The 219,991-nt window shown below is 39.2% G+C and overlaps 6 protein-coding genes and 3 long non-coding RNA genes across 18 annotated transcripts; 2 read left to right on the top strand and 7 right to left on the bottom strand.

Moving 5' to 3' along the window:
• Positions 1 to 6,485: 6,485 nt before the first annotated feature.
• LOC116720317 (lipopolysaccharide-induced tumor necrosis factor-alpha factor homolog) lies at positions 6,486 to 11,474 on the bottom strand. Its single transcript, XM_032563500.1, has 5 exons — positions 11,361 to 11,474; positions 9,724 to 9,889; positions 8,182 to 8,283; positions 7,889 to 8,093; positions 6,486 to 7,796 (listed from the first exon to the last, which is right to left on the bottom strand). Exons 2-5 carry the CDS (start codon positions 9,857 to 9,859, stop codon positions 7,691 to 7,693), a joined length of 549 nt encoding a protein of 182 aa, XP_032419391.1. The 5' UTR covers positions 9,860 to 9,889; positions 11,361 to 11,474; the 3' UTR covers positions 6,486 to 7,690.
• Positions 11,412 to 47,106, bottom strand: pdia2 (protein disulfide isomerase family A, member 2). 2 transcript variants are annotated; one of them, XM_032563497.1, is made up of 13 exons: positions 46,644 to 47,106; positions 45,215 to 45,421; positions 31,211 to 31,321; positions 24,577 to 24,710; positions 24,340 to 24,477; positions 18,763 to 18,879; positions 18,558 to 18,683; positions 17,728 to 17,922; positions 17,522 to 17,642; positions 13,388 to 13,566; positions 13,147 to 13,308; positions 11,566 to 13,060; positions 11,412 to 11,480 (listed from the first exon to the last, which is right to left on the bottom strand). In XM_032563497.1, the coding sequence occupies exons 1-12, from the start codon at positions 46,909 to 46,911 to the stop codon at positions 13,004 to 13,006; spliced, it is 1,815 nt and encodes a 604-aa protein (XP_032419388.1). In that variant the 5' UTR covers positions 46,912 to 47,106; the 3' UTR covers positions 11,412 to 11,480; positions 11,566 to 13,003. The 2 variants fall into 2 exon arrangements, with proteins under 2 accessions (XP_032419388.1, XP_032419389.1); XM_032563498.1 differs by lacking the exon at positions 31,211 to 31,321 and having other exon boundaries at positions 46,644 to 47,082.
• LOC116720318 (uncharacterized) lies at positions 26,421 to 29,544 on the bottom strand. Its single transcript, XR_004339372.1, has 2 exons — positions 28,641 to 29,544; positions 26,421 to 26,508 (listed from the first exon to the last, which is right to left on the bottom strand). It is a non-coding gene; the product is annotated as an uncharacterized LOC116720318 (long non-coding RNA).
• Positions 47,107 to 48,658: 1,552 nt separating the features above from the next.
• Positions 48,659 to 50,385, bottom strand: percc1 (proline and glutamate rich with coiled coil 1). Its single transcript, XM_032563499.1, has one exon. It carries the CDS (start codon positions 49,858 to 49,860, stop codon positions 49,027 to 49,029), a length of 834 nt encoding a protein of 277 aa, XP_032419390.1. The 5' UTR covers positions 49,861 to 50,385; the 3' UTR covers positions 48,659 to 49,026.
• Positions 50,386 to 59,173: 8,788 nt separating this feature from the next.
• tmem131l (transmembrane 131 like) lies at positions 59,174 to 154,247 on the bottom strand. 4 transcript variants are annotated; one of them, XM_032563570.1, is made up of 34 exons: positions 153,982 to 154,224; positions 152,378 to 152,451; positions 128,179 to 128,222; positions 109,265 to 109,336; positions 97,665 to 97,788; positions 97,458 to 97,574; positions 95,357 to 95,461; positions 94,385 to 94,462; positions 90,150 to 90,303; positions 89,655 to 89,713; positions 89,478 to 89,583; positions 89,294 to 89,396; positions 89,063 to 89,207; positions 88,443 to 88,613; positions 88,284 to 88,350; positions 88,069 to 88,192; positions 87,920 to 87,989; positions 87,728 to 87,837; positions 87,550 to 87,619; positions 87,239 to 87,372; positions 84,433 to 84,575; positions 84,140 to 84,326; positions 83,835 to 84,020; positions 82,291 to 82,440; positions 81,667 to 82,201; positions 81,403 to 81,515; positions 64,481 to 64,638; positions 64,205 to 64,414; positions 64,003 to 64,075; positions 62,725 to 62,822; positions 62,485 to 62,611; positions 61,651 to 61,703; positions 61,387 to 61,520; positions 59,174 to 59,705 (listed from the first exon to the last, which is right to left on the bottom strand). In XM_032563570.1, the coding sequence occupies exons 1-34, from the start codon at positions 154,103 to 154,105 to the stop codon at positions 59,403 to 59,405; spliced, it is 4,521 nt and encodes a 1,506-aa protein (XP_032419461.1). In that variant the 5' UTR covers positions 154,106 to 154,224; the 3' UTR covers positions 59,174 to 59,402. The 4 variants fall into 4 exon arrangements, with proteins under 4 accessions (XP_032419461.1, XP_032419460.1, XP_032419462.1 ...); XM_032563569.1 differs by having other exon boundaries at positions 62,485 to 62,614; XM_032563571.1 differs by lacking the exons at positions 59,174 to 59,705; positions 61,387 to 61,520; positions 61,651 to 61,703; positions 62,485 to 62,611 and having other exon boundaries at positions 62,728 to 62,822; positions 64,003 to 64,079; positions 153,982 to 154,245.
• Positions 95,307 to 105,877, top strand: LOC116720357 (uncharacterized). Its single transcript, XR_004339378.1, has 3 exons — positions 95,307 to 95,318; positions 96,016 to 96,023; positions 105,251 to 105,877. It is a non-coding gene; the product is annotated as an uncharacterized LOC116720357 (long non-coding RNA).
• Positions 154,248 to 156,189: 1,942 nt separating the features above from the next.
• mnd1 (meiotic nuclear divisions 1 homolog (S. cerevisiae)) lies at positions 156,190 to 173,871 on the bottom strand. Of its 3 annotated transcripts, XM_032563578.1 has the most exons (8): positions 173,717 to 173,871; positions 173,055 to 173,120; positions 168,636 to 168,693; positions 164,873 to 165,021; positions 162,912 to 162,986; positions 162,656 to 162,770; positions 157,891 to 157,935; positions 156,190 to 157,015 (listed from the first exon to the last, which is right to left on the bottom strand). In XM_032563578.1, exons 1-8 carry the CDS (start codon positions 173,717 to 173,719, stop codon positions 156,909 to 156,911), a joined length of 618 nt encoding a protein of 205 aa, XP_032419469.1. In that variant the 5' UTR covers positions 173,720 to 173,871; the 3' UTR covers positions 156,190 to 156,908. The 3 variants fall into 3 exon arrangements, with proteins under 3 accessions (XP_032419469.1, XP_032419470.1, XP_032419468.1); XM_032563579.1 differs by lacking the exon at positions 173,055 to 173,120; XM_032563577.1 differs by lacking the exon at positions 173,717 to 173,871 and having other exon boundaries at positions 173,055 to 173,621.
• A 454-nt stretch (positions 173,872 to 174,325) lies between these two features.
• On the bottom strand, positions 174,326 to 197,332 carry trim2a (tripartite motif containing 2a). Of its 4 annotated transcripts, none has more exons than XM_032563574.1 (12): positions 197,160 to 197,332; positions 192,132 to 192,310; positions 190,121 to 190,358; positions 189,174 to 189,325; positions 188,892 to 189,072; positions 184,700 to 185,414; positions 183,528 to 183,631; positions 183,207 to 183,374; positions 182,741 to 182,909; positions 181,212 to 181,282; positions 180,816 to 180,956; positions 174,326 to 176,189 (listed from the first exon to the last, which is right to left on the bottom strand). In XM_032563574.1, exons 2-12 carry the CDS (start codon positions 192,263 to 192,265, stop codon positions 176,037 to 176,039), a joined length of 2,226 nt encoding a protein of 741 aa, XP_032419465.1. In that variant the 5' UTR covers positions 192,266 to 192,310; positions 197,160 to 197,332; the 3' UTR covers positions 174,326 to 176,036. The 4 variants fall into 4 exon arrangements, with proteins under 4 accessions (XP_032419465.1, XP_032419464.1, XP_032419466.1 ...); XM_032563573.1 differs by lacking the exon at positions 197,160 to 197,332 and adding an exon at positions 193,871 to 194,267; XM_032563575.1 differs by lacking the exon at positions 197,160 to 197,332 and adding an exon at positions 193,542 to 193,842.
• A 14,942-nt stretch (positions 197,333 to 212,274) lies between these two features.
• LOC116719462 (uncharacterized) lies at positions 212,275 to 217,951 on the top strand. The gene is made up of 4 exons (XR_004339185.1): positions 212,275 to 212,427; positions 214,899 to 215,057; positions 215,157 to 215,362; positions 215,430 to 217,951. It is a non-coding gene; the product is annotated as an uncharacterized LOC116719462 (long non-coding RNA).
• Positions 217,952 to 219,991: the final 2,040 nt, after the last annotated feature.

Raw genomic sequence — 219,991 nt, forward strand, 5'->3', positions numbered from 1 at the left:
CACACTCTTAAGCCTCCCTGGCAAGGTCTATTCAGGGGTACTGGAGAGGAGGGTCCGTCGGATAGTCAAACCTCGGATTCAGGAAGAGCAGTGTGGTTTTCGTCCTGGTCGTGGAACACTGGACCAGCTCTACACCCACGGCAGGGTCCTGGAGGGTGCATGGGAGTTCGCCCAACCAGTCTACATGTGTTTTGTGGACTTGGAGAAGGCGTTCGACTGTGTCCCTCGGGGAGCCCTGTGGGGGGTTCTCCGGGAGCATGGGGTACCGGGCCCTTTGATACGGGCTGTCAGGTCCCTGTATGACCGGTGTCAGAGCCTGGTCCGCATTGCCGGCAGTAAGTCGGGCTCGTTTCCGGTGAGAGTTGGACTCCGCCAGGGCTGCCCTTTGTCACCGTTTCTGTTCGTTACTTTTATGGACAGAATTTCTAGGCGCAGCCAAGGTGTTGAGGGGATCCGATTTGGTGGCCTTAGGATCTCATCTCTGCTTTTTGCAGACGATGTGGTCCTACTGGCCTCATCAGGTCATGATCTGCAGCTCTCGCTGGAGCGGTTTGCAGCCGAGTGTGAAGCGGCCGGGATGGGGATCAGTGCCTCCAAATCCGAGGCCATGGTCTTGAGCCAGAAAAGGGTAGAGTGCCTTCTCCGGGTCAAAGGGGGAGTCCTACCCCAGGTGGAGGAGTTCAAGTATCTCGGGATCTTGTTTACGAATGGGGGAAGAAGGGAGCGGGAGGTCAACAGGCGGATTGGCGCAGCGTCTGCCGTCAAGCGGGCGCTGTACCAGTCTGTCGTGGTGAAGAGAGAGCTGAGCCAAAAAGCGAAGCTCTCGATTTACCGGTCGATCTACGTTCCCACCCTCATCTATGGTCATGAGCTTTGGGTCATGACCGAAAGAACGAGGTCGCGGATACAAGCGGCCGAAATGGGTTTTCTCCGTAGGGTGGCTGGGCTCTCCCTTAGAGATAGGGTGAGAAGCTCAGTCATCCGGGAGGGACTCAGAGTAGAGCCGCTGCTCCTTCACATCGAGAGGAGCCAGTTGAGGTGGCTCGGGCATCTGGTCAGGATGCCTCCTGGACGCCTCCCTGGTGAGGTGTTCCGGGCACGTCCCACCAGGAGGAGACCCCGGGGAAGACCCAGGACATGCTGGAGGGACTATGTCTCTTGGCTGGCCTGGGAACGCCTCGGGATTCCCCCGGAAGAGATGGAAGAAGTGGCTGGGGAGAGGGAAGTCTGGGCCTCCCTTCTGAAGCTTCTACCCCCGCGACCCGATCTCGGATAAGCGGAAGAAGATGGATGGATGGATGGATGGATGGACTTTGTCTAATGCTGAATTCTTCCCCAAAGATTCACAATACTTTCTCCAATAATTTCTTTTAACACTTTTAATAACTCTTCTAACTTCTGCCTGTTTTCTTTTATAATTTATCAGATTCTGAAAACTTAACATTTTTTTCAATATCTTAAACGCTTTGTTCCTCTGTTTAATAACTATTGAACATTCTATTGTCCACCAAGGAACTATTTTTCTTTTTTTCCTATTCCCATTACTTTTGGGAATACTTAATTTGGCCGAATTTATTATACCCTTGCTAATTTCAGAATTAACCTCCTTAATTGGATTATTTATATCTACCTTTTCCAAGCATTCTTCACTCATAACTCCAAACATACCCCAATTTGCTCTCCCAAACTTCCACCTTCCCTCAACTTTTGACTGATCCTGTTTCATAACTACCCCTATATTAATGACTATTGGGTAATGATCACTCCTCATTGTATTTTCTTTCATTATTTCTCATCTGCATACATCAGCAATAGATTGAGATACCAATGTCAAGTCAATAGCAGACTCTTTGCCTCTAACAATATCCACCCGAGTGCCTTCTCCATTATTTAAAACAATGAATCCTTTTTCTTCTATGAACTCTTCTATAATCTCTCCATTATAATTATCTTGATCACCCCATAATGTGCTATAAGCATTAAAAATTTGTTGAGTTCACTTGTCCCTCGTTAACTTAAGGTGCATTCAGACCGGATAGACCAGTAGACTCTGTTTGATTGGGGACTAAAATTGCAACATTGGTTACATTTTCAGAACTGTAGTTCGCATTCACACTGCACTGTGTCAAAAGACTAAAACTAACTGGAAAAACCTGTTCCCCTCGTCATCTGTGGGGGGTGCTGCACCAAGAACTACTGAAGAAATCGACACAAAATCTCTGAATAACTTATTGGGCAAATATTAAAGGACATAAGAAAAATTATCCTCCAAATGTTATATTACAACCATGTCAAGAAAACGTTAAAAAAAGAAGATAAATAGTTTTGGATGAATTATTAATAATGAAATAAATGAGGTAGGAATAACTCATTATTTAATTAGTCCTGTGGTGAGTATTCCTGATACTCCACCTTGGTTAAGTGGAAAAGCTGAAGTTGATTTAAGTTTATTGGAAAAAGGCAGACAAATAGAAAAGAAAGAGGTGGAAAGGTATATAAGGAAAGAATATGCAGATCATATACAAGTATATACAGATGCTTCTAAAATGTCAAATGATAAAATAGGAATATCATTTATGATTCCAGACTTAAAAATTATGAAAAATAAAAGAGTAACAGATAGGTTGACAGTATACACAGGTGAATTAATGGCTATATTAATAGCTCTAGAATGGAGTGAGGAAACAAGGTAGAAGGAGATATTGATTTGTTCAGACTCAAGTAATGCATTAATAAGTATTTTAGAGCAAAATTCAGAAAAAAGACAAGATATCATATTGGATGTTAATCAATCAGTTTTTAGAATTAAAAAATATGGATCCAGGGTTAAATTAGTTTGGATTCCTGCCCATATTGGAATAGTAGGAAATGAGTTGGCGGATAAATTTGCTAAAAATGCAGCAAAAAAGGATAATGTTGATCTTAATATCAAAATAAGTAAAAATTAGGTAAAAAGTATAAGTAAAAAGTATATTAGGAAGAAATGACAGGAACAATGGGGTAGAGAAGACAAAGCAATATTTTATTATAGCATTCAAAAAAAGTTGGGGAATGTAGGAAAGGTAATAGGAATAAAAGAGAAGAGGATGTTATATCCAGATTAAGGTTTGGGCATACGGGGTTAAATAGTACTCTAAAAATGATTAACAAACATAGTACAGGTATGTGTAGATATTGTGGAGAGACAGAAACAATACAGCATATTTTTCTAGTATGTAATAAATATAATCAGGAAAGAGAGGTGTTAATCAGAGAGTTAAATAGAAACAAAAATGAATTAGATATTAGAAGCTTGTTGCAAAGATCGTCTGAGGATGTAGTGTTCAGCCGTATTTTTAGTTTTCTTAGGAGGACAGGCATTATGGGAAGATTATAGTGGTTTTACATCTGGTTCATACTCCAGTCTGGAAGGTGGCGGTAATGCACCTATAAGTTGTTTGCCAACCGCAATAAAACAAAAAAGAAGAAGAAGAAGAACAACAACAACAAAATCTCTGAAGAAGACCAGCGCAATTTCCTTCTTCACAAAAAGTAAACGAAAACAGAGCAGTGTCAGAATTTAGCTGTTGTAGGATTTCTTCATTGATATACATTACTGGTTTGGACATCGCCTGTTAGCCGCTAACGCTAGCGACGCTCCTGCAGGCGCCATTACTACATGGTGAGTCTGTCCACTAAACCAGGGTGTTCCAATGTGGGATGAGCAGGAATCTGTCACAAAATGATTGTAGTGCCTTTATTTACTACCCGATTTCTATAAACATGGTTTAAATGAAAACTGAGGAAATTGCTGATGTTTGTAAGTATTCTCCCTTGATATAAATCTATAAGCAGTTTGGTTTCTATCAAGATGCAAGAGAGGACTAAGCAAATTGCTCTTTTATATTGGTGAATAATTACATAGTTGCTGCTGTTAATTTTATTAGTTTGTCAAACTGTAACAAACCATAACTCATATATTTCATATATGGGACATATGAAATATGTCATCCTAATTGATGATTAAATGTTCAAACAAATGAGGCAATTAGTCCCGTTTTTGTCATTTATTAAAGGTTTAAAAATGACAGCAGCTGCAGAGCACCACAGCAACGGGGATTTAAGCTAATAAACAGGTGAAACAACTTTAAACCATTGACAACCGATACAAAATCTTCATTAACCCACAGAACAGAGAGTAATATATTGACCAGAATGTCTTGCACTGTTGCTAACTTTCTGCTTTTGAAATGGTCTCTAGTCAGGTTCAGACAGGTTTTCTACCATTTTAGAGTTCACTTCAACCGGACCGAGACTGAGGTTTTTAGGTGGATCGGAGTTTGGTTTTTACATCCGTTTTGGAATTCAAATTTGCGTTTTGACCTCCCCCAAAAAATCTGACTTTCTAAACAAACGGATTAGAGTCTGATTCAGGACTCTAATCCTGGGTTGGTCTGAATGCACCCTTAAACTACTTTCATAGATAGGAGAATCAATACAGTCTTTAAACTAATGAAATAACTGATCAAACAATATTACACTTATCACTTACACAAATCACCTCCAGAAAAGCTTAGGCTTTCTGCTTTTTCCATAATTTTTCACGTTAACAACAGTAACTATGGTACTCTCCAAATGTATATAATCACTCAGATTAAAAATGTACAAAAACAATAATACAAGTTTCTCACTTAAATTTTTGATATACATAAAACCAACCCTGTAAATATTTTGCAAATATTAGAGGGCCTTAAGTACATGATTTTTAACCAGGGGCTACATACGTATATTTTAACATGCCTGTTAAAACTGTCATAATGTCCTGGGGCAGATAATCTGTGAAAAAAAATCTACCTCGTCCTTGTGGTCTTACTGCTATCTGCAGAAAAGCACCACTCCTGGTAGGAAAAAACAAATCAGAGCCAGGAGGATGGTCTTAAAGTTGTCAGTCACTCTCATATATGTGCTGCTCACACTCTCCTTCATGCCGCAGAGCACTTACAAGCTCAAGATTGCCAGTTACCTAATGTTACGGGAAAACTGTTTATCCGTTGTCATAGGTCGACATGCTAACTAGCCTTAGCATTCACAGCTGTGGGGGAGGAGCTATAGCATAACAGAGAGCAAGGGAGAGGGTAGGGGGTGGAAGATTAAGAAATAAAATCAAGAAGTTATTCAAGCAACTTATTGTTTCGTAAATCAGGATTTTATTGGAGGGTTATGAACTGGGTCACATTATTGTGGAGGGCCATAAAATTCCTCTTAAATCCCTGCCCCTCCCCCCAAACACTTTCCATTTGTTGAACAGTGCTGTGAGAGTCAAGAATGTTGGACTGTTTATATACTCTAACCTTGCATCATGATCCTGAAACAACACTGGACAGAATATTCGGAAATCCCCTGGAAAGAGATTTGGGCCACTATGAACTAACAACAGTGCTGATGCTGTCTTATGCAGTCTCTGTGTTTAGACGTCATACTAACAGGCAGCCATGACATTAGGCTGATTGATATTCTAAACCATTTTGAACCACACCCTTGAGGTCAACATGCAGTGCTAATTTTCTTAATTCATTCTTAGTTTTCGGAACACTTTTTTACCCCAGCTTTTTTGACTCCAAATATCTCCTCCTCCCAACAAACTGGGTTCACCCTTTTTCACACGCTGGAGGGACTATGTCTCTCGGCTGGCCTGGGAACACCTCGGGATTCCCCCGGAAGAGCTAGAAGAAGTGGCCGGGGAGAGGGAACCTGGCCTCCCTTCTGAAGCTGTTACCCCCGCGACCCGACCTCGGATAAGCGGAAGAAGATGGATGGATGGATGGAAATTCTGAGATAATAGTATTTAAAAATTGTTGTAGATTCTCACCAGAAATTGATATATTTATATCATTAGCAAATAAAATAAATCTATGAATTGATGATGCCTTACGTATGTCATTACTGTATAAAAGGAATAATTTGGGAGCCAAATTCTATTCTATTCTATTCTATTCTCAGGGAATTCACTCTCCATCAAGAACACAAGGGAAGAAAATGAAGACCTCTCCAATGTCCTGTAGAAATCTGAACTCAGGCTAATCTCTAATGTTGTAGTGGAGTTTTTGGGTGATTTCCCATTAGCATTTCACAGCTTCATTTGGTTTGGTCCACCCTTATACTGTATTCCACAAGAGGATGTCCACTATGAGCTGCCAATGAGGCAATAAGTTATTGAACATGATGCTCAAGGTTGGTATTGTAGTAATTTAAAAGTTTTCAAATCACATTTTTATTTGAAAATGTTTTTGGTTCCTTTTCTCACTTTGATTTGCTAAATAGTTTGTTTCCTTTCCAACAAGGAAACAAAATTGTTGGAAAGTTTGTTTCCAACTGTGAGCAAACCAGTTGACCTGAGAAAGCCCTTCATATTTTTGAAGACCAGAGTTTGGATGAGCTTGTATCACCCTCAAACATAGAGTCACACTCTGGTACAAAGTGGACTGAGCAGATCTGTTGTAAAGAAATTATTTTGTTCATATTTTCTTCAATATATTCACAACAGACTCTAGCAGAGGGCATTGCAAAACATAATTCAGGAAAAACTCAGTTGGTCAGGCGGCTTTTTGGTCCTAGCATCACACACTTGGAATACATTACCATTAGAATTAAGAAATATCACATTATCCAATAGTTTTGGAAAATCTTTTAAACAATGTCTTTTATACAATCAAAACTACATTCATGTTTTAAATTAATATCTCTGAATTAACAAATGTTTTTGAAGGGGATTTTTCTGCCATAATCCAAGAGCACACATGTTCAGTCTGAAAGCAGAACTTCATGTCTGTCTTCTCAAAACTTGTAATGCTTGTACTCAAAACTTCTCCTCACGCTTAGACTTGGTCTCTGCTCGGACTCTGCTCGCTTACAAATCATGAAACTGCCTTTTGGCACAGTCGCCTGGCAACCTCTCAGCCAATACTGGGTGTGTTTGTTTCCTTTTAGCAGGTGTGCCTGTGTGGCTATTATCGATTGTATGAACCTGCATCATCCACTGGATGTAGGGAGAAAGAAAGATGTCAGCTTTCTGCTAAGTACACTAAACATCATCATCATAAACCTCCCCAAAGGACCCCAATTAAAAGAAAAACTGAACTAAACTTTTGATAAAAACAAAATTAAAATAAGTGACAAAAGATAATATTTCTTACAATCTGAGGTATTACAATTATGCTAAAACTGCTTCTGCTTCTTTTCTCATTTGAGCCTTTTTACAACTTCAAACATTTATAGAAAACATTAAAAATACACTTACTGTTCACCTACTACTCTATGCATTTCAACTATAAATAATCTAGGAATGCTTATGAAAAATACCTTGAAATGTTTAATACACCAACCTGTATCAGCTGTTTGAGATGTATGGCAAGCATTCCAGTCATTGCTTTCACATGCTTATCTATGCAGAGTCATCAGGAAGTTGGGGCCTAACTGCAAGCATTCATTTAGGTGTGATATTTCTTTCCTGCTGTGATGAATCTTAAATGTGACTTTTCCTTCTTGCCAAAGATAAGCTACCTTTATTTTGAGTTAAAAGCTCAGAAAAAGTGCAGTGTATGCAGCATGTGACGCAGTCATATGACAAATTAATTTGCAAGATTTGCACCATATTTAACGAGACCCTGAGCAGATGGAGAAAACCAGAAGCTTCATGGATCCAGACAGCATGTCATCTTTCATAAACGTACAGTTTCTCGCCACATTGTGGACAGGAGTGATGTGCATCTTGCAGTCCTCTCATGCACAGTGGAATCAGACAGAAACCACAGAATAACCTGAAACACAGAACAGTTAGATCCGCCTGCTGAGCTTCAACACTGTAATTCTTCTGTGTGTACATGCATGCGTGTGTGTGTTTTGCTCCCACCCCATTAATGCCATAATGACACATGAGCACACAGCAGTCCTCCCAGCGGCATACGTAACGTTACTGGTGACAAGCTCGAGGCAGTGAGGACAGCGAACAAATCCAGGAGAGTCTCTCAGACTGTTCAGTATGATGGGAACTGGCTGCGGCTGGGACACGACCACTACTGTCGGAGCTCTGCTGCCTCTGGAGGCTCGTTCACCAACTGCCAAGAAGAAAAGAAACATGGAGCCAAATATGTACAAGAATTTAGTAGCCAATAGTAAATAGCGTTTAAAAAAATAACTCAGTACTTTGTATAAGTGGGTGGACTGTGACTCTGGAGTTTTCAGATAATGTAGCCACAGCAGTTTGCCCAGAGGGTGGAGTCAAGACAGGAAAAGCACTTGGGTAAACTGTAAAAAAAAAAAAAAAAAAAACAGAATCATCACAAGTTGCAACTGGTTTTCAGTGACATGCGGTCAGGGGAGGCAGGGGAGGCAGAGCCTCACCTGTCATCATAGAAAAATAATATATAATGATCATTTATATAGCTATTTTCACCCTGTGCTTTGTACTATTAAGTACCTATTTTTCATTAGTTTAACCAAAAATACAAAGATTTTTTTCTTCAAAATCGCTGAATTTTAACATTTTCCCATTCAAATGCTAGGTGAGGCAGCAGCGAGCTGAGCCTGCTCCTGCTCCTCCTGTCTGTACGTCGCCAATAAAATGGTTAAAAAACATTTAATGTATGAACTGATTTTCCATAATTTAGCTTATGTATATAATGTACAGTCAATGTACAGCTGTTGAGTTCCTGGGACACCAAGTGTCTTCTCAAGGGGCGGTCCCCTACTTGCAAAGGTTGAAGCAGCATTCCTAGATTATTTATAGTTAAAGCTTCTGTTAAACTGGTAGGGGCAAAGTTTGTGTGGCCGGGACTCTGTAAAGAAGTACGGACATGGGCGGCTTCCTGTTTGGCTTGCCAGCGTGCCAAGATGCAACAGCACACTAAGGCTCCACTGGAGCACTTTCCTGTTCCGCAACGGAAGTTTGAACATGTGCATGTGGACTTAGTGGGGCCGCTTCCATCTTCCAGAGGTTTTACCTATCTCCTGACGACGGTGGACAGAACTACTTGGTGGCCGGAGGCAGTTCCACTGTCATCAACCACTTCGATTGATGTGGCTCGGGAATTTATGGATGATTATTTTATTTTTAATCTTTTTTATGTTGTTCTGTCTGTTTTTGTTTATTAAGGACCATATATGTGTCTGAATAGAAAGGTTTGATTGATTGATTGATTGATTGATTGATTGATTGATTGATTGATTACTGAGCAGATAAAAAAAATGTACAAGAAATTTATTTCACAATATATACTTACAAAGAAAAGGTTTCATTTGCTGTTTTTAGCCCTTGCTGTAAAAGGTTTGGCCAAAACTGCTTTTTTAAATCACATGAAGAAGAAAAGTGTTAAAGGAGGAAGGCTTTCTCCTTGGCTGGGTTTTTAAAATTGTTGCAGCTTAGAGAGACAGAAAGTTCTGGACCCAGCAGATATTGTGCAGAAAATGTAAAAGTATGTTCAATTCTAAAGGTACAGTAGTTTTGCAGTCATTCTTTCAAACATTTAGGAGGGAAAGATGCAGGTTGTTAATTATTGTGATTATTATTATCAAAGATATCAAAACTGACCAAAACAAAAATTGGATGAGTGAAAGTTTCACAAAATGTCCAATTAAGGTTAAACACGTTTAATTGGTGAATCTCTGATAATGTCATCTATAAAATTAGAAAGTTTCTCTAAGATCACTGAGAAAAGCTGAGGCATAACGGGGAGTTAGACGTCTTACCGGCCTCTCCATACGTTGGAGGAGGTGTAGATGGGGAGTGGGTGGAGGTATAGGCTGGAGGAGAGGAGTGGTTATGTTGTCCTGGAGACTGAATGGAGCAATGGCTGTTGGCTTCCTCATATGAAGGTGGTTCCATCAGCAAATTATCCAGTTAACCAAGTCGCTGCTGAGACAGAGGGTAAAGGAAACAAAAACATCCTGTCATTATTTTTCTGGTATGTTTTAACATCATTTCCATTCAGTGGTTGTTAGTTTGTCAGAAAGCTGTCACTGCTGCATGGCGCCAACATATCCTGCAGGGATCTGCTTGTAAATAAAACATTGGGGTTCTGCTGTCTAAAGCTGTAAGTTGTGGGATCCTCTGAAGAATTACACAATTTATATACAGTATATATACGTATATATATATATGCTGGAGGGCCAGCATCCTTCATGTTCTAGTTCTCTCCCTGGTGGTAGTAACAACCTCCTTAACATGTCAATGTTCTTCTTAGTCCTTCTAATGAGCCATCATTTGATCCAGGTGCGTTAAACTAGAGAGAGAACTAAAACATGTAGGATGCCGGTGTTCACCTGTTCTCCAGGAGCGACTTTGGGCACCATTGTTCTATACACTATATGCTTCCTAGTTGATGGTTCATGAGATGTCCCTCTGAATTATTTCAGAAAACTGGTTGGACATTTTTTATCAAAAGCATCACACATTTACCTTTTTGAAGAAACTCAGGATTCACCTAGGAGCAATGCATGTTATAATTTATACATTGCAATTATGCTTAAATATTGAAGTGAGTGGGACAATAAAACAGGAAGAAATGAGGCATGACTAAAGACAATTACACAAAACACATAAATCCCATGTCATGTTATATGATATGTTTTTCTCCAACTGTGAAAAACAATGTTCTATGGGCACCACAATGTTTTATCCAAAACTTATTGATCAAGGCCAATCAGGTGGGGGAGCAGAGTGAGGAATAAATAAAAGCAGACATTGGGCTCCATCCTTTGCTTCATGAGGTGTGCTAAGGTGACCTGACTAGAGCCCTGCGCTGGATGGCTCCAAAATCAGTTTGTGTTATACACTGCATCATTGTCTTTTTATATGTAACATGACCAAGCACATAATGTTGACACCAGAAATAGGACGTTAATGAACTGTTTGGGTATTTACAGTTGAAACGTAAAGCCTCTGCTGAATGTGGAGCTGTGATTGAGATGTGGCAGGAGCTCCTCCCCCACGCTGCTGAACAATGAGAGGGTGTGTGTGTTTTAACGCTGAGATTAGCTCTCAGCCTGCCTAACAGGAACCCAACAGACTTAAACGGACACAAACACAAGAGCACTGACTTTAGTTTCACACTTCAATATTCAGCTTGTCTGCAAGTACAATTACGATGTTCAAAACAAAATCACCTAAAAATAAAAATTTTTAACTTTTTGTGGTTACTTCATAGCAGAAGTAATTTGAAAATGTTGATAGTTTATTCAAATTCAACTGATTTGGAGATGGTTTCTGTTTAACAATTGCACTTTTTATTAAATGAATGTTTACTATTTAGCCGTCCATGAGATTCAAGTAACCAAAACTTATGCAGATGTTCTTCTGAACCAGCAGAATCAGCCCTTAGACATACCTGTTGAATGTAGTCAAGTCACTCCGGTTCACATGGGATTTCATTCTTTTGTAAACAAGACACATCCAAGCCTGTCCACTGATTCGATCCTGACTGGCCCCTTCACATTCATCACAAGCACTAGGTTCAAACACAACACACCTGCAGGGTTGTGATCCAGACTTCAAACAGGAGGAAAGAGGATTTATAGGAGTAGTGGCCTTACCTCAGACAAAGGAGTGACTGGTCGCCTGGCCGGTAGAAGGAAATACATTTCATGCTGGTAAGAGTCGTGACATTACAGCCTGTTTAAACCTGTTTCCCCTCAGGAATTAGAAACATTTCACTTACATGTTGAAACCAGCCTTCCTGGTTTCCTCCTGGGCGGAGACAACATGCTCACCTGTAGGCCTCACCCACTCACTCTACTGTATATATAGAGGCACATAGGTAAATATAGGCAGGAAAATACAGCAGATGTGTGTTTGTTCATAAAACTGTTCTTTGTGTGTTGGGAAAGAATTTGTTAGTGATTGACACTGACCTTTGTTTAAGATCATTCTTTCATCAAATTCCACAAATATAGTTCATCGTTTTCATCTTACAGATATGTCGTATTTCAGCCTCTTCGAAGTATTTAGAATTTAGAACTACTATCCACTTTAAGAATTGTTGGTTGAACATAACAAATGTGTTTGGATTTTAATTTAAAACTTCCAATTGAACATTTTCTTCACCTAAATCCTGCAAAATTTGTAAAATTGTTGGCACTGTTATGTTATTTCTTTGTTGTGTTTTGGATCTTTCTTTTGGGGGGTTTTCAGGGAACAGAAGCTATTAGATAATGAAAAGCAGTTAGTTTGCCCTTATTGTGTAAAGTTTCAGCTGTCAGGCATGCTGAGAGAACTCAAAGAATGCTGAAATCTTGTAAAATAAATTGCAGAGTTGTGACTCATGGATGTGTCACTGAACACAAAGATGAATCATCATTCAGCTGATCACATTCTGATTCTGAGCTGTAATCCGAAAACTTGGCCTTCATCTTGTTGTCACTGAAAGGACATTTTCCTCCTGTCACCCTGTGTTTACGTATTTGTTTACATATTTTTCAAAATCTCAACCAAAGAAAGGGGGAGGGGTGTCACTCTACCAGCTTTGCATTCATTGAAACAATCTCTTTTTTTTGTCCATTCGTCATTGCAGAATGGCTTCAGCTCAGTCACATTAGATTGGCAGTGTCTGTGAACATCAACTCTAAAATCTTGCCAGGGCTTTAATTAAATTTAAGCCTGGACTTTAAACAGGCCATCCTCATATGAAAATGTTTTCATTTAACAGTTCCATTGCAGCCCTGATTGTATGCTTTGAAACTTCTGTTCTGTCTCAAGATTTTTCGAGCTACCACCAGCTTTTCTGCTCTTCTTTTATTTGTCAAAGAAGACTAAATAATTTTGTTTCTTTCCTTAATACATCTTTATTCTTCGTCCTCAAGTTGTCAAATCAAAATTTATCATTTTAAGAATCAAATAGTTTTAAACGTAGCAAACTGAGAGCTTAAACACTCATTATAATTCTCAGTACAGAGACAATGATTCATACGTTGTATAACTTTTACTAAGAAAACTGGAAGAAGATAGCTTGATATTAATATGCGTTTAGCACGATTACAGTTCGTCTTTAGATGTCTTGTTTTCAGAAATTTCTGCAGACTCGTCTACTTCCTGAGAACAGAGAGGAAAGAGAAAGGTTTGATTGCAGCTTTAAATATGAGTAATAATGGCTAAGAGGTAATGAAATAATAGCAAACCTTGCTTTGACCAGTGCTGTCTTCTTCTTTAGCATCTGAGCTCTCCTCACCATCATCATAATCATCATCATCCTCGCCACTTTCTTCCTGTGGTAAAACTCCTCCACTATCCAGGAACTTGCTAAATGTCTCCAGATCTCGGTTTCCAGTGTAGTCGACCACCTGAGTGAAAACAGCAAAATGAAACAGTAAATTTTTTTTTATGGCTTTAGCATCTCTGTGGTGAGCTGAGCGTTTCTACCTCTTTGCCTTCAGCTGGGTAATATTTGATGGTTGGAAATCCTGAAATGACAAGCGACTCCACTTCATTGGCTGTGGCGTCCATCTTGGCTATGATGATGTTTTCATGATCAGCATATTTCTCTCCCAGCTGGTCCCAAATTGGAGCCAGTTCTTTGCAGTGTCCACACCATGGAGCATCTACGCAAACAGAGACAAGATGTAAGGAAAACTAAGGCAACTGCAGAAATAATAAAAATTTATAATATTCAATCACTGCAACATTCTCTTTTAAATATTTGAGGTTATTTGTTTAAGAAAAATTACCCTTCAAAAACTCTCAGTTCAGATGATCTGTTAACATCTGTAGGGATTTTTTATTAGTCACAAACTGATCAGATCTAATTCCTAAGAAATTTTTTGTACTGGAGACATCACTGCCGAACCAATCTATTGCAATAAAACTTGGAGGTGATCAGATAAGAACTGATCCCACCTCAAAAAACAAGATCTGAATCTTGCTTTTGTCTTTGTAGTCAACATTCAACTGAGACACAGGACCTTTTCTTCTAACGTGCTGGCCAGGAAGACGATTTATTTCAAAACCTTTGAAGTGTTCAGTGGATCAGAAAGTGGTCTGTGTACCCTACATATCTGCGTATAGAGACGTGAAAGTCTCTTGATGCATCTGCCTGCAGAGGGCTGTGACAGCCTCTCCATTTTTCCAAGAGAACGGTATTTTCCTTGGTTTTTCCATCTCAAAGTACCAGAGATTCTGCTGAAAACTTATCTGGGACGCCAGCCAACCATACGCCTTCTGCTGGAAGAGAACAAGTTGTTTCCTGTTCCATCAATTTTTGGAGTTTTGGACATTGCTTTGACCTGACTGACTATCAACTGAGTGATTATTATCTAGGCTGGAATAGGTGTTTAAATCTCTTTTCTGTTGCATGCTTGATTAGTGTTGTGCTGATTAATGGAGGTCAGTTGTGGAGATCAAGCTGGCTCCACTGGAAGAGATGAAGAGAGACAGAAAGCTGAAGAAGATCAGAGCTATCAAGGATAGCTCAGTGTGGTGGACAGCCTGAGGAGCAGAGCTAGCCAAAGATTACTACAGGCCAGATGTGCTAAAGAACGCTGCAGCAAGTCTTTTCTGCCGGAGGCTATCAGACTTTATAATTCATAGATAGTCTCTAGAGCTGTGTGCTTTACATGTTGAATACATATTTAGTAATGTACTGAGCAATATGTGTGTCCTTAGGACTATCACTGCTCATTGTTATTTATTATTGTTGTATATTTATTATTACTTTATTTTAATTTTTTTTTTTTTAATTATTTTGTGTACTATGCTAGGACAAACAAATTTTTCCCCCTTAGAGGATCAATAAAGTATTATTATCTTATTATATGCTGTGATATTCTTACATTATGTTGTTGCTAGCATGACTAGAATTCATTATCTCACTTTCAGCCACTCTCTTCTCCCTCTTGTTCTCTTCTTTCCTTGATTTCAAATTCATATCTACTTTGTGGTCCCCTAAAACCATATTTTCTTTGTGCAGCCTAAATGTAAGCCCTCAACTGGTGGAGTTTTACCACTCTTTGTCTCAAAGTGGTGAGCCACTCTGGGTCTGGACAGTAACCTGACCTCCTTCCCTTTTGATCTGATCTTAATCTTCCTTGGCCAGAGGAAAGGGGTAACTCTGTCCTACAACACTGTTGTGCTGCATTCATGGTTCTGCAAAAGGGATTTTCCCTTTCTTTTCTTGTTTAATCAGTTACTTAGTTGGAAGTTATTTTTCAATATTCCCTTTCATGTTGTCATAGTTCTCTCATTAATCTGAGTTCTCATTTTATTATTCAATATATTCCTTTGTCTTATCAGTAGTTAGATTGCATACCAGTAGTTAAAGAAAGAGGAATAATTCAGCTGTGAAGTTGGGCTACTTTAATAATAAACTCTCAGACTTGATTCGAAATGAATGTGTCAGTCATCATTCCTTCTTGTGCGAAGAGTTTCTTCTGCCAGTGGTCTGAATTCATTCCTTCACCAGAGACTGAGTTTGGCTTATTATTCCAGAAATTCTAGATGGTGCCCTGATTTAACTAAATAACTTAGATTTTATTAACAATTTAATCAATAATAAATTATTGATCAAATTATTAGTAATTACATAAGCCAAATATCAACACAACTGACTCAGCAACAATTTTGATGCAACCTTGTGAGGATGGTAAATTTTTAGCTTCCAGAATTCTAATTCCCAATGCATCCCACTAGAGATGGATGGATGGATGGATGGATGGATGGATGGATGGATGGATGGATGGATGGATGGATGGATGGATGGATGGATGGATGGATGGATGGATGGATGGATGGATGGATGGATGGATGGATGGATGGACAAAATATTCTGAGTAATGTTGAAAAGTTCCACTTAATTTTCCAGAAATAAGGGAAGAAATGCAACAACTCCAAAAAAATATTTTATTGGAGTCTGCATGTTTTGAAGATGATACCTGTATGCAATCTAACTACTGCAAAGCAAAGCACTTAAAAGCATAGTGTGTTGCTTTAGAGCAGTACTCAAGTAGTGGGGCGTAACTAATCAACAGGGTGCCTGTTCAAGCCAGTAGAAGTAGCTACACATCAACGTTGTAAACTGAGCAGAGGGTGGGGGGATACAAGGGTGATGTTTTTGAAATATAACTACCGTCATAGAGGAGAGATGGAGTTTGACAGTGAAAAGTAAAACGGCAGCAGAGGTCAGTAAAGCAAGAATGACGGAGTTATGGCCAGGCTAAGAGATTTTTATTTTCAAATACAAGAATACAGTCATAATACTACAAGAATCAAGTCTGAATAATTTAAATATTGGCAAAATAAAGACGTAGCATTGCTGGAAGAAAGTTGTTAAATTAAAAAGCTTCGATAGAATGATATAACGTGACCCGCTCAGCAAGTCTGGTTCTATCTATTAAATAAAAAGTTGCTCAAACAATCGTTTCAAAGGGGCTGAAAATTTGCTGGTGATGTGCTAAAACATTTAGTATTTACTCCGTATTCCGCAATTTAGCGCAGTATGATGGAAAGTTATAAAATTACGACTTTCATTTCGTACAACTTTACTCGTATTTAAAACACAAATCAAAAACTCAGAGCCCGACCCTTATACTCCATCATAAGCAAGAAATGTAGCTCGCAGAAAAAGGCCAGGAAATAGACGAAACCTATTTTTACTGTTAATGAAAAATGTTATGCACAATTCATCTCTTCTCATCTGACAAGCTGGGATATAAGCAACACTGCCGCAAATGTTTACACAATAAATGTTAAAAACTATTTTCCTTGTGAAAAACTAAACTGAAGCTGTACATAACCAATGCTCACAGCTGTAAAAAGTTTTACTGTATTAAATCTAAAAATGCACATCCCGTTGAATGATTTGCACTTTTTCTCTCTCAAACTGAGTAGTCTTGATTAAATGTTACTGATTCACTTAATAAACTGATTTTGGAAATTATTTCGAGGTTTTGATAATAAGGTCATACAATGCTGGAGCCAGTGGTTTGTACAGATAAGTTATTAAATATGAACAGATTTGCAATAGTGTTTCAATTCTGGGGAGGGAAGGGCACTGAAAGAAGTTGTAAAATAAAACATAAAATGTAATATTAACTTACATATGAAATAAAATAAAACTAAATGAAACATCAGATATAAAGTTAGAAAGGTTGATATTATCAGAGATATTTATTGTTAATTATTAATGGTATTTGTATTTGTATCTTTTCCAACTTTTTCTCCTTGTATTTATTCATGCATATTTTACTTACTGTATCTGTTTGTGTTGTGTTTGTCTATCCTTGTTGTGTATTTCTATCTACTGTTTGTGTACAGCACTTGGTTGTTTGCAAATGTGCAACATGAATAAATCTGACCTTGACCTTCATCACATAGATCAATTAAGAGTTTATGTATGCTTGCATAATTGTGAATGAGTTAAATTGACAAGTATTTAATTTTCTCTTCATCATATTGAAATGATGATGAGACAACAGAAGTATGTTCATATGTAATTTGAACCAACTGTTTTGAGCAGTTAGTAAAATAATGATAAAAATGCTGATATGGTACAAATTAACTCACAAAACTCAATAAAGACGTTTTTGGCCGGGTCCAGAGCCACGGATTTAAAATTCTTGCCCACCAGGACTTTGACTGGTTCTTTGTCCCAGTCCTCTGGGATTTCTTCAGTACGATAGTATGGCTGCAGCATATAGTGACAAGACAAGTGACTAGATTTAATATGGGTGAGTAACTGCATTTAATAAGTGGGTGAGCATCTGTTTTACCATTGCAATGCCATCAACAACTTCCTGACACAGCAGCCACAGGGAATCTGCTGTTAGAGCTCCAGAGGGAATATTGAACTTCTTCTGTGTTTCCATGTGGATGATCCTTGCAGTAGGTGCGTCGCTTTCTGACACTCCAAAATAATTTAGCACATGTGACAGGGCCTGTGTCACATCAATCAGAACAAACAGCATCTAGATAACACACACAGAAAGTTCTGTTTTTGTCAGTGTAATGTGTTTTCCAGGCACATAGTCCCATTTTATAGCACAATCAAATAACAATGTTACCTTTGGATGTTATAAAAAGGCTGTAATATCAAATATGAATTAAAATAAATTTTACTTTGTAATTTAACACCTTAAAATTGGTCCTCTGTCTCTTTAAAAACTTCTGCTCTTTCTGAATTTCCACCTTCAGGAAGTCATCAGAACATGGCTTCTCTATTAACCCTTTCACAATGTTTTTACCAGAACTGCATGGAGAAGTAGCTTATATAATGAGTTCAGCAAATACACAGTTCCACCAGGTGTTTACAAATTGCTGTTGGCTAGTCTGAAGTCTAGCCTAAAGGATTTCTCAAACATGCATGAAAGAATCTAAGCAACACTGCAGTTATGTTTTTGATGATGGAATAACATTATAACATGATGGAAAGCTAAAAAAAGAGTCAGTTTTATGTAATACTGTTACTAACTGCTGAAGATCTGTCTTAAAACAAGCAGTTTCATGTTGTGGGCTTATTCCTTTGTCTCGACAAAGTAGTCCAGTTTCCAGACTCCAAGGCAAACTGATAAATGTCGGCATATAGACAGAGCCCAGCTCTTACCTTGCCCTTAAACTTCTTGGCAACAGCCTTGGCCTCCTCCACCAGCTCCAGCTGACCCTGCACTGTGGAGTTGATGAACAGCAGGCTATGCAGGCGGATGCGAGAAGCAAAGATCTTGTCTGCTACCTGAAAACATAGAATGAATATTTTCATTATAGATTCAAATTTGTACTTCTAATCATGTTGATAAGCCTGAATGCTTTACCTCGGGGTTGAATGGGATGATGAGCTCCAGGCTGTTTTCCTTGATGAAGGAGGTTAAGTTGTGTTTGTCTAATTTCTCTTCTTCTGACCACACATAGTCTTCTCTGCCATCATCAAACTACCAGAAACATAACTTCTTTTATCACACTGAACACATAAAAAAATGATTTGAGCTAAAATAAATTTGTGACAATTAACTGATGAACCAGCAAAAAATTAATAAACTGTGATTTTAATATGTCAATTCTTTTAATTGAATAGAAGTGGCAATAATTGCAGTTATTAATCTGCATTTGCTATCTTGCGTTGTACTAACTGGCGCGTAATGGTGAGATCTTTTCAGTTTCATTGGTGATTAAAAAGAAGAAAAGCATCGTCACTGAAATGTGTTTTCTATTTTGCAGAAGTGAAATGGGCCTAAGAGATACATGTAACTGTTATTATAAAATTATTTCATGTTAATTATGTGGTTTTAATATTTTTGATTAAATAATTATTGAATGATGATTATGAAGTATTAATAAAATATAAAAATTAAATGTAATTGTTAGATGTATAGAATTTATTACATACATTCATTGCTGTAAGTAGACCAAAACCAAGTCGGTTAGGGTCAGAACAGAACAGAGAGAAAGGGAACTAAACAAAGACTGGAGAATACCTAAGAGGAACTAAAAAAGTAGCAAGAGTGAATTTGGGGAAGTAACTTCAGATGGCCACTGAGTAAACAACAGAAAAGGGGAAGTGACTCTCCAAGGGTGTTAAACAGCACTGTTGATGAGTCACATAGCCTTTTGCCATACACAACCATGTGCGGAGAAAGTATAAAAGATTCTGAAAAGAGGAGAAGAAAGTGCTTAGTCCCCAATGCAGAAGTCGACGTCAACAAGGGATGCAGACAGAAGACCTACAGAGGACCGCGCCACAGAGCTACAGAGACAAACACTATGCTCTGCTGAAAAAGGGTGAAGCCAACTGCCCTTGCCCATGGTTCCTGATTAGATGGCCCATAAAGAGATTTCTAGTTTCTACAACAGACTTGGTCGATGGACAAGGTGCTCACAGTTGATGAGAAGCTGAACCATCCAGAGGACAACAACAACATTTATCTTGTGTCCATCCAGAGGAAGACTCTGCAGCGAAGAAGAAAGCTTCCATCCAAAGACTTTGGGGTTACCTGTTGTCAGAATTGATTACCAACTGGGGTATGAGTTGAACTGCTACTCAAAAGCCTCTCTGAGTTACTAGTAACAGTGGCTAAGGATAGAAAGCTGAATTATGTGTTTTCAAAATTTATCATCACTAACTGAATTTTTGCTTTTGCTTTTTTCTGCTAAAAGCTTACCAATTAAAGAAGTATATAAAATTCTAATGTGAGATGTGGACAATAAAATTATTTGAGTCATCTTTTAAGTAGGGTACTTTTAATGATAATAAAAACCAACCGTGCATGGTTCTAGAGTTTTGGAGGTTTTTGACAGTTGACTTAAGCTGATCTTAAACAATACCCTTGGAGCTTATGTCCATCCATCCATCCATCTTCTTCCGCTTATCTGAGGTCGGGTCACGGGGGTAGCAGCTTCAGAAGGGAGGCCCAGACTTCCCTCTCCCCGGCCACTTCTTCCAGCTCTTCCGGGGGAATCCCAAGGCGTTCCCAGGCCAGCCGAGAGACATAGTCCCTCCAGCGTGTCCTGGGTCTTCCCCGGGGCCTCCTCCTGGTGGGACGTGCCCGGAACACCTCACCAGGGAGGCGTCCAGGAGGTATCCTGACCAGATGCCCGAGCCACCTCAACTGGCTCCTCTCGATGTGAAGGAGCAGCGGCTCTACTCTGAGTCCCTCCCGGATGACTGAGCTTCTCACCCTATCTCTAAGGGAGAGCGGAGAAAACCCATTTCGGCCGCTTGTATCCGCGATCTCGTTCTTTCGGTCATGACCCAAGTTCATGACCATAGATGAGGGTGGGAACATAGATCGACCGGTAAATCAAGAGCTTCGCTTTTTGGCTCAGCTCTCTCTTCACCACGACGGACCGGTACAGCGCCCGCTTGACGGCAACGCTGCGCCAATCCGCCTGTCGATCTCCCGCTCCCTTCTTCCCTCATTCGTGAACAAGCTCCCGAGATACTTGAACTCCTCCACTTGGGGCAGGACATCCCCCCCGACCCGGAGAAGGCACTCTATCCTTTTCTGGCTCAAGACCATGGCCTCGGATTTGGAGGCACTGATCGCCATCCCGGCCGCTTCACACTTGGCTGCGAACCGCTCCAGCGAGAGCTGCAGATCACGACCTGATGAAGCCAACAGGACCACATCATCTGCAAAAAGCAGAGATGAGATCCTAAGGCCACCAAAACAGATCCCCTCAATACCTTGACTGCGTCTAGAAATTCTGTCCATAAAAGTAACGAACAGAAACGGTGATAAAGGGCAGCCCTGGCGGAGTCCAACTCTCACCGGAAACAAGCCCAACTTACTGCCAGCAATGCAGACCAGACTCCGACACCAGTCATACAGGGACCTGACAGCACGTATCAAGGGGCCCGGTACCCCATACTCCCGGAGGACCCTCCACAGGGCTCCCCGAGGGACACGGTCGAACGCCTTCTCCAAGTCCACAAAACACATGTAGACCGGTTGGGCGAACTCCCATGCACCCTCCAGGACCCTGCTGAGGGTGTAGAGCTGGTCCAGTGTTACACGACCAGGATGAAAACCACACTGCTCTTCCTGAATCCGAGGTTCGACTATCCGACGGACCCTCCTCTTCAGGACCCCTGAATAGACCTTGCCAGGGAGGCTTAAGAGTGTGACCCCCTTATAGTTGGAGCACACCCTCCGGTGCCCCTTTTTGAACCACCCCCCTGGTCTGCCAATCCAGGGGAACTGCCCCCGATGTCCATAGGATATTGCAGAGCCACGTCAGCCAACACAACCCTACAACATCAGGAGATTTAAGGAACTCCAGGCGGATCTCATCCACCCCCGGGGCTCTGCCACTAAGGAGCTTTTTAACCACCTCGGCGACCTCGTCCCCAGAGATTGGAGAGCCCAACATAGAGTCCCCAGACTCAGCTTCCTCAATGGAAGGCTGTTGGTGGGATTGAGGAGGTCTTTGAAGTATTCTACCCACCGGCCCACAACATCCCGAGTCGAGGTCAGCAGCACACCATCCCCACTGTAAACAGTGTTGGTGCTGTACTGCTTCTCCCTCCTGAGATGCTGGATGGTGGACCAGAATCACCTCGAAGCCATACGGAAGTCTTTCTCCATGGCCTCTCCAAACTCCTCCCACGCCCGAGTTTTTGCCTCAGCAACCACCCGAGCCACATGCCACTTCGCCCGCCGGTACCCATCAGCTGCTTCCGGAGTCCCACAGGCCAAAAATGCCCAATAGGACTCCTTCTTCAGCCTGACAGCATCCCTCACCAAAGATGTCCACCAACGGGTACGAGGGTTGCCGCCATGACAGGCACCAACAACCTTGTGGCCACAGCTCAGATGAGCCGCCTCGACAATGGAGGCATGGAATATGGTCCACTCAGGCTCAATGTCCTCCACCTCCCCCGGGATGTGTTCGAAGTTTTGCCGGAGATGGGAGTTAAAGCTCCGTGTCAGAGGGGATTCCGCCAGACGTTCCCAGCAGACCCTCACAACATGTTTGGGTCTGCCAGGTCTGACTGGCTTCCTCCCCGATCACCGGAGCCAACTCACCAGTCAGTGGTCAGTGGACAGCTCCCCACCTCTCTTCACCTGAGTGTCCAAGATATACGGCTGCAGATCCGATGAAACGATGACAAAATCGTTCATCGAACTGCGGCCTAGGGTGTCCTGGTGCCAAGTGCACATATGGACACCCTTATGCTTGAACATGGTGTTTGTTATGGACAATCCATGACGAGCACAGAAGTCCAACAACAGAACACCGCTAGAGTTCAGATCAGGGGGGCCGTTCCTCCCAACTATGCCCCTCCAGGTCTCACTGTCATTGCCCACGTGAGCGTTGAAGTCCCCCAGCAGAACAAGGGAGTCCCCAGGAGGGGCACTCTCCAGTACCCCCTCTAGGGACTCCAAGAAGGGTGGGTAATCTGAACTGCCATTCGGCCCGTAAGCACAAACGACAGTCAGGACCCGTCCCCCCACCCGTAGGCGGAGGGAGGCTACCCTCTCATTCACCGGGGTAAACCCCAATGTGCAGGCGCCGAGATGGGGAGCAACAAGTATGCCCACTCCTGCCCGACGCCTCTCACCTTGGGCAACTCCAGAGTATGTCCAGCCCCTCTCAAGGAGACTGGTTCCAGAACCAGAGCCATGCGTCGAGGCGAGACCGACTATTTCTAGCCGGAACCTCTCAACCTCACACACTAGCTCCAGCTCCTTCCCCACCAGAGAGGTGACATTCCACGTTCCAAGATCCTTCTGCAACCGGGGATCGGACCGCCAGGGTCCCCTCCCTCAACCGCCACCCATCTCACAATGCGCCTGACCCCTTTGGCCCCTCTCACAGGTGGTGGGCCCATGGGAGGGGGGACCCATGTTTCCTCTTCGGGCTAAGCCCAGCCGGGCTCCATGGGAAAAAGCCCAGCCCGTCGTGCCCCCCCTCCAGGGGAGCTTATGTTGAGCTACTAAAACTAGAAAGTGTGCATTTCCTATGAAAATACAAGTGTGAATGCTGAATGCTTTTGGTGAAAATGGCAAAAACGTCTGACGCCAACTGCTGAAGATTTGCAGAAAGGTAAGAAATAGTCCATGCAGTATGAAAAACCCAAATAAAAGCCAAAATTATCTAAAAAGCTAAAACTAGCTAAAATACTAATGATAGCATCTAGGATACCACTAGCATGCTGGGTTACAGTAAAAAAAAACTCATGTAAAACCTAAAATATGAAAATGACAGAAACGTTTCCCTATTCCTTCAGATAAAAACGGTGGGTGAATGAAATCCATACCTCTTATGGTTCCTGAGATATTAACATTTGTTTGGAGGCATCGTTTAGCACAGTGACTACAAAAAACATCCCACATGCAGTACGAAAAAAGCAATGTCAAAAGCTCAAATTATTCCCAGGTTTTAAACAGCATAAAAGCTGTTAAACGGTCCAACTTCAAAATGGCCACTGTCTTGTGTCCTCCATGACAGCCCTGAAACTGGATGATTCATTGCCATTAATAGGCAGAACCTAAAACATCAACTGTGAAACACAACATTCATTTTATATTGTAATTTTCAATTCTGCCACAGGATGGAGCGGTTTCATAAAAATTCATAAAAAGCTGAATATTATAAAAAGTATGAAGGTTATGAATACCAAGAGATATAACTGGCATTAGTAGAGCAAACTGAATAGCATAAAAGTTGAATGGTGAAAATAGCACAAAGTATGCAGGAGAAAAAGCGCAGCAAAATTTAAGGAGCAACCAGAAAACTGGAACTCATTAGTGTGAATTCACACTACAGCATTCACACTAATGAATGCTGTAGGCATTGCAGAGGCAGAGGCCTGCAGAGATATTTTAAAATCTTAACAACAATAGATTTCCAAAGCAATGGATGACAGTTGAGTCTGTGTCTTCTCATACCTTTTTGAACAGCACCACTGAGTCTGATTTCACTTCATACTTCTGAAACACTTCAGGAGTTACAGTAACTCCAAACTCAACATCAGTCAAATCAAAAGAGACCTCCTTGAACACATGGGCAGACTCGCTTTCCAAACTCTGGAAAGAAGGAACAAGAGGAAACAACATGGATGTTTTAAACATGGACTCCTATCATGAGACATAGAGGCATCACAAAGTATGTCTTATGAGACCTACATTGAAGAATCCTACAACAGAGATATTGTGGGTGCTGATGAACTTGGCCGCAGAGTCCACAGAGTCAAGATTTGAAGTACCGGGACCGGCGCGACGTTTCATCCATTGAATTATGCCCTCCACTGATCTTTTACCTGGAAAACAGATACACCCATGAGATAAATAGTAGAAGTGGGGATCTTCTTTTTTTTCTTTTTAGAAAAACATGGCCTAGGTGAGTACAAAAGGTCTTGAAACAGTAGGGCTTTCATGAACTGTGCATAGGACATTGGTCTATATTTTAATATAGGGCAGTCGTTGGTTTTCATATTCACTTCCTTCCTTAGTTTAATATGAAATCATATACATGCATCTGTAGAACTTGAATAATTTACTAAAGACATAATTTAATCTTTTCAGCCATATCTGCTGCAACAGAGAAACATCTAAGACTAGATGGGGTCTTAAACAGGTCTTAAGACTGTGAGCACAATTATTAGGCAAGTTTTAGTTTTGACTATATAATCATTTTTATTTGTATTTTCCAACTCCAAGCTGTATAAACTTTATTTAAATTTTTTTATTTTCTTTATTTAACCAGGTAAACCCCCAGTTGAGATCTAGATCTCATTTTCAAGAGGGACCTGGGCAGAAGTCTGCAATACACCTGGTTACAAAATCAAACTAATTAACACACATGCACAAGTGTAAAACAATAGAAAACACTTTAAAAGCAATGACACTGTTTAATAGAATCTTTTTGCCTGTTTTTAAGAACAGCTCAAAATAAATCCAATGAAATAAATTCTGACATCTTGAGTTCAGACTGGAGCTGATTCCAGGCTGTAGGAGCCATCACACATGCTTGCTTCCCCTTTTCAGTTCGAACATGTGGAACATGCAAAAGAAAAATTTTATTAGAGCGTAAAGAATGGGAAATAATAGATCTATGTAAGAGAGAACTAAAGTATGCTGGAGCCAAGCCGAATAGAGATTTATAAATCAGGATCATCAGGTGATTGTTTCTCCGTACGCTTAAAGGAGGCCATTCAGCTTTTGCATACAACTCACAATGATGTGTAAGTCATCTGCTACTGGTTACTAACCTTAAGGCACAATGATACACAGTATTCTATGATTGAAGGCATTTGAACTTAATTCATTTGCTGTATAATATTCAGTTGGGCCGTGAACCCAGATTCCTACACACATAAAGCATATGAACGCAGTGAATATAAACTTCATATTTCAGATTTATTCGTATCCCAAATTGGGAAATTGATGTTGCAGCAAGTATAAAAACTAAAAGACAAAGTATCAAAGATTAAAAAATAAGGAACAACAAAAAATACCAAAAGCATATAAAATACAAATCAACACATAATGGGAAGAATACAGCAGTGTATTTCATTATTGACCAACAGTTACTACACTAGATCAGGTGCAAGTCCCCCTACCTTGTCCTGCATTAAAAAGAGATATTGCTGTAGAAACAAAGGAGTGATTGTACCTGTTACTTTCTATACAAGGAAGTCTGAGCCTGATGTCAGAAGGCAGAAACTGGAACTCAGCATGTAAAAGATGAGAAGAATCAGCAATAATGGCTTTAGTTTTCCTAATGATTTGTTTTATTACACAGTTCTGTAAGTGAGAATTGTTCAACCCCTAAGATCTTATTGCTAGTATGTATTACTCTGCTAAGGGCATTTTTTTGTTTAATACTAAGATTTCCAAACCAACAGAGGAGGAAAAAGGTTAACACAGATTCAATATATGATCTATAAAATAGGATCATCAATTACTTATCAACTTGAAACTTTGCGAGCCTCCTTAGACAAAATAATCTTTGCTGGCCCTTTTTTTGAAGGTTTTCTGAATGGCAGGTAAATTTTAACTTATTATCCAAAATAGTCCCAAGATATTTGTAGTTTTCTACTGTCTCCACTGTCTGACCTTTGTCAAGAAAACCCGAGCTCATCCCACTTCCCCATGCTGGAGATTTAAGTTTAACAGTAATAATAAATAAAGTTATCTTTAAAATGAATCACTCAAGTGACATCAAGGCCCAACAGTAGACTTAAACATCAATAAAATAAATCTAGTTGTGTGTGTTGTTTTTGTCTCATGCAAACTTTGCTTTAATTCTACGACTTTTTTCTATCTAATCATAATAAATCACAGTCAGACAGAGAGAGTCATGAAACAGGAAGAGCAGGTTTCCTGGAAAAAGAGGAAGTAAGTTTCCAGCCTGCAGATTTATAAAAATAGCTGAGACTATTTCTTATTTCAAAGCATGAAAGTTTTAAAGAAGAAAATCTAAACATTTTGAGTAATTTGATAAGATTCAAAGTAAAATACTTATATTAATATTGGTTTACTTGTAATAATACTTACACTTACATTTGTGGGAACACTTACAAGAAAAACAAGTAACTGTAACTTTGGTATCAAATAATTAGAATCATGTATTATTCTTTGTTTCATTTTAGAAAACATCTGTAATAACTCACATTAAGATTATAATAAGAGTGATTAATAAGTTATGGTTATAAAATTATAAATGAATGCTAAATCAGAGAAGCTAAAGAAAATAAATGTGATATAAATGTGATTTTGACATTGAACTTGAAATGGTGTAAGAAGGTGTAGCTGCAATTAAACATCACTGATATGTTGAAGGTAGATGGTAGGTGAAAGGTGAAAGGTTAAGGGAAAAAGGGGAACTAACAGGAGAGCAGAGATGATCAACGCCTTATTTGGAAACAGATTGTTGAACAACGTAAACGTTTCAGAGAAAGGGTTGTGCAAGCAATGGACATAGGAGGTTGAGCAACCCTGAGACATTAGCACAGACATCAGGACATAATGTCTCTAAGACAGTGATGGATATGAGATCATCTGTCCAAGCAGTCAGCCAATGAAACAAGCACAGCATCAGTGCTAGCCAATGCAAACGCACCAAAAGGGTGGATAAACCCTATAAAAGGTGGGTGCAAAAGAGGAATCTTTGGTTGGATCCTCCAGGCAGCTTCGAGCCAAGATCGAGATGGACAAAGAACTCTGCAGCTGAAGAAGAGCCGGGGCCACAGAGCCGAAGACTGTCCTGCGCATGGGGACCAACCCGTCAGCCCCACAACCTGTGGCTTCGAATCGCACTTCTCTCATCGGCTGGGTTCAGACCCCAAAGACAAAGATGAAGATAAAGGCAAAGACAAAGAACAAAGGCAAAGAAGAAGAACTGGTGCCTTCCTTCCTGCAAGTCCTGTGTGACCTCACCATCCATGCGGAGAAGAAGCTCATCAGACCTACAGAGATCCCTGCCTTCGTCGATCAACTTCCTCCTCCTGCTGCAACATCTTCTTCATCATCAGGCCAGGTCTGGGGTTCAAAACACCAAACTCCGTCCGTCTCTCTCAAAGGTTCCCTTTTTTAGTTCTCAGTGTCAGCATTAGGGAAAGATAGACTAGATGATTGATTTTACTTATTTGATTATTTCTGCTACTGAATTAAGCTGTACTGACCCTTGCAAAAATGCCTTACTAATAAAATATTTAGCATAAAGAAAATCTAAAAGATGCTGTGGACATTCAGTTAATGAGTCACCTTAAAGTTCTTTGATGGTTGTAAAATAGCTCTGATGTTTGATTCTGGAGAGGAAAAAGTGGAAAATGTTTTATAGGTTGCTGGTAGCCCATATGTACAACATCAACCTTGGGACTCGCCCGAGCTACTAAAACCTACCTGGTTCAATAACAAATGCATGTTGTAAAATAGAGAACGAGCGACCGTTAACAGGTGTGCTCTGTGAAACTAGTTGGCTGTAGGCTGCTCAGTCTGGCTAATTCACAGGGGGAAGAAGGTTGGGACACCTGGATGTAGGCCGTCAGAAACCAGGCGAATCGTTTCTCGAAACCAGCTTAAACAGAGTTTACTTCAGTTCTGGACAGGATAAATCCCAGCAGATTTAGGAAACTCAATTAACCCGTTAGAAGGAGAGCTGGTAGCACATCTCCCCTCTCAGAAGAGGAAGTACGAGAGTGAGAGAGTAGAGAAAGAAGGGGGGGGGGGGGGTTGCGCAACAACACCTTTAATTACTGTTTGATTTGTTTTATGGGGCTTCTGTCTAAAATCAATGCACATGTCCTTTCTTTTCTGTACATTTAATGAAAGAAAAGCTTTATCACACCAGTCAACATATTCATCGACCACAGGGCCATGGGCATGTTCATCATCATGTAGAAGGCTAACTATCACCGAGTCATCTACAAATTTTAATATTAACCTGTTATCATGCCAACTGCGACAGTCGTCTGTGTACAAAATGTAAAGAAGAGGGGAAGGGACGCAGCCTTGAGTGGACCCAGTAGACAGGGACATCTCTCTGGACATGCATCCATTCACTCTGACTTTCTACGTTCTGGATGTTAAAAAATCAAGAATCCAGCCCACCACATTAAAATCCAGATGAAAGTTATTAAGAAGTTTATCAATCAAAATATGGGGCTGGATTGTGTTAAAAGCCGATGAGAAGTCAACAAATAACAACTTAACATGGTTTTTGTTACTTTTGAGATGTTTAAAAACACAGTTTAGTAAAGTGGCAGTGGCATCCTCAACTCCCTGACCGGCCCTGTAGGCAAACTGTAAAGGATGCAATAAATGTTCAGTCTTGGTAAGAAGAGATCTCTTAATCAATTTTTCCAAAGATTTCATGACAAGGGAAGTCAGTGCAACAGGTTTAAAATCATTCAGGACTTTTGGGTGGCTCATCTTAGCCACAGGAATCACTATGGACTGCTTCCAGCACCTTGGCTCCCTCTGTTGGTTAAGTGACATCTGGAAGATGAAATAAAAAATAGGAGCCAACTGTTTCGCACAAGAGGAGAGCAGTCGACCACTGATATTATCTGGTCCTGGGCTTTTTCTAAACTTACAGCGTTTAAAAGATTCAGCTACAGAAGTAACATCAAAAGGGATATGACCACAGCAGAGAAGCTTGTTTTACAGATTTAAAATCTCTACTAAAATCAGAAGAATCAAACCTAAGATAAAACATATTAAACTCATTTGCCAATTGGTTATCAGAATTAAAACCAGGAAGAACCACCTTTCTGTTGCACTTGATCTCTTACCCAACAGTTGTTTTTAGCCCATTCCAAACTGGGCCAAGACTGTTGTAGGCAAGGTGTTTTTCCAGCTTTTCCTTGTAATTCAATTTTGCCTATTTTATTTCATTCTTAACTTCCCTTCTAAGTGTAACAACTTTAGAAAAAGTGCTTTTATTTTTTTATTATTATAATGTTTGAAATTTCACCAAATCCTGATTAACACTGAAGAATCCTATTTTTTTGGTTATATTTTAAGAATTTTATTATTTTTACTTATTTTGATAAGCACTAGTAACTGTACTGTCACTTTAAGAGAGCGTCTTATGACATCAGTACTGTACTACCTTCAGTTGGCGCTAGACTGCCTGAGAAGAGGTAGGAAAGTTTCTTTGTTTTTGGTTAAGCTCGCGTTTTATGAAATATATAAAATAATTGTAAGTACACGCACCTGTGAATGTTTAGTTTTAATACATACAGAGGAGTATTCTTTTTATTCCACAATTTAAGAACTTTTTCTTAAATGTTAGAGCAGATATTGTTATTAGTTAGTCATAGGGTTTCTCCATGTGTTTGTCTGCTAGGGGAATTCCGACTCCTGTGAATGGAAGAGCTGCATGTTAAAGGGCATTTTTATTTCTATTTCTGCAGGCCTCTGCCAGCAACCTGCATTAAAGAACAACCAGCAACTCCTGTGGTCCGACTCCCTTCTTCAACTGAACACAACGCAGAACACATCAAGGTTAGCCGACTGTATAAGACTAGCTTATCAGTAAAGAACACTAATAGTATACACCGGTTACATAAGTAAATTCACCTCATTGAGGTTTCCTTCACAGAATGCTTTCCTCTTTTTATTCAACAGATTTTTCAATGATTTTGACATCCAGGGTTTACTATTAAGAAATATTTTCACTGTATTCTTTGGAATCACACAGTGTTCACAGAGAGTCACATAGCTACTAATAACATCAGTTAATTCATCAATGTCACTACAAGAGTCCTTAAACATGTCCCAGTCTGTTATGTCAAAGCAATCCTGCAGGTTGAGTTTGGAATCATCAGTCCAGTTGGTGATCTGTCTAGTGATGGTTTTACCTCTCCTAAGGGCAGAACGATAAGCTGGTAAAAGTTGCACACAATTATGGTCAGCTCCACCCAATGGAGGGAAAGGGACAGATTTATATGCTCCTTTGACAGAATCATAACACAGGTCCAGAATTTTGTTGTTCCTGGTGGGACAGGTGACATATTGATAAAAGTCCTTATGAGTTCTTATTAATAAACAATGGTTAAAATCGCCGAGGATGAATAAAGGGGCATCAGGAGACTTAGACTGCAGCTTCTGTGTCACTTCTGATATGGACTCCAATGCTGCTCCTCATTGGCTCTTGGATGAATGTAAACAACGACGATAAATATGTGGGGAAATTCCCGAGGGAGATATAGAGGCCGCTGAGACACGGACAACAGTTCAATGTGTTTAGTGCATAACTTCTCTCTGACCATAACAGTTTTACACCAGCGTTCATTAACATACAAACACACACCCCCTCCTTGTGATTTGCCAGTAATGCCAGCATCCCGGTCCAGGCGTACTGGCGCGCCAAATCCAGCAATAGTCATTTCCATGTTTGAATCTCTGTCCGAAAGCCAAGTTTCTATAAACACTGTAGCTGCTCCCAACTTTTTCTCGCTGGTTGATGAAGGTGCAACACTTCGACTGATGGTTTCAAACGTTTTATTAAATGAATTTTTGCCGCATAAACGTCCAAGACCACCGTGAACACTGCAATAAAATACACGGTGACAAATATACATCAATAAAACCGTCATGTTCCCTTATAGGAATTATTCAAATGAAACTTATTACACATGTATAAACACAAGAATATTCCACTCAATTGTCCATACCGTATGCCCCTCCAACCAGAAGGTTAGGAGTTGCTAGAAGTCCATTTCTTCCTTATTTCAGTTCTTTGTCTTTCTTGTTGCCGCTTGCGCACACCAACTGAGTATAAAACGAAACTTAAAGTTCTCTATCAAAAGCATCACGTGACCAAGTGACGACCTAATTACTGAGGTGGTCAGATGACGACACCAATCAAACGGTACCCCCCAAAATATGTACAAAAAAAAGCCCATGTGACTACGTTCGTTACACTGCCACCAAAATTACAAAAGGTTTACTTTCACCATATTCAAAGAAGTAAAACATGTAATTTTCAATAACTTCAAATTAACCTTTACCCAAAATGTCCATCAATAGGTCTTACAATAAGTGACTGATTTTCATGTTAATGCTGAGCTATTTTGAATAATATTCAACTAATACAACTAATTTCTGCACTGGACGCTCAAGAAATGAAGGTTGTGTTAAGCGTTCACCCTTTGGTCCTAATTTATTTTGGCCTACTTGTATTTTCACCTTTCGCACGAGACCATCATCATCTTCCTGTGCCTCAACTACTCTAGCTAGTGGCCACTCATTTCTGGGAGTGTTTTCATCATTAACGATGACTACATCCCCAACCTGCACGTTTCGTCTGGTTGTATGCCACTGCTGACGAAGGCTGATGCTGGTTAAGTATTCTCGACGCCACCTGTTCCAGAACTGTTCTGAGAGATACTGTACTTTGCGCCACCGTTTCCTTGCATACAGATCTTCTTGAACGAACTTTCCTGGAGGTGGAAGGGGTATTGTAGATTTCATAGTAAGCAAGTGATTGGGTGTCAAGGGTTCAGCTTCCTTGGGATCTGTTAGGGTGTCTGTTGTCAGCGGGCGACTGTTGACTATGGCCATGGCCTCGTAGAAGAACGTTCTTAATGAGGAGTCATCCAGTCTTCCGGTAGCCTGGGCTAGGACAGAGCTCAGCACGCTCCTTGTTGTCCGAATCTGACGCTCCCATATGCCTCCCATATGACTGGCTTCGGGAACATTCATAAGGAAGTCACATTCCTTTCTTGCGAGATAGGTCGCAATCCTTTCCTTGTCAAGTTCCATCAAGCATTTTCCCAACTCACTCTTTGCTCCTACGAAATTTGTACCTTGGTCAGATCTAATTTGTCTGACTGTTCCTCTTATTGCAATGAAACATCTTAATGCATTTAGAAAAGCATCAGTTGTCATGTCCTCGAGCATTTCGATGTGAATAGCTCTAGAGCTTAGGCATGTTAACAACAGCCCATATCTCTTGTACTCTTTTCTACCTTGCTTCGTGTAAAAAGGGCCAAAACAGTCGATGCCTGTATATGAGAAAGGAGGAGATGGTTCTATGCGATCAACAGGCAAGTCAGCCATACGCTGTCCTTCAGGTCGACCCCGCACCCTTCTACAGGTCACGCAACTCCTGATGTGCTTGGCCACAACTTTACTAGCACCCATAATCCAGTAGCCGTTGGCTCTGAGATCGTTCAGTGTTTGCCCTCGGCCTTGGTGTTGTGTTCTTTTATGGCAATGATCAAGTATCAGATGCGTTACGATGCCTTCTTTCGGGAGTATTACGGGATGTTTGAACTCTAGCGACGCTGATGACCTTCTCAACCTGCCACCAACTCTGAGCACTCCATACTCAAGAAACGGATCGAGTTCATACATCTTGTGAGTTCTCCTGAGTTTCTGTGATTGGCTTAGCAGCTTCAGCTCTTCTCCAAATGCTTCCTTTTGCGCCGCCTTGATCAGCACGAGAGCTGCTTTCTTTCGCTCCTCTACTGTAACAGGCCCAGATATGTCTCCATGAGCCAGCCTCCGAATGCGAGCAATGACGTTAAGGCAAGTGACCCAGTCTGAAAACCTTGCCAGCCTTATCAGAAGGTCATCTTTCTGCACAACATCAGTTTTCAGGACTTTGACCTCTGGGTCACCTATAAGAAGCTCTGAGATTGTTGGATTAGTCACAATTTCCTGTTCCCATAAGAACTTAGGTCCCTTTAGCCAATCTGATGTCATTAGATCTGCCACCTTGAGTCCTCTAGATGCATAATCTGCTGGGTTTTGATTTGTTTCAACGTAAAACCATCGATTGGGGTCAGTAGAGTCTATGATCTTCTGGATCCGATTCGCAACAAAGACGTGAAAACGCCGGGCCTCATTCTTGATATATCCCAGTACCACTTGTGAATCCGTCCAAAAGTACTCAGCATCGATTTTCAAATCAAGCTCTCCTCTGAGAACTTTACTTACAGCTGCCGAGATAGTGGCTGCGGTGAGCTCTAGACGTGGGATACTGACAATCTTCATGGGTGCTACCCTAGCCTTGGCCATAACTAAAGTGCAATGCACTTGTTCTTCAGCCACGATCCTGATATATGAGCACTGCCCATAGCCATCGTTACATGCATCGGAAAAGTGATGCAGCTCTATCTTCTGGATCGTGCCAAGATTGTTGGGAACAAAGCACCTTGCTATTTGAATGGTTTGAAGATTGTTCAGGTCATTGAGCCATGTCTCCCACTTCGTATTTAGCTCTGGCGGGACAGGCTCATCCCAACCTACACCTCGCTTGCACATTTCTTGCAAGATTCTTTTCCCAGTCAAGATGTAGGGGGCCAGAAATCCTAGCGGATCATATATGCTGGCGACTGTGGATAAGATGCCTCTTCGAGTGGCTGTTCTTTCTTGTTGAACCACATTGAAAGAGAAAACATCCTTTTCGATGTTCCACTTAACTCCCAGCACTCTCTGAGCTGGTAGCTCTGCGTAGTTTAAGTCCACGTCCTTGACTTGTGGAGTACGCTCACTCTCTGGAATGCTTTCCAAGACCACTTCGTTATTGCAAATAAACTTGTGCAGACGCAGCTGTCCCTTCTGACAGACTTCTCTTGCTTCATGGACAAGTTGCTTGGCCTTTTCCACGGTATCCAAACTGACAAGACCATCATCCACATAAAAGTTCCTACGGATGAAGCTTGCTGCCATGGGGTACTCATGCTCATATTTGGTGGCGAGGTATTTCATGCCATAATTCGCACAACCTGGCGATGACGCCGCTCCAAATATGTGCACCCTCATGCGGTATTCCTTGGGCTCACTCGCTGTGTTCCCATTCTCCCACCACAGGAACCTCATGAAATCCCGATCTTCTGGAATAACATGAAAGCGATGGAACATTTTCTCCACGTCACAGTTGATCGCAACTGGATACTGTCGGAACCGACACAGCACTCCAGTCAAGGCGTTGGTTAAATCCGGTCCCGTGAGAAGGTGGTCATTCAACGAAGTGCCTTCATATTTGGCAGAGCAATCGAAGACAATCCTAATCTTTTCTGGCTTTCGCGGGTGGTACACTCCATGGTGTGGTATGTACCAGGTGTTCCCATCCTTTGATGTTGCATGGACTTCCTCTGCATCACCATCTTTGAAAACATTGACCATGAACTGACCATAGTCCTTCTTGTATTTGGGATTTTTTTCCATTTTTCTTTTCAGATGTTCCAGCCGAACTGTGGCTAAATGCTTGTTGTTAGGAAGCTGGGGACGCTCTCTGAAAGGCAGAGGCATCTCCAGATGACCATTGTCATTATGATGGATTCCCTCTTTCATAATTTGTAGGAACTGAATATCTTCTTGAGAAACCGTTCCATCTGTAGGATTTGTATCCTGAAAATCTCTCTCAAGAGCCTTAATCGCACATGCAGGTGTAATAGGTGGAATTTCCTTTACAGAGATGCGATAGCAGAATCCTGCATTTGTTCCTCCACCAGTATTAGGCACTTTGGCACCAACCACGCTCCACCCGAGGTCTGTTTTCACTGCATATGGCTCATGCTCTGCTCCGGATACGACTTCTTTCGGTTTTAGAGCTCTGAAGCAATCGTAGCATATTAGCAGTCCAGCAGGACAGTCTAGCAAGTCTGGCAACTCGTCAGCTATACTAAGCAAGTGTGTCCATCCTTTAGCTGTTTTCCGAGTTGGAATGCTGGTCTTCTCCAACGGAATATCGTCTCGAGTGTAAGTTGGTGGTAGTTCAATGCATTCTTCGGAACTGTATCCTCTGACCTTTAACCCACAGGCTCTGTGACAATTCACTATTGACCTGCCAGTCATTGTTGACAACTTGAGCTTAACTGGCTCAGTGTGTGCTTCTAGTTTTTCACACACGTCTTCAGTGTGTAAAGGAAAATGATTATTTGTTGGCGCTTAATACAGTTAATCTACGACATGTGTAACAGTTATATACAATACTCTTATTTGGAACAGGTCTCGTCTGAGATGCGGTAAGCAGACAGAGCAGGGCCCTTTGCCTCCCCCACACTAGAGCAATAAATTTGCATTCCAATGGAAGTGGGGACTACGGAGGTGTCTGTGAAATCTCATCTTAGGACGTTTGGCGCCAGGGATCTTCCGTATCAGGCAGCGATGGGCACGAAGTGGTCCGCCTTTGCTTAGATAAAAAAAACAGACACCTTTGCTATAAATCAGGAAGTCACAACTTTCTTTGGGGGCCTGAGGGAGTTCTAATTGGTCGAAGAGCAGAACGCCTTCTTTGCATATATTAAATAGGGAAACGCCTCTTTGGTTAAAATTTCAGGGCAGCACCGGAGAGGGGCTGAGAGAGTTTTTTTTCATCTTTTCTCCACGAGGGCGCCTTTGTCTGTCTTATATGTTTTGTGTTCGTCTGTCTTCCCTTGTGTGTTTTTATTTTCATGAGAAAATGCATATCTCTGTATCTCTGCAGCTTTGTTGTCGATTGCTTTGTATGAGATTAAACTCTGTGATCTGTGACGTCATTCTGTTTCGCCGTACTTTTGCAGCCGTGATGACATCCGCTCGCGACCCGGCTAACAGGAGGAAAAGGAGAGCCATGCTTTTCCAAAATTTAAGCTAACATAATAACTTTCCTCTTTAACAAGTGACAAACGTATTGCTACTTTGTGTATCTAACAGAGCATACACTAAGATCTCTGGGCTACTCTTGACAGTACTAGACAGCCACACTGGGACTACCATTGAAGTGCGGTCAGCATTCACCATGTTCATACTACACGAAGCAGCGGCGGTACTGTCTCTCTGTTGGTTGACTTCAGACTTCTCCTCTTGAACCGGTTCGTCATGAAGCGGAGTTGGATGGCTTTTTCTACAAACATTGCATGTAGCCCTTTTCCGACAATCCTTTGCAACATGGCCAACTCTCGATACAGTAGACCCATATATTGATTTCGCATTGTCTATCTGAAGTAATTTAACGAGTGATTCCTTCACTGCGTCAGCATCGAACTCTTTGCCTATTTCTGAGCAACGCATTTTCAACAGAGCAACTACTTCATTAGTTACTAAAGTGCAGCTATCCATTCGCCGCCTTATGTCGTGGCTTGGTGTGGTCAATGCACGTAAGCTTTCATACTCCTGCTTTAGGTGTGACTCATATCCTTCTAAAGTAGCTGTCATACTTTCAAGACTCTCTTTGTCACATTCTTTTTTGAGTTGACTCCTAATGTACTGAACCTCACCTTTGAAACTTACATAAGTTAACATAAACTTTCTTTCCTTTTTTGCACTCTCTTCTTTTGCATAGTTAAGCCACTTTTCGGTTGGTCTACGCTCTCTTTCTGATCGCCTAGGCTGTTCAGATTCAGAAATTGGTTTCTGACTCTCTACGCTATGTGCTTGCAAAGTGTAATCAATTTCAACAATGCGTTCTGTCATTTGGTCTCTTAATGTTGCATCTGTTTCATTTCCTAACTTGGTTTGTAAGTTTATTTTTTCTTCTTCAAGAGCCTGAATTACTCCCTCAAATACAAGAGCACTCTCTTCACTTTGATCCATTTTCTGAATTATTAATAATCAAAATCTTAAGCAAAACCTTAACCTCAACTTGTGCTATAAGTAATCCTCAGTATTAATTTCAAATACCAAGCATACACATATAAAACCAAACAAGAAATCCAAAGTAGGAATATCAAGTTCCTTAATAACACAGGCCATAAATATTCACACAAAATATACACACAATGGCCTTTCACGCTTAAAATTCAAATATTTACAAGTGATAGTGTTTCTTATCAACTGAAAACCTGAAAGCCAAGGGCTTGGTAATATCACTCAACCACGGCGCGCTGTTGCTCTCTTGTGATGACTTGTGGAAACGGCGCAGTCTCAATCCTTGTCCTCATTGCACGCCGACACCATATTTTGCAAGTCACTGCAATCGCAACGGTCCGAGCAGATTGCAAGGTTGAAAGACGAGCGGTAGTTTTCTTTAAGCTGCAGGCGAGTTGTAGTCTTCAAGCTGCAACGGTCCTTTTCCCCTCTCCCCCATCCATCTCAACATGGCTGGCGAAGTTTACAGCTTGTTTTCACCTCGCGGCCTCCCTCGTTGTTCTCTGTCGTCGAGCTGAGCTGCACATGGTGCACGTGTTCACTGTAGCTGCTCCCAACTTTTTCTCGCTGGTTGATGAAGGTGCAACACTTCGACTGATGGTTTCAAACGTTTTATTAAATGAATTTTTGCCGCATAAACGTCCAAGACCACCGTGAACACTGCAATAAAATACACGGTGACAAATATACATCAATAAAACCGTCATGTTCCCTTATAGGAATTATTCAAATGAAACTTATTACACATGTATAAACACAAGAATATTCCACTCAATTGTCCATACCGTATGCCCCTCCAACCAGAAGGTTAGGAGTTGCTAGAAGTCCATTTCTTCCTTATTTCAGTTCTTTGTCTTTCTTGTTGCCGCTTGCGCACACCAACTGAGTATAAAACGAAACTTAAAGTTCTCTATCAAAAGCATCACGTGACCAAGTGACGACCTAATTACTGAGGTGGTCAGATGACGACACCAATCAAACGGTACCCCCCAAAATATGTACAAAAAAAAGCCCATGTGACTACGTTCGTTACAAACACCAATAAACATTTGTCTCTGAATTCATGTTGAAATCGTACCTGTGCTTGGAGCTCATCCAATTTGTTGCGGAGAGATTGCGCATTAGAAAGAATGATGGACGGTAGAGGGATTCGAGAAACCAATTGTCTCTGTAAACGCTGGAGCAAACCACCACGTCTACCCCGCTTCCTTTTTTTACGTGGTGGAGGATTTAATTTTTTCCTCTTGCCGCTCTTAAGTTCAGTAAAAGAAACCAAAGATGGACAAATTAGATCCGGAGGGGGTGCTGAAGGAGGCTCGCTCCACTGCAGAAGAAACTCCCTGCTATATTTAGTCCGGGCCAAATGGTCTTGAGAGACTGAAGGAAAGGCAAAGCACCATCCACAATAGAAGAAAACACGCCGTAATCTCCATTTTGAATCAAAAACATTAAAAATAAAACGGGAACACATGAAACGCCTACACGAACAAAACGAACGTACTTGCTGCTGATCGCCGCAAGAGCCGCGCCCCTCAGCCGCATGCACAGAACTTGAATGTTTATTGATAAATATACAAATACATATTGGTGGATATGTATTTATTTAATGAGGGAGTGTGGGGCCTAAGAAGAGCAACACTTTATATCAAGGTGTGCAGAACTGTTAGGCAGCTTCTTTTCCTCAGGCAAAAGAGGCTAAAAGAAGAGATTTAAGTGACTGAAAAATTCAAAATTGTCAAGTCCTTCAGAAGGATGCAGCACTCTTGAAATTGCTATTGCTAAGATATTGGGGATATTGGGTGTGATCACAGATTCTCTGACACAGACAACAGGTCAACAGGGTCGCAAGAAACATGTTGAGAAAAAAAGATGTAAATTAACTGCCAAAGATTTGAGAAGAATTAAATGTGAAGCTACCAGGAACACATTATCTTTCAGTGCTGTTATATTCCAGAACTGCAACCTACCTGGAATGCCCAGACCTCTGAGACATGGCCATTGTAAGGAAGGCTGAAACCCGACCACCAGTGAACAAGACACATAAGTTGAAACGTCACGACTGGGCCAAGACAGATCTGAAGACAGATTTCTCAAAGGTCTTATGGACTGATGAGATGAGAGTGACTCTTGACAGATCACATGCATCAAAGTACTCCACTATGTGTCCAGCCAGTAAAGGCCTTAAAGATGAAAGAATAATAAAGTGGCCCCCTTCCTCACCAGACCTAAACCTCATTGAGAACTTGTGGATGTCATGTTCCGTGTTTTTCTGTGTGTTTATTTTGAGTTTCCTGGGCCTCTCTGTGTCTCCTTGTTGTCCTGTTCTCCCCTCGATTACTCCCAGGTGTTTCTAGTTTCCCTAATTACCTCCCGTGTATTTAGTGTCACCTGTGTGTCTGTGTCTTTGTCGGGTCCTCGTCTCATTTAACTGCTAGTCTGTTGCCGGTGTACCCAGTCCTACGTCTCGTCCGTTTGCGTTGCGGTTGCTACCGGCATCGAGCCCTGGCTTCCGCTCGGCCGTGCTGCCCGTTTGTTTGGACCATGTTGGACTGTGTTGTTCTGGACATTCTTCATTAAAATCATTCATTTACTTCAACCTGGGTCTACAGCGTCTGCCTCACCACCTTCACCACCGCACCTCATGACAGAGGACCCGTCTTAAACGGGAGATTTATGGTGAAGGAAAACAGAACACATCTCCGAACAGTGTCTGGGAGGCTGCATAAAAAGTTGATCATCAACCGATCAAGAAACTGACAGAATGGAAGCCTTATAAATGTTACTGAACAGAAGGGTGGCTATGTTGGTCACTGATTTATATTTTAAATGTCAGAAATATTTATTTGTCAATTTTGAGTTCTATGTTTATTATTCTCACTTTAAGGGATGACAATAATCAAGTGAGATGGGACAATTTTCAGTTTTATTCAGTTGTATAATTGAGAATGCAAAGAGTGCCGATGTTTTGGATATGTAAACTATATTCTCCCTGTATAAATAACTTAGTTTCTGTCAAGATGCAACAGAGGACTAAGTGAATTTCTCTTTTATAAAATGATTTAATTTTACCTTATTGCTGCTGTAGGAGCCATGGTTTAAAATTTAACAAACTTCGAGCCATATGCTTTATAAAATATTTATGATTGCTTTGAATGTTGTCACATTTGCATCACTGCATCATTTGTTATAAACAAATAATACAGTTAGTTCAGGGATGTAGAAACCCAGGAGCAGAACAACTAAAACCAGTGATATTCTTTTCTTTCCCATTCTGTCATCTTAACATCACACGCAGACCTGTTGCCATGGCAACCGTCAGACAACATCTCCAGAAGTCGAAAGGCTACTTCAAGTGTATCAGCAATTAACATAAAAAAAAACACACTAAAAAAATTCCCACACATAGTACGCAGAAATAGCAAAACAGAACATTCAGTCCACTACAGATTTATCTTTTTTGAATTTTCAGGCTTGATGTTTATTTTGCGATCATTAAGAAGTGATCGTCTTGTAGCCGGGGCATCTTGACCCGGAAGTATGGTGCTACGCTCTCTTCCTTTTGCTGAGGAGATCAGATCCCAGGCTGATGATTCGTGCAGAGGTAATATACTTCTAGAGAGTGACGTACAAAGCGCAGTTGACTGGTTTCACTTTAGAGAAAGTTGGCCTGCTATACTGTTCCAGTTTTTGTTTCAGTTTCAGCTTTTGTTTTAGTTTAGAATTTCTTTTTCTTGGACAGTTATTATTGATCAAAAGTATTTTCTTTTCTTTGGTTTGCTTAAGGAAGGGAAGTTTTTATTGTCTAGCCCTCTGGCTTGTTTTTAAAAAAAGGAAACATGCTGTCCCTGGGTCCCAAGCTGTTTTATTTAGATTGAGGAGACTAGTGGAAGGGGAGTTTTTCTTTTCTTTGTTGTATTCACCAGGGATTTTTGTGTGAGTGTGTTTTTGTTAGGGAACACTTGGGTGTATTTATTTGTCCCAAGATTTTGTCAACACCGTCAGACATAAAAAGAATGTAAAAAAAATCAGGCATTATTGGGGGCATCAGAACTTCTGTGGAACCCATGACCTTTCTCTTCCTTTCTCTTCCTTTGCTAAGATGGCTAAGCAGCTCTGGTTAGCTTATGTTATTCTTTATTTTTTTCTTACATTTTATTCCTAAGTTGTTTGTCACAACCATGATGTGTCAACACCATAACTGACAATTTACTAAATTTTGATTAAATTTTGTGAAATAAATTTAATTTTGCTTAATTTTTGCTTAATTTTGGTATACTGTAAGGATTTCATGGACCTGATGAGCTACAATATGGCCTCCTTCAGAATAACATCATATAAATTAAGGTAGTTTGGCATTTTGTCAACTCCATCAGGGTTTTTAACTGACATTGTGACTCTTTCAGTGATAGTGTTGAATGTGTTGAATTAAATGTGCATTTAATTCATTTTAATGTATTTTACATAAATGTCATTACTTCACATGTATCAAGTATTTCTTTTTACTCACTAGTTTGTCACCACCTTCAGTTCAGCATCAACTCCGTCATGCACTGTCAACTCCCTCACATGGACTTTATGTTGTGTTTTTTTGTTTTAAATAATATTTCTTTTGTTTCTTGAGAAGCATTTATCTGTAAAACTGAGTAAAAATATCACTAATAGGGTCATTAAAAAATAATTTTATATTTATTTTTGTCAGATGGTGATGACAAAGTTCTGGGCCAGGTCAATTAAAAATGTAATTTTCAAAAAAATGTTGCAACTGGAAGCCTGCACCTTAGCATCTTTACATTTCCAAAACATTATTTATCACATTTGTATACATAACCTTGAGGAATAATTTTTTAAAAAATTGGGAAAATTTAAACCCATTTTGTCCCACTTCTCAAGAATCACTGAGATGCATTCATTTGTTTTATGTGTGAAGGAATCTGGGTTCACTGGCCAACTGAATATTAAACTGCAAAAAATGCAGCTGAATAGCCTATGTTAATATTGTACAAAAGACTGTTAATTAATTGTTTTCAGCTCTCTAGTTTGGTTTTCTTTTATCAAGGTGTTTTATATGTAGTATTTTATTTCTGCTACTGGGTGGTTCCTCGATCATATTTTGTTCATAGATCTGATTATTGTTATGGGATGTTAAAAGAAATAAAAATAGAATTTATGCAAATACATAAATGGTTCAAACTAAATAAATTATCTTTAAATTTGGACAAAACAAATTATATGTTATTTACAAGGAGACAAAGAATTGTAAATACTCCATTTAAAGTTGATGGTGTAGAGATTTGTAGAGTTAGTGAGGTGAAATTTTTGGGTGTGATAATTGACGAGAAATTATCATGGAAATCCCATCTGAATTATTTAAGAACAAAATTAGCAAAATCAATTGCAGTGCTTTATAAAGTACGGGATTTTCTGAATGATCATGCACTATTTATGTTGTATAATGCACTAATTGTTCCACACTTGGTTTATTGTGTTGAGGTATGGGGAAAGGCATGTTATACTAGTATAAAATCTGTTTTTGTTTTGCAAAAAAGGGCAATAAGAGTTATTGCTCGAAAACATGGTAAATATCCAACAAATACATTATTTTGTAATTTGAGGTTTTTGAAATTTAATGACTTAGTTGATTATAATATTTTGTTGGTTATGTATAAGGCACACCTAAAAACATTACCCTTAAACATTCAAAAAAATTTTGAAAAGAGAGAGAGTGGTTATAACCTTAAGGGGACACAGATTTTTAAGAAACCTAAATTCAGAACCTGTTTGAAAGAACGATGTACTTCGATACAAGGAGTCAAACTGTGGAACGACCTGCAAAACGATGTTAAAAATGCTAAATCATTACACATGTTTAAAAGAATGTTAAAGATTGTTTTTTTGAAGAAGTATGAAATAGTATAAAGTCAAAGTATAGTATTGTTCAGTTGAGATTGATGATTGACCTTGTATCTTTGTTCTTCCTTTGTTTTCTTTTTTTTTGTCACATAAGACAAATCAAAAAAATTTTGTTTTTTTTTTTGTTTTTTTTTTTTTGTTTTGTTTGTTTGTTTTTTGTTGTTTTGATCCATAGCTGAGAAAAAGGGGCAGATATTATAAGATTATTTTCTTCTTTCTGCTACCTTTCATTTCATTTTTTTAAATTATTTTATTTTTTTTCTCTGTATTAAAAATTTTTTTATTTGTATTGAATGAAATGAATAAAGAGAATAATAATAATAATAATAATAAATTATTGAGTAGGGTGGATATCAACGCAGACTTTGTTTATTACCTCTTTCTACTGTCTATTGAATGTAAGTAATGCTGTTGGTGGTTTAGTTTAGTTTTATAAATGCCTGAGAGCTGTATTTGTACTTTGTCCTGTTGAATATTATGATCGTTTGGTGTGGTTTACTTGTATTGTGGAGAGCTAAAAGTTAGCCGTTTAGCATTAAGCTATTAAGCTCTGCAGCCGTTATTCGTGTTACCATTTCCAATTGAACTGCCTTATTTCTCTTGTATGTTTTATCATGTGACGCTATTATTAGCAGGGTTGATTATTATTTATATGTACTTACCGTCTCATATTCAGATATTAACCAGTTACTAGTCTATAGTAATCTTTAAACACGTTTATTCACTTTGTGGACATTAGGTTTATTTGTGAAAGTATTTACAGGCAAGTTCTCATAATTTGTATTTGTTTATCTTTATAGAAAACCACACGTGCCTTTATATGTATGGAGGAAACTCAAGAGCTAATTAAAGTCAAGTAAAGCTCAATTCTGGACTCGGACGTTCTCTTATTTCACTAACTCATCTAAAATATCAGCTGTTCTAATCCGACACCTTGGAGAGTGATTGTTTATCCATAACCAAACCAGCTTCAGTCTTCATTACTTCATTACCAATATGATTATAATTTGACGGGTAAAAATAGAAAACGACGTACTTTTTTATGCTGTCAGTCAAAATGACGGACAACAAAAATGTCTAGTGTGACCTCTGTTTAGCATATAAATGTTATTAATAATTTAAAACTGCTCTTAAAACTAGACATATTAGCTGTTGCTGCTGTTTGTGTTGGGACTGTTTCCCTGTTTGAGTCTTAGCAGTGTACTGAGCCTGTAGTTTGGTATATTGTATGTTTTACTCGATCTAAAACACACAAGATACCAGCCTAATAGGATGAGATCTTTGGGTCAGGTCGAAGATTAAGGACAGGTAATCATGAATATGATAACACTAAAATCACTCTTAGATCTTAGAGCTGATTGTCTTAAAACTTTCCTCTGTGTGTCTTAGGTTATCTAGAGCTACCACGTAAGCCGCTGCAGGCTTCGGCTCGTGGAAGACATAGTGTCCACCTTGCTGAAACTATTTACTCTCCATTTGTGCATGTATTCATACAGTTATTGCTGCCATTATCTTTGCATTATCGCTCTATTTATATTTACTACAGAAGGCACAATAGGGTCAGTGCTTCTGTGTTTATCTTTAATTTTCCTTCAGTCTCTGTTTGTCTGTCGATATACATGGCTGCTCATCTTGAGCCTGGTCCTGGTTATGCTGGGGGTTTTTACACCTCATGTCAACCTCAAGGCCCTGGGGCCAAATCAGGCCTGCCACAAGTATTTATGTGGCCCTAAACTCTTGAGATAAGAGTTGTGAATACATGTTAATAGTGGTTGCATATAATTTCTACAATATTTGTCTAAGATAAATGTCTCTGCATCTCTACCGGTGTAGTCCAATGGCAGCTTGCGCTCCCCGTTGATGAACACCTTCAGAGTGGGAAAGCTTCCGACCTCAAACTCATCAGCCAGCTCCTTCTCCTCGATGGCATCCACCTTGGCCAATCGCATGCCTGCTCCCTCCTCCTTCAGTTTCTCTGCAACCTCGGCGTAAATCGGTTCAAACTCTTTGCAGTGGCCACACCAGGGAGCATCTTCAGACAAACACACACATATTTGAAGCACAATTGCACACTGTCAAGCAGAGTTAAGCAGTAACTAGTTACATTTACTCAATTACAATTACTTGAGCAACTTTTTTTTTTACATTTTTAAAAAACTTTTAAGAAGTATTTTTACTACACTCTACTTTTTAATTTCACCTGAGTAGTTTTATTATGAAGTACCGCTACTCTTACTTGAGTAAAATTTCTGGACTCTCTACCCACTGAATGAAGAACAAACATGTTTTAAACAAAAATTCACCAGACACAGACCTGCAATTTTTGATAAAGTTTCTTAAGTTTTTTATTGAAAGAAGCCGATTTGGAAAAAGTTTCTTTTGCCTGATTTTATTTTTTGTTATATCAATTATTGTCATTTTCATCCTTAAGATACTAAAATTTCCGTTTAACTTTATATTTTGGTCCACCTGATAATGTAATTTTTAAATATTTAAGGATTGATCATTTTTTCAGTTACTTGGTACTTGAGTAGACTATTTACCAAATACTTTTTTTACTCTTACTGGATGGCTACTTTTTACTTTTGCTTGAGTAAAAATATGTTGAAGTAGTGTTACTCTTACTTGAGTACAATTTTTGGCTTCTCTGCCCGCCATTCACTAGAACATTGACTGGAAGCATTATCTGTCCTGTTGCTACCGTTCCCTCAATTCCCAGGGAAATAAGCTGCTGATAGCAGAAGCGGTGACTAGCCTCAGCTTTATCCTCACTGCTCCTTTTTTCCCTCTGCTGTTGTCCTGCTGAGCCCATGTGTGGGAGCTTTTCAGCAGGACAACAGCTGGACTTGACAGGACATGTGTGGGGACATTTCTCCATTTGTTTCATAGTACCTCAGGGGTATGAATATAAAATACCAGAGGAAATCCTCTATTGGTGTGTGATAAAATAATGTAGTCCTGCAGCTCTAGGTGATATTTCATGGTTATCTCAACTTCATTTTTTTCTTTTATTAGCATAAATATTTCAGTTCTTTTAAGAAATGGCTCATGCTTTATATTTAGGTATCCTTTTGATATTTTGAAGCCATTCAGTGTTTTTAATCAATATTCCTTTAAATTAATGTTTTTGTATTAAACAGCAGCACATGTAACATATGTTCTACCAAATTTCTGTAAAACAGCACATCCTGCACAACCTGCCTGTTTAAACTTATATTTAATAATAAGAATATTAATAATATATTTTTACTTACAAAACTCAACCAGTAAAAACTCATTTTCGCTGAGAGCTCTGTCAAAGTTGTTGATGTGTAGAACCAAAACATCTTTTTCTTCTTCTATGTTTGTTGTCTTCTCCTTCTTTGGCTTCTTGTCTGTCTCCTCTGAGGTGTCCTCTTGTGTCTCTGCTGATGATGCCTCTGTTGCCCTGTCGGGGTCATCCTTGGGGTCACCGGCCTGAACGCTGAAGGACCCCAGCAGCAGCAGGCCCAGCAGAGCGATGCATAGCTTGTGTGTTCTCATGTCTCTGTGTGTGTGTGTATGTGTAACCTGCTCTGTCACCTCTGCTCAGGTGTGGGGGAACCTGTCCTACATTTATTTATTTAACATGGAGTGTGTGTGTCAGAATGTTACTGGTCTTCCCTCTTGTCCAATCGGAGGCTGCACTTTCACAGGACTCGTTGGAGCCAATCACATCATGCCATGTAAAGATATTGATTTGGTTCATAAACAGCAGTAAGCACAGAATTTATTAAATGTCAGCATTTGTCATCTTTTTTTCCATTTGTTGGCATGTTTTTAATTAATACTGACAGATATTTACGTTGGAAGATATTTTATAGAATAACTACTTATTGGTGCTTATCTAAACCTCATTTACCTAAAAATGGCTCAATGATAAAGGTAGGAGAAAAGTTAGCTTTTTCTTTAACATGTATTATGTTTAGAGTTTAAACAATGTGTTGGACCTGGATGCAGAAGAAATAATGGCAGGAGCTATAGCTTCAGGTGGAGTTTTTTGTACAGTACATTATGAAAGGTATTCCCACTGATTTTTCTTTTATACATGTTGCTTTTATTTACTTCAACATAGTCAATATATTTTATTGGAATGTTATGTGGGACCTCGAATACATCATTAATAAATTCAACAGGTCTGACCGATAGAGTGACAGGAAGAGACCATTACTAAACCTTTTGGTCTATATGAAAAGTACAGAGTGAGGGATGAAAACTAACATGTAGCACAAACCTGAATCTAAATGAGACTCCAGAGACATTTAGAGATATTTCAGCCTCTACATGTGCAAAACTGGGAGAAACATAAATCAACAAAAACCTTGAAATCCACATTAGTTCTGTGAATACTTTTGAAAAGTAATGTGTGTATTGTATGAAGTCCATCCACACTCTGAGGTGGCTTTGTTGGTCGTTAATTGCTTCAAAATCTATGGAAATGGAATAAAAACAAGTGAACAAGTAGTCAAGGTCCAAAGGAAAACAGAAGAAATGTAGAAACTGTAAAGAAAAAGTGATCAGGATCATTATGATTGAGTGAAAGAGTCTCAAATGGAGATGCAGCAGAAGTCAAGACTTTTGTACTGTTCTGTATTAGAAAGAGGCTTAATGAACATCTATCCATTTGAGCTCATGTAACCCTTTAACAGATAAACCAGCAGGTGTTCAGCAGTTCAACTGCTTCACCAGAACACTCTTTACAGATACGGCACCAGCACTGTTGATCTAGCACCACTACAACACCGCTGTGCTCTTAAGGTGAAGAGCTGAAGCTTAAAACCAACTGGGAGAATGCTTACAAATGCTGGTTTGTTGCATGAAACGTAAGGATGGACAGTTTATTTGGACTATCATTTACAGTATATTAGTATATTAGATGCAGGTCATCTTGGACAATGAGTCTAATCCATGCTGGTCGGATACAGGAGCACCTTCAGCCAGGCTCATTTTTACCAAAGTGAACCACAGAGCAACACAGAAAATCATTTCTGCCTATAGTCATTAGATTTTACAATGTCTAAGTCTGAGCTACTAAAATCTAATTTACTCTTCACTCATTTGTAGATTATTTATAGATTAACATGTTTCCATGTGCATGCTTGTTATTTATTTATTTACATTCAGTCATTTTGAATTATCTCATCACTCTTAGGTATACATTTTTATAAACTATAATCTATAATATTATGGTTATATTTATATTATTAATATTTAATACCTTAGATGGAGTACCTTGTCAACGAATAAGCAATTTCCCCTTGGGATCAATAAAGTATCTTCTATTCTATTCTGAAAGAACCTTAGGATATAAAATTAATATTGATATGGGTCCTCGTTTTCATATCTGTGCATCCTTAATGAAATCTGTCATATGAAATGTGCTCCAAAGGCTAATCAGTTTTTGAAATAACCAGAGAAAGAAAGAAACCTTTCCTTCAAAATTAAAGCATGGTTTCTACGGCAACTAATCTAAACATTCTTGAAGCGTTTCCTTGTCAGAGGACATACAGGACCACAAAGAGAAGAAAACAACCTGCTTTGTTCCTGTTCATTTCTGTTAGTTGAACAGCTGCAGAGGTCAGAACCCATGCTAGTTTCAGGCAGCGGTTTCAGTGAGTTTCATTCTGCATGTGTGTCGTCCATCAGTGTGTGAGTGAACTCTGGGTGTGGGTCCCAGTAGGCCAGCAGGTCACTGAAGTCTGGCTCCGTGCCGGTGATGCAGTGCTGCATCAATGGGTTGTAATGTGTGTGTCTGCCGCTGTCGGTCTGTCCAGGTGAGCTGCTGCTAGTGTGTGTGATGTTAGGTGTGCTGCTGAAGCCGACCAGCGGGTAGCGAGGAACTGGCTCAGTCCAGAAACTTAGTGGGAGGTGCCTGTTGATCATTGGCTGGACCCTGAGTCGACCCAGGCCCTTGTGGTTGAACAGGTCAGCCAGGGGCCCTAAACCGCTGCGTCTTGGGTTGTCATCTGGAGCCACCACACCGCTCACCTGCTCCTCCGGAGTCCCCGCACCTGCGATCCTCAGCAGGTCGTCATAGTAACGCAGCCGGCCACTGCTCACCACAGAGACAGAGTCGTCATAGATGTCACAAGCTTCTCGATCTGCAGAGGAACGGCCGAAATACCGCTGGACGTCATGACTGATGAGGTCAGCGAACCTCAGCAACTGACTGGTCACATCCAGAACATTCTGAGCAGGATTCATAATGAACTGATCCAAGCATTCCTCTTCTTCCTCCTCCTCCTCCTCTTCTTCATCTTCTCGTTCCTGTGGCTTCTCCTTCATCTGACAAACCTCATCCTTCTTGCATGGAGAGTGCAAGAAAGTGTGGAAGTAGGGAGGAGCCGGGGCCTGAATGTGGAAATTCCTGATGACGCCTGTGGCCATGTCACCTCCAGACCTGTAGAGGTCAAAGCAGTAAGAAAAGAAAAAGTACAAGGACAAAGGAGGCATAAAACACTGCAATTGGTGTAAAAGTTTTCCTACCTTGGAGCTGGATTTGTCCTGGAGGAGAGAGTCCGGGTCCTGTGTGTGTGTGAGCTGATGAGTGACAGTGGTCTCTGTTTTTATACCGCAGCTGACATGTGTCTCCTGTCGAACCAGGGCACCTTCCTAAAACAAATATTTGCGTGCCGGATCGGTCAGACTCACTCTGTTTACTCTATCACCGGGCAACCTGGAAGGAGATCCAAGCCTAATGGGGGCTCTGCTAAGTGACCATGGAGAGTTTTTACACACGTGTACACAAGCTCATCATTGCTTTTTCCGTTCCTGTTATCAGGCTAGTTAAAAGATAAAAGAGCGTGAAATCCAATCACCCGCTGTGTTGATTTCTAAAGGGGTCGAGAGGAGGCCGGGGGTGGTCACTGTATTCACCCGGACCCTCGTCTGCCCTGGACACCACAATGTGACACTGCACAGCCTGCTCAGACTCAGACTTCCTGAAACATAAAATTCCACCATACTTTTTATATGCAAACTCCATTTCTTCTCTCATGTGTTTATAACCTTTACTGGCCTTACTGGAAGTAAATAAGGATTACAAGACTGCATATAATTCTAAAAATTAAGCTTTAAGTCAGAAACAACCTGCAGAGGAACTTGGCCTTGCAGTGAAGCAGTAATTAGTTGTCATTTGTGGTTTAATTCTGAGTCATCAAATAAAGCAGTGAAAGAACAATGTGGACAACTTCCTGAAGGAGCTGGAACATCTAATGATTTTCGCAAAAGTAATCTCAGCTTTTAAACTTTTCACATTTTTTCCATTTCAACCACAAACTTCAGTATAGTTTAACAAGGTTTGGTGTGATAGCTTCAATAAAACTGAACCAAAATTTTATTTCCATTAGCAGGATTCTGAAGAACTTGACTACTCTGCTGATTAAATCCTGCAGAGAAGGTTTGATAGATATTTTCAGACCTGTGTGACATTGTGCATATGAGCACGGTGTGTGCACGTAGGCGTGTGGGCGTGTGTGTGTGTATGTTATCAGGATATCCAGACTCCTCTGGTCTTGCCTGTCATCAGTATCCAGGCTTCTGTGTTGATTTTAGGACTAAAGATCAATAGCTGCAATATGTCAGCACTTGAGAGCCTAACAAAGAATTGCACACCTTTTTAGGCACACAAGCACCTAAATACATATGGACACACACTCAAAAAACTCAGATTTTGTTTTATTTCATGCTTACAAGAAACAAATATAACATATTTTAAGACAAAGGTTGATTAATCAATCCATTCTATGCTGTACGAGATGTCTTTTTTTATTTATATACATTAATATGCAAGAGTCATGAACCATATTTCTTTGTATGAATCTTGTAATCTTGTAATATCTAAGGAAGATATGATACTACAGAAAATGTGTAATTTTTCAACTAATGAAACACTTACGCTGTAGAAATAAAAAAAAATGAAAACAGCCACCAGATTCTCTCTGAAGATGTCAACAAGCCCGGATTTTAGCATGGGCTTACCGGGGCTGCAGCCCAAGGTCCCGGTGCTTTGGGGGCCCGAAAGATGCTTTGTATTTTTGTGAATGAATAAGGTCAGAATGCCTTAATGTTATCACTGGCTAAGAGGATTTTGGCAGTGTTGTGGAAAAACTGTCTGATTTGTTCTGGCAAACGTCCATCATGAATGCTGATTATTATTGCTGGGTTTCAGATGATGTAGCACCGACGTCACCCAATGCAGATGGAGGGCCGGAAGTAAATGCAGCCCATTTATTTCTGTTGATCCAGCATCAAAATGTCTAAAGTCTGTGTCCTGTACAGTTGTTCCAACCGTTCTAATAGAGAGAATGATAAACGTTATTCTCTTGTTTCAAAGGTTGGTCACAAGAGAGTTAATTTTAAAAAACTTACAGAAAAAAGAAGAGAAAGGTGGATCAACAATCTACAGTTAAAAACAGGAGGTGCGGAAACTAACAATGCCAGAGTTTGCAGGTAATGATCGCATCATTTAAATTGTATTTTCAGATGTTTTATTGGACAGTTACTTAGAAAGACAAGCATTCATATGTAAGGTAAGATACACTGCCTGGCCAAAAAAAAAAGTCGCCACCAAAAAATGGTCACACTCTCTAATATTTTATTGGACCGCCTTTAGCTTTGATTACAGCCCGCATTCGCTGTGGCATTGTTTCAATAAGCTTCTGCAGTGTCACAAGATTTATTTCCATCCAGTGTTGCATTAATCTTTCACCAAGATCTTGTATTGATGATGGGAGAGTCTGACCACTGCACAAAGCCTTCTCCAGCACATCCCAGAGATTCTCAATGGGGTTAAGGTCTGGACCCTGTGGTGGTCAATCCATGTGTGAAAAAGATGTCTCATGCTCCCTGAACCACTCTTTCACAATGTGAGCCCGATGAATCCTGGCATTGTCATCTTGGAATATGCCGGTTCCATTTGGGAAGACAAAATCCATTGATGGAATAACCTGGTCATTCAGTATATTCAGGTAGTCAGCTGACCTCATTCTTTGGGCACACAATGTTGCTGAACCTAGACCTGACCAACTGCAGCAACCCCAGATCATAGCACTGCCCCCACAGGCTTGTACAGTAGGCACTAGGCATGATGGGTGCATCACTTCACCTGCCTCTCTTCTTACCCTGATGCGCCCATCACTCTGGAACAGGGTAAATCTGGACTCATCAGACCACATGACCCTCTTCCATTCCTCCAGAGTCCAATCTTTATGCTCCCTAGCAAACTGAAGCCCTTTTTTCTGGTTAGCCTTACTGATTAGAGGTTTTCTTACGGCTACACAGCTGTTCAATCCCAACCCCTTGAGTTCCCTTCGCATTGTGTGTGTGGAAATGCTTTTGCGTTCACAATTAAACATACTCCTGAGTTCTGCTGTTGTTTTTCTTCGATTTGATTTGACCAAACGTTTAAGTAATCACCGATCACGATCATTCAGGATTTTTTTCCGACCACATTTCTTCCTGGAAGACGATGGTTACCCACCATCCTTCCAGTTTTTAATGACGCGTTGGACAGTTCTTAACCCAATTCTAGTAGTTTCTGCAATCTCCTTAGATGTTTTCTCTGCTTGATGCATGCCAATGATTTGACCCTTCTTAAACAGACTAACGTCTTTTCCACGACCACAGGATGTGTCTTTTGCCATGGTTGTTTAAGAAATGAGGAGTTACTCATTGCATCAGTTGGGGTTAAATAACTTGTTGCCAGCTGAAAGATAATCGCCTATGCAGTACTTATCCAATAGGAGGCTTGTACCTATTTGCTTAGTTAAATCCAGGTGGCGACTTTTTTTTTGGCCAGGCAGTGTATATTATTTTTATGCCCTTGCTTGGCTGACCTCAGAGTGCTAATGTTGTTAGCAGCTAGCTCAGTGCCGAGTCCAGGACAGAAAATATTATGTTTATTCAGTGGGACTCTCATGCTAAAAAAAAAAAGAAAAAAAAGCTAAATAAATTAAATATAATCTATCCAACCTGATTTCCTATCAATGAAGAAAATATCATGCTAATCAAAAATACACCAGACACAGACCTGCAGCCCAGGGGCGGTTCTAGACAGGGGATAACGGGGGTACTAAGGAAATTATACTAAATGTGTTTTAACATTTAGTAGTAGATTTTTTTTAACCTTCACAATTTTACTTTAACAATGAATTAAAAATGATAGTGTTGCACTTTTAGCTGCTGTATTGAGATAGGATCATATTTTCCATCTGCTAGATCAGGATCTGCAACCTGAATCTCTGGAGACACAAGTGGCTCTTTGGGTAACTTAATATATCAAATGATGAAATATATTGCTCTGCTTTTTGTTTCATTCTTTAAGTGTTCCCCATAAAAAACTCACACTGACACCCCTGGTAAGTTTGGTGTAGACCCAGCCTCCAAGGAAAATAGTAAAGACCATAATGGATTTTTTTTTTTAACCAGCTATATGGGGACAGACTAGTATCATCAGTACCTTTATCCAGATGACAGTTTGTAATGCAAAATATTACACTTAGTGATTTTTTTCAATGGGCTATTTTAAGTGCTAATGGAGTACTTAATTAATTTACAATTATTTTTGTGATATTTATTAATGGAAATTGTGTACAGCATTGGCTTTATTTATTTGAAGATTACTTTGTAGTTGTTGAGTACAAAATGTTGTATATGTACAAAATATTTGGGTACACTTTACCTAAAAAAAACCATTGTTATATATAGAAGATCATATCAGTCAGATTAAGTAAAATATCATTATACTCAAAGCAATCAGAATTATATTTCTCTGAAAGGTAATTTCTCCTTTTCAGGGAGCTTAGACTGTAGGAAAAAAATGATTGAAATATACTATGAAATATTAATTTTGCAGAATCCTGACAATAAAACTTCACTTGTGAATTGAATGATTACATTGCATCTAGACACAAAAGAATCAGCTGTTAATTAGTAATCATACTATGGAAATGACTAACAAGATCTGATCAAACAAGAAACTTGACAACCTCAAGGGATTTCTCACATTGGAGAACGAACCGTCTGACTTTCTTTAGCCACTAAATTTAACCTTACCAAAGTTTTGCCTTGGAGCAAACAGGTACTGAGTTTGAAGCGGATCAGACGCCTTCAGCCATCTGCTAAAGCTAGACTCTGGCCTTCCTCACTGTAAAATAAGACATTAGACTTAAACAAAAAGTTCAAGTGAACATCACTTAATTATCATCAACTTGTTATTTGTACTCATCTTAAGCAAGTGGCAGGAACATTTGGATATATATTTTTAAAAAATGCTTTATAAGTTAATCTATTTAAGTTGAGTCCATGCAACAAGTAAAATAAAATAAAAAGCGAACTATAGGAAAGTAGTGAGGATTTAGGGTGGTAAAAGTTTAACATTTTAACATACTACGCCATTTCTGCTCAAGCAAACCAAAAGGTTTTGAACAGAACAACCATGTCGAATAATGAGACCATGTATCTTTAATCTATGTAGCAAATATATTGCTGCTGCTGTAAGCAGAAAATAAAATAAGTTTTGCAGAGAATATTTTGGATGAGTTTAAGAATATTGTTTGCCAAAAACACACAGTGTAACTACGCTTGTCTTTTATATGTTGCAGTAATTGAATCTTTTGAGGCAATTGGTTTGCATAAATTAAAGTAAATACAACCTATTTTCCTGACTGAGTTTTTAGACACCAGTAGCCAGCTCATGCAGCTTTTTACTAGATGGCTGTCCTAAAAGTACATACCTTTAAAATATGAATAAATACGTAATTTTCCATAATTATTCGATCCAGCGGTTATAGAAGTTTGGTAATAATGCAATTCAGGGATTGTGGTTTCTTAATGTCAGTGTTTCTGCTACTGGACAAGAAATAGGGTTAAAAGAGGATTTAAAAAGAAAAATACAAAGATGATAATTGTATTTACTGAGAGAAAGGCTGTGACTAATTATCAGGACAGAATGAGACCTGTAAAACTGTTGGGTCCATATGACCAAGGAGGGAACCAGTCATCTGCTCCAACAATTTATTAGCCTTTAGGAAATATTTTTGGACACAAAGAGCAGAAACATCACAACATCAGATGTATTTTTCATCCTTATATCAGTGATTTAAAACTATTTTTAATTTTTGATACCATGCGGTAGACAGCAAAGTTGTGCATGAATGTAAAAGTCAATTATTTTTTCAGATTCATGGTCTCATTATTCGACATGGTTGTTCTGTTCAAAACCTTTTGGTTTGCTTGAGCAGAAATGGCATAGTATGTTAAAATGTTAAACTTTTACCACCCTAAATCCTCACTACTTTCCTATAGTTCACTTTTTATTTTATTTTACTTGTTGCATGGACTCAACTTAAATAGATTAACTTATAAAGCTTTGTTTTTTAGCCAAACGTTCCTGCCATTTGTTTAAGATGAGTACAAACAACAAGTTGATGATAATTAAGTGATGTTTAACTTTCTCTTAAGTCTAAGGTTTTATTTTACAGTGAGGAAGGCCAGAGTCTAGCTTTAGCAGATGGCTGAAGGCGTCTGATCCGCTTCAAACTCAGTACCTGTTTGCTCCAAGGCAAAACTTTGGTAAGGTTAAATTTAGTGGCTAAAGAAAGTCAGACGGTTCGTTCTCCAATGTGAGAAATCCCTTGAGGTTGTCAAGTTTCTTGTTTGATCAGATCTTGTTAGTCATTTCCATAGTATGATTACTAATTAACAGCTGATTCTTTTGTGTCTAGATGCAATGTAATCATTCAATTCACAATTGAAGTTTTATTATTGGGATTCTGCAGATTAAATATTTCATAGTATATTTCACTGATTCTTTTCATACAGTCTAAGTTCCCTGAAAAGGAGAAATTGCCTTTCAGAGAAATATAATTCTGATTGCTTTGAGTATAATGATATTTTACTTAATCTGACTGATATGATTTTCTATAATGCATAGTGATGCTTCACATTGATCATTTATAAGCTTATCAATTAGAAGAGGTTTGCTGTCTGTTAGTGAACATTAGTGAACAGCATCATTAGAACCAAGGAACAAAAGCTGTAGATAATTTTAACGGTAACTAAACAATTCACCATGTTGTGAGCAACTCTTGGAGCATGGTTGTGTAGTGAGTATGTTTTATTTCTTTTTAATTATTTTTAGGTAAAGTGTACCAATAGCAAACTTAGTCAATGCTATAAGTTGGGCTAGTTGTCAGAAGATGTAAATAAGTCTCGGTGAGAGGGAGTATTTAAGAAAAACACAAATTCACTGATTGAATTGTTGGCTGATAGCCAACATATATTTGAATTTGTGCAACAAACACCAAAAGAAAAAAACTATATAAAACCTGAATAGCCATTCAGTTTGATAAATATTTACACAAACCATCATTCAATAAATCGATAGAATCCAAGTGCACACATCAAAACATCAAATCTAAATAAATAATATGAATTGTATTAAATATTTTAATACAGACTGCCTATAAATTGCTTTATAAAGCAATTATAGGCAATTATAGGCAGTCATAATTATAATTGCCTAATTATAGGCAATTATAATTGCAATTCATAAATTGCTTTATATTGTTTTAGTAATTTAACCTTCAACAACTATAGGTGTACTATATTTTGGTAGCAAACACACTTAAGACAAGTGTGTAATATCATGGATGGAAGGGAAGCATCTTTAAGGAAAAGGAACATACAGCATATAAGTCAGGGCAAAACTTGTGGATAATGTTAAAGGTAACAAAACAATTTCCCATCTTGTGAGCAACTCTTGGAGCGTGATTGTGCAGTGTAAAAAAAAAACCTTTCAACTTTGGGGAAAGCTGAAAGTTAATTATGAGCAGCCTCACCTAGGCCTGTTTACTGTCTGTCACATATACTTAAGAAGTACATGTACAATTGAGGAAAATTTACTGAAATGTATCACACTAGCAAGTGTTACAGAAAGAAATCTATGAGTTTAAAATTTAAGTGACAATTTTCGGAACGGATGAAGGAAATCACAAACTCATAGTCAGCACTGGCTAATAGTATCACCATAAATAATGCAGTGAAACAGTTAAACTGTAGGTTTTCTTTAGAGGTATGTGTTTACTCTTACGCACGGACGCACAAATGGTGTGGTGAGCAGGACAGGGGTCACCCCTCTCCCCTTTACGCTGTGTATCAGGAAGACAATTTGTCTCACCGAGGCCTATTTACTGCCTGTAACATCTTCTTAAGAAATACATGTACAAATGAGGAACATTTACTGAAATGTATCACACTAGCAAGTGTTACAGAAAAAAAATCTTTAAGAGTTTAGTTCTTATAGATTGTTTTTTTTTTTTTTTTGAATGGATGAAGAAAATCACAAACACGTATGCGTTTACTCTTACGCAGGGAAAGGGGCTTTTTTCCCCCTCACGACTGCCCCCTACACACACGGACACACAAATGGTGCAGTAAGTAGGAGAGGGCCACCTGCAAAGAAAATGTTTATTGCTGAACCCAGGAGCTCTGCTGTATTTCCTGAGACACAGAGTTAAAGTCAGAGATATTACAACATTCTATTTATGTTGTAAATAGAATGTTTACAATTAAAGTTTGAAAACTTATTGTTTTCAAACTTTAATTGTATTCTTCTTAAAACTCATAGAGGTTGGAAAGAGTTTACCAAAACAAAGTGTCACAAAGATGGGATTAACAGATGTCAAAGGAATGTTTATTTTGGAGGATGAAGTGATAAAATTTTGTCATAAGGGTGTTCATTATATCTCTACTATATACATAAGCTAAATTATGGAAAATCAGTTCATATATTAAATGTTTTTAACCATTTTATTGGCGACGTACAGACAGGAGGAGCATGCTCTCATAGAATGGCAGCCAGTGCAGTTAGTGAGAGGTTGATCAATCCAAGGTGAGGCTCAGCTCACTGCTGCCTCACCAGCTTCACTTCCAAGCATTTCAATGGGAAACTGCAAAAATTCTGCTATTTTGAAGAAAAAAATGATCAAAATTAGTTAAGCTAAATGAAAAATAGTTTATTAGTACAAACCACAGGTTGAAAATAGGAATATAAATTATCTTATATATTATTCTTCCATTATGCCTGCCTCCCCTGACCGCACGTCACTGATGTCAAGGTTATCAAAGTTAAGTAGTAGCATAACTAACCTACTCCCCACTGTTATATATTTTTTAAATTAAAACTTTTTAACTTACCTCGTGCACTGGCTGCTTTGAACACGGGGCGCAGCTGCTGCCGAGCACATAGATGCAGACACATAAAAAAAGGGTATACTAAATAATGGAACATGTCTCCCAGTCATTCCGAAAGCACTGGACTTGATGTTACTGGGTGGGTAGGAACTATCCTACCCATCTCTGCAAACTGTCTTCCTTTTAGATTGAATTCCTTGACTTCTCTGTGGAAAAGTGCACACAATGTACAAGTTCTTTGCATCCCGTTCCATTTTGGTTCAATTCTGAAGTTACCTCCAGTGCCCTGTTTCAGAAAGCAGAATAAGTGAAAATTCTGAAGTTCTGTGCATATCCTTGGTTTTCCGTTTCAGAAAGCTGTGTATCAGCTATCCAGAGTCAACTTACTACCTCAACGTACTCCGTGAACCATCCCTGCTCGGCAGCAGGATTGTTTGAACAAACCCTAAGTTTGTTCTATGTTTTGGCTGAAACCTGGCACAAGGAAAGCGTCAGAAATGAAGTGTTCTTTTCTGTGGGAGCCGTTATATGTTGGAGAGTAAATATGGGGTAATTGAAATAAAGACCATTGTTCAAGTACAAAACCTTGCTTTTATTTTCTATGATCAAAACTGCAAATCTAGAAAAATATACAACAAATGTTTCACCTCTCACAACATTTAACATCTGAAAATTGGAAAATAAAAGAAAAGTAATATTCACATTTTCCCCACTGTTGATAAAAGAACATTCATTTTTATTTCCTTTCTTTTATATTAGGCATTTGCAAGTATTAAGGTCTGCTGTTCTGGTTTTCGGATTCAGACATCTCCACAGTAGCCGGAGTCGTTGGAGAGCTGGGAGTTGGAGCTGCGGTTGGATGAAGAGTTCCATATGTCCAGGTTCATGTGCGGCCCAAACGGGTTGAAGCTGGAGTACTGGATGGGCCGGTAGGTTCCCTCTGGCTCCCGGGTGAATGGGGAGTGAGGAGGGGTTATGGGGGTAATGGGAGACATGGGGGACACTGGGACTGATCGCTCAGGTGGGAAGTGGGTCTGAGGGGTCCAGATGGAGCCAAACAGACCGGACATGGGAGAGAGGCTGCGGGTCCCCGAGAAATATGGCTGTGAAGGAGAAAAGGAAAGGCGTTAGACTTTTGGTTTTGCTTAAAGCTAATCCCTCAATTTGTGCCCCATTCTCCATTATACAATGGCATAATAGGGCCATGGTAGATGAAAAAAAAAAAGAAAGTAAATTTCCACAAAAAAAAAAACCCCTGAAAATTTGAGATTAACCACAGAAATTTCTGTGTTTTTTCTTGGAAATTTCTGAGATTAATCTCAAAATTTCTTTTTTTTCTGAGAAGTTGAAAATTGGAGTTTATCCAAACAAACTTTCTACTTTTTAAGCCCAGAAGGTTCAAAGGTTTTTTCTAGAAATTTTCTGAGATTTTTTTCCCAGAAGTGTGCTCCTTCTTTTCCTATCTACAATGGCCATTGTATCTTTATTCTAAAATATTTGTTTACAAAAGAAAAGCTATCGTGGAGTGAATTTAGACTTGTCACGATAAATTTTGCTGGACAATAAATTGTTCCAGAAGTTATTGCCATAAACGATATTGTTGTTTTGAAATCATTGCAAGAAAACATTCTAAATGATAACCTTAAATTCTAATGAACATTTAACACCAGAACTAGAAGACATTTTAAATATCCAAAATAAATAAACAAAACAAATAAAGTTAATTTTGAAGTCTTTAAAACAAAATTGTCCTTCAAAAATGGCTAGTAGAGACCAAAGCACCAAATTAAAGACTTTTATGATCCAGTTTTTGTTGAAAAGAGAAAAAAAACCAGAAACGATAAATCATGCCAATGGAAATTATTGAGTTTGTTTTAATTTATCATTCCATTAATTGATTTATTGATTACTGTGACAGGCGTAGGAGTGATAAACAGGTGACAGAAGTATATAAAACTGGTATCATCTAAATTTAGCTCGACTTTTTTTTATTTTACTAGCCCTAGAACTAGTAAAATAAAATAAAAATGTAAATATTTTCCCAGGTTTTCTACACATTCTTTATGCAAAAATTCCAGACTTTACCAAAACGTCCAAGTTTAAATCCTTTGTGTCCACTTTACAAACTAAAACTAAAGCTTCTCTATAGATTTTAAGTACATAAAACAGCTGAACTGCTTCCTTTAAGATAGTGGCTCTGGTTTGTCAGAATGGTTAAGAGAAATGTTTTTATGCACAGGAAGAAGCAGAGTGCTCCTTATTTCAAAACTAATGCAGAGGTTTTTACTACTGTCAGGACAACTTAAATATAGAAAGAAAGAAAAAAACAAAACCATACATATTTTGGTCAATTTTGAAATCATCATTCTTACTTATCAGGATTATGCATCCAGATTGAAAACATCTGGCTTTTACTGCATTAAGAGAACAATGCAAGACCATAAATGCAAAACAGAATGTGGACAAATAAATGTGCCGTCTTTGTTTGCTAAGATTATGTAACACATTTGACTTGATATCTATTTTTTAAGATCTTAACTTTCTGATCAGAGCTCGGAAAACTTTCTGAATCTGATATCTGGACAACTGACCTGCACAGCTTTAATTGTTTTGAGTCAAAATGGAAATCTGATTTATTGTACAGTGTTATTAACTTGTCCAATTGTGAAAGTGTGTGATTCTTTGGTCTCAACAGGATTTGCAACATCACAATTTAATTTGCAGGGAATATTTATTTTTATTACAGCAGACACAAATGTACAGTTGGGTAATACAAGATGTCACCTTGCTGCCCACACATGCTGCTGAGTTCCAGGTGGAAGGAGATTCCTGAGGCTGCTCATTACTCCAGCTGCTCTGACTGCCATTGACGTTCTGCCCCCCCTGACGGGGGAAACCACTCTGAAAAGGTCCATTTCCTGGAAAATGATTCAAATAAACATGCTGAAGATCAAACCCATAAAAAACATATTTAAGTAGTTTGAAAACACTTAAGGAAGTTAAACAGGGGAGATGAATGACTGGAATTCAGATATTAGGAGCTGATACCAGTGTAGCTGCAGGGACTGTTGCAATGACTGTTGGCACTGCTCCACGTGAAGCTGCAAAATAAGGAAACATTGAAGCAATTTTAATATTTACATAAAACTGTAATCACTGTATTAATACACAAATCACATTATTCAGAAAACACAACCAAACTTTTTACATCAGTAACTAAAAACTTGTTCAACTCATCCATTAATATGCCTGTCACAATAACAAATTTTGCTGTATAATAAATTGTCCCAAAAATGATCATGGTAAATGATAATATTGCTCTTTACAAATCATTTTCAAGTAACTAAAAATGTACTTCCATATTGATAATGCAAGTTCCTTCTCTCAAGAAGTAATAAACTTTAATTTTGTGCTGAACACTCCACACTGGAACTGGAAGACATTTTAAATATCTAAAATACAACCCAACAACCAAAAACAATACATAAAAAGGAAATAAAAATCACACACAAGAAAAACCATAACGAAAATGAATGAAGTCTCTCTATAAACACAACTGCCCTTCAAATAAACATGGTAGTAAATTAATCAATAGTTTAAAAAAAGGAGTATTGAAACAAACATTTTTTTGAAACAGACTGCTAAAGACAGGTATAAAATAGTGAGATCATAAAATTATTTTTTTCTTCTTCAAAGAAAAATAAAGCTTAAACACACACCTGCTTCCAAAACAATATGTTGGTGTTTACAGCTCTGATGTAGCAAAATGTGAAAGAGTCTAATGAGTATGAATGCTTTTGCAAGGTGCTGTACTACTACATTATTTAAGGATAAAAGAAGATAAAAGTAGTTTATGCAGTCCTGATGTTCTCCTTGTCCTACCCGTTGTACGATGCGGTGACAACTGGCTGAGGTATGTAGGGCAGAGCTTCGGTTGTGTTGTATCTGAACTCATTGGTTAGAGGGATGGATGGAGCTGACCATGTATCTTCAGGCACATAATGACCAGCTGCTGACCAAGGACGACATAAAAACTTCCATCAGCGATTAAAGAAAATGTCTCATGTGTTTCAATCCCAGTTATTAGAAGCCAAAGTGTCCACTTAGTGGTTCTGTCTTTACCTGTATTCCTGTCTATTCTTGCAGCCACATCAGCAAAACTTGGGACAAAGCTTGAGGGAGCAGGGTCTGAGCTTTGGCACATCTCTTTGTTATACAAGCTGTTTGTGGAAAAAAAAGTTGTTTAGTGGAAGCAGGTAATAAAATGGCATCTTCTTAATATATTCGTTGTTAGGCAGCTTCAAATTGTCCTCCATTAAATGTTTATGATATTTATTTAGCTTTGCTGTATTTAGAAATCCAAATACACGTTTCATATGTTTAAAGTTGTACAACAAAAAACGAATAAAAACACAGGTTCCAATTAATTTCTCTTAGAAAGAAAATAACCTTAACAGAAATAGGGAGGGAAAAATAAAATAAAAAGAAAGTCTGGCATAACTTGACCTCCTCTTTATGCAGAGAAAAAGACAACAGAGATCTTTGTCACGGTGCAATAAAACTCAAATTTCTCAATCACAGAGACAAATCATGGAACAAATAGATGCAGCTAAAAGATGTGCAAAAAATGCAAAAAGGAACAAATTTAAGACTTAAGGAATTATCATTCATCTAGACACTAGTTCCGTTTCCAATAACTATATAATTGTGCAATTTGACTTTTTGAAATAAAATTTGCTTAATGGAACACACATATTTAAAAAAACTCCTGGATTTTTTTTTTTTTTTTTTTAAACTTTGGCACTAGAATGAGGTGGTTATTCAGTCGTATTGAAATTGGTTTATTACACAAAAACACTTTTTTGCATGACATGAATCACATGATCAACAACTGGATGTTGTCACTGGCGCAAACCACGAAGAAGATAGCAGGAAGTACTTGGAGGACCATGGCATGTCTTTTTAATGATTTATTGCATGAAGAAATTGATTCACATGTGATTTTAATTTAGTAACATAGTTTATGTATTTTGAACATTAGCGGAATGTTGATACACATGCACATGTTTGCACATGTTGGTGATGGAAACGCAGCTACTGACTTTTTTTTAATGCAATCGTATCTGACGTGCATTCAACTCAGCTTGAATGCAGAATGTTCCTAAATCTTTCAACAACGTTCCCTACCGCAGATGTTCATAGTTTTATAATTTTTGACCTCAAATTGACATTTGCTGAAAGAAGTGAGCCATGCTTCATCCAGTGAGATGCCTCCCTGCCATCCAATAATACCAATTACAAATTTAAGCCCTACAATTTTACACACTCTTGTTGCCTCTTTGAAACCTCCGTTTCCAGCAGGCAGTGTTTCTACTAAAATGTGTTTACTTGGTGAAATACCTTGAGGCCTTGTAGTTGTTATTCATGCTCTGGTAGCAGTCTGTTTCTGTAGGGTAGTTCTGCATCAAATCTCCTGACAAGAAAAATGACATTACTATATTCAAATCCTTGGCTTTTGAGGTTTTTATTATTGCTTCTAACAGATATAGCCACACTAAGGAAGAAGTTATGAATTTACTTTTATGAATTTACTTGTATTTACTTTTTCTATATGAGGTAGTGCAGGCGTGTGTTCGAGCACCGTGGTCCTTGTCTCCCTCCATGCTGCTTGCACTGCTCCAGCTGCCCCAGCTCCCCCTGCTGGCCCTCACGCTTCCCGACGAACTGCCAGAGTCTGAGCCAGACTCCGACAACCCCCCTGCACGGCGCTCTATTGCTCCACACCTTCTGCGACTCCGACTTGGACACACACCTGTCAGAAACAGAATAGTAAGTGGTGTTCTTATTTTGCGGTTCAGAGCATCACATGAATACCCACTGTTCTGTTTGAGCGGGTTTTCTGGTTTCAGCACTTCTGACTTTAAGCCGCTGCAGCCACGGTTCCTGGTACGGTTTTCGCTCATATTGTGATCCCTCGTTTTCAAATTAGGTTCCTTCTCCCTTTCTGGTACGTTTATAACATTGTGCTCAGGAGGACTACAGTGAAAAGAACAAAAACAAAACAGGGTTATTTTAAGGTTTGGTTTTTACAAGACCTCTTTTTCGAATCAATCTCAATTATTTGCACAGCACTTTTCATGCAACTTTGTGAAAACCAAAGAAGCCCCACCGACATGCATCAGCCCGGTCTCCAGAGGAGTTTAGCGGGGGGGGGGGGGACATTGGCTTATTTTGGAGGTGCAGAGCTTTTACCTTAGTATAAATACCTAAGTAAACCTTCATGTACCCTTTCAAATAAAATAACTATGTTCATTAATACAAAATAAACAATAAGAATGTAAACAGTGACATGTATAAAATGTTGAGTAATTACGCTCAACAATCGTTGGCTCAGAAATCTAAGAATCTAATGTTTCTAATGTCTGAAGTTTAGTTCTTTCAATGCAAAATCAATCTACTCAAGTAAGAGTAGCAATAATACTACTCAAGTACAAGAAAAAAGCACAGTGCAGTAAAACTACTCGTGTAAGTACCTTTTCCCCCCAAAAAGTAGCTCAAGTAAATGTAACCAGTATGTAAATAACCCCTGGTTAAGCTCCTTATTTGTTGTATTCACTTTTTTGGCGCTTGTTGCCTTTATTTCATCTTATTTTGTGTAGTATATGGTTGACTTCCGGATTTTGATTTGATGCTTTTATTTTGATGAGAGAGCTTCTGCTGTTCATGTTGTGCAGCGGCAACAGAAGGAACGGAAGATAAGTTGCAACAGTGTTATAAAAATGTATCTTGTTATTAGTGCCCCCTTGATAGAGGCACAAGGTATGTTTATTTTATGAATGAGGATATTTCTAATATTGATCAGTATTGAGTTGGAATTGTGAATTTGTTTTATTGTAATCAAATACGGTATAGTTTTTGAATCAGTTGATATTGTTAGTAGTGAACGTTATTTTCAGTTTTCAAATGTTACGGTTGTAAGAGGGTATTTTGGAGCTTACTATCTTTTGGTGTTTGCGTTTGTGCTACAGTTCCTACGGTGAAACTCAGGATTTACTTCAATAAACCTCACTGTTCATCAGTAAAGCCAAAATCCTTATTTGGGGGGCGCGGGGGGTCTGATACAGTAATAGCTTAGACCTCCTGGAGTAAGAGCTTTACCATCGGTGGTCATAGTTTCACCCTGGGGATTAAGATCAAGTAACAGCAAGGCAACGGCACGGAGCAGCGAGCTGCAGCAACGGTTGTTTTGTTAACAACGGAAAATATGAAAAAACAAAGTGAAAAGGAACAAGGAAGGGACAAAACTGTTAATGAAACGTTACTGAGACAAACGGAACGGCTTAGTGTACCCACTAAGAAGATTCTCTTACATCAAACAGAAATGAATGACATGAAAGACTTAATGAAACAGAGAGATACAAAGTGTGTCAAGGCAAAAATTAAAGGACGTTGAATGCAGAGAGAAACAGTTGGCGAAACTTAATATGGATCTTGTAACTTAATTATCGTTACCAAGGCGATCAGAGCGCCCTCCTGTGTTAACGGAGAAAATGATAGCCTACCAAAAGGAAGAATTAATAAAAAGAGAAAAAAACTATCAATTCTTTATGAACAATTGAAGGGCTCATAAGAGCATCCAGAGAAAGCTTAAAGTCTGACTTATCAGAGCAAGAGTTAAGTGCAATGGCAGACAATATTGAAAATGCATTGAATGCCATGATGAAATTGTACAGTGAAATAAGAGAACATAGTTCTCCATCTCCTGATCTAAGATGCAAAATGGATTCTTGTGAAGCCCTCAACAAAAGATATTATGAAAATACTAAGTGAACGTATAACAGCTATAGAAGATTTTGATGCAGAAAGAGAAAAGCAGCGTCTACATCAGCTACTTTCACAAGAGTTCGCCCGCTTCATCTACAATACTGCCTCAATGTCTGGTCCGACATTTCAAGTATTGCAGCCAAAAGGATTGATGCAGCTGCAGAATTAGCTGCAAATGAAGCAGAATTCAAGATTGTCCAGGAGGAGATCAAACAAAAAGAAAAAATAAGAGAAATGGAGGAGCAGTACAGAAGAGAATTAGAAGTTGGAAATTCTGAACTTAAAGGTCTAGAGGCAGAAAAGGAAATGATAGCAGCTCATGCAAAATATATGATCTATGACAGAAAAATCAACAGGAATATGGACAATCAGCAAATTGCAGCAGCAAAACATGCCATTCACTCTTGACCACCATGCTGCTTATGCAGCACAAGGACCCCCTATTGGCTTAACCATGACATTGATGCCACAAAGGAATGTAACAAACCCCACCAGTAACAATGAAAATGATTCAAACCCTCAAATTAATTCTCAAACACCTCTTACAGAGATTTTCCAGCTAGCCCAAGCTATTCAAAATAGCATAGCCATAAACAAAATCCCAGTGCCAATGGTTACAGTTTTCAGTGGAGATCCAATTAGCTTTATTGAAAGAAAGGCCTCTTTCATTTCACTTGTTGACTGCAAAGCCATATCATCTGCTGATAAGCTTCACCTCCTGAAGAGGTGTCACAGGCCCAGCAAAAAACTGTCTCGAAGGAACATTTTACGATGAGGCATATAAGAATGCATGGCAAAGGCTTGACCAATGCTATGGTATAATCCTACTTACTATATACAGTATATGATACCTGATAACCTATGATAATACTTAGACATCCTTATAAGATGTTTTAGATAAGAAACGATGGCCTGTATCCTTTTTTTTTCTTGCGGCTCTGCAGCTTTTTGTTTCAAAAGACAAAACAGATTTTCTGATCAAAGCACTTTTCACAGCCACAGAAAAAAAACTCACATAAACCTGAAAGGTTTTTTTTTTTTTTTTTTCAAATCTACCTCATTTAAACAGGATTCCTGGAATTTTGATCCTTTTGACCAATGCTATGGTCAAGCCTTTGTTGTCCAAAGAGCTTTTAAAGACAAATTATCTAAATGGCCTAAAATAGGCTTACAGGATGCAGAGAGTTTTCAGATTTCTGAAATGCATGTCTTCAAGTCATGCCACATATAAAAGGTCTAGAGATACTAAATGACTGTGAGGAGAATCAAACATTGCTACAGAAAGTTGCAGATTGGCTACAAGCCTGTTGGAATACCCAGGTCACAGATACACTAATGAATGGCGAGAATTTACACAGTTGAGGCAGAGACTGAATGCAACCCAATTACTTCACCATATGCTGTTCACTCGTGCACCTCATCCTATGAGAAAAGAACCACAATGGACCTTAAATCAAACAGATCCACACAAGTTTTCACAACCCAAACCATGGTGCAAAACAGTAAGGAAAGAGTAGACAGCACATTAAAGATGCCCTGCTTGTTTTGCAAAGATGAATAACACCAGCTGTCAAAATGCCCAAACTTCTTAAATAAGACCTTGGAGGAGAAGCGCACATATATTAAGGATAATAAACTGTGCTATGGATGCTTGAAAGTGGGACATAATGTTAAGGATTGTTACTATCGCAACACATGTGACATTTGTAAAGGAAGGCATCCAACTTGTCTACATGATGAGAATTATAAAGCAAAGGAAAGACTTCTCGGCTCTATCAACACAGCTTCAAGCACTCCAGATGAGACCACACCAGCTACAGCTCTCAATGTTACAAAGGTTGGTCAGTCAAACAGCACATCAATGATTGTTCCTGTATCCACAGTTCAAAACCCATCTAAAGAGCAACAGCAGTATGTGGCAGCACATTTGTCAGTAAAGGAGTAAGCAAACGGCTCCAAGCAGATGTTCAACCTGTAAAGCTAACTCTAACTACCATGCTTGGTGTCCACTCTACTGTTAAAAGTAACCGAGTATCAGGACTGTGTGTGAGAGGTTATGACTCAGATATTTGCATCAACCTCCCTTCCTCCTACACTAAAGACTTCATATCAGTAAATTATGACAATATACCCACCAGTGAGACTGCAAAAAATTGGCCCCATTTGACAGAAATTGCTGATAAGATCTCACCTCTCCTGAGCTGTGATGTGGGACTCCTTATCGAATTCAACTGTCCCGGAACTTTAGCACCAAAAACAAGTTGTACTAGGAGAAGACTACAAGCCATATACAGTTTGCACAGACTTAGGGTGGAGAATTGTTGGAGGCTTCACATCATCACTCAGTGTAACAGTGTCAAGGTTGTGTAATAGAATCACAGTAAAAGAATTTATTTAATCTATTTAAGAGCCATAAACATTAAAGGCATAATTCATTGTTTACTAGTGATAGCCAAGGCCCGTGTTTCACCTATCAAGCCGACTACAATAACCAGGCTTGAGCTAACTGCAGCAGTAGTCTCAGTCTCAGTTAGTAACATATCAAAAAATTAACTACACTATGCTCAGGTGAAAGAGTACGTTTGGACTGATTCAAAGGTAGTTTTGGGCTACATAAACAACGATGTCTGCCTTTTCCATACTTTTGTAGCAAATAGAGTCCAAAGAATTCGCCAGAGTACAAGCCCTCAGCAATGGTTTTATGTGCCATCAGAGGAGGACCCAGTCGATGGTGCATCAAGGGGCAAACCTGTCACTTAGCATCTCTCATCTAACTGGTTCACTGGCCCCTCATTTCTCTGGAAAAGTGACCTTCCTACAACACAGAAAGTAAAGTTGGATTTGTCTATTTAAAATTCCTTTGTAAAACGTAAATGGCAAGTCCGCTAAGTGACCTGCTGTGCGTGGCAGTGCGCCACATGCACTGTTGCTTTGCATTGCGTCAGGAATATCGGTGGTCGGGGAAAATGACACAATAAAGCAAAGAATCTGAAAAGGGGACGCAATGTTTGGATATTAATTGAAAACACTACAAGAGCAAGATAACAAGGTCCAAGGGAATCACATTTCACAGGTCAGTAAAAAAGCTTTTATTAAAAGTATAAAAAGTGGGGAGTAGGATAGTTATGCTGTAGCTTAACTTTGACAAACTTAACGTAGCCTACCCATGCTGCGCAGTTCGGTGCGTTTCGGTTCAGTTAGCACAAAAATAAGGCGACCCAAACATCTACTTTGTGAGATTATCAGTTAAGCAGGTCTTTAAATTAGCTAATCAACCACCGCGAGTGTTCAGGCAATTACTTCTTAATGATCGCAAAATAAACATCAAGCCTGATTCCTGTCCGGCTTAATGTTGTCTGTCGGTTGCCATAACAACGGATCTGCGTGACGTTAGGCTGACAGAATGGTTTTAAGTTGTTCTCCTCGGTTTCTTTGTCCCTGTAGTTCCCGAGGCGTCCCCAGGCCAGCCAAGAGACATAGTCCCTCCAGCGTGTCCTGGGTCTTCCCCGGGGCCTCCTCCCGGTGGGACGTGCCCAGAACACCTCACCAGGGAGGCGTCCAGGAGGCATCCTGACCAGATGCCCGAGCCACCTCAACTGGCTCCTCTCGACATGAAGGAGCAGCGGCTCTACTCCGAGTCCCTCTCGGATGACTGAGCTTCTCACCCTATCTCTAAGGGAGAGCCCAGACACCCTACGGAGAAAACCCATTTCGGCCCCTTGTATCCTGTACAAAAGGTTATCTTTATTGTTAGAGATTGGCGGCGGTGCCATATGGGAGTGTGTCACATACTGGAACAAATTCTCGAATAAAATGCGAAATCTACATTTATAAAAGTGTTGATGGGAAAGTGATAGTGAAGGATGAGTTCCTGAGCTTCATTGTTACAAAAATGAGAACTTTGCCTCAGGAGGAAATTGTTTTATTAGCCTCAAACAATTTCTCCTCTGAGTGGATTGAGGCGTCAAAGTGCCAATTGTTTGAATTTTGCACAACCTCGATTCGTTGCATCAAACACAAAGACCCTCAAAAGGATGTTAACAACATAAAGGACCGTCTAAGGGTGCTTAACGAGTGTGCTGAAAACATTCCGAGATTTATTTTGCACTATCCGGATGTACTTCCACCAGTTGGTTTTAGCAACATGGATGCCTCTGCCCTACTCAGTAGGGTGGAGCAGGTGAGCCTGGACGTGTCTCGCCTAAGGAAGGCCTTGGAAACTCAGGCCACTGTGAATGAGAAGCTGGAAGCGGTAGCGACAGCTCTGGATCGCCGGATGACTGCAATCGAGAACTGTGTGACTTGCCTGGTCAAGCACACTCGACCAGTGTAGTACGAGCGCATTGCGAGGAAGCGTCACAGGAGCTGAGGACATCTGCTCACCACTCGCAAGTCCAGCTGTGTTGGAAAACTAGACTGGTCAAATTTGACTGAGAAGGACCTGGATGTATATTTAGCTCAGTCTGACATTTTGCTGAGTAATATTGAGCTGCCAAAGAATGCTGTAGCATGTTGTGATATTAACTGTAAAGACCCATTACATGGTATAGAGTTGTGCAACTTGTATGAAAGTATTGTGTAGTCTCTTCGTGTCTCCAGTAGGGCATTGTATAACACTAAGCTGCACAAAGCAAAACCAGGATGGAATGAACATGTGAAGAAGCTTCATGCTGAGGCCAGGTGGGCCTTTATGGTTTGGGTTGAGGGAGGCAGACAGAAGCATGGTCTTCTTTTTGAGTACAACAGGCAAATGCAAATTTTAAATATGCCCTACGTTTTATAAAAAAAATGAGAATACAATGAAGTCTAATATGATTGCAAGAAAAATGTAAAACAACTGCACACATGATTTCTGGAAGGAAATAAAAAATATGAATAATTATAAAACAGGTCTGCCAATTAATATTGATGGCATAAATGGAGCAGAGAAAATTACTCTGATGTGGGAAAAGCATTATTATTAGGCCCGAGCAGCAAAGTGCTGCGAAGGCCTATTGTATCTGTACTGTTTCTTCTTATTCTTATTTTAGGGTAGGGTATTTTACCCTACCCTAAAATAAGAATAAGAAGGGGTAGTACCCTACCCCAAAGAGGCGCCTTTTTGGAGGCTTTAGCATATTCAAAAACTCACCAAACTTGGCGGATGCATACGGGGAGTTTCAAAATTTCGTATTTTAAGGTCGTCGCAAAAAAAATGGCTCAACGTCGCCACCTAGCAATTTTCAAAAGACCCATTGCTATTCACTTACTTCATCGTAGAGACTTGAAATTCGGTACAGTTGTAGAGCTCACTAAGACGCTCAGAATTTACAAGTAATGTCATAGTGCAAGTATCGCAGGAAGTCAGCCATGTTGGATTGAAGGTCCATTTTTGACCCTATTTTGGCTGTTTACAGCCTTCGTATTTGATCAAACTCCTCCTAGGGATTTCGATTGATCGGCTTCAAACTCGGTCAGTCTGATCATAAGGCATGGCCAATTAAAAGTTATCAAAATGGTGAGTTTTTGAGCATGTTGAAGGGGGGATACCAGGGGTCAAAGTTCACCTACTCGCCATGAAACAAAAACCTCTTATATTTCCTATACAAAAACACATAGAGGGACCAAACTTTCAGTGATTGATCGTCATCGGGTGTCCTAAAATACCCTGTGGTGAAATTTTTTTTTTTACGTAGGCCACGCCCCCTGAGAGCAGGAAGTGTAATGTTTTACTGTGAACGGTCGCTATCTTAGCCCTTTGACCTAATCAACATGTAACTGTGTCCAGAGACAGAAGACATGTTGGTGTGTTGTGGATTCCAACCCCGACCGGCTGCGATGAAGCAGGTGGGCGTGGCGGCATTGCGAACGCCGTCGAAATTCGTTTGGCTCTGAATTCCACAGTTTCGGGCCAACCTGCTCCAAACTCACTAGGATGGAACCTTATCCACCCGCCAACAGGAATCCATAGCGACATTTGGTGGGCGTGGCCTAATTTCTCTATAGTGCCCCCTAGAATATTTTAAAAAATCAGCCCCAAGCCATGCTTTAACTTAGAATTACGAAACTTGGTACACATGTGTATCTTGTCAGGACGTACAAAAAAGTCTCTTAGAGCCATGCTCTAAACCCAACAGGAAGTCGGCCATTTTGGATTGAAGTTCGAATTTTGACCCTGATTTTGACGTTTTCAGCCTTTGCATTTGATCGAACTCCTCCTAGGGATTTCGAGTGATCGGCTTCAAACTCGGTCAGTCTGATCATAAGGCATGGCCGATTCAATGTTATCAAAATGGTGAGTTTTGACCATGTTGAAGGGGGGTATCGGGGCTCAAAGTTCCCCTGTGATCGACTGTGTAATATGTAATTACAAAGGGGATCCCTGTCATGTGTAGGGCAATGCTGCCCTCTGGTGTCGAATTACTGAAATAATGAAACGTTTTCAGTAATTCGACACCAGAGGGCAGCATTGCCCTACGGATGAAATAGTTCGATTTTGTAATGAAGAGGAAAAAATTAAAAAATTGTATTTCTAACACAAAAACTCACAGAGACACCAAACTTTCAGTTATTGATCATCATAGGGTGTCCAATAATATCCAATGGTCAAATGATGACATCACTTAGGCCACGCCCCCTGACAACAGAAAGTCTCATATTTTACTGTGAACGGTCGATAGCTTCTGCACCAAACTTTGCACTAGTGATCCTGGTGGGATGCCTGACGAGCCTATGTCATCATATTATGACGTCATCTAAGCCCCGCCCCCTCACAACAGGAAGTGCTATTTTTTTCCTTGGAAAGTTCCATCTATGGCTCTCTTGACCTAATCAAAGTGATTCTGTGTTGGATGACAGACAGGAAGTTGGTTTCACTTGCTTTAAAGTGCCAAGAGTTTTCAATGGCGGCAACGCCTTTGGCATACGTTTGCCTCTAGATTCCACATGTTTTGACAGAGCTGCACCAGACTTGGCATGAGTGATCCTGGTGGGATTCCTGACGATCCTACGTCATCATATTGTGACGTTGTCTAAGCCCCGCCCCCTCACAACAGGAAGTGCCATTTTTTTCCTTGGAAAGCTCCGTTTATGGCTCTCTTGACCTAATCAAGATGATTCGGATGATGAGCTCTGTCAATGCTCGCTGCTGGCTGAACCGTGTGGGCGTGGCCAAATGGCGAATATCAGTCCCTCGCCATATGCATACGTTTGGCTCTAATTCACACATAGATCATCCGATTGGCGCCAAACTGGATATGTATGACCTTTGTTCACCTCTAAAGAGCCCAACAGGTTTGAAATGTAGTTTGACTCCACTGCGCCCCCTAAGTTAATACATTGGCTGTATCTCCTCGATGCATCGACCGATCTGCACCAGATTTTTTGACAGTCGTCGGGGAGCGCTGCCGAACGCATTCACACGTATCGCCTGGTGGACGGGTGGGGAAAATGCACGACAGCTCCTGCGGTGGCTAGCGGGCGGCGGTGCTGGAACTGCAGCAGAGCTTCTGCGGTGGGGAGCGGGCTGCGGCTCTGGAAACCTTGCGAGAGCTTCTGCGGTGGCTGGAACCCCCGCGGTGGCCAATAGGCCGGAGCGGCGCTTGATGCAAGGGCCGCCCGAGGCTGCTTGCAGCTTTAATTTACTATTATTATGAACTATTTAACTGTGTAAAAAGCTCCCCGTTTATGGCAGATTTGGCAGTATTACTCATAATGAAGACGTGAAAGTTTCAGTTCAAGAAATTTATAATGCATTCATGAGCCTAAAGAACAATAACGCCTGTGATATGGATGAGATGTTTGCAGAGCATTTCGAATTTTCAGGCAGAAAACTCTTTCCTTTGCTTGCTCTGTGTTTTACTGGGTTTTTTAGTCCATGGCATTTTACCTGATTCACTTTTAGCTGATGCCAATTCTACGTGGTCACGTGCGTGGCCGTCTCACAAACACACGCTTCCCGTTAGCTAAGTACAGCATAATGGCAGAACTGATACAACTTCTACACCTTGAAGCCTGTCTGCTACACAGTCTTACGTTAGCTAAACAGATCAATATGCAATGTGTACAGTATCTGACATACACTAAAGATTTTATTTTAGCAGAAAAGGCTTTGGACTAAACTGTTACTCATGTTAGCCACACTAGCACCAAGTACAGCTAGTCAATCAACCATCGCTGTGTTCACCTCTTACAGATCAACCACCGCGAGTGTTGATCTGTAAGAGGGAAGCGCTGATTAATAATCGAGAAATAAATATCAAGCCTGGAAACTTGATATCGTAACGGACTGAATGTTATGTTTTTAACGTAATCTTTGCTCGTCTTGCGGGGCGCAGGCGATTGCCACGGTAACAGGTGTGCTTAAACTACAAAGAGAGAGAAACAGTAAAAAGGTACGAGTGGTTTTGAGTTGATCACCTGTTTGGGTTATTTTACCTTTGTTTCCCTTTGCTGTGGCGCACTACAGCCGCTGTAGTTTCTAAACGTTGGACTAATTACCTCGTTCGTTTGTGAGTATACTGTACATCAGTGGTCCCCGACCCCCGGGTCGCAGACCGGTACCGGTCCATGGACCAATTGGTACCGGGCCGCGTAAGAAACAATTAAATATTTCCGTTTTACGTGAGTCTGGAGGAGCTTTTATTTTGAAAATCCTTTAACCGGACTCTCTCGGTTACATCTTGCGCGCCAGCATTGAGCCCACAAACAGCAAAATGAGTAAGAAACATATCAGATGTCTTTGGAAAGTTTCTTTGCGAGCCGAAAAGGCCCAGAGAAGAGACAGGAGAATGGATTTATCCCGGACCGGTAGGTGATTCCCACATTCCAAGCCCGCTCTGCATGATATGGTGACCGGCTCGTTAATGAGGAAATGAAACCTTCAAACTGCTTCGCCACGTAGAGACCAAGCACCCTGTGCATAAGCAACACTTCGGGTGTCATTGTCTCTCATCGCTCCCAGATGGAACCATCTCATTGCAGAGAAATAAGCTCAGGGCTCCCATTAGTCGCTATCGTAAGTTAAAATTTTCGCGAAAGTAAAATATTCGTTTTTGTGGCGCATCTGTATCTTATTTCGAAGGGATATGTAAACGTTACCATAGCGACCCGAGTCAGAGAGCGTTAGGGCAGTGGTCGAGAGTAGAGGAGTAGAGCTTGTGAGTTTTAGGTCTGGTTCACACGGCACGATTTAAGGATTGTCGGCCGATTTTGTGACCACACACGACACGAGCCGATAAAAATCCAACAGGTTCAGTCGGTTCGTGTGTCCAGCCACACGGCAGGAGCAACACACCACACGAACCGATTCCACTCGCGAACATCCCGACTCCAGAGGAAAATCCAGTAAAACCCCCAACAATACCATACGTGAATTTAGAATAATCAAACACAGATTACGATGTAAAAGCAGCAGTGATAGTTTGTGGACTCATTTTAAACGATAAAAGACGTGACAAATAGAAAAGGCGTTTGATAAAAGATGGCAGGAGCAGCCGCTCTATTTGCTGCACTATGATTTGAAGGTGAGTTATGTTTTAACATTTTTAACTGAATAAACATAGCCACAAATAATAAACATATATAAAATGACCTTTACATATTGTAATAAACATTTCCACATATCACCTCCGATGTCGACCGGACTCTCAGTTTCCATGTGAACTGTTTGGGATTCCCGCCATTCTTACGTCATAGCGCTTTCTGATTGGCTACCTGTCACATTCAACAGGCTGCGTTCTCGCTCCCAGTCAGGCTGCTAAATCGGGCCAAGACAATGTTGAATATGCCTGATTTTAGTTCGGGCATATTCAACACACCACTCACTGCAGGACGTTGTAAGATTGTCGTAAAGGGAAAATCGGGGGGGAAAAAAAAAAAAAAAAAAAAAAAGGTTTTAGCTGGAACGCCAACATGCAGAAGCATTATCTGACGGTCCCTGGCCGCAGCAAAATTGCCAAATCTTGACCGGTCCGCGGTAATAAAAAGGTTGGGGACCACTGCTGTACAACCTTCACAACAAACATCAAATAGAACAAATATATTTCATAAAATTTTAAACAAATGGCTTCTACCGTGGTAATTATGTGAAATTAAATTAATTATATCCCAACTTCAGAAGATTTGCCTTTACCTTTACAGAGCTCTTTGGTTCCTCCTATCAGTCTGTAGCTTCTCATATTGAGGTCATCAAACCAAATGTCAGATCTACCATAACTGACTGACACCTGCTGGCCTCAGGTTTGCAACCAGCTTGTGACTGAGAAACCAGTAACCTCCTCCCATATGATGACCTGAACTTGTTAGTTCCTCTGTCCATTTAGTAGCTGATATATTGTGAAAATCTGGTAGAAATGATGCACTAATCTAGTCATGTTTACATAGAAACAACGCGCCGCGAGGCTTTGTTTGTGAGACTTGCGGTCACGTGGGTTGGTTGTGGGCAGAGCTTGGTAAGGTCCATTGCCACTTTGCCTGAACGCCCGGGTTTGGACCCGCAATGAATTATGGGATATGGTGGGCCTTGAAGGCTACACCGAACCCATCTTTCAAATCTGGGGAAAAGAAGGACACAATTGAAGGCCGCATTTGGAGGAATCTTTGAATTTGGACAGGCCTTGTCGCCACGCTATGACATAAGCTGCCTGTAAATCTGGCCTTATGGAGCCACAACAATACCAGTTTAGACTTTGAGCTACTTGCTAAAAACTGAGATGTGTAACATTAAAACATGTATGGCTGCAACTATATTGCTGGTTGCTCTTCTCTTCAGTGTTTCTTTTAGCGTCTTGGCGAAGCTCTGCGGTCCTGCTACTCTTAGCTTCACTGCATCAGTTCAGCGTTACACCGGTTAGTGGCCTTGCTTTGATTCAGTTGTCAGTGGTTAGGTGTCTGGATTTCAAATATTTTATGTCCTATTGAGGGTTTTTATATATTTTGGCAGTGTTGTGAACATGTCAAAGTAGCAACTTATATTGAAAAATGTTTTAATGTCCGTCTGAATGATGCATGCTTCCATGAAAGGACAACGGAATATCGCTCTTATAAACATGTAATTACCAAAATCACAATACCCTCATTGTCTATCCCTCAGAAAAATGAACCAGTTTAATTTTTTAAAAATCCTTCCATGAGTGGAAGTCATTATAATGACAAAAAAGTCATTTTTTGGGATGACTATTTGGGCGCCCATAATAGAGGGCATTCATTTTATAGAGTTAACACCGTAAGTGGTGCTGTAAGTGGTCTTGTATGCAGCGGTGCTACCAACGCTTTTAAATCTCACTTAGTTTACCGGAATTTTTTCCGCTGTAACAGTAAGAAAGGATAATACTAATCAAAGCAAACTAAATGGAAATGCACGAAGAACAAAATGCAAGAATAAATTAAGAAACTAAAGTAAATACAGAGAAAAAACTCGGTAACACTTTATTTGAAGGGGTGTGCATAAGACTGACATGACACTGTCATAAATCTGACATAGCATCTGTCATGAACATGAAGGAGTCTTTATGAATGTTATGACTGTTGTCATGAAGTGTCTTTTGGTAAATAATGGCACTTTTAATGAAAATTTGCATTAAAAGTTGCATTTACAGAGCAAAAGTATTACAGTAAAAGTATCAACTTAGCATTATTTGGTAAATAATTACATTTTTATGCAAAGCTGCATTAAAATTTACATTAAATTCAATTAAAAGAGTCAATTTTGCATTAAAAGTGTCATTATTTGGGCGTGCTGTGGTGGCATAGGGGATAGCACGACCCACGTTTGGAGGCCTTGAGTCCTCGACACGGCCGTCGCTGGTTCAATTCCCAGACCCGGCTATATGTGCCGCATGTCTTCCCCCCTCTTCTTCCCCTTTTCCTGTCAGCCTACTTTCATATAAGGGACACTAGAGCCCACAAAAGACCCCCTGGAGTGGAGAAAAAAAAAAAAGTGTAATTATTTACCAAATGACACTTTGTGACAACAGTCAAACATTTATAAAGACTCCTTCATGTTCATGACAGGTGTTATGTCATGTTTATGACAGTGTAATGCCAGCCTTATGCACACCCCTTCAAATAAAGTGTTACCAATAAACCTATATGGCAAGGCCTTTCGAGCAATAATTAATACAGGGGACTAAATGGCAAGAACAAACAGACACCATTTTCAGATAAAAGATAATACTGTTGAAGTTCAATGAGTTTGTTGAGAACACATCTAGTACTAAGAAGAAATGTATTTTACAGATTATAAGAGTAAGGAACTTATCACTTATTTATGTTTTTAAATATATGTTATTTTATATATTTATTTCTTCAATATTATTTTTTATGTCAGTGTTAATGTCATGAGGCTGTTAAGTGACTCCATGACACTTTCAATTTGAATCATTAGGATTGGGTGAAGAACCAGCATTGTTCTTTGTAATTTCTATACAGTAAATATATTAATCTATAAATCAATAGACATGTCTATTGAGAAATACACTGCCTGGCCAAAAAAAAGTCGCCACCAAAAAATGGTCACACTCTCTAATATTTTGTTGGACCGCCTTTAGCTTTGATTACAGCCCGCATTCGCTGTGGCATTGTTTCAATAAGCTTCTGCAGTGTCACAAGATTTATTTCCATCCAGTGTTGCATTAATCTTTCACCAAGATCTTGTATTGATGATGGGAGAGTCTGACCACTGCGCAAAGCCTTCTCCAGCACATCCCAAAGATTCTCAATGGGGTTAAGGTCTGGACTCTGTGGTGGCCAATCCATGTGTGAAAAAGATGTCTCATGCTCCCTGAACCACTCTTTCACAATGTGAGCCCGATGAATCCTGGCATTGTCATCTTGGAATATGCCGGTTCCATTTGGGAAGACAAAATCCATTGATGGAATAACCTGGTCATTCAGTATATTCAGGTAGTCAGCTGACCTCATTCTTTAGGCACACAATGTTGCTGAACCTAGACCTGACCAACTGCAGCAACCCCAGATCATAGCACTGCCCCCACAGGCTTGTACAGTAGGCACTAGGCATGATGGGTGCATCACTTCACCTGCCTCTCTTCTTACCCTGATGCGCCCATCACTCTGGAACAGGGTAAATCTGGTCTCATCAGACCACATGACCCTCTTCCATTCCTCCAAATGCTTTTGCTTTCACAATTAAACATACTCCTGAGTTCTGCTGTTGTTTTTCTTCGATTTGATTTGACCAAACATTTAAGTAATCGCCGATCACGATCATTCAGGATTTTTTTCCGACCACATTTCTTCCTGGAAGACGATGGTTCCCCACCATCCTTCCAGTTTTTAATGATGCATTGGACAGTTCTTAACCCAATTCTAGTAGTTTCTGCAATCTCCTTAGATGTTTTCTCTGCTTGATGCATGCCAATGATTTGACCCTTCTTAAACAGACTAACGTCTTTTCCACGACCACAGGATGTGTCTTTTGCCATGGTTGTTTAAGAAATGAGGAGTTACTCATTGCATCAGCTGGGGTTAAATAACTTGTTGCCAGCTGAAAGATAATCGCCTATGCAGTACTTATCCAATAGGAGGCTTGTACCTATTTGCTTAGTTAAATCCAGGTGGCGACTTTTTTTTTGGCCAGGCAGTGTATCATCCATGTTTCTGCCCCATATTGGTATGCCATTAAAAGGATCTGGAACATTTGTTCTTACAGCACTGGTTTGCACAGTAAATGCCATGTGGGTGAAATTTTTGGATATGTCCCATTCTCCTGAAGGCAGCACAGAGCACAGTATCACCAGAAACTGACAGAAACACTGAAGAGAAGAGTTATGATTAATGTAGCTGCAGTTCTACCCATGTTTTAATATTGCAGAGCACAGTCTTTTTGCAAAGTTTCAAAGTTTAAGCTGGTATTGCTGTACATCTTTTTATCTGGCCAATTTGTGCAAGGTTTATACACCTTCAGAAAATGGCACAGAACAAGATTATTTTTTCCACTCAGATTGGCTGCTGATAGGCCTGTCGTAATAAAAAATAAATCAATTAATTACATGATAAATAAAAATTATTGACCTCATTTTAATTTATCGGCTTTATCGTTTCTTCGTGCCTTTTTCTCTTTCTATTGATGACACTGAATGAAAAAAGGCTCAACTCCGGTGAGCTCCACTGATCCCTTCCTCATTTCCTTAGCGTAAGGGAGGAGTGAACTATTGCATCAGGCAGTCGGATATGCCAGTCTTCTCTATCTAAATTTAATGATTATTGAAGGGCAATATAGCATACAGACTTCATAATCCGTACCATTTTGGTTGAATGTAGTTTTTATTTCCACTTTGGTTTTATGTTGTGTTTAGTTTTGATTCAAGTGCAATTTTTGTTAACGGTGACAGAGTCCACTTTATTTTTGCTTTTGGTTGTTTTATTTTGTTTACCAGTTCCAATGTTAAGTGTTCTTTTGAAAATAAAGTGCATTTATTTTTGGCAGCATGTGCTTGCATTATTATGTTGTTACCATTACATAAGTTTAAAATGGTCTTCAAACAATATTATCGGTTACTGCAATATTTTTGAGACAATTAGTCGCTCAGCAAAATTTGTTATTGTGACAGGCCAACTGATAGCCCTACCGATTAAGTTAAATGTTCAGTCCATTTTTCTTACACACCTTTAAAAAGGATTTCTATTCACATGGCTTTTTTTGTTCTTTGGAAACTAATAATTCAGTAATGTGTTTCTTTTTAAGGATTTTTGATGAAAAATACAGAAACAAAAATCAAGACAGCAACAATAAATATAGTAATATTAATCATAAAATATTATTCAGTGCAAGTAGCCTACATCTTATTTGGTGGCAAGCAACCTGGACAATGGATAGGGGGGCGCTGGCCCAAAAAAGGTTGAGAAACACTGTATTAGTAAAATTTCAGGAAAATGCAAAATTAAAAATATCTTCAATTTACTTTTGAACACCAAACTAGGCAGGATTGTTGTGAATTTCAGTTCTTCTCATCCTAAAGAAAATGTGTGTTCTACCTGGAGACATTTTCCGTTATCCTGCGATTCCTCTTTCCCTTATTGTTTCCCACTGCTGTTCCACTCTCTGGATTCAGAGCCTTGTTTTTCTGCTCTTTAGCTTCTTCTGCAAACTGGATTAGTAAAAAGACATTTTAAATGAGCTAATGAATTCCTGAAGCATCTGGAATTGATGCCTGAAGCAGAGGCATTAATTCTAGATGATGCAACAGAGGTTACAGCATCTGTAACAGATGGTTCATACTTGGACCTATGCAACCTTACCTCCAACTCAGAAATGTCCCTTTTCTCAGAGTCGATCTTCTCTGTGTAGATCTCGCTGCAGCTCCTCTCCACAGGGCTGCAGAGTAACAAACCGGGTCTGGGTCCTGGAGCCAGTGTGACGTCCTCAGGGAACCTAGCAGCTATTTCCACAGGAAACATAACTGCTGCTGACGTACTGTGCTCCATGTTGCCCTGGAAGTTCTCTGGAAAGCGGGTGGGCATCTTTTTCTCTGGCTCGCTGATGAATGCTGGGTGGTTGTCGTTGCAGGAGTCCGGAGTGAGGCTGTCTGGTGTCAGGTCCTCGTGTTCTTCGTCCATGGCAGCAGCAGCAGCAGCGGCTGAGCTGGGCTTATGTTTGGTGTAATAAAGCGACACCTTATGCTTCTTCTGTGGTTGGAAGGTAGTGGTTGAGCCTTTCTTTGAGGACTGAGACCGAGGGGGCGGGCTGTTGGCCACAGCTGAAGAGCCCCGGCCCTTTCCTTTATCAGATGTGTGACAGGTGTCTATGTAGGTCTTACAGCTGCCTTTAGATTTACTGTACACACACATACAAAGATGACAGTTATTTTTAGCATTTCAATCCAAACCTTAGAGCATAAAACCAATGTATTTGACTGGACATACTTTACTCCATTGGAGGTGATGTTATTGACAGAGCTGTTCTCCTGGGATAGGACAGAGTTGTGGTTGCTCCGGATGCTCGGGGTAGAGAACTCTCTGAGGATGTACTGAGCCTGATGGAAGGCCATCAAACACACGCCCACCAAGGAGAAGCTGCAAAAACAGAGACTTGGCAAATATTTACTCCTTCCTCGTTCTAGTAAAACAATATTTATGCAAGCCATCCTGATCAAAATCCTATCACTCCCCTACTGATCAGAGGAAAGTATGATCAAGTATCTGCTGACAGTCCCTTATTAGGACTTTGTATTTAATTCCATTTATTTTACTAACTACATTCAATATCTGACCCAACACAAACCATTTACTAGTCTGCTCCTAACCCTATGCTTAACCAAAATATATTTCACAGATTACTTCTAAACCTGACCCTTAACCCTGAACAAGTGGGCCCACCATGTTATACTGGGCTTTGGCGGACACAGATTGGAAGCTGTAGCAGCTGTAGTAGTCTCTCTTTTTGACTGCAGCAAACCTTCCCAGGAACCAGAGTAGTTAACTAGGCCCATTACTTACCAACCTATATTTTCCACCTCATTTACTGCAATTAGAAACAAAATCTCAGAAGAAAAAAAAGTCTCTTTCTGGGAGGTAGTTCATTTAACAGGAACTATCTGATGACCTTTTGTGGATGGAGAATGCTTGAATTGATGGAATTATTAGCATTTATGATTCAGTTGTTTCCAATTAAAAAAAATAAACTTAACTACAACATCACAAAACATTAAAAGATTGAAAGTGAAGAAAAGCAGCGTTGCTCTGCGTGCGTATCTGGGACACATCACACAGGCTTTAATCATTAGAATAACTAACGTATTTATCTGACTTGGAAATATTTATAATTTTGTTCCAGAGATAATGCTAATGAAATAATCAGTGTTCGGCACGTATTTTTATCCCAAAGAAAGGCCTTTCTCCTCTCACTTTCAAAGAATGAAAAATAAACTCTGCTTAAGCAAAATCCTTTCAATGTTTGTTCCAGTTTGCGGTGAGTTTATTTAGATTATATAGAGTAATTTTTGTCAGTAAAAAATTTTACTGCTGCAAATCAGAGCATTTTATTTTGTTGACAGAAGGCTCTCTAAGAAGAAGCTGAAGTGAACTAAACTTTTAAGATTGAAAAACATTTATATCGATGGAAAAAATAGGTTATTTAGATGAGCAAAATAATGTGCTCAACTTAGAATGGAGTTCTGCAAGCTGTGCAGAAACACAAAGTGACTTAATAAATATGCACACTTAACATGGAGTAACATATACAGCAGATGCTGGTCATTTAAAAGTTGAGGGACGATGCTGGCGATAGGAGTTTGTCCCTCAACTGGCAGGTGACTGACTGCATGAAGTGGGAAGGAGTTTGAGATCCTCTGGGCTTGATAAAGCTCTATACAAGTATAGGCCATTTACCATTTAAAAATGCCTTAATCAGGACCGATATGTGGGTCCGACTACACCCCTTCTCCACTGTTTGGATAACAGTGACTAACCATGTGAAGATGAGAGTGACAACCCAAAAGGTTTCTTCCCAGCTGGGGCCTGGTACCACCTGGGCACAGAGTGGCAGCATGTGGTGGGGCAGAGTCACGTTAAGGGTGAAAGGAAAAGTGCTACCACGTGATGTCACCAAGGTGAGGTCCCGAATCACCCAGGAGGACGTGAAGTCTGGTGTAAACCTACAAACAAATCAAAAGAATTTATAGAAAAGATGTGAGAGGTGCAAGAGAATCAGAAGCAGAAGGAAACATTTTAAATGAGGAAATAAAATGAACGAATGAAGTTTAATAGTTCTCACGCAATTGTGATCTCAGAGGAAGTGTTGTGCTCCAGCCTGAAGGAGCGACACTGCAGCACCTCAAAGCCATACCCCTGACACGCATAACCATTGATGTTCATGGACATGACAGTTAGAGGAAGCTCTCCTGCATTCTCCACCTTAAAACTCTTCCTGATAGCAAACAGAGGCTTACTGGTGCGCAGACCTGGAATAGACATACTCTATTAATCTTTTGTAGCATGTGTAACTTAGTTTAAGCTAGAAACAGCAACATGTCATGCTGTAAAACAGAGCAGAAGCAATGCTCTCACCGTCACGACACTCCATCAGAGTAGACTGAGGAACGTTGAAGCGTAAAGACACGCCTGGACCAGGAAGTTTACCCCCGACTCTTAGGAGTTCTTTGGCTCCATGGCCTTGTAGGGTCACCATGTCAAATACTGTCAAGTTGTTTCTGAAAAACAAGGACATACAATCTCCTCTTACACAACGGCACACTGAAAAAGACCTTGTATACCTAACAGACAGAGAAAAGGATTGAGAATGGACCAAAATCTGATGATTTTCAACTTGATCTGTCCGAAGCCATTGAGAAACGCTACTCCTTTTGCTAATGCTGAACACCCATACCCAAACTAACAAGACTATTCTTTGATGTGAAAGTTGTTAATGAAGAAAAAAGCTTAAGGCTGGTGATATTTTGAACTGTTCAGTCTATAGGAAATGTCAGAGGTAAGATGAGGGTATGTAATCTTTTGGCCAGCGGTCCTCAACCATTCCTGACAGCCCACCATCCAACACCAACTAAAACTTTTTGCTCTGGCAAAAATACAACACTAATTTATGTTGATGAAGAATGTAATTTTAGTAGTAAACGTGATTGAAACAATAATAGCACTGTGGTGATATTAATTATTCAAATTACTCTAAATCCATAAATGCACTTTGGATAAGAAAATTACATGATTAAAACAAATATTTAATGTAATTTAATACATTAAAGATCTGCTGTTGTTTATCAACTTGCTAAGCCCGGTGGTCGAGGTGGTCCACTGTGTTTTTGTATTAAAAAATGCTAAGTAGGGCGTGCCATGGTGGCGTAGTGGTTAGCGCGACCCATATTTGGAGGCCTTGAGTCCTCGACGCGGCCGTCGCGGGTTCGACTCCCAGACCCGACGACATTTGCCGCATGTCTTCCCCCCCTCTCCTTCCCCGTTTCCTGTCAGCCTACTGTCATATAAGGGACACTAGAGCCCACAAAAGACCCCTGGAGGGGTGCAAAAAAAATAAAATAAAATAAAATTAAAAAAAAATAAAAAATGTTAAGTAGACAGGAAAAGTAAAAATATTACTGGGTATTTATATGTTACGGGAAAACATCACCAGTGAAATGCTATCTAAACCCACAACTAGTCTTAAAAACAACAAATCAAAAAATACAATTAAAATGAATATCAATTATTTGCACTTCTGTTTAATAAAAATTAAGTCAGCGGCTCCATAAGGCCCCTCAAGGTTTCAGGGGCCATAAATGATCATATTTTAACACAGACCACAGATATATAAATGTAACATTTATTTTTTGACATTATCAATGCTGGTAAATTTGATTTAATGGTTTCAGCATACACAAATTAAAATATTTTAAATTGTTTAACATTTAAACGTAAGATTTTAAGGAGCTGGCAAATGTACTTTGTAGAAGTTCAAAAAACAATATTCACAGTTAGATTGTTTTATTACCACTACAACAATCTAATGCTGTGAGTTTAATGTTTGAGTTTGAGCTCTGTTTGTTCACAAATACAAATGAGAAAACTGCAAGTATAACTTATTGCTTTTTAGGTTGGCCAATTAAACTACTCCCTTCTCCCAGATTAAATCCAACACAGAAGCTGTTAGAGGTGCTGATATTTTTAGCAGCAAGAGGGGCCCCTAAGTCAAATTCTGCTGAAGGCCTCATACAGCTTTGGACAGGCCCTGCGTGATGAGTAAAATCTGCTGAACTGAGAGCAGAGATCAGCAACAAACAGGAGATTTAAATCAATGCTGCTAATGTGGCTTTAGTAACTCTAACATCTGTTGCGTTTTTAATAAGCGTCACAGAAACTGTTTTGGTTGCTCAAGTTTGTGGGATTAGGTTTTCAGATCTTCGCGCAGTCGCGCGTATTTACTCTGGCTGACTAAGTGAACAAAGCATTTGATACGGTTTGGTGCATCGTGAAACTGGAAAAATAATACTACAAAAAATAAATAAAATAATATAAAACCAGCGTGATGCGTGACTACGAGGACAGATCAAAAGCTCCTCACCGGGCTGAACCTGCATGATGAGGTTAGCGCCGGTTTGATAACCACTAACGCAGCAGCCAACCGGGACCACATACATGAACTTTACAGGGAAGACAGAGCTGGGTGTTGGGCAGTGTGTTGAGATGTAAATGCCGCATATAATTCTTTGTTCACAAAGATAAATCATTCTCACCGCTCCCTCAAAAAGCGCCACTATAAGTTACTCCTGCGGTTCACCTAGAGCTGTGCAACCAGAGCTAACGCGGTGGGTTTTAAACTCTTAGCTTGATGTAGAGTTTGCCAAAGAGACATAATTCCACACAGGTGGTTGATGTAAATATCCATACCAGTCAGCCTGTGTAAAGTTTGAGTAAAAGGAGGCGCGTGCCGAGATAAAGCAGCGGCAGCACACGAGGTAACATGCAGAGGTGCCAGCTGTGTGATTGGTCGCTCTCCAGGCTTTAAATCTTTTAGGAATAAATCTGCTCCGCCAGTGAAACACTCAGAGCAACAGAGGCGCTTGCAACCCGGATTAAATTTATTTAAAAAATAGTAATAAAAAAAAGAAAAATATATATTTTTTGATTATTAATTTTTCTAACAAAAAAAACGAGCAATGCGTAGCCTGGTGGGGCGGGGGGCTAGTAAAGCATGGCAGGCCGCCAGGCTTATAATACACTCAGGAAAACCCTGTATTATTAATATTATTATTATTATTATCATTATTACAAGAGCTGTGTAGAAAAGTTTTTAGTTAGACAGCTTTACAAAAACCTCTGATCAATGAATCAGAAAATAAAGGTGACTTGGAATTAGCTGTCATACCTGATAATGAGAATGGTGTTGGTTGGTTTGTGTTGGGTGGGGCTAAACACCACAGCAACCTCTCTGGTCTCCCAGGGCTGCAGCAGCAGACGCAGAACACCCTCTCCTGTTACATCTGCTGCGCTCTCACCTGCCTGAAAAGAGAAACAGCAAAATGGAGAAAATCCTGTCAGAAGCTCCAACAAAAGCAAAAAAAAAACAAGACAGCTGAGTGCAGATGGTGACATGAAAGTTCAGCTAAGAAAAATCTAATTAATCCCAAAACTATTTACCACAGTAGAAATGATTTTGAGAGTTCTTTAGAGGGATACCTTTGGAGGAGAAGCCAGCAGAGAAAACTCTTCTGTGCTGATGTTCACAGTTTGGGAGCTGATATTAAACCTATCAATAAAACAAAAAGAATTAAACTATTAGGATGCTCTGCTCCAATATTCAAAACTATGCAAGAACATCATTTGATTTACTATAAATACCAACCAAACCGTTTACCATTTGGTTAGAAGGTCCAGAGCTTCACTGGGAGAAGGGTAAAGGGAAAGGGTTCGAATCTCCACAGAAACCACTGAGGGTGAAGGATTCTTCAGCATGAATGTTTTAACCTGGACCAGAGAGGACAATATGAACCACAAGTTTATGGAAAGAAAGGTATTTTTCAGTAAGTAATCATGACACTTTGCTTACTTTGCTCTCATTGACAGGCGTAGCCCCAAAGTTCAGAGGAGCAGATCCCTCAGCAAGAAGCCTGGGCCACCTGAAGAGACATTGAATTAATGATGATGTGAATGATAAAGCTCAGAAATGGACAGAGATGGGCTGGTGTTGCAACTCACCTGCAGGGTAGTTTGTCTTTGTAATTCTGTGACCGAGAGCAGAGCTCTGCAGCCAGCTTGCTGTCTACAACCCAGGAAGAGGTGAAAGAGTCTGGCTGAAGGGATCGCTGCCACTCCTGGCGACCTGGCAGACGTCACCAAGAAAAACATAAACAAATTATCATCAGGAAGCAGCGTCTTACTTCACACATATGCTGGAAGGGGATAAATTTCACCTGCTTCAGATAACCGAAGAGAACATTGCCGTGCACACTCACGCTCGGCCTCAAACACCACCTCCTCCTGTTGGCATACACACCATTAATAATCAGCTCCCATTAATTTCACACATTTCCTAACCGAGAAAGCAGCAGCCAGGAACATGTCAAGTTTACCTTTGATGAAGTTAAATGAAAGTAGAAGGGAATGTGCAGTCTGATGCCGAGCCTAGTGTCCAGACTCAGGGTCAGCATGTAGTTCAGAGGCAGAGTCCTGTTTAGCAGTTGGAGGGACAGGATTCGCCAGCAACCTGTGGAGACGCTCAATGGACTACTGAAGTTCACCACCTGACAGACAGGGGGCAGCAGACGCTACTGTTAGAAAAGACTCATGGGTTTCCTGGATAAATAGCAAAACATCTGGAATCAATCTGGTAAAAACATTAAGCAAAGAATCACTTCATTAAAAGATGTGGTCTGTTTCCTGTCACAAATGAGCTTTGTGGAACAAACTTCCAGAAAACTGTTCTGTTAATTTAAATCTAGACTAAAAACCCACTTGGTAGAGTTGCTTTTCAACCATAACAAATAAAACATTGACCAACGCATATGATGTGTATTGATGATTTTAGCAATGGCACTTGACAAAATGTAATGTGTTGGTTTTCACAACTGTTGACTCTATGATGTATTTATTACTGTATATTTTTTATGTTTTCACATTACAAAGCACTTTGAACTGCTGTGTTGCTGAGATGTGCTATACAAGTAAAGTTGACCGATGGCTTGCTGCCTACCTTCACCACGCCCTGCAGCATCTCTGACAGCGTGGCGTTGACCAAAGTGAAAGGCAGAGGGGAAGGGTTTGAGAACCATAGCTCCATCTGGTGGTGGTTACTTTGTTTCACCTGAAACAAACTGAACAAATCCCCTACTGTCCATCTGCAACAAAGCACAAATTATACAACAGTTCTTATTAATAAAACCATAACCCCCAATAAACGTCAATAAAGAGACAAATGTGGGACCTGTGTGTGATGTGTAATCCTGGGAAGCTGGAGGTCGTTTTGTTCCCCATTATTTTTAAACTGATATGACTTATACACTTCTGTCCATGATCTGGAAATATACCTGGGACCAGACAAGAGGAAAACAGCTGATCAGCTTCAATGTTTGACTAAGAAGCCGCTTCAAGGAAAGAAGACAACTCACCTCTGCATGTTAAGCTGGCCACCTGGGTGAAGTTCTTTGCCTCTGGTCTTAGAAGAACCTTGTTAAAGTTTAGGCTGGTCTCCACCTTTGACAACACCTGCATGTCCTGGAAACATGAAAACATCTCGTTACAGACATAATAACACAATGATGAACAAAACAATAAGAAATTCTCACCTTTATGTAGAGCTGTTTCCCTCCAGAATTCAACATATAAACTCCTATTTTTGCATCCCCTGTGTGAAAACATAACAATATTGTCCATCTTTACAATATAATCCTAAAATGTTTGCAAACCTTTTGTCATAACAGATAATTAAATACAATGTAAATACAAGGAAATTACTACTATGGGTTACAAACAGTGAATGCCAGTTTTGAAACTCAAAATTAGAAAAGTGGCTGCACACTTCAGAAAACAATTGCTTCAAATCTCATGTGACTTTTATTTTGGTGAATTATTTAAAACTGAGCTAAAGAAGGAAGAGGTGGGGGTCTCTTCCTTCGGTCTCTTCTCTTCTATTCATTATGAAACTAGGAAAAATAAATAAATAAATTTGGAATATCCCTCAGAACTGAATTAAAAGCTTCTCTTCTGCAACTTTGTGAGACTCATGATTAGATTAGTAAATGCTTTTGAAAAGCTGACTATAGACATTAACAAGCACCCACCAAATGCAGCTGGTCCAACAGCAGGAGTGACCAGCAGGAACAAAATGTGCTCAATGACGTAGGGCTTGAGCTTGTCCAGTTCAGCGGGCCGGTCACCACAAGCAGACAGATTAATCTGGAGACTGAGACACTCCTCTTTCTGGAGGCAGGACCCCTGGGACGAGGAAGGAAAGGCTAACCAGTCATGCACCAAATACAAGGGAATGGAAGCATTTGGACAGTGAGGAGAGATTTGAGAAGCTCTATGAAGTGTGTACTCATTCGAAGTCAACATAAGGGTTTGAGCGTGCAGGTTACCAGCTTGCAAAATTGTGAGATTTAGGACAGTACGCCTTTGCTCCCCAACTTGAACATTGCTATTTAGTCTTGTATACTTCTAAAAAGTACAATTACAAAAAGTAATTAATTTGAAGTGTACAGTATAGTTTTTATTCTTTCTAAAATCATTGCAGGATATATTTGGCTGTACAGTGAACCCTCGCTTTATCGCGGTTCACCTTTCGCGGTCTTGCTGCTTCACGGATTTGCATCGTGCATTGTGTTCTGCATTCTGATTGGCTAAACAGTCTCTCCGCTTCTTCTCTACCTGTGTGTCAACAACGTTGCGGTTTAATATGTACACGTACGTAAAACAGCTTGCCAAATTTAACATAATCGATGGTGGCATGTCGGTTTATAAGAATCTTTTTGCCCAGAAGAAAAAAGAGCGACAACTACCGATAACTATGTTCTTCTCTCGAAAAAACACATCTGCACCGCGGGCTTTAGAAAAAAAAAACGCTACAGAGCGGAGTCAGGATGCAGCGGCTCAGCCAGAAGAGCAGTGAAATACACGTGAGTCACTATTTGTCCTACTGTACTTTTTTTTTTTTTCATAATCATTTTTTACTTTCGCCCGTTCTAATCCAATGACTCAGGTCGCGGTGGGGGGGTTGCTGATCTCCAGAATTCAGGCACGGGAATCCGCCTTCAGTTTGTATTAAAATTATTATTTTAATACATTTTAATACAATACATTATTTTATTATTTATTATTTTATACAGTACTTTTTATTTGTTAAACAAATGTTTGGGCCTGTAAAAATGTTTTGTTTTTTGGTTTCAATGTATTATGGAATATTTCATTGTATAATAATTGTAAAAAAATATAGGTTTCTACTTTGCGGATTTCGCCTAACACGGGTTCTTTTTGGAACGTAACCCCCGCGAAAAACGAGGGTTCACTGTACACTACCATCTTTCTGAGATGTTTGATGATTGTCAAAAAAAATCATCAAACATTATGTTATACTAAAATTCAATTCAACCGCTATGATTCAGTTAATTAAAGGTATGATTACATGTCAGTCGTTATTCTAAAAGAACCATATCTGACAGATTTGTGCAGATTGATCATAATCGGCCGATTTCCATAAAAAGCAGGGATTATATATACTGTATATCAGTCTCACATTTACTTACCCAGACCTAACATTGGACTTAATTTACTTGTTCCAAAATATTGTTTTTAACTTGCATTGTTTCAAAATGAGCTTCATGTAGCACTGAGGATTAAATATAATTTCTTAATGTATAGTTAATTATTTTTACGTCTCCACTGACTCCTCCCTTCCTCATTTCCTTAGTGTAAAGCCCAGCGCACACGACACGATCTTAGAGCTGTCGGCCGATTGTCGGCCCATTTTCAAAACCTGACAGACCACACATTAGCCGACAGAAATCCTAGATATAACGGTTCGATCTGGTTCAATCCTGCCGTGTGGTGTCCAACAATGGGCACAAAATAATGGCTACAAGTCCAGTGAACTAATTTTAAAATCAGGCATTAATCAATGCTTTACTACAATCTACCTGCAATGCATGTTGCTAGTGTCAGTCCTGACTGAATGAAAATCATTCACGTTAACGAAGAACAGCTGAAAAGTTACCGGGTTTATCAACTGCGGTAGCAATTTCGCTCCAACTCCTCCTCTTGTCATTTCTATATTCTTTGCATGTTGAATAAACATTAATGTTGTTTCCACATATCATCTCCAATGTCCGCTGGTGTTGCGCTGTGTCAGCTGTTTGGGATTCCCCGACGTAATTTCCCCTCAGAAAGTGAAGAGGAGAATCCGCGCTTTCTGATTGGCTACCTCTCACATTCAACAGGCTGCGTTAACGATCCCAGTCGGGGAAAACCCTGATTTAGATCGGAGCGGCCACGATGATCTACCGTAACACACCACACAATCTTAGAAAGATCAACGTTTTAAGATTGTTGTAAAGGGAAAAATAGCAGCAAAAAATCATGTAGTGTGAATTATTGCATCAGGTAGTCGATGTGCCCATCTTCTCTATTTAAATCTAATTATTACTGAAGGGCAACATAATATACAGACTTCATAATCTGCCTTCTTTTGGTTGAATGCAGTATTTATTTCCACTTTTACTTTATGTTGTTTAGTTGTTTTTTCAAGTGCGTTTTTTGTTAATGGAGACTGAGAATCCATTTTATTTTTGTTTTTGGTTGTTTTGTTTATTTTGTTTATCAGCTCCAGTGTTTAGTGTTCTTTTGAAAATAAAGTGTATCTATCTTTGGCAGGAAATCGCATGGATTATTATGTCATTTCCATTAAATCAGTGTAAAAAGGTCTTCAAACAATATTATCGTTTATCGCAATAATTTTTGAGACAATTAATCGCTCAGCAAAATTTGCTATCGTGACAGGCCTATTCATATGTATTACTGGATTGGACAGCGCCTATTAGTGGCTATGTGATGCTCTGAGTTACATCCAGAAAATTCTATTCCAATGCAGGATGAACAGAAATCTGTCACGAAAATATTAGTAGCGCCATCATTTTCATCAGATATACAGCATCTATTAAATACGATTTAAAATAAAGCTGAGAAAACTGATGTTTGATACATAAATTCTACAAATCTATAAACAGTTTGGTTTCTGTTAGTTCTGTCAAGAAAGGGCAAATTTCTCTTATATTGGTCAATCAATTTATTTTAAATATGCTGTAAAAGCCGTAGTTTGATGAATATCACCACATTTTACAGAGGGGATTAGTTCAGTTTTTGACACTTGTTTCACTTTTAGGAATTGCAGCAGTTGCAGGGCGCCGCAATGAAGGTGCAATAAGATTACTGTGACGTAGGGCTTGAGCCTGAAACAACAGTTTCGTCAAGATTACGTCAAGATTACTGTGGCTTCAAAAATATGTCTCTTGCATTCCTTGTTTATGTTTCTTATTTTATGCTATCATGTTCAAAATAAAGAAATAAAATAAGATAAATAAAAATATATACATAAATGTCAATTTGCTAAGTATCGATGTTGGTGAGAACCTAAACTCAGGTACTCGTACTCGGTGTGGAATAAACTGGTAGGTGGGGACACTTCCTATCAGAAAGATATCTAAGACAAGGGAAGATTGGTGTGCAGTGCAGGAAAGGAGAGCAACAAGCCAGCAAGTCAAAGCAAAAAAGTGAAGAACTATACATAAACTATATCAAACAAAGTGATGGAAATGTTCTGGGCGTACAAAATATACATGTTTCAATTCTTTCAATGAAAACATTAAACCTCACATCAAATTTGTACTGTTGCTCTAACAACAACATTAATTATTCAATCAATAATTAGTCATTCAAGACTGTTGCTGTTATAAAAGAAAACACAACAACAACACACAAGTTTACTAAATTAATGATAAAGATAATAAAATGGTCTGGCCTTAATCCGGTTCAAAAAATAGTAAACTGCAACATCGAGAAAAAAAAAAAAAAGCTGGAGCTGTTTTAACCCCTTAACTGCCATGATGACACCTGTATCTTCATGGACCCATCGACTTACTTGTAAGTGTTTTGGGGGTGACAGTTAAGGGGTACCATTACAGCAGTACAGTAATGGTAACGTTTAAGAAGTCTTGTTTTTAAGAGTTGTGTAATGAGTACAGGGAGTTCTTAAGTAATTACAGTATAGCGTCTCTTAAGAAAGCAATTCAATATTTGGAAAGAGATCCAAGTACACCAAGGAGTTAGAGAGAAAATCAAATGGTAAGTATTGCAGCCAAAGCTTTAGAGTTTAATTTTTTGTCCCTTTATATTCCAGCTTCAATATAAAATAATATTTAGTTTGTAAAATTCAAAACAAAATTTTAATGTAAAGCTTCCCTGAGTTGTGAGACATTGGCTTAGAAAAAACAAAATAACACTAACAGGCTGAGAAAAGAAGGAGTACCTGAGGACTGCTCAGTAAACTCTTTGGTAAACTGCATTCCAGGAGCAGACCCAGAATGGTGATGTTAGAGGCATCTTCCTGCAGAAACACACAGCAACAGCATGTCATATGGCTTTCCCCTCAACCCAGTGGAGGTGGGGGAAGACAGGACGACCCCGGCTAAAACTAAATCACTAATGGATGTCACTCCCCCACCCCTATGCATGAAGCTGTTGCTCAACTGGACAACTCCTTTGGACAACTCCTTCAGTGACGATGTGTTGCAAAGCAGGTGCACAAAGGAGCGTTATAGAACCTTTATTTTCTTTATCCTTTATTTCCTCTCTGTATGATTGCATTCCCTAAGATCCTTGTCCCTAAAGATCAATTTAATCATCTCTTCTTTGTTTCCCTTTTTAAACATTGATCATCAGCATACACACTGGATATGTAGACCAGACTAAGGTAATTACATGTCAACACTATGAAAGTTTGCTGATTAAAGAAAAATTGGCAGTAAAGCACCCAATTAAGCAACACTCATGTTTATTGTGAGAGCTGATGGCCATACTGACATTTTCAAACTGCCACCTCACTTCCTGTTGTGGAGGCGGGAATATGTTTCAGATGTCTCTCACACACACAAACACACCCCTGCACTGCCTTAGATTGCCTCTTAATCTATGAACAAGTCAGACGTTGGTGTTCACACTGTGTGTTCCTGAAAAAATTTTAAAACACTGAGAAAACAGTGTCTGTGTTCACAACGGACCAAAAAAATGAAGCTTAGCATTCCTGCCGATTCATCAGCCATCCACTAATTTAATCAGAGTGGGTGATGGTGGGTGTGTAGGGGTGTGTGTGTAAGCGTATTTGTCTGGGCTAAATGAAATCTAAATCTATGAAAAATGAAATCAGCTGTTTCCAATTATGCTCTTATTGACTGTTATGCAAGGTCTGGATGAAGAAGCTCATCAACATTTGGATGCATACCTGAGTTTGGGTCAGCTTTATGCTCTGGATGTGAGGGAATATTAGATGAGTTTCCTTTCGTTGGGAAGATTTTAATTTAGTCTGGTGGGTTCCCACACCAAACACCTGAAGAAAAAGAAGTTAAAGTGATGGGCTTACTGTACTTCAGATAAACACTGAAATACAAAAAAACCCATTTACTTAGAAAGTCACCAGAAAATTGTAAAACTTGAATAAATTAAGATCAGATGTATTCTCTGTTGGAAGTTCAATTGGTAAGTAGGAAATCTTGAGAGCTAGAGGGATGGCAGGTACATTGGCATGTTATAGATAAACACAGAACTGTGCTAAAATGAGATAAAGGCTAAAAAAAATTCAAGCTAATTTAAACAAAAGCAATCAAACCAATGTACACTTAATGAAAATTCTGTTATTTAAATCTAAGGAAAGTCAAAATATGTACAGCAACTTAAAAAGGGATTTTTTTTTTAAAATTAAGTATTTTATTGCCATTTTTCTGACAGACCAACATTTAATAAGTGCAGTGTGAATTTAATTAACATCTCTAAGAATTTTCAACAACAATCAACAATTAATCACATAATTTAAAATGAACTTCATAATTTCCATTTAATTGATTAATATTTTTTGAAGGACATCATAATCCATTTTATTTGTAGTTTGTGTTGTGTGGTTTTTATTTCCATTTTATTTATTGTTGTTGGTGGTTGTGTTTTATTTTTGGATATTTAAAATATCTTCCAGTTCCAGTGTTACGTGTTTTTTTTACAAAATAAAAGTTTATTGGTCTTTTAGAGAACAATCTTGCATTATGGTGTCCTTGTTAATACATTACTTGAAAATGGTTTCAAAACAACAATACTATGATTTACCGTAACAATTACTGGGACAATTTATCATCCAGCAAAATGTGTTATTGTGACAGGTCTACTGATTAATCTGTCGTACAAACTAAAATTTAGTGTAGCCAACTGCCTCCAGAAAACAGCCAAGCAAAAAATATAGTCTAGTCCCCAACCTTTTTAGTCGCGCGGACCGGTCAGCCCTTCGCAATTTTGCTGTGGACCGGGGGGTGGGGTGCGCGCATCGTAAGTATCAAGTCCGATGCTGTTTGGGGGGGGGGGTGCGGTGCGCGCGCGCGCAGTACTCCGATACTGTTTTGTTACTCATTCTGCTGCAAGTTGGCTCAATTTTGACGCGCAAGACGTAACCGGTAAAATCCAGTTTAGGATTTTCAAAATAAAAGATCCGGAAGTAGTTCATTATTTCTTGCGCAGCCCGGTAACAATTAGTCCGCGGACCGGGACCACTGGTCTAGAATACAATACACTGGCATATTGGATTCTTAGGATAAATCCAGATTGCGTGCAAATATAGGACGTTTGCTAGAGAGCATTAAAGAATAGCTTCATGAAAACCAAGGAAGGTAGCAGTTGGATCAGGGAGGACCCTATGGAGATGTTTAAAGCAGGATTAGATTGGCTTATAGAACCAAGTCCTAACCTTCAGCTATGTCACGGAGCAAAGCTGATTCATAAGTAAATGCCTTCCTTCTTCAACTGCTACCCCCGCGACCCGACCCCGGATGAAGCGGGAAAAAATGGATGGATGTTTTTTATGTTGTTTGTTTTGGATCTTTAAAATGTCTTCCAGTTCCAGTGTTAAATGTTCTTGTATTATTATCCCTTTTCCATTATATTGCATGGAAATTGTTTCTAAGCAACAATAGTATCGTTTATCACAATAACTTCTGGGACAATTTATCGTCCAGTAAAATTTGTTATCGTGACAGGTATAGTAGGACTGCAGGACTCAGTGGTGCTGCATATAAATGTAAGTCACAATATGAATCTCTCTCCTTGCAAATAAATGTAAAAAAAAAAAAGTACATAAAAAAAGCATAGGTGTTTTTTTGTTTTTTTTAGACTTTACAATTATGAATTACATTTTATTGGTATGCCACATAAAATTCTAATAAGACACAGGAATCTGTGGTCTAAACAGTCCAGTATGTGGAAAACTTTTGCAAGGTTTGATAATGCTGGATTATACCACACTCAAAAAAAAAACCCCCAGAGGGAGAGGTTATTCATATACTGACCTGGTACGAAAGCAGTCCATGGGCTGATGTGTTTATAAATAATGTGTTTTCTGCACTGCCCTCCTCAGATGGGAGGAAAATTAGTTTAAAAGATGCCTTCCCCTTCGGTGGTATGACCTACAGCACAAAAAGAACATTTCGAAACCCTTCAGTAAAACACAAATCATTGAAACAATAACAAACACTGGTATTTGTGAACATACTTACTCTTCTGTGAAAGGAAGGTATGTAAAATTGCCTGCTGGATGGAAACATCGACAGCACGGTCACAGGAACTTCCTGGCTGGGGTTGTGTATATATATGGTTTCAGCTCTTGGCAACCCCAGCGGCCTGTAGACAGCAGAGTATTAAGATCAGCATGGAAAACATTCATCCCGAATACACTGAGGTCAGCTGAAATAAGGCGGAGCAAAACATCCAAAAGAGGCAAATCATAAAGTTCCTTTCACACAAATTCTAGCAGTTCATTTATGGCTTCTGCTTCACAATGTGACACAAATTACATGTTATATGTATTAGGTCAACATTTTTTTTTATATCCCAGTAAAAAAAAAATTAAAAATCCCATGTTAATGTTCATAAGACAAAGCATGTCTTTTTATCATTAGTCAGTATAACAAAACAAAAATGTTTTGAAATAGAAACCATTTGCATACTCTAGATCAGTGGTCCCCAACCTTTTTCTTACCGCGGACCGGTCAAGATTTGGCAATTTTGCTGCAGCCAGGGACCGTCAGATAATGCTTCTGCATGTTGGCGTTCCAGCTAAAGTCTTTTTTTTTTTTGCCCCAATTTTCCCTTTACGACAATCTTACAACGTCCTACAGTGAGTGGTGTGTTGAATATGCCCGAACTAAAATCAGGCATATTCAACATTGTCTTGGCCCGATTTAGCAGCCTGACTGGGAGCGAGAACGCAGCCTGTTGAATGTGACAGGTAGCCAATCAGAAAGCGCGATGACGTAAGAATGGAGGGAATCCCAAACAGTTCACATGGAAACTGAGAGTCCGGTCGACATCAGAGGTGATATGTGGAAATGTTTATTACTATATGTAAAGGTCATTTTATATATGTTTATTATATAAAATAATATATTTTATTATATTAAAATAATATATATTCATATATATTATATATATTCATAAATAATATATATTCATAATAATACATATTCATATATATAAAATATGAATATGTATATATGAAATATACATATTCATATTTTAACTGAATATGTTTATTCAGTTAAAAATGTTAAAACATAACTCACCTTCAAATCATAGTGCAGCAAATAGAGCGGCTGCTCCCGCCATCTTTTATCAAACGACTTTTCTATTTGTCACGTCTTTTATCGTTTAAAATGAGTCCACAAACTATCACTGCTGCTTTTACATCGTAATCTGTGTTTGATTATTCTAAATTCACGTATGGTATTGTTGGGGGTTTTACTGGATTTTCCTCTGGAGTCGGGATGTTCGCGAGTGGAATCGGTTCGTGTGGTGTGTTGCTCCTGCCGTGTGGCTGGACACACGAACCGACTGAACCTGTTGGATTTTTATCGGCTCGTGTCGTGTGTGGTCACAAAATCGGCCGACAATCCTTAAATCGTGCCGTGTGAACCAGACCTAAAACTCACAAGCTCTACTCCTCTACTCTCGACCACTGCCCTAACGCTCTCTGACTCGGGTCGCTATGGTAACGTTTACATATCCCTTCGAAATAAGATACAGATGCGCCACAAAAACGAATATTTTACTTTCGCGAAAATTTTAACTTACGATAACGACTAATGGGAGCCCTGAGCTTATTTCTCTGCAACGAGATGGTTTCATCTGGGAGCGATGAGAGACAATGACACCCGAAGTGTTGCTTATGCACAGGGTGCTTGGTCTCTACGTGGCGAAGCAGTTTGAAGATTTCATTCCCTCATTAACGAGCCGGTCACCATATCATGCAGAGCGGGCTTGGAATGTGGGAATCACCTACCGGTCCGGGATAAATCCATTCTCCTGTCTCTTCTCTGGGCCTTTTCGGCTCGCAAAGAAACTTTCCAAAGACATCTGATATGTTTCTTACTCATTTTGCTGCTTGTGGGCTCAATGCTGGCGCGCAAGATGTAACCGAGAGAGTCCGGTTAAAGGATTTTCAAAATAAAAGCTCCTCCAGACTCACATAATACGTAAAACGGAAATATTTAATTGTTTCTTCCCTGGCCCGGTACCAATTGGTCCACGGACCGGTACCGGTCCACGGCCCGGGGGTTAGGGACCACTGCTCTAGATTAGGGGCCTCAAACTTTAGTCCTCGAGGGCCGCTGTCCTGCAGTTTTTAGATGTGCCACAGGTACAAAACACTGGAGTGAAATGGCTTAATTACCTCCTCCTTGTGTAGATCAGTTCTCCAGAGCCTTGCTAATGACCTAATTATTCTATTCAGGTGTGGTGCAGCAGAGGCACATCTAAAAGTTGGAGACAGCGGCCCTCGAGGACCGGAGTTTGAGACCCCTTCTCTAGATGCAACTCTTCAGCTATGAGCAGTGCACATTTCACCTGAATGAGCTGGTGGTGTCAGAAGTAAAAGCATATACAAGATTAAGCAGAAAAGGAATGCTTATAAAAAACACTTATGAGATCAGGACTGAGGTCATCTCTCTGGGCTAGGCCAGTCTGTTACGCTGCGACACTCAGACAAATGATTCACTACCAATAAATACCGTCTGCTCTGCAAGCATACTACGCTGAATAAGCCTAAACGTTCTACCATTTGCACTATGAAACTACCATACATTAATCCATACAGCAGCAGTGCCTGAATTAGACAAAATTAAAGAACAGTGGCAGCTGAGATGGGATTGAGAATAACTGAGTCACAGTGGCAGCAGGCAACAATATGTATTAGACATGGCTTAATACAATTTAAGGTTGTCCATAGGCTCCATTTGTCAAACAGTAAACTTGCAAAGTTGTTTCCAGGGTCAGAAGAGGCTTGCCCAAAATATAAAAGCGAGAAAGGAACACTTGGACATATATTCTGGGATTGCCAAAAACTGCAGGCTTTAGGTTCCTGTCTGAGTCGTGGAATATTAATATTCCCCCAAACCCTCTCACTGCAATATTTGGGGTTGTTCCTCTGACATGCGGTGTGTCCATCTGGCATGCTTCAGCTGTAGCCTTTTCCACACTGATTGCCCGTCGACTCATACTCTTATGGATTGAGGACTTGCTTTCAAATCTGTTGAACAACAGAGGCATGTTGTGCATGGTTCTGCCAACACATTTTACAAAATATGGCATATTGAGAGACTCCCAGTCAATTCAGCATAAAGTCAACCCAAGATTTGTGGGCTTTTTCCCCTTTGGTTTGCTTTGTTTCTATATCTATGTAAAAGATGTATGGATTTGAATGCATTAGTTAGGGATTTATTTTGCTGAAAATATAATAAAAATATTCAAATAGAGAAACTACCACATCTCCCCTAATATTCATCTGCTAGTCAGATACAACAAAGGTAGTCAAACATTTCTGGGTGTATATTATTTATTATGTAGTGTTTCTGGTTTTTAGATTTAATTTTTCTGGAATACAGGTGTATAGCAATACAATTACAGTCTCCACTTTTGGTAGTGGGGTTCAAAACAGAAAGTACAACTGCTGTTCCACGAATACTGTTGTTGGCCTGCAGTATTTCTAACTTCAGAGCTATGAATTTTAGCTGAGCTCATGTAGGACAGGTTTTTACTAAATATGTTTCCAGTTTAAAATACACTTGTCTCATTCAGTACATCAGCATTTTTTGCATTGCAGAGTAAAAGTTTAAGAAAACTTAAAATGAATTTACATAATTTCAAAACAGCATTCAATACTTCTCTTTTACACTTTCCTATTATTGCCAAGCAATATGGGAATCATAGAAAAGTGTGTAGAAAGCCATGCAACAGACTTGTCATCAGACATTTTAAGTTTGAACTGAACTGTTCTCACTTCCTGTTTGTCTCTGAGTGTGACTTTACTTTCATTTTAGGGAACTCCATCACGGCCTGCATGAGAATGAAACCTGGACATCGAGTTCAGTAAATCTAGATTTTAGATTTGAATAAAATATCTATTTAAAAATCATATCTAATATCATAGCGTTTTCACGGACATGTTAATTATCTTATTTGTAATCCATTTAAGTAAGGGTTAGTACTTCTTCAAAACATGACATGTATTTCTAATAGTATGTTAATAGTCTTTAGTAGTCAGCTGACCTGCAGTAATTCAACTGTTCTGACAATTCTTACATAAAATGGAAACCACAAGATTGATGAGTGGGACACTCATTTCCCTAAAGCAATTATATGTAGTTGTGAAAACATTTGTCCAGCATTGCTGAGATTTGGGGTGCCTAGCTTCTGCATTCTAAATACATTATATAAATCATTTGAATTATTTCTTATGTTCAACAGGATGGACAAGAAAATGTTGTCAGCCTGCAGAATTGGGTTCCGTGTATTTTCAAACAGTTCTTTTTTCGTTTGAAATTAAAAAAGAAAAACGAAAATAGATTCGCTTGTTTTTCGTTTATCAAACCAAAATTGGAAATCGGATAACGGCTCGTCTCTGCTCGTTATTTGATTTCCCATTTAGTGAACAAAATGGAAATGGAAAAAACGGATAACGAGCGATCAATTTCGATTTACATGATTTCATTTTTGACAAGTCTGCTGACCCTGAAGTTCTCTCTGCCAGAGGTAAGTACACTATTAATTTGTCACAAAAAATTGTTTTTAGATGTTTTTAGGCAAGAAAGTAGTCCTCATAGCTTCATCTATCCACTTAGTGAATCCAAAATTAGGCTTCTTTGAAATGTGCTCCGGAGGTTTTGGAGCAACATAGCTCCGATTGGCCAAGAGGCTCCAGGCTCAGCGGGCGGCTGGAGTGTGTCTTACCCGCAAACTGCAGCCTGATCTTGGCAAGTCACTGAAGATATTTTGCACAGTGTTTTCTTCCAATTCCAGTTACTAATATTCCCTTCCTCATGGATGTTTTCAAGTTTGTAAATACGTATAATTTTTTTTGTTGTATGTGAAATATATTCTTGGCTTCAATTGACTTCTGAAGTGCAGTGTGAACTTTTTTTAAAATTATTTTTTATTGTTTCAGACAGGTAGCTCTTCAGGAGAGGCCTCAGCTCCAGGTCTGGATGGAGCTTCCCGAATCTCCCAGTGATCCTCTTCCTCCTCCTGACATTGTCTTCTTCACCGTTTCATATACTTAAATTAAAAGAACATTTGTTCATAATTCCTCAAACATGGGCTGAATATCTGCTTGTTTGTTGTTCTAATAAATTCATTTTTATGAATACATTTTATTAATGTTTATTTTATAAGATATGAGTTTACAATCTGATGATAATAAGAGAAAATAAGTTTGGTAAGTGTCTAGTAAGTATTGTAAATAAATCATCCAGTTATAAAGCACCAACTGGCTAGATACAGGTTGATAAAATTTTTATATGAAATAATGCTTTTGTTTCTTGCTTATAAAGGAATAATGGAAAGAATCAACTCAAAAGTTGTTTATTATGTTTAATCGAGACCAATAATTTATAAGCAAATATCATGAAGGAAACAAAGGTTTTCATATTTTGTTGGACAGTCATACTTCACTGATAAAAGTGTGAAAAAGTATCATGTGGTGATAAACCACAGAAGAGGATTATAGGACCCCATAACATTTAGCTAACACCAGCATTATTATTTCTTTAGATTAAAGTCAGAATTCTGAGAGAAAAGAAAATCTGAATTTTGAGATTAAAGTCAGAATTCTGACTTTTTTCCATGGCCCTAATTGTCTTCCTAGATAATCATTTATTAAGCTAAGCTTTTAATAATCTCATAACATTGGCGCATAATTTCAAACTTTTCCTCCTTGGTAGATATGGGAAATAGCTACATTTTTAGTGCATATTTTGGATAATCATACTTTTTTCCAGGCGTGTTTGTGACAACATTTTATAATTGGTAAATGTGAGGCAAAAATTTGTGGTGGTAGAGGGCCGCACTGGGTTAAATTCAGAGAATGTTTTCTGTCTGACGTGAGTTTCAAACCAACTCCAGGTCACTTCTTTGTTCAATCAATGATTGGTTTATTTTTAGAGTTTCTTGGTTTGAACGATGAGACAAAGACTGAGACACAGTCTGACAAGGTCAATAATGCATAAGAACTAACATAATTTTATTACTGTTGACGTAAAACGGTCAACAGAAATCATGACGCGTACCCAACTTCCTGATACACACGAACCAGTGCGCCATTCATACCTGGTGACGGTCACGCCCACCTCGACACACCCACCACCTAAGTGTCAAAGCCACGTGCTCACCTGTCACGTATTTAATTCATATGGCTCTTACAACTGGTATGCTAATGCTATTCATAAAGGAAACACTTAAAAAACTGTAGGGTTTGAATGACTGGTAGAATGTTCTTGTCGCAGTTTGAGCGTCTTGAATTGTAGTTTTTAACCTAGAGCAGATTAAAGACTCTCAAGGTTGTAAAAAATTGGGTGGACTAGGCCATTAACCATTTACTGAATCGGAAGTTACATTCAGAAGCCAAGCTTAGCTTTGAATACAAAACGAAGGTAGAATATAAGCTCTGTGGAGGTAGATATCATTATGAAATTAATTATACTTGCATTAATTGCTGCTTTGGACGAGTGTTTAAAGTGTGCAGGGCAGAGAGAACTTCCGAGTCAGACCACTTGTCAAAAATGAAATCATGAAAAATCGAAATTGAGCGCTCATTATCCATTTTTTCCATTTCCGTTTTGTGAACTAAATGGGAAATCGGAAAACAAGCTGAGGCAGTTCGTTTTTTCGTTTGAAATGAAAAATGAAATAAATAAATAAATAAAAAAATAGACTCGCTTTTTTTAAACCAAAATCGGAAATCAGATAAAAGCTCAGCTCGGTTCGTTATCCGATTTCCCATTTAGTGCACAAAAGGAAAATGGAAAAAACGGATAACGAGCACTCGAGTTCGATTTTCATGATTTCATTTTTAACAACTAGTCTGACCCAGAAGTTCTTTCTGTCCGGCTTACACAGGGTATCACATATAAACATTCTATAGTCTGCAGACAGACCATCTTGATCGTTTCACGCTGTATACTGTAGTATTTTCTGCCCACCACAAATCAGTTTAAGTAATGTTCCTATGAGAAACAAATAATACCGGACATCTGGTTAAACGAGAAAATTGGTTACCCTGACTTTTTAGCTAATTTTTTTTATTTTGAAAGGGCAGAGCTCAGGGCGTTACTTTCTACACTAGCCTGCTGCCATGCCTCCCATAGACATTTGTCTTTGATACCTGCCTTATCTCCTCCGGACCTGGGCAAGATGGCCTCCATTATACTGCATCAGCAGCAGTGGTAAATAGAAGTGAGTACACTATTAATTTGTCACAAAAAGTAATTTTAAGATGTTTTTGGGCTAGAAAGTAGCCATCACAGGTTCATCTATGCAATTATTTCATGCAAAATTAGTCTTATTTGAAATATGCTCCAGAGTTTTTGGAGCAGCGTAGCTCCGCTAATGGGGCCAGGCGGCTCCAGGCTCAGAGGGCGGGTGGAGTGTGCCTTCTTTGCTGCCTGTTATCTGTTTGTAGCGGCTAAAAGTGTGATATGAAGTGTTTCATGTGTTTGTATATGTGCTGTTTGATAAATGTATCAAAATATAAAATTCTTCTCTAGAGAGTTCTGAAAATATTATTTTCAGAATATTTTAAGAGAATATTCTTAAGATATTTTTTTTGGCGCCGGCACAGCTGGCTGCTTGCAGACGCAGCTCCCGTCGTGTGTGTTAATCTGTGTATATTTGCTGTAACCGATTAAGGATCCATGCTTAAAGAACCCATAGATCATCAGTTAAGCTTTCCACAATGGCTGGATGTGGTTCTGTCGCTGTTCTCCGCGTTCTTCTGCTACTTTTTCTACTCTTTGTTACGGAGAACCTCGCCGAACGGAGTAGCGGCATTGTTTACTCGCGTGAACAGCTGATTGCGCTGTGTAAGCCTCTGCTGCTGCCCGGAGACAGGCCTGTGGTCCCAGAGGAGACGACGGGACTGCAGGTTTGGAGTTAAACGGAGGGAGAAGAGGAGACGGCACAAACCAGCGGTACCGGTGATTATTGTGGGGAACGTGAGGTCTTTGGGGAATAAGACGGACGAACTCACGGCGCTGGTTAGGACCCAGAAGGAGTACAGGGAATGCAGTATCTTCTGCTTCACGGAAACCTGGCTACACTCGTTTATTCCGGACTACAGCGTGGAGGTCCCTGGATTTTCCTTGGTGCGGGGGGACAGGGACTTTTCCAAGAGTCGGAAGAAGAAGGGCGGCGGGATTGCACTTTATGTGAGTGAGAGGTGGTGTAATCTCGGTCATGTTAACGTGAAGGAACAGATTTGTAGCCCGGACATTGAACTTCTGGCTGTGGGAATGCGGCCGTATTATTTACCGAGGAAGTTTACGTCCGCCATTTTGATCGCTGTTTACATTCCCCCATCAGCTGATGCAGCGGTGGCCTGTGACGTCATCAGCTCTACCGCACCCAAACTCCAGACTCAACACCCGGACGCCTTCATGGTCATCACAGGTGACTTTAACCATGCCTCATTGGACAAAACTCTACACAACTTCCAGCAGTATGTTGACTGTCCCACCAGGGAAAACAAAATGCTGGATCTCCTGTATGCTAATGCCAAAGATGCATACAGCGCCACAGCGCTGCCCCCCCTTGGCAGGTCGGACCACATCTTGGTAAGGATGACTCCCAAGTATGTCCCTCGAGTGAGTAGGCAGCCTGTGCGCATCAGGACGGTGAGGAGGTGGACACAGGAGGCAGCTGAGGCACTGCAGGACTGCTTTGGGTCGACAGACTGGGATGTGCTCTGTGGGCCTCATGGGGAGGACATCGACAACATGTCTGACTGCATCACGGAATACATCAGATTCTGTGAGGACACTGTCATGCCAGCCCGGACCGTGCGCTGCTTCTCCAACAACAAACCCTGGATTACCAGTGACCTGAAGGCACTTCTAAACAAAAAGAAGATGGCTTTCAGGTCTGGAGATAAGGAGGAGCAGAGGAGAGTCCAGTGTGAACTCAGAGAGACACTGAGGACATGCAAGGACAACTACAGGAGGAAGCTTGAGTCCGAGCAGAACAGTGTGAAAGATGTGTGGAAAGGTTTGAAGCAAATCGCTGGGTTGAAGGGGAAGGACACACAGACATCTGGGAGCCTGGATAGAGCAAACCAGTTTAACCAGTTTTTCAACAGGTTTAGCTCACCTCCTGCTACTCCCCTACCACCACCATCCCCCCACACATCCACACTGCCCCAAGTTGTTCAAACCACCTACCGGCATTCTCCTGCACACCACCTCTCCTTCAGCCCCCCATCCCCCTCCTCCCCCATCTCCACTGCAGAAAAAAACACCTACCCCAAGCTAACGGTGACTACAGGCCACTACAGGTTAAGAGACAGTTGGAGCGATTACACCAGGGGAAGGCTGCAGGACCTGATGGTATTACAACACGGATCCTGAAGACCTGCTCCGGCCAGCTGTCCCCTGTACTGGCACACATGTACAACCTGAGCTTGAGGCTGGAGAGAGTCCCGCTGCGGTGGAAGACATCACATGTGGTTCCTGTTCCCAAGAAGTCAAGGCCATCCAACCCAGAGGACTACAGACCAGTTGCTCTCACATCTCATGTGATGAAGGTCATGGAGAGACTGGTCCTGACCCAGCTGAGGCCTAGGGTGAGGACATTTCTAGACCCCCTGCAATTTGCCTACCAGCCCCTCTTAGGAGTGGACGATGCCGTCATCTTCCTGCTGCAACGAGCACTTTCGCACCTGGATGGTGGAGGAGACACTGTGAGAATCACATTCTTTGATTTCTCCAGTGCCTTCAACACCATCCAGCCTCTGCTACTGGGTGAGAAGCTGCGGAGGATGGGTGTCAACGACTCAGTGATCTCCTGGGTTACTGACTACTTGACAGGCAGGCCACAGTTTGTCCGTCTGGGCAGTGTCCTGTCTGATGTGGTGGTCAGTGACGTAGGAGCTCCACAGGGAACTGTGCTTTCTCCCTTTCTCTTCACCTTGTACACCACTGATTTCCAGTACAACTCTGAGTCATGTCACCTACAGAAGTTTTCTGATGACTCAGCGGTTGTCGGGTGTATAGGGATGGAGGGGAGGGGGAGTACAGGACACTGGTGGACAGCTTTTTGGAGTGGTCTGAGCAGAATCACCTGAGGCTCAACATTAGTAAGACCAGAGAGATGGTGATTGACTTCAGAAGGAAGAAGATACCTTCACGGCCACTGAAGATCAAAGGGGAAGTGGTGGAGGAGGTGGAGGATTACAAATACCTGGGAGTTGTAATCGGCAACAGACTGGACTGGGCATCTAACACTGACGCTGTGTGCAAGAAGGGGATGAGCAGACTCTATTTTTTAAGGAAGCTGAGATCCTTCAAAGTGTGCAGCAAGATGTTGGAGACCTTTTATCACAGTGTTGTTGCCGGTGCCATCTTCTTTGCTGCTGTGTGTTGGGGAAGCAGCATCAGAGCCAGCGACTCTAATAGACTAGACAAAATCATCAGGAAAGCTGGCTCTGTACTGGGACTAAGGCTGGAGTCCCTGGAAACTGTGGTGGAGAGGAGGACACTGAAGAAGGTTCTGTCTATTATGGACAATAAACAGTACCCTCTCCACCACATAGTGGACAGACAGCGGAGCACCTTCTCACATAGACTGCTCCAACTCCGTTGTCGTAGGGACAGATACAGGAAATCCTTCCTGCCACATGCCATCTCACTGTACAATAAAAGCTAAATCATTGTTCTGCACTAATCAGTCCGATTTTGCACAACTGCACTGTGGCACACTTGCTGTACATATATTTACATATACATATCTGCTTTTATTTTAATCTTTGCAAGGACTGCTCTTAAGTTGTTTTTATATTAACAGCATTCATATTTTTACAATTTATAGCATTTTATATTTTATTTTTATTTTATCTACAACTACTACTCAGTGGTAGTTGTTATTGTGTCTTGTCTCTATGCTGTAAATGCGAAGTAATTTCCCTGCTGGGATGAATAAAGTACTTCTATTCTATTCTATTCTATTCTATTCACCACAGTGTTTTCTTCCAATACCAATTACTAATATTCCCTTCCACTAAATTGTTTTAGTTTGTAAATTTATATTAAGAAAAATATTTGTGTGTGTGAAATAAGCACTTCCCTTTGATTGGCTTCTTACGTGCTGTGTGAACTTTTTAAATTATTATTTACTTTTATTATTTTAGACAGGTGGCTCTTCAGGAGAGGCCTCAGCTCCAGGTTTGGATGTAGATTCCCAGAATCTCCCAGTGATCCTCTTCCTCCTCCTGACATTGTCTTCTTCACTGTCTCATCTTTTAATACTTATATACTGTTATACTTATATTATAGGAATATTTCTTTCCGTATTATTACTGTATTTATTTTACATCTAAGATAAATATTTCCCAAATAAGGTCTATTTTTATAACTAGCCGTAGTTCCCTTTAAGAAGGAGGGGCCCTGATTTCTGAAACTACAATTCTGCTGGATATGATGTCATAATCTCCATCAGGGATCAAAACAAATGGGTGCTATCAATTTTATGAGGGGTAGATATTATTGCATTTGTTGAAGTTTGGATATCTTGTCATGTCTCCAATCAATGATGACTGTAACTGTAGCTCAGCAAAACTTACTGTGTCCCAAAATCCAACACTGGGGGCTGAATATGCAGAGGCATCCCATTCTCTTGCGTATATGGAGAGGAACTGTTAAAAAAAAAACACACACAAAAAGTGTTAAACATAAAGTATTTATGGTTAGCTTTAAGAATCAGTTTCACACTTGAAAGAGACCAAGTAACTCACATTTGACCTGCCACTGATGTGTCTCTGAGCAATGCAGGTAGTCATAGAACTGAGTTAGTTAGCAGGTCTAAATGTTAGCTCTGTGTTACTAGCTTTTCCTTTGAGAATTGAATTACCCTGGACAGCTCACTAGTTCATCACATGACAACACAGATACACAAAGGACAAACAACCACTCACTCCTAAACAATTTAGACAGACACAATCCATTAACACATTTGTCTGTGGCAGCTGAAGGAGGAACAGCTTGTCCTGCTCCCTCCCGTCCTTACTGGTAACTTTGCCTGAGTTATTTTTAAAGTGACAGTTTTTATAGTTATATTTACATTATCGACATCATAACTGGATTACTTCAAACCTAAGGACTGGGGGATTTTCTTACTTTTATTTTTACCTTACTTTTCTTCATCTCCAAGTTGAACCAGGACAAAATGCCTCCGGCCGACCCCAAGGACATTAGCAGTATTATACAACGACTTCAGACTATAGAAAGGAAGATCAAACTGCTGGAGGTGAACTTTGAAATCAACGCTAACTGTGGAAATGAGACAACTCTTCCTCAAATCAATGGAGAGGTTGTAGGCCTTGCATCAAGCAGCTCACCCTGGAACGCTTTGGGTGCCAAGCCGAAGCAAAAGTCTCACACCGCAGATCCGATGAGGCGACTGACAGGGAGAACCCCTCACCTGGACGAATCAGCGTGGCCGGCTCTGAGCCCAAACCCACCTTCAACCTCAACACCTGCTCCACCAAAGAAAAATAAACAAACAGCTGCAACCAAAACGGTTCCACCGACCCCGCTCCCAAGGACAAAGTGACTAGCCCGAGCCTCAAAACATTCTGACTCACTGAAAAACAGATTTTCTGTACTCCAGCCTGAGCCTCTGAGTGAAACCTCGCCTTCAAACATCAACAATGAGGCAAGAATCACATCCACCCCCAAAGCCCCAAAGGACAAAGCGACCACCAGGAAAACGAAAGGTATGCCAACAGTGCTTATTGTTGGAGATGAGGCAGTAAATTGAATCAGTCACATTTGCAATCCCAAGAAAACGAGAGTGATTTCTTTTCCTGGTGACACTGTATCTGATTTAACTCGTAAAGTTCTTTCGCTAACCACTGATCAGCCAGATATTGAGTCTTTACTGTAGATGTGCATGTTGGAGCCAACGATCTGGCAAAGCAGAAATCTGAGATTCTGAAAAAGGACTTTAATATTCTTCTGAACACTATGGGAAAGTTAAAAATGAAGTTAATTCTCAGTGGTTCAATTCCATCACCTCAATGGGGAGACGAAAAACACTCCAGGCTGGACATGATAAACAAATGGCTGATTAAAACCTGCTCTGCCAGCTCAGTGACCTTCATCGATAACTTCTGGATCTATTGGCAGCGCTTTCACCTTTTTGGAAGAGGCGGACGAAATCTTAATAAACATGGGACAAAGCTACTCACTGCAAACCTCTTTCATTTTATCAACAAGGACAGCAATTTGATCATCGCTTCAGAAGAACAGGCTCAAGGATGTCTGACTAGGATGGAACCCTCCGCTTATCAGGAGCAACCAGTTTCGAAACAAGCTGATACAACATCGACTGAAGACAGAGCGAGTGGTTCCCTTCCTCCTTCCCCCCTCCCTCTCTGCTCACCCACTAATTCACAGGATTCACAAGATACACATGAAGAAATGTCTTCTGGACCGGAGTTTCTTAAATTTACAGATGGAATGAATCAACAGGTTTTACTTGGGACGTCTCTCCTTAGCGCTCACATAGCAGACCTCACTTCATTTAAGCCACCTGACTCTAACTTCCCAGAGGATCCATCACTCTGCGTTTCTTGAGGTCTGAGGCCGGGGTCCAGATTTTATCTTTACACCCGTCTTACTCCAGAATGTGTCTGGCCCCCCGGCACTGCAGAACAGGACATTACCTGTCCGGATCACTACAAGAAAATTTACAAAAAACAGAAACATAAAATACAGCGGACCTAATCCAAACCATAGACTGTTCCCCTGCCTAAAGGGGACTGAAGAACTGACTGAAGACTGAAGAACTCTTGGCCTCCAAGTCACTTAAACTAGCTCTTTTAAATACAAGATCTCTCTGTGCTAAAGCTCTATTAATTAATGATTTCATCACTGAGCATAATATCGATGTTATGTTTCTGACAGAAACATGATTAAATGGGGGGCGCTAGTGAGCACCGTATGGAGTAGACGTGTTTTTCTGGGCTCCTCACCACTTAAAAGTAATTTCTTATTTATTTTGATTTTCCACTCATATTTCGGTACCCCTGTGCTTCGACCATCTGTCTTGACATTGAAGATGACTAAACCCAAGGCGGATAAAGGAAAGAAGCAAGATAAGGCTTCAGAAGAGACGATGGAGCAGCACGTGCTGGGGCTAGCTAAGCAAGCTACAACCGTGGCGGGCGCTGATTCAGAGTGTGAGCATGATGCGGGATCCTCTACCGTCCTCGCGGCAATAAATAACATGAATAAGATAATGAACGATAGATTTAATGATCTTGAAGCAACTCTTGCTTCGACCCAAGCAACGTTATTAAACCTTGTTGACCGGATTAAAGAGGTGGAAGATGCTGCATCCAATCACGAGGGCCGCCTTTCCAAGCTGGAGGGGACCTGTGCTAGGATCCAGGCAGAGAACGAGGCTCTCCGCGTGAAGGTGATCGATCTTGAGGCTCGGTCCAGGAGGCAGAATATTAAAATTATTGGGTTGCCGGAAAAGATCGAGGATGGACGTCCTAGAGATTTTCTGATGAAGTTCATTCCGGAACTGCTTGGTGTGGATCAGTTTCATACACAGCTGGAGGTGGACCGGGCGCATTGGCTGGGAAGCAGGCTGCCTGGTGATGGCGCGCGGCCGCGGGTAATGATAGCACAAATTCACTACTTCCATGTGAAGGAGACGATTCTTCGACTGGCCTGTCAACAGTTCCCCCTCAGTTTCAAGGGGAAGCCGATCTACATTTTCCCTGACTACCCAGCAGAGGTGATGAAGCAGCGGCAGGCTTTTGATGCGGTGAAGAAGCGGCTCCAGGATTCTGGAGCGAGGTGCGGGGTCCTGTATCCTGCGCGCTCACGGGTCACCATTGGCTCTACGGATAAGACGTTCTCCTCGCCGCGGGATGCAGAGATCTTTGCACAATCCTTACAAAGTCACTGAGTATCTGGAGGTTAGAGCCACTGTGGTATGTGCTCATTGTTTTGGGTCATTGGGGACCGGAATCACTTTTATAACAGCTGGATGTTTGTACCATAATCTCAGTCTGTCAAATTTGAGTGGATAGAGGAGCCTTTTTGCGGAGTTAGTTCGGTATTTGTATGGCCCATACGGCCCGGCTTCCTCTATTTTGCTATGTGGGGTTTTTATTCTCGCCTTGTTTGGGAAAGTGGGATGGGGGGAGGGGGGTAACTTTTTTGTTTGTTTTTCTTGTTCAAAAAGTATTTTACATGTTGCAATACACTGTCAGGCTAACACACGAGTGCTTTGAGGCCATTCTGTTGAAAATTTTCTGTGTACCATAACACCTCATTACAGGGCGGTGGCATAAACTTTACCAGTTGGAATGTCAGGGGTTTGGGGAATGTCCTAAAAAGGGCTAAAGTATTTTCTCACTTAAAGTCCTTATCAGCGGACATTGTATACCTTCAAGAAACACACATAAGACCAGGCAGGGAGAGGTTATTGAGATGCAGTTGGGCAAACCAAATTTTCCAGTCTACTTTTTCAGGTAAAGTTCGAGGGGTGGCAATTCTGATTCGTAGAACAGTTCCTTTTAGACATATTTCCACTGTGACTGACCCAAATGGTAGATTTATATTGGTAACGGGCTATTTATACTCCTTTCATGTCACGCTTCTTAATGTATATGGCCCTAATTTTGATGACCCGGGCTTCTTTAGAAAAATATTTAATTTGCTTCCTGACCTGGCTGATACTCATCTAATTTTGGGAGGGGATTTTAACTGTGTGCTAGACAACTACCTGGATAGATCAACTCGAACAAGGCAGCCTCCCTCCTCCTCCTCTGCGGTTTTGAACACCCTTATGACCTCAACAAATCTGGTTGATGCCTGGAGGCTGCAGCATCCGGTGGAGAGGGATTATTCCTTTTTTTTCAAATATGCATAAGTCCTATTCAAGAATAGATTACTTTCTTCTTGACTCTAAATTAATATCTAATGTAATATCTTCAAAATACCATACACTTTTAATCTCGGACCACTCTCCAGTCTCACTGACTCTCGACCTTAACCATAAGAAACAACAGTACTTCTGGCGCTTTCACAAATCCTTGCTATCAGAGGAGACATTTTGTAAATTCCTAGACGATAAAATTTCTGAATTCCTAGACACTAATTATACAAAAGATGTTACAGATTCTACTCTATGGGAAACTTTTAAAGTTGTGATCAGAGGCCATATTATTTCTTTCGAAAAGTTTCTGAAAAACAAAAGGCGAGAACGTCTCGCAGGAATTGAGACTGAATTGGCACGCTTAGAATTTAACTACAAGTCCTCTAATGACCCTATGACTTTACAAAACATTTTTGCTCTAAAATATGAATATAACACCATCCTGTCCAGACAGGTGCTTGATCAGTTGTTCAAAATTAAGCAGAAACACTTTGAGCTGAGTGATAAGCCCCATAGATTATTGGCTTGTCAACTGCGGGGTTTGCAGGCCAACAGGGCAATACATAAAATTAAGTCCAGGACAGGAAAAATTATAACTGATCCAAAAGGTATAAATGACTCCTTTAAAGAATATTATGAACGACTGTACATGTCTAAGGCAAAAGGAAATATCTCAAACTGGCTCAAAGATCTAAATCTCCCTAGGATGAGTGAAGTCGCTCGTGAGGCTCTTAATGCAGACATCACTGTGGAAGAGATCCTTGATGTAATTAAAGCATTCCCCAAAGCCAAAGTCCCAGGGCCTGATGGTTTTGGTACTGAACTTTATAAAAGATATGCCGAGAGGATTGCTCCTGTCCTTCGGAGGATGTTTACTCATTCTCTTGATTCAGGTAAATTTCCCCCTACCATGTATGAAGCCAATATAACTTTAATATGTAAAGAAAGCAGGGAGGAGACGGAGCTTTCATCATACCGCCCTATTTCATTATTGAATTCTGACATTAAAATCTTCGCTAAAGTACTGGCAAATAGACTAAATAAACATATTTCCTCTATTATACACCCGGACCAAACGGGCTTTGTTCCTAATAGGTTCTCATTTTTTTAATATCAGACGGTTAATGAACATTATGTATCATAAATATGACAGTAGGTTTAAGGGAGCGGCTCTTTGCCTTGATGCTGAAAAGGCATTTGACCAACTGGAGTGGCCCTACATCCTGACTGTACTTGAGGAGTTTGGGTTTGGTGATAAATTTGTGTCTTGGATTAAAACAATGTATGCTCACCCATCTGCCTCTGTCCTTACAAACCAGGACAAATCAGAGCCCTTTCTACTACACCGGGGGACCAGTCAGGGTTGCCCCCTTAGCCCCTTGCTTTTCGCGGTCGCTATGGAACCCCTCGCCATTAGTATTAGAAAACACCCCTTAATCAAACCGATTCAATTGGGAAACATTGACCATCACATTTCATTGTATGCTGATGATGTTGTGGTCTTCGTGTCACATCCTGAGCAGTCAGTGCCAGTTCTTCTAGACCTTATTCAGTCATTCGGTGAGATTTCAGGTTATACTATTAACTGGCAGAAGAGTGAATTTATGTCACTAGGTGTAAGCCTCACTTCCAACTTCTTAGATAACCTATTATTTAAAATAACAGACAAACTGAAATATCTTGGGGTTATACTGCCAAAGGACCCTAAACAAATTTTCAAATTGAATTTTTTGGAAAAACTGGAGAATCTTCAGAAAGACATTGATAAATGGAGAACACTTCCTCTGTCGATGATGGGCCGTATAAATGCTATTAAAATGGTGTCCTTACCTAAATTTTTATATCTTTTTCAGGGTCTGCCTATTTTTTTAACAAAGGCTTTTTTTTAAATCATTAGACTCAATAATCCTGCCTTTTGTTTGGGGCTTTAAAGCCCATAGAATATCAAAAACTCACTTACATAAACCAACAGAGATGGGAAGATTTGGGATTACCCTGTTTTCAGCATTATTATTGGGCAGCGAATGCAAGAGCCCTGGTATACTGGCAGGAAGGTGATGCTCAAGAATTGTCTGCAAATTCCCCCCCATGGGTGGCTATTGAAAGAAGTGGTGTTACTGACAGCTCTCTTCCGGCTCTTCTCTTCGCAGCACCGATATCTCCCGCAATTAGTGGGATAAATAATTTGATCGTTTTAAATTCTTTGAAAATATGGAAACAAATTAAGTTGCACTGTAAGTTACCGGAGACCTCAGTTCATGCCCCAGTTTACTGTAACCATGCCTTTCCCCCATCACTATCGGATACGTCCTTTAAAAATTGGAGATTGAAAGGCTTAATACTCTGAAAAACTTGTACATTAACAAAAAGTTTGCTTCATTTGCTATGCTGAAGAGCTATTTTTCCCTTCCGGATATGGATTTCTTCAGATATTTGCAAGTTAGAAACTATGTTCGAACTAATATTCCGAATTTCATATCTCTCCCGGAAGAAAATAAATTATGCAAAATTCTGCTGGGCTCTCCAGGATCGAAAAAGTTAATCACGAGTTTTGTTGACGTCTTTGCAGAGCGAATTAATTTTACCACAGACTCCTTGAGGGCTGCATGGGAGGAGGAGCTGGGTTTGCGGATCGGGAGTGAGTCTGGGAAGAGGGTCTTGGGAGGATTCGGACGTGCTCTATCAATGTAAGACACCAGTTAATTCAGTTCAAGGTGTTTCATAGACTTCACTATTCTAAAATTAAACTGCACAGAATATTTCCTTCGACATCTTCAAAATGTGATAAATGTAAGTCTGCGGATGGCTCCCTATCTCATTTGTTCTGGACATGCCCCAAGCTCTTTCATTATTGGTGTGAGATTTTCAACTTGTTTTCTAAGGTTTATGGATGCGCGTTGGTTCCTGACCCCCAGATTGCATTGTTTGGACACTCTCCTTCTTTGAGGAACTGCAGCATTTCTATGCAAACGACGGTGGTGTATGGAATGGTAATAGCCAAAAAAGTAATATTGAGACTTTGAAAAACTGACAAGGTTCCTCAGTTTAAAATGTGGTTGAGCGACTTTACTGAGATTCTCCATTTGGAGAAGCTACGATATGAAGTTGTGGGTTTCTCTAATAAGTTCAGTAGTACTGTATCTGGCAGCCGGTTTTGGACTATCTTTCTCGATCCAAGGTCGACCCGGACACTCGCTCAGTTTCATAGTATGCCACCTATGCCCTTACGGACAGATAATACCATCCTTAAGCAGAAATTGTACTCAATGCAGTGTAATCAACTCTTTGGATAATTTTCCTGACTTGTTATTATAAATTTTTCTTTCTTTCTTTCTTTTTTTTTTTGGTTATTGTACGTCTTTATTTTTATTACTGGATTGATAAGAGTATACTGCTTTCATACAGGATTTTGTTGCATACATGCATGTGTATGTAAGTCTCCGCGAATATGTGTATATGTATATACAGTATATATGCTTCATACTCTCATGTATGATTTATGTATGTTATATTCTGAAAAACTAATAAATATATATATACACACATATATATATATATATATATATATATATATATATATATATATATAAAAGAAACATGGTTGAATGACAATAATGAACCAATCGTACTAATTGAATCTGCGCCTCCTAACTACAATTTCTTCAGTGAGAATAGAAAACATAAAAAAGGAGGAGGCGTGGCTTCAATATTTAAGAATACCATAAATTGTAGTAAAATCTCTTTGAGTCACTTCACCTCTTTTGAGTATCTTGGAATTGAGGTTAAAGGCCACAAACGAACTTTGACACTAACTTTATACAAAACTCCAATATTTGTGGAAAATTTCTTTACTGACTTGAATGAGCTTCTATCTCTCATATGTATTGATTATGATTGTTTAATAATTGTCGGTGATTTCAACATTCATGTTGACAACCCCCAAGACAGAGGGGCAAAAAAGCTCGCTAATATTTTAGAGAATTTTGGTCTAACACAACATGTCAAACAAGCAACACACACTCAAGGACACACACTGGACCTGGTTATCGGTAAGGGTGTGAATATTTCCAATCTCTCTGTAACTGATGTCGCCCTGTCGGATCACTTCGCTGTTATCTTTGAAAGTTCTTTATCCTTTAACCCACGTGGACAAACAGCAACCATCACAAAACGTTCTCTCACTGAAAACACAGCAGAAACATTTAATCAAATCTACTCTTCTTCCTCACCCTTAAGCTGTAATGACGTAGATAAGTTGGTAAATGATTTTCAGTCTAAAGTTTCAGATATCATTGATTCCATTGCCCCAATTAAAATGAAGGTTGTGTCTGGTAGGAAGAAATCTCCATGGAGAAATGCACAAACAGTTAGATCTGCAAGACAACTCTGCCGTAGGGCAGAACGAAAATGGCGTAAAACTCAACTTCACGTTCATTATGACATCTATAAAGAAAGACTACGTAACTATCATTTAACACTAAAACATGCAAGAGAGGATTTCTTTGCAGATATCATAAACAAAAACATTAACAATGCTCAAGCTTTATTTGCAACAGTTCACAGAATCACAAACCCTCCTGTGACGTTACCACCTGAATTCCAATGTATTGCCGCCTGCAACCAGTTCTCCAGCTTTTTTTCAGAGAAAATTCAAAAAATCAGAGGATTAATCTGTACATCCACTATAAAGTCAGTACCAATGCTGTGCCCAAACAAAACAAATACAGGAAAAATGACCCAATTCCAACTACTTAATTATAAAACCCTACAGGAAATTAGAAGTCAACTAAGCTCCAGTACCTGCTGTCTGAATGTCTTACCCACACATTTCTTTAAGAAAGTCCTGCCTGTTATTGTTACTGATCTGATCCAAATAGTAAACTCATCGCTCTCATCAGGCGTTTTCCCCCAGGCTTTGAAAACAGCAGTAATCAAACCACTTATAAAAAAGAACAATCTGGACAAATCACTAATGCAGAATTACAGGCTGATCTCCAACCTCCCATTCATCAGCAAAGTTATTGAAAAAGCTGTGTGTAAACAATTAACTAGCTTCCTAACTATAACCAACCGCTTTGACTCCTTCCAGTCTGGTTTTCGTGCTCACCACAGCACAGAGACTGCCCTCGTAAAAGTGTTCAATGACATCCATATAAATACAGACTGTGGGAGAACCACAGTGCTGGTTCTGTTGGACCTCAGTGCAGCTTTTGACACTGTTGACCATGACATATTACTGAATCGACTGGAGAGTTGGGTCGGACTCTCCGGTCCAGTGCTTAACTGGTTTGAATCTTACATAAAGAACAGGGATTTCTTTGTTTCAATTGGAAACTTCTCATCAAAGAGGTCAAAGGTCACATGTGGGGTACCCCAAGGTTCAATCCTAGGACCCCTTTTATTCAATATTTATATGCTCCCACTAGCTCAGGTTATAACAGGAAATAATATTAGCTACCATAACTATGCAGATGACACACAGCTCTACATTACGATGTCACCAGGTGACTCAGAGCCCATCCAATCACTGAACAGATGCTTAGAACAGATAAATGTGTGGATGTGCCAAAACCTTCTCCAGCTGAACAGAAACAAAACTGAAGTTATTATTTTTGGACCTAAAGAGGAACGATCTAGAGTCAATGCACAGCTTCAGTTATTACAACTGAAAACCAGCGATCAGGCCTGAAACCTAGGAGTAGTGATGGACTCTGACCTGAACCTCCAGAGCCACATAAAGACAGTCACAAAGTTGGCCTTCTATCACCTGAAGAACATTTCCAGGATTAAAGGACTAATGTCTCAGCCAGATCTAGAGAAACTCATCCATGCGTTTATCTTCAGTCGTATTGATTATTGCAACAGCGTCTTCACAGGTCTGTCCAACAAATCAATTAAACAGCTGCAGCTGATCCAGAACGCTGCTGCTCGTGTTCTCACTAAAACCAGGAAGATAGAGCACATAACACCAGTTTTAAAGTCCCTCCACTGGCTCCCTGTAGCTCAAAGAATAGACTTTAAAATACTGTTGTTAGTTTATAAATCACTGAATGGCTTAGCACCACAATACATCAAAGATCTGCTGTTATTGTATCAACCTTCCAGACCTCTCAGGTCTTCCGGTTCTGGTTCTGCTCTGCATCCCCAGAACCAGAACCAAACGAGGAGAAGCAGCTTTCAGCATCTATGCACCGCAAATTTGGAACAAACTTCCAGAAAACTGTAAAACAGCTGAAACACTGACTTCTTTTAAATCTCAACTAAAAACCCACCTGTTTAGAATTGTATTTGAAATGTAATCAATTACAAATTTATTGATGGAACTTGACTTAATGTTGTGTTTTGATTGTTGATTCTATGTTGCATTGTGTTTCTGTGTCTGTAATGATGTAAAGCACTTTGAAATGAATTGCTGCTGAAATGTGCTATACAAATAAAATTTGATTGATTGATTGCTATTGTAAAGGATTGTGTAATTTTGTGATTTTAATGTTGGCAAACACTAAAATTACAATGATGACTACAGCTCAAGTTAAGTTAAAGGTATGACAGATTTCCCCCAGTGAGTCACAAGCCTGGCAGGCCAACAGGCTTTGTTTGCCCACTGCCAGGCTAAGCGTTGCCTTCTTAACAGATTAAATAGGCTTTTCTTATACCCCATTAACTCAAGACTGCGCTCCACTTTGCTGCGCACTTTACTGGAGGATTGGAGTTCTTTCTGAAAAACAGGGAGCGCACACCAATCATGCTGTTGCCAGCCTACCACACTATCGTGACTGCATCTCTTAGGTTTTGCACCTCGTCATGCTCATGCACATCACCTTTCACTCAAACTAGGTGCACACAGAGTGTCATGACAATACGAACAAAAATTTAATGTGGTGTTGGCTCTCTGTCTGGGTTGAAGCTTGATGAAGTTTGCATGAACCAGGAATAAAACTGGTTATTTTAGTACTTATTGCTATTTATTCAAGTTTTGAACACTCAAGGAAAGTTTCCTCACAAAGTTTTATTGAACTTATCAACATCTAATATTAACTAAGTACTGTAGGATAACTGGACATTAACCCGTTTAATCCAAAATTTTTTCCTGCAAAATAAGTGCATGCATTTCAATCCTTGGACCTCCCTAACACATGATATTTATGAATTATTACATTTTATTTTGGTTATGTTAGTGACAATGTAGGTTTTATACTCGGCAACAATTGCTGCTGGTCGGAAACTGCATAGTCTAAATTACACAAATCTGGCCTATTTGCCCATTTATACATATAAAAACATTAAAAAAATCATGACATGCATAACCTATTATAACAAAGAATGGTTACAAGAGTGTTCAGAAATATTTTAGATACATAAAGATTCAGATGTCATTGTCTCAATGTGCCGAGTGACCTTTGACCTCATTTGGTAGTTTCATCAATGAGGCAAAGTCAGGTGAAAATGTTAGTATGAACAAATCTGCATCTGGGAGGACTCTCTCTCTGTTTCACTAGACCAAACACTACACCTTAGCCCTGTCCTAAAGTAGTTTCAAACGTGGCATCAATGTTCCCTCTAAGCTGCGCGTAGGCCTGTCACGATAGCAAATTTTGCTCAACGATTAATTGTCTCAAAAATTATTGCGATAAACGATAATATTGTTTGAAGACTTTTTTACACTGATTTAATGGAAATGACGTAATAATGCATGCGATTTCTTGCCAAAGATAGATACACATTGTTTTCAAAAGAACACTTAACACTTGAGCTAATAAACAAAATAAACAAAACAACCAAAAACAAAAATAAAATGGATTCTCAGTCTCCATCAACAAAAAACACACTTGAAAAAAAAACAACTAAACAACATAAAGCCAAAGTGGAAATAAATACTGCATTCAACCAAAAGATTATGAAGTCTGTATATTATGTTACCCTTCAGTAATAATTAGATTTAAATAGAGAAGACGGGCACATCCATGATGCAATATTTCACACTACATGATTTTTTGCTGCTATTTTTCCCCTTACAACAATCTTAGAACCTTGGTCTTTCTAAGATTGTGTGGTGTGTTATGGTAGATCGTCGTTGCCGCTCCGATCCAAATCCAGGGTTTTCCCCGACTAGGCGCTTTAACTCAGCCTGTTGAATGTGACAGGCAGCCAATCAGAAAGCCCGGATTTTCCTCCATGCTTTCTGAGGGGAAATTACAGAGGGGAATCCCAAACAGCTGACACAGCGCAACCAGAAGTCCAGGGACGTTGGAGATGATATGTGGAAACAACATTAATGTTTATTCAACATGCAAAGAATATAGAAATGACAAGGGGAGGAGTTGGAGCGAAACTGCTACCGCAGTTGATAAACCCGGTAACTTTTCAGCTGTTCTTCGTTAACGTGACGTAAATAGGTTATAATGATTTTCATTCAGTCAGGACTGACACTAGCAACATGCATTGCAGGTAGATTGTAGTAAAGCATTGATTAATGCCTGGTTTTAAAATTAGTTCACTGGACTTGTAGCCATTATTTTGTGCCCATTGTTGGACACCACACGGCAGGAACGAACCAGATCGAACCGTCATACCTAGGATTTCTGTCGGCTAATGTGTGGTCCGTCAGGTTTTGAAAATGGGCCGACAATCGGCCGACAGCTCTAAGATCTGTAGTGTGCGCTGGGCTTTTCACTAAGGAAATGAGGAAGGGGGGGTCAGTGGAGAGCACCGGAGTTGAGCCTTTTTTCATTTGGTGTCATCAACAGAAAGAGAAAAAGGCCGGAAGAGACGATAATGCCGATAATTAAAATGACGTCGATAGTTTTAATTTATCGTACGATTAATTGATTTACCGTTTATCGCTACAGGCCTAGCTGCGCGCTTGCGCAATCGCGCACTGCTCGCACATTCTCAGCGCACAATAAAATCTATGCAGCGCATAAAATAAAATCCAACGTAAACTATACATTGAGCTCAGACACCAGTTTTAACTATGGACCAATAACGTATAACGATCTAACTCGGTGAGTCACAGGTGTCCAGCCAATGATACGATACGGTTCACTTACGGTACGCAGCCAATCATCGCATGCTATTGTGTGCATGTGCTTTGCGCTGTGGCACAGTGCAGATTTGCTAGGTAGGAACAGTACGGCGGAATTAAGAGACGCTAAAGCTACCACCCTATCATGGCTAAGCGAACGGGCAGTGGGACATCCACTCATCAAGCCAAAGTAAAAAAGAAATGCGCTTCTTTTAAGATGGAATGGCTGTCGGAGCTTGTGCAAAAAGAAGAACAAGTGGTGAAACTGGGTGAGATTTTTTCTTTTTCGAGTGAGAAAGGTTTACTCTGCAAAACATGCAGCGAAGCCAAAGTAGCAAGCGAGTTTTCAGAGGGAAAAATGTGGACTGAATGGAAGTTGGACTACCTCGAGCGTACAACCACTGGAGAGGTGAGAAAGAAAGACAGACGTGAAAAAACTGTGTAATTAAATATTTTAAGACAAAAAGTTACAAGAATTTATACACTATCACAAGCTAGAGCACACATTTCATTGTGCAGAATGTGAATGTTTTAATGTGAACAAAAAGTTATGTCTGAAAGGTGAAATTGTCTCATTTCTCACCATGGCCAAAGCAGGACTCTTATATATAACATACTATGCATCTCATGAACAGCAATGTTTTTGGTTTTTTTCCATTTTAAGTGGGGCAAATCACTTATATTAAAAGCAAACTAATGGAAGTTGCTGCTGTAATCTGATTCTTTTAATAAGCCATGTAACTTTCTATGATCCCAGATTTATAACAGGTGTAATACTGGTGTGTGGCACACCTGATGTTGCTCACAGTGGTCCTCAGTGTACTCAGGGAGCCTGTGTGTATGCCCAGACACTTGAAAAATTAGAGGGAACATTGCGTGGCATCATCTTGTAGTGGTCATTCAGTGCATAGGCCACATTTTGTGTAAAAGATCACCTTTTGGGGGGGGGGTGAAACAAGGGAGGGTTTCAACTGTGGGAATGATAGTGATGTAGAAGACATAATTTTGATGTTTCTTCAGGTCTAGAAGATCTAAAATATCTGATAGTTTTAAGCTGTATGGGAACAGCAAGGCATATAGAATAAACAGCAAAGCTATGGACACAAAGCATAGTGCTGTCTATGTATTACGCTAGTGGCAACAATTGTTGCCATGCTTACTCTTTTCACTCTTCTTATGATCAAAAGATGAATGAAGGGATACAATTTTCTTTATATATCAGTAGAAGACACTTGAAAGAACATATGTTGAACGTATTTTATTTATATTTGCTTATTTAGATATTTTACTGACTTCCTCTTGTACACGTTTGTGACTGACATTTACCTCCAGCGTCACAGGCAGGAAGTAAAGAGGTCTGGTCATGTGACCTTTCACACTAGATACATGAAATTGATATTGCTTAGAATAGACACATTATTATTTTATTTTAAAACTTCCATTAACTGCCAAAAGTCAAAACAATTGTTCTAGAGCTTCCAGAAGTTAGGAAAAATGTCCGGCAACAATTGTTGCCGGTGGAATTAAATGGGTTAATTATCTAACCTCAGTTTATTCTTATTTTATGTAATGACCATTGCCATTTTTTTGCCCTTCATATTAGTAACATTTTAATAATCTGTATGTCTGGTACCTGTATGTTTCATGTCATTGAGCACCTATGTGAACACACAATAAAGAGACGAAAGGCAGCTGAAGACCAACACACGAAAGCGGAAGTTTGATGGTTTATGCTTTCCCTCTTTATACAGCCCAATAAACCAATCAACAAGACACTCTGATCAGGAACTACATAATAAAACTAGAACAGTTTTATTCCTCTATCACTGTGCAACTCCTAAAGCTAGCTTCTACAGCCAGTTGAAAGTTGTTTCAGAAACATGGCTGAAAGAAGGTCAATGCATTCTTTGCAGAGTTCAAGATAAGTTTCATAATCCTCACAAATCTAAGAACACAAAATAAAGAACAAAACAAAAGTTTAAATCCAACTAAATAAGCAGATTTTATATTAACACTAGTGTCCTCATCAATAAGAAAGGAAATTACCAGATGAAGCATAATTTACTGTAGAAAAGAACAAACAAAAACTATCATAATAAAACTAAACACAAAGGACAGTGGGCACGGAAACATTAAACTTGATCACCCTGTGTTTTTCTTCTTGAGCAGTTACAGTGAAGACAACAGTTACTGCTATTTTTCTCATACCCTCTACCACAGCTTCCTGCACTGCAGTGGGGTCAACTATAGATGCAGGACTACAGTAGAGGAAGTGACTGACATGATGTTGCAGCCACTCTGCAGCTTTTCAGTTTGAGGCTGCAAGCACTAACCCTTGGTTCAGATAAACCGCCTCTCCATCAGCAGCTTACATGCAGATGAAACCAAGCGTGCACATACACAGGACATGCATTTGGGAGGAGAAAGGATGCGATTTGTGGAATTGGTCTTGCAAAGTTATGAAGGGTTACACAAGGCTACCACATTGGCCCTAATGAATACACGTTTTTAATTCTAGAAATTCCTGTGTTGCTCCTTTTCTCAAGTTTACATTTGGTTGTGAAGGTATCAAAATATATTGACCGAGTTCATTCAGCCTCATTAACATTTTTTCTGTCAGCCATATTTAAATTTTAATTCTAGTTCACACTCAACATAAGTTTAACTTTTATAATGGAAAGATTTTTACTATTTTTAAACGTCTCCACCTCATTTTAAAACAATATATTTAAAACTATTTGCATTAGATCCTCTGAAAACTAAAAGTCTCTGCAACAACATAAGACTGCAAATGTTCAGCTGTGAAATAAAATATATAAAGAGAAATGTCTTTAAAGGCTCAAGGTTATAGTGTTGTCAGTCAGACATGAGGGAACAGTCTGCAAATGTGTTGGTGAAGAATGCTAACACTGTCTATCTAGAAGTGTAAATGCTTGTTAATTCTTAACTTGTCAAGCAGTATAACTTCAAATACCGCTCCTCAGAGGGAAAAACTGGGTAGAAAAGCAATGAGGGGTCAGATGCGAAAGGAAAGTGATGCCATCTCCTTTTGCAAAGCTTCACTGGGTGTTAGTAACAAAAATAAAGCATCCAGAGCAGTCTCAATAACTGCTATAGCCATTCATCATTTAGGCACAAAACTCTCAGAGGGGGTTGCACAATGGTGCAGTTGGTGGCACTGTTGCCTTGCAGCAAGAAGGTTCTAGGTTTCAATCCCGGCACAGGAAACTCTGCAAGGAGTTTGCATGTTCTGTCTGTGCATACGTGGGTTTTCTCCAGGGACTCTGGTTTCCTCCCACAGAACAAAAACATGGCTGTCAGGTTGAATGGTCTCTCTCAATTCTCCTTAGGTGTGAGTGTGTGTGTATGATTGTTTGTCTCTGTGTTGCCCTGTCTCTGTACAGTTTGCCTAAAACCATGTAGGGAACACAGCAAATATGGAAGAATGGGGCTCTGGCCAAATAAATCCAAAATGTTTTGCTCTGGCCTGCATTGAAAACCCGGTGTGTCACTGAAGGGATTAAAGTTTTGTTAAGACCCCTAATACACCATCACCATTGTGAAACCTGGTGGAGACACTATCAATGTTTTTTTTCAGCAGGGATATGGACGATGATTGGAGTTGGCAGAAAGGTGGATGAAGCCAAACACAGGTAAGAATGGCCCAGTAAAAGTCTTGAACTACAAATTATAATACCGTATAAACAAAATGTATTGAAGTTTGTTGTTGGTGCTCCAGAAAATGAGAAAAAGTTTGAGGAGAATGAAAAATTTTGTAAAAAACTCTAAGCGATGGAAACTATTACCGTGCATTAATTCATGAAACTGATCATAGTAAATATCTAAACTTAGAGTATTTAGTTCTGTTAAGTACTTCAAAGTTGTCTTGCTGGTTCTACTTTACATGGGAGTAACTCAGCATATTCCCTTTGAAAAGAAAACCCTACCATCCTACCAACAAGTGTTGCTCTGTACTCCAGCACACCAGTTCTGACCACTGCTCAGTACAAAAATAACTTGTGTTTGGTGCCATTTGATCCCTGGGATGCAAGTCAAACAACATTGGTGGTAGCAGTGACCTTAACGGTGCCACAGGGGATAAGTTAGGAAGAGAAGAGTGTAGGCCAGCCATTATTCACACAAATGTTTGCATATGAAAACACAACAGGCCAAAATCAAGTCTAAAAGAACTATTATTTCAAATGACTATACATCAAAAAAATGAAAAAGAGTCACACACACACACATGGAAAGAAGATCAGGCATTTTGAGGCCTAGCACAGATGGAAATGCCATTAACCTCTCTATGTGCTTCGTGATTAGCTCTTTTGGCTGGGAGAGGGTGATGGCAGGCCTGGTCAGTGGCTAATAACCCACATATAAGAGGTCTCACAGCCCACATCTCTGTCTGTTTAGATTAAGGTACAGAGCAATGTACCTGGAACTGAAACCAGCCGTATTATCACTCTGTTCAGCTGATGTACATAAAACCACATACACCTTATCATCTAAGCTGAAAAGTTGTCAGACAAGTTCTTTAAGTTAACCACACTTTTAGAAGTACTAAACTTCGAATACATTTTTCTTTTTACAAAAACGTATCAGTAAAGGCTGAACATTAATCTTATTCATTTACTGATTCTTACTACTGCAGATGTGACTAATTAAAAAATCAATGAAAATGATCAGTTCTAAAGCAGCACACGCTGAGTATAATGTCAGGGTAAGACATTTACATAACCACTTCCTCTATGTGAAAGGCAGTATGCATTACTCTTTTACTCTTCACCTCTTTTTAATCTTCCTGGAAACACAAAGAGAAAAAAATGAAATACCTAGAATCAACAACCAGACATTTTGATGGCTCCATAATGTTTCCAACCTTTCACTGTGACAACCACTTACAAGACAAGCTGTTTATATTCTGAATATAACATCTATTTTCTGAGGAAGCAAAAGCACCACAGAGACAGAACTTCTCCACTTTTTTTCTATTTTTTTTCCAAAGAGTTCTAAAATTAGTCAGGAATTTCGCTCTGTGTCTCTGGAACGCACCCCCACAAACTCTCTCCGTCACACACACCCTCTCTTACTAACATAAACAACAGCCTGTATGCTGGGCTAGTCTTCTAAAGGACCTTTAACACAGGCCTATTAACTGGAATCACACATTGTTTTTTCTTCCTTTATGAAGAACAAACAAAAAGTCTCCTCACCTCCCCACAAATACGATATTCTCCTCAATTTATGCATTTGTAATCTGTTGAAAATTAAGCTACACTGAAGTATAATTCAGTCTCTCCACTCTGATGCAATCTCTTGAATTCAGACAATTAAAGATGAATTGATACTGATGTAATTTGTTTCATTCAAGCATGCAAGAAAACTTCCCAGGAGCCCTGTCTATTTTTTCATAAACTCAACTTAGTTATGAAAAGCAGGGTTGCATCTACCCTACCCCCCATCATTGATGCATCAGACCTTGTGTCTATAATGCATCTGAAATAGATTTTTTTTAAAATGCAGAAATTGCATGATATTGGAGGAGCTCTCACCTGTCTTCCAGAGGAAGACCATCTCTTCTTCTCTCCTCCACCACCTGCAAATAAAAGGAAAACAAGACATCATTTAGTAAGGTCAACAATGTGAATAAATGCATTTTCTATCACAGTTTGGTCATAGAAACAGGTCAGTTGGGATATTTGTGCATCGCCCCATGTCTGCCACACATTTTGCAAGCATCGATATTGTACACGGGATAGAAAAACAAGTGTCTCTGACATTAATTCTGTTTTCAAAACGCACATGCAGCTAAAATTAATGAATCCATAATAATCAAATCATAGGGACAACAGTAGGAGATTTAGAAAATCAGGCATAGATACTATTCCTGATAGTATCAGCTAAACTTCTGTACTCCAGTCTGAGCATGTCTTGTGGAAAGCTTCCCAAACTCAGCTGAAACCACATACCTACACTGGAAAAACAGACACAGCTGTTTTTCTAATTATCTGACATAGGGCAGCGCGATATTCAGAAAGCTGTTGCAATGAAGACCTAAATAAAATCTAAATATATTCATTCAAGCAATGCACAACTTGTTGTGAGATTCATTTTATAGTTAGTAGGCAATAAGACCCAACTACAACTTTTAAATCAATTTAATCCAGGCTGTTGTAAACTAATATTTTAGTAATCGAGTAATTTATCAATTATTCTTATGATTAATCAAATAAAAAAAGATAAAATAAAACATTGGTAAATCTAACATAACAGCAGTATTACTATCGCATATCGTCAGTCCAATTTTTCACATTTGAGCTAACATAACTTTTCTGTAGTTTAGAAAATTAACCTGTAACAATAATAGCTCACTTTCTAAGTTAACCTGAAGAAAAGTTACACAAAAATCTGAAATTATATTCAATTCAATAATAAAGAGGCAGGCTCACAAATACGCTTATAAAAAATGTCTATACTCCAGCTTTTGGTTTATTTATTCATCTTCAGTGAGTTTAACAGATTAACTCTCACCTTGCCCAAACATTTATAGCTTTTGTGTTCATGTTAGTGACAAGATTTGACTCCTTGTCCGTCACACTCAGAAACATCTATCAGCTACGTGCCACCACGACATTCTCTGCCACCCATTTGTTGAGACCGTGATGATATGAAATACATTTTCCGGTTCGTCCATAAAGCTACACTTACGTTAATCATCTAATGTGTAGCCGCCCGCAGTGTTCAGTCTATCCGCTCACCTGCATAAATACACCTGCAGCGCTCTTCCCTGCCGTTCGCTCTGAACCACCACCAGGCAGCAGTTCAGGGAGAAGAAAAGCTGCTATACTCCAGGCATCGCGCCAGTCATTTTAAGGATGATTATTGGGCTCCCGAAAAACGACAAAGACCCGGACATTATCATGAATCAATAAAATCTTCCTGAGCCGAACTTGAAAACTAGACGTTATGCTACTAACACTTAGCTTTCGTCAACAACTCAGACAGAAGTGAGAGCGCTGTGCAATGCAAGTAATAACCCAGTCGGAACACGGTGCATTAAATAATAAAACATAAATTAACAAAGCCCTAATCCAGACTACAATAAGTAATTAAAAACCTTAAGAAAAACGTTTTCATTATTTTAGAGTCAGGAGCAGTCATTATAGAGCTGAAAAGTTTATAGAAAATTGTGCAATGGCGATAATATTAGTAAATATTGCGATGATTCGCTCAATTGAGTGTCTTCTTTCCTCTCCTTCTCACCTGTGCTTCCATCGTTTGCTGACCTTTAAAATTTTGGGCAATGTCACTAGTAGTGGTGTGGCGATCAATCGATCAGTGATCATAATTGGTCAATTTCCGTGAAAAGTATATAATCGGTGATTGCCGATCGCTTTCTCTTGTTGCTGATCACAAAAGCCGATCACCTGTTTCTCATACAGCGCAGCCTGCAGTGGCCCTGTGTGCAGTATATCTCCCACTTTCCTTCAAAATGCACAGGCACGCAACCGCAAATCTTAAGCAATGCTGTGTGTAAACACTTATCTGGATGGGTATGATGGTCAGAAAGCTAAGCAAATAACCCAAAAAAGTAATTGAAGTCATCAAGCTAGATGACCAGCGGTGAAAGATGCTGGGTTCTACTCTTGCTGTTGGACCGCTGCTACACGCTACTGGGGAGTAATATGTCAGAGAAGTACAGACACTGGAGTTCCACCGTCTCCTTCAAGCTGCAGCATGTAACTTAAAAAAACTAAAGTTTTTACATATCAAATAAACTTTTGCTATCTCCTAATCTGAGACAAAGAATATATGAAAAAAAAAATTGCTCCCTCGGCAACAACCAATCAGAACCAGCACAAAGTAGCTAGCAGTAGTTCTGCTCTCAGGCAGTTTTGATTTGACAACTTAGGATTGTTTTATAAAGCAACCTGCATTTGCCGTTGAATGAATGTTTCCTTTTTTACATACATTATTTGATATAGGCAGTGTTGAGATTTGTCTGTCTGCATTATTTAGGCTATAATTTAGCTTTACTGTTAAATATTGTATTACTTTCAGTCATCCTTTTGACCAGTGGTCCCCAACCACCGGGCCACGGACCGGTACCGGTCTGCGGACCAATTGGTACCAGGCCACGCAAGAAATAATACAAAAGATACTTCCGGATCTTTTGTTAGTCAGTAAAAATAACTTGTTTCTTTGCACCCCTTTATTCCGCCAAGTACAACACACGAACAGACGACAAGAGCAGAAGAAGAGTACAAACACAAAAACATGTACTGCTCGCATAACAGTGCCCCTAGCGGATGAACATGTATTACAAACAAAAACAAAAGAGTAACAATCTCCCACTTTTCTTAAAAGAAAAAAAATTATATATATTTTTAAGACTCATGACAAAGCACATCCATTAAGGATTTTGTTAGAACAGTTTCAACATGATGGAACGTGAAACATCATGTAAATGAATTTATTGAAGAATCCAATGTCCTTCATAAAGAGCCTTAAGGAGTGAGGTTGTGGATGCTCCCTTCTTTGTTAAAGTCTGTGAGTTGGTCTTTTGTTTGAGACCGCAACACTTGAACTTTCTTAGTTTGAATCAGCTCTTTAATTGAACTGATTTCCAGGCGTAACCTTTTCTCTGTAACAAACTTTGTTGACTTAAGTGCATCTACAAGAGAGAAATTATCAGTCACACACATTATAGGTGGAGGACAAGCAGTACTACCAGCACTGAGTTCAGAAAAGAGTGTGGAAAGAAAAATGGCATTATCAATCCCCTCAGACATAGCGAGTGTTTCACCTGCCAGTGTGCTTCTGACAATTCTCTTAATTCTCTTTGACTGCCATGAAATGGGAGAGAACACTGTCACCCATCAAAACGATTTAGTACCCACCTTGAGTACCCCCATCTGAAAGATTTCCAAAGGATGCATCAGTGAATGTAACCATCCTTAAGTTTCTGTCTTCCCCAAGGTGTTGAAAATTCAATTCAACTGACTTGGCCTTGAGCTTACACACAACTCTGTTTGCTTCATTAATGGTCTGTACTGTAGCATGTTTGAGACGAGATGCTAAATTGCTAGCATCAAACATGACATCAGGCCTGCTCTGTCTCGCCACCCACAGAAATTGGCCCATCTTCGATCTGAGCTGCTCTGTCTCCTTTTCAGTGAGAGGTGAAGCTGACTTTGCTGCTCGTGAGGGTGAGAGGTGTATGGACTGCAGGTGCTGAATGTATGTTTCTTGGTGTATTTGTACCTTCTTACCTTTAGTAACAAGATCTACCCCCACATAGGAAAAACTATTGTGTGCTTCACGGCCGACATTAAACTTTGACCTCAGGTGAGGTAAGACTGACTCTGAAAACATGTGTGATCCACCCCATATAAAATCATCAACATGACAAGCAAGTACACCAGTTACATTTTTGTGCTCATCCAGCCAATAGAAAACTGCAGGGTCAACCTTAGACACGACGCCTCCTGCTTCAATCATGATGGTTTTTACCCTGTTATACCAATACAGTGAAGCATCAGCTAACCCATACACACATTTTCTCAGTCTCCAAAGCACACCTGTTCTATTGGCCTCTGGGGGAGGTTTGATGAAAATGTCTCTAGACAGTTGCATTCCTTGTAAAAAGGCAGATTTAATGTCCATAGAGTGAAGTTCCCATTGTTTTTGACATATAACTGCCACCAGGAGTCTCAGTGACTCTGAGGCACAGGTTGGAGAGTCCTTTTGTAGGTCAGAAACTTGTAGCTCCTCAAATCCTCGTACAACAAGTCTTGCTTTTGGTATTATTCCATTTTCAGTCTCTTTCAGAGTGCACACCCAACGAGTGGAGACACACTTTTGTCCTTTGTCCTCAATTTCTTCAAACACTTGGTTCTGTTTCCAGCTTTTTATTTCATTTTCCTTTGCTTCATCAAACGACATGTCCTTACTCACAAAAACATCCTCGTGCGTATCCATATCCTCAGCATCTGCCTGGACGTGAAGATCCTCCAACTGTGACAGATCAGCTGATTCACTGTTGCTAGCCACTCCTGCAGGCTCAAGCAGCTCCAAGTTAAACCAGTTCTTGTATTTCCCAGTTGCTTTGCCAGCACGGCCCAACACTTTGGCTTTTTGTGAGACACCCTCTGCATTTCCAGGAGCAGGCAAAGGATAATTCTCAGGATTTACTGCAATAGTGTCTCCTCCTCCATTCTCTTCAATGATGTCCACTGTATGTTGTTCTTGAATGTTCTCCTCATTGCAGGTAATCTGAGGCGCTTCATTCTCGTGAGTAACTTTTCTCAATCTGAGTTGATGCACTCTGACGCAGGTGCCTCCGTGTCTAACAAAAACGACTGCACCATCTTGACCAATCACCACTCCTGGTCCTTTCCATTCTGGACAATCCACTCTTTTGTAAAAGACTTTGTCTCCAGTTTCATATCGCTCATCTATGGGCCGCAGCTGTTTCTTTAATGCTCTGCATATCCTTTCTGAACATTCTGCTTCTGTAAAAGCTTTTCTTGCAGCATGCAGGGCTGAAATGTGCTTGGAACCCATTCACTCTTGGTGGTGCCCTCTAGAGCTGGAACTTTGTCTATTAATAAAGAGGGCAGGCTGGGATTCTGCCCAAACACCAGCTGATAACACCAGTTTTAAAGTCCCTCCACTGGCTCCCTGTAGCTCAAAGAATAGACTTTAAAATACTGTTGTTAGTTTATAAATCACTGAATGGCTTAGCACCACAATACATCAAAGATCTGCTGTTATTGTATCAACCTTCCAGACCTCTCAGGTCTTCCGGTTCTGGTCTGCTCTGCATCCCCAGAACCAAACGAGGAGAAGCAGCTTTCAGCATCTATGCACCACAAATTTGGAACAAACTTCCAGAAAACTGTAAAACAGCTGAAACACTGACTTCTTTTAAATCTCAACTAAAAACCCAGCTGTTTAGAATTGTATTTGAAATGTAATCAATTACAAACTTATTGATGGAACTTGACTTAATGATTGATTCTATATTGCATTGTGTTTCTGTGTTTGTAATGATGTAAAGCACTTTGAAATGCCTTGCTGCTGAAATGTGCTATACAAATAAAATTTGATTGATTGATGTGGGCTGTATCCATGGACACTTTGCAAAAAGTTCTTTGCCATCAGGGCCCAGTCCATGGCAGTGCTCCAGTCACATCCAGTACTTGCTTTGACTTTCAGTAGGATCTTCGTCAGAGTTTGATTATGGCGCTCTAACAGTCCATTGCCCCACGGACTGTAGGCAGGTGTTGTCTTAACTTCAATATTAAAGTTCTCGGCCATGTCTCTCACTTCCTCGTTATTAAACTCACCACCATTATCACTGAACAACTTTTGTGGTGGGCCATGCACACTGATCCAATCATGGATAAAACGTTTGACTATTTCAGAAGACCTCTTGGTGGTTAAGACACTACCAGCACTGAAACGGGTGAACTGGTCAATAATGTGTAGGTACCAAACCCCAGGTTCAAATTTGTGCAGATCTACAGCAACTGTTTCATTGTATGTAGATGCCAACGGTAAGCCGACAGCAGGATTTGGTTTGGTCTTACAATATTTTTGACACACTTCACACTGGTTCACGACCTTTTTCAGCAGGCTGTCACATTCTGTGTAATTGTTGCCAGAATTAGTCAAAAGTCTCTGTATTTTATCAGCAGAGGTGTGTCCAAACTGCTTATGAAGTTTCTCCAGAACTTTCATCTTTTCGCTTGTGTTCATCTTGTCTGTTGCAGTCAGTATTTCTTCCTCAGTAGCTTCTAATAGCGTATCAGAGTGAATAAAATTTCTATTTTCACTGTCCACAATGTTCACACAGTAATAGGCCTGTCACGATAGCAAATTTTGCTGAGCGATTAATTGTCTCAAAAAATTATTGCGATAAACGATAATATTGTCTGAAGACCTTTTTACACTGATTTAATGGAAATGACGTAATAATGCATGTGATTTCCTGCCAAAAATAGATACACTTTATTTTCAAAAGAATATTTAACACTGGAGCTGATAAACAAAATAAACAAAACAACCAAAAACAAAATGGATTCTCAGTCTCCATTAACAAAAAATGTACTTGATAAAAACTAAACAACATAAAGCCAAAGTGGAAATAAATACTGCATTCAACCAAAAGAGTGCAGATTATGAAGTCTGTATATTATGTTGCCCTTCAGTAATAATTAGATTTAAATAGAGAAGATGGGCACATCGACTACCTGATGCAATAATTCACACTACATGATTTTTTGCTCCTATTTTTCCCCTTATGACAATCTTAGAACGTTGGTCTTTCTAAAATTGTGGTGTGTTACGGTAGATCGTCGTTGCCGCTCCGATCTAAATCAGGGTTTTTCCCCGACTGGGAGAGTTAACGCAGCCTGTTGAATGTGAGAGGTAGCCAATCAGAAAGCGCGGATTCTCCTCTGTGTTTTTTGAGGGGAAATTACGTCGGGGAATCCCAAACAGCTGACACGGCGCAACCCGAAGTCCAGCCGACGTGGAAACAACATTAATGTTTATTCAACATGCAAAGAATATAGAAATGACAAGAGGAGGAGTTGGAGCGAAATTGCTACCGCAGTTTATAAACCCGGTAACTTTTCAGCTGTTCTTCGTTAACGTGACGTAAATAGGTTATAATGATTTTCATTCGGTCAGGACTTTACGATGACACTAGTTACATGCATTGCAGGTAGATTGTAATAAAGCATTGATTAATGTCTGGTTTTAAAATTAGTTCACTGGACTTGTAGCCATTATTTTGTGCCCATTGTTGGACACCACACGGCTAATGTGTGGTCTGTCAGGTTTTGAAAATGGGCCGACAATCGGCCGACAGCTCTAAGATCGTGTCGTGTGCGCTGGGCTTTACACTAAGGAAATGAGGAAGGGAGGAGTCAGTGGAGAGCACCGGAGTTAAGCCTTTTTTCATTCAGTGTCATCAACAGAAAGAGAAAAAGGCCGGAAGAGACGATAATGCCGATAATTGAAATGACGTAGATAGTTTTAATTTATCGTACGATTAATCGATTAATCGATTTATCGTTTATGGCGACAGGCCTACACAGTAATGACCTGAACTAGTAAAGTCCAGTTTGACAGGCTGGTTAAACATTACTGCACTGTCTCTTTCCATGTCCAAAACAGTCCCTGCCCTTTTTAATGAGGCTTTACTCAGAAGCAGCGGGATGTTAGCAGGTACTACTTCAGTTTCTATATTACACTTTGTGTTGAAAATTTTAGCAGGTATCTTTACCTTTTTGATGGAATAGACGATTTTTCCATCTCCAAACTTGACAGACCTGTGACTTTGTGTTTCTGTCTCTTTCATAATCTTCACACTTTTCTTTTGTAGTACAGTACTGTAGTTGTCCAGCCACTCTTGTCCACAAACTGTCCTGGTGCAAGCAGTGTCTATTATTGCCGAGCCAAAACATTCTGTCATGAATATTTCTGCATCTGTTGGTGATTCTTTGGTGAATAGAGTTAAATTGCACTCTTCCACGTCTTTTGCATCCTCAGCAATTTTAACACTATCAGCTTTTTGCGGACAGTTTTTAACCCAGTGAAACGTACTTTGACACACTGCACATTTTGACCGTCGTCCGTACTTATCCAGCGGGTTTGTACCGGGCTGTGTAGTTTCCTGATGGGGACTTTGCCGCCAGAACTTGCCTTTTTGCCGCCGTTGCTCCGTTGCAAACACGAACTCCTGGCTAATGGCTTCTGCTGCCGCACCTCTTTTCTCGCCAAATATTCTCTTCAAAGCGGACTTCATAGAAACAAATGTTACATCTGAGCATGCCGTTAAAGCCAGCTGTCTGTTATATCCAAACACGCGGTGTCCAAAAGCTTAAAAGCCAAAACTGCGTCAGGTAGCTCCATGTTGTATTTTTTCATGCGCGAGTAACGCTGCTCAAAATCAATAATATAGTCCGCCATCGACATGTTAACTTCTTTTATGACTCGGTCAAAATCTGAGTACGCCTCACAGATCCTGTCCTTTTCCTCTTTTAGGAACAAGTCATCTAGTTTAGCGAACAATGTGGTCATTCCAGTGTCTTTATTTAGATCGTCTACCAGAATTTCCATCGCCGTGTCCCGCGCTCTTCCAGACAGTCCCAGGGCAACAGCAAGCGCTTGCTTTTTCTTCTCCAAATCTGTAACTCTCGTCCAAATGTTGACTTCATTCTTCCAACTTTTGTAAGGCTTTCGTTCTTCAAACGTTGGCGGAACTCTGTAGTTACTAACCATCCTCTGCTACCAATTTTAGTCAGTAAAAATAACTTGTTTCTTTGCACCCCTTTATTCCGCCAAGTACAACACACGAACAGACGACAAGAGCAGAAGAAGAGTACAAACGCAAAAACATATACTGCTCGCATAACAGTGCCCCTAGCAGATGAACATGTATTACAAACAAAAACAAAAGAGTAACACTTTTATTTTGAAAATCCTAAACCGGATTTTACCGGTTACGTCTTGCGCGTCAAAATTGAACCAACTTGCAGCAGAATGAGTAACAAAACAACATCAGAGTACTGCGATGTTGTCATAGTGACAACATCGCATTGACCACAGATTGACGCATCTGTGGACAACATGGACATTGATTGAGAGACGATCTGGACAACCCAAAGATTGTCTCCCCCCGAACCCTCCGAACAACAGCATCAGACTCGATACTTACGACGTGCACCCCCCACCCCGGTCCGCAGCAAAATTGCGAAGGGCTGACCGGTCCGCGCCACTAAAAAGGTTGGGGACCGCTGCTTTTGACTGAATATGTGTTGCATTGTGCCTGCAAGTATTTTTGCATGTTTTTGTCTAAATTAGACTATTTTATGATTCCATTTCGTCAGATCACATAGTAGCTTTTATACCTAAAGTGAAAAATTAACACTCAATCCATGTGATGAGTATTGGTGATCGGCCCTCATGGTGATCGGCATCAAAATCGGCAAAAAACAACATGATCAGAGCACTAGTTATTGGTGTTCGGTAAGGGTGTGATGAGATGTGAAACTCATTACAAGACAGTACACAATATTGAGTTTACAAGAATGAGACTGGACAAGATTTAAGTACCACTTTAAAGAAAGCAACATGGCTCAATTTTATGCAGAATACAGAATAAAAGGAACTTTATTCTGTATTTTTCCACCAAAAACTCAAACTCATGTCTTTTTTGTGGCTTCTTGAAATTCATCAGACCTTAGGTAGTGCTTCAACGAGGCAATGTTTGAAGTACATTTACCATTTCCCAGTTGCTGCTGATAGCGTGTGTGCTGGGATTGTGATGAAGCTCAACATTCCCCTAGACATCCAAGCCATCGGTGGCTACAAACATGTTGCATATTATTGTTTTCATCCAGAATTTTTGCGTGATGCTGGAGGGCAGAAAGGCAATTCTTTTGGATGCAATTCATAGTCGCGCTGCAGCGGTAGAACGATTCTGTTATACTGAAACCTGAAGATATAATAATTTAGTGCAGTGCACCACAGCAAAAGAGAAAAATAACACAAACACATTGAAGAACAACTCAAAACCACTTGTATTCTCTTTTCTTGCTCTCTGCGTTGACTATGCTACACACAAACTTGTTGTCATAGCAACTGACTGACAAAGAGCTCCAACTTGTGTATCAGGATTTAACAACAAAAAGAATCAAACATTTCCCACAAAAAGAACAGAACATTTAGTTCGTTACAGTATTATGTTTTCAGGCTTGTTGTTTATTTGAACGTCTGAACATAGCGTTGATTAGCTAATTAAACCATTTGCTCTATTGATGATCTGTTAGAAAGTTGATGTGTGGGTTGAGTTTTTTGGTTAACTGAACGAAAACACACAGAATGTACTTCATTGCCTCGTTTAAGCACTGTCCTAAGGTCTGGATAAATATAGCTGATTCTGCAGCACATCGGTATTTTAAGGTTGTCAGAGTCAAGCTAGCATAACTGACCTACTTTCTGCTACCTCTCTATTTTTATATTAATTAAAACTTTAAAATGGAAGTTGCTTGATATATAAAACTGGTCTGAACAGCTCACAATACATTATAGCATTCTGTTGGGGTTTCTCCATTACATGATACAGACAGTACCCAGAACAGAGCAGGTGTCTATCAACACCCTCTTGACCTGAACAAGTTTAAATGAGATTGAAAACACAACTTCAGTGTGTGGGACGTTTTGGACAGTCAGTGTGATCAGCAGCGTCTCTGCAGCAGAGCTCACACCCATATGTGATGATTTACTTCTGATTGACCAAGTGACACTTTACTTTGTTTCCACATTACCCAATAGAATCAGTTTGGCTTGCTTAGCACCTAAACTGAGCCAGAACCAAACTAAACCACAAATTGAGGCAAAAATTCCTAAATTTGCTATTATTTAGCAAATTTTTTAAAAGCTTGATTTTTCCACTTAACTTCACGGGACACCAGAAGAAGTGCTGCAGTGACTGGAGTTTTGTCCGGCCATATGGAGCCCACAGTACTAAGGTGCTGCCCCTCCCACACTTGTTGCCCCACTCTGCTTAGACAACAGGTTAAAGAAGACTCCCACATTTTTCCTATGTACAGTCCTTTAGAAAACATGACAGAAGTGACTTGGTGCAGTTTGAAAAGTTCCAACTGGTGAGTTTTCCAACTATGGTCCCAAGCACATTTAAAGGCTGGTACATTTAAAAGGGACCTAACATGTAAAATCCACTTGTTTAGCCATTAAGTTGTGTGTACTTTGAGTGTCTAGCGGTGCAAAAAAATGTAAACTTATTTTTTTCCGGTGCTGCACAGATATATTTATATTCTTTTTCGGTTATATTTTTTGCATATTCATTTTTCTCTATTCCCTGTAACACTTTTCTTGTCATGGTCCGTGTTCGGGGATAAGCAGCTTGGCCGTTTCTGGACTATTGAAAATGGCATTTTACACTAGGTGCTTGCAGGGGTTGCCCAAGATAACAGTTAATGATGTACATCGATCCAAAACCCCTACAAGAAAGCTAGAGAAATGTATTAAGATGTACATTCACAGATAAGAAGGTGAATTTTACTTTCTTTAAACTTTGTGGCTAACATTAACTTTATCTTATGCTAGTAGACAATATTTTCTGACATTTCCATTATAAAAATGTGCTATCTAAAGATTTTCATTCATTCTAATGAACAATGTTTTTTTGTTTGTTTTTTTTTTTTTTTTTTACCATATTTTGTGTTTATTTCCAAGTATATTATGTATGTTTATTGTCGTAAGTGTCAAACAGAGACCAAGTATGGCTCGGGCTTTTTGCTTCTGAAGCATGAGGAAGCACAACAAGCCCCATAGCTTAAAAGTAGAGCAGCACTGGTAATTATCAGAGTTCTAGTTCAACTGACTGTTTAGATTCAAAGTTGTTGCTTTTAGAAAAATATGATTGTGTTCCTTAAGGTCTCTGTGTTTTTTTGTTTTATTACTTTTGCAAGCTTCTTGTGAAGAGCTCAAATAGGATGGTGTTTACAGCAGCGTCTACAGGCGGATCAGTTGCTCCGCTGTCTGGCTCTGGTCTGATCACTCGTTCCCATACACTTATAAACTTTCTCTTTCAGGCTGAATACAGAAGTGATTCCATGGAAATAACACAACTCCTTTACCATCCGTCTACCCCAGGTAGTTTTAGGCTAAATAAGCTGATCCAGAGTGAAGTGAAGGCAGCAAACTTTGCAGTGCGGCGTTAGCTTTAACTTGTTCTGACAAATATTTACAAGCCACCGTCTTCATAATTCAGGATCGTTTGGAAATCCATGAAAACTTAAAAGCCCATTATGTTTGGAAGACAACAATGTTCATGGTATTGCTTTATTTGCTTCTGAAATACGACTGTCTTTTCTAGCTGTCATGGTAAATCAAAGCGGAAGCAAGAAAGGATATGATGTCAGCGCCGTACATGCACGTAAGTGCATTTAGGGCTGGGCGATGTATCATGATATTTTCTATTTACGATAGTTAAAATGGCTATATTGCAACTATCGAGTACAAATTGTTGTTCAAATAATAAGCTTTCGCCATCAAATTCACTTCCGGTATGGTTTATCCGACACCCTATGAATGCATCACTAGTTCTTCCCCCACCCCAACCTGAAAAGTTTCTGCCAATCACGGTGCGCAGAGAAAACAAACAACATGGTGACAGCAAGAGTTTGAGGCGAGCCGTGAATGAGACGGTAACTGAAGAGGAATCAGATGAACTAGTCTAGTTCCGAAGAGAAACAGCGCTGGACCGATAATTTGGCAGTGGTTTGGATTTTCTAAGGAGGATGTTGAACAAAATGAGGTAATTTGCTAAACATGTTATAAAACTATTGCCACAAAAGGTTGTACCACAAATGTATTTCCCCCCTAATGAGACTATTCTTTTACACGCTGTTCATAGCCGCGCTGCTGCGGCAGAACTAGTCCGTTAAAGTGAAACCTGGAGACATAGGTATGATTCATTTAGTGCTATGAAATGGGAAAAAGTAGTTTTGAGTTTCATAGAACTCAAAACTACTCATTCTTTTTTTCTCTCGCTCTCCTTACACTAAACGTACTCGTTGCCATAGCAACTATGCAACTTTATGTATCAGGATTCAGAACCAAAAACACTCAAACATTGCCCCCACATAGAGCAGAACATTCAGTTTGTTACAGTTTTGGGTTTTTAGGCTTGATGTGTATTTTGCAATTATTAATAAATGATCACTGTTGTACATTAGCCACCGCTGCTATTAGCCAAGCTAACAGAGTGGTGGTTGATTAGCCAATTTAAACACCTGATCTATCAGTTCAAGTAGAACTGATAGATCTACTTTGCAAGTAGACAAGTCAAAATGTTTGGTTCTAGAGTGTAATTACCCACAAGATCCCTTATATCCTTCTGAAAGTTCGCCATCTTCATTTTCCTGCTTTGGGTCAGACTGATGGGGCGTGAAATGTCTCTCACATTTAAAAAGACAGCAGCAAAATAAGTTGCTCTAAAACAAGCCTCTGATCAAGGGTCTGTGTAATAATGAGTAATTCAGACCAAAGCATTGCTGTTCTACTTCATATAGACCATATGTTAATGATTTATATATGAAAAGGAAGAATTTTAAAAGCATGATATATCCACTTTAATGGAAGCAGCAGATTTTTTCCCCCCTCCAAGACAGCACAGAAAAACAGACAATTTAAGAACAGGGCGGCAGGTGAAACTTGCACAAGCAATTGTTAAGATGTGTTTAAACGTGTAGAATTAAAGCTTAACTAAGAGAAAACTAAAGACTGTTTTTATTTCAAATTAGACCAGTGTTGTCAAACTCCATTCCTCAACAGGTACAACACACCTGAATGAAATGAGTGAGTTACCTCCTCATGCACTAGGTTTCCACGGAGTCGTGCTTATAACCTATGTAATACAGAACACACAGCTGAGAACCAGCAGCACCGGTGTAGAAAACACCAATGCCATACTCCGTTTAATACAAATTGTGTTAATTGATAGAGATGGTCACTCTATTCATTGTTAAATATGACACCCAACAATATCAACAATTTCACAAACTTCAATGGTTTGAGTGACAGAACATATTCAGTTGCTTAAATTGATATGAATATGGTCATTACTGCAGTATACTGAGGGAGTATTTAGAAACTTTATGAACACATACACTGAACATATAAACTGCATCATCTGCATTTTTTTTAAACACAGCATACATCCTTTTGTTAATCTACTAAAATGTACCACACAAATGTTTTTTAAACAATGTTTTTTCCTTCTTGCAATTTTCAGCACTTTCTCTTGATTAAGAGTCCTACAGAAAATGCTGTCCTCAGCACTCAGGTAGCACCAAACGTCAGGTGATGACCTCATGACAGGTTATCTGTAAACACTAAACTACCACTATGTGTATTCTCTGTGCTCCATAATTACATAATCATCACGAATGTCTACAGCAAAAATGACAAGAAAAATGCTGCAAGAATCAGAGAAAAAAAAAAAATCTTTTATGAGAAACGGACAAAACAAACTGGATGTGCAGAAAACTAAAATGGCAAAGAAGACTTTAAACCAACTTACAATACACTGTTATCTTACATTAAATAAACTATTCAGTGCACAATTAAATAATCAACTGCAGAGAGTGGTCCTTCTCTGTGATTTCTTTAGATGTCAGAGCCTGAAATTCACTTTTTGAAACATGGGGAATTTGTACACTTTAGGAGGTGGCGGTTCAAGGTCGTGTATTACTAGGCCTGTCGCGATAACAAATTTTACTGAGCGATTAATTGTCTCAAAATTATTACGATAAACTATAATATTGTTTGAAGACCATTTTAAACTGATGTAATGGTAATGACATAATAATGCAAGTGATATCCTGCAAAAATAGATACACTTTATTTTCAAAAGAACACTAAACACTGGAACTGGTAAACTAAATAAATAAAACAACCAAAAACAAAAATAAAATTGACTCTCAGTCTCCATTAACAAAAATTGCACTTGAATAAAAACTAAACACAAAATAAAATCAAAGTGGAAATAAAAACTACATTCAACCAAAAGAGTACAGATTATGAAGTCTGTATACTATATTGCCCTTCAATAATCATTAGCTGTAGATAGAGAAGACGGGCATGTCCGGCCACCTGATCTAAAAGTTCACTCCTCCCTTAAGTCCAGTTCACACTACACAATTTTTTTGCCCCGATTTCCCCCTTACAACAATCTAAGAAAGTTCAACGTTCTCATGACAGGTAATGCATCACATAGGCCTGTCACGATAGCAAATTTTGCTCAACGATTAATTGTCTCAAAAATTATTGCGATAAACGATAATATTGTTTGAAGACCTTTTTACACTGATTTAATGGAAATGACGTAATAATGCATGCAATTTCCTGCCAAAGATAGATACACTTTATTTTCAAAAGAACACTAAACACTGGAACTGATAAACAAAATAAACAAAACAACCAAAAACAAAAATAAAATGGATTCTCAGTCTCCATCAACAAAAACTCACTTGCAGAAAAAAAACTAAACAACATAAAGCCAAAGTGGAAATAAATACTGCATTCAACCAAAAGATTATGAAGTCTGTATATTATGTTGCCCTTCAGTAATAATTAGATTTAAATAGAGAAGATGGGCACATCGACTACCTGATGCAATAATTCACACTACATGATTTTTTGCTCCCATTTTTCCCCTTACGACAATCTTAGCAAGTTGGTCTTTCTAAGATTGTGTGGTGTGTTACGGTAGATCATCGTTGCTGCTCCGATCTAAATCAGGGGTTTTCCCTGACTGGGATCTTAATGCAGCCTGTTGAATGTGACAGATAGCCAATCAGAAAGCGTGGATTCTCCTCCATGTTTTCTGAGGGGAAATTACAGAGGGGAATCCCAAACAGCTGACACAGGGCAAGGAGATGATATGTGGAAACAACATTAATGTTTATTCAACATGCAAAGAATATAGAAATGACAAGGGGAGGAGTTGGAGCGAAATCGCTACTGCAGTTGATAAACCCGGTAACTTTTCAGCTGTTCTTCGTTAACGTGACATAAATAGGTTATAATGATTTTCATTCAGTCAGGACTTTACGCTGACACTAGCCACATGCATTGCAGGTAGACTGTAATAAAGCATTGATTAATGCCTGGTTTTAAAATTAGTTCACTGGACTTGTAGCCATTATTTTGTGCCCATTGTTGGACACCACACGGCAGGAACGAACCCGATCGAACCGTTATACCTAGGATTTCTGTCGGCTAATGTGTGGCCTGTCAGGTTTTGAAAATGGGCCGACAATCAGCCGACAGCTCTAAGATCGTGCAGGATAAGATAGTGCCGCTGGGCTTTACACTAAGGAAATGAGGAAGGGAGGAGTCAGTGGAGAGCACCGGAGTTGAGCCTTTTTTCATTCAGTGTCATTAACAGAAAGAGAAAAAGGCCGGAAGAGACGATAATGCCGATAATTAAAATGACGTCGATAGTTTTTATTTATCGTACGATTAATTGATTTACCGTTTATCGGGACAGGCCTAGCATCACATATACAATATGGATAGAGAGAGAAACAAAGAAGCTACAGCTTACATGTATTACTGTTTCCTGTGCGAATGAAAAAAAAAAGCAGCAATGTAGATGAAATTCTGTATGGGATGTCTGTGTTAGACAAAAAAATCTTTAAAGCCGGCAATAGGCACTTATGCAGATTTTACTTTTGTAGCATGTAAGATTTTCCCCATTTTTCAATCAACAATAGTGGGTACAAAAGTCAATTTTTTCATACTTTCCGGAGCTACAAGTGTTATAAAGTTGGAACTTCTCCATCAAGCATAAACCGAGTGGAAATCATGTCTACTCCATTTCTGTTTCAGAAAAAACTGTGAAAGTAAAATCATTATTTCCTGTCTAACCCCAGACAGGTCTTTAGTCTAACATCTTTATTTGTGGTTAAATTTAAAGTCTCATTGATCTAATGGGACAAGATTTATTGTGTTAATTGGTAATCACCCTTAAATCCACCTCTGAAGGTGTCAACATTAGATTGCAAACTGAACCTTTCATGAGAGCTGTGTATTGCAGCCCCATTTCTCACCTATATGCATATCAATAGAAGATTCCTGCTTCTGAGCAAACATCACGGCTCCTGCTCTGATTGTATACAGGCTGAGAGCTTACACTGCACTGTTTGTGCTTGAGATGGTCCTGATTCAGATTTCAAGGAGACATGGTAGGATATGGGTGGTTTTTGTTAAATTATGTGTGACTGTGACTTGCTGGACTCCTTTGACCTGATGGTAATGTTTAGAATATTATAAAACTAGGACTAACCTCAGACTTTGAAACGCCTACTGTTCCTGTCTAAAACTGACTACTGCTTAAAAACAGCCCTAGCTGAAATCTAACTTGTCATTGAAGCTACCAACAAGTATGATGTAGGGTTAAAAGAAAAAAAATACTGTGAACCATTTATGATCATTCCAAAATCCGACTGAGGCAATTTGAAAAACACTATGCCTATTGAAACCTAAAGCAATACAGGACATTCCCTTAAAGCTGCCAGCATTATTGTTACACATGAAACTTCGTGTGCGCACACTCCTCTGTTCCCTGTTAGAAGAGATCAGAGGCCCTGACCAGCCCACTAATCAGCACTTTGTCCAAACCCTGCAGGCCATAAAATTAGATAAATTGTCTCTTTTACAAGATAACTTTTTGCCTCTTGTGACATTGTTGGTTACAGCCTGCTCACCCTTGTTGTTCCTTATTTAGCTTCATTCACCCTTTTGGAGCAAAAAACCTCATCATTTGACAGCGCATTGCATCAGATACATATTTGTCTTCTTGGACATCACCAGCATCACTTTTAACCACTGTACACTTTGAAATGTTGCTATACTTCTCCCCACACCTGAGCATAGAGACCCTCACTGTTATGGTGCTGCTTTGGAGCAGATTTGCCCTTCCAGGACTGACATTCCAGATTCACTATCAAAACCCTGATCTTGTTCCTTTGAGGATGTCTCTGCCTCTTGTGAGACTGCCAGTTAAAAAAACGGGGAGAGAAAAGGGAATGATTTTGGACTTCACATGGCATTCTGACCTCTGGTCCTCCATCCCCTTTACTTCTATGTGCAAATGGCTGAAGTTACAGTATGTCTCTCATTGAAGCTTGCAAACTTTCCACAGGACAGTTATGGCAACCCGCAGTTTCATGTTGTGCATTTTGAGTTGTGCATTACTTTTTGCTTTTTTTGGAATCAAACAAATGGAAGAATAGATTCTGCTGCAAAAGATAAAGCCACAGCCCCTTAACCTAAGCCCCTGCTGATTTGTGTCCTTTACAGTCCTTTGTTTCCACAGGTGAGAAGTGTCTGTGGCAGATTGCAGGCGCAGCATTCTCAGATGGTGTGAAGATGCCCTGATGTTGAACCAATGTTTGGTTAATTTCTTTTCTTATTTTACCAAATGGACTGTGGTGGATGCTCCTCCCACCACCACATCGTGTTAGTATTTTTCTTTATATTAGTTACAGTTTATATGTTTAAGTTAGTTATTTCATTTAGACATATATTTTCTAATGGGTGAACACTTTAGTTAATGTCTGTCTGAATGGTTTATTTACACTTGTTTTTTGTTTGAGGTGCTGTTGATTCAAACCAGCTGGAGGAGGAAACCTGAAGCATGCCATTTGTTTTTTGAAAGACTGAAGGAGGAGACTTGTTTCAAGTTGTTTTTAATTAGTTAATTTTGTCACTTAAATATTCACTTATTATTGTTTCTGCTAAGTAAAAGTAGTTTTGCTTTATTTGTTTCATAGAATGCTTTAGTTAATTTTGTATTTATTTGTTCTTTTGTTATGTCGTGCCTCCCTCGTGGTAGATTTAGGTTACTCCACCCCTATTTAAGCAGCCTTTTGTTCTTTGTTTGCAGGTCAGTTTTGTTTGTGTTCAGTTAGTGTTCAGTTGACCTCAGTTAAATTGGGTCTAAAATTGTTATTTATTCTTTGACTTAATTTTTGCATTAAATCTTAATATTTTGCTTGCTATTTTTGGAAGAATTAAATTGAACTTTTTCTACTTTGAACATTTTTTTGTCCTCGTTTGAGTCTGGTCCCTCACATGGACACACATTTGTAGTTATGCAGAAGACACTGCAAATCATGCACAGTTTGTGCCGCACAGAATGTGGCAAGAAACCTTTCTAGGGAACACAGAAACCTTTCTAGGGAACACAGAAACCTTTCTAGGGAACAGGCCACTCCCCTCCACTGGTGTTTATAACGGTGCAATGTTATCCTACTGTACAACCTTTCCACTGTCCTTTAAGTCTTATAGGCTGTGAAAGCAGCACACTCGACCTCTGCAGACCCCTTTGCGCTGACTGGACGACGGTGAAGAAGAACCATAGCGAACACTGGTGACTTGGCAAGGAACCTTCCAAGGCCTTTTCATGACTCAGGCTGCTGAAGGAGCCAGCTGGATCCACACAAGCCAGTGCATAGAAGTTCCTGATCCAGGAGATGACCTCCAACCTGACTTCAACCAACCTGATTGAAGCAAGAGAGTGGTAAAAACTTCCCTCCAATGGTGTGTTCAAGTGCTAGAAACCTCTGACACCAAAGGAAGAAGACATCCGGAAAAGACACCTTTCGACCCCTACCAGATCCCAAGAAGAATTGTCAGCAGGAGTTCATGTGCAAGGCCTGCACAAGCTTCATCAGCATCATCTTCCTTCAATGAGGGTTGTGGTTGCTGCTGCTATTGCTCCTACCAAAGACATGCTCCAATTTCCATGAAACAAAGACACTTGCATTTCTGAGAATGGAAAACAAATAGCTAGTAGCTTTCTTCCATGGTTTTAAAGCCCTCTACGAAGGCACCTCAAGAAGAAAAGAAAAAAAAAATTCTTTTACTGTGCTGGCTTATTATGATGACTGATCTTCAACCTGTAGTGGCATACACCAAACTGTTTTATCTCTTACACAAAAACTCCCAGAGGCACCAAACTTTCAGTGACTGATCATCTTCGGATGCCCTACATTACCCAATGGTCAAACGATGACATCACTGAAGCCAAGCACCCTGAGAACAGGAAGTGTCATGTTTTACTGTGAACGGTAGCTATCTGACCCCTTTGACCTAATCAACATGAAACTGTGTCCAGAGACAGAAGACATGTTGGTGTGACTAGGTTTCCAACACCAACATATTTCGTTAAAGCAGGTGGGCATGGCAGCATGGCGAAGTGACCTGTAACGCCGTTGCCATATGTTTGGTTCTAATTTCCACATATTTCAGCCAAGCTGCAAATTCACTGTGATCGACTCTTGTGGTCCAATATTCGCTGTTGTGGCCTAATTACTCCACAGTGCCCCCTAGAATATTTCTTTTTTTAAAAGAATCAGCCCCAAGCCATGCTGTAACCCAGAATTATGAAACATGGCACACAAGTGTGTCTTGTCAGGACCTACAAAAAAGTCTCTTGGAGCCATGGTCCAAACCCAAGAGGAAGTTGGCAATTTTGGATGAAAGCCGCCATCTCGTCTTTTTTATTGACTTCGTATCTGAGCGTACTCATCCTACAGCTTTTGAGATACAGAATTCAAACTCAGTCAGCACAGTCTTGAGGCACTGAAGGTCAAAAGTTATCCTACAATTTTTTTGTACATCAAAGCATGTGTCAAACTTTGACAAGTCGCCATAAAACAGCAAGGTTCAATAACTTCCAAATGCAAGGTCACAGCTGCATCAGACTTTCTATGTCTCATTACAGACCAGCCCTCATCACATTCACATGATCAATTGATGATATCACCTTAGCTCTGCCCATTTCCAATAGGAGGTCCATGTCTTACTTTTACTCTTTCATTCATTTAGTTTTAAATCAGTGCCAAGTAGGCTATTCCATCACCTATATCTCCTCACTACATCAGCCGATCTGAACCAGATTTTTTGTGCATCGTCAAGAGCGCTGCCGAACACATCGATGCGTACCGCCTGGCGGACGGGTGCACAAGAGTAGGGCTGTTGTAAACGAATATTTTAGTAATCGAGTAATCTATTGATTATTCAATCAAGTAATCAGACGAAAAAAATTATAAAATAAAATATTGGTAAATCTGGCATAACACCAGTGTTACTATTGGATATCAATATCAGTCCAGTTTTCCATATTTGAGCATCCCTAACAGTTACTTTTCTGTAGTTTAGAAAACTAACCTGTAACAATAATAGCTCACTTTCTAAGTTAACCTGAAGAAAAGTTATACAAAGATCTGAAATTATATTCAATTTAATAATAAAGAGGCAGGCTCACAAATACGCTTATAAAAAATGTCTAAAATCCAGTTTATGTATTCATCTTCATTCAGTTTAATAGATGAACTCTAACCTTGCCCCATACCTGTCAAGCTTCAGGTTTGAGAATACGGGAAATGTCGTCTGGAGTGGGGGTTCTTGGGGTGGTGGTGGGGGGCAGGTGAACGAATGAACATAAGATGGGGGTGAAGGTGAGTAAATAGACCAAGGGACTGACAAACGTAAGTCCAGGAACCGGTACACCAGGGGACGAAAGTAAGAACAGGGGCAGCAATACAGGATATTTACAGCACCTTCGTTCGTCACACTCAGAAACTCATCTACCAACCATGTACCACCACAATGCTCTCCGCCATCCGTTTGTTCAGACCGGGACGATACGAAATTTATTGTGCAGTTCGTCCGTAAAGCTATACTTACACTATAAGCATCAACTACTCACACCGACCCCGTGTTCAGCCTATCCGCTTACCTGTATAAATACTCCTGCAGAACTCTTCCCGCCGTTCGCTTTGAACCAACAGTTCCCAGAGAAGAGTTGCCATACTCCAAGCAACTATGGTGGCCAGAGCGGCGCTAAGCTGTGAGGGCCGTTCGAGGCTGCTTGGAGCTTTAATTTTTATTCTTATTTTTCCAATTACACAAAATATCAAACCATATCAAATGCTTTGTCCACTAAGTCAGTCAGAGTGAATGTGCCCAGTCGAGGGGAGATCTGAAAAACTTTTTCCTTAAAGCTCAGGCAACCATACCAGTTTCTGTTTGTTATTAAAAACTCAACAGACACGAAACAGAAGCGCTACTAAAGACATAAATTAAATCTCCCTTTTGCCTAGCAGAGATGTCGAGTGCAGCGGATTTAACTCATGATGTAGGACTGGGCCAAGGTTGTATGAAGCCTTGAGCAGAATTTGATGTAGGGGTCCCCTCTTGCTGGAAAGAACATCAGCACAACTAACAGCATTTCAACATGGATTTAGTCAATTCTAGAAGAGGGGGCCTAGTTTAACTGGCCAACCTTAAAAGCAATCAGTGATAATTGTAGTTTACTGAGATGTATTTGTGAACAAACAGAGCTCAAACTCACAGCATCAGATTGTTGCTGTGGTAACAACAGTTTAATTAAGAAGATTGTTCTTTGAACTTTTACAAAGTAACTTGCCAGCTCTTTAAAATTTTAAATTTAAATGTTAAACGATTTAAAATCTTTTGATTTATGTATTTTGAAACCATTAAATAAAATTTAGCAGCATTGATATTCTCAATAAACAAATGTTACATTTATATATCTTTGGTCTGTGAGCAAATATTAGCATTTAAGGGGACCAGAAAGCCTGGGGAGCCTAAAGAGGCTGCTGACTTAATTTGAATAAAATAGAAGTGCAAATAATTTACTTTTATTTTTTTTTTGATTTGTTGTTTTTAAGACTTTATAGTTGTGGGTTTAAAGAGCATTTCACTGGCAATGTCTTCGCAAAGCATAATTACCCAGGATAATTTTAACATTTTCTGTTGACTTGACATCTTTTTTTTTTTTTGAACTTTTTATTTTCAAAAACTGTTTTATATCAACACACACACATGTCCACCCCTGTCACAACTCATAATTTACATCTTATTTACGCAGACTATTCCAGACATTTAACCCACACCAAGCTAACTGGTTGTACAATTCCAGCTCTGCCAAAAGTCAACTTAACATCTTTTAATGCAAAAACACAGTGGACCGCCCCGTTGCCCTGATCACCGGGCTTAGCAAGTTTTCTGGTGGAAACCCTGCAATTACTTACATCACTCTTAGGTTAATTTATTTTATAGACTTTACTCAGAAGCAGAAGTCGTGGAGCCTCCTGAACTACCATCATGCCAAAACCACCGGAGAATTAAATGCTGCAGAACCGACACACATTTATATTGAATAAATAATGTACAAGAGTCTAACATGCTGTCACAAACCCTGCATCTTCTCGATGTAGACTATCACTTTCAGGTACAATCCCAGTTAATGGTCACAATTACTGCAACAGTAAATGCGCAACAGTTGTGAGCAACGTGAGACACGCTACTAGCAGAGGCCATCGTTCAGCGTTAGCTTGTGCTAGCTGACAATTGATGTTCATGCCGAACAACAAGACATCATTATGTTCCTTTAAATTTCCCCCTTCGGGACTCAATAAAGTATTATTATCTTATCTCATCGCCATCATCTGCAGATTTATGTTGAAGAGTAGAAGAATTTCCCAGTCTTTGGATTCCTAACTAAACTGATCTGTATAAATTACGGTTGTGTTGGGCAACAACACAGGGACATTGCAAGCAAAAATAAAATTATGCCATGCAGCTCTGTTCTATGCGACTCGGAGAAAATGCATGAACGCATGCTCTGTTTTGCAGCCGACAGCAAAACATTTTTCTTTCCCAGCAGTCACTGCAGCAGAAACTTAACATCTTCTTGTAATGAAATGGGTGGAGCTCCACTGGGTTGCCATGTGAGGGGCGGGGCACGGTTTGGGGTTTGTAGATAACAGAATTGTGATGTAACAGTTTACAGGTTTTTTGCAAAAGGTTGTTTTGCAGACACCAGCAGAACATTTGCCAATTGCCAAAAAACAACAGGAGTTTGTTTTTTTTTTATCTCACGGACTGATGCTAGCACCAGGAGATACCCAAATGACAGGACAAAACATGCAAAAAGAGAATTTGCATGTTAAAAATGCCCTAAATCCTCAGCAAAATGTTACTGCTTTCACAGCCACACACACTCATTCATCGGCATTTGAAAGCTGGAGTATGGTGATTATGGGGTACGATTTACACACTTATAGTTCCTCCTCATACAAACATACTCAAGAAGGAAAGTGTAAATACCTGAAGCGGCACAAATGGGTCCGTCTCCTCTGGCTGCCAGACCTCAACCACGCTCGTGGACATCTGACTCAGAGCTTTGTGGGAATGAGATGAAATCAAATTAACATCTGATCATTAAGCTATGTGAAAAACAGACACAGTATCAGATATAAGCAGCAGATTTAGGTTAGGAGCTACAACTTATATTATGCTGCAGGCTAAACTCTCGTAATTCTTTATTTTTTTAGATTTATAAAACAATAAGCAAAAATTAATCAAAATATATACATACAACACACTCCTATGGTCCAAACTGGAAATTCAGTCCAGTTCATAGTACTAGGAGCATCTCTGATGTGCATGTTTCACCTGTCATAGGGTTCCTCCACTGAAAAACCTTATGAGTGAAGTAGTACAATTTGCATTTTTGTGTGCGATCTAAATTTACTAATATACTGTATGATAATAAAGGATAAAAAAAATCAAAAAATGTACTCCAGTGTTCAAGAATGTGGATATTAGAGAGCCCTTAACAATTGAGCCGAATTGGAAGTAAACGTAGGTCTTCTCTTATTTAATCAATTTTGAAAACATTCTAATAAGACACAACTGTTTTCAAGATAAGAATAATTTACTAAAATATCCAGAGACTCAAATGAGAAAAAAACCCCAAAAACATAAACACTGAGTCTGAGAAAAGAGTGGCAAATTGAAAAGGACAATAAGTAGGAAACCTTGTGATTGACTTTTAAAAAGTAGAATCAGAGCCTGATCTGTCAGTTTGACTCTTTTCCAGAATAGCTCCCAGTTTTTGGTCCTAAACATCTCTTTTACCTTTGGAACCTGGTTTAAAATGTACATTAATAAAATGTACAAATAAGATACCTCACGTTGTCCTGAAATCTCTCTGCAGGTTGGAGGAAGACATACTGATCAAATATTGTCACTCACTCACTGTTGTCGCTACAATCCATCCATAGATCATTTGCACAGATTGCTATAAAATAACTTGGCGTAATGACTTTACCTTTCCCATAATTTAATTTCGATGCAGTCAGCTGGTGTTTTTAGGTGAACACTTTTTTAATAATTGGCACAGTGTGCTCTACTAGTCTGCTAAATAGGCTAGAACTTATTAGTTTGTGGTAGGACTTGCTTCTGATTGAGATTAAATAAAAACGAATTGTAAATATGTCCATTTGTATTGCACATTTCTATTTTAAACTAGCGCTATATAAACAAACTGAATTATTAATAAGAAGATATCTGAACTTGTAGTGAATGACAAGCAATCACATGAGCCAGGAAACGAGTCCTGCTCGGGAAGTTGACAAAGACTGTTTGCTAGCTGCTTGTTTAGCAGCAGGTTAGCTCAGAGGCTAACGAACTTAGAAAAAAAAACACTTTATTGCTAATGAAAAAAAAACATTAAGTGGTGCAGAATTGCTCTAAAAACCCCATCTAGATTTTATAGTACGAACAGATTACATTGGTCGTAGAATAGTTAATCGTCTCTACCATTTTCGAGCCTAACGCAGTCAGGTAGCTAACTTCATTTTTTTTCTCCTAGAAACGGTTGTTATTGATTCAGCCCGAAAACGCTTAAAACAAAGGTGAGAACAAACCTTGCAGCTGAGCCTCTCCGTGTTGAACGTATGGTAGAAGTATCTGAAGTATTCCTAATAATATATTAATCCACGATTTCCTGTGACAGTGGCTGTCTTGTTGGAAGTCCTGTAGCCCCGCCATGCCGCCTCTGAGCTAGCAGCCTGCGTGTTTCGCTGCGTTGCTCTTTCTGTATCAGAGCTGCAGCAGCAGCTTCCTCGTAGCCCGCTGAAAACACAGCGTGTAATGGGTGTAGCTCCCATCACTGCTGTTCATGCACGTCTGTAGCAGAATAAAACAAACAAGTGTGACTAAAAGGTATCAAGCAACGTTATAAAGTACTCTGAAGCGATGGAATGTTAATAACAGGGTTATTTCTTTTTTCATAGTTTAATCCCGTCATTACGTTCACCACCCAACCTTCGGTTCAATTCAGTTTGCACAGCACTAAGTCTATATAAAAGTTATTTCATGATACTGCAGCCAGACATAATCTCATGGAAGAAAACTGTCCAGAAAAAATGTAAAAAGCAGACGGCAATGACTCTTCAGCTTTTCATCCTGAACAAGCAAAGGGCGATAGTGGAGAGAAATATTTTCTCAACAGGAGGAAACCTCCAACAGAACCATGGGTGTCCATTTTCCTCCATCCACTTGGGGTTAAGAGGACAGAAACACCAGAACTACTGTAATTCACACTTCTATTTTGCACATATGAATTAACATTAGTTTTGTGAATTAAGGTAAATGGTAGTAGAAATAACCAAGTTTCAATTATTACATATCTGATAAAGTTTTCACCTTATTCCCGTTATTTCTGTCTGGAGATTTCCAAGGTGACAAAACTGATACTTTCCTGTCCTTTCAAAGACTGATGCACTTTAGACTCACTGGAGACAGCATGAATTATGAACTTCTTTAAAAATAATACCTCAGTTTGGTAGATATACTGTATTGCAGAAATGCTTTATACCAATGACACATTCTTACATCCCCAAAATCTTTCCAAGGGAATTTTAATTATTTCTTTCACTAAATATTCCACAAAAGCGTGCAATCACACAATATTCATGATTTCATTTGTTTCCATGTGTGGTTAGTAAGGAAAACCTCACTGGGTAAGACTCAATATATGTAAAACTAATAGTTTTGATATAAGCATTTTAGATGATCGCCCGACTCAACAGCACTTCATTTGCAGCATATGCAAAGTTCCATTCAAAAACTAGAACCACTGTTTGTTTTCAGCTTTATGAGCTCCTGACCTAAAAGTCTAATAAATGAATTAGGGATCTGAGACAACAAGTTGAAAATGTTTATATTAGATTTTCACAAAAAAAAGTACTGTGGGATGTGTATTGTTAGTATTGTTGACATTTGGAAAATAACACTTTCTTACTGAGCATTAATTTAATAATCACTACAAGAAAACATTTGCTTTTGTCTATGAGCAAATACTTAGATGTCTCAAGGGAACTGAAGCTGAGGGAACTGCATTTTACAGTTCTCCAGAAGTCAGTGAGTAGAACTCCACCATCTGTAATCAAAGTGTTACCAGGCATTGTCAGGTGAATGAATCATAGTTGGGACAGGTTGGACAAGTACATGCATGACGCCACTTTTCACACATGTGGGTGTGTCAGCGCTCTAAAAACTGGAGCGCATTTTTCAGCTGCTTCAGTACTGCCGCAAACAGCAGTACAGAAAACAAACCTGACTTTGAGCCTCACCAGATTTTAAAGACAGTGCATCTGCTACTGCAAAAACAAAGTACACAGAACCTGTTTAGGCTCAAGGAGGGGCTGGAGCCTATCCCAGCTGTCATCAGGTGGGTTACACCCGGTTTGCACTGCCTGCCCATCACAGGATCAACACAGTCACTCCCATAAGTCAATTCAAAGAAAACAGTAATAATATGGAGGTTTTTCTAACAAAGAGGGAACCCAAGAAGACAGTGGGAAGAATTTTAAAAAATGCAGACTTTGCTCAAAAACCAGTCTACTGTAACAAATGTAGTACGGTGCTGCCCACACATAAAACATTCCAAATTTAAATCAGCCAACCAAGTTGCACCAACTAGGTCAGATGAGTAAATACAGAACAACCAAATACCCGTTTTGCATTTGTTTAAACAGAAAGCAAAGAGAGGAAACAGGGCAACAGTCATTTTAGATGCCTTAAGACAAGAGAGTTCCCTTTTTTCTACCTACAGAAAAGAATTGTGCAGCTCTGGTAGAAGAAATGCTTTAATGACAGATTTTGTATAGACATAAAATGGAAAATCTGGTGTAAAAAAAAACAAAGTATCCAAAATTTAAACAGTGATAACCTCAGCTGGTACAAAGACTATGCAACTCATGCTCACTTTTTTTGTAATGAAATAACTTTATTGCACCTGAAGTAGTAAATATTTACAAAACTATTGCTTAAACTTTTCTTCAACATTTTACTCTGGTATTTGTCCAACTGCATTCAATCAAGGCTGCTCAAATGAAAAATCTAAGAGGAACAGTACACTAGTACTTGATCCCAATTCATCTGTAGAAGACATGTAAATGCTCCAATTGAAGATCCAGATGCAATGAGTGTTGATTCTTTTCCATCATCAGTTCTCAGTTTTCATTCAAACAGGTTCTTACTTACACCTGTTTACAGTCTGCTTACTTATTTAATCACAAGATGCCCCCCAACCCTGCCACTACTCAATCACTAATGCTTGACTGCCTTTTCCAGTTGCACCTATGCACCGTCTCTACTGATGAATCCATCTGGGTTAGCGAAATCACAAACGTCTCTCTTCAAGACGTTTGTGATTTCGCCAACTGAATCCTGCTGCATCATCTTTGCTCCAGGGAACACAACAAAAACTTGGAATTAAGTCACCAGCTAAACTGGGTTCAAACAAAATCTCTAATAAACATTTTTCCCTCTGTGGAAGATATCCCAATCAGTCCATGTAGTCAAAGTCCTCAGGGATGCCAAAGGCCTTGTTGATGCGGCTGTCATCAAAAGAAAACTTCTTTTTTGTCCAAGACTTGATAGCAAAAACATTGTCTGAAAGAAGAAATAATCCAATATTGATAAAACATAAAACCGACAAAAAGTATATAAAAGTAGTATACCCGAGCAGTGCTACCCCATTTTAAAGCAAAGTCACTTAGGAAACAGGAGAAAGATGTTTAATTCCTAGAAACTCCTGTAAAGTCCATAGACACAAAACCATTTGTGTCATCATTGAGGTTTTGGCTGAAGAGAATGGAGAACTACTCTTAGCTATTAACTTACCTGCAGCATCTAGAAAAGATTTGGTTAATTATGGCAACAAATATATTGAAAATGAGGTACTCTGTTTCTGTTTTCCACTGTTGCTTAGCAATGTCAGAGAGGCAACAAAGGAGATATTTGCTGATGCAAAACAAAATACCTCTACAAAGTTTGCAAGTGCAAAAAGTCTGTTTTGCAGAAATTCCACCAATTAATGCTAAATCCCACTAACACTTTTACCTTCTACTTCAGTCCTCTAGACAAAACAGAAGTGATGAAATGAGTTACATGCTTGTGTGGGCGGGTCTACAAATTCGGTTGAAGTTACAAACTGCAAAGAATTAAGATTTCATCAGCTAACTGCACCTAACGGCAGGACAGATGTTACATACAGCAGGAAAATAAAATATGTTCTGTACATTTCAACAGATAATATGTACAAGTTTGTTTTGTGAGCTGATTTATTTGAATGTCAGTTAACTAAGGCTCAAAGACTTTTTTTCATAATCATAGCTAAACCACAAGGAAAGTAATGTTTCACATTCACTCAGTGAAGTGGTTTGAACCAAGTTTACTTCAGCAAATTTGGAGATTTGTGTATCTTAATGTCACCAGTTATTACAGATAATATCTAGTTGTACAAAAAAAACATATCAAGAACTTACCTGTCCACCTGGAGACAGCTTCTTTTGCTACAACATTTGACTTTCCTGAAAGACACGTTTTGTCATCAGCATTTGCATTGCATTGTTTAAAGTTTATGTCGTAACAAATGGCTATGATTTTTGAAGAAGCAAGGTAAGCCTATGAAAGAACAAGTAGGGCATTTAAGGAGAAGCATGCAGCGGTGGTTTTCTGAACTCAATGTCTTAAAACAAACATCAACAACAGTTGATGTTGTTGATGTTTGTATGCCACAACAAAAAAAGTCATTGTCTCACTAATGAACATTCCTCAACTTGAGGAACTTAGGGTAGAACATATTTGCAAAGGTTTTTTTGTTTAACTTAAATGTTTTACAGCTTACATTACTGCTGGGACTGTTTTGTTCTATCCAAAATTGGTATTTTTTGAGTCTTCAGTTAATGATTAATTTATTACTAAACTAGTTGATATTTCAATAATCGATTCATTATGAATAATCTGATTAATTGCTTCAGTCATAGCAGTCATGTTTGATTTTCTACTTACCTCCGTGTCTTGGGAATTATGGGAGAAAAGTGACACACATAGGCAATTTTATTTTATTTTTTAAATTATGAACTACTTTGAGATATGTGGAACTGAGTGTCATGCCTTCAGTTAGCTTTTTCTGAAAGTCTTCTCTGCAAGCTTAATCACACCCTCTCTGCAGGAGACATAACAATATTTAGTCTGCTAAGTGCCCAGCTGCATCCTCCTGTTTTCTGAAGATGGTTATCTGTCCCAAAGCTTTGTGTGTGCATGTTTGTGTGTTAAGGGAGAAGGAGAGGGAAAACAGATCCCATAAGACATGTGAAAACAGATGAGCGAACACAAACCACATATCTCAAACTGTTTATGTTGAATATAGTACAGTTTACAATAGGAATTCTGCAACACTGTAGGGCTTGGCAATCAGCTTTATCGAGTACATTAATTTTTTATTCAAGTTATCTACTTAATTTTCCACCAATGCAATTCTTGGGTTTCCATAGTTCAGAGTGGAAACCCGCAAGATGGTGGGCCATCTTGTTTGACAACCATGTTTTAGAGCTTCTCATTATTTGGACTTTGAAATCAAGGCAACTCACAGAAAGAATGATGGAAATAAAAGCCAGGTTTTGAAAATATTTGCCATTTTTAATTTCTTTTTAAGAAAAGAAAGTCAGGGGTGGGGAGGATGGAAGTCAAATACAATTGAAAATCAAAATGGATATAAAAAATATGATTTTATTTTCAAATTGTTGCAGTAACAAAGGAAAAGCTGAGACCTTTATGCTTTGGTGGGTCTTTGGGAGAGCTGTGAAAATGTTTTGCTGTCAACGCTAATGAAATAAGCGTAGTACAAAATTAAAAGGGTTATGAAGAACCAAGTTATTGTAAGTTATAATGCGGTAATCTAAATCCTTCTGGTATCTTTCATAATTACTGTAATTATTTTTACTGAGAACTTCTATAAAGATATTTCACTGAATAAAATATTTTTACTTCAATATTAAAATTAATGAAATGGTGATCAGTAGGTCAAATGTTAAAATATAAATTTTTACTCCAATCATTAAATCAATAAAAACTAAATACTTTCAACATGCATATACAGTGTATCACAAAGGTGAGTACACCATTACATTTCTGCAGATACTTAAGTATATCTTTTCATGGGACAACACTGACAAAATGACACTTGGACATAATGAAAAGCAGTCTGTGTGCAGCTTATATAACTGTGTAAATTTGTTCTTCCCTCAAAATAACACTATATACATACATACAGCTATTAATGTCTAAACCGCCAGCAACAAAAGTGAATACATCCCTTAGTGAAAGTTCCTTAAGTGTCAACATTTTGTGTGGCCACCATTATTTACCAAAACTGTCTTAACTCTCTTGGGCATAGAGTTTGCCACAGCTTCACAGGTTGCCATTGGAATGCTTTTCCACTCCTCCATGACGACATCACAGAGCTGGCGGCTATTCAAGACATGGCGCTCCTCCATCTTCCGCTTGAGGACGTCCCAAAGAGGTTCTATTGGGTTTAGGTCTGGAGACATGCTTTGTCAGTCCATCATCTTCACCCTCAGCCTCTTCAATAAAGCAGTGGTTGTCTTAGAGGTGTGTTTGGGGTCATTCTCATGCTGGAACACTGCCCTGCAACCCTTCAGTATTTCACAGTACATATTGGAGTTTATGAAATGTAACTCCCCAACACCTGCTGAACTCATGCAGCCCCAGACCATGGCATTCCCACCACCATGCTTGACTGTAGGCATCACACACTTATCTTAATACTCCTTATCTGATTGCAGCCACACAGGATGGAGACCATCTGAACCAAACAAATTAATCTTGGTCCAATCAGACCACAGGACCTGGTACCAGTAATCCATGTCCTTTGTTGACATGTCCTCAGCAAACTGTTTGCAGGCTTTCTTGTGTACGGACTTAAGAAGAGGCTTCCTTCTGGGGTGACAGCCATGCAGACCAATCTTATGTAGTGTGCGGCATATGGTCTGAGCACTGACAGGCTGACTTCCCACCTCTTTAATCTCTGCAGTAATGCTGACAGAACATAAGCACCTATCTTTTAAAGGCAGCATTTGGATGTGACGCTGAGCACGTGCACTGAGCTTCTTTGGACTCAAGGTCTGGTCTGAGTGGACCCTGTTCTTTTAAAACACTGGATGATCTTGGCCACTGTGCTGCAGCTCAGTTCCAGGGTGTTAGCAATCCTCCTGCAGCCTTGGCCATCTTCATGTACCACAACAATTCGTCTTTTAAGATCCTCAGAGAGTTCTTTGCCATGAGATGCCATGTTGGAACTTTCAGTGACCAGTATGAGAGCGTGTGAGAGCTGTACTACAAAATATAACACAGTTACTCCCTATACACACCTTAGAACTAGTAACACTAACTAGTCACATGACATTTTGGAGGGAAAATGAAAAGTGCTCAATTTGGACATTTAGGGGTGTAGTCTCTTAGGGGTGTACTCACCTTTGTTGCCGGTGGTTTAGACATTAATGGTTGTATATAGAGTTATTTTGAGGGAAGAATAAATTTACACTGTTATATAAGCTGCACACAGACTACTTTTCATTGTGTCAAAGTGTCATTTTGTCAGTGTTGTCCCAGGAAAAGATATAATTAAATATCTGCAGAAATGCGAGGGGTGTACTCACTTTTGTGATACACTGTATTTTAAGTGTCTGAATATCAGTGTGTGTGAATGCAGAGGAGTTGGAAATGGAGGCATGGAAAACACAATGACACAGTGTAAACATATTGCAGGGCTGGTGCAACATTAGGAGGTGTAAGTAAACAAAATCGCAGTTGTTTTTTTTAAAAGCTGGATTGCAAGAGTCTCTGTTGCTCTGAGGGTTTCACTGGTGGAGCAGATTTATTCCTAATAGATAGGTTTATACTTGATGCATTTAAAGGGACCTCATCATGCAGGTTCAGCCCAGTGAGACGTTTTCATGCTGACCTTGCATCACGCTGGTTTTATATATATATATTTTTTTCTTTATATTATTATTTTTCTGGTTACACGATTCGTGATTGTTACATTTGATATGTCAAATGTATCAAACGCATTTGATACATTTGACTAAGTATCAAATGCTTTGTCCACTTAGTCAGCCAGAGTTAAAATGTGCGGCCGCGCGGAGATCTGAAAATCTCGGTCCATAAACTCGAGCAACCAAAACAGTTTCTGTGGAGCTTATTAAAAACTCAACAAGCACGAAATGGAAGAGCTACTATAGCCACATTAGCAACATTAAATTAAATCTCCCGTTTGTTGCGCAGTGCAGCGGATTTAACTCATCACGCAGGGCCTGTCCAAGGCTGTATGAGGTCTTGAGCAGAATTTGACTTAGGGGCCCCTCTTGCTGCTAAAAATATCAGCACCTCTAACAGCTTCTGTGTTAGATTTAATCTGGGAGAAGGGAGTAGTTTAATTGGTCAACCTAAAAAGCAATAAGTTATACTTGCAATTTACTCATTTGTATTTGTGAACAAACAGAGCTCAAACTCAAAGATTAAACTCACAGCATCAGATTGTAGCCGTGGTAACAAAACAATCTAACTATGAATATTGTTATTTGAACTTTTACAAAGTAAATTAGCCAGCTCCTTAAAATCTTACATTTAAATGTTAAACAATTTAAAATATTTTAATTTATGTATGCTGAAACCATTAAATCAAATTTAGAAGCATTGATCATCTCAACAAACAAATGTTATATTTATGTATCTGTGGTCTGTGTCAAAATATTAGCGTTTACTGAAGCCATGGGGGACCTTATGGAGCCGCTGTCTTAATTTGGCTTAAACAGAAGTGCAAATAATTGATATTCATTTTAATTGTATTTCTGATTTGATGTTTTTAAGACTCTACTGTATAGCTGTGGGTTTAAATACCATTTCACTGGCGATGCTGTCCTGTTACATATAACTACCCAGTAATATGTTTTACATTTCATGTCAACTTAGCTTCTTAATACAAAAATACGGTGGACCACCAGTGGACCGCCTCGGTGCCCTGACCACCAGGCTTAGCAAGTTTTCTGGGGGAAAACATTTTGCTCATTGAGTGAACAGATGACCAAGCCTACGTGACGTTTCAAAATAGTCTTCTAGCTTTCTCTGAATGGGAAGAAAATATCAGTCTTTTAACATGTTCAAAACAATGATTAATCATGTAATTATTTGAACAAATTGTAAGGTAATGTGGGTGACTAGACTCACTCATCGCTTTGATGACGTCGGGGTCACACTCGCGGTACTTCTCCAGCTCGGCTTGCAGATTCGTTTGCTCTTCCCTCAGAGACTGCAGCTGCTTCAGCAGGGAGCTTCTTTCTTTCTACACACACCCCCCCCACACACACACACATGCCCACGCCCACACACCCCCCCCACACACACACCCACAGCCTGTTAGACAGATTCTCATGCACTAAACTTGATGGCTGTGTGAAGGTTCTTTGATACCACTTGATCTTACCGTTCCTTCTCGTCCCACTTTTGACTTTTCCACTGTTTTCTCTACAGAAACTTTTCGCTGCTTTGCATCAGAAGCCTGTAAAAGAAACAAAAACAAGAAAACAACATCAAGCTTCCTATAAAGTCTTGAAGAGTCTGGAAATTTAAGAAGTTTGATTCAATATTTTCAAGGTCTAAATAATTCTAGAATTTATTTTAAATCTTATGCAGTTTTATAATTTATTCTGTGTTCTTTATTAATTATGAACAATATCTACATTTTAAAAAGTAAGTTGATGCAATAAGAGCTTTAAAACTGTAGCTTAAATAATAGATGCAAAGTTTTATAGTTATCCATCCATCAGCCAGACTACCCATCACTTGTCCATATTATAATCTAACCTTCTGCCTATAAATTAATGAATGCCTGTCCATTCATCATTTTAAAGCCTGTGGGTTTTACAGGTACCATATGAAAGGGGTTTGAACTCAAACATTAACTAGAAAATGTGAAGAATATTTTTAATCACCATTAGGGCTGCAGCTAACGATTATTTTAGTGATTGGATAAAAGAGAAAAAAAAGCCCATTCTGCAGATTTTTCATTAAACCACTTAAGCCTTTTTTATATGGTATCAGAAATACATGAAAATATGCAAATAAACAAGAAAAACAATTTCTTGCCTAAATTGCAAGAACAGCATTCCTTTAGTGACACTTGATCATTTGTAGTAAATCATGCATCTGCAGCTAAAAAAATACCTAAAAATTACACATATGAAAAGCACAGCCCTTTCTGCTGGACTTATACAATTTTTGCACTTCTTTGGCTTCATTACTGCACTAGCTGTGCTGTTCTTTAAGTAAATGGATTTTTTGAGTCCGTATTCTACATTTAATTGTTTACTAAATTAGTTGGCAATTATTTCAATAACTGATTCATCACAATTAACCGTTTCAGTCCAAATAATCATTATTATATTTTGTAAACAAATGGGTTCTTCTCACCTGGAATGTAAAGGCACAACTAAAGTAATCCAAGTACCAAGCTGTGTTTGGGATGCAGCTAGAGATTATTTTAATAATCAGATTGATTTTCTACTAATAACATTAGTAGAAAATATTTTTCACTATTTGACTCCACCAATATAATCAGTAATTTGCGCCGCTAATAAAATCTGAAGCCATCAGTGCAGCCATATGACTGTATGACAGCACATACTTGTAGGAAATTCACATTGTGCCACAACGCACTGTTGGTTTGCCTCTGAAAAAATGGCAGCTGACATTCTCTGCAGTTGCTAAGTTAACATTACACCATCTGTCAACCAGGCAACCAAAGAGGGAAGTGGGTCATCACAGACCACAAGAGCGTCAAAGAGCAGCAGAGTGACTTTTATGCCACTAAAAACCTCCTACAGATGAGCAGAAAACCAAGACGTTTTCTCAGCTAAACTGAGAGAAATGAGTTACAATGTATTTTAAACTCTGATTTATCTGCCTTTAAAATAAATCAAAAAATGCCAGAACTGAGGTTCTGGCATTTTAAAGCACAACAACAAAATACAGATATTTACTGCCTCTTCTTGTGTCTTTTTAGAAGTTTTTCTAAGCTATTTTCTGCATCCTGACCTCTTTACTGTAATCTACAGTTGGCAGCATCATTCTGAGCACAGAGAATCAGACAAAAAAAGCCTGCTGGGAAATTAAATCTCATCTCCTCCCGTCATCAGTTACAGATTTTACTAAAAATAAAGAAGTTATCTGTGAGTTATTCTGAGTTATCTGTTAGGTGTGTAGATGAGTCATCTGTTAGGTGTGTGCTAGTTAGCAGTATCAAGACACATTAAGGTATTAAGTGTTTTAAAATGTTCCGTCACACTATTCCTCAGTTTAAAATCATTTATAATAAATAGACTGTCAGAAAAAGTGACCTGTTGCTGCACGCAACCTGTCAGCAGCAACACAAAAACCATCTGTCACCTGTTTCTTCAGCTCCTCCAGTTTGTGCTTGCGAGCATGTAAGGCCTTACTGGGAAAAGCCCAGTAGTAATTGGAGGTGCCGATTCGTTCGCAGTCCACCATGTTGTCATCCACCAGGCTCTGTAGCACTTCCTTCACCGTCATTGGAGCTGAAAGCACAAAGGTTAGAGGACAACAGTCCAGGCATGCTTCTCTCAGGACATAAGGCTACTTGGAGATTTATAAAAGAACTACAAGGTCAGCCGTATTTGGCATCAGGGATAATATAGTGTTTTCCTGAGGATCATCACTATCGGGTTTTACTTCTCCAGAGCTCTACTGGATCAGTTCTGGGATCCACAGCTATAGCCAGGTTGATGATTTAACAATGTGCCTAGAGAGTTTGCTGCATGAGCAGAAGTTACAGTACATCTTGAATGTTGTTAATGGTGAAATGTGATACTCTCATGCTTTGCTGGTTCCTTTCACACTGACAACAAAATCTGCTGAGAGGAGGTAAAGCAGCAGCAGAAACACAGAGGGCCGCTTTAACACCAAACAAGCTCATGGTTGCTCAGGAAACTGGAAACATAAATATATTCTCAAACTAACATGGATGCACCATTGGACAAAGCAGGCAGCACTGTGAGGATCATGTTTTTGATTTCTTTTGTGCATTTTACACAATTCAGCCTGATCTGCTCTGTGAGAAACTACAAAAGACACAGGTGGAGGCCTCAACAATCTCCTGGATCTATGACTACCTCACAAACAGACCACAGTTTGTGAGACTGAAGAACTGTGTGTCTAACCAGGTGGTCAGTAACAGAGGAGCAAAACAAGGCCCTATACTCTCACCATTCATTTTGTCTCTGTACACTTCAGACTTCCAGCACAAGTCTGACTTCCGTCATCTACAGAAATACTCAGATGACTCTGCAGTTGTCAGGTTTATCAGAGATGGACAAGAGGTTGAGTACAGAGAGCTGGTGGACCGCTTTGTGTCATGGTGTGGGAACAATCATCTCATCGTAATTTTGAACAAAACAAAGGAGATGATTGTTGATTTCAGGAGGAACAGGGTTAGATCAAATCCTGTTTCCATCATGGAAAAAGAAGTGGAGGTGGTTGAGGAATATAAATCCCTCTGTGTTCATCTGGACAACAGACTGGACTGGAGAATCAACAGTGAAACGTCTATAAGAAGGGACAGAGCAGACTGGAGATTTTAATTATTTATGCATGTTGTATTGCAATTGGGGCTGCCAACGTCAACGCGTGCGATTAATCAGAAAATTTTACTGCGTTAATATAACATAATGAAGATTAATCAAACTACTATTTGACCTAAAAGCCTCTGTGGCAGAGGGTTACCTACTTCAAAGCAGCACGTTATCGACTCAACACACTGGGAGTAACACAGCAAACAGCAACAAAAGCTGAAATTTCTTCGACTTTCTTGTGTTTCGTCTCTAGCCCTCGAGTTCACATCTACGTGTACAAGCTCAAAATTTCACATGCATGAATTACGCCGGTCGCTCGGCTGGAGGGGAACAAGAGACTGCCGCCTCATCGCACAAGTTCCAATTCTGACTTCCTTACAGCTTTCCTGAATATTAACGTCTGGAAAAATGAGAATGAAATGGTTTGAGATGTTAAATAATATTTTGGAAACATGCATACAGTGGCAGTTTTTGATATATGCTACCTAGGCAGCTGCCTAGGGCAGCATCAGTAAGGTGGGGCACCCAAGAACAAAAAAATTAAATATATCATATATGTCAGTTGTGTCCTGAACAAGTTTACTACTACTTGCATGCATGAGTAGTGGAGTAACTTTTCCTTACTTGCTGAAAGGGGATTACATTACCTGCTTTCTCCTGCTGCAAAAAAAAAAATTAAAAATAAATAAATAAATATATATATTATATATGATAAATGCTTGCATTTTAGTTGGTTGGAATGGAGCAGAAGGGGCTTACACGCGGCACCATTCCTGCAAGAACCACAACTGTGGGAGTGTGATTAATCTGATTATTATATTTTTTAATTGATTGACACTACAAAATCACAAAATATTACCAAGTATTTTAGGCAAAACTGTCTTGTTATAAGTGAAATAATCTGCCAATAGAACTAGTACTTCTTTCCCAACTTTAAGGAAATATTTATTTAAATCAAGCTCCTAGATCTTGCTGAAAAGTTACTTGTAAGTTTGTTTTGTCTTATTTCAAGTGTATTAAGATATAAGTACTACAAATTAGACTAAAAATACTTTGTAGGATTTTGTGTTTATGCAGTGTGTTTGCAAGTATTAAACCTCTAGCACATAATAAATCATTTAGAATATTTAGAGTTAAAATAATGTTTCTCATCTTAGGATCAACCATCAGTTCCAACAGCCCTATTCTCATCCTAACTCTTATCCCCATAGGCCTGGCAGCTGCTCCAGGGCACAGTTACAGAAACAAATTGATTCTATAGAAAATTGCAATTCCACTTTTGAGAGTGCACTCTAAAAAGTGTACTCTAAAAATACACTATTTAGAGAACACTTTAGAAAGTGTATTTGGGCTATAGTTCATCTTATGGACTTATTTACATCGAATCAAACTTAATTCTTTTGCGTTAGTTATGACAACTTTCTTTCATGTATTCAATTAGTTACAAGTTACAAATCTTTAACTTAAGGGAACTTTTTACTTTGACTTTTCTATTTTTTTTTCTAGAATAAGCATGCTGCTAACACTGACTCTAAATTTAATTTTGGTACAGACCAAAAGTTTGGACACACCTTTTAATTCAATGAATTTCCTTTATTTTCATGACTATTGACATTGTAGATTCACACTGAAGGCATCAAAACTATGAATAACACATGTGGAAATATGCACTAAACAAAAAAGTGTAAAACAACTGAAAATAGCCCTTATATTCTAGTTTCTTCAAAGTAGAAACCTTTTGCTGTGATTACTGCTTTGCACACACTCTGCATTTTCTTGATGAGCTTCAACAGGTAGTCACCTGAAATGGTTTTCACTTCATAGGTGTGCCCTGTCAGGTTAATAAGTGGGATTTCTTGCCTTATAAATAGTCATGAAAATAAAGAAAACCCATTGAATTAGAAGGTGTGTCCAAACTTTTGGTCTGTACTGTACTTGTGACTGAAGTAGAAATACATTTTTGATTTTTCAAAATATCTTTAGCTGAAAGAAACTGATTTGCATGAAAGCAGTGAGCAATTTTAAACTGAGTGATGCTCACCTGCGTTCTCTCAATCTCAACATAACTTTATAGATAGCAGAACCATCATAAACATGTTGAGCAGTAGGTATAGCTGTAACTATACTATTTAAAACAAAGACACTGAACATATTTCTATTTGAAAGGAGGGTATTAACATAGTTAAGGAGTGGTTTTAACTCTGACATGATTCAGGTAAACACTTCAGAGCTCTGGAAAGAAAAACAAACTGCTTGACTTAATTACGTTCCCTGCAAGTCTCAGCAAGAACAATGTCGGTGTGTAGAGAACATTAAATCCCTTCTATGTATTCACACTATTTGTATATATTGCATTACTATCAGACTTTAAATGTTACAACTCACATCTTCTGAATATAACATGTACACACCTTCATAGTGTTAATTCAACAGGATTCATGTAGTCCTGTAGTCACCCCCTTATGAAATATTTTTGATTTAGATTTTTTTCTGTTTACTGTAATTAATTTTTTTTTAAAGTGAAAGTGACTTTCTTTTGAAAACTGTTTATATTTACTCACCAATGCCCTTTGACTTGGGAGCAATCTTCTCAATGTCTTTAAGCTGAAACACGTCCTTCTAAAAGAACAAAAAAAACATGTTTAAGAACTTCTTACTGGTTGGTTATATGCAGGAGGAAGAAGACATTTAACTTCTGTCTACATGTGGATCAGTTTATATTTAGGTTTTATGGATGCTATTACAGGAATATGGACAATAATTGTTTTTTGTGACATTAATCCCCAGGGTTTTTTTTATTTTTATTAATCCCCAGGTTGTGCTGGGTATGTTTCCTGTAACCATGCAATTAAAATACTTAAAGGAAATTTAACTGTGGCTCTAAAAAAAGATTGGAAATTTTTTAGACCATCACTCACATAGTTTAAGTGTTTTACATTAAAATAGAATACAAATAATTCTAAAAATATTTTGGAAATATTCCAGTTTGTTAAAATAGAATTTACAGTGTCTACAAAAAATATTCACTCCCTCGGATGTGCTACCATTTTTATTGCTTTTGCAAAACAATCGTTAAAATTTGGCTTTTTTGACAAAGAAAAAAAAACAAAAAAACCTATAACATCAAAGTGAAAACTGATTCCCATAAAATAACGACAGGTAAAAAATATTTAACATCCATTCAGTTTCTAACACTCTTGTCCCTAGTGGGGTCAGGATCGGTGCTGGTGCCTATCTCCAGCGAACGTTCCGGGCGAGAGGCGGGGTCACCCTGGACAGGTCACCAGTCTGTCGCAGGGCAACACAGAGACAGACAGGACAAACAACCATGCACATACACACTCACACCTACGGACAATTTAGAGAAACCAATTAACCTAACAGTCATGTTTTTGGACTGTGGGAGGAAGCCGGAATACCCGGAGAGAACACAGGGAGAACATGCAAACGCCATGCAGAAAGACTCTGGGCCAGGAATCAAACCCAGGACCTTCTTGCTGCAAAGCAACAGTGCTACCAACTGTGCCACTGTGCAGCCCAATATTTAATATATTAACATAACATAATGATGTCATCTCAAAATGAGTAGAATGGAGATCATTGAAGTGAGTGAAGTGATTGTGGTTTAAGATACACTCACTGGTTCATCAGTATGTCATTATAGCATGAAGGCTAAAGAACACTCATAGAAAAGGCTATTGAAAAGTATCAGACACAAAAAACCTCTAATGCAATAAACATCCCCCAGAATTCAGGCAAATCCATCATCTAGAAAAGCAATGAATATGGTTCATGTGTAAATCTCTTATATAAAAATTATTTCTACTTGTCCTTATTTTTGTAGAAATCAGTTTTCACTTGAGGGATTTTTTTGTAAATGTTTTTATCAGAAATGTTGTTGATCATGAGTGATTTGTAAATCAATAAAAGAATAAAATATCCAAGAAGCTGAATACATTTTTAGAGGCACTGTACATGAAAATTACAAGACAAAACCAAATTTAACTAGGTCTTAATTTTTTTATGTAATTATAGTTTGTTCTAAAATCTAAATTGCTATGTGAAGTGGTAAAGGCCAATTCATATTTCATCCACCATAGATTAGTAATGTTGAACAAAAATAAACCTGTGAGGAAATAAAATGAAGAGGCAAGATGATTCTCTGCTGAGGGAAAATATTTATATTCCCTAAAATGAGTTGAGCTGAAAAAAATGCAGGGTTTCCCCCAGTTTGTTACAGGCCTGGTGGGTCCGCCATGCTTTACATGCCCCCCACCAGGTTAAGCATTGTGTGTTTTTGTTTTTATTAAAAAGAAAATTGTTTATTTTTATTTTTTATTTTAAATAAGCCGGATTGCAAGCGTCTCTTCTGTGGTGAGCATTTCACTGGCAGGGCAAAATTATTCCTGAAATAAAGATGGGTTTATAGTTTTTAATAGTTGATTCATTGAGCAGGGAGCGTGCACCAATCAGACCGGTGGCACCTCAGTGTGTTAGCCGCTTAGCGTGCGTTGTCGTGGATTGATCTCTGAAGTTTACCTCAATCATATAGGCTCAGAAAATGTACATTTGTATCTACTCCCTGTGAGAATGAGGAACCATGTTTCTTTGTAGAATTTATCAAGGAAAATCCATCGCGTTTGCTCTGGTCACACAGCTCAATGTGAACCACAAATGTTCACATTAAGCTGTGCTCAATGTTTGCAGGTGAAGGTTTGAGCGTGTACCTCAAACGTGCATCTCCTGTTATTGTTATCAATAACAATCAATAATGTTATTGATTGAGAACAATCAATAATGTTCTCAATCAATAATGACTGAGTACAATCATTATTTGTGGCGTGTGTGTTTACGTGTCAACATGCTGACTTTGTCTACACTTTATAAAGTTTAGAGTTAGCCGGTTCATTATGGACCAGTGGCTCGCTCGTGACTAGTGCAGCATGCTGGTTTATTTTTATTTTAGTTTATTTTTTGCGGCGACACAATGTATATCAAATGCTTAGTCAACTTAAAGTCAGGTAGAGCTGCTGCGGGGCCGCACAGAGAACAGAAAGTCCCATGAACCTCAGGCAACGAAAGCAGTCTCTGTGGTGCTTATTAAAAACTCAACAGACACGAAGTAGAAGAGATACTAAAGCCACATAAATTAAACCTCCCCTTTGCTCCTCTACATCCAGCAGCATAGTTGAGCTGTGCAGCGGGTCTAGCTCATCATGCAGGGCCGGTCCAATGTTGAATGAGGCCTTGAGCAGAATTTGACTTAGGGGCCCCTGTTGCTGCAAACATCAGCACCTCTAACATCATTTCTCCATGGGGGCCTAGTTTAATTGGCCAAGCAGTCAAATGTAATTGTAGTTTACTAAGATGTATTTGTGAACAAACAACTAAAACTCAAAGATTAAACTGAGACCATCGGATGGTTGCTATGGTAACAAAACAATCCAACTATGAAGATTGTTCTTTGAAGTACATTTGCCAGCTCCTTAAAATCTTAGATTTAAATGTTATATAATTTAAAATATTTTAATTTATTTATGCTGAAACAATTAAATCAAATTTAACAGCATTGATATTCTCTTAGTTCATTTATTCCTTGGGTCGGTTCTAAATGTGATCAGCATTACATAATGTTTTTAGATCCACTAACTGATTAATTTGGATTTAACAAAAGAGCAAATAATTGATATTTATTTTAATTGTATTTTTTAAATTATTTGTTGTTTTTAAAATTCTATAGCTGTGGGTGTAAGTATTGCCGGCAATGTTTTCCAGTAACATAATTACTCAGTAATATTTTACGGTTCCTGTCAACTTAACATCTTTTATTACAAAACCCCGGTACACGGCCTCAGTGCACCGACCGCCGAACTTAGCAAGTTTTCTAGGGGAAACCCTGAAATGTAATACTCTATTCATCACACACTTAATTATAATTGTAGTTATAATTGATTATATACAACAAGCCAAATATAAACAAAAACTAACAGCTTCACTGCTTGGAATGTGTTTGCAAGCAAAGTTTAAAAGATAAAACTTTAACAAGTTTATATTAGCATTAGTTCCTCATTTCCAATAGCAGTGCTGCTTTTCAAACAAGCAATTCAATATAAAAAAAAAACAAAAATGTGATTACTAAGACCAGATTTATATAATTTTTATGTTTTTTTTTCTAAAATATAAATCAATAAAATTTTATTTGTACTGCACCTTCCAGCAACAACGCATTTCAAAGTGTTTTACATCATAAAAATACAAAAATACAAAGTCAAGTACCATCGTTACACATCAGACTGTTGATTAACTTTCCATTGATTGTGTTTTAAAAAGCAACTCAGTCAAAAAGGGAACACGGTAACGGCGACTGAAGTTTATTTAAGTATTTTAATTTTGATTGCTTAATTAATGATTAATGAAAGGAATTGTATCAATGTAATGAGTTATGCTTCATGAACGGTGAAAACAATTGTAATTTTTATTTCTTGTTTAGCTCTTAACGGTGGTTGATGACATACAAGGATGGCTTTAATAAATCACCATTTTACCATCAGTTCCAGCCTTCTCAAAGTTGACTGAATGCTACAGTAAGGTTTTTAGTCACATTTTACACAACAAACTGAAAAGATCTTTCATTTCTCTTCTTTCTAGACTCTTCCACCGGCTTCCTACTCTCACTACAAATTATATCATCTGAATACTCACCCCATCAGGAGACCTGATATGACAACCTCTCCATCATCATCATCATCATCATTTTTAACAATAATTTGTCTCTATTGAGACAAATTGACTGAAAGGCAGTATAATATTTCAGGCTTTAAGAATTTTTGTCAGAATATTTTACAGCATTTACGAACAAAAGAGTGAAGAGGGTCTCGTTGTACTTCAGTGTGTAACTGCTGTAAGTTGGACTGGAACAGTAGAATTTTTTCATGCCATGAAAAAGAGTCATTTATTTCACCAGTGACTGAAAAACTTACTGATTCAAAAAAAATCTCCATCATCCGAGTTCTCTTCTCTTCCAAACTGAGTCCTTTCTTTTTTGACTGCAACAGATCCAAATGATAATCCCAAAACATTAGAAACCAATAAATCACCAACAAATTGCTTCCTGTGTAATTAATCTACAGTTTAAATTATCACCAAAACACGTCCATCTGAACTATAAGCATACTTGAATTTAATTTAGTGGATTGGTACATTTTAGAGATAAATTAAGATAAGTTGTTTTGTCTCGTCTGTTCCGTCTTAGAATGATTTGCAGTCATTTTAGGGTTTTCTACTAGCCGTCACCATTACTAGTACTCTATATAACAAACTATAACTATTTAGCTTAATGTAATTTTTCCCCTTTGGCGAATTTGCCACTCTCAATATGGTTGGCGACATTGACGAATGTGGCGTCTACTCTTTCTTTTTAACTTAACGTTGACTTTAGATTTAGCCCCGTAAAATAGATAGCCATCAGTCATTGTCACCATTAGGTTTGTGAAAAATATCTTCTGGGTTTTAGTTGGTAAACAGCAGACAGTCGGGTGGCGTTTCATTATAATCTAGCTTGAAAAAGAACTCGTTGCTGGCTAGGTTCACGAATGCCTCAACCGCTGATCATCAATTCCGAACTAAGAAAACATTTACTTACCATTTTCAGGCGGGACTGCACCAGTTACACCGGTAACAACGTTTGGGTAGTTTAACCGCAATATATCAGTATATATATTCAGTTTATCTGTAATCCAAACGACAAAAACATCGCCTGGGTGCTACTGAATTTCCCGCGATACAGTGTCAGGGGTGAATGCGGCATTCAAGTCTACTCGTAAATTCTCACACAACCATTTAACACAGACTTGTGGAAAAAACTGGACATTTTTGTTAAAATGAAGTGACTGAGAATCATAAGAGAAACTGAAAGTAACTCTTTTAACTAGTGAAAAGTGGTACTATACGTCTAGATGATCTACATAAAGTTTTTTTCCCCAATCGTCTTTGAAGGCATCAGCTTGATCATCTATTCTAGTGCTGCCCTCTTATGCATTAAAGTAGCAACATCGCAATATAAAAATAATTTTTCTTTAAATTACAATTTTTTTCCTCCTTACACTAGTTCTCCCCCATGAAGCCAAACGTTTTTTCCAGTTGGCACTTTGATTCAATTTGGAATTACAAATATATACAAGACAAAAAAAAAACAACTACTTTACAGTCTTGTGTAGAAACTGAATGACTGACATCAGGAACACAAATACAATTGTGTGTTTCAAGATTGTTTATGGTAAAGGCCTTAAAACAAATGTGGATCCTACTTTACATCATGTTTATATACATATCACATCTTCTAGATCTGCAAGATAACCACCAAAGTGTAACTAGCACTTGCAGGGATATTTAAAAGACATAAGCGCATATTAGGATAAGTGAAGGTTATTAAAGCTAAGCAGTCCTGGAACCAGAGATGCAAAATGAAAGCCATATTTCAGCAAGATGGAAAAAAGTATTCAAACAGGATTTCTGCACATCTGGATCCCAGGCACATCATGTACACATGTATGCATAGCTGATGCCTATAGAGATCTAAACACTATCACAAACAAACAGTTAAATAATACATGAATATTTAGATGTGTCAGTTTATTTTGAAGCAATCCATGAAATATGATGCTAAAATATTTATTTTAAAAAAATAACACATTTGTTGCCTGACTGTTTAAATTATTTCATGGTTCATTGCTGAAGTATTGAGGGCAAATGTTCAATAAACAAGTTGTGGAATATTTATAAGTGATCATAATAAAAATACAATTGTCTCCATCCTGTTGTCGAATATCATAAAATATCACTTGTGGTATGAGCCAAAGTGACAGTAGGCTAATATTTTCCAGTGGACTTTAATTTAATCACGATTCAAATTTTATTTTAAAATGTACACTTTTATTGACTTGTACAATTAATAATAAATTACACTTGTATAATCAATACATTTTGAAATATTGAATGAATTTATTACAGTTGGCTCGTGGCATTTTTGACCCTCATACAATACACAGAGAACAAATTAACTAAATAAATATCTAAATAATTTTAATGGATCTTAAAATATAACACTTTAAAATTAAAGAAATGTCATAATTAAACCATTATGTTTTTAATTAAACCATTATGTTTTAAATAATCCGTGATACATTTATTTATCATCTGTATATCCAATTTAATTTTAATTATATAATTTAAATATTTATTCATGTCACTCATTGCGATCCACTCAGGTCAATATCAAGTGTTTATGATATAAATGCATGCATTTTGTTTTCTTTAAACCAATCAAGAAATCAACTCTACTTAAAATTATAACAGAATCAAATAACTGTTTTTAATGGAAATATTAAAAACTCAAACTGTGGAGGCATTTTAAGTGATAAGATTGTGATTCTGAACCCTGTATTTTCAATGCAGTACATTGTAGTAGTTAAGATGTTTGTTAAAAACAGCATGCACAGTGTTGTGTGGTCAAGCTTCAAATCATCCTACATCAATTTTTTTATTCTGATAGTAAACAGGCAAATTGTGAGGCATCTTAAGGGCATTTTAACAGAAAAGTGCTGTAAAAGTGCAGTAAAATCTATTTATTTCTGAGGTACCTAAACTGTAGTTTAATATACACATCTTATTCTCACTTATCAAGCAAGTCATTTTCAAAACCAGTGCAGCAGTTTCCTAAAATCTGTTGCTTGCTATTAAAGCTTTATGTTAGCGCACTCCAAATGTCTTGTGAAAGTCATGATCAACTTCTTCAAAACACTAACCAGCAGCAGCTACCTGTGATGAGTTATTGCTTCAGAATCAAGAAAAAAGCCTAACAGATGGCACAGTGGAAAGAATGAATGGATGAGTTGATGATTGCAGAGTGTTCCAGTCTTTCCAGTCCACCATTTCCTGGTAGAAAGCAGGTGTAGAAAGGTGAGCTACTGCAGATAGCGGTAGACTTTGTAGCAGTGGTTGCCAGAATCTGCGACCACCACATGTCCGTCAGAGGTGAGTGCCAGTCCCTGTGGGCCATACAATGGGTCTGCTGACGTGTTGATGTAGGAGAGGAAGGAACCGCTGGCATCAAACACCTGCAAAAGAAATGCAGCATCAGCAAGTCCATTCATGACTTCCATCATGTTTAGAACCATCTTGCTGGTTGACTTTTTTTTTTTTAGAAACAAGCAAACAATCTTCTGATTCAACCCTGCTTTTTCTTTTTCAGTGAGAATGACATTACCCTACAGATGCATTCAAACTGAGGAAAATTATTATTTACATTCGAGTGAGGTTTTCACATCCTTTTATTTGTATTTTCTTTATTTTGTGCGCGTGTTATATTATTGTCTGAGGGTAAATGTGGTTCAGTTTCGTCATTTTAAGTTTAAACAATAAAATATTAAAATAATGAAAAAACATCGGGTTTGATGATTATTGGTCTAAAAAACAATGAATGAAATCAGATTTTAGTGTATTTAGGTGAGTTTTGGTGCGTTGGAGTTTATTATTGTCCACAGAAAAAGTTGGCATAGCTGCCACACATTTTCAAGGCAGGTCAAAAGTTTGCGTATATGTACGCACATTTTCACGCCACGTTCATTTTTATACAGGTCAAACCACATAGTGCAATACAATATCACTGGTCAATCTATCCGCCAAATTCTTATATTTTTTGTGTGTTGTATTTATATTTACTTATATTCTTATATTCTATATTCTTATTCCTTGTTTCTTGCATAATTTAAGGTTTTGGTTACTCACATTTGGTGTGTACCTTAGTATTTAATTTGTATTTTGTATTCTTTTGCACTTTTGCTTACTGTGTGTTATCTTAGTTTTTTGCCTGGGAGCTGCTGGTAACTTCAATTTCCTGAGGGAGTCTTCCCAAAGGATCAATAAAGTACAAGTCTAAGTCTAAGTCTAAATATGGCACCACATATTTTTTGTGCGTATGCACGCTTTATACATGAGGCCCCAGAAGAAGCATTACTTATTAGATCAGTACACTTCTTGTTCCAAGGATTTAACTTTATCATAAATTTTTCCCCAAGTCAATTAGAACACTGATTTTTAAACCTGCTAGCTTCCAACAGACAAAATATCAATGGAAGACACTGTAGACCCTCTCCTTGAACTGCCACCTTATCGTGGCGGAGTGGTTTCAGGTGAATCGCTCCTGTCCGGAGCATCCCGCCGACTAAGAGCCGCAGAAGCGCAGCTTCATTTCAGCAGTTCATCGCCGATGATCCTAGAAGCTATGCTGTCTGGGGCTTTATGCCCCTGGTAGAGACAAGGCAGACAGGTCCTAGGTGAGGGACCAGACAAAGTGCAGCCTGAAGACCCCTTATGGATGAGAACTTTGGATTTGGTGTTCCCTTGCCCGGACGTGGGTCACCGGGGCTCCACTCTGGAGCCAGGCCTGGAGGGGGGGCAAGATGGTGGCCAGGCTTTTACTCAAGGAGCCTGGCCGGGAGTCATCGGGGGGGAGAGGGGGGAGGGGTACTGGAGAATGCCCCTCCTGGACTTCACCGCTCAAGTGGTCAGTGACAGTGAGACCTGGAGAGGCGTGGTAGCGAATAACGCCCCCCCCCCCAATCTGAACTCAAGTGGTGTTCTGTTGTTGGACTTCTGTGTTCATCACGGATTGTCCATAACGAACACCATGTTCAGGCATAAGGGTGTCCATATATGCATATGGGTGTCCATATGCTGCAGGGTACCCTAGGCAGCAGTTCGATGATCGACTTTGTCATCGTTTCGTCGGATCTGCGGTCGCATGTCTTGGACACTCGGGTGAAGAGAGGTGCGGAGCTGTCCACTGACCACTACCTCGTGGTGAGTTGGCTCCGGTGGTGGGGGAGGATGCCAGTTAGACCTGGCAGGCCCAAATGTGTTGTGAGGGTCTGCTGGGAACGTCTGGCGGAGTCCCCTGTGAGACGGCTCTTTAACTCCCATCTCCAGCAGAACTTTGAACACATTCCAGGGGAGGTAGGGGACATTGAGTCTGAGTGGACCATGTTCCGTGCCTCCATTGTCGATGCTGCTTATCGGAGCTGTGGCTGCAAGGTTGTCGGTGCTTGTCACGGCAGCAACCCTCGAACCCGTTGGTGGACACCTTTGGTGAGGAATGCTGTCAGGCTGAAGAAGGAGTCTTATTGGTCCTATTTGGCCATGGAGAAAGACTTCCGCACAGCTACAAGGCAATTCTGGTCCACCATCCGGCGTCTCAGGAGGGGAAAGCAGTGCAGCACCAACACTGTTTATAGTGGGGATGGTGTGCTGCTGACCTTGACTCAGGATGTTGTGGGCCGGTGGGGAGAATACTTCGAAGACTTCCTCAAACCCACCAACATGCCTTCCATTGAGGAAGCTTAGCCTGGGGACTCTGGGTCGGGCTCTCCAATCTCTGGGGACGAGGTTGCCGAGGAGGTTAAAAAGCTCCTCGGTGGCAGGGGAGTGGATGAAATTCGTCCTGGGTTCCTTGTCTGACACGACTCTGCAATATTGCATGGACATCGGGGGCAGTTCCCCTGGATTGGCAGACTGGGGTGGTGGTCCCCCCTGTTCAAAAAAGGGGACCGAAGGGTATGCTCCAATTACAGGGGGATCACACTCTTAAGCCTCCCTGGCAAGGTCTATTCAGGGTCCTGGAGAGGAGGATCAGTCGGATTCAGGAAGAGCAGTGTGGTTTTCGTCCTGGTCATGGAACACTGGATCAGCTCTACACCCTCAGCAGGGTCCTGGAGGGTGCATGGGAGTTCGCCCAACCGGTCTACATGTGTTTTGTGGACTTGGAGAAGGCGTTCGACAGTGTCCCTCAGGGAGCCCTGTGTGGGGTTCTCTGGGAGTATGGGGTACTGGGCCCTTTGATACGGGCTGTCAGGTCCCTGTGTGACCGGTGTCAGAGTCTGGTCCGCATTGCCGGCAGTAAGTCGGGCTCATTTCCGGTGAGAGTTGGACTCCACCAGGGCTGCCCTTTGTCACAGATTCTGTTCATTACTTTCATGGACAGAATTTCTAGGCGCAGCCAAGGTGTTGAGGGGATCCGTTTTGGTGGCTTTAGGATAGCATCTCTGCTTTTTGCAGATGATGTGTTCCTGTTGGCTTCATCAGGTCATGATCCGCAGCTCTCGCTGGAGTGGTACTCAGCCGAGTGTGAAGTGGCCGGGATGAAAATCAGTGCCTCCAAATCCGAGGCCATGGTCTTGAGCCGGAAAAAGGTAGAGTACCTTCTCTGGGTCGGGGATGAGGGGAGATGTCCTGCCTCAAGTGGAGGAGTTTAAGTATCTCTGGATCTTGTTCACGAATGAGGGAAGAAGGGAGCAGGAGATCGACAGGTGGATTGGCACAGCATCTGCAGTGAAGCGGGCGCTGTACCAGTCCGTTGTGGTGAAGAGAAAGTTGAGTCAAAAAGCGAAGCTCTCGATTTACCAGTCGATCTAAGTTCCTGCCCTCATCTATGGTCATGAGTTTTGGGTCATGACCAAAAGAACGAGATCGCGGATACAAGCGGCCGAAATGGGTTTTCTCCGCAGGGTGTCTGGGCTCTCCCTTAGAGATAGGGTGAGAAGCTCGGTCATCTGGGAGGGACTCAGAGTAGAACTGCTGCTCCTTCACATCGAGAGGAGCAAGTTGAGGTGGCTTGGGCATCTGGTCAGGATGCCTCCTGGACAGCTCCCTGGTGAGGTGTTCCGGGCACGTCCCATCAGGAGGAGGCCCAGTGGAAGACCCAGGACACGCTGGAGGGACTATGTTTCTCGGCTGGCCTGGGAACGCCTCGGGATTCCCCTGGAGGAGCTGGAACAAGTGGGTGGGGAGAGGGAAGTCTGGGCCTCCCTTCTTAAGCTGCTACCCCGCGACCCGACCCCGGATAAGCGGAAGAAAATGGATGGATGGAAACTGTAGACCCTGACTACTAGTTAAGTATACGAGCATTACTACCAACTCAAACACAGAAGAACACAACAATGACACAAACAGCATCAGTAAGGAAAGTATTGCCTTCATCCATTTGTAAATATTATTTTACCTTTGTTTCTAACATTTATTGCATAAATATGCTTCATCTTTCTATCTTGTTATTTCGTTTCAATTTCCTAATATGGGAAAGACAAAGGAACACACCACTGAGAAAAAGCTACTTGTCTAAGCCTACTCATATTTACAGTCAAAGATGTATGGGAAACTGTGGAAAACATGGCCGAACGAGGACTCCAACTCATCCCGCCACCATTCACAGTGAGGAGGATGATACAAGAGGCATGAAAATCTTCAAAGGTCACTGCCAAATCTCCAGAACAACAATATACCTGCAACCTGTTGTTTGGAACTGATGTCCAAACAAAGCCCCTTTCTGTTGTACCATGACATAGATCACATGACATGGAAAAAAAGGTCAAGCTTCTCATCAAAATGGGAAAGACAAGAGTTCATGACATTCCTTCTAGTGGAATGTGTGTTGATAAAAGTCAGGCTTTGGCTGCAAGAAAATAACTACTCATCTCAACTTGTTGATATACACAGCAAGAGGAATAATTAAAAATGCTTATAAGACATTCGGACATGTGGCTAACAGATCTGGATGAGGAAAAATATGAATTTGTTTTAATTCTTTTATACAGTCTTTTATATAGTCTTATTTACAGCTGTTGAGAGAGCTGTAAATAAGAAATCAAAATTCATTGTCCATTGTTTAAGAAGTTAAATGGTTTGCTGACCTGTATCCTGCTGTTGCCCCAGTCTGCTACAATGATATTCCCATTGACGTCCACCGCCACGCCAGTGGGGGCATTGAACTGGCCGTTACCTTCGCCGTTAGAACCAAACTTCAGCAGGAACTCCCCTTCTGTGTTAAAGACCTACATTTAACAAGAAACAGAATAAACATGGTCATTGACGTAACAAGTGTCATTAACTTATCTCATTAATCATGTGGCTTAATTCAGTACTGAAGAGATTTTTGCAGATAAAAATGAGTAACGTCTTTAAAACCCCTGAAAAGTGAAAAACCTTATTTCCCCCTAAAACACATAATACAGAGGCAGTATTATGTGTTTTCCAGGGAAATAATGCTATTTTATTGTACAATCAAGTAAGTATGTCAATGCACTCACCTTTACTGAGTGGTTGTGAAAATCAGTCACAATGATTTCGTTGTTATTGTTGACAGCAGCAAAATGAGGGCCTGGAATATGTCAAATGAAACCAAACACAGAAATTCAGAAATTTGTCAAATTCAGATCACAAATGGAACAGAAGACATTTTCTTAAAAAGCAATCCTGCAAAACCAAAAGGAGTGACACATTGATAAAAGAAATGCATGTTATAAAAATATGAACTGTGGATAGTAACATTTTGACTGCAACTGGGTTAATAATGTCAGCTTTTAAAAAAAGTCAAAAAAAGACTGATGTGTCTATATGATCAGTTTGAAACTATGAGGGGCCGTTTAGGACAAAAACTGTGTTTTGTCTCACACACTACTAAAGACTCACACACACACAAAGTATTAAAATTGCGCATACACACTAGTAAAATATCACACACACACTGACACAAAGAATACAGACATACTATTCTGAATGATAGGTCGACAATGTATGCGAGTGTGAACTAACAGTAGGCTGGATAAATGAATGAATGAATGAATGAATGGGGATGAGATTTGTATTTGTCTTGTTTGAGAGACTCGAATTGTTTGTATGTGTGAGAGTTGTCACGGAAGAGGCGGGGCATAATTTGGAGATCTGATCGCGCATGCGTTGATATCACAGTGACGTTAGCTTCAAGTTGGATATTTGCGCTCCACGGTGTAAGCGGCGTTTAGCTCAAGGTTAATCCGATTTATGAACGCTAATTTCGGTCAGTCATTCTCTACCGCTCCCTTCTCAAGCGCTTGGAGGTTCACTTAGGGCTCTAACGCCGCTTACTCCAACCTTGAGCTAAACGCCGCTTACACTGTGGCGTGCCAATATCCAGTATCCAATATCCAAATTGAAGCTAACTTCACTGTGGTTTCAACGCATGCGCGATCTGATCTCCAAATTATGCCCCGCCTCTTCCGTGACAACTCTCACACAAACAAAAAATGCGAGTTTCTCAAACAGACAAATACAAATCTCATCCCCATACATTCATTCATTCATTCATTCATTCAGCCTATTGTTAGTTCACACTCACATACATTTTCGACCTATCATTCAGAATAGTATGTCTGTAGGGGTGCGTTCGTGTGTGTGATATTTTAGTAGTGTATATGTGCAATTTTAGTCTTGTGTGTGTGCGAGAGAGAAAATAAAATGCATGCACTTGCAATATTTTATTAGTTTATATGTGCAATCTTAGTCTTTTATATAAGCGTGTGAGAAAAAAAATTGTGATATTTCAATGGTGAATATGCGCAATTTTACTATTTTGTGTGTGTGTGAGAGAAAAATTGCATGCATGTCTGATATTTTAGTAGTATATATGTGCAATTTTAGTATTTTGTGTGTGTGTATGAGTCTTTAGTAGTGTGTGAGAGACAAAACATAGTTTTTGTCCTAAACAGCCCCTCATATGACAGCAAGTGGATGACTTCTGAATATTTTGGCACACATGCAGCTTTCCACATGCATCTCAAAGTTCTATCTTTGGGAATACCTGCAAACTGCCTGTCGCCGTTGCCACGGTTACCAAACTTGGTGACCAGCTTGCCATTGGCCTGGAAGATGAAAACACAGCAGGCCTTATTATCGACCACAATGACGTGTCCGTTCCTGTCCACTGCAACGCCTTTAGGTCCCATCAGCTTCCCTGAGCCCACTTTGTTCTACAGAAAGGAGACACTTCAGGCTTCTGCTATGCAAAAACTGAAACAGCTTCACTTCTATCATGAGCAGAAATTGATCATTTCTAAATACAGCAGAGAACCAGTATTTTTATTGTCAGATAAATGTGCAGAAAATTTAAAAGATTCTAGAATTATAAACATTATTTTTTAGTGCTTAGTGATGTTAAACAGCGTATCTGTCTGCAGATCTCAACCATACGGACTGTCATAAAAATGGTGGTTAAAGTGTTTTATCTGACTAATACCTGAACAAAGACAAAAATACAAAAAACTTACCTTAAACTTGCCTTCATTTGAAAAGATGCTGACCCATTTGTTGTCATAGTCTGCAATGATGATGTCACCACTGGGGTGGACGGCCACACCCGTCGGCCGCTGCATCTGACCTGGAGACCTGCCACGGATGCCAAAACGACTTCTGAACTGGCCGTCATTAGAAAATATCTGCAGAGAGTAAAACACAGCCAAAAAAATCTCAGAGTCAAACAAGATGTTTTACTGAGTAACAATCTATTTAATCTACATTCAAGCTTAAAAAAATCCATCAACATCTTCAGAAAACATTAATATTAATAAAACATTTAATATTATTTTTACCTGAACACATTGGTTGTTGCTGTCTGCTATTAGGACTTTTCCCTGAGAGGAGGCAGCCACTCCCTGCAGATTTGTGAACTCCCCTTTATTTCTTCCTTTGGTGCCTAAAAGAAAAAATAGTTCTGCCATAATATATCAGACTTGCAACAATATTCCATTTACAATGTCTTGAAACAGAAAAGGAGGGTAAGACTGGGTTTGTTTCTGAACATTTTTATATAATCTCTTTTTTTACCTTAAAGGTGCAGTATGTAACTTTAATAAAAAGTTTAGTTTTTTTTGGTACATATTTATTGACACTGTCACTGTTTTTATTTTTATTGTGACAGGATGACATGACACAAGAAAAACAACAACAAAAAAAAACACCCAATCTGCCTTCTCTAGAAACAACAAATCAGAGCCAGGAGGCGGGTCTTAGCGCTGCCAATCACAGTTTTGTGTGCCACTCCTCATCTTCCCTCAGTACAACCCCCTCTGCTATATAAGTACTGCAATAATAGAATCACCCATATATATATGGGGGCGGGCAGACATGTATGTATGCATGTATACATAGCCTTTCTGAAACTCTGTCTTCAGGAAATCATCATAACATCGCTCCTCTATTAACTCTTTAGCAACATTTTTAGCGTTGCTCTGATAAGTAACTCCTATAATGAGTTCCATCTGGTGTTTGTTCATTTCCACTAGCTAGTCTGAATTAGGTGAGTGTGGGAGTCATGCAGGAGGGATGCTCAGTGAGGGAGAGGCTCTGCTTGGAGACTGCAGCTCTGAGCAGGAGCTTCATCCTCAAAGGTGGCGTTAGGTCCAAGCAGGCATTTTGCACAGCTGAATGGTTGCCATGAAGATGAAAGTATTTCTCAAAAATGCATGAAACAATCAAAGCAACACTTCAGGTATGTTTTTGATGAGGGAATAGTACTAACATGATGAAATGCTCAAAAGTTTATTTTACATAATACTGCCACTAAGCAAAGTATACAGAGAACTTGGATGAGTCAAGACTTTTGCACAGTACCACATTTTCATTTGTGCACGTTAAAATTAAATTATTTTAGCTATGCATTGCTGTGCTGACTACATCCCAAAGTCTTCTTGCAGCAGTGGGGCAACACTTTGCACCTGGAACTTAGGAAACATCCTTCCTTTTCCCCTCACACCCTCCTCACCTATCCGAAAGATGAGGTCATCCTCGATGGGATTCTCTTTCCTCCTCCCTGTGCTGTACATGCTCGCCGGCCTCTTGATTGCTTTCTGCTTGACGTGTCCACTACCCGGAGACTTCAGCCTCTTTTTGGTGCCATCTGTATTTGGGGAGTGGATGGTGGCCTTTATTTTGAAGGGACTTCCTCTGATGTGCTGGTTGTACAGGCGCAGGGATAGGTACAGAAAGCCTTCTTTGGGAGCAATGAACAGGTACTCATACGTGCCGTTCTTGTTGTCCAGTATTTCCCCGTCGACTTTGCTCCCGTCAGGGGAAGAGATGTCAGCAGCGATGACTGCGTTACCCATCTTGCACAGCTCTCCATCTTTGTCCTTGGTAGTTATGGTGACAGCCGTGGGCACGCCCACCACGCAGTGCCGCAGCCCTTCACCTGTCACCACGGTTTCTGATGCGACAGCATTTGTAGTTACCACGGTACCCAAATTGTGGATGGATTTCTTTAATCCATCAGTCTCCACGAGAAAGTCCAGCTGGCAGTTCTCCCCTGGCTGCAGAGGAAGCTCCTGATTGGCCAGCTCCACGAGGCGCTCGCCCATCTGCTTCTTGACCAGCAGCACCTCAGCCTCGGTGCCGTGGCTCAGGGCCTGCTCCGTGAAGTTACAGCTGCTGTTGATGCCCTCCTGGCCCTGCAGCAGTGTGTCCAGCTGGGCCTGAAGAACCTACATATGGAGATATTAGCGGGCAGCAGAGGGACACTGGATAAAATGACCCCTGTAGTTTTAAAAATGAAAACAATCTGAAACCAATATTATTTTGAAACCTATATGGGAAACAAATGAAAGTAGTTGTGTTTTTTTTCAGACAAATCCAAATGATATCTTAATGCAGACATGATGACAGTTCATGGTGTCAATACTCTTCTTTACCAGTATGGGGGAATTTTTCTGCCATAATCCTAGAGCACACATGTTCAGTATGAAAGCAGGACTTCATGTCTTTCTTCTCAAAACTTGTAATGACTGCACTCAAAACTTCTCTTTGCGCTCACACTTAGCTTCTGCATGGAGATACAGAGCGTTGTATGATTATTATTCTCATTTTAATAGATGACAATAAACAAGTGAGATGGTAAAATTTTCCTTTTTAATTCAGTTGCATAATAATTCTGCACACTAATAGTTGCCCATTTATCGTGCACACAGATATTGTCATAAGACAGACAAAAATCTCACTTTTACTTTTTTAAATATACAGGTTTGAGAGGCTTTTTGACCAAGAATGCTATAGTTGTTCAAAAATAAAATTAATCCCCGAAACTACAACTTGCATAATAATTCTGCATGCAGTATATCTTTCCAACTGCTACTCCCACATTATGAGCTGACTTTTTTTTTTTTTGCAACTGCTAGATGCCCTTTCAGCAGTTTCTCCACCTGAGCTGTGTATCTCTGCTCCTCCAAATGATGCTTGCATGGTCCTCTAATCTGTGCTCTCCTTAATTTCTGGAAAAGGTTTATAACATAACGCTGCTTTGCACTTCTCAACTTCCTTCCTGACCTGTCTGAGTTCCTTGATATTCATGATGCTGTTTGTTCTCTAACAAACCTCTACAGATTTCCTGCACCAGCTGGATTTCTAAAGGCAGTTGGTTGGACTTGGATTTCACTTTGAAGTATCATAGTAGAGGGGCCACTACAAATTTACACCTGACTTTTCAGGTTACGAGTACTACTAGTTTGTTTTTATCCATCATACGAAAGAAAATTACAATAAAATGTGCTTGAATGACGTTTGAGACTGTGATGTCACAAAATGTGTAAAGTTTATGGGGAAGGGAAATTTTTACTGTGCATCTGCTTCGAATTACTTTTGGAGCAATTTCAGTTGTCTGGAACATAAATCCCCTTCAACAAACTGAAAAATAAGAAACAATATGTTGTGTTGCCTTTCATGAAAACGTTGATTTGAAATAATTTCCAGTTTTTCCAGTTTTGTAGTGTCAGTTATTTCTTCTGTTTCAGTTTTCTTTCTCACTCTGAGTTGTTTACAAGAGCAGCACTACATATGTCAGTTAAAAAGGAAAGATGTGGTGTGTTGGCTCTTTGCTTATTTGACAAAGAAACATTACTGAATCATACAGCAACCTTGCATTTAATGCAGATCCCTTAAATATTAACTAAATAAGCAAGCAGTAAAATACTGACTATATATCAACTAAATGTGGCTTGCTATAAGGTTTAACTTTAAAACTATTATGAAAGAGAACTCACAAAACTTGGTGAGCTGCTGGTGAACTGCCTCTTTGCTACTGGAATATCAATAAACTCACCGAGATCTGATCATCAAAGTCATCTTCTTTTCCAAAGCAAGATGCCATGAATGTTTTTTGATCTGAAAAGTTTCATCCAAAATCTCTCATCTGTCTACTAGAGAAAGTGAAAAACCCTCCGTGCACAGAGCAGAGCAGGGATCGAGGGTAAAGTGTCTCCAGTGTGTAGAGCATAGCGCAGAAGTATGGTACGCTCTCACTGCACATGACACACCCAGATCGACCCAGAAGAAAAAAAAATTAAAAAACAAAACAAAGCACAGCTCACTGGCTCCATCTAGCCCTGGTGCCAGCCTCACAGAGAGTCACATGTTTTCCCTCAGGGATCAAGTATGTTGACTTCACACTAATCAGTGAATTATAAATCATTGACTGATGAACTCCAAGAGAGCAGGGCAGCTCGGCCTAAACCCCCAGCAGGTGACTGGATGTGAGGCCAATTGAAGTCCTAACAAACAGACTTCAGTTTGTCAGGGCTTCTGGGGAGGAAAGCAGGCAGTCACTTATTTGATTCTTTGATATGTAAACATCATTGAAGTCTCCAATCACTAGAAATCATTTTGATAATTCATTAGGTAACAGCACTGAAGTGCTGCTCAGCAAAAATCTAACCTAGGAACACTGATAATGTCCCATAAAACAATAACATTAAACAAAACAAAGCTGTAAAATCGTGATAACTAGAACAAAATCAAAACATTGGGAGTAAGTCCTTATATCTAGTAATGAACCTGTTAAAATAAGTGTGTTTTTGATAGGAAATAAAGTGGCATTTCTCAGAAGATAATGAATCTTATAACAGGAAAAATCATTTTAAAAAAAACATTGATTTTATTGACATTTTATTAAAAATGTCAATAAAAAGTAATATATGACACACCCAGATCATGTGTCATCGGTTGTGTGTCAGAGATGATTTTATTGACATTTTATTAAAGATATTAATAAAAAGAGAAAAATCTTAATTGGCTTTACAGAAAACAAATTCCTTTTGCTTGTTTCCACTGATATTTTTATGATTCAAAACTGGTCACGATGAGCTCCAAGTATCTGCATCCAAGGAATGTCTCCTTTAAAACATTCATTTTATTTAACCTTTATTTTACCGGGAAAATTCTGACTAGAAATCTCTTTTGCAAGATTATCCCCTAATAGGGGCGTGCCGTGGTGGCGTAGCGGTTAGCTCGACCCACATTTGGAGGCCTCAAGTCCTCAACACGGCTGTCGCGGGTTTGACTCCCGGACCCGGCGACGTTTACCGCATGTCTTCCCCCCTCTCTTTCCCCCTTTCCTGTCAGCCTACTTCATGAAAAAGGGACTCTAGAGCCCACAAAAAAAAGACCCCCTGGAGGGGTTTAAAAAAAAAAAAAGATTATCCCCTAATAATAATAGTTATAGTTTAATAATAATATACGCCAAATCAGAAGAAGCATTATGGTAAAAAAAAAAAAAAAAAATTAACTAAAAAAAAAAACCAAACAAACATGTAAACCGAAATCTTATAAGAACATCAATAATTTTGAAATGAACTTTGTTTATTTCTAAAACTTACTCACATATGTATTATTTTCTCAACAGTAGAGAAGTTTTGTGTCTCCAGATACATTTTTAGGAGCAAAGACAAAATCCATTGGAATGCAAATGGTTTCTGACCCCTGCAATACTAAATATGGAACACTGAATATCATTAAACAAAGTGAAAATGTCTAATTGCTGTTTTGTTAAGTTGAGTGCATGGAGGTTTAATTGTTCAGTGAATTGAAATAATAAATGAAAGAGTTTGACATATGACTGATGCAAAGTCAAGGAACCCAGAAAACACCAAAATTATCAGGTCCCTTATGAATGTTTAAACCTCCATCCTCACCTTCTGTTTGAGTGCATAATTGACCTCCAGCTCCATGAGTAAAACACTCTTGCGAACATTGAGAGTCTTCTGCAGCTCATCAAAGGTTTTGTGGATGTCCTCTTCTATGGAGCTTTTCTGATTGGTCAGCTGTTGCAGGATTTCTGACAGCAACAGCAGAGCCGAGTCGATCTCTGGCAGCCTAGACCGAGACGGGTACATAATGCAGCCATTTATCGAAAACAGAAAGGAATGGAGGGCTTTCTCTAAATCCATCATGTTTAATAAGCTGAACAAGTTTACCTCTTCTTCACAGCATTCAGCTGGTCATGCAGTGAGGTCTTGTGCTGCTCTACCACATCTTTAAGAGGCACAGTTGGGTGCTCTCTATGTTCGCCACTTGTGCACTCTTGACACATGGCTGTCTCACATGGAGGACAGTAAAACTCCATCACCTAGAACACAAATAAAAGGTTTAGATCAATTCACTCCGCCACATTTAGCAACAATGGTTACAGTTAGCGGTGCACTGACAGCAGTTTTCGATTTTTGTCGATTTTTAAAAAGCCTGACCTGCCGATTCTGATTTTAGCCAATACCAATTTTTTTTTTTTTGTCTGAAATGTCACTAAATATAGCAACAAAGTTGCTAAGTTGGCAACAGTGGGGTGATGATTGTTAACTGCAGATGTGCAGACATGACCTGGAGGGACGATCTGTCAGTTAAATCTAGCTCATAGAAGAGCAGAATAGGACAGTGACTGATTTTCAGACCTTTGTTGAGTTAGATATGATCGGTGGATAAAATCCACAATTCACATGGAAATATCGGCAGATCACCAATCTCCCAAAATGAAGAAAATCAGGTTCGATTTATCAGTGTACCACTAGCTACAGCTCAATTTTTGAGTCCATAAGTCTTGATTTTGAATAAAACCCTTCCTGTGTGCTGTTTTCAGACTCGATCTCACTGAGCTATTAATAACTATTAACTACTAACTATTATACAGATACAGGGTTATGTCTGATAGCTATACAGACTATATTCAGAATCGACCACTATTTTATCTTCTTCCAAACAAACCCCCCAAAAGAAACAAAACAAAAAACACCCCAGATGTTAAATGGTTTATTGGGGGATTAAAAATATAAGAAAATATAAGAAACTGCATTTCACCATTGAAATGCAGCAGAAAAATGGAGACACAACAGTGATTAAAGAGACTGGTTGAATTGGAAGCATCTCCTACACTTCCGCCGTGGTTGGGGCAGGAGAGCAGTTGACCCGTTACCACGGTGGTGATGTTGCTGAGGGTGGTGGCCTCCTGGCTGCAGGTATCTGGCCTGTGCTGCAGCACATCCATCAGGTTGGTGATGAAGAAGTTGTTCTGTAGTGCGGCCACCCCCCTCTCTGGGAGGATTGATGTCTGACGGCACACGGGACACGACAGGGTGAGGCTGTAGGCCGGGATGTAATTCTGCAAGCACCTGGAGTTGGAGTTGATGGAAGACAAAAAACAAAATGATACTCAGTCAACTGCATTTCAGTTGACTTTGTTAAAAGTCACCAAATTGTGACAGCACAATATGAGACAGATAATCTGTGAAAAGGTCAATATCCTCCACCTCCTCTCAGTGCTACTATAATCATCTGAAGAAATACAGCGATCTAGGTTAAAAACAACTAATCAAAATCAGGAGGAGGGTTTTAGTGCCATCAATCATCCTAATGTACTTGCTGCTAAGTGTGCTAATAGCGGAGAAACAACTCACTGTTACAGAAAAACTGTTTATCCTCTGTCATCAGTTTCCATGCATGTTGCAATTCCAGAGGGAAATTAAATAAATAAGAAAGCAGCAGAAAAGACTACCACATGATATACTAGTATATTGTTAAATGAAACCTGATTTTGCAGAAGCATTTAGAGCAAAGAGAACAGATATGCAACATTAACAATCTGTCTATTGTAGTGGTGCCCAAAGTGGGTCGTCGATGGCCGACATGCATGTTCCTGCATGTTCTAGTTCTCCTCAGCAGCAACAACCTCCTCAGCATGTCAATGTTCTTCTTAGTCCTTCTAATGAGACATCATTTGATCCAGGTGTGTTAAACCAGGGAGAGAACTAAAACATGCAGGATGCCGGTCCTCAAGGACCCACTTTGGGCACCACTGGTCTATTGTTATAGAAACAGAAGCTTTGTTGGGAACCGGGGTTTTGATCTTCTTTGTGGGTATTTTCTCTGTTTGCCTGCTGCATCATCCTTCATCCACCAGATGGTGTTACAGGCTGCACTCCTGGAGGGGCGTGCCCACTGACTCTGCCAGTGCACCTGTGATTCATCATCCAATCATCCTGGAGCTTAAGAGGAGCAGACTGCCAGCACCTCATCGCCTGAGTGTTTGCCAGTAATGGTACTCTGAGCCTCCCTGAGATAGCTCTGTGTTTTCCTGAGAAGTTACTCTTAGTAATCAACTCTTGTTGCCTCTTTCTCTCTCAGGTGTCTCCTCGCAACGCCGTTTAATATTCCCTGTGAAGCCTTAGTTCTGGCTTTCTGGATTTTCTCCCTTGTGACGCCGTGGATCGTTACCCACTGGTTGCCTGAGTCTCATCTTTGCCTCTTCAGATTGACCATAAACCCTTCCTGGATTTCCCAGCTGGCAGTCAAACCGTTCCTCTGTTTTCCTCCACACCTGAACTCACCTGTCTGCCGCAGCCTCCACATCATCACCCGGGACAAACTCAGCCGAGCCCATTCTCTGAAACCTCAAAGACACCCACAAAGGAACCAAAACCACAAACCTGCAGTTTCCCCTCTTCTGGGTGGAAATAATCATACTGTCAAGTAAGATCAATCTAATTACTCTCAAAGTTCCCATTTCTGAAAACCACAAACTCACCATTTCCCTTTGCTGTTCTTTAGTGTGCAGACAACTCCGTGAGCCTGCCTCAATGATCAGATCCACTCAACCAATCTTTTCATATTGTTTAACTAAACTTTATTTATCTAATTCCTGTTCTCCTGGTGATGTTCTGCATGTGGGTTAAGAAGCTGGAACCCAACATGACAAGCTTATTAACAATGATGACCAACACACCAAACACAAGAGCAACACATCTTCACTCATGAGAACATACCCTTTCTATATTCAAAACCATTCTTTCCTTCACCAAAGACAAAGAGCAAAGAAAAAGTAGCTACACAGAATACTGGGTGTTCCTGTACTGTATGCTGGTTAGCACCTCAGGCTCTCCTCTCACCTCTCACAGAAGGTGTGCAGGCAGGGCAGTACTTTGGGATTCTGGTAGCGGTCCAGACATATGCTGCAGATCAGGAACTGCTTGTCGATTTGGCGGACAACAGGACTGGGAATAGTGGAGCTTTCCGTGGCCATCCTAAAGCTCTGACATAGGAGTCCTTCTTCCTCTTATACTGGACCCTGAAGAGTGACAAAACAAGCCAACCAAGCTGAGGAAACTGACCAAAAACAGTAATATCAAAATGTTTGGATGATTAAGATGAAATTTTCTTTGTCCATTTTCTCTTGTAATTTTGTGAATGTTTGCAGTGCTGGGAGACCATTGAAATACAGAAATCATATTTCTGAATAATCCCTGGAACTGATACAATTAAATGACACGACAATGTTTTAAACAACGTACGGTGTTTATTGAAGGATTTTCAATCACACCTGGATAATCTCAAATCAGTATCAGTAGGAAGCTAGATTTACTAGACCCTACCTTGTTATATTGACAAGCTAGCAGGATTTAAGAAGATAGTTGGAATTTATTGATTGAGAGGAAAATACAGTAGGTTAGAATCAAATTGATATCTAAAGCAAAAATAAATAAACAAACATTATTTTTGAAGGAAGCTCCTCTAAACATAAAGTCTGTATGACTTTTTACAGTTTAAGTAAAATGACATTGATTAAAGTAAATTTAATCAAACCCCTTATTTAAAAGAAATCCAACTAAACATCTTCTGACCACAAAATAGTGTTTCTTTCCTTTTAATTTATTTTAAAAACACAATGCTTCAATCCACTAAGCAAAATAAGGCTGAAAATAAAAAAGACTTATTCCTTGTGACCTTATTGTGAGCCTCAATCCGCATGTTGGGAAATGTGCAGGAAGTGCTTAATGTTTGATAAGAAGGTCTTTACGGTGATAAATATTTAAATAGGAAGTAAAGCACTTGCATGAAATGGAAAAGAACATTCTTCATAATGTACACACCAATTCTGTGTTGTTACTCTGCAGCTTTTTCTTCATCATTCTGTAATAAATCTGTAACCAAATCTGGCAGCAACAGACCCAGAAAGTGTGTCACAGCTTTCTTTGTCTCCTCACATTCAACACAGGCTCAAAAACAGGCCATCTCTCCTGCTGGAAGGGAAATCTTTTCTGAGTTCACATCCCCCTCCCCAGCCCACTTTCTTCAGGCTTTTATGATTTTTTTCCTCTCTTAAAGCAGTTTTATCAACCAAAGAGCAAGTAATATTTCAAAGTAGTGGTAATGGAATGAATCCGATGCTACTACACAGATCAAATAGCTAGTATTTCAGCACAAACATGATCACAATAAAAGCTTAGTTATAACACAATCAAATCTATAGGAAGATTTGAATGAAGCTATCCAAAGCTCAGACTAGATCCTTAACTTACCATCTCCACAGAGTAGATGAACTGGGCATCAAACACAGCGGTGATTAGTAAAACTCCTAAATCCTGCAGACAGCCACAACACTAGCAGTGCTATGCTGACAGAGCGCTCTTATGTAAGCAGAACTGCTTCAGCGGAGCGGAATAATTCCTGCTGGATATAGTTACCCTCATCTATCACACAGACAGGAACGGAAGGATTCATCTGCACACTTCAGCACAGGATGGGACAACAGCAAGGCTCTGGTATGATCAAACAGGCATTGATCTCTGCAGGTCCAAACACTGCTTCTACATTAGCAAAGTAAAACATTGAATAACTGTAAACATACCTTTAGTTCATCTTAATCGACATATCACCACTCCTACCATCAGTGATCTATTTATAAGAGGATAGGAGGACAGAATGTGACATCATCACGGTTTCTTCATGTGTTTATGGGAGCAAAGTTGAGAAGCGGAGCTGGTGCCAGACTGCATTTCAGTTTTACATCATTTTTTCCTCTCCTGTTTTCTTCTTCTCCCTCTCCTCCCTCTCTCTTCCATTCATCTCCTTCCTTTTCTTCCGCCTGCAGAAACTGCTGCCTCACAGCAGCGTGGCGCAGCCACAGCATGCAGTATGTAAGCGAGTATTGGCTGACTGCTTGTGATATAACAAATAGAGACAGGAGAGATGGAAAGAAAACGGTTCCCTCATGGCCAATAACAAAGGACTTTCTGGTAACATGTGGGTGTGTGTCTGGCTGCTGAGTCACAGAGCAAACAGAAACAGAAAAAAGAACAGGTGAAAGGCCAGACATCAAATGTGCCGTGAGAACAGAGAACGTACTAAAGGAAGAGACGGATCAGATGGGTCACAGGTGATGATGATATATGGTGATCACCATAACTTCATGCAGTTATGGTGAAGGTGTTGAAAAGAAGACAGATTGTCACGCCTCTGATGCAGAAGGAGCAGTGTAGGTTTTGTTCTGGTGGAGGAATACAGATCCAGATTGTTCCTCTCAGATTTCCAGAGAGGATCATGGGATTTTTAGATGCTTTAAATGACCATCTATGTATGAATCTTGAGTTGATTTGGGTTTTAATGGGATTGTAGTCTTGTTCTCTGTATAAACTTTAGTGTAAGAGCTAGAAACTACCATAAGTTTCCATTTACACTATAAACTTACGCTCGTTTCTAGCCCCTGCTTGTAAGTTAATTCCTGGGACACAAAGTTCATAAGGTGATGGACACTATGTCCAGAAAGCCAACTGCCATGTTTTTTATTTTTGCATCTGAGATCATTGTCAGGTGAAAAAATTTTGCAGGAAAATTTGAGTGCAAAGTATGCAAGAAACTTCAGGAATAGATTTTAAACATATTTTGTATATCTGTGACTAATCAAGCTAAAATTTGGAAAACAGGAAATTCTTCATTAGAAATAGTTCCCCTGCCTTCCACCCAATACACTCCATTAAGTGTGACAGCTCCACAGCTGTGTTCAGTGATCTCATCTCTGCCTTCTCGAAACACACTGAGCTCACTCAGAGGAGTGACACACAACAAAAAACAAAACTGGTCAAACAGCCTTGAAATGTGACATCAGTATAGAAACAGCAACAGGCAATGGGATTAAAACAATTGTCTACAGTGGTTACTTTAACACTCAGATACCATTATTCTGATCAAATTGGGGAAAATAAGACAAAAAATGAAAACTAGAACCTATAAAGCTCTCAGTAAGTAAAGTATTTCAAGCAAAAACTGTTCTATTGTTTTCTTTCTATGAAACTAAAGACAATACTATAGTAGTAGTAGAACTGCACTTCTCAAAACAGGCTCTTTGGCCTGCTTTGCTTTTGCATATGGGTTTGTGGTGCATTTCTATCCTGAAAATAAAGATATAAAACTTCATATATCTCACAACCAAGATATTACCATACATGGAAAAACCTTATAACAGAAAGTACAATGGTCACCGTAAGAAAGGCTTACAGTATTAAATTATGCCACATAAGCTGATCAGTCCCAAAAATCATGAATGGGGCAAGGAGAGGCTAATGGAAACTACATTCTCTCTCCTAGAAAGCTTTTCAGAATGCTATAAAAGCATGTAAGGACATTTCAGAGTTTGGAATTCTGCTTTTTTGTTTGTTTTATTTATTATTAATGTTTCAGCTTACGAAATGATTTCTGGTGCATCCCTTAACTCAATGGGTGAGCTATGAGATGGGTGTTGATCTCCATCATAAATAATTGTAATTTTAGTCATTAACATTTTGTTTAAATGCAGTTCATTTATGGATGGAGCTGCATTTTCAACAGCTATTTTCAACAAGCTATTATATTTTTAGAATCTAAACACAGGTCAAAGTCTAGGTTTAGACATCAGACATTTCACTAAGGTTCTCTTCAACTGCTTCAGAACATCTTTGCACCAATAACCTCTCAAGTCTTTTTTTCCACTGAATTCAGGGAGTTTACGTGGCAGTTGTGCTGCAGCCATACATTACAACATTATCATGCTAATCTTAAGCATCCAGTGGTAACAGGATGATGAGATTACAGTGGGAGAGCATGTCACCATTCAACTCTGTGTCCCACCTATGTATCTGAACCAACAGACCATAGATGAAATGTTGTGTTCAACCAGGTTTATAGGCTTTACATGTTGGACAAACTACAAAATTTCTGCTTTGCTGCGCAAGCATGGGGATTTCTATATTTGTCCTCCGTCTTTTAAGGTTTATTTTTTTAATTATTGTGCACATTTCAAAGAAAAGGGTAAGGGAAGTGAGTAAAATGGAAAACTCTGCATCAGAGCGCCAGACCAGTATATCTACCAATCTTGCATTCTGCATGCTTGAGATAAGACCATGTTCTCTATCTCTGTGTCAGAGTGTATGTATGCAAGCTGCAGAACTCAAACTAAAGTGTACAGTTGTGCAGCTGTAAGGAAACTGGAAAGCATCCACGCTGCACATCTGTCAGCCTGAATCCAGTCAAGCTGAAAACATTGCAGTTCAATGTCAAAATTGAGTGAAACAGTGGCATCAGAAAACTGTTCCTGTTTTAGGGCTAATTAATTTTTACCCAGTTTGCATTGTAATAACTCCAGCTTGGATTTGATTCATGTTGTTTTCTACATAAAATACTTGAACAGACTTGTTTAATGCACAGCTCCTGAATCATCATTATGAATATAAGTTCAGCACAGATTAAAACAGTTCAAAGCACAATTTTGATTGTAAGTATTTCATACAGAATATTTTAATTGATTTAGACTACATGAACTAGCTTGAGCAGGAAGAACCGCAAACATTCAAAGGAAATGAGAAGACATGAGAGCATAAATGTGAGTTTCACTATGGGTACACCTGAGGCTGTTTAATCTGCAGCTGGAACTCAACTTTCAAGTATAACCCCAGAGAAGTCTTCCAGGGAAATAACCTTTACTTTTAGAAGCATCTTTAAATAATCTTTTCCTCTTCCAGAAGCCAAAAAACATCAATCAAACATTCAAGGCATTCATCATTCTCATAGTATATCCTCCCTTCCTTTACTTATAAATCTTTTCCTCTTTCTTCCTCTTATCTTTCCATTTATAGCTGGGTTAACAATGGCTGTTATGCACTTACTTTAACTCCATGACTGTTTTCTTTCTTCCTGTCTTGTTTTCTCAAAAGGAAAACAGAACGCTGCTCTCTGTCACCTAATCCTGCTCATGGTTGATATCTTGTGGTGTGCATAGTGGGACAGAGAGGGATCACATGTGAGGCCTGGGCAGTTCCAATAATCCAAACAGACTGACAGCCACTGGCAGAGCAGATGGAGATGGGAGGGTCTTGTTTGTTGGTTTAAGGAGAAAGCAGTGGCCAATCAGAGGAGAGAAAGAGGTAAAGTAGGAGGGGATTAAATCTTATAAGCTGAGAGCCCAAAACTCCGAAAGGCACAAAGGTGTATTTGAGCCATTTTAGATAGAAAAATTAAGCAAATTTCCACCAAAAAAACAAAAAACGTTTGAGATGTCAGAAATTTTAGAAATATTTTTTTTTTCTAAAATTTTTTTTTTTTTCTGTCAAATTTGTGACTTTTTCTATTCATAAATGCCCATGTTTTTTTCTAGAACATTTCTGATATTTTTTGTCAGAAATTTGTTCCTTTTTTTTATATCTACAATGGTCTCTTAATACACTTTCATAGGCCCCGTCATATAGGTAGATGGGACCTGAACCTCCTGCAGTACAAACATACATTCATGCAGCTTTATGTATCAGAAAGGTACATAAAGCTGACTGCATTTCCTGTTTCTGTTAAGTTACACTGCTTCTCCAATAATCCACATGTTAGGGTTAATGTTAAGCCTTAACTTCTGTAAGGCAGCTGAATCAACCGGAGGTGTCATTCTGGTGTCAGTCATTTCCAGTTTGTTTAGAAAAGGGTCAAGAAGTTTGATATTTCAGATCTAAGAAATAAATATTTCAAGCCTTTATTTGTTGTAGTTTTGAGGATTCTGGCTTACAGATAACAAAAATCCCAAATTCAGTGTCTCAGAAAATTAGAAAACTACATAAATACAATAAAAAAGAACATTTTAAAACAGAAATCTCAGGCTTCTGAAAAGTACGTTGAGGACAACTCACACATTGTGCTTAATTTAAAACCTGATTAACCCCCTCTCAGTAATAAAATGCTCTCACCCAGAGCTCAAACAGTATACATTGATTCAACATTGATCAATGTTGAATTATTGCCAATGTTGGCATTTCAATCATTAGAATTCGACCACAAAACAACATTGATTCAATGACATCTCTTCAACTAGAACTGGCTAGAATTGGATGATTGTTTGATGGTTGATGCATCATTAATTGTCGACCTCAACCAAAAGCCAACCTTTCTGACAATAATCCAACATTGCATTTACCATTACTTGCTATCTGGGACTCACTTTCAAGCCAATTTACAAATCTGTCTCTGCAGACATTTATCAGTTAGAAGCTTTACTCTGTTATACGTTGCTGTGCAAATCAACAGCAGAGATCACAGTAGTGGGTCCACCCCTTATGAAACGTCACAGTTCAACGGATCAGAACCGATCAGTTCTCAAGGCTGCCACTATCAATGCAAACAGAAAGAGACTTGTTTGTCCCTTTGTACCTTTGTCTGTGAGTCCCAGAAAGAAATCACAGACAGCTTTATGGGAATAAAAAAATGAGTTGATTGACAGCCAAAGATTGGGAGTTTCATCCAAATATTCACATTTCTCTAACCTTTCCACATTCTATCCCATTTAAACCACAAATTATGTTATGAAGCAAAATAATGTGAAGTAGGACACAGAAAAAAAAATTTATTATGAAAAATCTGAAAACAACACCATCTGGTTGTTTTTAGCCCCCTTTACTCTGACATCGCTATGTAAAACCCAGTGCAACCATTTCCCTCCAGAAGTCTCTTAATAATTAGTGATCACCAATTTCTATTTCTGTTCAGTTATTGGTGGCATGTAATGCTGTGGAAATAGTTTTCATTAGTAGAGACTCAAGCCTGGTTGATGGGAAGGTGGATGGAAAAAAATGCAGGGAATTATGTTTTACGTAAAATGATATTATCTCATGTGTTCACTTGCTCTTGAGATGTATCATGTTAATTTTGTTTTTGTTAACTTAGTACAATCTAAATAAAATAAACAAATCTGATAATAAAATAAATTTTACAATTTGAGTTCTGTTGAGCCACGGTTATTAACTATGACATTATTGAAGCTACTGGAGATCTGGGTCAGTACTTGGCTGGTTTTAGTCTTACTTAAAGAACAGGAACTTCTTCATGCCAGTAAGTTGCTTTTCATCTGAGTGGAGAAAAATCACATGGAGTGAGGGGGTTCCCCAAGGTTCAATCCTGGGTTCCTCATATTTAAACATTCTCATGCTAACTCAGATTAAAGCAAGTAATCAGGTAAGTTACCATAACTTTGCAGATGATGCACAGCTCTACATTACAATGTTTAACTGAAATTAAATTGATGTCAGCAGGTGACTATGAACCCATTCAAGAACTGAAGAGATGCTTAGAACAAATCTCCACACATCATTGTGTGGAGATTTGACACACACATTTGTTTCAGCTCAACAGAAACAAAACTGAAGTTACCATTGTGTAGCAAGTGTGTAAACATTTTTTATATTTCACCCCAAATCCATCCTCATTATCTATGTATACCGTATTTGTTTTTCTTGGTTTATGAATTGTATTTTATTTTTGTACAGAAGCTTTTATTTTCTTGTTTCCTGTTTCCACGTTTGTGACATTTATCGTGTTTTACAGTGCCAACGTGGTTATTTTTGTACTTGTGATTGTTTAAGGCAGGGTGCCTTAAACAATTATTACCCATAAAGTGGGTCCTTGAACTAAAACATCCTGCATGTTTTAGTTCTCTCCTTGGTGGCAGTAACAACCTTTACAGCATGTCAATGTTTTTATTAGGCCTCTAATGAGCCATCATTTGATCCGGGTGCGTTAAACCAGGGAGAGAACTAAAACATGCAGGATGCCGGCCCTCGAGGACCCACTTTGGGCATCCCTGGTTTAAGGTGTGTGTGGGGAAGCCAGAGCCAAAGACCTGCTGTGCTGAAAATATTCTTGTTTTAAACAGGTATGTGAGTTGCTTCAAAATGTTATCTGGATGTTAAATTAATGTATTTAGTATATTTCCATATTATAATGGAAAATTATTTTTGTTATTAATTCAATTTGAACTATAAGAATTGTAACTATTGGGCAGATTATTTCTGTTTGGGTTTTATTTTAATTGTTTTTGAATGAATGGAGATTTTATTTCATTATTTGTGAACCTCTGTGAGAATTTTGGTTGGTTTTAACACATTTTGGTCTCAGTTCGTGCCAAACTGCGCTGGCGAGAGGTGTGTGTGGGGAAGCTAGAGCCCAAGAACTGCTGTGCTGAAAATATTCTTGTTTTAAACAGAATAAACCTGCCCTACTGCTGCAATACACCAACCGTCCTCATCTGCTGGTTCCTTTTGCCCATTATACTGTACACAACGCAGAGTACACACAACACAGATGAAGGCGGCTACAATTGGACCCAAAGAAGAATGATCTAAAGTCAATGCACAACTTCAGTTATTACAGCTGGAAACTAGAGATCAGACCCGAAATCTGGCAGAAGTGATGGACTCACGCCAGAACCTTGAGAGCCACATAAAGGCAAACAATTCTGTCAGCCATGCAGATCGGTTGTCATGGCAAACGACATGGCAAACCGATGGTTATTCCATGAATAACCTTTCCATGGTTAGGCAGGTGAATAACCTTTCTATGGTTATTCACCTGCCTAATTATTCAGGTTATTCACCTGAATAACCTTTCAAGGTTATTCACCTGAATAACCTTTCCATGATTAAAGGACTAATGTCTCAGCAAGATCTAGAGAAACTCATTCATGCATTTATCTTTAGTCACATTGATTACTGCAAGAGTGTCTTCACAGGTCTGGCTAAAAAAAAAATTAATCCTCCAGCTGTAGCTGATCCAAAACGCTGATGATGATGTTCTCACTAAAACCAGGAAGATAGAGCCCATCAACCCAGTTCTAAAGTCCTTCCCTGGCTCCCTGTAGCTCATAGAATAGACTTTAATATGCTGTTGTTTATAAAATCACTGAAGATATTAGCACCTCAATACATTAAAGATCTGCTATTGTTGTATCAATCTTCCAGACCTCTCAGGTCTTCTGCTTCTGGTCTATTCCGCATCTCCAGAACCAAAACCAATCATCGAGAAGCAGCAATCAGCTTCTATGCACCACAAATCTGAAATAAGCTTCCTGAAAACTGCAAAACTGATGAAGTACTTCTACCCTATGTACTGAATTCCTTTAAATCAAGATTAAAAACCCACCTGTTTAGATTTGCTTTAGAACCACAACAACTGAAACATTGATTTATTCTAATCTGGATTACATTTCACACTACTCTTTATTTTACACTATAATGTGATAAAATAATGTGTTTTATTGTAATTTTTTGTTTATCATTTAAAGCAATTTGAACTGGCTTATTGATGAAAATGTGCGATGCAAAAAAACAAAAATGGAATTTCTGTATTATATTTTATTTAGAAAAATCTGTGCATTCTTACCAATAATATAATGCATAAAACACATAAAATCAGTTTATATGCAGATGATGTATTATTGTTCCTGCAACACTCCAAAAAATCAATTAGAGAATTAATCAAAGTTATTAATACATACTCCAAAATTTCAGACTACACAACAATAAACTAGAACAAATCTACGACATTGGCCATAAATGAAGATACAAATTTTCACATATCACAGATCCCTCACCTACCACCATCTACTAGTTAGATCACACACTTGGGCATAACCCTTTCCATCCCCCCCAAACTGTCAGAGATGTTCCACCTCAATTTTACTCCTCTATTAAAAACAATAAAAGATGACTTACAATAATGGATAACAATACCTCTCTCAACTATAGGATGCAATAACACCAATAAGATGATGATGTGACCTAAACTCAACTACCTATTCACCATTATCCTCACTCAACCCACAGCAGCATTTTTCACCACCCTGGACACAATTATAACATAATTTTACAGGAAAAATAAAAAACCTAAAATAAAACTAACAACATTGCAACAATTCAAACTCCAAGGCGGCCTAGAAGCACCAGATTTTCACTATTATTACTTAACTAACCAATTACAGGACCTCATAAAATGGATACACTCAGCCCACCATTTTCATCCATGGCTGGACATCGAACAATCTGACTGCAAGCCATCCCTATAAGACAGCATCAATAAAATCACAAAGTCTCCAAAAACACTCTTAAAATCATACATAACTAATATCCCCAACCAATAATGCACTTCAAATTCCGATCAATAAATGGGAAAAAGACCTTACCATCCACACAGATATTCAATTTTGGAATAATGTGTGAGGAACCGGGGTTTTTGTGGCGCTGTTCTTGTCTGCTGCCCTCTTTTAGTTGACCACCAGATGGAGCTTGGAGACCATGATTACCTGGAGGGCAGCCCTGGATTCCTTACACACCTGCAAGTTGTTTGCTGTCATGAGTGCTCTTTTCATTGAACCGCTTGCTGTAGTTATAAAGAAAAATAACCAAATTAAAGGAATCCGTGACTAATATCATTAATTACGTTTCTAAAATTTCAAACTACACTACAAACTCTCTGATGGAGGATGGGACTCTGCATCTCAAAATACTACATTACCTCTTACTATAGGGAACATAAAATGTCTAGGAATAAATATTTCCCCCAGGCTATCAGAATTATTCACTTTTAACTACATCCCACTACTTAAAAAGATTGAAGATGACCTAAAGTGCTCTACCAACCTTCCACTTTCACTCATTGGCTGTAGATCCACAATAAAAATGAAGATACTTCCACAACTTAATTATCTATTCTCAGTCCTCCCAATAACCCCTTCATAAAACTGATTTAAATCAATTGACATGTGCATTTCTCAATTCTATTGGAAAAATGAAAAACCTAGAATATTACTAAAAACTTTGCAGAAGAACTAATCTTTTGGGGATTATAGGCACCTAACTTTCAATTACTATCTTGCAAATCAATTGCAATATTTAGTAAAATGGATTCAATTTGACAGTCAAAATAACTCATGGTTAAACATAGAACAAAACCAATATAAAAATACCTCAATATCAAAATTACCTTTCTTTATGCAATCACTAAAAATAATAATTAAAAAAGAATTACTTTCAACCGCCCACAATAGACAATAAAGTCTACTCTGACAGCCTAGTGGAAAGTTACAAAAATCACTAAACATCATTAAGTCCTTGCAAATATACTCCAATCTGGCACAATCCAGACTTTCAAGAATTAAATAAACCAATCTAGCATTCATCATGGGCAGAAAAATAATCACTCACCTCCAACATATACAGTATTTCACAATAATCAGTTTATATCTTTTGGTGATCTAGTCCAGAGGTTTCGAGTTGGGAACGAAGAGTTTCCACTACCAACAACTTAAAGACATCATAAAATCCAAAACATCCTTAGTCAACAATTTATTGGAAACACCAAAATTATTAGATGAATTAATGAGAATTGCAGATTCCAGGGGTAAACTTATATCCAGATTGTATAAATTAATTTCCTCGACAGACATAAGAACAGCAATCCCAGTACACAAATGAGAAACTGATCTGACGTTCGCTCCTGACTCTAACTTCTGGATCAAAATCTGTAACATGTTCTCCACCACCAGTATCACATACTTACAACTTATACAGTATAAAGCAATTCACAGGTCCCACATTACTCAAAGAAAAATGTTTAAAATGGGTTTGACCAATTCCGACATTTGCCCACAATGCACTTTAAATAGTATTGAGAACTATTTTCATGCCATTTGGCCCTGCAGACCTGTTCAACTCTTCTGGATGTCGATATCCGAAAAACTCTCTGCCATTTTGGGTTGCAGAGTCCCTGTTTCACCAGCTCTCTGTCTACTCGGTAACCACACTGAAATTGAAAATTTTCCAGATAAATCCAAAGATCCATTTTTAGTTTCTCTATATTGCCAAGAAAGTAATACTTCTCAACTGGAAATTAAAAAACTCACTACATATTAATATCTGGGCAAACCTTATTGAATATATACATCTGAAAAGCATTACAATTACGCAAAAAGATAATCTAGCTGTATTCATCAATATCTGGAACTCATTTTTGGAATTTCTAAAAATACATTTAACATCTGGGGGCAATGCTGCACACATTCCAAAAAACTAAAATTAAAATATTGACTAAATAAAGTCACATTCACTTACATACCTTCTAATGAAGTTTTTATTAACCAGTAAATTAAATCAGTGCTGTTGTTTTTTTTCCTTCAGAATCAGTTTCTGGATAGACGTAACAGATTATTGTTTTACCTCACACACATAAACATGCACATTCACAGTATTTTCTTGCACTGAATTAATCCAACTCATTATGTTTTGTGTTTGTTCTTTGATTATTGTTGAATATTACTATAATTATTATGGTTGTTTCTGATTTGTATTATTATTATTATTATTATTATTATTATTATTATTATTATCATTATTATTATCACTGATAATAATGTCAGCTTGAGTATTTCATCCTCTGGTGCTGTCTGCTGTGGGGTCGACTGCTGGAGAGAGGGGAATATAGGAAATTACTGGGGTGGGGTCCCAGACCTCTCTCCTGTGCTCCCTGGGGCTTACAGTTAACCAACTAATGATATTTTGTTAAGTTTCTTTTTTCTTGCTTTACTTTATTTAATTTCTTTTTCCAATTACATCATGAAAGAAAACTTGAGATAAACACAAAAATAAATTAATGAATAAATACAATTTTAAAAAAAGAGGCAGAATACACAAAGAATAGGGTAAGCATGGTCTAAGCCGGGATCACATCCCATTTTGCCCTGTCTTTCTTTTAACTGCATTACACAAGACTGGGGATGCACAGAATATCAAAAGGTTTAAAACACAGCACACAAGGTGGACCTATCATTCTTTGGCTGACATGTCCTGGGTGGGGACCTCTGGACTGATGGTTTGGTTGGTTGTGGTTTGGGTTCACTGTGATGTGCCATCTGATCTTTGGAGGTCTGCTCAGGGGCAGACAGCATCTATTTATTATACTTAACATTGTTATTATTGTATTATTAGTTGTTTTTCTGTTTGTTTTTTGTTTGTTTTTATCTCTAGTAGTAGTAATGCTATATTATTTGATTAGTAATTTTAACATTATCTTCCTTTTTCCTTTATCATAACACTACAAGTATACCTAAGTACGACACTGGACTATTCTCCTATCTCTCTTTTTCTTTTTTCTTTTCTCTATTATTATCTTTTTTGCACATCAATTTCTAACACTTGTATTTGTTATATATATATATATATATATCAACAACAACAGCACTTCAGTACCAGTACTGAGTGTTAACCAATCGTGGTACTCTGAGCCCCTCTGAGCTTTGTCTCTCCTAGCACAGAGACAGTTAATACCTACCTGTTGTTCTCTTCCTAGTAGTAATGGGCAAATGAAGCCTCAGCCCTTTGCTTTGCCCAAAGGTTCATTACTTGATGCTTCATTCATCACTCACTAGTGACATCTGCTGCTGAAACTGTAACAGCCTTGTCACTCACTTAGATCATACTTAAAAAAAATAGTAAATGCAATATTGTCACAAAGTTTTCATCAAACTCATGTTTAGTGACAGGAGAGTGAATTAAATAATATTTAATTGTCATATGTTTTAGTTATTAAAATGATTTGTAGCCAATCTAATCCTGGTATATGTTGACTGTCAGTGGTTTTGTTGTATTTTCTTTTATGTCAGACTGATTTGACAATAAAAACATTTTATCTGCAACTCATCAGATCTGCGACATCTGATGAGTTGCAACATCTAATGTTGCATTTCAGGCCATGTTGTGAACAGCCTGAAAGTTTGTCAGGCTAGAGTATTCACCAGAGGAAGTTATTGCTCATAAGCAGGAAACTTGAGCTTCTGTGGAAGATCCTATTCATGTGTTTAAAAAGATTAAAAATTTTATGTTCAACATATAAATAAAACCTATCAACAGTACCAGAACATCCAGCTTGTTTTGCAATGCGACTGATGAGAATCAACAAAACATACATGAAAAGCAAAAAGAAAGAACCTCTGAGTATAGGAGGCATGTTGCCTTGCCTTCGTCTATAAGATCCATAACAAGAGTTTCATTATATCCATCCTTTAACCCATCCTTTAATAGTCTTCTGTTTTGAGGAGAGACTAGGACTTCATTTATGTCTTTGGACAAAAGAATTATCAGAACTGCGAGGAAAAAAACTATTTCTGTTTATTCTTAATGTTCAGAACTGTTATTATGTTTGTTTTCAAAAATTGATTGTAACTCTAAGAGGTGTTTTTTGGCTGTAGTTCATTTTAGGGACCTATTTACATTAAACTCACTTAATTTGTTTGGTTTAGTGATGATAGCTTGTTTTTTGTGTTCAACTTAAAGGAACTTTTTACTTTGACTTTACTTGAAACAATTGAGGTCAATACCAGTTTCATATCCTACATCTGACCAACTCAATTTATTATGTTCATCCAACTCAATCTATTATGATTTAAAGCCTCAAAATGGTTATTAAGAGGTACATGGATGAACAGGCGTGATGAATTTGGTTGGGAATACAGCACTGTCGACAATTGTGTGTAGGCGTGTGTATGCGTGTGTAAATATGTGTATGTTTGTGTATATAGGTATACATTAGATATGTATATATGCAGGTAGATGTGTATGTGAATATGTATACATGTATGTACGTATTATTTTCATCTGGTTGAGGAACTATTTTGATTTAGAAGGGATAAGGAAAATAGGAAGATTATTTATTGTATGAATTATTGAATGGAAAAGGGGTATGATTATATAAGTCAAACTTCTCACAGTTGGTGAACTTACTAACTGCAGGTGGATTTACATGTATTTGTAAACTTCTGGAAAACCATCAGCCTTCAGATTCTTCATGGGACATGCAAGCCAGTTCGAACAGTCTCTGAAATAATAACCTTTTTCAACCTGCATAGCTTCACTGTTGAAAATGAGGAGCTAACATTCAGAAATGACATTGAAATAAATTCCAGTCCAACATCTGGTCTGAGGTGATGCCTCTTAAACCTGTTGGAGGAAAAATATCCCAACTTCAGAAGATGCGCTTTTATCTTAACAGTGCTCTTTGGTTCCTCCTATCAGTATGAAATTTCTCATATTGTTCAGATCTGCCATAACTGATTGATACCTGCTGGCCTCAGGTTTGCAACCAGTTCCTGACTATGAGAAACTAGCAACCTCCTACGGTATATTAGGTTTTCTATCACTTTAATATACAGTACAGACCAAAAGTTTGGACACAACTGTGTGTCCAAACTTTTGGTCTGTACTGTATATAGCTGATGTATATTTGCATATAAAATAAGTCAATAGAGTTTCAATTACAGTTTTCATATCTTGTCACGTGGCAGATCTCAGCCAGTTGATGAGAGAAAAAGTAGATCTTGGTCTCAAAAAGTTTGGGCACCCCCGCTGTAGAGCCTGCCTGAAGGAATAACCTAAGTATGTCGTAAAAAAATAGATTAAAATGCTCTCTTGATGTTTGTTATGGTTTTGGAAGCTCAAGTTTAACCCCCCCCCCAACATTATAAATAAAGATGAAGGAAACAATTAGGCTTTTTTATGGCAACCTCAGGAACCATCAGTGAGAAAACTGTTCACACAAACAGACTAAAGCTGCTACTTACTTGATACAGAGGTAGGGTTATGATCAGCTGTCTGCACAGGAACGCTCCCCGTTTTGTCCAACTACTGAAGCCTTCTCCATCATGTCAGGAACAACAACAACAATCAGTTGGACTATTAAACCACTAGCTAAGAAAGAGAAGACATGTTTCTACCTGCAGGGAGTGAAAGTGAAGATCTTCCTCTTTAGGTGAAAGGTTGAGCTGCAGGATAAGGAGGGATTGAAGGAAGTATTATCTGTGGCACATGGCCACACTAACTGATCCAGAGAAAAACGTGCCAAGTCACACACTGTTTGACCTCTCGTGCTGGAGGGACTTTTACCAAGTAGCAGAAATACAGAATGGGTCTGCTCCAGGATCGGTCTTGTGGACCAATGCAGGCCCTACATAGGTAGCACTAACACACACTGTAGCAGACAAAGGAAGGATTGTGGCTTTACTGATGAACAATGAGGTTTATTGGAAGTAAACCATGAGTTTCACCGTAAAAGCTGTATGTACAAACACACATACACAAAAAAAGACAGTGTAAGCTACAAACCACACTCTTATAACCGTAACGTCTGAACTAAATATAACGTTCACCACTAAATATCAACTCTGATCAACAACTGTAACCTATTTGACTACAATGAAACAAATTCACAATTCCAAACTATCAATATTAGAAATATGATTATTTACAAATTAAATATGCCTTGTGCCTCTATCAAGAGGGCTATGGCAGGCTGTTTTAACATAAATTCGGTTTCGTCTGACTATCCGTAATTACATTCTAGATATCTAAAAATGCCCTTTGACTACACAAACTACATTTTGACTATCTGGAATGGTAATTTAAGATATCTGTATTTACATTTTGACTAGTAAGAATAATAATTCAAGATATCTCCCATTACATTTTGACGAGTCATAATTCCTTTCAAGAAATCTCAAATGACGTCACTGAATCTGTCATTTGACGGGACACATATCTGTAAATACAATTTAAGATATCTATGACTAGTCAAAATTACATTGTTAGAATTGCGTTGAAGCCCCTTTGTGTTGTCCAAACAGTTGCCTGCAGAATTGTATGTTTCCTGTACAAAATTGTCAGTAAATGCCGAAAGAGCTCGGCAATGTTGGATATGTGGAGAACACAAAACGTCATGAACTATAAGACTGCTTCTGAAATCTGAAAAGAATTTCCTGTTTATTCCTTTCAAACAAACTGAATGAAAAGCTAAAATTGCTATTGTCAAACCATTTTCAACATAATAGTTGTGCATTTTCAAATATCTTTTTTTGTTTTTTCTATTTTTTATTGTTTTATTAAACTTTCAAATTGCTATGTAAGTCAGGGACGTTTTGACTATACAGAATACATATTCAAGATATCAGTAATGTCATTCTGACTAGTCAGAATGTTAATTTATCTTAAATAGAAAAACTGTGTAATTCAAGATGTTTCTAATTCATTTGGAGATATCTGAAAATGAATTTTGACTAGTCAAAAATACAATTCAAGATATCTCCAATTTAGTTTTATCTAGTCATTATTTGCTTTTAAGATATCTATTATTTAGTTTCTACTAGTCAAAACTACATATCTCCTATCCAAATATACATTTAAGATCAGGCACGTGCAGAGAGGGGGGCTTGAGTTGAGCCCCTGCCCGTTTTATCCTTGATGCCCCTAGTGCCCTTTTGGAGGTTTTTTTTTTTTTTTTCAAAAAATTTGTATTTTTATTTTTAATTTGTATGTCAGAAGGCCTGTTTGTGCTCCTCAGCAATAATATTTAGCTAAACATAATAATTTAGTAAAAATAAACTAGTCTGGCTGCCCTCAGTCTAATAATGACTCTCAGAGCCTCCATGTTGTTCAGACTCCGGGTCCATGGTGATTAGGAGGGGGCGGATCTGTGTCCTCTAACTATCAAATTATGGGCAAGAATATTTTTTCATACACTGGTTTGTGAATAAAAACATGGGTCTGATATTGACGTTAGAAAAACTGTTTCTATTTATATTTTCATAATCGTCCTTGCAATAGTGGGACAAAACCCGCCTCGCCCATAAACACAGAAATGCTTCGGCTGCAGAGAAAACTTCTGACTTAAACTTCATCATTCTGCTAAAAGCCCGGTTCACTACAGGCAGCTTGAGTCGGTCCACCGACAGATAGAAAGAATATCTGTCTTTATATCAGACATCCTGATATAAGACACGGTACCAACTGTCACCGCTAGTCCCAATGCAGCTCAAAGCCCCGGTACCACCCGGTACCACCCGGTACCACCTGGTACCACCTGCTCTCTGTTTGCTCTGCTTCTCCTTAACGTTTCTACCAGGCGGGTTAAAGCCGCTGCTGACGGAGTCTGGGCTGGAGGTTCTGGGCTGTAAATAGAAGTTATTGTAGAACCTCAAGTGTTAAAGGAAGATTTGGCCCAGAACATTTAGAGTTCACAAAATAAACATCAGAGAAAATATTGTAGCAATAATTAAAACCGCAGCAAAAAGCCAAACATGCCACAATTAAATGAATCAAAATGCCACCGGGGGATTCCAGGTAGATTCCAGGTAGATTCCAGGCAGATTCCAGAGATGCGCATCGCAGCGGCTGCTCATGCAGGGCCCAAGGTAATATGGGGCCTTAGACAGAACCCCCCTCCCTCCGGAACCCGTCCTACTAAGAACTTCAGCATCACTAACATATTTAAATATAGATAAGGTGAAGTCTGTGAGAGGGAGATCAGGTTTATTGGCTGAGTTTAAAATCAATCACTGATTATTGGTTATTTGCTGTGATGTATTTGTGAACAAACCCAATTCAAACACAAAGATTACACCATATTGTAGCCATGGTAACACAACAATCAAACTATCAAGATGATTCTTTAAACTTTTACAAAGTAAACTTCCTAATTAAATCCTAAATGTACTATTTATTTTTCTCAGCTGAATGCATTAAATAAAATGTAATAACATTGTCATTCTCTATAACTGATGCTACAGGTTTAGATCTATGGTCTGTGTTACAATTAAACCATTTCTAGGGGCCCCTGAATGTCTGGAGGTCCCTGAGTGTCTGGAAGCCCCTGAATGTCTGGAGGCCCCTGAATGGCCCCTACCAGTAGCTACTGAGTTTTCTTTGCCTTGATATCTCAGTCTTATAATTCTAGGCCTCAGAGGTGCTAACATCAAACTATTATATAGAGTTAAAAACCCCTTTGAGCTTTTTGGATCTATAAATCAGTCTACAGCCAGGTTGTTCTAGAGGTTAAATAGATATTATTAGGGCTTAATTATTAAAATGGCAGCAATTTTGCTTATTTTATAACTTCATAACTTCTCTCCTCTGATCTGTTTAACAGCTACAGTCTCAGATCAGCTCAGCCCTCCAGGACTGTCAGCAGCAGAAACAGAAACTTTATACCTGTTGGGGAAAATATAGACTAGATTTGCTTTGCATTTCCCCGCATGATGGCAATGATATAGTAGGATCCAATTAGATTCTTGATTAATATGGGTTGTTGCTATGTTGTTGTTGTACAGAGTTTTTGATCAATGTGCCCCTTTTTTAAATTTGAGCCCCTGCTCCTCCAAAGGTCTCTGCACGGCCCTGCGCTTCTTGCTACACCTGGTGCACAGAGTGGGGAGGGTGGAACACCATCCCACCACATTCATGACTAGTCATAGTTTAATTGTAGATTGTAATGTAATGGAACTATTTTATGTGTAAGGTCACGTTGGAGTAGAACAAGGAAGTGACGTAGAACAAGGAAGTGACGTAGATATATACAGGAGAGACGTAAACAAGTACACCTCGCTGCAGCAAACAGAATCAAGTAAAAGCCGACAACACACTGTTCAGCAGCCCGAGAATGTGTTAGTGTTATGTTCATTATTAAAGACGTTCAAACGCAAAACCGGTGACATCCTTGACTCGGCATAACACTACATAGATATCTGAAATGTGTATTTCACATTTCAGTATTTCACATGTGTATTTCACATGGGAACATCTGAAATGTGTATTTCAGATAGTCAGAAAATCATTGAAGATGAAAAAAATCATCTTGAATTGAAGTCTCTATATAACTCAGTGGTAAATCTGATGTCATTTTGACTAGTCAGAATGTAATTAGAGAAATCTCAAATATGTGTTTTGTCTAGTCAAAATATAACTAGAGATATCTACGAAAACGACTAGTCATAAAACAACTCGAGATATCTGGAATGTAAGGGCAGTAAAACAGAGTTTATTTTATTACGGCCTGCCAGCAGGGGCCGCTAATAAGATACATTTTTACAACGCTGATGCAACTTGTCTTCCGTTCCTTTTGTAGTTAAGCTGCCGTTCAGAGGAGCCAAGATGGCGGCTAGCCTTTAGGCGTTGTTCAGAACTTTCCTCCAACCTTATGCTTCTCCTGTCGGAACAGATATATTTGTAATGTCTTCAACCTTTACAACAAAACGCAAAACTGAAGGTCATCTGGTACTTACTCCTACAAAGTCACCATCTACTAAGAAAGGTAAAATGGAGCAAACTAAAGCAGAGAACGTGATAGCGGTGCTAAAGCTAGCTATTGAGGAACATGGGAACATCTATTGGGAAATATATTGATGAGTTTTCTAAGTCTTCTATTAATTTTCTCTCCGCTGACATACAAGATATTAAAAGCACACTGCACACCACGGTCAGCTAGTCAGCAAAGCTGAAGAAAAGATTCAGGCATTGGAAAACAAAGTGCTGTAGCTAGCACGCGATAAGAAGCGGTGGAATTTGAGGCTCCGCGGCCCGAAGAAGGGACGGAAGATGTAAGGCTCATGATGGTGGAGGTATGTCAGAATATAGTCCCAAGCTACAAAGAGAAGCTTCTGGAGGTGATTGATTCAGTCTATCTGGGATCTTAACGCAGCCTGTTGAAAGTGACAGGTAGCCAATCAGAAAGAGTGGATTCTCCTCCGTGTTTTCTGAGGGGAAATTACGTCGGGGAATCCCAAACAGCTGACACGGCGCAACCCGAAGTCCAGCCGACGTGGAAACAACATTAATGTTTATTCAACATGCAAAGAATATAGAAATGACAAGGGGAGGAGTTGGAGCGAAATTGCTACCGCAGTTGATAAACCCGGTAACTTTTCAGCTGTTCTTCGTTAACGTGACGTAAATATGTTCTAATGATTTTCATTCAGTCAGGACTTTACGCTGACACTAGCCACATGCATTGCAGGTAGATTGTAGTAAAGCATTGATTAATGCCTGGTTTTAAAATTAGTTCACTGGACTTGTAGCCATTATTTTGTGCCCATTGTTGGACACCACACGGCAGGAACGAACCCGATCGAACCGTTATATCTAGGATTTCTGTCGGCTCATGTGTGGTCTGTCAGGTTTTGAAAATGGGCCGACAATCGGCCGACAGCTCTAAGATCGTGTAGTGTGCGCTGGGCTTTACACTAAGGAAATGAGGAAGGGAGGATCAGTGGAGAGCACCGGAGTTGAGCCTTTTTTCATTCGGTGTCATCAACAGAAAGAGAAAAAGGTCGGGAGAGACGATAATGCCGATAATTGAAATGACATCGATAGTTTTAATTTATCGTACGATTAATCGATTTATCGTTTATCGCGACAGGCCTACTATTACTGTAAGTACATTTTAGGAGGAGATTTCAACACTACTGTGAATGATGAGGTTGACCGATGGCCTAGCAGGCAAAGAATAAATTCTCAGATTGTTGACTTTATGAATGAACAAAGTTTAATAGATATTTGGAGGGTAAATAATTCAAACACAGTACATTTTACATGGAAAAACAAAGCTGGTTCGCAACAATCAAGAATCAATCTTTGGCTAATATCTGACTCCTTACAACATTCAAATTGCAAAGCTGAGATTATTGAAGCTCCCCTTACTGATCATAAAGGCATTTTGTTACAGGATTGTATGTCCCTTGATAGAACTACTAAAAGGAACCCTGCATATTGGAAGATGAATAACTCCGTTCTTAATGACAAATCTGTCTATTTAACAATTAAAAACTAAATTGAAGAGTACCTAAAAGTAGCACAATCTGAAAATAATTATGGATGTGACATTCTAATCCCAAAACCTCAGAAAAATGCATTAATTTTGGATAATTGGCGTCCTATTTCTTTACTTAACAGTGATTACAAAATTTTAGCCAGTTTGGCAAAAATTTTTTTTAAAAAGCTTCTAGTGGTATTATATGAATCTCAAAATGGCTTTACGGCTGGAAGGCATATTATTGATAACATAAGATTGGTTCTTGATATCTTAGACTATCCAGAAATGATTTCAGCTAACAGCTTTATTTTATTTTTAGATTTTCAAAAGGCATGTGACTCGATAGAACATGACTTCATCTTCAAAGCCGTCAGCTTATTTGGTTTAGGAGAGAATTTTCAAAAATCAATCCACACTCTTTATACTTATGGAAATAGCTCAATAAAATTACCTCATGGAACTACCAAAACATTTAAAAGAGTGTGGGATTCATCAGGGATGCCCTGTATCACCCTTTTTGTTTCTTCTCCCTATGCAAATCTTAGCTACTTTTATTAAAAATTGTGATCTTAAAGGAATCTCAGTTGCAGGAAAAACTATACTATTGAGTCAACTAGCTGATGATACAGCTTTGTTCTTACAAGATACGTTTCAAATTGATGTTGCACTTAAACTTTTAACTACATTTTCAGTAGCCTCTGGTCTTAAACTTAACTTATCTAAATGTGAAATTCTTCCAATCAATAGTTGTAATGAATTATCTTTGTCAGGAATTCCTGTGAAGTCTGAAGTTAAATATCTTGCTGTTTGCTTTTTAACTATAGTTAAAAAGCAAACAGCAAGAATTAGCAAAAACTTTGATCCAATTATACCCTCTTGTCAACAAAGATTTAATCTATGGTTGCAGAGAGACCTGACTGTCACGGAGTCCTGCTGGCCAAAACTGAAGGTCTTTCTCGTCTTGTCTATGTCAGGAACCTGTGTGTGTGTGTGTGAGTAGCACATCTTCTCTAGCGAGGATCTTGGTGAGGAGCCAGGGCAGTCAACACAGGTGGAGATCATCAGCCTCATCAGGGGTTGGGAATAAAGGAGCTGCAGAGTCTTCAATCAGTGCTGGAGGATTAACACTACCGGTAGTCTCTCTGGCTCTCTCTTGTCTGCTAGTTTTAGCTTATGTTTAGTCTCTCGAGCTTTGCTATCAGAGTTTCATATCCTTGTGTTGCTGTCTCCAGGTTTCATCAAGGAAATTTCCAAGAAGGAGTTGTCCATCTGTTTTCACCCTCCAAGTCTCTTACCTGCGAAGAATCTGCCTGCCTGCTCCGCCCATTCCCAGCCATCATTTAACTCCATCTGGACCTTTGGCTCACATTACCCTCACCAAACTCCACACGGGTTTCAGGACAACCTTCCCACACAGTTCACCAGAACCGTCATACGAGTAAGCAGTTCCTATTTGCATCTAGATCAACTCACCTCTGACCACCAATAACACAGCTCTGTTCCAGGTGCCGCCGTTTGTGGATCACTTCCATTATCCTGAGACTCTACGTGGACCTGTCAATTGTGTTCGATCTTTTAATAAATCCCTTTTCCTAGACTTGGACTTGTTGAGTCTGCATGTGGGTCAAAAGATTAGAGCCAATCATGTCAGTCTATGCCAGTTCAGCCCTTGATGTCCCGAACAGCCTTTGCACCAAAATCGATCAAATACTCTTTGATTTCATTTGGGGGGAAAAAGCCCCATCTTATTAGAAAGAATGTTATGATCAATAGACTAAGTTCTGGTGGTTTCAATGTTCTGGACTTTAATACCCTACATTCTACATTCAAAGTTAAGTGGATCAAAAGATATCTGAAAAATCCTAATTCAATTTGGCATTGGATTCCTACACAAGTTTTTAAATCCTTTGGTGGCCTAGACATTTTATTAAGATGTAACTACAAAATAGAAAAGCTCCCTGTTAATTTATCTAGCTTCCATAAACAACTGCTTTTATCCTGGACATTGGTTTATAAATATAACTTTCCCCCTCATAACTGTTTTATTTGGAATGACCAAAATGTTTGCTTCAAGCATAAATCCTTATTTTTTAAGAACTGGGTGGATAATGATATTCTATTTGCAAAGCAATTGTTTAATGAGGATGGTCAACTGTTTAATTATAGTGGATTTCTTTGTAAATATAACTTCCCTGTAACCCCTAAAAAGTTTGCTGTTGTTTTCAATGCTATTCCAGCAGGTTTGAAATTTCTCATATAAACTTCAGATAGAGCCCATGTCCAATAGCCCAGATTTCCACAGTTATTTATTGGTAATTCAGACCTGTTCCTTAGTATTAAAACCAGAAACAAACATATTATAGAAATAATCCAAAGGAGTACTATTACTAAACCTGCTTCAATCTTTTTTTTGGAACAATCTTTACTCAGATATTGATTGGGAACAAACATGGTTATTGCCAAAAAAGTTTTTTTTTTTTTTTTTAATTTCTCAAATAAGGTACAGGAGGTGTCTCTTAAAATTTTACACAGGTGTTACCCTTTAAATTCAGTACTGACTAAATATATTCCAAATATTGATTCCTTTTGTCACATCGAACAAGAAACATTAACCCACCTTTTTGGGGAATGCTCCTTCAGTAAAACATTTTGGTGTGACATCAATATTTTCAGTAATCGGAAATGTGATATACTTATTCCTTTGAATGTTAAATATGTTTTCTTTGGTATTTCGAATAATAGAATGTCTGGGAAAGAATATATTATAAACTTTCTTATTCTGCTGGCCAAGTTCTACATACATGCCTGCAAATTTGCTAAAAACAAATCTAACCTCACTGTTTTTAGATCTTATTTGAGATGTTTTTTAGACTCTTTTAAATTGTGCACCAACTCTAAAGCTATGAAACTTATGGCCTTAAGTGATGAATTTGATTTGTAAACTTTTATTTCATTTTGTTCTATGGATTTATTACCCCAGCACCTCGAGCATACTAATACTGTCTGCAATTGTATATTCTTTATTTGTAAATAAAGTTTATTCATAAAAAAAAGTTAAGCTGCCATACTATTGGCCGTACTGCTTATTAAAATAAAAGCATCGAATCAAAAACCAGAAGTCAAGTATATATTATATGAAATAAAACGAAATAAAGGCAATAAGCACAAAAGCGGTGATACAACAAATAAGGAGCTTAATTTGGGGTTATTTGCACACAATATAGCTGCATGTTTGACTCATGACTAACAAGTCTCAGGAGAGATCTCTATTTCTGCTGACAATGATCAGACCAGGTTAAAATATGACATTAGCAGTTAGGAGAATCCAAGCGAAAGTAGAACGAGGTGACAGAATTAAGCACCCAATCCAGAACTGGGCTCTAAATCCAAACAGACAATCAGAGAGCAAGAGTACGGTACATCATCTAAGAATTTGCAACTCATCCTTGAGGAGATGCAGGTGTGAGATGAGTAATGAATAACTTTTGGTGACATGGTGAGCAAGAGATAAGATCACAGGTGACTGAGGCCACCTAGCTGTGATAGCGATGACAAAAGGGCAAGAAAAAAGAAAAAAAGATAGATCTCTGACCAAAATTTGACTTTTAGTTTTGTTTAATTAAAAATAGCAATTTATAGCTCCATTGAAACAAATGTAGCTCAAAGTGCATGCAAACAAAGTGAACATGCAATAAACAAAATGTGAGAATTATTTGCAAAACAGAGTGATACAAATTTGTACATTTGTAATAGACAGAATCTCTTATCTGATGTAACTGTGCTCATTTAACATATACAGTCATTAACCCTTTCGTAATGGTCACTGCAGTGGACAGCTATAAAAGCCATTTTCTTGCGTTTCTTGCAGATTTTTATGTTGTAAATGCACAGAGACCACTGAAGTGGACACCATTGCATCATACAATAAACTATCAACTACTGGCTATCCACAGCTAGTGCAAGAACATTTTTGTGAAACAGCATACGTTTCTTCAAAATTGTCTAAAATAAACTCGTCTCAGAAAGATAAAGTGTTTTTTTTTTTTGCGTCTTTGCTATAACTACATTTAGACATGCTTCACATTCACATTTTAATTTCTAGAAATTAAAACATTAGTTTTTAAGCTTACGAAAGTACACAAACGGCAAATAAACATAAACATGATGAAACAGCATATATTTCTTCAAAGTGACCGGAGTGGTGGTCTCCTTATTCAAAAAGGGGTACTGGAGAACTAGCAGATCCTTGGATTCAGGAAGAGGTTGTAGAGCTGGACCAGCTCTTCACCCTCAGCAGGGCTCTGGAGGGAGTGTGGGAGTTTGCCCAACCAGTCTACATGTGTTTTGTGGACTTGGAGAAGACGTTCAACCATGTCTCTCGGGGAGCCCTGTGGGAGGCGCTCCGGGAGTATGGCGTACCAGGCCCTTGATACGGTGCTGTTAGGTGTCAGAGTCTAGTCCACATTGCCTGCAGGGGGTGTGGTTTGTTTACAGTGAAAGTTGGACTCCGCCAAGGCTGCACGTTGTCACTGATTCTGTTCATTACTTTCATAGTCAGAATTTCTAGGCGCAGCCAAGGTGTGGAAGGGATCCGTTTTGGTGGCCTTAGGATTCTGTCTCTGCTTTTTACTGATGATGTGGTCCTACTGGCTTCATCAGGTTGGGATCCACAGCTTTCACTGCACTGTAAAACATTTCAAGTCAGTTAAACTTGCAAATTAAACTCCACCTGCTGCCTTAATGTTAACTCAACTAGCACTTTATTGTTGTTTCAACTCAGAAATTAAAGTTTAAAAAGATGATTGTACTACCTTGTTATTGTTGTCTTAATGCAGTTCTTTAAGTTGTCAAAGTTCATTTAACTTTCAAAGTTCATTTAACGGTCTTACTCTAATCATTTAGTTTACTTCGAATAAGGAAGGGAACTAATAAATGATCTCTTTTTTTTTACCAGGGTTTTTGGCTCAGGCAGCCTTGATTTGAGAGTAGTTAGTCATGAAAATAGGTAATGAAAGAGAGGGAAGACATGAAACTAAGGCCATCAGGCCAGAATCAAACTTAATCAAACAGCTGCATCAAGGACTACTGTCCTGTTATGTGAGTTGTGCTCTACCCCTGCACCACCGCAGCACATCTGTCCCTGGTGAAGCTTGAGTCATGACATTGCACGTCAGATATGAACGCGGCATTGAACTTAATTATTTCAAATACACTTTTGAGAGTGCACTCTAAAAAGTGTATTTTAAAAGTACACTTTTTAGAGAATACTCTAAATAGCTGAAAATGTGTTTCTTCCCCACTCCCGAAAAGCACAGTCTACATAGTTACTGTTTTTATGTTGTTGCATCAACTGTTAATAGAAAAGTACCGGTAGTAAATTTTAGGTTAATAAACTTACCTAACACGGATGCTGCATGAAGAATTTCCACAAAATAGTGGAAGTAGTAGTCCTTTGTAATTTGCTTTAAAATGTGTATATTTTGACAGAATTCAATACATGACTTAAATACGGTACATGCATGATCATTCCCAACTCAAAAGTCACTGCAATATGTTTTTTTCCCTGTGACTTCAATTCCATACTCTTGCCTTTTCCCGTCTCCTTTCTTTTTTCAAATTGATGACTTACAAATCCAAGTTCAAACAAATCTGATAAATTTCTCAAATAGTAAACACAATGGATAACTGAACGTTTTACTTTCTTAAACCCATAATGTAGAGTTCAAAATATAAAACATGTCAGAGCTCTTTGTGTTAAAGAAATCTAGTAAGTGGAATTAACTAAATGAGGCTGCTGTCATGTTTTGTAGTGTAGAGTGGTTCGCAGCCGAGTGTAAAGCGGATCAGTGCCTCCAAATTCGAGGCCGTGGTCTTGAGCCAGAAAAGGCCAGAGTGCCTTCTCCGGTTCAGGGAGGATGTCCTGCCCCAAGTGGAGGAGTTTAAGTGTGTTGGAATCTTGTTCACAAATGAGGGAAAAATGGGGCAGAAGATCAACAGGCGACTTGGCGCAGGGCCAGCAGTGAAGCGGGCGCTGTACCAGTCTGTCATGGTGAAGAGAGAGCCGAGT

This window comes from Xiphophorus hellerii, chromosome 5 (assembly GCF_003331165.1).
Source record: "Xiphophorus hellerii strain 12219 chromosome 5, Xiphophorus_hellerii-4.1, whole genome shotgun sequence".
Classification (NCBI taxonomy): Eukaryota; Metazoa; Chordata; class Actinopteri; order Cyprinodontiformes; family Poeciliidae; genus Xiphophorus; species Xiphophorus hellerii.

What these genes read in the sequence shown, in the direction of transcription:
- trim2a (XM_032563574.1), bottom strand. Translation starts at nt 192,265, where the DNA reads ATGGCCACGGAAAGCTCCACTATTCCCAGTCCTGTTGTCCGCCAAATC. An exon ending in GCAACAACCAATGTGTTCAG is followed by an intron (nt 183,375 to 183,527) that starts GTAAAAATAATA and finishes TACTCTCTGCAG; the next exon opens with ATATTTTCTAATGACGGCCA. An exon ending in CGGCGACAGGCAGTTTGCAG is followed by an intron (nt 181,283 to 182,740) that starts GTATTCCCAAAG and finishes GACATATTCCAG; the next exon opens with GCCCTCATTTTGCTGCTGTC.
- mnd1 (XM_032563577.1), bottom strand. Translation starts at nt 173,153, where the DNA reads ATGTTTTGGGATTATCATTTGGATCTGTTGCAGTCAAAAAAGAAAGGA. An exon ending in TGGAGGAGCTGAAGAAACAG is followed by an intron (nt 162,987 to 164,872) that starts GTGACAGATGGT and finishes TTTCTTTTACAG; the next exon opens with GCTTCTGATGCAAAGCAGCG. An exon ending in AGCTGTCTCCAGGTGGACAG is followed by an intron (nt 157,016 to 157,890) that starts GTAAGTTCTTGA and finishes TTCTTCTTTCAG; the next exon opens with ACAATGTTTTTGCTATCAAG.
- pdia2 (XM_032563497.1), bottom strand. Translation starts at nt 46,911, where the DNA reads ATGAGAACACACAAGCTATGCATCGCTCTGCTGGGCCTGCTGCTGCTG. An exon ending in GTTTTTACTGGTTGAGTTTT is followed by an intron (nt 45,422 to 46,643) that starts GTAAGTAAAAAT and finishes GTTTGTCTGAAG; the next exon opens with ATGCTCCCTGGTGTGGCCAC. An exon ending in CAGTGGTGCTGTTCAAAAAG is followed by an intron (nt 18,880 to 24,339) that starts GTATGAGAAGAC and finishes TGTTTCTGGTAG; the next exon opens with TTTGATGATGGCAGAGAAGA.
- tmem131l (XM_032563569.1), bottom strand. Translation starts at nt 154,105, where the DNA reads ATGGCGGGGCTACAGGACTTCCAACAAGACAGCCACTGTCACAGGAAA. An exon ending in TTCATTTAACTTCATCAAAG is followed by an intron (nt 88,351 to 88,442) that starts GTAAACTTGACA and finishes GTATGCCAACAG; the next exon opens with GAGGAGGTGGTGTTTGAGGC. An exon ending in TCCTCTGAGATCACAATTGC is followed by an intron (nt 84,021 to 84,139) that starts GTGAGAACTATT and finishes ATTTGTTTGTAG; the next exon opens with GTTTACACCAGACTTCACGT.
- percc1 (XM_032563499.1), bottom strand. Translation starts at nt 49,860, where the DNA reads ATGCCTCCTTTGTCCTTGTACTTTTTCTTTTCTTACTGCTTTGACCTC.
- LOC116720317 (XM_032563500.1), bottom strand. Translation starts at nt 9,859, where the DNA reads ATGGAACCACCTTCATATGAGGAAGCCAACAGCCATTGCTCCATTCAG. An exon ending in AGTCCACCCACTTATACAAA is followed by an intron (nt 8,094 to 8,181) that starts GTACTGAGTTAT and finishes TCTTCTTGGCAG; the next exon opens with TTGGTGAACGAGCCTCCAGA. An exon ending in GTCATTATGGCATTAATGGG is followed by an intron (nt 7,797 to 7,888) that starts GTGGGAGCAAAA and finishes TCTGTGTTTCAG; the next exon opens with GTTATTCTGTGGTTTCTGTC.